At 40.7% G+C, this 241,230-nt stretch overlaps 19 protein-coding genes and 1 long non-coding RNA gene across 26 annotated transcripts; 13 read left to right on the plus strand and 7 right to left on the minus strand.

Annotated features, from left to right (window-relative positions):
• Positions 1 to 15,586: 15,586 nt before the first annotated feature.
• gpr61 (G protein-coupled receptor 61) lies at positions 15,587 to 22,298 on the plus strand. Its single transcript, XM_084918178.1, has 2 exons — positions 15,587 to 16,085; positions 18,038 to 22,298. Exon 2 carries the CDS (start codon positions 18,271 to 18,273, stop codon positions 19,678 to 19,680), a length of 1,410 nt encoding a protein of 469 aa, XP_084774304.1. The 5' UTR covers positions 15,587 to 16,085; positions 18,038 to 18,270; the 3' UTR covers positions 19,681 to 22,298.
• Positions 22,299 to 25,934: 3,636 nt separating this feature from the next.
• gnai3 (guanine nucleotide binding protein (G protein), alpha inhibiting activity polypeptide 3) lies at positions 25,935 to 40,742 on the plus strand. The gene is made up of 9 exons (XM_084916159.1): positions 25,935 to 26,600; positions 33,008 to 33,050; positions 33,481 to 33,622; positions 33,706 to 33,863; positions 34,763 to 34,891; positions 37,376 to 37,505; positions 38,028 to 38,181; positions 38,538 to 38,747; positions 39,942 to 40,742. The coding sequence occupies exons 1-8, from the start codon at positions 26,483 to 26,485 to the stop codon at positions 38,726 to 38,728; spliced, it is 1,065 nt and encodes a 354-aa protein (XP_084772285.1). The 5' UTR covers positions 25,935 to 26,482; the 3' UTR covers positions 38,729 to 38,747; positions 39,942 to 40,742.
• Positions 40,743 to 42,762: 2,020 nt separating this feature from the next.
• gnat2 (guanine nucleotide binding protein (G protein), alpha transducing activity polypeptide 2) lies at positions 42,763 to 49,340 on the minus strand. Its single transcript, XM_084916160.1, has 9 exons — positions 49,032 to 49,340; positions 46,335 to 46,377; positions 45,789 to 45,930; positions 45,487 to 45,644; positions 45,244 to 45,372; positions 45,027 to 45,156; positions 44,785 to 44,938; positions 44,319 to 44,531; positions 42,763 to 44,005 (listed from the first exon to the last, which is right to left on the minus strand). Exons 1-8 carry the CDS (start codon positions 49,135 to 49,137, stop codon positions 44,341 to 44,343), a joined length of 1,053 nt encoding a protein of 350 aa, XP_084772286.1. The 5' UTR covers positions 49,138 to 49,340; the 3' UTR covers positions 42,763 to 44,005; positions 44,319 to 44,340.
• A 6,830-nt stretch (positions 49,341 to 56,170) lies between these two features.
• ampd2b (adenosine monophosphate deaminase 2b) lies at positions 56,171 to 77,006 on the plus strand. 2 transcript variants are annotated; one of them, XM_084917222.1, is made up of 18 exons: positions 56,171 to 56,658; positions 67,425 to 67,549; positions 67,637 to 67,767; positions 67,849 to 67,917; positions 68,006 to 68,108; positions 68,210 to 68,399; positions 70,175 to 70,316; positions 70,456 to 70,545; positions 70,689 to 70,818; positions 70,934 to 71,128; positions 71,226 to 71,357; positions 71,493 to 71,656; positions 72,276 to 72,402; positions 72,495 to 72,658; positions 73,229 to 73,349; positions 73,559 to 73,732; positions 74,536 to 74,646; positions 74,735 to 77,006. In XM_084917222.1, the coding sequence occupies exons 1-18, from the start codon at positions 56,550 to 56,552 to the stop codon at positions 74,948 to 74,950; spliced, it is 2,493 nt and encodes an 830-aa protein (XP_084773348.1). In that variant the 5' UTR covers positions 56,171 to 56,549; the 3' UTR covers positions 74,951 to 77,006. The 2 variants fall into 2 exon arrangements, with proteins under 2 accessions (XP_084773348.1, XP_084773349.1); XM_084917223.1 differs by lacking the exon at positions 56,171 to 56,658 and adding an exon at positions 61,737 to 61,869.
• Positions 77,007 to 81,777: 4,771 nt separating this feature from the next.
• On the plus strand, positions 81,778 to 86,198 carry LOC146363866 (glutathione S-transferase Mu 3-like). Its single transcript, XM_084917848.1, has 8 exons — positions 81,778 to 81,918; positions 84,275 to 84,350; positions 84,432 to 84,496; positions 84,588 to 84,669; positions 84,815 to 84,912; positions 85,007 to 85,102; positions 85,563 to 85,673; positions 85,826 to 86,198. The coding sequence occupies exons 1-8, from the start codon at positions 81,883 to 81,885 to the stop codon at positions 85,913 to 85,915; spliced, it is 654 nt and encodes a 217-aa protein (XP_084773974.1). The 5' UTR covers positions 81,778 to 81,882; the 3' UTR covers positions 85,916 to 86,198.
• Positions 86,199 to 90,066: 3,868 nt separating this feature from the next.
• On the plus strand, positions 90,067 to 93,272 carry LOC146363867 (glutathione S-transferase Mu 3-like). The gene is made up of 8 exons (XM_084917041.1): positions 90,067 to 90,102; positions 91,205 to 91,280; positions 91,368 to 91,432; positions 91,530 to 91,611; positions 91,756 to 91,853; positions 91,944 to 92,036; positions 92,692 to 92,802; positions 92,997 to 93,272. Exons 1-8 carry the CDS (start codon positions 90,067 to 90,069, stop codon positions 93,081 to 93,083), a joined length of 648 nt encoding a protein of 215 aa, XP_084773167.1. The 3' UTR covers positions 93,084 to 93,272.
• A 280-nt stretch (positions 93,273 to 93,552) lies between these two features.
• Positions 93,553 to 104,513, minus strand: eps8l3b (EPS8 signaling adaptor L3b). 2 transcript variants are annotated; one of them, XM_084917328.1, is made up of 19 exons: positions 103,398 to 104,513; positions 103,030 to 103,142; positions 102,880 to 102,944; positions 102,620 to 102,778; positions 100,664 to 100,813; positions 100,494 to 100,579; positions 100,257 to 100,381; positions 99,940 to 100,061; positions 99,707 to 99,839; positions 99,514 to 99,599; positions 99,308 to 99,382; positions 98,322 to 98,467; positions 97,208 to 97,370; positions 96,737 to 96,780; positions 96,519 to 96,612; positions 95,783 to 95,899; positions 94,952 to 95,040; positions 94,724 to 94,856; positions 93,553 to 94,643 (listed from the first exon to the last, which is right to left on the minus strand). In XM_084917328.1, exons 1-19 carry the CDS (start codon positions 103,433 to 103,435, stop codon positions 94,602 to 94,604), a joined length of 1,980 nt encoding a protein of 659 aa, XP_084773454.1. In that variant the 5' UTR covers positions 103,436 to 104,513; the 3' UTR covers positions 93,553 to 94,601. The 2 variants fall into 2 exon arrangements, with proteins under 2 accessions (XP_084773454.1, XP_084773453.1); XM_084917327.1 differs by having other exon boundaries at positions 94,952 to 95,052.
• A 120-nt stretch (positions 104,514 to 104,633) lies between these two features.
• atp5pb (ATP synthase peripheral stalk-membrane subunit b) lies at positions 104,634 to 109,832 on the minus strand. The gene is made up of 7 exons (XM_084917331.1): positions 109,696 to 109,832; positions 109,059 to 109,095; positions 108,818 to 108,963; positions 108,120 to 108,283; positions 107,814 to 107,939; positions 105,332 to 105,511; positions 104,634 to 104,892 (listed from the first exon to the last, which is right to left on the minus strand). The coding sequence occupies exons 1-7, from the start codon at positions 109,721 to 109,723 to the stop codon at positions 104,815 to 104,817; spliced, it is 759 nt and encodes a 252-aa protein (XP_084773457.1). The 5' UTR covers positions 109,724 to 109,832; the 3' UTR covers positions 104,634 to 104,814.
• A 535-nt stretch (positions 109,833 to 110,367) lies between these two features.
• traf3ip3 (TRAF3 interacting protein 3) lies at positions 110,368 to 116,032 on the plus strand. 2 transcript variants are annotated; one of them, XM_084917329.1, is made up of 14 exons: positions 110,368 to 110,530; positions 111,107 to 111,514; positions 111,622 to 111,766; positions 111,851 to 111,968; positions 112,071 to 112,098; positions 112,333 to 112,362; positions 112,858 to 112,953; positions 113,587 to 113,658; positions 113,911 to 114,051; positions 114,232 to 114,369; positions 114,460 to 114,595; positions 114,679 to 114,824; positions 115,136 to 115,252; positions 115,516 to 116,032. In XM_084917329.1, the coding sequence occupies exons 2-14, from the start codon at positions 111,140 to 111,142 to the stop codon at positions 115,714 to 115,716; spliced, it is 1,743 nt and encodes a 580-aa protein (XP_084773455.1). In that variant the 5' UTR covers positions 110,368 to 110,530; positions 111,107 to 111,139; the 3' UTR covers positions 115,717 to 116,032. The 2 variants fall into 2 exon arrangements, with proteins under 2 accessions (XP_084773455.1, XP_084773456.1); XM_084917330.1 differs by lacking the exon at positions 110,368 to 110,530 and adding an exon at positions 110,551 to 110,919.
• Positions 112,979 to 120,255, plus strand: dnase1l1l (deoxyribonuclease I-like 1-like). Of its 2 annotated transcripts, XM_084917334.1 has the most exons (9): positions 112,979 to 112,998; positions 118,362 to 118,506; positions 118,596 to 118,684; positions 118,765 to 118,851; positions 118,943 to 119,064; positions 119,519 to 119,631; positions 119,755 to 119,912; positions 119,992 to 120,088; positions 120,175 to 120,255. In XM_084917334.1, exons 2-9 carry the CDS (start codon positions 118,366 to 118,368, stop codon positions 120,253 to 120,255), a joined length of 888 nt encoding a protein of 295 aa, XP_084773460.1. In that variant the 5' UTR covers positions 112,979 to 112,998; positions 118,362 to 118,365. The 2 variants fall into 2 exon arrangements, with proteins under 2 accessions (XP_084773460.1, XP_084773458.1); XM_084917332.1 differs by lacking the exon at positions 112,979 to 112,998 and having other exon boundaries at positions 118,366 to 118,506.
• Positions 120,256 to 120,468: 213 nt separating this feature from the next.
• LOC146363872 (uncharacterized) lies at positions 120,469 to 124,166 on the plus strand. 2 transcript variants are annotated; one of them, XM_084916392.1, is made up of 7 exons: positions 120,469 to 120,610; positions 120,701 to 120,880; positions 120,992 to 122,677; positions 122,780 to 122,846; positions 122,923 to 122,992; positions 123,085 to 123,204; positions 123,290 to 124,166. In XM_084916392.1, exons 2-7 carry the CDS (start codon positions 120,841 to 120,843, stop codon positions 123,404 to 123,406), a joined length of 2,100 nt encoding a protein of 699 aa, XP_084772518.1. In that variant the 5' UTR covers positions 120,469 to 120,610; positions 120,701 to 120,840; the 3' UTR covers positions 123,407 to 124,166. The 2 variants fall into 2 exon arrangements, with proteins under 2 accessions (XP_084772518.1, XP_084772517.1); XM_084916391.1 differs by having other exon boundaries at positions 120,841 to 120,880.
• Positions 124,167 to 124,406: 240 nt separating this feature from the next.
• On the plus strand, positions 124,407 to 129,376 carry LOC146363873 (uncharacterized). The gene is made up of 7 exons (XM_084916395.1): positions 124,407 to 124,776; positions 124,912 to 125,010; positions 125,545 to 125,576; positions 125,944 to 125,969; positions 126,100 to 126,153; positions 126,245 to 126,307; positions 128,179 to 129,376. Exons 1-7 carry the CDS (start codon positions 124,695 to 124,697, stop codon positions 128,387 to 128,389), a joined length of 567 nt encoding a protein of 188 aa, XP_084772521.1. The 5' UTR covers positions 124,407 to 124,694; the 3' UTR covers positions 128,390 to 129,376.
• Positions 129,377 to 131,541: 2,165 nt separating this feature from the next.
• Positions 131,542 to 138,873, minus strand: LOC146363874 (uncharacterized). The gene is made up of 8 exons (XM_084916393.1): positions 138,471 to 138,873; positions 137,894 to 137,932; positions 137,504 to 137,812; positions 137,056 to 137,364; positions 134,909 to 135,223; positions 134,638 to 134,787; positions 134,466 to 134,538; positions 131,542 to 132,445 (listed from the first exon to the last, which is right to left on the minus strand). Exons 1-7 carry the CDS (start codon positions 138,502 to 138,504, stop codon positions 134,495 to 134,497), a joined length of 1,200 nt encoding a protein of 399 aa, XP_084772519.1. The 5' UTR covers positions 138,505 to 138,873; the 3' UTR covers positions 131,542 to 132,445; positions 134,466 to 134,494.
• Positions 138,874 to 146,100: 7,227 nt separating this feature from the next.
• Positions 146,101 to 152,816, minus strand: slc25a33 (solute carrier family 25 member 33). The gene is made up of 7 exons (XM_084916394.1): positions 152,584 to 152,816; positions 150,680 to 150,853; positions 149,528 to 149,605; positions 148,292 to 148,392; positions 148,029 to 148,095; positions 147,051 to 147,331; positions 146,101 to 146,940 (listed from the first exon to the last, which is right to left on the minus strand). The coding sequence occupies exons 1-7, from the start codon at positions 152,622 to 152,624 to the stop codon at positions 146,741 to 146,743; spliced, it is 942 nt and encodes a 313-aa protein (XP_084772520.1). The 5' UTR covers positions 152,625 to 152,816; the 3' UTR covers positions 146,101 to 146,740.
• Positions 152,817 to 156,676: 3,860 nt separating this feature from the next.
• Positions 156,677 to 166,428, minus strand: spsb1 (splA/ryanodine receptor domain and SOCS box containing 1). 2 transcript variants are annotated; one of them, XM_084917525.1, is made up of 3 exons: positions 166,229 to 166,428; positions 161,816 to 162,696; positions 156,677 to 158,214 (listed from the first exon to the last, which is right to left on the minus strand). In XM_084917525.1, the coding sequence occupies exons 2-3, from the start codon at positions 162,507 to 162,509 to the stop codon at positions 158,087 to 158,089; spliced, it is 822 nt and encodes a 273-aa protein (XP_084773651.1). In that variant the 5' UTR covers positions 162,510 to 162,696; positions 166,229 to 166,428; the 3' UTR covers positions 156,677 to 158,086. The 2 variants fall into 2 exon arrangements, with proteins under 2 accessions (XP_084773651.1, XP_084773652.1); XM_084917526.1 differs by lacking the exon at positions 166,229 to 166,428 and adding an exon at positions 164,983 to 165,479.
• Positions 166,429 to 176,981: 10,553 nt separating this feature from the next.
• On the plus strand, positions 176,982 to 187,050 carry LOC146363877 (uncharacterized). The gene is made up of 3 exons (XR_014798927.1): positions 176,982 to 177,236; positions 180,816 to 181,070; positions 184,812 to 187,050. It is a non-coding gene; the product is annotated as an uncharacterized LOC146363877 (long non-coding RNA).
• Positions 187,051 to 187,260: 210 nt separating this feature from the next.
• Positions 187,261 to 196,946, plus strand: gpr157 (G protein-coupled receptor 157). The gene is made up of 4 exons (XM_084917377.1): positions 187,261 to 187,914; positions 192,439 to 192,652; positions 194,681 to 194,875; positions 195,229 to 196,946. Exons 1-4 carry the CDS (start codon positions 187,532 to 187,534, stop codon positions 195,430 to 195,432), a joined length of 996 nt encoding a protein of 331 aa, XP_084773503.1. The 5' UTR covers positions 187,261 to 187,531; the 3' UTR covers positions 195,433 to 196,946.
• Positions 196,947 to 198,014: 1,068 nt separating this feature from the next.
• On the plus strand, positions 198,015 to 211,157 carry LOC146363879 (solute carrier family 2, facilitated glucose transporter member 5-like). The gene is made up of 15 exons (XM_084917981.1): positions 198,015 to 198,366; positions 198,739 to 198,829; positions 199,021 to 199,114; positions 202,254 to 202,378; positions 202,482 to 202,580; positions 202,666 to 202,826; positions 202,906 to 203,030; positions 203,121 to 203,273; positions 203,376 to 203,501; positions 204,127 to 204,314; positions 204,450 to 204,560; positions 204,663 to 204,764; positions 207,465 to 207,540; positions 207,761 to 207,888; positions 209,808 to 211,157. Exons 4-15 carry the CDS (start codon positions 202,334 to 202,336, stop codon positions 210,030 to 210,032), a joined length of 1,539 nt encoding a protein of 512 aa, XP_084774107.1. The 5' UTR covers positions 198,015 to 198,366; positions 198,739 to 198,829; positions 199,021 to 199,114; positions 202,254 to 202,333; the 3' UTR covers positions 210,033 to 211,157.
• Positions 211,158 to 217,969: 6,812 nt separating this feature from the next.
• On the plus strand, positions 217,970 to 219,939 carry LOC146363880 (solute carrier family 2, facilitated glucose transporter member 5-like). The gene is made up of 9 exons (XM_084916675.1): positions 217,970 to 218,019; positions 218,076 to 218,205; positions 218,291 to 218,451; positions 218,531 to 218,655; positions 218,746 to 218,898; positions 219,001 to 219,126; positions 219,212 to 219,399; positions 219,535 to 219,645; positions 219,748 to 219,939. Exons 1-9 carry the CDS (start codon positions 217,970 to 217,972, stop codon positions 219,937 to 219,939), a joined length of 1,236 nt encoding a protein of 411 aa, XP_084772801.1.
• A 6,127-nt stretch (positions 219,940 to 226,066) lies between these two features.
• On the minus strand, positions 226,067 to 230,580 carry ca6 (carbonic anhydrase VI). Its single transcript, XM_084917947.1, has 10 exons — positions 230,445 to 230,580; positions 229,708 to 229,887; positions 229,176 to 229,324; positions 228,848 to 228,943; positions 227,956 to 228,022; positions 227,657 to 227,814; positions 227,350 to 227,476; positions 227,131 to 227,214; positions 227,000 to 227,032; positions 226,067 to 226,914 (listed from the first exon to the last, which is right to left on the minus strand). Exons 1-10 carry the CDS (start codon positions 230,533 to 230,535, stop codon positions 226,280 to 226,282), a joined length of 1,620 nt encoding a protein of 539 aa, XP_084774073.1. The 5' UTR covers positions 230,536 to 230,580; the 3' UTR covers positions 226,067 to 226,279.
• Positions 230,581 to 241,230: the final 10,650 nt, after the last annotated feature.

Genomic DNA, 241,230 nt, shown 5'->3' on the forward strand with positions numbered 1-241,230 from the left:
ATTATTTTCTCACTTCAAGGGCTAAAGTGTCATTTTTTAAACATCTGGTCTAGCTTCTGGAGGTAAACCACAAGGCAGCTTGCACCACAGACATCAACTGGTCATTATCAGTGTTTTTGATACAGGTAAATGGATGTAAGTGAGGTGTTAAGCTGTTCTGGCTTCTAGTTGTCCTTGCAGTAACACTTCCTTCGAGACAAGCAGATGTAGAAAAGGTCTCGTGAGGGAGGAAGAGAAATAAAATGTAGCACTGATCTTTGTTTAGCCCAAGTCTGGCCTGCTCTCGGTTTCCATAGCAACACTTTCAGTTTTGTGTTTGAGTAGACGAGTAGGGATGAGACGAGGTCACTCGACAATCACGTCTTAGAGAAAAAGCCCACATGGACGGCACATGCTTCAGTAAAAGCCAAGCTGTTTGTAATACTGGCACATCTTATTTTCCCATCGCTTAGCAACAGGCCGTCCTTTAGCCATGTGCAGATGGATAGCAGAAAGCAGTTACTCTAAATCACGGAGAAAGGGCTTCAGGTGTCAGCCTACATGAGGCACTGTGAGCACTAACAATGGATACAATCGGGAGGCATTGTTTTCACTAACCAGTTAATGTCGTCACAACTGCAGTTACATGCTTCGTTATTAGAACTGTGCATAATAACATCTGTCAGGCAAAACTGACGTGACTGATGGCAGATCTATTCAGTGCAAAAGGCAACCTCTGGGGCTAAAAAACCAAGCAGTACAACGTAAGCGCCAAAACCTGCAGTTCCTCATATAGCCACTTGAGGCTGGCTCCAAAAGTGAGTCAATTCCCATAGATTCCCATGTTAAAATGACCAACTTTACAGCAGTAAATTTTCAGATAACACAACCATTTAAACTCTTTAAATGTTTAAAGTTGTCATTATTAGGGATTCTTTGACAGGTGGATGCTGTCACAGGCTGCTGTAGCCTTGACCTATTCACTGGACTTAACCTTAGCGAATTCGACTCACTGAAGTTGACTGAAAAGCCCTCGACTATGTTTATGGTGTAGCGCCTTTTGGAGCATTATTGCTGAAATTATATAACAAACAATATCACCTGATCTCACTTCAAGGAGCCTGTGCTCCAGTTTTGCCATTTGAAATTCTAGTACTTTATTTGTATGTTACTTAGTTCCAGCGTGTCTGTATAATGCACCTATAAAGTGTATGGATGTACTATGCTAACCAAGATTGCTAGCTTTATAGTGGGTGATGTGACAGTGGTGTAGTCCATCTTTTATATACAGTCAGTTAGAGAAGTGACAAATCTTTTTTGTGTGAATCTGAAACAAGCTCTTTCATCTCCTATCACTTTAAGCCAGCTTTCTTTCTTTGCACCATATGATCTTTTACATACAGACTATGATTTAAAGTTGCATCAGTAAAACAAAGGATATAATTATTTGTCAATATTGATATATTCTGAATAAATAGAGCATGAGTAACAGACAGCGCATTTCCCAGGTTGTATCTTTAATACCTGTTAATCCACTCCTCAGGGCAAAAGTAAGGAGGTGATGCATGTCAGCTGTTCCCAAATGAGTCGCATGATTCTCAGTTAATTAACTATGTGGGAAAACAATGATAATCCTCTGTCTTTGTAATAAGTGCTGTTCCCCTGCACTCAGTCAAAATTATGTCATCCCCTGAAGATGCCAAGAAAGACCAATGGCCCGTTCAAAAAAAACCCCCCCAAATTCAAATAAAACCTTTGATTTTTAGAAATCACAGTAGAAGTTTCAGATTATTTGCATGTCTCATTCATTATATTCATTACATTCATTATGACTGAGCGTCTCTTGTGACTCCCTGCTCTGGTGCCATTATTGGTGTAAGAGAGAATCAGCATGTGAAGCAGAAGCAAAGAGAGTCATTACTCAGCTAAGAAAATATCTGACCCTGCACAAGACTAGAACAGAGTAAAACCCAGAGTTCTGCATGTTATCTGCGCTAAGAGCCCATTATACCAGGGTGGACAGGTTAAAACACTGACCCGGAGGGCTTGTTTTATGAACACTTTGCTTATTTCTGTCACTTTTCAATTCTCAGTGTCTGTGTCTGTGGCCACTAGTGGCAAACCAGCTCTCAAGTCAAACGGCAATGACTGTGCCCCAGGGGAGACAGAAAACCGTGTCTGCGTTATGGAGTGCAGTGCTGTAATAAGGGCGAGAGGAATGTATGCAGACCTAAATGACTCTTTATCCTTGGAAAAGATGGCTTCAAGTTAACATTCACACTTTTCTCTAATTTAAATGGAGAAGCACTTAACACAGCCATGCACTTCCAATGCAATAGAATAGAAAAATGGATGCTTCTTTTCGAAATCAGAGCTTTTCACAGGAAATGAAAATGAATTTAATATTTTTTTCTTCCCTTAAAAGCGTCAGAGGACTAAATATGGAAACATTCCACTGTATTAGGCTCATTGCTATATGATACAGGAAGGGAGTGTAACTGAGAAGTTGAGTGGATATACCTCCGGAGTCATAACAAAGGGAAGATTAAGTATCATAAATAAATCTGCTGCACCTTCACTTAAAATGAAAAGTCCACCAAACCATAAATCAAATGTGTGGCTCACAAGTAAGATGCAGAGAGACACAAAGCTGAAAGAGCAGCTCCTTGATGGGAGGAGAAGGAAGAGAGAGAGAGAGAGCAAGAAATAGTTGCACTGAATGTCCCTTGGCCTTGAAGACAAGTGTCCCATTGCACCGTCAGATCAGGGTGTTTACGTGTGCCTTTACTTATTCATCACTAGGCTGTGAATAATGGAAGACACACGAGGAGGATCCTTGTCAGCAGGCTTGAACGCGCACAGAGCTAAGAAAAAGCAGCTCTCTATTTTTACTGGCAATTTCAACAAGTCACTTGTATGTCTGTAACTTACTGTACATTTATTCAATTAATGAACATGTCAGATGGTCTCAGGTGCTAAAATTGGCCATCATGCACAAAGCACCCTTCTCAAATCGCATCATTAGCTGTTTATTATTATCAGGCCCTGGGACGAGGGCTCCCCTGAGCATCGCTTCTTCTCATTTCCCGTGAACTCTGGCCTTCACAGTGCCAGCCTAAACAAAACTCGACTGCCCTGATTGCATAAACTGATTCATGTATGACTGCACTGCAGTGACTCCAGCATGAGTAAGAGGATTTCATAAACAGGTTTTAGACTCCCCCCCCCCTAAATGTCTAATCAATCTTCTGTCTTTGCTTTGTCCCGCCAGCATGTGGTTTGCTCCATCCCACAATGCACTAGTGGCAGCAGTCGGCACAAAATGCCAAATCAGCTGCAGCTCAGGCAAACAGGCCCAGCCCCATGTTAAGCTGGGACTGTCCATTGCAGTCATTATATAATGCTGCTGATGCCCATGGCAGAGCATGATTAGGGAGCGAATGACTCAGTTACTTTGGTGCTGCAGGATGTATCTATTATTCAGATGTGAGTTCGTCCTCAGTTACTCTCCCTTGAGCCCGTCTTCCAGCCACGGCTGGACAGTCGCTCAGGAGTTACTGTGAAGAAGCAGCAGAGGTGAAGAGCTCACTGCAGCACGCCTCCAGCAGTGAGCAGTTCAGTTTCAAGAAACACGGATTATTTCTGCAAACAGGAAAATTCACAATTTAATTCTGCCAAATTTACTGGGAAAGCCATGAACGTGTGACAGTGGAGCTACAGGAAAGCGATATGTCAGAATGTTTTCTGTATTAGTTGCTTCTCGATTTAGAAAGTCTCAGGATGTCGCAGAGTCATGTTTCTGCCCACCTGACTAATGTACGCCCACTATTTACTCTCCATTAAGCTCTCTCTCATTAAGTGTCCACTATTTCACTCTGTCTGTGTGCCATTTGCAAGTAGCACACAGTGCACACTTGAACCTTCTGCTGCGACGGAAAAACACTGAAGGCTGCAGTGAGAGTTAACCAAAGCAGCCTTTAGACTTTTGTCCCATTTATATTATCAGTAAGTGCATTTTTTAAATTTAAATTCTTAATGTAGGATCTTTAATTGCAGTTTTAGTCTGTGGTGTTCTTTGGGTCATTTAAATACACTATTTCTTTAATGAATTTCCTTTTTCCGTTCTTCAGCTGTTAAATCTGCTTGATGCTTTATTTACAAAGCTACTGCAGCACTGGTACCATCACACCAGTTGGCTAATATCAGTTATCTATGGCTTAGTCGTATCAAAGCACAATCCAGAATCGAAGTAAAAAGCCTGGTGCTACAGAAAACGTGAGAGGGACGGTGTTACAGTAAATTAGATTTTTTTTTGCCACTCTGTAATGATCTGTAATGATCTCTTTCTTCGGGAACAGCCTTGTGTTGAGCTTCAAGGGATTTAAAAGGCTCTACTTTGCTCCGTGTTGCCTATTAATCACAGGCCTCGGCTTTCCCTAATGTGTGGACTTTTTCTGGGAACTGGGCTTTAATGCTTGGTCACTATTACAGTTGCAGTGTCTGCTGTCATTATCAGAGAGCTGTGTTTGAAAACAGGAAATAAAATTTTATATTTAAAGGTATAGTTCACTTGAATACATAACTTCTCACTGCTAATGGATTTTTACTTGCACTAAGTTTATTTTTACATCTGATTCAACACTAATGACAGAAACAGAGACTTTTCAGTTTGTTTGTTTCGCCAGATATAGAAATCCTGTAGTTAGTCCTTTTTCTTAATCTGCCCTTTTTCCCAAATAAACCCATGAACTTACACACACACACGCACGCACGCACGCACGCACACACACACACACACACACACACACACACACACACACACACACACATAATATTTAGTTTCCTGTCCCTAATACTGTATTATTGTGTTATTATTTTGTAATCTGTATCCAGACTGGAAGCTTATTTGAAAGGCTTTGAGTTAATCTCCTTATTTTTTATTATCTAAAAAAGGAAAAAGGATATAACCCACATGTTTACAGCAATCATAAAGACAATTTGTCTTTTCAAAAAGAAAAGTTTGAGAAACTTAATAGTATATAATGTCACTGATCATGTGTAAAAACAAGCTGGAAGGATGTGGATGTATTTACACAAGTCTTAGTTTATCTCTTGTTCCTTGTTGGCCTTTATAAAGTCGGAGAAACTGCGGTCACGACTGATATGGAAGATTACAGCCAAAAATCTAACTTATCTGTAAATGGAAACATAAAGGTTAGAAAAATGTTCTAATACATAAATAGATTTACACTAATAGAGATACACTTGTTTTTTTCCGGTAACAGAAAGATGGATGAGAAAATAAATACTGCTCCTGGGTCTTTAAAATGACAGATTAAAGCCAGCAGGCAGTTAGCTTAGCTCAGCACAAAGACTGCAAAGAGAAGGAAATCCTAACCGGTCTTGTTCCTTATTTCCCGCAGAACTGTAGAAAGTGTAAAAACAACTGCTTCTGTTTTTGTCTTAGTGCTGTTTGGGAGCTTTTCTTGCAGCCACCGAAGTGTGTCTGAGTGAACAAGTAGCTTGAAGGCTTCTTGGCTGATTTTCAGATTATCACCCTTCTGAAAGCTGACAGCTGGCTTGCATTATTAACCATCCAGCATCTGTCTGGATTTCACAACATCACCCCTCACCTCCCCTCCTCCAAATCCTGCCTACAGGACTCAGCTCTCGGTGGTTCTAATGAGGAGAGAAGACGTGCAAGATTGCAGTGAAGAGAAGCCTGAAATGAGGCCTGATGACAAAAAAGCTAGTCTATTCACTGTGCTCTCTCTGACTACACTCGGCCCTGCTGGTTTTGTTTTTTTACTTATCTATTAGGATGTGGTTTAGATACGTCAGGCCACCAGCACCACGCTGGGTCCCAACCCACGAATGTTTTTATTAAAATATAACCTCAGTGACAAATTATTCTAAAATTTGGCAAGTTGTCGTGTCAAAGTTTCACTTGTGCAGACCTTGACATTTATAATCTTCTCATAAATATGTATGCCATGACTATTTCTGTCACCTAGTGTTGAGTTAAAGTGAGTAATACCCTTTCACCGGCTGTCAAATAAGAGAGAATGGGTTGTGCAGAGGGATATTCACACATGAAAACTTTCATTTTAACAATCATTTCCCGTCCTGTTAGTAATTTTAAAACAGACCCCAATTAACAGTGTTGCACGAAAAAGAGGGAGCGTTTCAAATTAATATTTAACATGTCATTAGCCTCATTAGTTAAAGTGGTTTATTTTATTTAAAACGAGGAAAGAGCGCCTCACTGAGAGGTGCACGCAACCAAAGGTGGATCGTTCTAATGGAAATATTTTTAATCTCATTTTTCTTTTCAGCAATTTTAGAAAGATGAGATTATTTAACAGTAATGTTGTTAACAACTTACTTAGCTAAAATAATGGAGAAGAGCAGTGAAACCTTGAGCTTTCATTGGCAAACGGGGAAATATTTCATTTTGTGGCCTCATTTATATTTTGATATTTAAGTCAAGCTACACTTGAGTAATGACTCAAGCAACACGATGACATTGGTGGCATGGGGTGCAGTAATAAAGTCTGGTGCAGACATTTATGTCTCCCTGAGGCTTAAAGTGAGTTCTGTAAAGCTGTACATTAAGGGAGGGAAAGAACTTGAAAAATAGGATAGGCAATGCATCAATAGGTTTGTAGACTTGATCATCCTGGAAAGAATGAGCAGCAGGTTAGGGTAGTTAAGAATAAGATGGAAATTTGCTAACAAGTGAGTGTGAGAAATTCGAAGGATTACTTCGAGGATCTGATTCATGCAGAAAATGAGAGAAAGGAGGACAGATGGAGGAAAGTTAATGAATCAGGAAGTGCACAGGATAAGCAAGAAGGACGTTAGGGCAGCTATCAAAAGGATTAAGAATGCAAAAGTGGTTGGTCTAGATGGCATACCTGTGGAGGTAAGACAGAGGAGTAGACTTGGTATTCAGATTGTTTAGCACAATCTTGGAGAGTGAGAGAATGTCTGAGGAACAGAGAAGAAATGTACTGGTACCAATTTTCAAAAACAAAGGTCACATGCAGAGCTGTAGTAACTACAGAGGGATAAAGCTGTTGAAGAGCTGTTGAAGCTAGAGAGGTGGGAGAGGTGGGATCAGCAAGACACAGCATGGCTTCATGCTATGATTTATAGTTTGGAGACAGTGGCACTGACAGAAAGACAGGAGGTCGAGCTGGAGGTGGCAGAGTTGAAGATGTCAAGATTTTCACTGGGAGTGACAGGAATGGACAAGATTATAAATTAGTACATCCGAGGCACAGCTCAGGTTGAGCAGTTTGGAGACAAAGTTAGTGAGGCAAGGTTGAGATGGTTTGGACATGTGCAGAAGAGGGATAGTGGGATAGTCGCTGCCAGGCAAAGGAAAAAGCGGAAGACCTCAGAGGAGGTTCATGGATGTATGGATGATAGGGATAGAAGGAAGGAAGGAGAAAGATGATATGCTGTGGCAACCCTTGAAGTCGACACCTAAAAGAAGATGATGATTCAGGTTTCCATATATCCTTATCATCCTTTCATTTTTGTTGTTTGTTTTTTTTTAGCACTAATTACCAAATGTAACCAAGTAAACAGCATATCTTACCCAGTCACATCCTTAACATTTAGCTTGAAACACCACTGTGACTCATAAGTACTCACTTCACGAACTGCATTCGTATTTCTTAGAAAACATCTTTATTTTATTTTAACGGCAACTTTTTATGCTCATTTTCAGACTCATATTTTTATGCTTTGTCTCTATAGTAGTTTTTTTCCCCCCCATAGTTCAGAATAATTCTTATGTATCTTGTACAGGGCATTGATGATTATGGGTCTGTGTGCCTGCCCCTCTCTTTGACATCTTACAGATCCAAAACAGAAAAAAAAACTACAGAAAACAGAACTATATTTTTCAAACTTTGGAAAAGATTAATAAGATCACTCACCATTGTAACAGTATATACAGTGGCTTGCAAAAGTATTCGGCCCCCTTGAACTTTTCCACATGTTGTCACATTACAGCCACAAACATGAATCAAATTTATTGGAAATAAATAACTGCAAAGTGGGGTGTGCGTAGTTATTCAGCCCCCTGAGTCAATACTTTGTAGAACCACCTTTTGCTGCAATTCCAGCTGCCAGTCTTTTAGGGTCTGTCTCTACCAGCTTTGCACATCTACAGACTGAAATCTTTGCCCATTCTTCTTTGCAAAACAGCTCCAGCTCAGTCAGATTAGATGGACAGCATTTGTGAACAGCAGTTTTCAGATCTTGCCACAGATTCTCGATTGGATTTAGATCTGGACTTTGACTGGGCCATTCTAACACATGGATATGTTTTGTTTTAAACCGTTCCATTGTTGCCCTGGCTTTATGTTTAGGGTCGTTGTCCTGCTGGAAGGTGAACCTCCGCCCCAGTCTCAAGTCTTTTGCAGACTCCAAGAGGTTTTCTTCCAAGATTGCTCTGTATTTGGCTCCATCTTCCCATCAACTCTGACCAGCTTCCCTGTCCCTGCTGAAGAGAAGCCCCCCCAGAGCATGATGCTGCCACCACCATATTTGACAGTGGGGATGGTGTGTTCAGAGTGATGTGCAGTGTTAGTTTTCCTCCACACATAGCGTTTTGCATTTTGGCCAAAAAGTTCCATGTTGGTCTCATCTGACCAGAGCACCTTCTTCCACATGTTTGCTGTGTCCCCCACATGGCTTGTGGCAAACTGCAAACGGGACTTCTTATGGTTTTCTGTTAACAATGGCTTTCTTCTTGCCACTCTTCCATAAAGGCCAACTTTGTGCAGTGCACGACTAATAGTTGTCCTATGGACAGATTCCCCCACCTGAGCTGTAGATCTCTGCAGCTCGTCCAGAGTCACCATGGGCCTCTTGGCTGCATTTCTGATCAGCGCTCTCCTTGTTCGGCCTGTGAGTTTAGGTGGACGGCCTTGTCTTGGTAGGTTTACAGTTGTGCCATACTCCTTCCATTTCTGAACGATCGCTTGAACAGTGCTCTGTGGGATGTTCAAGGCTTGGGAAATCTTATTGTAGCCTAAGCCTGCTTTAAATTTCTCAATAACTTTATCCCTGACCTGTCTGGTGTGTTCTTTGGACTTCATGGTGTTGTTGCTCCCAATATTCTCTTAGACAACCTCTGAGGCCATCACAGGGCAGTTGTATTTGTACTGACATTAGATTACACACAGGTGACTCTATTTAGTCATTAGCACTCATCAGGAAATGTCTATGGGCAACTGACTGCACTCAGACCAAAGGGGGCTGAATAATTACGCACACCCCACTGTTCAGTTATTTATTTGTAAAAAATGTTTGGAATCATGTATGATTTTCGTTCCACTTCTCACGTGTGCACCACTTTGTGTTGGTCTTTCACCTGGAATTCCAATAAAATTGATTCATGTTTGTGGCTGTAATGTGACAAAATGTGGGAAAGTTCAAGGGGGCCGAATACTTTTGCAAGCCACTGTATGACAGGAAATAAGGAACAGCAGAGTAGGCACTCTGGTAACATTTTTCAAAGACATCAAATGCATATAGTGAAATGCTACACCACACTGACTGCATTATTTATGTACTGCACTCTTTGCAATAAAGTGTTTTTGTAAGCTGCCAGTGATTTATCTGATTCTTTGCTCAGCAGTGATGCTGCAGAAAGGCTCATTTGTAAACACTGCAGGAACACAAGCCTACAAGCCTCCTTATGCATCACTCCCCAGTCTCTCTAAGTTGACCTTTGATGGTTAATAAAGGTTTGAATTCATACAAATCTGCTGACTACATAATAACTCACACTGGAAAAGCTGAATGAAAAGATTTTATTTCTTCTCCATAAAGTTTCATTTGACTATTATGAGTATGCAGACATGACAAAAGAATTTTCCAAAAAAGAAGGGTTTAGATTTTTTTTAATGATTGAGCTCAGTTGTTATGTAATGTATTTTGTCTGAAGAGGAAGAGAGAATAATCCTCTTTATGAATAATGAAAAATTTACAGATTACATCCTCTCCCATTTTATGAAAAAACAAAAAAGCCCAAAAAACTGAGAGGTGGGCTAAGTGATGACATCCTGGGGTCAACTGTGCCATCATTTATGGCAGATGCTCGCTCAGAGGAAATGCATTTGAGTGCTCGTGTTTGTGTAGGCTACTGATGTTACGACTAAAACTCCTGAGGTCCTGGTGTTAGCAAGCGAGGGGAACGGGGTTTATAGTATATTGAAATTTTGTTCGTAACAGCTGTGATGGAACTTTTCCACAGAGGGGATGTGTTGGATTCAACCACGCATGATAATATAGGCATTAATCAACTCACTGACTGCACTGATTGCACTGCAGCTGTGGGAGTTTTGAATTATAGTTCAGTATATAAGTGCTGTCCTCTCACAGCAGAAGGATAGAAATATACACAACTTTTATTACAGTATGAAGAAGGATTTTAATTTTGTGTCAGGACCCGGCCTCAGAATGACTGAGAGAAGAAAGCGATGCACCAGCTTTTGGTCTGAAAGGGTCAGTTATATACTTATTTTACACTTATCTTAGTTATAGTCTTTTCCTCATTTCTTTATATTTTGCTAGAACAATGGGGTGTGCAAATAAACATAGAAACACAGAAAAAAAACTAAATTAAATATCTGAATTTATCCTTCAACACAGCCTGAACTATCTTAGGCAACTTTAAGTAGTCTTCAGAAATAGTTCTCCAGGCTTCTTGAAGGACATTCAAAGTTCTTCTTTGTACGTTCGGTACCTTTACACGATCCAAGTGACTAACTGCTTGATAAAATCCACAACACTACAAACCATGACAGAGCCTCCAGCATCTTTTAGTGTTGTTTAGTTGTTTATGATTCAGTGAACAGTTGATGGATCAACTGAAGGACCAAATGCTTCTCTGACGTCTTTGCTGTTTTTTCTCCCTTTTCTTAAGGATACTGTTCATCTCTCTTAAAACCTATTTTAAAAATCTGTCTCTTTTGAAGAAAAATACACAGAAATGAGGGTACTTCAAGACTTTTGCACGATACTGTGTATTTGTGTTGTTTTAGTTAGATTAGCCTGGCTTAGCACAAAACCACAGACACATGTTCATGTGACCAATGGAAGGTCCAAAACAAAATAAATAAGGAAATAAAAATTGTAGAATTTCAGCTCTCAGATGCTAGTTTGACAAAAACAAACGAAAAAAATCAAAAATAATATAGGAAGAACTGGAGTTATATTGTACCTCGGTGTGTGTGTGTTTCTGAACTGTGTCCTCTGAAGAGATGAAGGGTTTTCTTATCACACTAAAAAAGAAGCTAAGCTCCTGTAGGCTATTTGTGACTCATTCAAAGCCTTTTTTTCCTCAGTGCACCACCAGTCAGATGCCACATAATCAGCTGATTGCCCTATTCATGGACACCGTCACCTCCAGTAAGCCACAGTCCAAAAATCTTTCTAGAGACGGGAAGCAAAGGCAGGGAAAAGTGTACTTTGGAGCTGATGTCAGTATTTCATGTAAACTTGTAAGTAATTTACTGAAAAGATGCATTTTTTAAACCATAAATGAGCAATTGAGTCATTGAAATGACATCACATTTCTCACAGTCAGTAAGAGAATGAAAAACAATAACTTGTATGGGAGTCATGATGTTCTCACAACAATAAGTGTGACAAGAAAAGGAGGCACTGAGCATCTGGTAGCTCGAAGCTGTGTGTTGCTTTGTTCTAGTGAGTAAATCTAAAAATTAACATAACTACACATCTAAACATACTCTATATAGAGAAAAATACAATATGGGGTAAAAAACAACAGCAGTAGAAACTGAAAGTACCGAATCAGCAGTAAGTAACTGGGACTCAAATGCCTGAAAGTGACCATATTATGCCTACTTTTTTATTTTTATTACTTGGCTCCTCTTTCAGTTTCGGTGTTATTATACATCCCCAGGCAGACAGCAGCCTGGGACATCGGGACTCATCAGTGACTCAGAGTGTGCAGGATATCGGTGCCAACCTGGAACCACCAGAGAGTGCTAATTGTGTCTGTTTGGACTCCAATGCATGACTCTGGGAAATGAAACAGCACAAACCAGTTCCTGTCACTGATTAGTATATTCTTTGGCTGCCTACACGGGACTGGTTTGTATTTCTGATCTTAAGTTTGCTCAGCAGTGAAAAAAAAGTAGATTTGACTACTTTATCCCAAACAACATACAGAAATGTGAAATATTTGCGGTGATAATTAGAGTAAAATGTATTTTGGGGTATTTATTGTGTCTAATGGTGGTGTATGCTCAGTGCTGCAGAATGAATGTTTAAGAACAGGTGGGATAAGGTGTAGTAGACTATAATCTACATGCTCTAATAACTTAGTTAGTAGAGCATGTAGATCCACATGGTGTCTGCAGAATTACATAAACTGTGAGAGCCTAACAGCCTAAATAAACCATTTTGGGTCACTCTTCTTGCCTCCACACTTATTTGTTGATTATAATCGAGTGCACTAAAACGATGTTCTGTGTGTGCTCTGAGGGTTTATTCAGCTCAGATAAGCATGTGTAGCCTTACTCATCTGTCGCATCAGGTTAACGTGACCTTCAAGGTGGTTATCTGGGGTTTTGTAGCAGGATAAAACTTGAGTAAACCTGATTTAACTTTGGTCGGATAATGTTTCTTACATTTAATACAATGTAAGTGGACACTTTGTTAGGTACACCTTGTTTCTGCCACACTGGCCCAGTGAACTGCGTAAATTTTTGTGGTACAGTGAACTGACTGTAATGTTCAAAAACCCAGTTTGAGATGATTTGTGACGCGATGCTCTTTGTGGCTGGAAGCCACCATCAGAAGATGGGTCATAAAGAGATGGACATGGTCAGCAACCATACTCAGGTAGAGTGTGGCATTTAAATGATACTCAGCTGGTAATAAGGAGCAAAAAGCATGTCAAGAAAATATCTCCCACACCATCACACCACCAGCAGCCTGAACTGTTGATACAAGGCAGGCTGGATCCACACTTTAATGCTGTTTATGTCAAAATTATGAACCCACAATCTGAATGTTACAGCAGAAATCAAGCTTCATGACACCAGGCAATGTTTGTCCTTCTAATTTAGGCAAGTGCATACAAATTGTAGCCTCAGCTTACCTGTTTTTAGTTCTTCTGCTGCTGTATCCCATCTGTCTCAGAGTTTGGCATTTTGTGCATCCAGAGATGATCTTCTGCACACCTTGATTGTAATGAGTGATGATCTGAATCACTGTTACTTTCCTATCAGCAATATACAGTGTGGTCATTTGTCTCTGATCTCTGGCATTTACCAAGCTCTTTTACCCAGACGACTGCTGCTCAATGGTTATTTTCTCTTCTTCTGACCATTCTCTATAAACCCTAGAGATGTTTGTGTGGGAAAACCCCAGCAACACTCAGAGCAGCCTCTTGCACTATCAACAATACCAAATTCAAAGTCACTTAAGTCAACGTTTTTATGCTCAGTTTAAACTTCAACATGTGGTCAACATTCCTAAAGGCACTGAACTGTTTCCATGTGATCATCTGATTAAATATTTGTGTTAACATGCAGATGAACAGTTCTACCTTACAAAGTGGATGTGAGTGCACAGTGGAGGGGAGAACATAAAATAATGTGAAAGTAATATTAATAGTACATCCATTTGATTTCAGTAATAATGTGCATTCCTGATCTTTCATAATGCTTTTATGAAAGATCCAGTTATCCCTGGATGTCTGACATCAGCACAGACACAAAGTTTTCCTTTCAGAGCACTGTGTGTGAGTGTGTGTGTGTGTGCAAACTGCCTGGCTGCATCTTACGTCAAACAATCGAGACAGACATCCAAACACATCGTGAACCTTTTGCCTCAGATCATACTCAGAAACTGAACAAATTCACCTGAACTATTGATTATCTCATTTAGCTGCGTTGCCGAATGAGGAAGGATGACGACAACTTATATGGAAGCCTAAAGGTCAATAAAAGTCCTGTTCCATAAGCATGAATCATTGTGCTTGTATGGAGCACATTAGGGCTGATGTGCAGGAAAAGAACAATATTTTCAGCCCTTGCAATAACTTGTTAAATGTGAGAGCTCCCCCTATTGATGAAATCCAAGATTACAATAAAAGAAAAAACACAGATCAGCAGCTGTAATTGAGTAAAAACCAGCCTATCTGTGTACAGGAAAAAAACCGTCTGAGAATAATCACCGAACACAACATGCTTGCACATCATGTCGAACACTACTCCACGCGGTGCAGCATGCAGGGAGCATCAGAGTGTGAATGTTTGTGCCCTGAGGTTGATGCAGGGTGGAGAGGCTAAAGCAAAGTTGCCATGGAAACTATTGTATTTCCCTCCAGTGCCATTGGTACGGCTGACATGAGCATGTATCTGCTATTTCCGTCATTATTCAACACCTCAGACGCGAGCGCAGTCACAGGACACACACACACACACACAGGGGAGCTGAGGAGCAGCGTATTAACAAACACAAAGGTTCTTGTATGTTCGACTCTTAAAAATATCACAGTAGTATTGCTATCATCACATCTTGGGCTATTATACATGAAACTCTCAGGGCATTGTTGATCATTTTGTTCCTTAGTCCCCATGAACATTGTTTGCCGCTGAAACTAATTTCAAGGTGAGAAAATATGATACTTATCATCGTTTTCTCGCATGAGAGTGCTGCACGCTCATGAAACTAGGTCATTAAACTGTACCCACAAATTCAACCCAACATGAGTGCAAAGACTTTCCAGTTTAAAGAACATGGCAAATAATACTGATGTGAGATCTAAAAGAACAAAACACAAATACACAAGCATAAGCCAAGTTTAGTCAAGCAATTACTTATTTTCCAGACGCATGTAGTAATGTCTTTATTCTCTTCACTAAGCAGAAGTTTCCATTTTGTCTTGCGCATTACGTCTGTTAAAAGTTAAACTGCTAAAAAAAACTTTCTGGGTTTCTGGACATTTTAATTATTCAACATCTGATGTTGTAATTGCTTTTGTAACACTTGCACTTAATTCCATTACTATTTAATTGCTTTTCTTGTGCAAAATCTCACAATCAGTAGCATTCCGAATGATAATAAATAAAATTAAAAAACATTAGAGAATATTAAATCTTCTTTTTTTTTAAAACAAACAAACAAAACTAATTATAATATTATTTATATAATATGATGACATTAAACGCTTCACACCCACAACAAATGTACCAGTGTGTATTGCATGGGCTGGGCTCTTGTAAATGTTAATCTCACCTCATTAACTTTAACCACTGGAATTCTTTTCTTTTCTACAAATCAATAATCCAGCTTTGTGACAGGAATTTTGCCAGATTGAGCATCGAGGGAGATTTTGGTAAACTAAGCATAAGGAGAAAGAATTAGAGAAATCCTGGATGAAGTGATTTTTCCGATTTGCAATTTTTTGGATGCATATCAGATGGACCTGATGTGACCTGCAGCGGGACTGTCAGGATAGTCAAAATAAGAACCCCAACTCCATGTGGATCTTGCGCCAGTGAGGCACTAAGACCCAGTGGAGGGGAGGGAAGGCGGGTGCCCCCCCGCTGCCTGCCTGTCTGCGCTACACGAATCTGCAGTTTCTTTGGTCGCATGCTGGCGATAGCACGTGTGTGTGTGCAAGAGTGTGGGGAGAGTGTGTGAGTGTGAGAGACAGAGCCCCTGCACTCTTTTTTTTTTTCCTTCCATCTCAACCTTCTGCTTCTGCTCTGTCTCTCCACCTCCAATCTTGCTGCGCGAGATCTAGGAGGACGGAGGTGTGCGTTGTGTTTTTGAAGGGACGAGGAGGGGGAGTGGGGGTGGTCAGGATGATGACGAGATGAAAGGGGCCAGGTGAGGAGGAGACACAGGAGTGCCCCTTTCCTCTTTCCCCCTTCTCCTTCTCTCTCTCTCTCTTGCTCTCGCTTCCTCTCTCTCTCTCTCTGTGACGTGGTGTGTGTGCGTGTTTGCTGTGTGTGTGAGAGAGAGAGTGAAACAGGTCGGCTATGCTCCAGCAGACTGGACTGTGAACCTGCACAGGAGGAAGCAGCCCTTTCCAGATTGAGGTATGTCACTGAATTGTCATCACACGCATTTCCAGAATACCTGCGCCACGTGGGGAGATTTGTGATTAAGTGAAAGACGGGATGCTGAAGGCGGTAGAAACTGACTCAAGGGGCAGCGTATTCTCTCATCAAATCACACATTACGTTAACGTATCCACATTAAAGGACGTGTGAGGATAGATGTCTCGTCTCATTTAAAACCCTGTTTTTCGCTTGCATGTTGCTGCTGAGAAGTGAAAGTGCTTTGTAATGAAAAAGGACACTTGAACAACAGGCTTGTTTTCTGCTCACGGTAAACACAGTGTCATGTGCATATGATAGGGTCATATGGTTTTCAGTCAGCAGTTAGAGAGATTTCGCACAACCTTAGGCTGAAGCTTTGTATGAATTTTGTGCAGCTCATAAACTGGGCAAGTGTGAGTTGAACGTCGCACAACAGCTTGTGCTGGTTTAGAGTCCTCGAATCTTTCTCCAGTTTTTGCCAATAAAACTTTCATAAAGATTAAAGATCCTTTGAGAGTTTATTCCACTTCACTTTGGAGAGTTACATTGATGATAAATGTTTCCATAAAGCAATCAGGGCTGATTAGACTAAGACCCTCCAGAGGACTGCTCCACGCTTGTCTCTGCATCACAGATGAGCTGCTTTTTAAAAAAAAATTCAGCTGAAGGTGACTCTTTCCCTTTGACCGATTCAGCAAAGGCCACCTACTTATGCTTCTGTGTCTGACTGGTGGCTGTTGTGCTCGATGTGCATACGTGGGCAGGAAAAGAAGAGGTGCTTTGCAGGGATGTCACACTTGTGAAATGGAAAACTTGCACCTGCAGCTGTGCAGCATATGGAAATGTACCGAAGGCTTTGTGCTCGCTCCACGGCTTTTATAGTGCGTGGGGTTGAGCGCAGGTGAGGTTGCGACAGTAAACAGTGCAGGATCTACTCCAGTAGCAAACACTAATACGGACAGCTGAAGGTGCTCTTCTTTACTTCACATCCCTTTTAGGCAATTTTAAAATGCATACTTTTTCACTCAGAAACACATTTAATACATTACTCTTAAAATACAGCGTAGATAATTAAGAAACTGTTCAGAAGTCCTATCAGAACTTTTTTATTAAAAGAAAGTAAAACAGACACTTTGTTTTACATGTCAGGATTGCACTTGATGATCTTTTCGACCCAGCGGTGATCTGTGAGTTTTGCAGATTATTTTCTATTTCAGTTTGGATCTTCTGTCAGTTAAGGAGGGCATACGGTTTACTCTGTGCTTTTAGCCTCTCCCTGGGGTTTCAGCTGCCCTGAAAAGACACATCTGATGATTCAAAAACTCAAATATGTAGTAAATGGTGACTTATGCTTATATGCTAGGCTACAAGCAGGACTGGATCAAATCTGATAGGTTTACATTTAAGTAGAAGAGCAAAAATTAATTAACTTGAAATTAGAAAAGTTACAGAGCAAAAAAAAAAGGGAAAAAGTGATTTTTTTTTAGGATATTAAAATCAAATGATCAAATTCTATAACTACTGCCTTTTAATCTATAATTTTGCAATTTTGTAATCACTTATCAACTGCACACGTTTTATCCACTGAAAGTCAAGAGAGGATGCTTCAAAAAATCTTCTGTGTTATACAAAAGAAAATAAATCAAATGTAATATTTGTTGTGACCTCCAATTAAAACAGCAGTTCTCCTCAGTATATTTAAATCTGGCCCTTTGTTTAGGGTTAATTTTACATTGTGGAATAAATACAAGCCCAATCAGATGCCTCAGTGATATCATTGCATGATTTGTAGGAATGTCAAAATGTTTAGTTTGTATAGAATATTATTTACCTTTTAAATTAGTCTCAGACAACTAGTTTGACCTTTTTTCATTCATTGTGGCAAGATGAGTCTCAAATGTTTATCTTCAGCAATACCTGACTGAGCTGGACTTTCTATTTTGTTTCAGATCTTTTGTGGTGTTGTTAGAAAGAGGACGTCTTCCTTAAGAGTTCTGTTACGCCCGTGTTTGATCATCTGCTGAGCTTTGGGCTGAGGTCTATGGAGGTGAGGACCTGTAGGGTTCAAGCTGCCATGACAGAAACCACTGCCTGAGCTTCTCAGCGATACTCTACGAAAGGGGAGGATGGGTGATGGGCCCGTGAAATTCAGCGGACTGTCTCCTCTTTATCCCATCCTCTCATGGAGCGTCCTGTCACACCAAGCCCCTCCTGGAACACTTCTTTCTCCCTGTTTCCACCCTCACTGCAGCCAAACATCTCTAATGTCACCTCACCCACGACGAGCATCCCAGGTGGGATAGATTTGAATCGCTCCTTGGCACTGTGTGCTATGCTCATTATGAACATGCTTGCAGTGGTGGGCAACTTGGCTGTGATCATTGTCATCACCAAAACGCCGCAGCTGCGTAAGTTTGCCTTCGTGTTCCACCTCTGTCTGGTGGATCTGGTGGCAGCGCTGGTGTTGATGCCTCTGGGGATGCTGCCAGATCAAATCCTGGTGGACGAAGCGCTGTGTCGGAGCTACCTCTGCTTGAGTGTATGTCTAGTGAGCGCTGTCATCCTCACCATATGTGCGATCAATGTGGAGCGCTATTACTACATTGTCCACCCCATGCGTCACGAGGTAAAGATGACAGTGGGGGTGGTGGTGATGGTACTAATAGGAATCTGGATTAAAGCTGTTGTCATGTCAGTACTTCCACTCCTGGGCCGGCTGCTCCAGGGAAACCAGGGTCTGGGGGCTTCTTCCCTCCTCGTTCCCACTCAGAGACACTGCTCCCTCCACTGGACAGGTGGCGGGATCACACGCCTGGTCTTCATGGTTTTCTTTACAGTCATCTATTTTCTGTGCCCTATGCTGATCATACTGGTGGTCTACTGCAACATGTTTAAGGTGGCACGAGTAGCAGCCATGCAGCACGGCCCCCTCCCCACTTGGATGGACACTCCAAGACAACGATCCGAGTCTGTGAGCAGCCATTCAACCATGGCGGCCAGCCTCGGAGGAACTGGTTCCCGCACCACCCCTCAAAGGACCTTCAGTGGGGGGAAGGCTGCAGTGGTTCTGGTGGCGGTGGGAGGCCAGTTCTTCTGCTGCTGGCTGCCATATTTTTCATTCCACCTTTACTCGGCTGTAGTGTCTACCTCCCCTGCTTCATTAGCCCAGCTGGAGGATGTGGTGACATGGATTGGCTACTTCTGCTTCACATCCAACCCCTTCTTCTACGGTTGCCTGAACCGTCAGATCCGTGAGGAGCTGAGCCGCCACTTGGCTTGCCTTTTCAAGCGCGCTGGGCCCAGAGAAGGAGAGCAGCTGCCCAGCCGAGAGGCCTCTATTGAGGAAAACTTTTTGCAGTTCCTTCAGGGCACTGGATGCAATCTGGAGCCCTGCAACTCTCACAGCAGAGCCAGCCTAGAGTTGCCAGAGACTGAGGATCTTCAGGAATCAGCTGTTCAGCAGCACATGCCAGCTGACTTCCACATCCCAGGGCAGATCCTTGAGGAAACCTCAGAGTTCATACAGCAGCAACAGCTGAACAATGAGCTCCATGTATCAGAGAACTGCTTCAAAACTGTACCAGAGCTGTAGCCGACTCATGTACTCACTCTTCTGCCATACAATAAGCCAATAAATATATTTAGTTTTATTCATATTTTTTACAATTTGTTGAATTAATACATCTCTAGCTGATGCTACAAAGTGCTTTAAAGCAAAGTGAACTGTAAACACGGTACCTTCTTGGAAGAATTTAAGTCATGTAGCTTTTTTAGTGAAAGACAGACTTCAATATATCTTGTGCTTCATTTTACTTTTAGCCCAACAGTCAGATGCACTGTAGCATTACATGCTTTAAGAGCCATACGGTGTGAGGCCGCTTCTGTGTCACATCAGTGGACAAACACCGAGCCCTTGTTGTGCTTATCATAGTCCAGTGAAGTGACAAATGTCACATAAATATAAGAAGTGTGCAAACTTTGTCAAAGCAATGTTCATAGTTGTCAGTGTTTTTATTACGCACTGTTAGAGCCATTCAAAAGAACTTTTTGCAGAGTGTTTTGTTTTGATATGCATTCATTTACTAAATCTCTAATTTAAATGTGGATTCCCCGCCGAATATGCAAAGACAATGCACCATACAAAGTTCATCATATCAGCCCCTCTGCCCTGCCATCTGCATTTTCGCCCTCCTGGTTATTGTTTAAAATGAATTCATCAAGAGATGAAAATTTTCTCTCATCATTGTGTATTCAGAGCAATCAGTTCAAGGTTTTACTGCTGGGTCTCTATAACCAAACAGATACTTTATAACCGATTTAACCAACAAACACTTTCATCATTAAAAGACAGCGCACCGCCCCGGGCACTCGTACGTGCACCAACAAAGTGTTTGCAGAACAGCCCGCTTGCTTAAGTAAAAGATTCTTAGTTCCTGTAGCTGTCACTGCCAGTTTGTTTAGTGAGTAAAGAATCTGTTTTTATCATGTATTTATTCCACTTGCACATCTCATTACACCAAGGAATTAATGCAAAAATGTTCCTCCATATAGAGTTTAAAATATTCATGGCGCTGAACAGGGATCATTTCACAGCTGTTACTGCTGCTGGTATTTATAATAAACAGGCTGACAGAGTATTTTTAACCATTTTCCAGGAACGTTATTATCGTGTTTATCTGTTCTTAGTCTTGTGATTATCACCTCCTCACCAAAATCATCTCACATTGGCAGACTCGTGATTGCAACCCCTCCTCCTCCCACTCAAAGAATTGCTTTAATTGTTTTGATAGAGGTGGCGTTAAGGATTTAGGCTGTAAAGAAGGAAAAACAAAAAACTGACTACAGCATTAAAACAGCTGAAATACGGCTCGGGATGAACAGATTCGCACACCAGTACTAATTACCCTGTAATGTCTGCACTGTTTACAGGTAAACACAAGGAGCTGTGTGAGTGCTCTCGTGTTTGTGCAATAAACAACCAGGGCTTGTTGTGGCTACATAGAGCACAGAGGTGTGGCAATGCTTACACATGGAAAGCTTTGCCTTTGGCCTCATTCAACCGACAGATGGAAGACACTGGCGATACTTTTTCTGATCTCAGGTGGAATACAAACTGTTTGCACAAGTCACACGAGAAGTGACAAACGTTCCAAAGACAAATTACAAGGCACAAGTCTCTTGCTAAACACTTTCTTTCTTTCTTTCTTTTTCTTTTTTAAATACTTCCTATCTATTGCTGCCTTCATCTATTCTGGACTGCCTCATACCGGACGGACAGCAATGATCACAAGACACTAAACACAAGGCGCGCAGGAGAAGGTTCATAGCTTGCTGGGAGTCAGAACAAAAAAAGGTCTCTTTGTCAGGGAAAGGCATAATGTTCTTTAACTATCTTGCGATATGACTGTGCTGCATGTTGTTTTTCAGGCAGGGTTGCCCTATCAGCTTCTCTTAAAAAGAGCTTTAACGTGAAGCCCTACCTTAAACTTAGCAGCGACGAGCGAGTGACATACAATCACTGGCATGATCCTCAGATTTCTTCTGTGTTTATTTATTTTTTAATAATTTATTACCAGCTGACAGACTGCTAAAACCTTCCAAATGCAAAACTATTACACAATTTATTTATTAAAAAAAATAATTTAAAACTGACTCGATTTATTTCACTTGCACTGCTGAACAGGGGTTTAATCTCTTTGGATTGTCTCTGTTTTTTTTCTGTGGAGTATTACTTTATTATTTTTATGATACAATGCTGTAATAACTTCAGTGATATTTCCTACAGTCTGGGGTCATTACAAAACCCCTTATACCGAGAGTACATCAATCCAACGCTCAATCATCTGGTTTCCATTACTCTAGCGGCAAAATCGCCCAGACCAATCTCATTAAATGCTTTAAGCTGTCTTTCTGAGACCATCTGTTGATTGTGAGGACAGAGAAATAACCTGTTCTGAAGGTGAACTGCAGATAATATTCTTACCTTTGGGAGAATTCTGGACATCATTAAACAGAGTTTTGTTTGTACTGTAAATCATCAGTACAGTGGTGATGTTTTCCATGTTCCTCTGTGTTTCTCTTTTTTGTACTTCAGCTGCAAAGGCAGCTCCTATTCTTAATTCTTAAGATTTTGTTTGTCTCCATGTTAAGATTTTGCTGTGTACCTCCCTCCCTCAACTGAAATCATTAAAGATGCAGCAAGAAGATTAACTTGAGTGTTGCTGGTTGAATTTGTAGTTGTAGACATTTTTTTTTTCCAGATCAATAACTGCATCAATCGCATGAGCAACCCCATCAATCATCTCCTTTCTCTTGTGCCCTCTAGGTACCTCCTGCTCTCTACCTCTGCGTGTGTCCTTGCACACACGTGTGTGTGTGTGTGTGTGTGTGTGTGTGTGTGTGTGATGTAGGTAGGGGGTGAAATGAAACAGTAGGACAGGATGAAAGAGGAGTGACATTTTGAGTAAGGTGGGATGCTGCTATCCCTCAACAAAACACTGCCCCCATGCCAGACTTTTACCACAAATGTAGCAAAACCTGCGAGCTAGTAAGACAACGCAGCCATATTGCATCATACACACAACAGACCTCATTCTCCTCATGTCATTTACCAAACACACTCTCTCAATTTGGCATCTATTTAAGCTGCAGCATCCCTCTGAGATGTCAGTACTGCAGCAGCTGACCTGTACAGCTGACCCCTCCACCACCCCAACATCTACCTGCAGGATTTAGGAGGTCACAGTTAGATCCACTATTTGCTCTAGAAAGACAGAGTTGTTTGCAACTTCACCTCTGTACACCACTGCAGTGGTGCAGACTTTCAGCTTAAAATCAGTGGATTTTACAAAGACCTTGCATGAGCTGTTGAGGAATTGCAGCCATTCTTATTCAAAGTCCCACATTTTCAGAGGCTCAAATTTAACCGGACAGTTGACTGACAGGTACTTTCATGCCCAGATGAAGGCTGTTCCCTTGTTATTTCATGACAAATGGAGCAGGCATAACATCTGAAGTTGATTCAAAGTGTTAACTTTGTTTTGTTTTTTATAGCTGACTTTAATGTTAATTATGAGACCTAAAGAGTGAAGGAAATCATCATTAGGCTGAAAACCCCCCAGAACACCATCAGAGAGACAGCAAAAACTTTAGGAGTCGCCAAACCTACAATGTGATGCATTGTTAAAAAGAATGAATTCACTGATCAGCGTAGCAACACTAAATAGCCTGAAAGACCACAGAAGATAGCTAAAGTGCATTAGGCCAAAATTCTTTTCATTGTTTAAGAAAAATAGCTTCTCAATTTCTAACCATGTCAAGAAGACACTCGGGGAGGTTGGCATATCATTGTCAAGGTCTACAATCAAGAAATGCCTTTATGAATGTAAATGCAGAGGGTTTACAATCAAGGTCTACACTGAAGACCAGAAAAACCAGGTGAGACTAGAAGACATCTAAAAGCACTCACACTCTCTGCTCAGATACATCCAAATGCCACAAAACTGATCAGACGGCGCTTCACGGTGCAAATGGATAATGACCCAAAACAAACTGCAAAAGCAACTGAAGAGTTTTTCAAGGCAAAGAAATGGGATATTCTTCCATGGCCGAGTGAGTCACCTGATCTCTGATGGGGATTGTGTATAAAATGTCTGTAATTCCTGATAAGTTAATGCAAAGCTTTTGTTAAAAACCTGGAATTAAAGCTGAAAAATCTGCTCTTCAGTCTTAATGGTTTGATCTATAATCCACCGTCATTGTCTCTTTGTCCAACAAATTAAGGACCCAACTGTATTTAAATTATACTTTCCATTATCTATGTGTAACAATTTTGGGGGGGAATGATAGTTTTGGAGTCTAGAGGCCAGCACAAACTATATTCTGCTGCTGTGATGAAATCATTTGTGAACTTTCTGACTGAACTTGGGGTTCTGCATTGACAGCCTTATCATTAAATGCACAAATTTCACAAATAATGTGAATAAGAATAGAATAATTTATTCTAACAAGGGGTAAAGACTAAGTCATTGCAGCAGCCAATGCAAAACATGCATGTTTACTCAAGTTATAATTATAAAAAATAATAATAATAATAATAATAAAAATTTTAAAAAAATAAAATAAATAAATATATATATAGATAGATAGATAGATATATAGATATATATTAAACTAAAACTAAAGCCACTACTATGTTTTAGTAATGTTAAATTGCTTTGTGTATGGATGATCATTGTGTACAACACCGTAGCTCGTAAGGTGGCAGGGGACTTAGTTCCCCTCTTTGTTTATTGTTATCGTAAGTTTATATGTTAATAGGCCACATGCAGCACTAGTTACTGTAAGCTAATTTCTTTTTCATATGCAAATACATATCAGCATATCCCCTTTCTGTATTCACCAGATATATCAAAACACAGAGGACACAAGCATCATCTGAGGCTCCACCACAGCTTTCTGATTATTTTAATTTTCATACACTCTCCTGTGCTGCACCCCATTGGACAGAGAGACTCATAGCTTTAATGTCGAGCAGCAGCGGGAGCCTCCTGCAGTGCACAGAGACAGTTCAAACAGCCTGACCTTTCGATAGGCTACAACACGCCCAGTGAAAGTGCCCAAGGACTGATGCCAACATCAAGTCAATGTGACATGATGGCAGCATCCCACACCTGCACCCAGTGGCCCACTGTCAGTGGGTGTAGTAACAAATTGCCTCTTATAAACCAAACATTTAAACCGAGGCCTATGAGCCTCTAAGCTCTGACAAACAGGCTCACAGCTACTAAAAAACAAAGTGTAGGTCAAACAAGAGCTCACACGAATTTCTCACTTACTTCCCAATCCTGACTTCCCTGAAATCAGCTGTTGCCCTGGTAACCTGTGCTGATGACAGTGGTGTGAAGTTTGTTTGGCAGCAGGAGCTGGGGAAAAAACGATAATATTTTATAAAAGGTTATTGCATCATTTATAAAATAAAAAAACAAAAAACAACCAAACATTAAATTGTCCCTCTTAAAATACATGTCACATATAAAATTATTCTTAGAATGGCACCTATGTTTTTTTAATAGTCTTTTAAAAATATGGTAGATATAAAATTCAAATTATCTTTGGTTGCATTAGGACACGACAAAGAAAGAAAAAGGTTAGTCCACTGACATAAGTGAGCCGCAGTTCTTTTAAATTACTGATACCAGTAAATATTATCTGCTTCCAGATGTTCAAATGTAGTGAACTTTTTAACTGCTGAGATTTCACAACAAAAGGGTCAATGAGCTAATCCAGATGGAGATAAAAATGACCAGGATTGTCACATCAATCCAACAAACATAAAACACTGATTAGTACTGGATACATCTCTGTCACTCATTTCACTTATTTAACGTGTAAAATCTTAATTCTAAACATTGTGTACTTAGCTTAACTCTGCTAATACTGCTGCATTTTACCGTTCCGATAATAAACGCGCACTAACCTCCAGGCTCATTGAATCCAACAAAGGTGTGCCCCCAAACTATTTCCTGTTCAAAAAGTCAAATATCTAATAGCTGGAGGAAACCGTTTTTTAAGCCCCTCAACCTCTCTGGGCAGGCACAATATCATACAGACTGAATAAAGGTTAATTGAATTCCGCATTTCAATGCGCTTCATTCGTGAGTCCCCAGAGGGCGCAGTCACACCACACAAAACTCTCCTGCCTGTACTTCAGAATGAGCTACAGAGAAAACTTGCAGATAACCTTCACGTGGTCTAAACATTACAGCTCAAAGCTTTAAGAAGTAGACTACATTTATTTAGACGAGCATTACTTCTGGGAACACAGGCAGAAATAGACTACATAGCAGGTTGAATGGAGTTGACTACATTTCCCGTCAGCCCCGTGGTGAGCGTCAATTTTCCCTTTTCAGCAGGGTTTTCTTGGTCCGCAGCTGGATCAGCTGGTTGGACGCTCCGCTGTGCTGCAGTCACTTTTTCGGGGGCGAAAAAGAACATTTGGTAGTTTTTATTGGAATTTTTTTTTACCGGAAACGCTGGATTTGGCTCCTGATTTTCACACAGTTTTCATAGTTACTTTCTTTCTTTTTATTTATATGATTTTAGCCGTAAGTGCCGATAAATGGGATTAAAGTATTTTATTATTTGAAAAGTTATATTTGATAGTCTCCTGGTAGTGAATGGCCTGGAGCTGTGCGAGCTCAGCAGCATCAGACTGTGGGTTTAGTTGGACTGAGGCTCCTGTGCCAACGCCTTTCCCCCCCTCTCTCTCTCGGCTTCGCCCTGCGTTGGGGAACTTCAGCTCACGCCGAGCTCAGAGCTCGTTGGACGGTGTTTTCAACTTATGAGCTGCTGAAACCACAGTCCGTCACCTAAGAATTAGTTTGAAGGAAAAAATGGGGTGCACGATCAGCGCCGAGGACAAAGCTGCGGTGGAGAGGAGTAAAATGATTGATAAAAACCTGCGAGAAGACAGAGACAAATCCTCCAAAGAAGTGAAACTACTTTTACTCGGTATGAACTTTATTTACAGTCTCTCTCTCTCTTTTTTTATGTACAGCAGATGTTGTGTCATCACATGACTGTATGAGAAGTCCACTTTTAATATTCACTTCTTTAGTGTGGGATCGTTTTAGGTTTTAGGTTGACTCCAAACACTCCTCCCTCCCCCTCCTCCTGTCAGCTTTAAGCAGCTGCGGCTCATCGCTTCTCCTCTTCCTTCAGAAGTAAACCAGATGTTGGTGGTGAGAGGGCAAATGCAAGTCCTTAGCCACCTCACTGGTTTTCTGTCTGTGTTGCATTGCTGAAATTGGGAGTACTTGCCCAGAGCTGACAAGTGTTGTCACTTGCCTCGGGTCTGTTTTACATCAGTGCTTACAGATTTAGAGCTGCAGGTAAAAGCTGGTCTGGGGTCAGTCTGTTCTGGTACTTGAGAACAAGTGCATTTAAAATGAATTGTATCGGAGCTTCTGAAAGAGCTGAGCTTGACATTATCACAAGTTCATGGATAAAAGTGTCCACCTGTGATGAGCTGTGCTGCACTGGTAATTTGTGCATACAGCCTGCAGCCACACCAAGACTGATATGCCTGCATATGCAGTTAAATGAATGAGCAACCCAATCAGTTAATCCACTCATTATTTAAGGTCTGCATATTTTTAGTGTTCTTCACCTTAGTCATTTCTAAATGTAGTAATTTAACTTCTTTTAGAATCGTTTTGTCTTTAGCCAAAGCAGTTTGTTGCTGTGGTGAATTTCAGGCAGAGGATCCTGCCGACCACACAAAAAGTCAGGCCTTATCTTCACAGTGTGTGCAGATTTCAGCATGCTATAACTGTATGCTGTATTGTTACACTGTCACTGTGGGTGTGGGGTATTAAATTAGCCCAGTCTAACAAGGCTTAGTGTTTTTATTCTCTGTGCCTGTGGATGTATTTCATGGTGTAAATGTGTTAGAACAGAGAAAGATCCTGTAATTGAATATGATGTCTGTTAAAATATTCATGTAAATACCATCAGACTTGCCTAAACTTGAGACAACAGGGTAGATTCTTTTGTTTTCCATTCTGGAAAAAGAAGGAGAACATCAACATCAAAAAGCTCCATTAAAAGTTTATAGTCTGTTGATCTGGGCCTGCCCAGATTTGTGGTATTTTGTTTCTAAACTGAGCAGAGAGACAACTCCGTGATATTTTTTGTGCCATCTGTTGTTTAAAAAAAAAAAGACTTATCAGTGCAGAAAGTGAACCAACCAGACAATTAAACATCCTTTACTGTGTTTGACCTTGCCTAAAGTATTAGTATAACAGAAAATATCATATCGTAAACGCTCCCAGATGAGCAACATATTAACTTTGCTGTTCACACTCATACTGAATGCTAATCTCTGTCATTTCAATATAATGAACTATATACAATACAACTTTATTTGTATAGCACGTTTAAAAGACCAGTGGTACACCAAAGTGCTTTACAATAAAAACAGGAAAATTAAGACAATAAATAAAAGACTATTAACAAAGTACCACATATGGTAAGGTAAGGGCACTAATTATACAGCAATAAAAGGGAATATAAGAACAAAGTTACTAAGAACAGATATAGCTAAAAGATAAAGTACATAAATAAGAAATTGAACCAAATATAAAATAGGGACACTAACTAGATGGAAAAGCTATGTTGAATAAATTAGTTTTTAAATGGGATTTAAAAGATAAAACGGAGTCTGACGCACGGATAGCGATAGGAAGGTTGTTCCACAGATTCGGTGCAACCAGGGCAAAAGCACGGTCACCCCTAGATTTAAGTCTAGATCTAGGCTGAGCCAGGAGTAATTGGGCTGAAGACCTGAGGGCTCGCCCAGGGACATATAGACTAAGAAGATCGACAAGATAACGAGGGGCTAAATTGTTTATAATTTTAAAGGTGAGCAACAATATTTTAAATTCAATGCGATATTTTATGGGTAACCAATGCAACTCAATAAGAACTGGGGTGATAGAGGCATGCTTTCTAGTGCCAGTCAGAAGGCGAGAAGAAGGCAGAAGAAGAGTTATGGGTCGTAAAACTAAAGGAGAGAGGTGGAAGATGTTGTTTGTCACTATATGAGACCGCTGTCTAACACACAGTTTTATTCACGTAACAATATCACTTAGAGCAGCTTTAGCCAACGCACTCTGGTGGCCTCGAAGTAACAGCTTATCAGAAAATGAAAAATCTTATAACAAAACAACCTTTCAGAGAATGTTTTCTTTTCATCATGAATTGAAAAAGAAAAGCTGTATATATATCACAAAGACTTCTTTAGGTACACTTTGCTAGTAGCAGGTATAATCTCCTGTTTTAATTCTTCATGCCACAGATTCAACAAAGTGCTAAAAAAACACTCCACAGGGATTTTGGTTCACATTGACATGACAGCATCACATGGCTGCACATTCATGATGTAAATCTTCCTCCACGTCCCAAAGGTGCCCTGTTGGATTGAGATCCGCAGACTGTGGAGGCCATTCGAGTGCAGTGGTCATTGTTATGTTCAAGAAACCACTTTGAGATGATTTGAGCTTTGTGAAATGACCTGGGGCATTATTCTGCTGGAATGAACAATCAGAAGATTTGTACACCGTGGTCATAATGGCATGGATAGAGTCAGCCACTGTACTCAGGAAGGCTGTCGCGTTTAAACAAGTGTGAAAAAAAGTGTGTCAAATTCTGACCTTACTGTCTGAATGTTGCAGCACAAATTAAGACTCATCATCATTTTTCCAAACTTTTATTGTGCAATTTTGGTTAGGTCGTATGACTCGTAGCCTCAAGTTCCTGTTCTTAGCTGACAGGAACGGCACCCGCATTGGTGTTACGCTGCTGTAGCCCATCTGCTTCAAGGTACAACATGTTGTGTATCCAAACGTGCTCTTCTGCATACCTTGATTGTATCCAGTGATTATTTGAGTTACTTTTGAGTTGCTTTTCTTATCAGCTCTAAACAGTCTGACCTTTCTCCTCTGACCTTTTGTATCAACAAAGCATTTTAGCCCAGAGAGCTGCCACTCACTGCATATTTTCTCTTTTTTGGGCAATGCTCTGTAAACCCTAGAGATCATCATGAAGGAAAATCCCAGTAGATCGGCAGTTTCTGAAACACTCAGACCAGCCAGTTTGGCACCAACAACCACGCATGACGTTCAGAGTCACTTAAACAACCTTTCTTCTCTATCCCGATTCGCAGTTTGAGTGTCAGCAGGTCATTTTGATCATATCTGTGTGCCTAAATGCATTGACTTCTTGCCATGTGATCAGCTGATTCGATATTTTTGTTAAAGAGCAAAGTGGCCAGTGAGTGTTAATTTCATCACGCAGCAGGATGCCAGAACATAGCGCTGTTCGGAAATTACACAGTTTTTAACGATGGTGGAAAATCTCCTCATAAAACTGTAGAAAGTGTTTATTCATGATTCAGCTTTGACAGTTCAAAGGAACAAATGAATTTGTCAATTATTGTAACTGTGGTTGTAAATCAGAAAGATAATCAAAGGTAAAGATATTGTCTGTGATTTTTTTTTGGAGAGACAAAGTGTAACTTAATACCCTGAAATAACGTTTTGTTTTTTAGGCACCACCCACTTAACCTCACTTAACATGAATATTTTCCACTAACAGGAACTGCACTGTGTGAACATTTGCGGTTGTTGATCAAGACTGAGATGATTTTCATGCTTCTCTATCTGATTTCCTGCTTTCCCCCCTTGTTTGTGTTCTGGGTCACATTCTGGATAGAGGCATTTTTCTCACAATGAGGCAGCTTTTCCATCAGTGCGCTGTCCTTTGTGTCTGCAATGATTTTTTGTACCTTGATTTAAAAGATAAGACAGAACTAAACTCTGCCAGCAAATCTACTTACTGTATTTTTTGAGCCATTACTGCCCACAAGTGTTAGGTTACCTTTTATTTTTTCTCCACTGTTAGGTTAATAGACTACAGCATGGCTGTTGTTTGGGGAAAAAATAAAGCTGCTAGGTTAAAAATAGATTCCACATGAAGTCACATATGTGGGTTTTGGATACACACAAATCCTACCAGCAGATATACGAGGATTGACTTCAGGTGGAAAAATGTGGCGCTATAATACTAAATTCAGGCAAAACTCTTATTGTATGGAAAGATTTATTGTCAAATTTTGACCTCAGAGATTTTTCCAGGCAGTGCCCTTCACTCCCTGTCTGTACGGGAAGAGGAGAGTTCATGGGAAGAACAAAGAGGACTTCAGCTGCTGTGCTTTATTCAAAACCACAAAACTTTAGAGCCAGCTAACCCATCCAATGAACAGTCTCCTATTTGACCACAAACAGTGATTCATACATTTTTTTTAAAAAAAATCTGCATTTCAGATTGTTGTTAAATGAGGCTTGGTTTGGAGCCTAATTCCTGCCTGTGTTTCTGGCTCCCTGTGTAAAGTTGGTTTTTTAATTGGCAGCAGGCCATGCTTGACAATCAGCCAAAAATGCCATGAATGAGAGAACTGGTTGCTGACAGAACTGAGAAGTGGGATCAACACACTTTGTCTTCTCCCCTCTGTCTGATGAGCCCGATGAGCATACATCTCTCTGGCTGCTGACAGCTTAACCAAAGAATTCATGGATTTTATTCTTGCTGGCCGTCCATCTGAACACGATACTGTATTCTGAGCCTCCTTGACAAACTTCATCTGCTGTAGATTCCTGACTGGCAATGGGAATGTGTCTCATTTTGAGGGATTCATTGTGTTAAGACAATGTAGCTTACTGGGTGTTTTAACCTCCTAAGACCCGAACTCTTCCATTGCATGCATTTTTAATTTCTCTTTGATATTTGGGCTGATTGGGACCTGATGAATGTAAAAACAAACAATTACCAGATTTTTTTTTTACCTAATTTTTGTTTCTAAGAAAAATGAGAGCCACAAATGAGGATATTAGTTTAAAATTTTGATAGAACAGTAGCAGTATAATGTCCTCGTAAGTGGATATCAGGCCCCTGTAGAGCAAAATCGAGTATTTTGGTCTAAATAACCCAAAATGTGATGTCCACATATGTGGACGCCAGGTCCTAGGAGGTTAAGGAAGAAAGCAGTCGCCCATATTTCAAAACATTTAGTTACATTTACAATAATCTTTTTACTTTCCTTTTCTTTTCTTTTTTTACGTTAATGTAACCTTTTGTGAAGTGACTACAGAGCTCAGATGACGATGACAATATTTTCCCTGTTGGCTTCTCCCCTCACTCTCTCACTGGCGTGCCCTCATCTTTGTTATATTCTGTGCAACGCTTATTGGGAAGCTTTCTCAACACTTATGGTAACACATGAAATTGTTTTGACTAAAATATTATTGTATGCACCTTACGTGTCTTTTGTCAGGTCCGCTCACACATAACATGTGTAAGAACAGGTGCAGTCAGCTGTAAAAAGCAGGGAAAGGTGGATCTAGGTGACTGAATAATGTTCGTCTGTCTATGTATGTATGTATGTATGTATGTATGTATGTATGTATGTATCTATCTATCTATCTATCTATCTAATATAAAAAAGAGAAAAGGATCATCCCCTCTCATACTGCAACATTGGATTTGAGCCAGAAAACAAGTTTATGTTTGTTATTGGAGGGGACGGGGGGGTCAACTTGCTGACATCCTGTTTGATTCATATTCTGTATTTTTATGGCCTAACTGCTCTCAAACGCCCAGACCAGCGTGATATCTGGGACTGTCTCTCCAGTGGAAAAACACAGTCTCAGCCAGAAGCGTGACAACTGTTTCCTGTTTGGGTGATTATTGTAGAAATACTATAATGATTGCTCATGTGAAATCCCTCCCTACTCATCATCATTACGGTATCATTTATTATAATGGAAGCTTAGTGCGGCTTTGACATCACCACTGCCATCAGTTCATTGTTTGTCGCAGATTCCCACTATTTTGAATCAAGTGCACCAGCTCATCGAACGACTCACTGTGCTCCTACACTGTTATCTGGGCTATTACGGTTTGCAGTAAGCAGTTAGCGTCTCATTCCTCTACATGACGTTGGTGACTGTCTATTTCCGGTGATGAAGGAAAATTGAACGTGCTCACGCTGAGAAACTGCTGAGTGGTGCAGCCAGTTGATTTCGAGCAAGTGAGTACTACATGACTGTTTGCACTCCCCCCAGGGTCCAGTTTGGTTTCTGTAATTCATCACAAAGAAGCTTTTTTCCTGGTGGTTTTGGTGCAAACATGCCACACACTGTGGGATGTATGATTAAATGAGATGGGATTAAGTTCAGCTGTTATGAAAAGCTGGTGTGATCCATGTGACAGGGGACTAGACTGTAAGACATTCTGTAGTAGCTTTCATGTTTGTATTTATTTATTTGTTTGCCTTCAGTAAATACTGTCCATTTTTTCAGGTGCTGGAGAATCTGGGAAAAGCACAATAGTTAAGCAGATGAAGTAAGTTACAACTTGTGTATCAAAAGCTTCTTCCTGGAAGAAACCTTTATTTATTTATTTTATTTATTTATTTATTATTTTTCTACATTGGTGAAAGACAGTCCCAGCTCCTCGTATAGCTGCAGCACATTTTTATGGGAAAGCAGATCTGGAGCCTCATTTCGCTCCACTCAGGGCCTTTGTGAATAACATTTTAAACAATGGCTTCAGAGGCCGGTTGTAGCCTGGCAGGGCCTGAATAGAGCCCCCCAGTTCCCACATTAGCCATGCTGTATGCTCAGTGAAGCTCAAATTCCAGCATTAATGACAGTACAAGCATTAAACTTTCCAAATGTGCAATTTGCCCCACATTTGTTAAGGCCACATTGTTAACACTGTCAAATATTTACACGAGCTCTAAAATCCTGTTTGGATTTTGTGTCTGTGTCAGGATCATTCACGAAGATGGCTACTCAGAAGAGGAGTGCAAGCAGTACAAAGTGGTCGTGTACAGCAACACCATCCAGTCCATCATGGCCATCATCAGGGCAATGGGCCAGTTGAAGATAGATTTCGGAGACGAGGCGCGAGCGGTAAGCTAACTGCACTGGGTCGACATAAAAGATGACGTTCAAAGAGAGAATTTTACGATGTGAGCAGTTATTCGTGTTGCCAGGATGACGCTCGCCAGCTGTTTACCCTGGCGAGTTCAGCAGACGAAGGGGTGATGTCCGCAGAGCTGACCAGCGTGATCCAGAGGCTGTGGAGCGATGCTGGAGTTCAGGCCTGCTTCGATCGATCTCGAGAGTACCAGCTCAACGACTCGGCTGCATAGTGAGCACTCACTTCTCCACATAGATATTAGATGAGCTGACACACAGACGACTGCAGTCATAACACAGTCAATATAAATCGGTTTCTCAAGAAAAGTTTTATCATTGCATTTTCTTCGTCACCTGGAGTGCGACAGCTTTGACTAAAAGCTGCTCTCCTGCTTCATGTTTGAAACACAGAAAGGCAAGATGTGTCTTGTTCATCGACGTCCTGTGTCGGCTTGTTGCACAACAGACTGCATTCCTGAAACAGGGCGAGAAACGAAGGAGAAACAGGCAAATGGAAATTGCAGCCCTCCGCTTGAAGGCATTTGGGCAAAACAGTTTGTTATTAAAGTGAAACTCAGAATGAGAACACCTGATGGGAAGTTTGAGCTAAATATAGCTTAGACTTTAATTACCAATCAGACGAGGATAAAGCTCAAGGTTCTTTTGTGCTTCTGTAGCGTTTAGATCACACTCGTCCTGAAAAGAAAACGTAGCGTAGCTTAGCGTGAAGGACACACTCTCTTTGTTGTCAAAACAGGCGGGCTGTCGTGACTCTGTGTCCACACTATGAGAAAAGAAGAGCCTGTAGAGTTAGACTGTTTATACTCAACCCAAAAGGAGCCAGTGTTTATCATCCACGAAAATATGAGCCCATATTTAGTATCATTTTGTGGCGTCCTCAGATGTGTGCATGCAGGATGATCTCCACATGACCAAACATTTGTTACTCTGCATTAAACTAGCATTTTGGAAATATTTGGCTATGTCAATAAAATAAAAAACAAACAAACAAACATATCATATGTATGTACAGATTTTCAGCAGTGTATTCAGCAGATATTTTGTTGTGGAAAGTCTAAAAATGTATTTTACACCCTGCTGAATGCATACTACTTTTTTTCTGTCCCTCAGCTACCTGAACGAAATGGAGAGAATCTGCCAGACAGATTACATCCCAACTCAGCAGGATGTTTTGCGCACACGTGTGAAGACCACCGGGATCGTTGAAACTCACTTCACGTTCAAAGAACTCAACTTCAAGTTAGTACAGCTTCATATTGCTCACAAAGGGCCTCCTTTGGGCGACTTATTGAGCAGCTCTTGTCTACACTGGTTTACTATATTTATAAACATTTACCTAGATGTCTTCATTGTAGACTCAACAGAGCAGTTCCCAACACAGAGAGTTGATTCTACTTCAGGAAATAATGACTATTTTTAGGCTTTTCTTGTTTATGTTTTTTATGTAAATTGTAATGGTCGAGTGCAAAAAGACTTCCCTGTGTGAAACAGTTACATAACACAAAAAGTATTTGTGTTAATTAAAGAGAGCAATGCCCTGTACACTTCGCAATTCATCCTGCTATTTCAATCAACAATCACATCATCAGTAAACACTAGTGGGCCTGTTCCAGCGGCACCCATACATGCCCATGCCATAACACTGCCTCCACTCTGTTTGACAGAGCATGTTTTATGTTTCTCTCCATACTTTTTTCTTCCCATCATTCTGGGACAAGTTGATCCTGTTTTCTTCTGTCCAGAATTTGTTTGCCGGCAAAGTCTGTTCTGCCCTTCATGTTCTTGAGTGTAACCAGTGGTTTGCACCTTGTTGTAAACCCTCTGTTTTTCCATTCTTAAAGGTGTCTCTCGATTGTAGACCTTGACAGCTAGCTCGTTAAAAGTGTTGCTGACCTGTTTAGATGTTGCCAAATGTTTGGGGTTTTTTTTACCATGGAAATAACTCTGTCATTGTGCACTTTAGTTGTGACCTGTTTCAGGTCTTTTGGTGTCGCTGAGCTGGCCAGTCCGCTCCTTTTTCTTTTTACAAATAAAAAGGCTCGCTTTGATCCTATATCTGTATAATAATAACAACAACAACAACAACAACAACAACAACAACAACAATAATAATAATTATAAGATAAAAATAAGACAAGCATAAAAACAGGAAATGAGCACAATAATATTGAACTGGTGGGTTTTGAGGGTGGACTTAAAAAGGGGGAAAGAACTGATGTTTCTGAGGTCAGGGGGTAAGTAATTCCAAAGTCGAGGGGCAGAGCAACTAAAAGCCCCGCCCCCCATGGTAATAAGACGAAATGAAGGAACAGAAAGAAGAAGAGAAGAGGAGGATCTGAGGCACCGGGATGGGATGGAGATCTGTACCAAGTCAGAGAGATATGGTGGGGAGAGAGAATGAATAGCCTTAAATGTGTAGAGGAGTATTTTGAAATTAATGCAGAGTTGAACCGGGAGCCAGTGAAGCTGCTTCAGGATAGGGGTGATGTGGTGAGTAGAGGGAGTCCTAGTAATAATACGGGCAGCAGAGTTCTGGACACGTTGAAGTTTGTTGATGAATATACCCTACACACACACACACACACACGTATATGTACACATATATATATATATATATATATATACAGACAGCTACAGTGAAGACTGACTGGAAAGAGCGGGAGACATGCAGCAAAGGGCCACAGGTTGGACTCAAACCCTGGATGGCTGCTTTCAGACATGCAGCATATAGTTGCCTGCTCATCCAACTGAACTAAACCACCACCCGGATTTCACCATTCTTATAGTTTTTACTATGTCTCTAGTAGCTTTGTATTATGTTTTAATTCGATTATTCTTTGGATTATTCATTAGATAGGACTAGATTAGATAGGGAGAGCATACAGCAAAGCGGGGTAAGTGACTTGCTTCTAAGTTTGGAGTCGAACGCAGGCTGCTGTATTCTTTGTTGTTGTTGTTTTTAGCCTAACGATGGCCTCTTTCATTTGCATCGACATATTGAGAGTTCCAGGGAACAGCTATCAAATCCGAGTTCAACACTTGGATTCAATTACACATCTTTTATGTGCTTAATTTGTTATAGAATAATGAGAGAACAGGCCTCACCTGGGAATGAAACGTCTTTGCAGTCACAGCATCAAAAATACTCAAAAGTAAAATGCTGATAAAACACGATTGAAAAATAAAATTGCTTAGAGGATGCTGTTTTCACAAAATCATAGACCTGGTTTAGACCTCTTACATAACTCACAAATGCTGCTGCTGTTGAGCTCAAGATGACCCACCTTTGTGGCTGTTAATGGAATTACATCGCTTCAGTCCTTTCACATTATTACATTATATAGATCCTGTACTTATAAATATTGGTAAAACATTTAGTGTAATAGCCTTCCTGGCCTCCCTTCATTTGTAATCCCATAAAAATGCTCAGGATCTAAAAATGTGTAATCACTCGATTGGTGTTGAAAAACGCGGTGCTCTCTAATTTCATTTCGGCTTCAGCTGAAAATTGTAGTATAGATTCGGCTTGCCTCTCAGGGACTCAGGTGGAGGGAGAGGCACAGACATGAGATGTGAGAGTGCAGACATCAGCGTGCCCCGTGTGTGTGTGTGTTGGTGCACATCCTTGTAGAAAACACACAAAAAGACATCACAACTGTAATATGAGCATGAAAGAGAATGTTTATGCAGTAACTGAATCTGTGTTTGCGCATGTGTACGCAGGATGTTTGATGTTGGAGGTCAGCGCTCAGAGAGAAAGAAGTGGATCCATTGTTTTGAGGGAGTCACTGCAATCATTTTCTGTGTGGCCCTCAGTGACTATGACCTCGTCTTGGCTGAGGATGAGGAAATGGTAAGTGCACTGTGAAGCGTACACTCCGATTCTGGTCCACTTTATAAATCATAAAACATAGGGTTTTCTTGTTGGCACACTGTTGGCCTTTTTTACATATCTTATGATAGAAGGAAAGGGAAAGATTGCTAACCACACTAATAATGGCTCCGCTTACATAAAATGTGCAGGTAAGCCGACACAGTGTGACAGTGAACTAGATTCTGTGGTTTGTCTGTGTCAGTGATTGGCTGCACTTTCTGCAAGCACAGTAAAGTACGCTATTGTTGGCCTACTTCACTGCTGTTTGTACATGTGGTACATTTTGTTCATGACTCACACAGAGCTGTTGGTTCAGGTCAACATAACTAGCAAGGGGTGGACGCCAGCTGGCACTAACCGGCACTGTGCCAGTCGGGTTTCTCAGTGCTCGACGGGACCCTAAAAGCAAAGCAGATTGATGATATTCAGTTTGTGTCAGGTCAAGATGTCCTCTGCAAGAAATGCCAATTAGGGTCACAGTCACATCTGCTCTTTCCTCAGAACCGGATGCATGAGAGCATGAAGCTTTTCGACTCCATCTGCAACAACAAGTGGTTCACCCGCACCTCCATCATCCTTTTCCTCAATAAGAAAGACTTGTTTGAAGAGAAGATCACCAGAAGTCCCCTTACTATCTGCTACCCCGAGTACACTGGTGAGACAAACTTGTATATTAGTTTATGGTGTAAGCTTTAATGTTTTGAGAAAATATTTATTGTATTTTTATTGTATTTTATGTATTTGCAGCATCCGAGCTGGGACTGTTTAACATGCTCTGTCTCTATATAAATATAAATATATATATATATATATAAAGTTTTAAGCTGTGGGTTGTCTTAAATAAGCTTTGGATATACTATACTCTTTTAAATAAGTGCATAATTGAACTAGACTGTTCCTAATCAGACAGTCTGTGTATGATGTTCTCTACAAAGAAAAGCAGGTATAATTAGGTGATCTAGAGATCGTTAAGGGGATGTTTCTTAGACAATTTATTGTCTTTCACTGTAGGTGAGAGCACATACAAAGAGGCAGCAGATTATATCCAGTGCCAGTTCGAAGACTTGAATAAACGAAAGGACATCAAGGATATCTACACACACCGTACATGTGCGACAGACACCAAGAATGTGGAGTTTGTGTTTGACGCAGTAACTGATGTCATCATCAAGATCAACCTGACGGAGATTGGGCTCTACTGAAGCTACGGCTGCCTTTCAGGTCAGCATGCTGAATTAATGCTTGAATATGAAGATAATCATTTGAAGATTTGAGGTAACTTTATTGATTATATGTATCCTCCTGGTACATTTGGATGGGCTGAGATTGGTGTGTTCCTAAGTGCATCCGTAAGTATAACATACAGGACCTTGAAAATTCTGTGCTGAGATAGGTTTGCGGTTCACTTTTCCATGCTTTGTACTTCATGACCTGGATAAGTTTCCTTCCAGATGAGCGCAGCAGACAATTTAAAAACTGATCTGGTAGACCGACGCCTTATATCGATACAGTTTTTATATGTGAAAAAAATGCTGGTGGTAATATCCATCTATCATGCACACACTCACATAGATGATGGATGATGATGGATGCACTGGGTGCAAGTCAGCTGCAAATGCAAATGCAGTCAATAAATTCAAGGTCCAGCATCTTCCTCCAGTGGATCCTTCAGTCTGCGTGTGGATGTAAAGCAGTTTGGAGGAACCGGGGGTCAAACCCCTGCCTGTTACAAGCAGCTTATAAATGTTAATTTAAATTACATTATTTTGATGATAACCTTTTATTTTGGACATTGTGTGAGTGTGTGTGTATATATATATATATATATATATATATATATATATATATATATATATATATATATATATATATATATATATATATATATATATATATATATATATATATATATATATATATATATATATATATATATATATATACTCCACAGTTTTACTCCACAAATGAAAATACAAAAGGTTTTAACTTTAATTCATGCATTAGGACTCTTCAAATTTAACTTTCCACTCAGGTTACAGTAGGTTTAGGGTATTTGTAGTTAAACATGCTGTGTTCTGTAGCCTTGAGCATGCTAGTTCTGGCAGGCAGTAAACAGTTACTGTTGCCTCTGCAAGCCGCTTTGCAAACCTACCTCCTACATTTAGTGCTATTCGTGCCATTTCTGTCTGAATAAATGTCATGTCTGTTGTCACTGATGCTCGAACTGTTCTGGTTTGCTGTTGCTGCTCTCTCTCTTTCACCAGGTGCTTTCCATGTCTTTGTTTATACCTGCAGGGAGGTCCCAGAACAGAGCCATACTGGCTAATATAAATGACTGCTGATAGAACAACAATCCTATTTTTACTATAATGTTCCTGATTGAACTATTAATGATAGCCTTTCATTTCCCTGCAGGTTTCAGAACAATCAGGACTTCTGGGACCTTTTCTGCAGAGGGAAAATTCAAAAGTAGGCGTCACTAAGGACTACGCCGCAGGACCTAAACTGCATTAACTTTGGGACTTGCAACTGTTATCACTTTTGTCTTAATAGATTTTTAAGATGTGGCGTGCTCTGAGAGGATGAAAGTGGGCAAAGCGTGTGAAATGATCCCTGTCATATTTAAGATCTTTGCATCACTCAGGCGGGTTTATAGTTTCGCTGTCATCTGCACAAAGACCAAAACTGATTGCCTGTTCATCAGATCCATCATTTCATTTCTCAGTTTTTATGGCTAAAATGTTTATTCTGTTCACCATCGTGTTGCGTTTTGTCTTAGCTGTGGCACATTACGTTACTAAATATTTGCATCTGTTGTATTTTATTTTTAATTTTTACTTTTAGTTATGGAGAATTTCCATTTTTGGGGGGATGCATGAATGACATATCTTATGTATAGTACAAAGTTTTTTGTGATTAGTTTGATGTCAAGCATAAAATTTAAGCAGTTGGGTCAGGGATTAGTTAGCTGAAGTCTAAGGAACTCAGTAGCCACATCCATATCTGCATAGGTGTTTGTTTGTTTGTTTGTTTGTTTTATTTTAACATGAACACATTGTACTGAACATCTTTATTGAAATCAGTGTGTGAAGGGATTTGATTTTGATGTGCTGTTTTGTTTTGTTTTTCATTGATCTTGCAATATAAATATTATGTAGCCTTTAAAAGGTCGATGTACCGTCTTGTGAATACTAGTAAAGAAATATAAAAACTAAACTGTGAAACTGGGATAATAGTTTGATGCAGGCATTTAGATGCACACAGTACATGAGGACTGAAAACTTAGGAAGACTGCTGCTGTATATTCTGCAGTAGAGCACAGTCCTGCACAGCCTGGTCCCAAAAGCAAAGTTCATCAAAGGTTATTACTGATTGGCCACATGATTAAAACCACTGAAGGTAAAGTGATGACATTTTCTGGTAAAACCTTGGATCCTGGGATTCATATAGATGCTATGTCAACATGTATCGCCTACCTAAAAACATTGCTGCAGACCAAGGATCAAGGAAGTAGCCTCCCTCCAGCGTGCACCACCTAAATTATCCTTTGAGCCTCCAAACGTCTTAGAAGTTCACAACAATAAGCCTGATTCAAAAAGGACCCACCCTGCAGTCTACAGGACCCAAAGAACACCATAATACATCTGCAGATGTCTTATGTCCAGTGTGTCAGAGCTGTATATTGTTAGGCAGGTGTCTGATGGACGTATAGCTCACTTGAAATCTGAGCAGTTGTACTGGCCCTGTTTTAACCTCATAGCTCAAAGCTGTCTGAATGTTCTTCTGGTTTAAAACAAAAATAACAGGCAACACTAACCAGATGCTATCCACTGTAAACCATATAGTCATATTCTCACCGAAACAGAGCAGAGACTGAGGTCATTCAGGTTGGAAACAGTATTTTTAGACTTCGGCGACACATCTGTATGTTTGGAGCTGAGGGTCAGTGTGTTCCAGCTGCTGCACACACAAAACAGCTCAAATTGTCTTTCTCTGCTGTCTCTGCTTGAGATTAAAACCATGAAATAAACTCAAATGAGATGCAAGCTACGAGTCAACATGACAGCACACAGGAAAAGACTCTTTGAGCCAAAATGTGCAATTTTTTGTGTTCAGTTTGCAGGACATAGGTTGTGACATTCTAAAACTTCATGTTGTCAGCAGGTAACATCAGACTAAAGCCAACAATGTATTGGTCCATCTCTCCACTTGTGTTTACTGCCTGCAGCACTCAGCCTCATTTGTTCCAGCCAGAGCTGTTAATCTTTAAAGAAAATTGAGAATCAGTTATATTTTCTAAGAAGGCTTTGCGATGACTCACTCGTGTGTTCTTAATAGTTAATTTTTTTTTTTGCTTTATAATTGAACATCACTTTGATCTTTTCCTTGGCTTTAGTGACAATGACATACAGATGAGGACAGAATTATTACCCCCCCCCCCCCCGAGCAAGGAAATTTTTAACACAGTTTCCAATACAGCTGCAGATGTTTATTATTTTACTTTGCACACAGAAACTAAATTATTTCACACAAACCAAAAACTACCAGAGTCTAAATTATAATCTTTCTCTAGGTTGTTCTTAGCATGCTACAGTCTTACTTGAAAGTGTCTCTTCTGCAGAAGTAGAATTGTTTTTGGTCTGCAGCCTTACAAGCCTCACATGCAGTGCATTCCTGTGCAGAGCTCTAGTGATTGTCTTAGTTGAGACTACAATTCCCAACTTGACTAAATCATTCATGAGTGTGTTGGCAGTTGTTCTGGGGTCTTTAGACACATTCCTCACTAGTTTTCTTTCCAGAGTCTTTGAAATCGTTTGCTTCCTACCTCTGCCAGGCTTGTTCTGTTTTGGGTGCCACTCTCTCTTTTTTTTTATGATTCTTGACACTTGGAAACTGCAATAACTTTGCATGTCCATCTCCTGCTTTGTGACAGCAAAAACTCTTGCTGAAGTTTTTATACTGTGTATAAACTGGACAATAATCTTCAGTTTTAACTTGATTTTACAGGCTAATAATATTGAACCTGGTATTTTTTTCTAAAATAATTGTGTTATTGTGTGAAAATAGACCTAATTTATGCTTTTGAAAGAAAACTATCATGTTTAGAAATGCTATGTTGAAAATCCCTTGCTCTGTTAAAAAAAAAAACTTTTGACAAAACCTTTTAATTTATAGGGAGGATAATAATGTGATATTTATCTGTAACAATCTGTTGGTATTCTCCGGCTGTTTGAACAGAATCATACTCTCCATTGATTTGGAAATGCTAATATATCACGGAGAGACAAAAAAGGAAGCAATCCCGCTCACTCAAGTCAAACCATAGCTCCTCTTTTAAGCTCCAGATATTGTTTACACTGTGTTTTGCCCTTGCTTGCTGTCATGCCTCGTGTATCCGTCCCTGCACAATCTTAGAGCGAATCTCACCCAGCAGATTAATTACCGCTTTAATTTGTTTTGCTCTCTCAATAGGGTTATTGTTAATGAACTTCCTTACGCTGCCATTTCCCCTTTGACTGGATTAGGGAAATTATATAACAGCAGCATTGTCCCTACAAGTAACAGCCCAAGCTGGTCTGTCAGTGTCAGCATGTCTGTTTCGCTAATTCAATATACTGTAGTGACAGTGTGGTTCTGCAACGAAGACACGGACACAAAGGTGAAGTTAATGCGTCTTTATTTCATGCCTCTACATTTCATAAGAAAGGACAAACTCTGTAGATTTTTCAATCCCTTTTTATAATAAAGCATCGTCCCTCTAGTGTTTCCCTCTGTCATAGATTATCTTTCAAAATATAATGCATTATCTACTCTTATGTACAAAGTTTCTCTACCATGTTTGATGTCCTGAAAATTATTCATCACATTAAAATGTTAAGCGAAATGAATACATCAACACTATGTAGTTACATGTACATTTTTTTGCACTGGGAATGGGATATTTGCTCAGCAACTTACACAGTTTAATTATCAAGACCACAGAGACTACTGTACTCAAAAAAAAAAAAGAAATAAAATAAAATTGAGATGTTGCTATTCAAAATATTTATAAATCCCAGAGTTATTGTTTTATTTTATTTAGTTTATTTTACAGAGCTTGGCTTTAATAGTAAATAAAACTCATGACACACAAGTCAAAGGATGGAATCAGCAACTATTTCCAGTTCTTACCTTCAAACTTTCAGCTTTTGGTGTGAGAAAAATAGCGTAGTTTAGAAAAATGAAAGAGTCTTGTAGAAAGCTGTATGTCCACGATGTTGATATGGGTGCTTGATACTTGCTTCAACCCAGCTGGACATGCACTGTGTTGCAGGGGTGTGTAACTGTTGGAGATGATGAGGTGCTAGGATCAGTCAAGGGTCGTGTCTTAGCATGGAAGCGATGGTGTAAACACAACAATCTGAGGATCCCTTGTGCTCCATCTTTAGCGCTCCTTAGTTAATGCCAATATATGAGGGGTTAAGGTAGGAGAGGAATTTCTGCAAAGTGGAGAAAGTGATAAACATGAACTAATTCTCATAAATCATACATGAAATATTTTACTGTCAGTCTTTTCTGGAATGTGAAACTGATCATATCAAGCCACTAAGGAACTGCTTTTTGCTTCTGATTATCTTCCTCATCCTCAACAGCCTCAATTGGTCCAAACTGATTATTTCTCATGCCGTTGCTTGGCAATGCAGGATGGCCAGACATGATGCGGTTAAGTTGATAAAGCTGGGATCTGATCTTGACTCTATTAGTCTTCACTGACACAGGCTCTGGGAGCAATGTGGCGTGCTCGCTACGTACCTTCTTTCCACTCTGCAGCTGCTTAGAAGAGACCGCAATCCTTAAGGTTTTCTTTGATGATGATGTCTGTCACAGCGTTGAACACAATTTCCACGTTTTTTGTGTCTGTGGCACAAGTCAAGTGAGAGTAGATTTCTTTCACACCCTTCTTCATGTTCAGCTCCAGGAACTGCGACTTGATGTAGTTGCTGGCATCATCGTATGTGTTGGGGCCTAAAAGAAAGCAATTGATCAGGGGAGAAGGTTCAGAATAATTACTTGTGTTATATGACGCGACAGGTGACGTATTTGCATCGCAGCTGACGTTATAAGTTAATTTTCCTTCTTTATTGCTATTTGTGTTCTGGTGCCATGTACCAGTCCATCTCACTGTTTGCCTGACAGATGTGGCCTACTGCTAAATTCTCCTTCTTCAAGCCTGCCACATGTCACAGGTATAACTGACATCCAAAGCACGCGATCTTACCGTTGTAGTCTGGGAAGCAGATGCTCAAGTGGACTTTCTTGATCTTCTCTTCAAAGAGATCCTTCTTGTTGAGGAAAAGCACGATGGAGGTCAGTGCAAAGAATCTGTGGTTGCAGATACTGTTGAACAGATGGAGGGACTCGTGCATACGGTTCTATAAAAGTTAGAGTGAACATAGAGTTACTCACTGACAAGTTTCTTTGTGGTCACTTAGGACTTAGGACTAAGACTCCTTGACTCACCACTTCATCGTCCTCTACGAGCACCATGTCGTATGCACTGAGAGCTCCGCAAAAGATGATGCAAGTCACACCTTCGAAACAATGGATCCACTTCTTTCTCTCTGACCTCTGGCCACCCACATCAAACATCCTGTTCACCACAGAAAGTCAGAACACACTCACTAAGTACCTGTGAACCGCAGAGATGTAAGCTTTAGCCAGTTTCCCAGTGACTCACCTGAAGTGCAGCTCTTTGCAGGAGAACTGCTCTTCAATGATACCAGTTGTTTTGACTCGAGATCGCAGCACATCCTGCTCAGTGGGCATGTAGTCTGTCTTGCAGATTCTGTCCATTTCATTGAGGTAGCTGATGATTCCAGAACAAACAGTACAGCAGTCAGTCTTGGTATATGAAATCATCTGTATTTATAAAGTCTGCATGAGCTGAGTCTTTAGATTTACACGTATGACATCGACTCACTAGCCAGCAGAGTCATTTAGCTGGTACTCAGCAGCTCTGTCAAAGGCGGCCTGCACTCCAGAGTCTTTCCACAACTTCTTGATAACATCAGCCAGCTCAGGAGGCATTGTGCCTTCCTCGATAGAGTCTGACAAGTTTTGCAGCTTCTGTGAATCCTCCTGTGGTTTTGTGCACACAGAATAAAACTCCATCAGCATGGACAAAGTGCTTGGAATATTTATAGTGCAAGATTTAATGTCAGTGAGAATGAACTCAACAAGTTTATCATGTCTGGTTTTTATCTCTTAAGTGTAACTTGAGACCTGTCCAGATGATGCGCCAAAATCAATGCCAAGCATCTCCATGCCTCTGATGATAGCCAGAGCAGATTGCAGGATGTTGCCATAGATGATCGCTTTGAACTCCATTTGTTCCTCTTTTGTGTAACCACCTTGATGCAAAATCCTGCGAGCGAGTAGAAGAGTGGGGGCAGAAGTGTTTTAACTCAGGAAAAAGCTTTCTCAACAATAACTACTTTAACTGAGCTGATGGGCAGAAAGAAAACAGCCGAGAGGGAGAGGGTGCCACCTTGTGGTGTCTTAGTGATCTCACTTTGGTTTCACTGCCAAAGTTTAACCAAGTGCACAAAAGAAGTGCTGACGAATTAGTAAGCGGATGTTTGCCTTGTTAAGCTTTCGTAAAGGGCTTCACTGCAAATGAAACAGACATAGATTGAAGAGCTTTAGCCAAATGGTCGAGTTCCTGACTGATGGGATTAATAAAAACTCCCGAAAAACTCCAAACTCCCATTGTCTACCTGTGACAGTGAATGACTCAAAGCTACCATCAGCACTTATTTTAACGCTTACTTCATTTGTTTAACGATGGTGCTTTTCCCCGACTCACCAGCACCTGTGGAAAAGAGAACAAAGGTTAACATCCTAAATTTCATACCATGAAGATATTTTACTTTGCAAACACAAGACAGTGGGCAGATAAAAACACTAAATGTAAATATATTGCATAAGAATGCCAGGTGCACTGATATGTAAGTGAAGAAAATACAATAGAAGTAGGATGAGAAATGCAAAGTGGAGGAGATGAATTTTAATGTGCATTGATACATCTCTGATGTGTTCTGACTCTCAGTTTCTTGCAAAGCTTTTTTGTCTTAACACAGGACACCGAACTAGCCAAAGCTTAGATAACAGAAGCAGCAACGCCACAGCTCTCATAGGAGTTTTCCCCCCGTGCTAAACTATAAAAAAAAATCTCCCTTATTTATTATTATTATTATTATTATTATTATTATTATTATTATTATTATTATTATTATTACCATTTCAAATCTCACCCACTAATGATTAGCACTGAGCTTTTGTCGGCAGACATCACCAAATGTTGGACGTCTGACATAAAAACACTGAAACCAGCTAAAATGACAGCAAGTTGCAGTAAGTACATGCATGCATACATAATGAGTGGCGTGCATTTATGTAAAATTGACGGCAGAAAAGCCTCCCTGCAGATCAGGCTCCCTCCAATACTGTAAGCTAAGTTAGGCCAGAAGGAGTTTATGCGTCACAGGACACCCAAAGCTGACCGTCTTGCTCCCACTTGAGCCACATCACTTAAGCCGTGGACAGACTTAGTGCTGAGCATTTAAAACCTTTACACATGCGGCTCTAAAGGAGGGAAGTTGTTTTTTGTTTTAATTTTTTTTTTATTTTTTCTTACCCCCATAAGAAAGTTATTAGCAAGGAAGTCATTGTTTTGCTAATTTGTAACAAGGTACTGACTTTAAGATACATTTTTGTTAGCTCCCAGGATGCAATGAGATACTCCCTGATCTCTCTGCAGCTCATGCGCCCTTGCAATTGCACATGCAGGCCCTGCAGTGGCATGAATTTGGCGTTTGAAGAAGTAGTTTGTTGTTTGTTGTTTGTTTTTTGTTTTTTTTAAAGAAAATACAAATCCACGAAAATATAGAATATCAACAGTGAAATCATAGCCATTTCTAATATGCAAAACTGTTTGGAAAATTTTACACTCAAGGCCTATATTTTGTTGCTACTGAGTTTTTTTTGTTTTTGTTTTTTATGTTACGTTTTTGCTTGTGTATTTTTTGTTTACTTCCTTGATGGCAGAATCATCACAAAATTTCAAATTTTCACAAAAACGTTCATTAAGACATCTAAAATGCTTCAGCTGTTACTTTCACCATTTAGCAGACAAGTTGCTCGGTACTGAAATCAGCTGCAAGCCTGTGGAGTTGTAATAAAAACAGAGTTTGGGATCCTCTGTGGTCTTTTTTTTTCTTCTGTTTTCACAATATCCCCCTGAGACCACGTGACGGCTCTCTTCTTACCTTCCCTTACAATCTGATCCATGTGCAGCAGAAGAAGCAACATCTCTGTAAATCACTTGCAAGTCTATATTAAATCGCTGACTAGCTTTTCAATCGCAAATGATATAGCAATTTTAAAAAATTGTTGTCAGGAAAAACACAAACCACTTTCAAGACTAATTTGTACAAATGAACAGCTTAGGTTCCCCCTGTAAAAGCATAAAAATTTGTCAGTTATTTTTGCTGATTTCTCAGAATAGAACACATTTTATACATTTTGTGCGAGCTGCAAGTCAACAAAGATCTCACCAAGTGGATCTGCACTAAACTGGTTAGTTAATAGGATTGACATATCACTGCCAGGCTGTGATTCATTTAGACCAAAGGCTGTGATCTTTTAAGCACCAATGTCCTTCCATCAGAAGTGAAGAGTCATTTTTAAGTAAAAGTCAGATGATTATTAGTTCTTTTCACCAGTAGATTTCTAAATGCAATATGTTATTTTAAATTCCATGCATATGTATTTACAGATTTCCTTTTTTCTTTTTGAAGATCTTTTCGATAAACGTGAAATTCTGCCATTTTTTGTGACTAATGTATTTTAAACATAATATAATAAGCATAAGCAGGTGGTAAAGATAGGCGAACATTAGTCTAAGCTTTTGCTTTTGCTCTACTTTTCAGTTATGGAACTTGCAATTTCCAAAATGTCCTTCATCACAGACCTGTGGGTATAAAAGTTCAATCTGCTTTCTTATCTCTCGCCTCCCCTGACCTCATGCCAATGAAACAGCTCTAACAGTCCTCGCATCTTTTAATAAAGAGTTTATATATATATATATATAGTATATAGTATATGCAATAAGCAGTTTAACACCATCACATGGCTCCTATATGCAACACTTCATCAAGACATTCATCTGTACCTGATGACTGCAGGTAAATTAATTTCTCCATTTTAAGGTGTTTTTGTAACATTACATTCATTATCTTTCACACACCAGTCAGTCTGAAACTAAAAGAAACATTTTTTTCTGTGCATCTGTTTAACACTTTGGATCTGCTCTGCAAACCAAAACCTTTGCAGCCAAAGATGGAAAGTTAAAAATTACTTTTTACTGAATCCTCCATGAAAACAGGTAAACCCTGTTGGTCTGAGCACTTCTCCTCTCCTGCAGTCTAGGATGCACAGCACAACTCTATTCAGGAGGTCACTTACCAAGCAGTAATAGCTTGACCGTTTTAGACTCCTTATCAGCATCTTCTTGGAGTTGTTTTTCCAACTCCTTGGACTTTTTGTCCTCGGCGCTGGCTCCTGCACCCATACTTTCTTCCTCCTCAAACTCAAGATCCTCAAGGAAGGAAATTTTGATGGTTGTCTGAGAACAGCTGCCGGAAAATCTGGGTACGACAACTAATCGTTGTGAAAGGCGATTTTCTAGCGGAAGGGGATTGGGAAGGAGGAGTCTGAAGCTTCCGGGCCCTGCTTGATTAGATATGGCTCTCTCAAGGATCAAATGAATTCACCTGCTCTGGCAAGCAGAGATCCACCCTTTAGTTACTTGCTCTTAAAGCCTGACTTACGAGGTATCTCTTCCTGATTGGCCAGTCAATCCATTTAGTATAATGAGGGCAGTGGTGAATGATGTAAAGAAAATGAGAAAATAAACACATTCACATACTACGCAACAACTGTGTGCATATTGGTAAAATTCACTATATAAATAAATTACCTTGATTCCACAACAATGGCGTTATTATGGCCGTGCATAATATATTTCATCTTAGATACAAGATTCTGTTGTATCTGTAATATCTACTTACTGATGTGGTAACTATGTTTAAATACTCTGAGTAGACAACGCTTTTACTGCGATGCTTTTTTTTTTTAAACAAATGTGTAGTTAAATGTGTATTTCTTTTCCTCCTTGCAGTCCTTCCTGCCTGTTGGACTCTTTACTCTGGGTCACACGGAAGAAGCAGGGAGGGGGAGCATTAAAGTCTTATAAACTTCTTATAGTTAAGACGTTTAAATCCCAGGTGGTGTGGTACCTGCTAAATGCAGCAACTGTCAGTGCACTATGCTCTTCAGTGGGGTCTCAGTGAAAACATGTACGCTCCTTGATACATAATCTGTGTGTGTAAAGGGGATCTGAAACGCTTTAAACAATCTGAGAAATGTTCCTGTGGGACACCCTGAAGAACAGCTGCAATGATACTGTAGGTGCAGTTTCTGGAGGATTGGAGGAATTGATTGATGATCCTTGCAGGGCTGATGGTTTGAAGTCAATGAGCCAAGTATTCAGCACGTGTTACAACCTCACCCTCCATGTTAGAGGACTTAAACCGGGACACCATATTTGAGGTTACTAGACAGAGTGTAGACTCAGACACCAACAGGGTGTTTAAAAAGTTGACTGGTTTTCTAAAGTTTATCGCCCTAAGAAAACATGAAAGCTTCATTTCACCTTCTTGCTTTGGATCATTTGTTTTCAGATGGCGTTCTTGTGACGATAATTAGGCCCTGCCTCTTCCTGACTGTGAGCTGGGACAGTGACACTAGTTCAATAAAATCCATCAAAGATCAATCAGTCTCTGATATTTAAAAAAAGAATAACTTCAGTATATTTAACGAACATATGTAAAATTTTTCCTTCATACTAGGAATATTTTCTGTCTTCTGGTAGCGTTTATGAGTGTCACACTTCAAAGTCTTTTTTAGCATCATTTTTTCTTTTTAAACCCACTTTGAGGATCAATATCATGGCATATGTCATAACCTCAGTGACAACTCTACATCAATTTAATGTCTATGCAGAAGAGAGGTGCTGGTACTGTGGATGTTTTCTCTGTTTTCTAATAAGACAGGAAAAAAAACATTTTCAAAGTGTATTATCGGGCTATTTCAACATGTGGTATATGTGACTGGTCACAATATGTTGTAGCATAAGGCCTCATTTTGGCCAGTATTAATAACTTTCTAATATAGTCATATGTTACATGCAAATGCTGATCACACTGAGTTTAATGTGGATGTTTTAGTTGATGTAATCATATAATCATCATCAGTTTAAAGGCACTGGATTTATTTCGACAGGAAAAAAGGTATAATCTTCCTGTATTCACCTATTCCCTATGACCTACTCAGTGTACTGAGGCTCTTTGAAGTCACTAACATGTGTGTGTGTGTGTGTGTGTGTGTGTGTGTGTGTGTGTGTGTGTGTGTGTGTTATATTGAGATGATGGGTAAAAAGAAATGGTCACGTTTCACTTCAAATGTGTAACATTTAACTGAAAACAAGTACAGGTAATAAGTGAAAGTTTACTGACGATCGATTTGTTTGTACTTTTAAAATAATCAGTTTCCTAATCTGACATATGATTTTGTAAAATACATCATATCCATTGCATATAAGTCCTATGATGTGTGTCTTTTGCAGTTATGGACACTACAGCCTGCAACATGCTGCACAAAACTCGTCCTACAAGCCTGTAACATGATAAATCCTTATGCCTGCAGCATTCTAAATAATTAAGTACAATAAAGTAATGTTTATATTTACTGTTACATCAGTCAATTATGCACTACTTTGACGGGCACTGCACAACTTTTGTCACACCTCCATCGGCAAAACCAGAAGAATTAAAAAGCATGTGAAGTCATAATTTGGAGAGTATTTGTATTCGTATTAAATAAACAAATTAATATTTAATGATTAAAACTAAAACCTGTGTGAACTTCACACGCACAAAGACTAAAACTTCATGTTACAAGCACCAAGTCATATTAAATTACAAAACATTATTGCGTCACTGCCATTAGATTGTGGCTGACCCAGGATCACTTTTCCCAACACCCTGCTGGTTCACCAGGTGTGGTGATGCTAAAGTATTATGTAAGTGCTTAATCACAATGACACAGAAATATCTGGTAGTCAATTTACAATAATTAGAATAAACGATGTCCTCATTCTTGTCTAGTGTGTGATAGTAAAACACCACAAAGCTGCCAGATGGAGCGATTACAGGTGCGTTTGTTTGCTGTGTTCAAATTAGTATTACATTAGCAGGTAGTCCGGAGTCTGTTCAACACCCAACTCCTGCTAGACTGCACCAACATCTGCATCACTGCATAAAGCTTTTTCATTAAAACAATACATACATGGATATGTATAAATATAAAGGACAACTTGATGTGCATGAATAGATTTGTAAGGTCTGCGTAATTTTACCCTTGAGCTGTAAAAGTTGCCAGTATTTTTTAAATGTATATTTGCAGCTTTTTTGAGTTTCTACTAAGTTGGGCGGGTTTAATGGAACTTAAATATGTTCTTCCATCAATGCAAAGTCCAGTTCAGTGACGTCAGGGTCAAATAGGCTCAGCAGGCAACTAAAGGATTGACAGAGAGTATTTGGAAAAGTGTGACCTGTGAGTGATGATCCTGCAGAACAGGCAGATTTCTTTGTAGGATCCTGAAAACAAACGCATCACACACAATTCCTGCTATACTTATAAAATGCTCGTGTCTTGTTTTGAGTAAGTATTTTCTAACAAGAGTCAAATTTAAGCATTAAATCCCATCTGAGAAACAAGAGACTCTATATTGTTGTTTTGCTAATTATGCACTCTGTATCCTCAATCAGTGCATCAAAAAACAGCACATACTGCTACTCATGTCTGCACCATGTCAGCATCCAGTTTTGTCCTGAAAAATTATACTATTATTATTCTCCTTACTGCTTGCAGTTCTGTGCTTGAGATTCAAATGGATGACTGCTTCCAAGCAGGCTAATCGCAGTGGCACATCTATCGATGGGGGCCAATCCCATTAAGCTGTAGAAGGTGTAGCCCTGCTTTGTGCTCAGTACCTTCATCTCTGATCTGTTGACGAGATTACTCGCAGAGCCTCAGATCAACCTGAGAGTAGGAGTGTGCTATGTTACATCACAGTGCAGAAAGGGTGAAATATAATGCAGCTTTGCCTCTCTTTAATTTGCCTGACTGAAACTTTGCCAACATAACAGTTGCAGATCATTTTATTATTATTTTATGGCATAGATTCTGAAGTTCTGATTCTTCTTGGTAAATCTGCAGCTTTGGATTGCAGAGTTCCAAACACAATCAAACTTGCTAAATAAGCAGGCAACTAACAGGATCAGAGACCTCTGTGAAATTGGCCATGTGCTCTTAAAACCTTGGAAAAATCCGATCGCTCTTCTGATAGGAACACACTAGCATTTCATTTGTAATGAATAACGTCTTTACTCTCCTGAGTGTGAAATCCTCAGCAGGATCCATTACAGGAGGTTCCACCCACTGATGAGCTCATGAGGTTGAGTCTACAAGCTTTCTCACAAGCCTGCAAGAAAAATAAGTGAACTCCCACTCATGACACTGGGAACCGTGTCATGATGCACAAGATGGTATAGTAATCCTCACTGATGAGCAATCATGCAGCAAGCTTTATCTCTATAGAAATTGTATTAATTTATCTTTTAAGTGTGCTCTATAATATTTTACATAGAGAGATTTTTTTTGCAAACTTGCATGTATAAATAAGGAATGTCATCTCCTAACTATCCCACACACACACACACACACACACACACACAGCTGATCCTATGCAGTTTTTATGGCTCATAGCTCATGTGTTTACATTTATTGTCTGAATATGTAGATAGTCTATAGTTTTGCCTTGCCTATATAGATTTTGTTTACATTTGTTTTGTATTTTTGAGATCAAATTTATTGTAAATATCTAGTGTGTGTCTGTGTTTATGTCATGTGATGCATTAGCAGCACATGCAGGGCGCATGCTGGGATACTGAGCCTCGCTGTGACACCCTGTAAAAACACCGTGATCCAGTTTCTCTGCTTAAACTCATAGCTGTATAGGTGTGTCATTGCAGGTGCATAACAGATAGATTAGCAAATGATACAAAAAGACAGCAAAGGCTTTCTCTCTGAGTACTCTTCACAGCATTAGTAAGACACATGGTGTGACCAATAACTTCCCCTAAACTGGACAACTGTATAACAAACTTGGCTTGTAAGGTGGCACCTCCAACAGCTTTGTTTAGCTATAAAACATCATCATACATGACGGTGTTAACGGTCTGCTGTGGGCTGTTTTTTCAACATTACAAAAATAATGAAAGAAGAGCTGATACCAACAAGAACAAGTAAATGTTTCAGGAAAGCTTCTTGGGCTCTCATTAGAAAGCTGAATGGGAGCAGGACGTTTCTAAATACGCCAGCAAAAAGGACAAAGTGGCTTAGGGATGTGAAGCTAAATGTCCTAAGTGGCTTGTTAGAGCCCTGACTTTAAGCCAAATAAAAGACTGCTATGTGTGCAAAGCCAGTAGACAGGGATGCCTGCAGTTAAATTTGACTGTACAAAATAATATGAAATTGGGCAACTAATTATGTCTCAATGCAGTTTTTCATTGTTTATTTCTACCCCCTTCCCACCGTGAGCAAAGTGGGCAAATATAGCTGGAAGAAAAATATTCTGTGAGTGTTTAGTTCAGTCTGTGTGTGGGAAAAATTATACTTTCAATTTTCGAGTTTCTGTATTAAAAACAGTCTGCTGTTTTTTTCTTGCACTTCGAGCAGTTTCACAGTTTCACCACGGGAGGGCGCTGACTCCAAAGTGCACCTTCCTCCTCTTGCAGGCATCAATTATTGTGCGTCCAGATCAATTCAGGTCTAATTTTATACACTTACAAGTCAAGAAATGTGCATCAAATATCGGCTTGCCACAGAGAGATAAAACTAAGCTGTCTTCCGGCAACACAAAAAAAGGAAATCTTATGACACCCCTGTTTCAACCAAGGTCTTGATTATTGTCAGCAGTAGTTACACGCTCAGGGATGAAAGAGAAACAGAAAAGACTTCCAGCTGTCAGAGTTTTCCAGCTGTGTTTATAGACAGACCTCATATCCGACTGTGCTTTATAATCAGAAAACGTTCAATCCTATTATTCCAGTACCAATATGAACATTACACATTTTCTGTTTCTGTGTAATGATGTGAATTAAAATATAGTACACTGACGTCATGTAAATCCCTCTTTAATCGTACACAACGATTTTCCTCCCATGTGTTTTTTAGTATAATGCATCAAACGCGTTCACTAAATGTGGTCTTTTTAAAGCTTCCCTTGAGCAACCCAGCAAGTTGTTTTCCAAGAAAATAATTCACCCCACCTCAGGGTGCTTTGTTACTGCTGTCTCTAATCGCGCCTCGCTGGCTTATAAGAGATGAAAGTTACAATAATCAAGTGATAAAAATAAATGGGGTGATAAATTTTCATACACCAAATGTTTTCCTGGCTCCAGCTTCAGTTAATGAGGATTTGCTGCGTATGTTACAGTAAATCGAATTTATTTGGTGAAAACGAGTCATTGCGAGCCTTACACTGGGATTCAAGCTGTTTGGTGACGTCACCATCATCAGGACATTAAGTTTTGAAGTTTTTATATTATTCTCCTGAATGAAAGTAGGCACTTAAAATTGTTTCACAGCAAAGATATGAACTCTCATTTATTGCTTAACGTAAAACAGTCGTGCTGTGGCGAATCAACAATGGCGCAATTAATCTTTCTCATAATACCCATTGTGCTGGGTTAAATTACAAAACATTATTGCGTCACTGCCATTAGATTGTGGCTGACCCAGGATCACTTTTCCCAACACCCTGCTGGTTCACCAGGTGTGGTGTGGATAGTCTGGGTTAAACTGTAGATGAAAAATGGCCGTTTTCATTCAGAGATTACATGACAATTCACCTAAAATGAGAGATACCAACATCCTGATAATGTTGTAGAAAATGTCAACTCTCACAAGTTAAATTTGGAGTGTTTTACCTAATCCGAGGATCTTTTTGACCTACTTCGAAGAGTCCATTTCCTCAAACAATTGAAGGACTGCGCGGAATCCGCGCGTCTCTCTCTCCCTGCAGTCTGCAAATAAGGACATAAATCCGAGCAGAGTTTTTACGGTTATGGTTACAGATGCTCTCCGCGTACCTACACTAAGTGTAATAAGTATTTGTATTTTTTGTGAAAAGAAAAGAAAAATCCCAGTATTCATCATAATAATGAGTGTTTAATTCATTACTTGGTAACTGTTCAGTCTCTGCCCTAAATTGCAGAGACTGCGAAGATAACAGGTGGTTTGCAAAAACAGAGTGAGTAGAATTGACTTTTACTACTTCAGTTTTGCTATAACCACAACTTTTCTCCTCGCTTGCTTTCCCACATTTAGATTTGTGGTTGCTATGGCAACAGCAGGACTGCGCAATAGTGCTGAGCGTTGTTGTACTCAGTGTGCATGTAAATGCGTGTCTGCGCATGGCGTGCTGGGGGTGGGCCTCTCCATCACAACCCCATCCTCCATCAGTGCTGCAGCTCACGGGAGTCTTTCTGAGGGGGCGGGGACTGTTCCGATGCAGAGGGTTGCTCCGCAGCCCCACGCTGGACCAACCACTCTGGAAATCCCTGCTCACATCCACACAGCACGCGCATATACACACACACTCACACACGAACACGCTGACTGGCACCGACTCCCTCAAACTCCCAGCATCTGTGCTCCATCCTTCCTCTCCTCTCCTGTCTGTCCCCGGTCTCCTCTCTTGTCCTCTCTCACTGTCTCTTATCGCCGCTCCGTCAGCCGCAGCTCTGACTCACTCAGCTCTTCTTTTCCCAATTTGAGCCAGCGAGACCCGGGAACATGTCCTCCAACCTGACCTCCGGGAACTCAGCCGGGGGCACTGGGGCCAAAAACAAGCCCTTGTCTCCCTTCAGGAAGAGGGGAAGCCTGCAGTACACAGCCAGCACAGGTGAGTGGTGGCAGACTGGAACTGCAGAGGGAGGACGGTTTGAGCATCCTGATCTTGTAACAGAAGGAGGAATAATATGATCTGAAGCCAGGGGGATTAGCCCTGTACTATATATTTAGGTGAAATTAGATTATTCTATTTTAGAAAACAAGAAAAAACTCATGAAAGAAGAATCTTTGGTAATTACTTTTTCTTCGTAAGTAGTTGGGAAATGCAAACCTGTTGATTAGAGCAGTGCAGCAGAGGATGCTTTGGATGCTCTGCGGGGGATTTTGCCTTCATACCTTGCAGTTTAATGTCAGTATTCTGGCTTCTAGTTTTGCCCTTCAACTCTTATTTTCCAGCTTCATTTTAGAACACACACAACATGCATCAGCTGGATCATCTAAAGTAGATTTACAGTATGACCGGCTGCTGCTGTATGGAGCAAATTTGATGTTGCATAACTTGTTGTTGTTAGGTGAAAACTGATGTTTTGCCTGTTTTAGCCTAAAGGGTTACAGGGTGTTTGACAGGTTGGAAGTGCTTTATATTGTTGCATGCTTTCGAGTCCCTGTACAGCATGTATAATTAGTCTTCTCCTTTAAGAAACGGGATAGGATGCTTAGATAAACAGCAACAGCGGTGTTTTTCACTCAGCCCCATGGTGGTATGTAACCTGCAGAGAATATGTAGGTTGGTACCTCAGGACTTGATCCCCCACTGAATGAGAGGATTAGCCTCCCTTCTGATGTATGCACACGCTGGTCAGGCTTTCACTGAAACTACAAAGAGTATACAATGACCAAAAGATCAAATAGCAGCTATTTCTGTTCATTAGTCTTCTTTGAAATGCAAAATGTTTTTATTCAGTTACAGTTACGTCATGCAAATGGTGATATAATGAAAGATCACACTTAGACCTTATGAGTTGTTTATAAGGAATCAAACACCTCATTGTCATTCAGAACTATTGTCAGTCTTTGTTGGTCATCTGTTTTTCAGAGAGAAAGAAAAATACGCAAATATTAAATAATTTCACCCCACCGCAGGTTTTTGATTCAAGAAAATGAACTGAGCCATAGATAACTGTATTTAAATAGAAGAAGACACCCGAGTCTCGATGTTATTTCATTTGGAGGAAGTAATATAGTCTTTCCTCACTGGAATACATTTGAGAGTTTGGTATGACATAATGCACGCACAACATGTTCTTAAAAAATATACTGCATCTTTAAAAAAAGCTCCTTCAGATAGGTCATGTCACCACTGGGGATAGACAGCAGCATGCTATGACGTTACGATGATTGGCGAGGTAGTTAGGGATTGATTTTCAACCCTGACAATAAATGCAACAGCAGGATGTCTGAGGGATTTGTCAGCCCCCCTTCCTTCCAGTCGAAATGCTCCCTGTAATTATCCTCATTTGCTGCTCCAAAATTGCCTTCTTGTTGGAAGAAATCATTGAAGAGAAGCAGCACTGGCAGAAACAGGAAGCGCAGGCTGTCTCTGCCCAATACAGATTCAGTACTGAAGCCTCCGGGGTTTGATTTAGAAAGTCTCCACAGAGGTGCATTAGGACAACATCACATTTTATGTTGTTAAAGCATCCAGGGAACCTTCTGAGTAAGCAAATATGACATTTAAGTGACTCATTTTTTTGTTTTTTCAAAAGGACGCCCTCTAGTTCACACCACTATAGTACACTGCAGTCTGTATAAGATGGAGTAAAAATAAAAACAGGTTGCAGGTTAGCGAGAGTGTGACTATATTAGATGTTCTATTTGAAGAATTACTAAGGTTTTTAATAATGCTGCAGCTGCTTATTAGAGATTATAAATTCAAGATTGTGTGCTCGCTGCTCTGCTGAATGGTTGTTTAAGCTGATATTCCCCATGCTGGAAGAGCTTTTATCTTATTAAATCCAGCAGAGCGGAATAAACAGAACTAAATGAATCTCTCACAGCTTAAATTTCTTCAAGGGTTGTAAAACCTCTGTACACATAATACCCTGTACCATGTCCATCAGGCAGAAAGGCTGTGGTGTAGCATATGCTGTGCAGTGAAACTCTTCAAAAATGTGCAGGATTTGTGGAGCGAACCTCGGCAGAGAGAGAAGCAGTAGGTGAATCACTTCTGTGGCTGTGAAAGAGCCAGTGCCGATATTAGACCGACACCCACTCACCAGTTTGGCTAGTCCGTGCTGTGCGCTGTGTTCCACTTGTTGAACCACTTAAAACAGTGCAAATAACATGTAGCAGTGGATGTTTATTCACAGATTCGCAATAATTGATTAGCTATCGTTATCTTCAATACAGCAGCTGTCATATAAACGCAGTGAAGGGTCAGAGTTAGGGCTGGAAAAGGCATTCTAGCACTTTGGAAAGGCAGAGCAGCATAAAAAAAATAAATATCAAACACAATTTCAAGTATTACAAAATTCTGATTGGTCGTTCATACAGTAATGGATCTTTGACACACTGTACTTCGCCCACATCTCGATCACACCTCCTTCGGATGTGCCACGCCTTGTCATCATTGCATGTCACATAAGTCAGAGTCTGTGTCATAAACTGCTACAGTAATGACCCGAGAGAGATCCTGTAACAATGGTGCTCACCCCAACACACCTTCAGCTGATAACCTTCAGTCAGTCACTCCTTATGTCCATCCTCAGCCTGTGCTGCAGGTTAGCTGTTGGTATATCTCTTACTTACATGAACCAACTTATCTGGCCCCATACGGGTCTCATGGACTTGTGTCCTAAGGGTGGGACCATCGTTTCAAAGGATATTTGCATGTACTTAATAATGTGGTGCTACAAGGGGTATACTGCAGAGTCCTCTGATGTCATCTGCTGTTTGCAGCACATTGATCTGTGGAGAGTTGTCTTGTTTGAAAGGTATGGTGCCGGCTACTACAGATATATTCTTCAATAGAAAGACTAGAAAGCATCTAGTTGCTAAAATATAGATAATATTTTCAGTGGTTTGTGTGACACATTTAGAGGAATCTTTGTGTATTTTAAGTATTTTCTTTTAATACAGCTTTCTACTAGAGCAGCAGTGATAAGTGAGTAATTAGCAGTAATTAAAATAGTCCTAACGTAAAAGCTTCAACAGGGAAAGCAAAAATATTTTCTTGATTCTGAAAATATCCAGATCAGCTGAGTATATTTGGATTTGAACTGTTGGGATTTTCATGCCAATCATGTCAAAATAACCCCTGCAAATCATCGGTTTAATTCATGATTGAAGAATGAATGACAACACATCTTTATATAAAAATATGAGGCATTGCTATGATTGAAAATGGTGAATAGATAATTGTTACAATGTCTCATTTAATCTAGATTAATCTGTAATGAAATGTATAATTATCAAAGCATATTAACAATCAGAGAGGTACTCTTCAACATACTGATGTTTTTTTCCATATTGATCCTCGGTGCTAGTTTTTGTAGAATGACACTTTTCAGGGCTTTGATTAATCAGTGTGTGACTCTGTGTTCGACCATCAGAGGGAGCCTGGTCTGAAGAAAGTGTTGTTTCTCCGAGGCCTCAACAATTTGATTAGACCTCTTGAAAGCAATTTGGAATCTGAGTGCCTTGAAAAAAGAAACGCATCCCTTTAGCTTGAGAGGCAGAGTGATAATTTGCTGGTAGTTATATGGACTTTTCAGTGCTCTACTTTGTTTGACGGCATCATGTTTGAGTCTGGAGCTTGAAAAGAGGATACTTTTTTTGCAGTATGGTATAATGATGGCCAGAGTGCTTTTAATCAGTAATTTGTTGTAGTCCAGTACAGCTGCACAGTCAAACTCTATGCAAATTACCTGCATGAGCAGCATCACATGTAATTTGTTATGAAGAAATTCTGACTGGCCCTGCGACCGGCTGGCGACCTGTCCATGGTGTACCCCGCTCCTCACCTTATGGTACCTGGGACTGTTCCAATGAATGTCTTATTTTTTTCCACAGGTAGCTACAGTTTATTCCTCACATATGTTTCTGCTGCTAAAGTAAAGAAACGCACAATTTACTTCAGAAAAGAGTTCAGAAAATGTGAGCTATTATTTCATTTGTTCTAAATCTGTTTCAAGCGAGAATAATGGCTCCTGTATCATTTGTAATAAAAAGACAGCATACAAAAAGAGTCTAAGATAGGGACTGAAAAGGTAGGAATTTCTTTTACTCAGCTCTGAGTTTAGACAAACTGAGCTGAGTAATATTGAGCAAAGAGAAGATAAGATGTTTGACGCAAGCTCTCACTTTTTAACATGATACAGATTCAAGTTTCAAGCCACATAGTGTTTTGTTTATGAGCCTTAATTGTGTTTCAGACACAAAACAAAAGCATAATGCACTATATATGTATATATATACGTATATATATATATATATATATATATATACGTATATAAAAACTGGGACTGGGACATTCACCACCTTCACTGCATTTTCACCACATTTTTACAGTGAGATCCACATTGTTGCTTCTGTTATCCAGTGCAAATTTACATTTATTACAAAAGCATATCGAAAAAAGTAAAGAGCTTATTCAATGGAGGGTTTTGCAAATGTTTAATATTTTGAAATCAGGCTGTAGAAATGCAGGTCATTGTGTTACTGAAGAATAATTTCAAATAGCATATGCATAGTTCTGTGATTGGGAATGCAGTCGCAGACCTGCAGCATATTATGTTGCTGCAGCAACCGTAATGGGGACAACATTGCTGGCCCTTTAATTTCATTCATGTGAGAAGAGAAGGAGGCAGGTTGCATCTATCGGACAGGCATCTCTCTCACACTGCTACTATTCAGCGGCAAAAAAAAGAGAGAGAGAGAGACAATGACGTCTCAAACCTTGTTGCTGAGACAGCACCGCTTTACTCACACACACTGAGGATACAAACATCCTGAACACATGGTCCCCTCAGCAAAATACAGCACGGACTATAAGGTAGACAGGAGCGGGGGGTTTCTTGTTGCAGTAACTCATAGCAGTAGTAGTGCACATCCTCTGGTAATGTGCGCCATCTCCCCCTGCCGCCTTACCCTCCCGTGGTACCTTCCAGATAGATGTCAGAGGCATTCAAATGAGGAGGATCAGCTCCAGAGGCAGCTAGTGCAACGACAGCTGGCCTGAACCAGGAGGCAGACAGAGCAGAGGGTGGGGGGTCACATACTGGGATGTGAAGGGGAGTTCATGGATCTGCTGGACCAGCTCTTTGTATGTATGACAGGGACAGATTAAGCGAGCAGAGGGTATGACTGTGTGAGTCTGTGAGTGCATTGATGTGAAAGCATACGTATGCGTGTGGGGGGGTTTTCATTTATTTTGCCAGTTTTGACATTTGACTGTTTGAAGTGTTTCTTTCTTGTTTCTTGCCATCCCTCTGTCCTTGCCATCACATTTAACCCATCTTAAAAGGACAGCAGACGCCATCCTGGGCCATTTGCTGTTTGGCATGCTCCATCTCCCTGCCAGGACAGCTTCTCTCTCCCTCTCTCTGTCTCTCTTTCCTCCCTTGGCCCTGCTAGCTGCTGGTTAAGACAGGTTCTGAGGAGGCAGGTACGCTCCACTACCCTCATCCCTTGCAACAAAAAAAAAGCCCAAATAACCCTTTCGCTCGCCTCCTTTTTTCCTTTCTCTTTTTCCCAATCACTGCCACTCTCCTCTGCCTGTCCCTTGATGGCTTTGTGTAACAGCCCTGAGCAGTGCTGTCTTTAGTGCGCTGAGAAGAATGTGTGTCGATTGATTGTCCCAAAAACTGCTTTTCTCGCGTCTTTTGAGAGTGCTCTAAAGGTGCAACCGTGCAAAGAGAAGCAGCCAGGATCGATAAATTGAGCTACGCCTCCAACCGCAAGACCCTGCAGAAAATTTTTTTTCAAGTCTAGTGGGCATTGAGCTTTTTATAGTTTTGGTATTGCTTTTCTTTATGGTTCAACTGAGAAGTCTGACAACAGTAAAATAAATACAGAGAGGAGATTTGTGAACATGCAGTTTGTGCAGCTGCAGAGACTAAACCATCACTTGGCATAGAAGAACTTTCAGTAATGAGAGATGGCGGCTGATTGATGCATAGCTGGATAGCATCCTTCTTTTTTTTTAATATGACCAGGAGACTGCCCATACAAGTGGTGAGTCACCAAATTTGGTAATTTAGTTACGCTGAAGTGATAATCTGCACCCATCGATGAAAAACAACTGAAACAGTGGTTCCGAGACTATCCACATTTACTCCCCTGACTTATTAATCATACTTGTCCATCACCAGTAATCCTGCCATCTCAGCAGTGCTGACACATGTGCGCTGTGAGAACATACGGCTTCCACTGAGAGAGATTTGCTACAGAGGCTGTGAGTCACTGACATTTTTTGTGAGCTGAAAGCTGCACAGTCAGTGGAAGAAGGTAGAAAGCATTTGGTGAACCGTGGCCTGTGTGGTTGTAGACACAAAGAGGGGAGGGTGTAGAGGTAAAAGACAGTCAATATACAAATATAACCATCCTGTAATCTTAACTCTGATCGGTCAGGGAATATTAACGCTCTTTGGAAAGTTTTATTCCTGTACAAGGTTGAGAAAAAAGCAGCTCCAGGAGTAGGTTGACTTCCCAGTTATCGTTGCATCTGTGGTGACTTTTTACACCATGCTGTAAGACTTGAGCTGGAGCTGGGACCTCTCCATGCTCTGTATTGCTACTGAAATATTCATGTGGTGGAAGTCTCTCTGCAAGCTGATAGTATCTGACCTTGTTTTGAGGCAATATGTAGTGACGAGCTGTGAGAGAGCATGTTGCTGCGTTGTCTCATGTTCAAAGTGTTTTTTGCTCTAACACATGTGGTAGAGCCTGGAAACACTTTAAATTGTGTTTTAATTGGACCCTCATGCACCTGCCTCATAGTGCATTAAAAGCTTCAGCCTGCCAGATTATATATAGTTTAAAGGCAAATGAATTATGGCTGACTTTAATTTTTGAGTGGTTTGCTCTTCTGTTGGGGGATGAGTTGTTATGCAACCATTGATGCTACTGATCCAAATATAGCAGCCATTAGGGGATTAGCTTGGGGTCTGGTAGGCTTGGCTAGGCTCTGCTCTATTGTGGCCCAGCATGCATGTCTTTGCCACTGGTCACCTCCCGCCCTCCGCACAAGTGTCCGCTGTAATCATGATGATTTTGATGTCTCCCAGAATAACAGCGGAGAAATATCTTAGGCAACCGCTACGTTTGACAGACTTGCCCTTTCTTAATAGCAGAGAAGCGTCTATGTGTGACTTCAGTTTTCAGCTGAGATTGGAGCATCGCAGCATTTTTTTACTGACTCAGCCCTGCTTTTGGAAAGAGGAAGCTGACTTATATGAGCATCAGTATAATTTCTTATTTATATAAATGATTTATTATATATTTATATTTCCATTATGACCAGAGCTGCTACTAACAACTATTTGTATCAGCAGTTAGTGTGCACTAAAACCTGTCAAAATAGTGGGAAATGATAATTATGGCTTCCAAACTTAACCTGAAGTGAGTATAAAGTACTTAAAATATTAGCTTTCCAATATTGAAGTATAAATATTTTATGAATATTAAAATATCCAGTTCTGTGTGGCATTTTTATGTTTTCCCTGTGTCTGTGTGCGGCCTCTCTGGATATTATTCCCATAGTCCAAAGTTAAGCATGGGGTTATGTCTCTGTTAGCCTTGTACCAAACTGGTGACCAGTCCAGGGCGCACCCTGCCTCTTGCCCCATGGTAGTTGGGATATGCTCCAGGCCCCCCCCCCCCGACCCAATTCTTTGTGCTTAATGCAAAAGGGTGCTGGAAATACTCTTCAGAGATGAGCTTGAAGCTTCCTGCCATTCACCTCTGATTTCTGCCATCAACAAGGCATCTCACTCAGAGAACTGCAGCTCACTGGATGTTTTATCTTTTTTGAATAATTCTCTTTAAACACTTGAGATGGTTGTGTGGGAAAATTTCAATAGATCAGCAGTTTCTGTAATACTCAGGCAGTCTGGCACCATCAACTGTGCTACCTCCATAGTCATTCCAATCAATTAATGAAAAGAAACATTATGGTCATCACTTTCTGCTTGCATGCCTAAACGCTTTGAGTTGGCCGATTAGATATTTGCATTAACAAGCAGTTAAATCGGTGTTCCTAATAAAGTGTCTGGTGAGTTTATAGTTATGCATAGTGACTCTAACCAAACAAATTGTAAATAAATATGCAAAAACAAAAAACAGCTTTGCAACTTTCACTTGAGGCAAATTTTGCCATGTTTGTCGATAGCACTATGATGAAAACTTAAACTGGACTGAACCTGCTGAGTGTGTAAGCAGAAAAAAAATCTTCAAAATGACATAGAAAAGAAGATTTTACAACCATTTATGTTTAGACTTTCCCAGCACTGATGTGTATTTCAGAGAGGAAGCTATACAAGATGATTCTGTGCATCTCCTAAATCAAATGTAACTGCTTTTTAGTAAATATATATCAAATATCAAAGATCATTTTTCAACACAGTTCAGTAAAAAATGATATTTTTTATAAAGGGAAATTGAGTTAAACTTTAAAATTCGCTCCTCATTCAACTATTACAGGGCAAAACATTATCATACTCAAATAATTAAGAAAAAAGTTTGCATTTCTCATAATGATCTGAAAAACCTTTTAGCCAGAAATACTGTGCTTGTTTTGACTTTACTCCCTTGTAGTCCATGTGAGTGGGAGTGGGAAGTGCTGATTGGACGGTGTTAAGCAGAAGGTGATAAACTGGTGGTGAGTTGTGGTCCAGCCAATTATTTTACCACCGTCTCTCTTTATAGCAGCCATTTCGCCTACTTCACTGAGTGTTTTTTTTATTAAATAAATTTTAATGAAGCTTTTTGTGAAGTGCTAATCGGCCCAGTTAATTGGCCTCTCTGGTCTCCTTTGCTTTCTCCAAGGAGCAGGCATGCTCAGACATGCTGCGTTAAATAAGTCAAACTTGAGTGCAGACTTTAAGTATCAAACAGTGCGCCCTCTTTGACCTTCTTGTGTGTATGGTCTATAAATGCTGACGGACAACAGTCTCAGTGACAGCCTAGCATGCACAGGATGAAATATTTAGCAGGATGATGAATATTTCAGTGGCAGGTGCATCGTTTCAAGGGGAAGATTAATATCTGTCTAAATATACGCCGAGAGGGGAAAGTGCGATCTCTGTTTTCTTTTGTGCTATAAAAAATCAGTTTCCACTCATACCTCTCATGTCCTAAGTCTTTGAATGTCAAGAACCAGCCTCCTTTATTTTCCCCTCTTCAGCTTCCCATGACAACAGGGTTTGTATAAAACTCAAGCCTTGCAATGGCAACAATGGCTTGCATCAGTCGGTGTATGTGCTGATGGGCTCTCCACCTGAATGGCTCATTGTGTCTTAAGGCACAAACAGCCACTGAGCTCAGACCTCCACTGCTGTGTGAAGAGGAACAACAAGCTTCTGCAGATTGTTTTAGTGACTTTGAAAAAGTTTTACAAGCAATCTTATCGGTCCTAACATGCAATATTAAGAGTAAATTACACTGAATCGATACTTTTGCTGAGTGAATAAAAAGCTTTTAGCAGTGGAGCTTCCCTGACTGAGATGTGCATTTTTCAATTTGTAACAATGCATTACCTCATGCTCAAAAGCTTTTTAACGAACCACGAAAGCCACCGAAACCATTATAATTTGATAATTCTGAGGAGCCTAGAAAAAAGTAAACGTCTTAGACTCTGACAGTAAATCTTTAAATCAAAGTGAGCAACACTTTATAACAGCCCGCAACTAAGGCTAAAATTCCCATGTAATTAAATGGACATTCAGTGTGTTTCATTTGAAGTCAAAATGTAATTATATTTGCATAATAACAAAGAAGTTTTACAGTTTTACTGTAAACAAAGAAATAATTATACTGTAAATAAATTTAAGTAGTGCGCATGTCATTTTTAGTACTTCGTAATTTCCCGGTAATTTAGCGAAAACCAAAAATTATTGCGCCATCTTTTTGGGGTGCAGGCTGTATTATGGAGTAGCATAACCTTGCCTAACTTTCAGGTATTTTACAGAATGGGAGACAAAAACTTTAATGTAGGTAAATTTAAGTACAACATAACTCATTTTAAAATTTTATGTTTCTTAGTAATTTCGAAGGAAAACAATATTTCCAATCCTACATTTATGATGCATTATGAAGTTTCTATTGTTCATTTGTTCTTTTTTACTTATGATGTACTTAAAATTACTTACATTATAATATGTGCCTCCTTTCCTGCAAAATATCCAGAAGTTGGGTAAGGTTAAGCTACTCCATAATACAGCCCGTGTGCCCAAGAGTACAGTGTACTTATGATGTAAGATGGCGAAATATTTGTTGTTTTTTCCAATAAGTTACCAGGATATTAATTATTTGTAAGTAAATATAATCACATTGCAATTTCGAATAAAATACAATTAAATTTAATTACGCCATTAGTCATGGGCTGTATTATAAAATATTACCCTAAATGGAAGCAAGTTGCTATTATCATGCACACCAATGACAAATTATTTCCTACAGGTTATTAAAAATGCAGCACAGGCAAAGACATGATATAAAGATAAACAGCAAACATTAGCCCCCATGTGCTCCACTCAGTGGGTTGTTTCTTCTCTTCATACTGTAACTAGACCATTATTTACTGAAGTAAGACTCCTGAGAATATGTTATCACAGAAGAGAAACTGCTCAGCGCCTACTTTCTTTCCCTATTTATCTGCAGTTGATCTCCGTGGTACCCGCCACCTCCTCACTTCCCAGCATTCCTTGCCTGGGATCCCTGTGGCCTTGAAACAATCCATTGACCTACGTACTTCCATGGATGGAAAATACAAGGAGATTGCCGAAGTCAGTGTTCAGCCACTGTGCAAATAATTAACCAGTCATGTTCAAAGTTACGCCGTGGCTTTCATTTTTCTTTGTCTCTGTCTGAAGGAGCTGTTCTCACGCAGCCTGGCAGAGAGCGAGATGCGGAGCGCCCCCTATGAATTTCCAGAGGACAGCCCCATTGAACAGTTGGAGGAGAAACGTCATCGCCTTGAGCGACAGATCAGCCAGGATGTCAAGTAAGCGCGAGCGGCAAAACAGGTACTTGACTTTGCAGTCAGACTATGAACTCAACTCGGCCTTTGTGTTTGTGATCTCAGGTTTGAACCTGACATACTCCTACGAGCCAAGCAAGAGTTCATGAAGACTGACAGTGCCACAGATCTTGAGTGAGTCAACCGTAGTCACATGAACCCCTCAATGCTCATCTTAAACTGCCAGAATGGTGATCTCATATGTTTATTTGCCTATCTTAAGATACATGAAGGAGCAGAGCCAAATTCCTGACCTGCAGGAGAGAGAACCGGTCCCTGAGAGGGAGTACCAGCGAGTCACTATTTCTGGAGAAGAGAAATGTGGGGTAAGTCAGAGTGGTCACTGCAGGAAGACTGTGTGTGTGTGTTTTTTTCTCTTACAGTCAAATCTTTCATGAAGACATCTGTTTTTCTGTCCTTTATCAAGGTTCCATTTACAGATCTGCTGGATGCTGCCAAATGTGTAGTGAAGGCTCTGTTCATCAGGCAAAAGTACATGGGCCTGTCGCTGCAGAGCTTCTGCAGAACCACTGCTCGTTACCTGCAGGAGCTGAGTGAGAGACCCCTAGACTTAGATATCTATGAGGAAGAGATCCCAGAAACCACAGTCACTGCAAGTATGAATGTCCTCATCTGCACCATTGCTCTTACATCATTTTATACTGTAATCTAAATTAGTCAAAACAATATTTATTTAGTATCGGCACAAAGTCAGGCACGTTTTCAGTCCGTGTTGGACTCTGCCTGGTTTTCCCCTTGTCTCAGATTCTGTAGCTGGGGTAAGGAGGGTGTCTGCTTTGGAAACCTGAGAAAAGCATCCTGCTTTTTGCAGTTGATGTGGTTTTGTTGGCTTCATTGGAGCATGACCTTCAGCGTGCACTGGAGTGGTTTTCAGCCAAGTGTGAAAGGGACAGGATGAGAGTCAGAACCTCCAAAATGCAGGGCACGGTTCTTTAGTGGAAAATAGTGCAGAGCTCAGAGTTGAGGAAGGGACTGGCCTGAAAAGGAAAAACGATTTACCAGACAACCCCCCCCCCCCCCCCCCCCCCCCCCCCCCAAAAAAAAAGAAAAAAAAAAGCATATGGTCGTGCATCCTGGGTAATTACTGGAAGAGTAAGGTCATATAGATATATAGAGATAGGGAGAGGTACTTGGACGTCCAGAGGGAGTTTGGTGTTGAATTACTATTTCACAATTCAATTCAATTCAATTTTATTTATATAGCGCCAAATCACAACAAAAGTCGCCTCAAGGCGCTTCATAGATACAGAGAAAAACCCAACAATCATATGACCCCCTATGAGCAAGCACTTTGGCGACAGTGGGAAGGAAAAACTCCCTTTTAACAGGAAGAAACCTCCGGCAGAACCAGGCTCAGGGAGGGGCGGCCATCTGCTGTGACCGGTTGGGGTGAGAGAAGGAAGACAGGATAAAAGACATGCTGTGGAAGAGAGACAGAGGTTAATAACAGATATGATTCAATGCAGAGAGGTCTATTAATACATAGTGAGTGAGAAAGGTGACTGGAAAGGAAAAACTCAATGCATCTTGGGAATCCCCCGGCAGCCTACGTCTATTGCAGCATAACTAAGGGAGGATTCAGGGTCACCTGGTCCAGCCCTAACTATAAGCTTTATGTTAAAATGAGCCAGTTGGGGTCATTTGGATATCTTGTTAGGGTGCCCCCCTAGATGTGGGTTTTAAGACCCAGAACCTTACCTGAAGATCATATATATCTCTGGCCTGGGAGCAAATTGTGACCTAACTTCTGATAAGGAGAAGGAAGGAAGGAAGGAAGGAAGGAAGGAGGGAGGGAGGGAGGGAGGGAGGGAGGGAGGGATGGATGAACAGATCTTTTTTAAACCCATGATCAAACTAGATTTTATCAAGTAAATAAGGAACATGTTACGGTTCAAAAGGTTAAAAAATGTTAGGAGTCTTTGTATGTCAATGTGTTATTTAATGTAAATGTCTGTCTTTGTAAATTTAGGTTATCTGGGTTATTAGACTAAAAAAAAGAAATGTATGTGTTTTTTCAGTTTTTTAAATATTTCAATACAAATCAAAGCTGTTATTTATTTCATAACAAATTTGACCCAGGAGATTTAACTGCAGGATCATTTCAGCTCAGTCTTGAAGACAATCATAATTACCAACAGTTTTTTGCACCTGTGTTCTTGAGTGCTGTATTTAGGCTATTCTTGCTCAGAAATATTTGGTAATCTGTGCAATTCTCTCATATTAAAACATAACCAGGGACACCCACAGATCTCACGATCCATCTGTCGAAGGCTGTCACAGCATGTAGGCAGTTAAAGTCAGACCATAGCTGCACTTGCTTGCCCACCTTGATCAAAGTCGTGACACACTGGATCATTCTGTCTCCTCTTAGATGCCACAGTGCACCCACCTGTTTCTGAAACACACCCCTATGAGAACGTGGACCCCACCAGCATGCCCCCTGATATGGGTTACGGCTGTAAGATGGTGGATGGTGTTATGCACTTGTACACGACGAGGAACACTATGGATAAGTGAGATATCTGTCGGGAATCTTTTACTTTCTGCACACATGCTTCGTCCTCACTGTGACTAGATTCATGTCTGTTTTTAGACTTGAGTTCACACATTTTGCTTGAGGAAAGAGTGTTTTAGTTGTTATGTTGCCTACAGGACCACAGAGCTGGATCTGCCGTATCCAGACCTGCAGGAGTACATCGCTGATATGAACGTCATGATGGCTCTCATTATAAACGGGCCAGTGTAGGTTTCCCACATTTTTAATAAATTATTAATTTAACCTTATAGTTAAAAAAAATAGATTCTCAAAAAGGATCAACAGAAGTTTATTTTCAGACTGTCACAGAAAGAGTCCCTCATTTGTCTTTCTTTTGGCTTTGCCACAGAAAGTCCTTCTGCTATAGACGTCTGCAATACCTCAGCTCCAAATTCCAAATGCACATCCTGCTCAATGAGATGAAGGAGCTGGCAGCACAGAAGAAAGTCCCACATCGAGACTTTTATAATATCCGTAAGGTGAACTTGAGAGCTTTTCTGTTTCACCCAGTCAAGGTTAGTGTTGTTAAATCCAGAAGCAGACTGCAGTATCTTAGAGGGTTTATGTTCCCTGTTTGTCTGACTTGTTCCACAGGTTGACACGCACATTCATGCTTCCTCTTGTATGAACCAGAAGCACCTTCTACGTTTTATCAAAAGAGCCATGAAGAAGTATCCCAAAGAGATTGTACACGTGGAAAGAGGCAGGGGTCAGACACTGATGGAGGTGTTTGAGAGCATGCACCTTACAGCCTTTGACCTGAGTGTTGACACACTGGACATGCATGCAGTGAGTAGTGCCCATAAAGGAGACTTTAAAAAAAAAGGTCTTCAGAGGTGCTGCCTGGTCAGAGATTGTGACTCCGTATTTCACCTTTTTATTGCAGGATCGTAACACTTTCCACCGATTTGACAAATTCAATGCCAAATATAATCCCATTGGCGAGTCCATCCTGAGAGAGATCTTCATCAAAACGGACAACTACATTGAGGGGAAATACTTTGGTCACATTATTAAGGTGCTCACTGTATGCACAAACACTTGAAGTTGCAAACACTTGTTTCTTACACAGACCAGTCGTTTCTGGTACCTGGAGGCGGACTCTCTGGGCTTTGGCGCCCTCTGGCTGACTTGGTGTGTCTATTCTTCTCAGGAGGTGATGGCCGACTTGGAGGAGAGCAAGTACCAGAACGTGGAGCTCAGGCTGTCAATCTACGGCCGCTCCAGAAACGAGTGGGACAAACTGGCCAGATGGGCAGTCAAACATCAGGTCTACTCCGACAACGTGCGCTGGCTTGTCCAAGTGCCACGACTCTTGTGAGCTTAAAAAAAGTAGCAAACTGAATTAAATAAACAACAATGAAAAAGCAGTCCCCTCTCTCTTTAGAGCAGATTTTAAGTAAGCTAATAAAAACTGATGATACTTGCACTCCCTTATTGCTAAGCTACTCGAAGTTACGTGAGATTTTTAAATATAAATGTGGTGTTGTGATATATCATGTGACAAAAATTGAGTGATAAAAAGAAGAGTAGCAACGTAACTAAGTTGTCATGCATCTTCTCCATTAACAAAATGTTTTGTATTTTACCGCAGAACTACTGCAGAAGTAGACAGTAGTTCTATATTAAACGGTTTTGGCTTCTTCTTTTTTTTAAACTGGAAAATGCCTGAAAAGAGACACTGTTTCGATTTTTACCGTGTTTAGTTTTTGTTGTTTGTTTTTGTGTCATTTATATAACTTATACTGAAAACTAAGCATTTCCATGTATCTAGCAACTCTGACACAAATCCAAGTCAATATTATGAATGATCCTTCTGTAAATATCTATTGAATACATGAGTAAAATAAAGATTTGATATCTATTATTTCCTCAATCCATTCTTTAGTTATCTCCCCTGTGGGCTTCTTGAATTGTTTTTCTTGTTTCTTCAAAGTGACGTCTACCACACGAAGAAGCAGCTGTGCAACTTCCAAGAAATGCTGGAGAATATCTTCATGCCTCTGTTTGAGGTTACGGTCGACCCCAGCAGTCACCCAGAGCTGCACCTCTTCCTTCAGCACGTACGACATCTAAGCTTTTTTGGTCATTTGCTTTTACTGCAGTCACTTTTTGGGTAGTCGTTTTATTGATCTGCTCTTCATCCCTCAAACAGGTTGTGGGGTTCGACAGCGTGGATGATGAATCAAAACCTGAGCAACATATCTTCAACCTGGACAGTCCGCTCCCAGTCAACTGGACAGAAGAGGACAACCCGCCCTATTCCTACTACCTCTACTACATGTATGCAAACATGACTGTGCTGAATCACCTGCGCAGGTACATAAATCAGACTTTACTTGATCTGACTGCCTGAGATTTTTGATCCATGATTGTATATTTTTTGTGTTTTTAACATCAGTTTTAACATCAGTTATTAACGGGGTTTTTTGTTATAGTTATTAGTATCTTGGTCTCTGATAGGAATAGGTGAAGATTTTTAATGCATTTGTAAAAGGAAGTGTTAAAAAATTACTTTCCTTGCAAAAAATGCCCGCTTGCAAAATCTGCTGTACAGTTTGTCAACCTTTGTTTTAACCACAAAAAGACAGTTTTTGTAAAGTACATGCAGCACATCAATAATAAAGATTAATAACATTATTGGATAAAAAGGCCTGGATTTATCTCATGTGAATTAAGCTCAAAAAACTTTGATAACAAATGCAAATTCTGTTTCGACAGTGCTTAAGGTTACAGACCAAATAATACACACTGGAGATTCGCACTTTGCTTTTATCTGTCATCTTCTTTGTATATGAGTCACTGGGAAGCAGCAAAGACTGTTCATTTGCGCTGAGCCCTAACACAGCTGAACTCAGCTCTCACTATTGTGTGGCTTTATTGTTTTAGGCAGCTGGGGTTCCACACACTCGTCCTGCGTCCTCACTGTGGCGAGGCAGGGCCGATCCATCACCTGGTTTCTGGTTTCATGCTGACCGAGAATATCTCCCATGGGCTGCTGCTCAGGAAGGTGTGACCTTCAACAGCTGTTGAGCAGCTGTTTACCTCACATACAGGGGAGCTTATTTTTCCAAGAGTTTATGAGGGCCTCAGATTATAGATTATTATTATTAGATTTTATTTATTATGTATTATGTTTCTTCCTTATAAGATCTTGGAAATTTAGACCTGATGTATTTCTGATGCTTTGGTCATCATTGTGCCATGTTTTCTTTCCAGGCTCCTGTGCTGCAGTATCTATACTACCTAGCCCAGGTAGGCATCGCCATGTCTCCTCTCAGCAATAACAGCCTGTTTCTCAGCTACCATCGTAACCCACTACCAGAGTACCTGTCCAGAGGCCTCATGGTCTCTCTGTCTACAGATGACCCTCTGCAATTTCACTTTACCAAGGTAAGTCAAACATTTAATAACATGCGTTAAACCTCCACCTTCACTAAGTCATAAATCCACTGTAAAATCCTAAGTAAGTAAAGTAACTAAGTCAAAATGTATCTCTATAGCACATTTTGAGATAAACCTCACAACAAAATAATTTTTAAAAAGAGCAAGCACAAGTCTAAAAAGAAAGAGACCACTGAGTCCACAGATCTCCAGCTCGGAGGGAGAGAATCACCGAGCCTGGGAGCCACTGTTGGAAAAGCTCTGTGCTTTGCAGACACGGGAACCAATCAGAAACAAGCTACTCATGATTGGTAGATTCATATTCAACAAATTCAGACTTGTTATTTCAGTTTGGCATAAAAAACACACCCGCTATATCACTATATTGCTCCCGTGTGTGTGTGTGTGTGTGTGTGTGCGTGTGCGTGTGCGTGTGTGTGTGCGTGTTCTTCATTCTGATGCACTTCGGCTCCAGGTTTTGCTTTTTTTTTTAACTACTTTTTAAAACAAGGCAATTTCAACAAGTGATGTTTATTTTAGATACTTTTTGGGGTTTATTTATTACAATATTCAGTTTTTGGTAATTCTACCCTCCCTCAGTGTTCACTCCTTTTCTACTTCTACGTTTAACCTCGTTTATATTTTTGTGTTCTAATGTAATTGAGCTGGTTCACCAAATTCAGCTTTGGCTATTTCAAATAAATTTTAAGCTCTTCAGACAAAATCTTTCAACTAAATTAAATTTTCAAATTTAACTTTGCATTTTCACTACAAAATGCTTTTATATAATTGTCCGCATGTATTTTTTTTAGGAGCCATTGATGGAAGAGTACAGCATTGCTGCTCAAGTGTGGAAACTGAGCTCCTGTGACATGTGTGAGCTTGCCAGAAACAGTGTACTGATGAGTGGATTTTCTCATAAGGTATACATTTTTTGTTGCATATCACAAATTCTGGTGTTCACAGAGTGTTTAATATGACATTTGTGGGTTGTTGTTTTTTTTAAATCAGGCAAAGCGTTACTGGCTGGGCCCAAACTACATTAAAGAGGGACAGGAAGGCAATGACATCAGGCGAACCAACGTTCCTGACATCCGTGTGGCGTACCGGTACGAGACCATGTGTGAGGAGCTAAATTTAATCACACAGGCCATTCACACAGATGAGCTGGAGACCATCAGAGAGGAGGGAAGTCTTTGTATGGGAGCTATGCAGGCGGAGAAGTGACCATGCTGCACAACACAAACAAAATTCTCACCACATTCCCTGTTTTTACATCAGGACATTGCACAGATTTACATATAAACATATCACATCATGTAAAAAGAGAAAAGCTACGCTATAGGAAGATAATGAGAGCCAATATCAGGGAGAGAATTTAAAGTCTGTGCACCCAAGGTGTTTGCTTCGTTTTTTGAGTCACTCTTTCTTTATTTTATCACAGTAATTAGAATTTCATAACATCTTTTGTTCTTTATTTTGTTTTGTTTTTTTAATGGTTTGTGACCATATCGTGTCATATTTACATGTTTGTACAATGTAATTCTTCCTGTATCAGATTTGAGTAACATTCACATTCAAAATTTTAATCAACTCATAAAAAATACACTGGATCCAACAAAGAATTAAGACTCCAGCGTAACGCCATGCAGGTCTCTTTTAGGCCTTTCGTGCAATTTAAGTGAACCAAGATCAACTGTCTTGAGAATCCATAAAAGGCTTAAACTATTAAGAAAGGAGAGGGCATAGAAACTATTCAACTATGTCTCAAAAGTAAGGCGGGTGTTCAAGGCACCAGTAATGCAGGCCATACAGAGGATACGTGGATGACTGGAAATGTACTGAAGAGTGTTGCGTAAGAGTCCCATGGAGAGTTAACTAAAGTTGACTATATAGACGTGGAAGGCTGCCAGAGAAATGGAGCAGATGAACTCCCAGGATTTTATAACCTGAAATAACCTGAACCTTAAACTTAAGCAAAGCAGGATACAGCAAGAATTCATATTACTTTTAGACCAACAAAATAAACTACGCCTTGCAGTCACAGTGAAACCTGAGGAAAGAGTTAAACACTAGCGTGGACTCAAGGACAAACTGATTAGAATTCAGTGGTCAAAGATTAAAGTCATCGTGACTTCACAAATTCATGTTTTCGTCAGACTGGTGGCACTGGTCCTTGGTACTTACTTTAAATTACTTCAAAATCCACACATCCACAGTATTAGTAAATGCAAATTTGCATCTACAGATTGTGGTTTGTGTAACAAGTTGAGCTGCAGCAGTCATGCCCTTTTTATGAACAGCTGATTGATTTTGACTGAATGGGGTCACACGCGTTTCCAGTCACACTAACTTAATTATTATTGGGTTATTTGAGACTTAGATGTTCAAATATAATTTTAACTTGAGTGTTTCTTGGCAAATGATTTTGTAGTTGCTAGTCTAGTCAGGGGGGTTTAATCTGTTTATAGCGAGTCTGTCAGAGTTTATTAAAAGTTTAATCTGCTTCAGTAACATTTTTGTTTCCTTGTAGAAAAGGAATTCACCCCGAGCAGACAGGAACTTAAAATGCTAACACACCCATTCCTAAATTAACAGCCAAATAAATTACAAATATTACTTATTGTTTAATTCTGAAATCGTGACATTTACTAAATCATGACATTTGTAGTGAATCGGTTCAGCATCTGGTACAACAGCCTTTTAATAATGTCCATAGTAAAAATGACGAAGGTGGTTGAATTGTTGTGGGTATATGGTTGACATTTCTGCTATAATTTCCCACAGGACCTTATGCAGGGTAACTAGCTTAAAAAGTCTCAGTCTTCAGATAGTTTTACTGTTATTTTAGCAGTCGTTTCAATGACTCAGTGCAGTGAGGGCACATAAGCATTAGTGTGCAGTGACGCTTCTCATTTGTATTATAGTCCTAGTTTGTGACATTGTTTCTGGCAGTCTAAACTTAATTATGGTACCATCTGTCCTTTACATTAAGTTATTTCTGAGTAATAGTACAGTGAGTGGTGCATGCTGATCCCCTCCCTCGGTGTTCCCTCCTTGCACAAGTTCAACCATTGCCAAATCAACAAAAAGTAATTTTTATACAGAACTGAAAATCTGCTAACTTGACAAACTCCTGCCTTCAGTTTAGGTCCTGGTGTCATCAAAAGGCTGCTTGTTGCTATTTCAAAAGCACTGTGTGTCCTCCCACAGAAACGTGTGTGTGGTTTGTGTTCAGTAAAGCTGTTTGTGTCTGTAAAAAATAAATCTTATTTGCATTGGAGTGATTTCCTCTTTTCAACAGGCAGAGCAAATGCATTTGGAAAGGTTCTCAAAAGTAACAAACATGCAGCACGTCACTTGATTAAGAACATGGGAGTAAGAAGTGCTTGTGTCAGTAGCTGATAATCATGAGTAAAAGACATGAAACAAAGAGCACTTTGTTTTCATGTCCAGCTCGTCCCCCCTCCTGTGAGTCAGAGTGAGCAGCAAGTTCAGCACAAAACTCTCTGTATCGCTATATTTTGCTTTCGGACATTTTGCATGTGAAAATCCACATGATTTGAAGATATGCAAATAGCTTGTTTATCATACAATCAAAATATGTCTGATAATAAGGTATTTTAGTTTAACAAAGGAGTGATGTTCAAATCATGTCTTCTGATGAAGACAACAACAGAAAGCTCTTGAAAATGTAGTTACTAGACCATAACCTTTTGAAAATGAAATTTACATAAAGAAAGCTACTTTGAACTGCTTCCTTATTCATAAGGGGTGCCCACAGCAGATACAGTGCATCCTGAAAGTATTCACAACGTATCTCTTGTTCCACATTTTGTCATGTTACAGCCTTATTTTAAAATGGATTCAATTTTATTTTTCACTTTAAAATTCTGGACACAACACCCTATGATGACAAAGTGAGCAAAGGCATCCAAGAAAGAGTCTCCAGTGTGACGAGTTGGACAGCACCATATCCTTCTTTTTCAAGTTGTATCATAAATTTACACTGAACTTTTCTAAAAGCAGAACATCACTGTTGCTTTATGTCCACGGTAAATTATGCATGAATTAGCTTTCTGATCTTCAGACTTCTCTGTATCAGAGCCGGCAAGAGGCATAAGCAGACTAAGCAGACTACAGACTAAGCCTGTATTAAAATATCTCAGGGATTAAAGTTTACACTGATAGAAAGGGCAGTTTCACTGGTTCGGCCCACACAAGGTCAAAGTGGGCTGTTGTGTGGCCCACAACATGAAACAAAAAGGGGGTTTGACATCCCTGTGCTAGATTTATAATACAGAAATAAACAATCATGGGCAATATATAGTCAATACTGATGGTGGATGGCTTTAGCTGAGGTTGGGGGTGCTAATTCATAATTCAAATTCTGCTTAAGGCTGTAAAACCATTGGACTGGCTCTGCTCTGTGTAATGAGTCCAAATATGTTGTCATGGTCCCGAGTCTGTGGACTCAGTGGTTTTGGTTTTGATTATTATCTTATGTTTTAGGTTCATTCTTGTTGGGAATTTCTTGGTCTCAGGTTTTGTTTCTGTTTCGTATTTCGAGCTCCTTTTGTTCTGTGTCTCTGTGCCTGCCCTGGTCCCACGTCTTTGTGTTCCCTCCCTGTTGCCATGTCTTGTGTTAAGCTCGTGTCTGTGCATACCTGTTGTATTTCCTGTTTTACTTTGAAGGTCCTTGTCTTATGTCAGTGTGTTCAGTTTACGTTTCCCCTGTCTCGTCAGCTCTGATTTCTCACAGCTGTTGCCCTCCTGTATCCCATTCCCTGATTGCCCCTGTGAGTATATAAGCCCTGTGTTTTCTGCTGCTTGTTGCTGGTCCATCTGTGTTGTCTCCCCGTGTTTCCGCCATATGTAGGTTTCAGGTCAGTTTTGTTAGTTTTCTCAGTTTAGGTTTTTCCTAGTTTCCCTGTATGCCATTCTCTGTTCTTCATGTATCCTCTTTACCTCACTAGGTAAAGCTCACTCACTGCATCTGCGTCAGTGCCTGCGTTGGGTCCTTACCACAACCCCACACGTCTGCCATCGCAGCCGTGACATATGTCGACTCACCATGACTCAGCTGTGTCTGAATAAAACGAAAAGTCTCACATACAAGGTTCAAAGTTGGCTTACATCAAGTGGATTTATAAATCATAATTTAGCCCATCCATATTCATGGATGCACTGTGCCAGGCATGTGCAGAGGCAGGGGCGGAGGGGGCTTGAGCACCTGCCCCTTTCCTCTTATGGTTCCAAGTGCTGTCACCGATCTTTGCAATACAGAGGAGAACTTCACCCCTGAGGTGAGTCACACTACTGTTGAAGACAGCAACACAGCTGTCACAGCTGCAGAGCTTAGTGTGAAGGTTTCGACACAAACCACAGAGGCTCCACACACACTCTTCAGACTTGAAAACCACTAGAGAAGCTGATTTGGAGGTCCAATGTAAAAAACAGCAGGAGGAGCTCGAACAACAGCTCCTCAAAACTCAAATCTAGAAGAAGAAGTTGGAAAACACAAAAATAAGAACAAAGAGCCCACTGTGAGTTTGCAGAGCTCAAAGCAAAACTCTGCGCCAGCGAGGCTCTTTCCAAGAAAAAGGATTTGAAGGTCCAAAACCTAAAATATGGGTTGGAAAAAACCAAAGCTTCACATCGAAGCAAAACCAGGAGAACACAAACATCAAAAACCAACTCCAGAAAACAGAAAAAGAAAATATCTTACTTCAGGAGTCTTTGCAGGCTCTGCAAGACACAAGAAAGAAACAAGAAAATTAGTCCAACATTGCCAAACAAGACAATTCTCAAGCCCGGTATGAGACAGTACAGCAGTCAAGTTCAGAAAAAGAGGCCAGTGTTAACAAACCAGATCAAAACGAGACACTCCAGGAAAATCAGCAAGATTCTCTTACCCATAAAAAATCTCACCCATAAAAAATTACCATCGACCAATCAAGTAAAAAAATTCGATTACCAAAACATCTGAAGTGTGAACATTTAATTTTGTTTTATTTAAAGAGTATTTAAAATGTTCGTGTCCATTACAATAAATTAACAGCAGAAATAAATATGTTTACAGCCTGGTTAAAAACTTTGTTCTGTGAATAATAGCCACTGTATCTGTGCTGTTGATGCTTTTTGGAAGCACTCCTAATAGAATCTATCAAGTAATATGCTTTGCTCAATGGTTCATGGCATTATAATAATCATGGATTATTATAATTATGATATTAAAAACACACACACACTGTATTTTAAAGAAAATACATTAAGAAACAGATTATATTAGATTCATATTTCAAAAGAGTCAAAAGGCTGATTTTACAGCAGCAACATTATTGTATCTCTACGATTTAAACATTTAATAAGCTTTCTGCCTTGCGCAGAATGGATAGCCAAACAAATTGAATCATCATAAATACATTATTTTATATGTATTACTTTTTTTGTTGTTGTTCTTATTACTTTGTTATTTTAGCACTAGGAATTGTCACAGCTAGTGGGGCGAGCCGTGTGTAATTTATTAAAGGACCCAAGATGCAGGCACTAGTGATGTGAGTGGGCTTTTATTGAGGAGGATGACGTACAACAAAAGGCAAAGGATGGCGAGAACAGAACCGACAAAACCTAACTAAAACTAAGAATAAAACAAATCTGAAACCTAGAGACACAAACGGAGATGCAGGGAGATGTAGACAGATGCAGGGGAACCACACAGGATGACGGAGGGAGATAACGCAGACGAACCAACAACAGGCAGGAGAACACACAGGGCTTAAATACTCACAGCAGTAATCAAGGGATGGGAGACAGGAGGGGAACACACCGGGGAGAAATCAGAGCTGACAAGACAGGGGAAATGTAACCTGAACACACTCACATGAGGCAGAGACCTTCAGAATAAAACAGGAAACTCACAGACACAGAGGACCAGACAAGACACTGAACTTAACAGACAGATTCACGAGCAGACACAGGGACACCATGGACAGACAGAGGGAACACAGAGAAGTGTGAGCAGGCAGGCACAGAACAGAAACCTAACAAATGGCAAACCCTAACAAAAGACATAACCAGAATAAATAAGAACATAGAATAATATAAGGAAACACAAAACACTGAGTCGTCAGACTCAAGACCATGACAGGAATAAATAATAAGGGATCAGCACGATGGTGCAAACTTGTGGCCATAGTATATACAGTATGGAGAAGATGTAAATGTCATTGTGCATGTGTGTGGGCATCTTTTATGGATATATAATTATTACTCAAGTATTTAAAGAGTAATAAACACAATTGTAATGGTTTGGTTCTTTAACGTTTTTCTATCATTACTCTATTATGGATTAGGTGCCAGAGTTGTTAAGTGTGGATAATTAAATAATACATTAATGCAACAGCAAATCGTGCCTTGTTCTCAGATGGACAGCAAGTTGAGAGTGACAGATCAGATGTGGAGATGGAAGTAGGGAGAGAGGCAAAGAGTGAGTAACAGACAGAGCCTAGTTTATTTCCCACCGTTTTTAAAATATGTTGCATTAAGGTTCCAAGCACTGTTACCGATCTTTGCATTTTATTATTATCCCATAACACTTGTTTAATCAGCCACCATGTCTACAGTCTCAGATCAACACAGCCCTGCCCTCCAGCACTATCAGGAGCAGCAGCAACCCCTCAACACCAACATTGAACCCTATCAGTAAAACACAGGCTACATTCCCCCACCTGATGACAGTGATATAGTATGATGCGATTCCATATTATATTCCTGATGAATGTGCGTTGTTGGTATTCAGCCTGGTTCTATGTGCCCTTTGTTAACATTGAGCACCTACCCCTTCAAACATCTGTGCACGGCCCTGCACTGTGCAGAATTGAAGATGTTGTTTGTAAAAGAGGAAGAACCTGTTAAAGACAACAAAGAAGCCTGAGATTAGCACGAGATTCACAGAATCACATAGCGTGCAGTAGTTGTGTATGCATAAACCGAAGAACCGGATCAGAGCAACAGCGTGTGACCGCCCGGTTCGCCCCGCCCACTTGCTCCGCCTGTCCCCCTCCACCGGCTCATCTCCCGCCTTCGTGCAGACCTCCGCTCCGCTGCAGAAGCTACTGTGTCTTTCGGCTCCATTTGGTCTCAGAAAGTGATTCAAAATGCCAATGACACTGGCTTACTGGGATATTCGTGGGGTAAGTGGAGCTAAAAAACTCCGTGTGTGCAGCCCGCAAACGGCTGAACCTCCATCTAATCGACAAAAATACCGATTTCCCGTCTTATCATGGCCATTTTTCTGTTTTTAAACCTCGGTGGCGTCTAACCTTTAGCGGATAGCGTTAGCGTGTTTAATTTTTAAGATGTGTAACTGTGTATAGAAACTGTTTGAAGCTCGCTAAGTTATTATGTAACTGCAAAACAGCCGGCTCGGCGTCCCTTTACACAAACTGTTATCTTTGGCAGTGTAGCCTGATAGCTGACGTGTTACGCTATTTAGAGCCGAGATGCTAGTAACATTTGAGGTTACATTATTCAACGAGTCAGACTTTATGCAAAACTAGTGTAGGGTTAGTTATGTGGGACATATTCATTTCTAAACCTCTTACATTGTCAAAGCACAGGGACGTGTGCACACAGTGCCAGGGCTGCTCGTGTGGGCAGAGTTCAAGTGTCTAAATGGTTTCAGCTGTCTGCAAAATCTCATGAATTTCTGCTCTTCCCATTAATCTAGACTTACTGGCATATGAAGTCATCTGAACAAGCCACGAGAGCTTAATCTTACAGCCTCTCGTTTAAAAAATAAAGATAATTATTAGTTATGTTCACGTTTTTTCATAAGGCATGGGAATTTTGTGCAGTTTGCATTACAGAAGGCTCTGCAAACTCTGTCTCTTTGTGGCCGCTTTAAATATTTTTCGTAATTAATCTAGAGCTAAAGCTGATGATACAGCTATAGAGCTTCTTTATTCACAGGGGGGTTGTTTGAGCAGGTAGCTGAGCACATGTTGTTCTGCAGTTTTTGCACCTGGGGCACTCTTTGGCACAACCCCAGAAGGGATTTGTGTCTCCTCCTAGGGCCGAACCAGGGATCTTTTGTTTGTTAGACAAACTTGTATAATGCTGTAATTTTAAAGAGTAGAGTAAAAGTCAATGTAGCTGACCTGAAGATTTACTTCAAATATTTTACTTCGGGTTTTGATTATTGGAATCATTTTCATGTATCATGGTTTATATTTGCAGTAGTCTTTCCTGCACCACAAGTGGAGTTCAAGAAGTCTTTTACCTGTGCTTCAATTAGCTATAATCGTCTCAATCTTGGATCAATCCAATTCTACATGCTCCATTAAAAGTTACCTCAGGACAAGGTGGTGCAGTATAGTTTAACAGCCATATATTACCTATGTATATGAGTAAAACTATTTTAAAAAACCTTTTTAAAAAGAGGTTTAATTTTATTTTGGTTTAAGCTGGACAGAACTTCCACATTTGTGCTTTGCTCTACAATCAGGTTCACTATTCACACTTAGGAGGGCTCTGTCAGTGTCTGTGTTCAACGTTCACTTCTAGTTCAACACCAAAAGAAGCAGTTGGAAGCAATTGACTTGAAAGTTAATTATGTACAAAGTTAAGCTGCTAAGGAGGCAGACAAAATAACATAACAGAAATAATACAAACAAAATCCCAAAATTGACCCAGAAAATACCCATCTGAACATGTGCTTTTTCTAATAGCCTAAACTGTCTTGGCAAGTCTTTTGTCTTTTCTGTGAGTAACTCTAGGTGGAATTAACTAATGGCTACTAGTGTAATCATAGAGAAGTGTTGAGCCATAATGATCTCTAATTTCATATTTTTATTTTATTTCTTTTCTTTAATATGGCAAAGAATTGAGTGAATTAGGGATCCAATTGCAGCTTTAAACCTGGGTGATGTTTTGAAGCTGGCGTGACACGAGCCAAACTATAGTGTCCTGGGCATGTACAAGCATGTGAAGAGTTTTCACAGGGCCAGGTGCAGTACTGTAAAAGCTAAACTTCCCAAGGGTGAATGTCCCAGTAAATTCACCCCAAGGTCACACCGTGCCATTCTCAGAGAAACTGCAAAAAGCCTTAGAGCTACATCTTCAAGATTCTGCAGGCTTCAGTGAACATGTTGAATATTAAAGTTCATGAGAGTATAAATGGGAAAAAGACTGAACAAATGTGTCTTGTTTGGAAGGGCTGACAGGAGAAAATCTTTTCTCTCCAAAAGCATCATCACAGTAGGGCTTAAATCTTCCAGGTTATAGCTAAACAAACCACAAGACTTCTGAAATTATGTCCTTCATTTACGAAAATGTGCATGGAAACATTCTTGCCCTCTGTAAATTTGGGATAAGATTCATGAAACGTGTACACTGGCCCATTTTGCTTGTACCACAGTAAATCTGTAAATTACGTAAGTTAAGTCCGATGCATGTCCTCTGCCCACATTCTTATGCAGACTTTACAGTTCAGAGGTGCTAATGTACATTTAAAAAAATCTCTTAACTCTGATTTTTGGCTTTTTGCAGCTTGCCCAGCCCATACGCCTCCTGCTGGAGTATACTGGGGAAGAGTACGAGGACAAATACTATGTCTGTGGGGAAGGTAACTTATCATTTCAGCCTACTGATTTAAAGGGGGGAAAAAAACTCATAACTTTCTAATTAATTAATTCATGTCTCACAGCTCCAAACTATGACAAGACCTGCTGGACTGATGTAAAAAACAAACTTGGACTGGACTTTCCCAATGTAAGAGTTTTTTAAAGTGCGACTAAAAATTCAATTGTGAAGAATGCAACAATCAGCTAACATTATTATTGGAATTTATATCTCACTATAGCTACCCTACTTGCTGGATGGAGACAGGAAGATAACACAAAGCAATGCTATCATGAGATACATTGGTCGTAAGCACAACATGTGTAAGTACAGTAGCGTGCATTTATACCACATGAGCATTTTGTTTGAGAAGATTTTTTTTCCAAGTTATATTGTAAATCAATGTTAAACTAATATTACTGTTAGTTTCTTTATTATTTATGTGAATCTTGTAAACTTTGACAACAGGTGGAGAGACTGAGGATGAAAAGGTTCGAGTGGACATCATTGAGAACCAGTCAATGGACTTTAGAAATGGGTTTGTGAGGCTGTGCTACACCAACTTTGTGAGTGTTTAATTAAAAATAAAAATATCCATAAATATTCTTTGAATTCCCTAAAACTCCACTAACGCTAGTGTCATCTCTCTGGCTTCTTCAGGATGAGATGAAGCCTGATTACCTAAAGATGCTTCCAAATACACTAAAGCAGTTCTCAGATTTCCTCGGAGATCGGAAGTGGTTTGCCGGTGACAAGGTATACCTGTCCATAAATATGAGAAGAGTCTTGTTTTAAAGCTGCGTTTACAGATTTAAATTTAATAGACAAACTGGGTGCAGAATTTGACAATTCAAGGCTCTTTTTCTCACTCTAAATTATGCATGGTTATTGATATGAACATAAATTATTTTGTTAGTTGTGCAGAGAACAACTTGTGCTTTTTATGCTGTGCTAGCTCATCAGTATTAGTCAGGATGCAGCCTAAATTTAATACTGGTTCTTAAACTGATTTATAAATAATTGGAGGAGAAGGTGAAGCTGGCAGTAAGTTTGTGGATAGAAAATCAAAGTGTTGAACTTTAGTGTTCTAGAGCTTCATAAAGCTGCAGAAGTGTCTGATTCTCTGCACGTTTAACGTGGCTGGTGACTTATTGTTTGATTTATACTACAGATTCTGTTACTTCTAACATGTTTATGCAACTTTTCTTCACAACAGATAACTTTTGTGGACTTCATCATGTACGAGCTGTTGGACCAACACAGGCTCTTTGATTCCAAATGCCTGGATGACTGCAAGAACCTCACAGACTATTTAAACCGTTTTGAGGTGAGAACAGTCAAAGTCTTTGCATTAATGAAGTAATTTAACCTTTATTTTTTTACCTTTCTTTGTCTGGTGTTGGCTCTGGAGTTGATTTCCTTTCGTTTCTTAAAACTCCAGTGTTTTTATTTTAATCAACGGCCATTATGTCATTGCAGGCTCTGGAGAAGATTGCCACATACATGAAGTCACCAAGATTCATGAAGGCTCCGATAAACAACAAGATGGCCAAATTTGGAAACAAATAGTAAATAACAGTGCCTTTTATGCCCTAGAAAATTCATGAAAAATGTTAATTAATGAAACTGTCAAATTAACACCAAAGTCATGACTGGAAAAAAAAGTGTCATTTTGCTCTCTGACGGGTAGATTTGATGGTGTTTAATTACGTAACATGCCGTTTGTAAAACCATTAATGATTTCAGATTTGGGGTGGTCGGGACTAATTTGTACTGAAACATTTCTAATGAAAGCACTTATTGTTAGAATTTATAACTTTTTTTTGGCACATTAAAGTGAATTTTGTTCTGACTCTTTGTTGGTGTTTCAATCTTAGCGTAATGTCCTGCACAGCAAGTCGCATCAAAATGTATCTGATGTAGTTTAATGCAGCACAAGAGCAGAAAATGCATCCGATTCTTGATCTGAGCCATCTACTGTCCACTGAAGCCTCTTCAGAAATGGTTTCTGTGGAATTGTGGCTGTCAGGGAGTCATTTTTTAAGGAAGGGGGGATTTAGGAAAAAAAAATGTATGGAGGCAGTTCTGAGAGGTATAACAATGAGTGCCTATAGCCATCTGTAAAACAGTGGAAGCTCTGTCATGGTTTGGGGCTGCATCTCAGCCAGTGGTGTTGGAGATCTTGTCAAAATTTATGAGGCATTGTTAAAAACAATGTCTCAATAGAGAAGAGGACAAAAGGCAGCCAATATTGAAATAAGTGCTCTTTTAAGAAGCCTGGAGAACTGTTCCTGAAGACAAGCAAAATTACAAAAAAGCTCTAAAATATTTCCAAGAATTTGATCTTTTTGTGTCAAAATGGTTACCATAATTCTGACATTTCTTTTGTTTGTCGTGTGACAAATGTTGAACTAAACATTCTCTACATTTTGCATAGTAAATCCTACATCTCTGCCCAGCTCTCATTAACACCATCATTAACATCTGAAATGAGTACGTCAGAGGGACAGCTCAGGTTGAGCAGTTTGGAAACAAAGTTAGAGAAGCAAGGCTGAGATGGTTTGGACATGTGCAGAGAGGGTATCGTGGATATATTGAACAAGGGATGTTGAAGATGGAGCAACCAGGCAGGAGGAGAAGATGAAGACTACATAGAAGATTCATGGTTGCAGTGAAGGAGGACATGAAGACGGTTGGTGTGAAACAAAAGGATACCATGGAAGAAGAGGGTGATTAGAATATTGAACTGTCTGTTTTTCTGTATTTTCACAGTTTGCAACCACATTGTGTCATATTTCTTTACAAGCTTTCATAATGTTAACAGATAATAAAGTTTGCATGTACACTGGCTCCAACACTGACTGATCAAAGATGGAAGACATCTGCATCAACTGTACAAAGAGAGGATTTCTTGCAATTTTAGCAATGTTGATTAATAATTTTGTAAAGGTAGGATGGAGGGTGGAAGTTCAAGGCACCAGGAGTGCAGGGCATATATGGATGACTGAGATGTTACATGAAAGTGTTCCATAAGAGTGCCAAGCAAATAAAGGTTGTAGAGACCATATACGAGTAGAAGGCTGCCAGAGAGATAGAGTAGACTGAGATAGCAGGCTTTTATAACTTGAAATAACATGACAGGTTTGGCCACCTATCTGAAAATAAGCAAAGAAAAACAAGGAAAGCAAGCTACAGCATGAAGCCATTAGGGTCAGATTACTTTTAGATCAACAAAATACACACTTATGCCTCTGCACTAGCAGTAATATCTCAGTAAAGGCTTAAAAAAATATATTCAGATTGGGCACAAACACTAACGTGGACTCAAGGACAAACTGATTAGCATGCAGCGGTCAAAGATCGAAATCATCATGACTGCGCAAAACAAATAACTGGCCATAAATGTGACATTAACATTTGACATTTTTTTTACTCTTAACTCTTTTACTACTTTTAGTATTTTACATTTTATTTTCCATGTCAGTTACTCGCTGATCATTTCCTTGCAGGTTTTATAAGTCAGATTAAGACAATGTTAAAAAAAACTGTCTAGTAACTGGGACACGACTAGGCAAAACGTGGAGCTTCACCATGACTCAGCTATCTCTAAAGATAAATAAGAAGCTTAATTTACAGTCAGGTGTAAACCATTAATTAAACACCAGCATGTTTTATTGTTTAAAAGGACATCTCAGCACTAAAGAAACAGATAACGTTCTAAGACAGACTCAAACAGATGTAAGCGTAACGTTGGTTATTTTCCACTCATTTTGAAGGGCCTGGTACTTTAGTGCATAGTTTAAAAATGGTGGTTTAGTTTAAGATATTGTAAGGCCTCCCAAAACCATTTTTGATAGTTTGTGTAACAGTTTGGGATGCAGCAGTAACATCCTGTTTATACAGAGGTGACTGATTTTCAGTGTTTATTATGAACATTAACAAAGTCTCCACTGATTGTTTGAGACAGTTTAAAATTACAATCACATACAGCCTGACTTAGTAAATCTAAGACTACAAAATGAGATATTCAAATATAATTTTATTGGCTTTTCTGTTTATATTATCTGTCTATAGTGAGTCTCTTCAAGTTCATTAAAAGGTTTTGATAAAGCAATTTTAACCTGCTCCATTAACATTTTTGTTTACATGTAGCAAATAAATTTACAGCGAACAGACAGAAACTTAAAATGCTAACACACCCAGTCCTGAACTTTTTAACGTAATAAATTTTTGGTGCTGCAAAAATGATGGATGAGGTGGAAAGCAGCCAAACTGGTTTAAAATGCGATATAACGGCCATTTAATAATGTCCATAGTCAAAATGGAGATCGTGGTTGAATAGTTGTGGGACCTGGAGGAGGCCCCGAAAATTCTCCATCTTCAGTATTCTTCAAGTATTCTTACTCTCAGAGCAAATGCATTTAGAAGTGGTTTCTAAAGTAACAAGCATAGAGGGCATTATTGATTAAGAACACAGGGAGTAAGAACCACTTGTGCTAGTAGCTGATAATCATTGGAGCTCTGTGGAAATAAGACAGAGCGAGTAAAAAGATGTGAAACAAAGACTGCTTTGTTTTCATGTCCAGCTCATCTCCACCCCTGATGTGGGTCACATTCTGCAGCAAGCTCAAACCAATTATAAACCTCAATCTCTTCAAAATTAAAGAATTAAGAAATGCATCAAATTTTGAGTAACGTATCTCTGAGTAATGGTACAGTCAGTGACGGATGCTGATCCTCTCCCTCCGTGTTCAGTCCTTGCACAAGTTAAACCAGCGTCAAATCCACAATTTTTTTGTTTGTTTGTTTGTTTTTTAGGGAACTGAAAGTGAGCCAACTCTACAAACTCCTCCTTTCAGTTTGGGTCCTGGTGTCATCAGTATGACTGATTGTTCAAAGCATTGTGTGTCCACCCAGAGACATGTACGTGCTGTTTGTAAAAGGTTCGGTAATCCTGGTTGTGTTTGTTAAAAATACACATTACTGGGACTTCTAAGTGCCTTTTCTTATGTTTGACTTTCATTGTTAATAAGAATGAGTAGAAAATATGACCTGACCTGTCAGCATGTATTGGACACAATGAAGACAGGATTTATATTTAAGTTACGTTTCGCGTTTAACAAAACGACCCTTTGTTTTATCGAAGGTTTTATCTGGCACGAGAAATTACATCAAGATTACAAGCCTGTAGACTAGCTTGTGCAAAGTCTGTCCTCTGATAAAGACAGTACTGTAAATCTGGCAACTGGACTGTGACTTGGCAAAAATGAACTTCATATCGGTCTTCCTCTTGTTCTTTAGATGTCTGCGAATCCCAATTTGCAGACTCACCGTGACTCAGCTATCTCTTTGATAACAAAGACAGATTCATACATAGTCTGTGTCAATCACTGACGAGTCTCATGCAGGGCAGATTCTTAGTGGAGGATATTTGTTATCATATATTACGTTATCATAAAGCATGCAGATGTGTAGATGAAGCGTTTACATGAAAGGAAGACATTGAGAGCAACACACACACACACACACACACACACACACACACACGCATGAATGTCTTCACAGTCCAGATTTATTGTATCCGTGAACCAAAAGATAAGAGAAGCACGGCCCACCTGTTGTCCCCTTTTATAGGCTGCAAACACCAGCTCACCAACCACACTTTGCACCACCGCAGCTGCCCAGGTCTCCCTCAGCTACATTTGGAAAAGGGATTCAAAATGACAATGATACTGGGTTACTGGGATACTCGCGGGGTAAGTTCTACTTTCATTGTTGAATTAAAGAGCTCCTAATTTGAAACAAATCCAGGAAATGTTGAGTTTGTATTTACAGTGTAATAAAGTCACCCTAAGCGTGCAGGGTCAAAGGAGGCTGACTGATTGTTGTAGCACTGCTGTTTAGTTATTATATCAAACAGAGCTAATAAAAAAATCTAGATTATCTTCAGCAGCTGAGGTAAATAAATGTACTGTCAATAAAACAACTGTTCCTAATTTTGACCTTTTTAACAGGTCCAAAAGATATAATGAGGTTATTTTGTTGCCTTTTATTTTTACGCATTAAAGTAACCAACCCTTTAAGATGGTTGCAAGGCGGTTTTCTTTCATGTTATTTCATGTTAGAGTTGACTCTATGAACACTTTGATGTAATCAGCTGAAATTTGCAAAAATGGATTGATGTGGATCAAAAGTTTTGCAGGTGACCAACCTCCTAATTTCTCATCACACAATTCATTTTTAATAATGAAAACTGCATTCTGCCAAGAGCAGCACAAGTTATGTCCTCCAAAACGAAGAGAACCAATGACGTATCTACACATAACACAGTGTAGGTTTTACACGCGTGTTTGGCATGGCAAATAGTGATGTGTCGGTCGTGAACGAAATGGTTCTTAGAGCCGGTCTTTTTAGTGAGGCGAGCCGAAAGAGCCGGTTCTCTAAAAAGAGCCGGAAATCCCATCACTAATGGCAAACGTCTGAAGGAGAATTGATGAAACCTCCGTTAGAAGCTAGAGTAGTTTGACTGTGGTTCAGTATGTGTGATCTCTGGACCAATACAGCCCAGGTGCCTTATTCTACCTTATAAATAAGAAATTTGTCTAAAAATGGATGTGCAGAACAACGCAAATCTGTAAGTTATTGAAGTTACTGCTACTGTGCCACCTGCGTAACTGCGCAAATAATCTTTTTCTTGCGTTCCATGTGAGACTACAATTATTTAAGTCAGTACTGCAAGATTCCAGTTGCTATCCAATTGCACACTTTCAAATACTCTAGCAGTATACTAGCAGCAGCGGCCGCAAGCCTAAAAAAACACAGATACGTGTGTCTCACCTGATTATTGGACATTTGCAGCTTGGCCAGCACATCCGCCTCCTGCTGGAGTACACCGGAGACAAGTATGAGGAAAAGCAATACGTCTGTGGGGAAGGTAACTAAGCATTTTAACCCAGTGATACAAATCTGTCATAATTCGGGCTGAACATCGGGTTTACTCACGTCACGTTTTCTTACGCAGCTCCCGACTACGACAAGAGCCAATGGACTGACGTTAAATTCAAACTTGGAATGGACTTTCCCAACGTAAGAGAGTTTAACCTGTAAATATAAAATTATTTGGAAAGTTTGCAAATTTAAACCATCGGCTAACACTAATGCTGCAATTCACATCTCACCATAGCTACCCTACTTGGTCGATGGAAACAGGAAAATACCGCAGAGCAATGCTATCATGAGATACATTGCTCGTAAGCACAACATGTGTAAGTTTTAAAAATTTATAACAAATGAATACTTTGTTCAAAAGAGGCGATTTCTTTGTAGACTTTTACATTATATTAATTGACAAACTAATACTGCCAATGCTTTTAAGTAACTCGGACCTCTAAGGTGTCGTTTGATAACAGGTGGAGAGACTGAGGATGAAAAGATCCGAGTGGACGTCCTGGAGAATCAGGCCATGGACCTCAGGCTTGCCTTTATTAAGCTGACCTACTTAAACATTGTGCGTGTTAAATTTTAAATAGAAAGAAAAAATATTCATTTTTATAACTGCTAATTTCTACTAAAGCCAATTTAATTTTTCTGACATCAGGATCAGAAGCCAGAGTACCTGAAGAATCTGCAGTGTACACTGAAGCAGTTCTCGGATTTCCTCGGGGGAAGAAAGTGGTTTGTTGGTGACAAGGTATGCTACTCCATAAACAAGAAAGGAGAGTCTTTTTATGAAGCTGTGCTTGTATTTGCTTTGTATTCAGTGTCCACACTAGGGGGCAGAATTTGAAAAGAAAAGAAAATGATTTTCTGTGTAGGCTGTTTTTTCCACTCTGAAGTGCTCATCATTGTGGATGCAAGTCTAAGCTGTCACCTGTGTCTGTGGGACAGGAGTCAGGGGGGATGTTTGCATTGCAAAAATCAAACTGATGACTCTGCAATTAGCCGTTAACACATTTTATTGCCTGAGCCAAGACTACTATGGAAGCTTGTTAAAACCACTGGGAGAAAATGCCATCTATCAAAAGTCAGGTTATTATTTCAATAGTCCAAAAGTTGGAGTTTGAGTTAATAAGCCAAAGTTTGTATTTGTAAATGGCAAAAATGTTTTTTTTTAAGTGGTAGAAACAAACTTCCATAAATACCGGTTCTTGATAACACCTGGGCTGTTTAGAGATGATTAGAGAGATGAAAGCGAACCAGACAGTAAGTCTGTGGATGGAAAACAAAATGTTGAACTTTGATAGGTTATAAAATTTCGCAGAGATGAGAGGACTGGCCTTCTTTAAGTTTAATGCTGCTCATGAATTATTGTTTGATTATACTATAAATTCTGCTGCCTTCAACAGATCACTTTTGTGGACTTCGTTATGTACGAGCTGTTGGATGAACACAGGGCCCTCGAGCCTAAATGCCTGGAGAACTTCAAGAACCTCAATGATCTAATGAAACGTTTTGAGGTGAGAAGACTTCAGTGTTCATCAGATACCATCAGTGCAACTTACACTTTGTATTTTCTCAAATATATACTACAAAGTTATTCAGTCACTGTGGCTTCTTTCCCGGACTCCCCATGTCAATGACATTACTGAAACTCACCGCTAGGTAGTTTTTTCTTTGTTTTTTAACCAGATGTCTTCCTATATCATTGTAGGCTCTGGAGAGGATTGCTGCCTACATGAAGTCACCAAGATTCATGAAGGGTCCGATAAACAACAGGATGGCCCAGTGGGGAAAGTAACAGGGTGCTTTCATAGCCGAGAAAGTCCTGAAAAATGTTAATTAATGCAACTGCTGAAATAACATCAATGTTAACTTTGCTTGTACCCTGTTTTAATCACATTGCACTGCCAAAAATATTTTCAAGCCATTCCTAAACTCAGTAATGGTTTTAAGTTTGTGGGGGAAAAATAATAATTTGCACTGACATCATGAGGAAGTTGAAGTGAAAGGATTTTCCAGTGAAAGCACTGATTGTTATAACTGAACACATTTTTTTAAACAGATTAAAGAAACTGTTGTTCTGACTTTTCTGTTTTGGCGATTCAGTTTTTTCACGTATAGCAAGCAATGCAAAAATATAGCAGATATAATTTTATGCAGCACATGAGCAGAAAATACAAAACACACGATTGTTTCTCATGTTTTTGTTGATCACACACGACACAGTCAATGAGGCAAATGCTGGATGAAGCCATTGTTTACATACGTACTCGTTTTATTTCATCAGGGAAAACTATACAAAGTCGAAATTACTGGAAGCACAAAAAGGCAAGATTACGGTATAAACTAATATTTGAGTAACTGACAATTAATTGCTGTCATTGATACGTTTTATATATATATATAGACGCTTCCTTTGAAAGTGGCAAACTCGTATACCTCAGGCAGCAGTTGTGCTTACTGGTCAGGAAATAACTGAATAAATTGGTCCATCATTTTGTAAGTAGCTGTGATCTGACTTTATGCTGCACAGTACGAGTCTGTGAACAGCAGGGTGCAGTGAAAGCAAATAGTATCCTCACTGAAGAGCTGTGCAGCTCATTTAACAGTTTGATGTGGATGAAAATTCCTTCTTGGCTTTTTTTGGTTTGTTTTTTGGGTGAATAGTAGCAGAAAATTGTTGACTGACTGTTTTACCAGTTAAATTCTTTTCATGCCAAGCTGCAGTAGAAAATGCTTAATTAAAATTAATAGTAATTTAATACAATGTTCTATTAAGGAAGATTACCACCAAAAACAATGTTTTTAATTCTGCAAATATATTAATGTTGCATTGTTTTAATCAGCAGGCTCATCATGGGCTAAATTCTCCATTGCATTGTCCAGTTTCCTGAAAAGACAACTCCAAACCTCTGTTCTTCATTTGTGTCCACAAGCATTTTTTCCAGTCTACTTTGGACTTGTTGCTAGGCAAACAGTAACCACACAGATGATATCACATTCCTCCAATGCCTCAGAATGATGTCACCGGTTCAGATAACAGTTTGCAGATAACCCCCCATGTCTCTGACATCCACCTTTGCTTCTGAGTTCTGTTCCCACCACTCCATCAATGGACTTTTACCTTTGATGGCGAGCACTGCACATGTTCATTGAAAATTAAAATCTTCGAGTTTGCCACTTCAAACGACAAATCAACATTCGTTACAGTTTAATTTATGGAAAAGTAGCTAAATCATTTCAGACAGTTAAAATTCAACACCCTTAATTGCACACATGAGAAACATCTGAAGGGCCGGCGCAGTGACGCAGGTCGTTAGTAGCGGCCGTTGTACATGCCTGACGGTTCACTGGCCAGCTGCAGGAAACAGGATAAATTATTACTTACATGCTAACATTTAACTGTGAGTGTGTGTGTATTATAACAAATTTACTTACTGCAATTGCTGACTTAACAGCCTGCAGCTGGAAGAAGACTTTGCCTCCCTCCTCTGGACACACAGTCCTTATTTCTTGTTTATTCATTCCCAGAAGCTGTTGTCCACTCAGCACCCCGAGGCTCCTGACAGTGCTGTACAAGAGAACAAATAAAATGATATTAAATGCAAGTGTTATATAGATTGCAAACATGAACTTGTCTGTTACTCCGTGGAGAATGCCACTCACATTTTGGAGAAGCCTTTGTACTCAAGCCAGGCTTGCACCTCTGCAGGTGAGGAGGACCTGTCCAGGGTGACAGGGGCGCGAGGATCTCGCTGGAAGGAAGACTGAAATATCAAATGTGAAGGCTGTTTATGAGCAAACATATTTATTTATGTACACGCTTATGAATATGCCCAATCTGAACGCAAGGCACAAAGTATTTTTGACATGAGGCTTTCTGGTTTCTGTTTGGCGGGTAGTATTTAAACAATGATGGAAAACCACATTGCTCGATTTCTAGGGAAGCTCAGATCATTTAATGTTTGCAGCAACATGTTGGAGATCCTTTCAAGTGCCATCTGTTTTGCTGTTATCTGGTGGGTGGGACAGAATCAGCTCCTTCTCCCTCAGACCTTTTTAACTGACTTAATTTGACTTTTCTTTCTTGTTTACCACTGTTGTGAATTTATAAATTTCTGCACTATCTCATAGTATAAGGCCCTTACCAGCCGCCTGTCGCACTTTTATTTTTAACTGTGTTGTTTATTGTAGACTGTAACATTTCTACTCTTTATTATGCTGCTGTAACAAATCTGTTTCCCTTGTGGGATCAATAAAGTATCTGTCTGTCTATTTGAGCAGCTGTTTGACTGCAGGCAAGTAAACAGTGTGGAGATTCAAAGAGTAAAAGCATTTGCCAAAATCTTGAAACCACATGACATTAAACTTCTTCCACATTTAACATTCATCCCTATTCGTAAGAAAAGAAAAGCAGAACAGTTATGAAAAGTCGTCCTGCTGGAAACCATCAGATAATTGTTGATGGGTTCCCAGGTTGCTTGCGGCTCAGCTCACCGGTAGATCGTCCATGGGTCCGGGGTTCCCTAACGACTCCAAAACATTCAGAGGAATATGTCCTTCCTGGTTACGCGTGTTACGAACAAGCCACCACTGCTTTGCTTTCTGGATCACCTGTGAAAGATCCAAATCCAAATATCTCAAATACTTTGGATTTTGGCAATGAAACTACAAGTTTAAAGAAATATTAATGTTATCTGTCAGTCATTCTGTGCTGCAGCTGCAGTGTTTGCTAGAGTTATTTCAGATTCTAGTTTTGCATTTTAATTTCCTGTATAAGGTTCACAATAGTTACAATACTGGTTGGAAAATATAAACACATGATGTGACACAGTGGCTGAAAGGCTGGAAGGAATTGAAAAGATCTGCAGTTCCCCTTTTTCTTCTTTTGGAGCTGGAAAATGTTATCTACAGCACATTTTTAATTTAAGTTTTATTTAAGTTTACAATGCCCCAAATTACTGTTACATTGCATTGCTAATCATATCTGATAATCCAGATCCCCTCAGAGTGATGGTATATTCCTAAAACAAAATCCTCATCCAGTTTACGGTAAATGAAGGTTTGCTTTTTACTCTATTTTCTTAAATTTCGATGATGTAAAACAGTCTACATCGGATAAACACTACAGATCCTGCTTTTATTTAAAGCTAGAGACAATCCTTATACTGTGTTGGACAAGGTAAGAATAAATCTTGTATTTGCAGTTGTTGAATAATATTTGTGATCTCACCTCAACCACCTCACCCTTCATAACACTCAGCTCTTGGTTGTTTCTGGCCATGAAGTTGTAAATGACACGCATGCTCTGGGGTGGTTCATTGGAGCTGAAAGAGCAGCAGACGAAATACACTTCATATTGGCAGTGCATAAAATTGGAGGAAAAAGTGCTGGGTATACTGAAGAAATGTGATCATTAAGCCATATTTACTGCTGTGTAACAACACTTACGGTGCTGGTGGAGGTGATGGACCCCATGGATTGTTGCCCATAGGCTGTAAAAGTCATAAAATACACCACGATTAACTGAAAAACCTCTTGATGATGGCCTCATTGGTGATATTGTTTTTCTGTTGCCATGAAAATTTAGATTTAAAGGTGCTGAGTGCCAGATGGCAGCAGTGACTACAATTCAAACAACCACTTAGTGGAGATTCTGCAGTTGGTTTAGGAGAGATAGCAACTCAGGTAAGCAAATCAACAGTTCAAAGCAATCTGCTAATCTACTAGGCTACAAACACATTACCAAACTAATTCCTAAAGCAGATGGAGCTACAGCATAACAATTAAGCATCAGCACGGAAACAAAAAGCTTTAAAGGGCATGACTGCTGCAATACTTTGAGTTCACACCCAGGTATGCTATACTGTTTGATGAGCTTCTTTGTTAAGAATGAACCAGGGGGTCGTAATAAGTTCGTACCTCGTCTGGCTGCCGCAGCGTCGATCTGCCTGGGAAGCGTTGGCTGTTGCTTCTGCTCATTGGACCGTTCTGAAAAGGCGACGGGGATGGTACAGGAGGGGGCTGCCAGCCATCATAGAACTCTGGGATGTAATCTGGGACGTTATCGTCCGGCCATCGAGACCTGCAAGTGAAACAGAGGGCAGGAATTATAAAATGCACAACTTCATCCATGAAAATAACACTTATACAACCTGGTAAAAAAAAAAAAAATAGGTTGCACAAGCTACTTTTTGATACAGGGCTTATTTATTTTATTTTTATTAACCATCTGTTTAAAATTTAAAATAAATCTGCTAGACAACTCTGTCAATTGTCAGCCAGTTTCAACTGAACCGGGCCTCTCAAACATGTTTGTGCTGTTGGTGCCTTTTAAATAATTTTCATTACAATTAGCTGACAAATGAAATGTTTTTGTTTGTTTATTTGTACTTCAAGAAGTCTGTGCTCCAGTTTAGGTGAATTAAAATGTTAGTGTTATAGCTGGATATTGATCACCACTAACTAGCAGGTGTTTGTCTTAGTTTATAGATGAAGTTGATAACTTTTCGCTTTTAGCTCCATCAACAACTGTAAAGCTCAAATCCATGTTTTAAAATACAGCTTCATGTTCTTTTTTTATACTGTGTTCTCCTTGTTTACCATAATATAAAATTATTTATATTAATTATTACTCATTTATTCACAGTGCATAAATCAGCAGTAAATAAATAAATAATAGAGAACCTTTGGGTTGTGTGTGAGGCATTTGGCTAAGTGTAGTCAGACTAATAGTAATCTTTAAATATTTGTAAACCATTTCTCATAAACAAGGAATTTCTCTTAAACAAGGAATGATTATTTCTTAGTATTTCTATGTTTTACATTGGTTATTCCAAATTAAACACTTTTTGCACACTTTTTACACAGGTATCAATTTGAATACAGCACATGCAAACAGACACGGCCCACAACAAGTTAGGGCGTGCCAGGGAAGGTATAAGTGTAGTTAAAGTTAAAGGGCTATATATGAGAACTTTCAAAGCTTGATAAAAAGACTAGTAAAATTGTTAGAGGACTGTTAAAGCTGCCTCACCTGGAGATGTTCCAACACTCTCCCAGAGACATCCACAGCTGGTTCTCCTCCGGGCTGACATTTTGCTTTAGCAGGCCTATAGCGGGGTCTGTCAGCAAGGGGGAGATCACATTGGGAGGCAGGTCAAACGGATACTGATGAACTATCTGTGGAAAAAAGAAAGAATCTAGTTATAACCAAACAAGCACTATGCATTATCAGTGTTGGGCAAGTTACTTTGAAAAAGTAATTAATTATAGTTACTAGTTACTTCTTCAAAAAAGTAACTGAGTTAGTAACTGAGTTACAAGCTTAGTAATTAATTACTTGAAAAGTAACTATTGCGTTACTTTAAAAAAAATGTTTAACCCTCTGGGGTCCAGGGTATAATTGGCCATTTTTTACTACTTTTGATTTTCCCTCCACATTTCACCTTTAAAAACTATTTACAAGATAAGTTTGGTATCATTCTTTTCAGCACAAACTCACGTGTCTGAATTTACAGTCATGTTTTTATTTTGACAGACTGTATTAACACAATTGATCTAAACTCAGACAGAAAACATAAAATCTGAGTAGAAAAAGTTATATTTTTTACTGTAACAACCACAAACATGTTTATTGAATCATATTTCATATTTCAAACTTTCATAACTTTAAATGCAATTGTCAATTTTAAAATCCTATGCACAAGTTTTGCAAACAACAAAGTTATTTGCAGCCATTTACCTTTTTTTTAAAATAATAATTTAAAACTATTTACAGAACAATCAGCTGTTCTGCATTTAATAAGATGCCACACAAATTCTTTGTGCCACTCCAAAAAAATAATTTCTGTCCACTATAAAGGAGAACATCACAACCTGATACCTGCAGGTCTGACAACAGCAGGTGTATCACTCCTGTTTTTTTACCTGGAGACAGAAGTCGCCTCATTGTTCTGACACACGCCGTTATTCCCATCACTGTGCATAATATAGCAGCAGTCGTAGCAGTAGTGAGCTTACCATGTTTAAAATCGAGAAGAGCACATGGACAAACTCAGGAGCAGAAGGATTGACCAGTATGCCGTCCAGTTGGGCCTGTAATATGATAACGACTCTTTCAGTCACACACCAGTGCTTTTAGTCACAACTGTAAGCATTTAGACAAGTTTGTTGTAAAACTCCTCACGTTAGTTTGTAATGTGCAGAGACTGAACTGAAGGACTTACCAGCAGATTGAATCCATATTTGACTTTCTGAAGACAGAAGGCATATTCATCCAAAGAAGGCAGACTGAGGGGTGGTCCCAAGGGCTCTGATAAGCAGTCACATTAAGCACTTATTAAACTGCCTGTATCTGTAGGAGGTTATCCTTCATAGGTTACTTGTTTGTGAAAAACATAGACTGATGAAGGCTATTACCATTTTTCTTGCTTTTCTTCTTCTTTGTCTTCTTCTTCTTGCCCATGTCCCCCTGCTGTCCAGGTGTGTTTACTGCAGCTGTAACTTTGCCCACGAAGATCTCCAGATCATTTAGAACATGGTTCAAAATGTCCTAAAAGAAAGCATCATATGAAACTCTCAAGATAAGACAGATAATTCCACAAGAAGATTCAATAATTCATAGAAAATACAGAAGTTTTCACAGCACTAACCGTGTTCCTCTGTGACGCTGTCTTATCACGGTCCATCTCTGGGTTGCTCTGCATGTCATACGGGTCTAAATGGTTCATTGGTTCTACTTGTGGACTATAGGGACGTGAGGAAGGCATATGATCTGCATTGCAACAAAGAGAGAAAAAAATTTCAACAGAAGCTGGTGTGACTTAAACTCGGAATACTAAGGATTCTGAGTTTATTTCTTATTTGCAGAGAAGAAATGTAAAAAGTGCATTTAAGTCGCAGTGAATTCATTAAATAAATTGAATTTCTCTTGGATAATAATGATAATTTCTTTATGTTTCTACTGTACCCGGCTCTCGCCACGATGGGGCCATGAAGTCTGGGGTTGGAGGTCTCCACTCTTCCTGCATAAAGGGGGGCGCAGTCTGACGGAAACTTCCCGGCCTATGTTGTGTCATGGGTTCAAATTCATTCCTGGAAAGAAATGATTAATGAATGTACTGTACTTTCCACATTTGTCCTTCCTGCTTCCCTGGAATTAAATCTTACCCATGTTTTAGGTTTTTAGTTTTTTTTAACACCCTACCTGACATCCGGAGGCTCTCTGTGTTGGTCCAGATTACCACCTCCTCTTTGGACTGCCTTATCCAGGTCGCTCTTGATCAGATCGGCCTGATAGAGCAAACAGGAAGAAAAATCGACATTACAATTATCATCAGCTCTCTGGCGACTTTAAGGAGGTCAAAGTTAACTCACCCAAGTCTCCTCACACTGGAACATGAAGCACCGGCGGTTGCGTTTGCTGCGTTCCTGCACAGTTATCGCCAGCAGAGAGTTGAAGTCGCAGCTGTCCAGCACAGCTTTGATTTGCATGATACAGCTCAAAGGTACCAAGTCCAGTTCTGTCTGTCAAAATCAGATTGATCGAACGTTAATAGCCAACACTGAAAGTCTTTAAAAAGAGGGAAAAGGGGGATTTTATTTGCTCATACATATTTTACATGTTTTTCAGATGTTTCCATTTCATAATTAGAGAATTTTTCCCACACACAGCTTAGCAATTTAAACAGTTATGGTTGTGTAACGGTTTTGCTTCACCTGGTTGCACTTTTATATACTCTTTGGTATGGGAAATGTTACTGCTACAGCACAGAATTATATTTAGTTTTGTTGAAGAAAGTGACCTTAATCTGTGAGCCTTAATCTCAAACCCATCAGGACCCTTTGGGATGAAGTGGAACAATAACATTATGGTATAAGAGAATGGTATAGTAATGTTACTGAGACATTACTATACCATTTCACTTCCTGCACAGACACAATTTTGCATTATTGCTGCTGTATACCACCACAGCGGATTTTAAATCAATAAAGTCGTGATTGAAGTGCAGAATTCAAGAGGTTTAACAAAAGTGCTGCATAAACTATTTAGGAATTACAGACACACAGTGCCCCATGTGCAGAGGCCCAAAGTTAATTGGACAGCTAACAGGTGAGGCCTGCTCCCATGTTAGTTAATGACAAATGAAGCAGACTTAATATCTCAAGTTAATTCAAAGGGATGAATTTGTGTTTTATAGCTTTTTACTGTCATTTTAATTATGAGTCAATGTAAATGTTGGAAGCCATCATTAAGCTCACAAAACAAAGTAAACCAATAATCAGAGACAGCAACAACTTTAGTAGTGGCCACAACAATCTGGTTTAGCATCGGTTAATTGATGTCTTAATTATTTTAGCAGGGTCGCGGGGGGCGCTGGAGCCTATCCCAGCTGTCAAAGGGCGAGAGGCGGGGTACACCCTGGACAGGTCGCCAGTCTGTCACAGGGCCAACACACAGGGACAGACAACCATTCGCACTCACATTCACTCGCACATTCACACCTAGTGGCAATTTGGATTATCCAATTAACCTATCCCCACAAGTTAGGCATACAAAACCACTGGTTATATTTAAGAACAGGAAGGTCAGATTAAACGTTGCCAGAAAACATCTTAAAGAGCTTACACAGCTCTGAAAAATCTTTGGAATGATGAAACAGAGAAAAACAGAGAAACAGCTCGTGATCGCAGCATAACACATCTGTTAAACACAATGGAGGCAATGCTATGGCGTGAACATGTATGGCTGCCAGTGGATCCCTCACCAATAGACTAGTGTTTATTGATGATGTGACTGCTGATAGAAGTATCAGGATGGACTGTGAAGTGCTTTCAGATTCAGATTCAGCCAAATCCTGCAAAACTGTTAATTGGACAGCACTTCACAGTGCAAATGGATAAAGACCCAAAGAAAACCAAGAGAGGAAAATAAATAATGTTCTTTACTTCAACCGACCAGCTTTTCAGTCACTAAAGTCAAAACTGAAGGCAGAGACCCACAAACAAGCAGCAGCTGAAGGTGAAACACAGCGTTTGATGATGTCCATGAGTTCTACACTTTAGGGAATCACCTGTCCATATATATGTGTATATATATATATATATATATATATATATATATATATATATATACATACACACATATATGTCAATAATATCAGTGCAATTTTTTTAAACCCCCTGAATTAAAACTGAAAGTCCTCACTTCAGCCACATTTTGAGGGTTTCAAATCCACTGTGGTGGTGTGCTGACTCAAAACTCTGTCCAACAATCGTACTATAATGTCCCTTCCAGACATTTCATTGTTCTTCTAGAAGTGATGAACCTACTTTGGTCTCAATGTCATTGAGCAGAAGATATGGTCCCTGAACCTCCATGATCATCTCCTGAGGCCACAGACGACCTTTGGCATCCAGGTTCTTGAGCTTAGCCACGCAGTCGTCCACGGTCTTCACCTCCTGGCCATCAATCTCACAGGTGAAAAGATGCTGTGGGTTCAATTAGGAGGGTCAGTGATGATGAGAGCTAAATGTTGTGCTGTTAGTAATGTGTATGTGTCCATGATGATGTAGAGTTTATACTCATTTACCTCCACTCTGACATTGATGCTGTCAGGATTTTTGTTCAGTGTCTCCGAGTACTCCTTTCTCTGCACTGATGTAAAGAACATTCGATTTTGTGCAATATCATCATAAAATATGTATACCTAGATATGAGGTGTTGTAATGCCTGGACATACTGTAAATAGATCTTCCACTGGGTCTGGTTGAGTCACTTCTCCTCAGCGGACTCTCCCTAATTTCATCTTGTTGGAAAGTCCGCCTCGGAGGGAGGTCCTCCGATGTGAAGCCCCTGAAGAAGAAGAAACGATTCCTTAACATTCAGTTTCCTTCCACCTCCATAAAATCGTCTCAGTCAAAGCTCAGCGATATGAAGATAAGCTATCCGCAGTCCACAGCTCAAGTAAGCTTCAGGGTTACTATGGCACTGTGCCGTTTTATTATGCAAGGGTGTGAACGGGTATGTATCAGAAACACCGCAAATCAGCGTCTTATAGCATATTAAATATAACTAGTGAACTTGAAAAGGAAAATTAAATCGACCAACTTTGGGAAATAGGAGAAGGGGGCACTGTTCCCAAACATCTTCAGTCTACCCCGGCTTTAAACTTTAGACTGGGAGGAATCACACAGAAACCACTTGAACCTGTAAGAAACACAAAATGATTTGTTTACTCAGTTGGAACGTTTTCAGATTCTCACAGCTTGGAGCAAAAGATTTCTTCTTAGAGTTCAAATTGATTTGATAAGCAAAGAAACACTTCCTCAGTTCAGCGTGCTTTTATTGCTCCTCACAAGTTCAGCATAGAAAACTACAACAAGGCTTTTCCATACGAGTGACACCACCGAGGCCTGTTTTCTTGTTATTTATAACCATGTTATCATGGGTAGTGCTTTTTTTTTTTTCCATTAAAAATTAAACACAGATTAAATATGAATATACGCAGAGTTACTAATCAAGCACTTAGAGGTTAATATAAAGTAAATCAATTACAAGAACTGCTTTAAGTCCAAGGACTAAATTAGCAAACAGTCTCAATAATAATTTATCTTGAAGACCCATGAATACACAAACCAGCCTCAGTGTTTGTTAGATATTGGTATAAATGACAGGTTGTTATTACGGCTACATATACATTTTCTAAACACATCGAGTGGTTAAGACTAGTTTATTTGGTTATGTATATTTAAGCTATAACTGAAGGTGAGGAGCTTTCATGGCAACAACTACACACTTTCTGTAAAAGCAACGTCACATTTCAGAGCAGGACACAGTGCTGTTCTCAGCAGCTTTTCCCTTTTTAAACCACTTCCTATATAACCTGTCACTTGACCTTTACATAACTGCTGCATGTCGTTTTACCTTGTAGCCTCAGCTCTGCTCCGGTGTCATCGTTCCCTTCTTTCAAACGAATTTGGCACCAACAGGTCTCATAGCCGGTGTGATCCTCACAAACAGCTTCGAGAAAAATTTCCTTAACTTCCTCGTGAAAGCAGCAGGATCAAAGTGCAACTACGTGATAGGAGTGACAGATTGCAAGGGTTGGCCCAATTTGTCACTTGAGGATAAGTATTTGAAGTATGGAAAAAAGGTAGTGGCACATTATGAGGCCAAAGGTTTTGAAATTATTCATAGCACCTCCTCCTCTTCCTACAGGGGGATCAAAGGTCTCAAGTGTTCCTATTCTTGTGCCACTATCTCAAGCATACTCTACCATGGATATAAAACTGTGATGTCACTCACAAAATAGAGCAAACTCTGAATAAGAAAGACACAACCAGCTGAAGATGATAAGAGAACCATTTATTTTACCATCTGCCGACGTGTAAATACTGTACACACCCATAACGCTGACAGAGACAATCTATAAAGAAAGAATAGTTTATTCTGCAAAGAAAAGTGACGTCTCGTCTTCGGGCGATGAGTCCGGGACTAGAGGAGGCTTCTGTAGAGCGATGACAGTTTAGGCTGTAGCTTTGGCCTGAGTGGCCTTGGCCAACACCTTCAGGTCTGTGATGCATTTGGCAATGCTCTCCTTCTCCTAAAAAAACAAAACAAAAACGATATTAAAACTTTGAAACATACAAGGAGTTGGTCTCGAAGTGAAATGATTAGACAGTAAAAATACATATGCATATAACAAATTAAAGAAAAAACATTGACATTTTTTAAATCTTCCACCGAGACTTTTTCTGCCAACACGAGCTTTGCCTATATAAAACAAACACAAGCAAATCAGTAAACATGAAATATCTGACAAACTAAACCATCACGGCCCAAATATGAGACTTTTATTTTTTTAAATCCTTAAAGATTTCTGTTGTTTGGTTTTTTTGACATTTCATGAAAAATAAATAAAAAGGTTTTCGTCTAAATATTTTGAAGAATGGGGCACAGTAGTTTGTTTTTTATTAATAACTTTTATTTATTGGATGTCAGCACCCTAAGCTAGAAAAGAAATAAGAAAAATAAAGACTGACCTGCTGGGGTGTGATGCTGCTGATGACGCTCTTCTCCACCCAGTTAATCATGTGCTCTTGCTCCAGCCTACGGTTGAGGTCCTGCAGCGCAATCTGATAGTCCAAGCGCCTCTTCACCTCATTGGTCACCATATGTAGCCTCTCCCTGTAGTTGGTCTCCAACAGCATGGCCACGTTGTTCTGAGAGGAAAACAGGAGATAGGTATGTTTAACTGTAACAGCTTTAATGTGAAATTCCAGCTCTAGGGATACTTTTTCAAAATAATTAAAAAAAAAAAAAAACTTTTAACAAAAGATATAACTGAAGTAAAAAATGTGTTTTCCGTCAGGACATGTTCAGACATTCAATCACGTAGTGCTGTGTCCCAAACAAATTAGGGCTGTCAGATTTGTAATGCATTTATATACAGACTAAAGAATTAAATTCATTCTATTGTGACATCTATACAAGATAGTTTAGCTATATATGTTAAAATGGTACTGTCAGTCCAAAATCTGGCAACATTTGTATACTGACAGTTTATTTTGAGTGGAAATTCTCCATTAGTGTGAGAATGAGCACCATCATGTGGTTGGATTCAGCAAGTTACACATTTTCTTTTCACAGACTACTCCTGGAGGAGGCAAACAAATAAATAAATACATAAATAAATAAATAATCATGCTGAAAAATTGTTTAAAATTAGATAAATATTAGGCTAGGCCCAGGACTAACGGTTACTGTTCCAGCATCTTAACGTGACACGGTTGATTTACCGGTCAGTCCATGTTCCTACACCCACCCGTGGCTAATAGACTTGGACAGTGACTGAAAGAATGAGCGTCCTCTGAACTTAGATGATTCAGGCATGTGACTAGAACGCCTGCTGGACCCTCCTAAGTGAGGTGTTTCAAGCATGTCCGGCAGTGAGGAGGCTCCAGGAAAGACCCAAGACACATCAGAGAGATGTCTCTCAAAGAGTTTGGACACATCTCACCATCCTACCAGATGAGCTGGAAGAGGAAATCTGGGCATCTCTGTCAGACTGCTGCCCCCACATCCCAAAACTGAATAAGCGGCAGAAAATGGATGGATGGAATAATAAACCAGGAATGGCCTCAAATTATTTTTCCTTTTGTTGCCAAATTAATTACACTAAAATTGCATGAGAGTAAAAGGTGGAGAACGAGTCTAACCTACATATTATTCAGCATATTTCAAACAGTGGTATCATTAGACTGAAAAATGTCATTTTGAAAGTACCCAGTTATTATCAACACTGGTATAGCCACCCAGAGTGATGAGCAACTCACATTAACAAAAAAATAAGTCTCGCCACAGACCGTTTGGTTCCCACAGAGTACTGTGGGGTACACTACAAAGCAAGTTCAACACAGCCAGGCCGTCATTGTGTTAGCTTGCTTGATAAAACCTAAAACCCAGTCACAGATCATTGGTATCAACTCTTTGTTAACCCAGGTTTTCAGCTTCAGGATCAACATGCGCTCACAAACGGGTGTTTACTTCAGCCACAATAAATCCATCTGAGCACTGCCTGCTTCAATCAGAGAAATTATCAGAGAAACTGATGGAAAAATTTTTTTTAAACTGACATTGAAAAGAAAATGGAGCACTGTATAATAAGACGAGAGTAATGTTACAAATGACCATTAGTCATGTGTCAAGCCACGATCATCAAGTTCACCAAGGATCAAAAAATAAATAAATATTGATGTAATCATTTATTTTATCACTAGGCGTAGTCTCTGTTGTAGACACTGGCAGATTAAAGCCTCTTTACTCATTAGTACTTGTCTAGTACCACCTATATGCACCGTGTTGGTATTGCAACACGGCTAAACGTCCCGTAACATCATTTGTACGCAACACGAACGCCACAACAAAGGTGTACGTCAAAGTGATGTGATACCTGCTGCTTGGTCAGTGGCTTTTCGTCAGACTCGGGGAACCCGGCATTGTGAGTTTCAAAGATGTCAGTTTTGATTTTTGTAAAGGACTAGCCAGTTGATGACGAACATTTTCAGATCGCTTGTAACCCCGGCCAACTAGGTACTAAGGACTAATGGTCCCGGTATCAGGTATCAGGTACTATGACCTAATGGAAAAACCCTAAAAACCGCACAGAGCCAAGCCGGCGTGAGTAGGTACTAATGGAAAAGTTGCTGCACGGTGTACTTGTTTATGAATTTGCCTAAGAAGCAGAATCTCCCTGGTTTGATCCCAGTAGGAGAGATTTCACTTTGAATTGTATCAGAAACGGCATCAGGTGTAAAAATATCTGCTAAATCAAACATACAGAGCTACCAGCTGTGGTGACTGCTTAGGGCTAATGTGTTAACCACTACACTACAGACCCACACAAGGTTATAATTCTTCTGCTCTTGGAGCTGAAGGTGGCAGCTGTCAAAATGATGTTAACTGGAATACTTAAGTTAAGATACTGGAATATAAAAACTGAAATGAAAGGATGGTGATGCTTACCCTCTTGGCATCAAAGAGCATCGCCCTCCCTTCTACTCGCCACTGCTCCTTCTTCTCATCCTCAGTGGCTTGAACCAAGCTGGACATGGCGACGTCCTTCACCTCCTGAGCCTTGGCCACTTTTTCCTGAAGACAAAAGCAGCAGAAAATATTGGGGTCATTGGAAAGGTTGTGCACAAGAGAAAAGTCCGTTGGTACAGTACTCTCTCCACTGTGTCCAAACAAAATAAATAAATAAAACTTAACAAAAAGGGATATGAAACCACAAAAAAAAGAAAGAAACAAAAGCAGTGGTTATCAGCCTACCTCGTTCAGTTTGTCAGCAAAAGCTCCAACACTTGGCCCAAATTTCTTCACACCATAGATGATCACAGCTCCTATGGAGGCTGCAGCAAATGTCTCATGGTTGATGACATAGATTTCCTTAGAAAGCATGTACAGGAGGAGGCCAGCACCCAGCATGTAGGGTCCTATTGAGAGAAGAGGGGAAATACAAAATAAAAGTGAGATGTGTAACTACCATTGCACTTAAGATCTTTGGAGACTGTTGATATATTTAAACAGAATCTTAAGAACCATCTATGAAAAAAATCTTAATTGTTAGACTTATTTTTCACTTTTGTTCTTACTTGCTTTTGATTAGCTTATTCATTTCTTTTTGTAAAGGTATGAAGAAAAAAAAACATTCACGCTGCAGGTTTTTTTTTTTTAAACAAATACTTATTGTGAATGCGTTCACAAAAACAGGAGTTTTCAAAAGTTCTGTTTCTGTCAAATGAAGTACGTTCACCAATCATCTGGATGCTTTCAGTGGAAGCAAATTGCTGTTTGCTCATAATCACATACCAGTCTTTAAGTAGTCCTTGCAAAAAGAGAAGTTGAAGAATCCAGTTGATTCAGTGAAAATACTGTGTCCACACAATCAATTTTCTGTGACTTTTCACTTACTTTCTTTAAGACAACGTGAATAATATTAAATGATCATTTTTGATTAAAGACTACACCTGTTACTCCAGTTTTGGGGTACAGCAGCTGGAATAACTCCTCTGGGATGAAGCCATGGCGGACCTTCCCTCCCTTCTCTGGCAGAGGGGGCACCGGAGCCAGACTCTGGGATGATGTGTGCAGACAGCGAGATGCATGGACCACACTGAGGGAGAAAACCACGATTACTAAGCATTTCTTTCTGATGTTATTGGATATTGGTATTAAAACACACACATTTAACACTACAATGACACATACCCAGCTCCAATGGGGCCACTGCTTTTCAGGGCACTAGCTGAAACCCACAAAAAAGTACAAGTGTTAATTACTGTTTTCTCAATAAACACCATTAACAACAAACTTCTGAAAACATTAACGGTCAAATTGTGTACACCTTAAACGCACATCAAGCAGTCCAACACAGAACTATAACACTTAGTATTGGTAGCTATTTGATGGGCTTCGGGCGATCAGTTTGTGAGGTCATCAAAATTAACACAAACTTTTCCATAAAACATCGCAGAAAGGGCAGAAAGCCGACCGATGCTAGCTGTCAATAAGGTGACATTTAGGCGTGCAGAGCTAACGTTAGCTAACGTAGCGTCGATTAACTTGCCTGTGACCAAATAATTAAAACAACAAAATACAGAAGCACTGAAATATCCAGGATTACCTTTGATAACGTCTGATATAAATCTGCAGCCAATAAAATTTCTACCATTTCCGAGGAGCTTGAAGCTATGCTGACAGTTAGCATTAGCATGTCTCATTCAATGTGCGGCCTTCACTTTACCCTTCAGCTCACTTTAAACTTTCCTGCCTCCTGCTTGACAGTCTGCTGGCACCAGCAGTAAGTGGCCATTATTATCATTTTAAAAGCTGTTCTGATGCATACCTGAGACAAAAACGAGCCTGGACAGCATGTCTGAAGGATGAAGTACCAAGTTCCTACAACACCGGGGCACTCTTGTTTCGGCCTCTCTGTGCCCTTCTCTGCAAAGAACCGCAAGGATGGCGGACGCAGGAGAAATCCTCGTGAAACAACGCGAGAGTACAGAAGCGCTTGTGGAGTCAACGCCCTCTAGTGGGCACTGCGTGCAAAGACACACACACACACTGCCCTGAAATTGAATTCGGATTAATAGAAGTGATTAAGGAGTTAATGCAGAGAATTTGGGGTAATTTTTTATGATAAGATCAAGTTTTCTGGATCAATTCATCTTGAAAGGTTGCTGACTTTAAACAAAAACGGCACCACACAGAATATGAAGCCAAACTGCTATTTAGTGTTATTGTTATGCAAGTTAACTGTTACATACACACAAGCATGCACAAGAAAACTAACTAATGAAAGTGTTCAAGCCCACATGCATCATTTGCTAATAATAAAAATACTCATCTAATAAAGCACACACACACACACACACACACACACCAATCTCCCAAGTGTTTTATCCCAGGCTGCACACAGGGGGAATTAGTTGTGTAGTCTGTAATCTTGAGGCCCACCCGTGTATGGCATCAGTTTTGTGTGAGTGGCTGGTGAGATAGAGGAACATATGACGCTGTGGTTCTCTTCACTTCCTGTAAAAACTGTGCTCAACAGAAACAGCTACATGTGAAACACAGGCAAGAAAAAAACCCGGCACTATTTCAGAAGAGTGAGAAAATGGATGACTTATCAACAACCTCATGAAGAGCTCTCCCCACTGAATGAGATGGCCCAGTAGGTAAGGCTCAACCATGGTTTCCTGCTTAATAAGCAGCAGTTTGTCCTCGCTTTATCATCTTGCAGGTGCCAGGGCCTAGTCTATCGATGAGAAGTGCTTCACCCTGTAATTAAGGGGCTTCTCCTGTAAGTTTCAGCTTCTGCATTAGTATTTCTGAGCTACTATTGCAACCGCTTCTGCTCCACACACACAGCTTTCTAAACATCAGGCACTTTTGGCAGTTTACTTTTAATGCGTATACGGCTCACATCAGTTTGCAGCATGACCTCATCATACACATAACTTTTCTTTGTTTAAGTCTCTCCAGAATAAAAATATCATAAATACTTGAAAAATTCTCATTTACACCAACCCTGGTAGGAAGCTACATTTCAGACCTTTTCTTTAAAGTAAGTAGCAGTTTGAGTTTCTTCATTTATAACCTTTAGCCATCACAATGTTTCTGCAACTTAAAAGAAAGCTGTTTTTTAGCTACTCACAACATCACTTGATAGTACTCAGCTAATAACATGCCATGAATTTGATCTTTGTGAATGACTGTAACCAGTTTCCTGATAAGCTACGCTGTCCTCGCAGGCTTGAGGCGACATAACAGCCAGGGGAGCTGCCATGGACGCCCTGGCCATCAGTGGATTCCAACTCTCGGAGAAACACTTTGACCGAATATTGGACATCAGAGCAGAGAAGCGTGAGTACCTGCGAGGACGTAACAATGTGACTTCATGCCGCAGCCCTCCGAGAGACAGTACCACCTGGCAGATAAAGAAAGAACTGAAAGAGAAGAGGCAGTTGGAGTTTCTGAGGAGGAGATCGGTGAGCCCAGTGTGGCGTGAAGGCTCATCGAGAAGAAATTCTCCCTCACAGATATTTTCAATGAAGTATTACAGTTCAAGCTCAACAAACACCGAGAATGCTAAAGGATATCCGCCCATGGTTTTGACACCAAACAGCAGCATAAGCAGTGATCCAAGCACCAGCACATGGGTAAAAGATTGCGTCAATTCGGCACATTTATCACCAGATCAGATTTATGTCTTCATAGGTCTGCTGTGAATAATACCTGCCCCGTTGCTCTCCTCTCATTCCCTCAGGCCTCACTGTGGTCAGAACAGATAACAGTGATGAAGCAGGACAAAAGTCATGCAAAGAAGCAATCACCTACCTCCACGCCATCTGTGAAGGAATCAGAGCAGCACAGGGTGAAAAGTATTTATAAAAAGGACACGAGTGTAAACGGTAAAAAGAATAAATCATCATGCCAAGCGCAAAACATTTTGACCAGGGACTGTTGAATCATGCCTTGTTTTTCTCCACATACAGCACAAAAGACAACCACAAAAACACTCATCAAAACAGAGAAGATTTACCAGAAATCATCTGTACAAACTGAAAGCATTCTTCAGAAAAAGATACTGAGAGAGACCGGCGTGCAGACAGAGTGAGTCTCATTTAATTCTAGTTTAATCTTTAAACCGTGATTTTACTGCAAAAGGCATCTCGGATCTCCTCTCTCTCTAATGAGAAACTGTCCTCTGTGCAGGTCCGGACTCATCACCGTTAAAGAATCAGTAAGTTTCACAGTCCTGCTGTTTTAGAATTAGGTGACAGATTAAAAGGTGTGGGAGCACAGGCCACAGGTGAGGGCTAGGGTCGAGTCAGGTAAGCGTCACATGACATGATTAGTCGAAATAAAGTTTAGGCTAATCTGAGGGGAAACAGATGCTCTATAATCTGATGCAAAGGTTTTTTCTTTAATTATAAAGCTCTACTGTTTTTACTGTCTCTTATCTCTCTCCTAATAGGATATTCAGAAATTAGCTGACTACCTACAGGTAAGCAAACAATATTTATCCTAAAATCATCCTGTGATTCATGAATCCTTTAAGGTTTTAAAGCCTGAACCTAGGAATAGATGCCAGAAAAGTCACATTTTTTGTGTTTAGTGGCCCTTCTGAAATAAGAAATAATAATTTGTATATATGAGATTAAAGTTGTATCATATTAGCTACATTAGGCTTATTTTTGCAATTTATTCCTTAAAACTGTACAGTGCAATTTATTTTATTTTTTGGGGGGAAGAAAAATAATCACGTTGATGATGTAGAAGTCAAAAACTCACAAAACTCACTAATCAGATATAATACGCTTGGTTTTAAATGGTTAAGTTCTCATCACATTTGATCTTTCATCACTACTGCTTTCAGTATTAAGTAATTAATGTGCTCTGATGCTACTTAAGGACCTGATGACCTGTGCAGTCCAAAGCAGATGAAAACTGTCTTTGTGCGTTAGTGTAACTCTTTCTGCTGCTGCTGGGTTTCTGGCAGGAGGCTCTGTGGAGAGAAGATGTGATGAAGAAGAAGCTGGCTGAACTCCAGGAGAGCACGACAAACCTCGTGAACTCATCCAACAAAATATGGACAGTAAGGCTCTCCCTCTGTTTACACGCATCGAATAACACACATTTCGCACTTTATAAGGCCACACTGTTTTTCTTTCTGCTCTGGTGCACTGGCTGATATTACGGCGGTGTCAGGAAGGCCTGTGCAGTCTGTGGTTTGGAGCTTCCTGCTTCCGCGCAATTCTATACTGCATAGGACGAGTGCAAGCTGTCGTTCTTATACAGGAAGGGTGTGCCACTCAGTAGCTGTTAAAGGTGCTATGCATCCTCTTTACATCTCTTTTGGCTACTCTGGTTGCAATGAATGAAAGGAAAATATTGATGTTGTTTTTAGTTTTGTTTCCTCTTTAGATTTTGTTTTAGCAGCTAAGCTGATCTACAGTTTATTCAGTCTCATTTATTTAGGTCTTCCACCTGTTGTTTCTCACTGAGGTATGTTATCATGAGGGGTCTTTTTTGCACTTATAACAAAGTGCGTTGCATCACACGCAGATATTGTGATCTCCCTTGAGGCTCACTGTTGCTTCGAGTTCCCCTTATGCACCTGCGTTCGGAGAAACAACGCGCTGTCACAGCTTTTTGGCACATGAACCATTAATTTTCCATCTGCAGGTTAGAGCGTGACAGTCATTCATTTCCTCTCTAACCCACACAGTCTCGCTGCAGTGAAGATCTGCTGAGAAACAAGATCAAGGCTTTGGAGGCGCAGTTGCAAGCTTGTCTGCAGGTGAGTGTAATTTAGTCTGTAAAAAAGCAACCACACTTATTTTTACAATATCTTGGTGGTGATTTGTTGCTGTTGTTATTATTTATTTGCTGTCCAAGAAGTCAGACATTTACTCTTTCCAGTAACTAGCCTTGCTCTGGCATTATTCTGTCACAGGGTGATAGTGTAGCATCTTAAGTGTGAGTCTCTGTGGTTTTGATCTGGATCTCACTGGGTGTTAACAACTAACTCAGCAGTGTTGTGTCCCTGCAGAAGTTTCCAAAAGATGGTGTAAAGAAACTTGTGGTACAGATGGAAAAGCAGAGGATGGTATATGAAGAGAAGGCCTTGATTGCCCTGCAGAAGGCCACACAGGAGAAAACTGAGGCCCTCAGCAAGGCTGAGACTCTGCAGGTCAAACATCTTTTTTTTCTCTGTTTTACCACGCAGAAAAGAAACAAATGTCACTGAGGTTTCAGTTTGTTTGCCTTTTAGTTGATAGACTCAGCATCTGGTGACCTGGAAGCAAGTTTCCTAATTTGAGTATTTGCAGATGATTTTTCTTTTTAAAAACATTGCATTTTGTGTCAACAGGAAGCGCTAATTACAGCAAAGGCAGAGGCCCTGAAGTGGCAAAGCCTTCATGAGGAGCTGAAGCTGAGCTCTGGAAAACTCAGGGAGAGCCAGCACCTCAGTAATGAGCAGCTGCAACAGCTGCACAGCCAAGTGGAGGTATGTTAGGTTGTGACAACGTGCATGAGTGCGCGGTCAAAAGTTTAATTATAAATGTTAGAAATGTGAATTTATTTCTTGAATTATCAGCTGTGCAGAGCCAGAGAGCGTGAGCTGAGAGATGAGATGCTTTCATTGAGACAAGAAAAGCAGGACCTACAGTACAACATTTGTCTGCTGGAGGAAGACAACCAGACCCTAAGAGAAGAAATCCAGCAACTCAGAGGCAAGACATCACGTTTGGTGTTTTTTATGATTATTGTTAAATAGTGCACATTCAATATGTTTATAATATTTTCGGTGCCCTAGATGGCGAAGAGGATAGTCAAGACTTCATGATGCAGGAGTGTCTGGCGTCACAGGAACCTGAGCCTCGGCTGGCGGTGAGGAGAGACTCTCAGCTGGAGGACCAGCTCCGCCACACTCAGGAGAAACTCCAGCTCAAAGAGAGAGAGGTAAAACATGGACATTACAGTAAACTGTAGCTCATTCACAAGTCTGACTCTTTAATCCAAGCTTGCCACACAAGGAATGTCCCAGCTAGGTGTTTCACAAAGTCCCTAACAGGCGCAGGTAAAAATATTACCCCTATTATTTGTTTTTGTCTTATATACAAGGTAATCTTCTGCAGTATGTTTGCATTCCAACCACAGTGCTAACACACATGCAAGTACATTTTGTGACAGTGCCTGTCTGAGGATCACCAGCATTTAGAGTGTATTTTGAGCATTTCTGCATGTTCACGCTCTTTATTGTGTGCGTGCAGTGTGAGGAGCTGCAGGCAGAGCTGCACGCTATGGAGCAGGAGTGTCAGTCCAGCCAGGCCCGGCTGTCGCAGTGCAGAGACGAACTCCGGCAGCTCAGCCACCGCCGCAGGGGACCAGTGAGTAGAGTGTGTGTGAGATCATTTAAGGGAGACTTAATGCCCTTGCAGCACTCAAAAGCTCTCATTGCCTTTATATTATCAGCCAGTAATTAAACCACTACATAATTCTAACACTGCCCCACTATGCTTTTCAACACTATCAGTTTGCTTCAGCTGCCCTGCAGTAACCAGCTGAGCAGCTGCTCATGCACATGAGTTATCATTGCCTGCTGATGATTTAATATCCACCTGACTAAATTATTTCTTTTCTTCCTGTTTAGACACCCTGTGGATCCTGGTGGAAGCTGTGCTTGTTCTTCCTTTTACTCCTCGCTGTAGCAGGGGTTGTAATGCTGTGGCTGTGGCATCCGCCTTTCAGGGAGCAAGTTGAGGACCTGTACTCAGACATAGAGACACGTATTGAAGATTATCTCATGGAAATGGCCTCTCCTCGACACTCGGGCTGCTTCAGACCAATATGACATTGCTCCAAATCTTGTTTTTGTTGACGTTTTGTTGCTTTATGTCAAGATTAGATTTATATAGAATGTAGTTTGTTGACATTTTTGTATTTAAAAACTCTTTCGACTTGGAACTCAGTGTTTGTGTGATGTTTGTGAGACTGTGTCAGGTTGGTGTTGGGGACAAGTGAGCAAAAAGTTCCAGTACGAGTAAAGAAACTCGGCAATGCTTGTTTTAAATTTGCCCAAACTGTTGGAAAATGTTGATGGCATTTTAAGAAACTGTGAGTTTAACTATGAGAACAGTGGAAAATAAAAGTGTCTTTTATACTGTAAATGACTGATTTATTTAGTCTTGAATTACTGAAACATGTCACAGCATATATAGAGTGAGATGCAGTGTGCTACAAAACAACACCAAGAAAGGGCAAATGTAAATCACGATACATTAAACTGATCTCAGGTCACGACCTTAAACAGTGTTTTACACTAGTATATATATATATATATATATTATTCTTTATTGTTCAGAGAACGCACAAGATTTTTTGTATTTGGGAGGTTTGAGAGAGAAGAGGTGGTTAACCAGAATGTAAGCTATTTTTGATGGAGTCACTGGTGCCAGATTATAACCAGTTTGAGATCATAGAGGATGAAAGGAGTGTCAGTTTCATACCTGTGTGTCAGTGGAATGAGCGTCATTTCTATTTTGACAGCAATGAGCTACTTTGTAGGTAAACTATAATTTTCATTAAAGTTTATTTTTTAAATTAATATATTCAGCAGGACATATTAAGGTCCTTCAGTTTACTGAGAGTAACACCACCACATCTTAATTAAGAGCATATTCATTCATTAGTTATATACTCTCACTGGCCACTTTATTAGATACACTTGTTCCACTGCACATTAATTCAAATATCTAATCTTCCAAGTCACGTGTGGTAATACATCAGTCACATGGTAGCCACTGAATGCATTCAGGAATGTAGGCACGGTCAAGGCAACCAGCTGAAGTTCAAACCGAGCATCACAATGTCAAAGAAAGGGCATTAAGTGACTTTGTGGCATGGTTGTTGGTGCGAGATGGGCTGGTCTGAGTACTTCAGAAACCATTTATCTACTGGGATTTTTCTGCACACAACCAAGGTATACAGGAGAGCATCTCTGAACATACGAGATGTCAGCATCACCACGCTCCACAGTCACCACTGGGACGTGGTGGAACTTGTGATTCACATCATGCGTGTACAGCCAACAAATGTAGATGTCATCATGTTTCTGAGGAATGTTTCCAGCACCTTGTTGAGTCTGTGCCGTGAATTACTACAGATCTAAACAGAAAAGAAGGCCCAACCCAGTATTAGCAATGTGTACCTAATAAAGTGGCCAGAGAGTGCAAGTATGTAAGTATTCACTCTGCAGCAAAATGAATCCTCCCAGTTACATTATTTATATAAAACACTGGGTCATCATTATTGATGTGTAATGCTGTAAAACTATTTCAGATTCTCAGCTTGTTTAATTTATAAAAGGCATCATATTAGGCAAAAAAAATGATTTTATAAATCTGTGGCTAATTTTCTTAGCTACTTATCCAGTAAAGCTCATGGGGACGATGGGGGAGGAAAACCCTGAACAGATCCCACAGATACAGAAAAACTAACATTTCTCAAATCCACAGCCAATTTAGAATCACATATAACCTAATGTTCGTTAGACTGCAGGAGGAAGCCCGAGTCACTGGAACAACCTCCATGCAGAAAGGCCTCAGGCGACCAGGAGGCTTGAATCAGGAATTTACATGGTGGGACGTATCAGTGCTAACCACTGCACTGTGCTGGCCCATTTTATACATGTAAATGTTAATTGCATCATATTAAATGCTTTGCTGTGTAATATAGAACAATTACTGGAAGGTACTAAAGCAACAACAATAAGAAAAGCCACAAAAGACAAAACAATGTTAAAATATAACAACACATACACACAAAAAATACATAAACTGTTTTCTTTGTGCTATTTTTAAGAATGCTTATCCCATTTTAACGTCCCTCCATGCGGATTTCATCTGTAGTCCCAAAAAGAAAAAGAAAAACACTGTCTATCTTACACCTATAAGAGTGCAAGAGCACTCTTATAGGTGACACACAGGTGACACACTCTGCCTCACACTGGCAAAGCCATCACAGTAAAAACTGCACCAGTCATCAGAATGTTCTTTTTAACAGCACCGTGTGGTAATTACCAGCTGCCTAACTGACAGGAGGATTTGTTCTACACACATGTTCATGAAGCGGGCGGACATGACACATGACTGCATCTATTGTCTGATTACGCTCAAACTTAGAGACAAAACGCACTCAGAGCTGAGCTCTCTGAGTTGGATGGAGTCATTGTTCATTATGGTGCTTTTAACTGTTCCAGATACAGCTCCATTCTCAGTAGGCGCTGACACAGCATATCCACCACACATCTGCAGCCCCTGACTCCCCCGCCCACATTTACCTGTATGTTCCCGTGGTCACTGAAGAGATGGCTCTTTGCTGGCCTGAGATCAGTCTCCCGGTGACAAACGCACTGAAGGTAAGGGGCTGAAGATTTCTGTAGCGTACTTTAAAACATGACAAGTGGGGCTCTTGCAAACTTTCTTTGTGCTTGCAGAGCACGATGAGGACCGCAGGGCTGCTGTTTGTTGTTGGGCTGTGTTTGCTGGATGTCACGTCGTCCCTTAAAATCTGTGCTTTTAATATTCAGAGCTTTGGAGAATCCAAGGCAAACAACAAGAAGGTTATGGGGATTCTGCTAAAGGTACTATGTGTCTACAAAAACACCTAGATTGATAGCTGAACAAAGTGGACAGCTGATGGAGCTTTGTTTTTTCTGCTTTTGCTCCCAAGATTCTTTCTCGGTGTGACTTGTGTCTCATTCAGGAGGTCCGAGACTCTAAAGGAGAAGTAATACAAGCTTTGGTTAAGGATCTTAACAGGTACAAGGCTTGTGTGGTAAATCTTCTGTGCCATTTAATAACACTGACCAACTTTAATTTTGATGTTATTTTCTAACCAGGTTTGACAAATACAACCCCTACTCTTACGTGGAAAGCGAAAGGCTCGGGAGGAAGGCCTATAAGGAGCAATATGTCTACATTTACAGGTAATTCATGCTGTATTTCCCATTGCATTTGAGCCATTTCCTTATATGATCATGCTAAACCTAGTGTGCTTTCCTCTCCCATGACTTACAGGAGCAATGTGCTGAAGGTCAAAGAGCATTATCAGTACCCTAAACTCGAAGGAAAGGGGACCAATGAAACTGATGTTTTCTCCAGAGGGCCCTTCATCATCCACTTTCACTCCCCCACTACATGTAAGGTTAAAAGGGGGGGAAACATGAAACTTCAAAGAGCTTTGTGCTGGCAAAAATAAAAAATGATTCTGACTTGTCATCCAGAATCGTTTTCTCTGGGCAAATCTAAATGACTTAATGATTTATGATTCGGTTCTCTGGCTTCTAAATGATTTTTGCTTTCTAATTATTTGCTTCACAACAATGTTAATGATGAGCCACTGTTCCAGAGGTGTCACAGACTGTTAGTGTTGGGTTATAACCTTGTAGGTTAATCTTCATTGAATCTTGTTACACTGTAAACAATTGTGCTGCTACTAAAGCTCACCTTGATCAAAGGTGAATAAAGATCCAGCAAAGTTCACGCAGCCGTCAACGTCACAGAGAAATTGCACCTTTGTTGAATTTGGAGGTCTGAATGAGAGACACACAGTCAGACTGGACCGCGGCGCTTTGTGATGTTTTTTGTTTTCAGTGGTGAAGGATTTTGTCCTGATAGGGCAGCACACCAGTCCGAAAACTGCCATGAAGGAGCTCGATGAACTGTACGCTGTCTTCAAAAGGATTTACAAGAAGTGGAAGACAGATGTAGGTTGAAACACATCGTTTAATCCCTTTTGCTTTCTTTAGCAAGATCTTGGTTCCTCATCATGTTGTTTGTAATAATTTTCATGATTTTTTTTTAACTTCCCTTTACTGGCGTGCTTTCAGAATGCGATCATCTTAGGTGACCTGAACGCTGGGTGCAGCTACATCACCACCAAAGGATGGAGAGCCATGCGCCTGAGGAGTGACCCCAAATTTCACTGGCTAATCGGAGACGAGCAAGACACCACCGTCAGGGAGAAGACACACTGTGCCTACGACAGGTCGGTTTCTACAGTGACTTGGTGCACATATATTGGAGTTTCTTATGCCCAACTATAAAGTTTCCTCATTGTGAAACAGGATCATCGTGCACGGACCGGAGGTTGTTTCCAGTGTAGTCCCAGCTTCAGCTCAGCCCTTCAACTTTAAAGAGCATTTCCATCTAACTGAGGCAGAGGTAAACCTCTCAAAAGAAACCCCTCCCTCAAGTTCATTTTCTGACTTAACTTCAACCTTTATTCTGTTCTTTTGATGACACTTTAGGCTCTTGAGGTCAGTGACCATTTTCCTGTAGAAGTTGACCTGAAGGCCAACCACCGCTACTTCCTCCGCCATGAGCTGTAAACCAATCACTAATGTTTTTGCAGTGTTTTGCTTGATTTTAATGAGTGGATGATGTGAGCCAACAAAATACAGAGCTATGTTTTTGTTTTTTTGTTTTTTATAATGATCCTAAACTGGCACTGCACTCCTCTCAGTTGCACCAATAAACTCAAGTTTTTTCAGCAAGTAAGAACTGCGTGCTTCACTGCTGGAGTTTATATTCTGCCCCTGAAACCAAAACCACATCAAAGCTGACATCATTTCATGAGCTCATGAAGGTACGTTCCTGCAGCAACGCGAAAACACAAAACATCACTTTTGGACTTTGCTTTCCAGAGGAACCTGAGAAAATCATATTAAATCTTCATCCTTGATGGTAGGTAAACATCACGTGGAGACTCTGTGTCGTGCATTTCACTGAATGTTTCAGTTTAAATATGTAACCTCTGCACGGTCTGTTTGACAGGAAGCTGCTTGTAGCTACAACAGATGAGAGTTACTTCGTGCGCTCTTCCTTTCTGAGACGAGAGATTATCTGTGCCAATGCATTAATTTTTTGTCTCGATATAACTTCTAAGATAAGTTATTGATTTTGTCTTTGTAAAGATGGAAGGTTTTGCTGATCTCCTAACAGATGTATTTTCAGGTAAGATGTGTGGTTATTTCTGGCATTTATAGATGCACATATATTACTTTTTTTGCATTTTTTTGTTTGTTTGTTTTTAAGATTAATATTCAGATTATGCTGTTTTTACAGAGACATCTGTTCCTCCATTCCCGGACGAAGGTTTGGACTTTGAGAATTTAACTTTTGGAGAAAAGTCTGATGAAGACGGGACAGAAAACCTAACAACAAACAATAAAGAGGCGGCACTGCTCCAGGAAGCAACAGGTGAAGCGGCAGCTCTGTTTGAAACCAAAGAGACGGTTGAAAATGTTTACGAAGAGCAGTCGGACAATGAAACAGATGAGGAGGATTTTAAAGGTGAGGGGATCAGTGCCGTGGACGGTGGCAAAACAGCAGAGGAGGATTACATGAGCTCAGATGGAGATTCTGCGCACGAAGGCTCCGTCTCTGGAGAAGATGATGAGGGTGTGGAAGAGGACATAGGAGTGGCAGAGACATCAGGGGATTTGTTGATGTCAGTGCGCTGCAGTGATGAGTTCAACGACAGCGATAAGGAGGACGAGATCTTTGCTGAGGGACAACCTCTGGCCCCGGAGGATGCTGAAAACCCTCAAGTTAGAAATGAGGAGCAAGGTGAGGCTGAGTGCGACAGGGACGTGTCCTATTTGGAAAGATTCCCTGACCGAGGCGATGAGACTGTGATAAAAGCTGCAGAGGTAGGAGAGGACGAGGGAGAAAGCGAAGAAGAAGAAGAAGAAGAAGAAGAAGAAGAAGAAGAAGAAGAAGAAGAAGAAGAGGGCACATCATCTGATTCTGAGTGTGAGGGCATGAAAATCGAACAGGAGGAAAATGTTATCGGACAGCCTCTTGAGGAGGAGGAAGAGGTGGAAAACATTTACGGGGATGATCCTGAGGAAGCTAGTTCAGAGTTTCCTTGCATATCCTTGCAAAATCTGCAGGAGCTCACTGGTGAAAGTGAGAAAGGGGAATATGCAGAGAAAATGAAAGATTTCTCGGGGGATGAGCACCAAGAGGCAGGCGAGAGCTTTGCAGATTACCCCTCAGACTTTTCTTCCTGTGAATATGCAGACGATGGGACAAAAAATCAGGAAAGCAGGCCACATTTTGGGCCCGGTACATCTGAATGCAGTTCATACACGCAGCAGGATGCTTTCATGGAAGGACCTGTGGAAGATATTACACAGATGGACCACGCCGAGCACAGCGATGAGAAGGAAGATGGGTATCTGTACAGCAGAGATCTAGAGATGGATGCTGAGAATCTGATGAGCATGGACGTAGCAGCTGGAGACAGAGGCAGCACAGCCGCGACCAAGTCTGACGATGAAGAAGACACATCTGAGAGCGACTACAGCTCCAGTGATGACGACGGGGCTCGTAGGTGCCTCCAAGAGCTTGAAAACAACAAGCAGCCGGCCGACAGTCAGATATATGGCACGAGCAGAGCAGATCAAGCAGATATCCTCAACTGGGAATTTGATGTATTAAATACTGATAGCCTTCTGACTGAATACCTGTTAACCACAGGAGACATGACAGAAACAACTCCCACAGGTGTTAACCAGGACCACCCAGAATACATCAGCTACTCTGAAGTTCTCAAAATTAAAAGCCCCTCCTACCAGGGATCCCTTGATGACAGCTTCTTCTTCGACAATGTTGAGGCCTCTGGCATCCCTCAGCAGGGAAAGCTGGAAGGGGAGAACTATGAAGAAGAAAGGAACTGGGAGCAAGAAGAGAAGAGAATCAAAGCTTTCAACGATTTTTACGGCGATGAGGAGAATGAAAGAGAAGGTGAGTGCTGAGGACAAGTCTCTAAATGTAATCAGAATAAGTTCTGTAACATTTTGAAAGCGTTTTCATAAATTAACCTGTTTTCCCCTGTGTATTTTTCAGGGAGGCAGATAAAAGTTCAGTTTTGTGCAGAGCCATTGTCTCAAGTCATTCGCTATGAAAGTGACAGGTAAGGAGAATTCCTGATGTGTAAACCTCATTTTTCCCGTCCCAACCAAAACGCTGCTTCCTCTTGTTCCCTGCAGTGATGAAGAGTCACTCAGCAGCTCCACAGACGGCGGGAGGGAGGACCTGAGCTCCACAGAGTCATCGGATGTAAGAAAATCTTTTTTTTTTTTTTTGCCTGTGGAGACATGCACGCATACACATAAATAAACACATGACTTAATTGTTTCGTTTGTGGTCAGGAACCAAGGGAGCCTGACAACACCCTGCAAATGAAACCTGCTTGTGATCCTCCCAAAGCTCAGCTAGCAGAGAGTGAGCCAGACCTCGGCAACACACAAACCTGCACAGAAAAACACAAGGTGTGAAATCACAGCTCATTACTGAATGTCTGCTCTGTGTGATTTGGTTATTTTCAGTTCACCTGCTTAAACTTTGGTCCCACAGGGTGGCAGCATCATGAAGCTGATACTGAAGATGGGTGTGCTGACCGGAATGGGACTGCTGATGTTCTGGTTGGCTACGGATCAAGGAGAATGGCTCAACCAGGTTTTCTTCTTTTAGGGCTATGGAATGTCCTTGGTCATTTATGTGCTCGCACATGTTTGTAAAGAATGCAGTGTAAAGTTAAGTATGTGTCGTTGTGCAGATATTTTGCTTAATAAAGAGCTGTGTTTGTTCAAAATGATGCTAAATTGCATGAATTCTAGATAAGGTATGCTCACAGTGGTGTTTTCTGAGCTGAGGTTACACAGTCCTCCATTTTTTTCGTGAAGACAACCATGCCTGGAATAAATTAAGTTTAGTAGAAAGAACTTCACTCCACAACATCTCAGAGAGAAATCCTGTGGGACCTTTTACTCCATAACAATGGTTTCTAGTTTACAAATATAAACCAGAAAAGAACGAAGTACAAAGATATGTTAGAGAGTAGGCAAAAGCTAAAGTTGGGCTCTGACTATGGTTTCCGGTTCATGTGAGTCCTGTTGGAGATTCTTATCTGTAAAGTGGTGCTGCTCAAGAACTTAAACATGATTTTGCGTTTGATAATTGTTTCATTGTTGTTTTTCACAGTGGAAGAAAGTGTTGTTTTTGTTTGTTTTTTTACACAGGTGGAAGTTATAATCCTACATGTTTATAGTTCACAAGATAAAACATTTAGATATATTTAAGGTACCTTAAGGCACATCATATACATTATATTTTCTTTGTATCCTAAAAATTGGGCTGATTCGTATTCATGAATATAGTTTCTAATTGGTGTCTGTCAGTGTTAAGATTTTAGATTTCGTTTAGATTTTCCTCAATAATTCATGTGGACATGACTAGTTTAAATATTTAAATATTAGGATGTTATTTATTTATTTATCATTAGATTTTTATCATTTTCTATTTTTGTGAACTGTTTCGTGTAACAAAAAGTCGACATTTTATATCAGAAACTTCGGTCTCAGTAGTCTTATTAACATTAGCCCAGTAGTGGCGCTGTTTCGGTTCTGGAAAGAAAATCGACTAAAAGGAAGAAAAAAATAAACAAAGAAGAGTTCCTCAAACGGAAACGGAAACATGTAAAAGTTTAGTTAAGGTGCGATTTTTTTAAAACATTTGGCTCAATAAACGAGGGCGGGGTTTGAGGTGTTCCGTCTTCCCACGCCAACATTCGACTCCGCACGCTCTACTGAGGCTCTTCCCGCCAAATCGTGCAACAAAACGAGCGCTCAGCCATAATCGTTGGGAGGAGGTCTATCTATTTTCTTTTTTTGGTAACTGAAACTAACTACAAGCAAAACATAACCGAAAGGAGAGTCCAGAGAGAGATAAATAACACATTTTTAAGTAAGCCAAAGCAAAAATGTCTTCCCTGAGTGACAAATCTGCGCAGGAAATCATCGACCTGCTCGATGAATACGGAATAAAGCACGGACCTGTGGTCGGTGAGTGGCACAGATACAACTGTTTCTTATGCGCCCGTTTTTGAATCAGTAGCCGTGTCAGCTAACTTTACAGCTCTTTCCTAGAGGAACAGTTTTACCTGTAATAAAGGTTCCCCGTGTCCTGTTTGTTCACAGAATCTACGAGAAACCTGTATGAGAAGAAACTGAAAGAGGCCATGGCCAAAGGCAAAAGAGCCAAACCATCACCTGACAAAACCTACTACAGAGAAGAGGGTGCGATTCACATTTTCATATATATGTGTCAAATTTGTCTCGTGTCCTTTAAAAGGCGTGGAAACTCTATACTATCGTAATTACAAAGCCTATAAATTAGTAAAGGAATTACATTGTAGTAATTTCTGTGTAATTATTAATATTATTTATTATTTAAAGGCAGGCCAGTAAGATACAATGTCCTAAGCTCGTTTAAAGCAATTGAACATATAGACATAAACAAATAAAAAGGTAATGATTGACAGTATCGACATAATTAATTTTAGATAGTAAGAGTGGGGTCTTTTTCAGTACAAAAATCTATTTATCTGTAGGGTTTTAGTGCATTTAATAATTCATTTTAGTATTTATATTTAAGTTGTTTTTGTTTTTTGTCTTCCACACAAAGAAACACCTAGCCAAGCCAAGCAGCTGGCTAGGCTTCTTACTGTTCTGTTTCAAATGAGAGGTTGTTGATCATGTCATTCACTACAGTCAGAGTTAAGAATGTGCAGGAAACAGTGTAGTGAACATGATATTTGTGTTTTCTTTCAGAGGAGGAAGTCACCTATGTTTACAGGACACCCGTAAGTATCTTTTCCGCACTCCTTCCAGAGGTCTGTACTGCAAAAGCGAGTTCAAGATATTATGCTTGTCTTCCCATTATCTGGACTTCATTTAGGCTAACATCAGCAGCCAGGAGAACCAGTCACACAAAGCTAGTTATCAGCTTGCTAAGTTAACCCTGAGGTTGGGTAGATAAGATGAAATGCTGCTTCGTAGTACAGGCCTCAGGTGGGGCCTCAATTGTTTTGCATTACTCTGGAGTGAAAAGACACATTTTGATTCTAGCAGAAATATGTTAGTTGTACTTACACGTAGCAAAATGCCATACCTGTCTGACCTGGAACAGTACTCATTTCATTTCATCATTTTCTTGTTTCTATTTTGCAGACCAAAAGTGAAGTCTCAGGTGACAGGTCAGTTTTCTCACAAATCCTCCACCATCCTGTGAACTCCCTTTCTCCTGCTTTTATCCTCCCTGTTGTTCAGTCATTTAAATAAACCAAAACAATCTTAAGTTAGTAACTGCTGCGTGTCTCTATCCAGGGGGGCTTACGCGAGGGCCAGACCAGAGTGGAATGAGAGAGATTATCAGCACGAGTGAGTGAAAGTCTTACAAACTGCTGTTTTGGGGAGAAACACAAAAACCCTTCATGAACAATTGTTTTTTAACCTTTTTCTCCCTCTACAGGACATCCTACTCGAGCTACCCAAAGTCCAAGCCTGAATACAACAGAAGCAGTTATGGTAACGAGTAAGTATTTTTGAATCTATGGTCACACCTTTTTTTTTTTTTTTTTTTGCAGACAAACTTCAACCTCAAAATGCTAAGCCACCGGGTAAAATGCAAATAGCAACGGAATGCTTTTTCATTCAAAATACATTATCTCCTTAAGAGTTTAAATGAATTTCAAATCATTACTTTTTTTCATCTTCTTTAAAAACAAGGATATGCTTTGGTTTTAGTTTTAAGAATCTGCAGCTCTGAAGTTGTGAAATCAAAATATCCATGTCACATTAAAGAATCATTTAGACTGAGAGCTCTCTAGTGCAAAGTCTGTATGATGTCCCATTGCGCTTTTATGAGAATAGCACAGGTAATTGTCCCGTGGGCTCACAGGGAGTGAGTGGTTATCTCATGCTGTGCCTCCTGCATGGTCTAATATGGCAGCTCCCTTGTGAGGATGTGTCATCATTTCAATACGCTTATGCAGTCCCACAACATTTATTTCCATCCAGAGTTGCTTTAATTTTTTGCCAACATCCTGTATTGATGACAGTATTGTTGGAGCACAGCGTAAAGTCTTCTCTGCATAGCTCAAAGAGTCTCAGTGGGGTTAATGTCAGGATTCATGATGCCTTGTGCTCCCTGAACTACTCTTTTAGTTTCAGTGTGATGAACTGGAATTGTCATCAGGGGAGGGGAAATCCACTGATGGAAAAATCTGGTCATAACACTTATTCAGATAGTCAGCTGACCTCTTAATTTGGGCACATAACTGTGCTGATCCTAGACCCCAGATCATAACAATGCCCCCACAGGCTTGTACAGCAGGCACTAGGCATGATGGGTGCATTGCTTCCTCTCTTCTCTTCCTGATGAGCAATCCCTCGAGAGCAGGTTAGACCTGGAGTCATCAAACCACTTGACCTTTATCCACGATTACAAATCATGGATAAAATTATGCAAATTATGCTCCCAAGCAAAACTTCCAGGTTTAAATAATGTTCTGACTAATTTTAACCCAACTTTAATAGTTTCAGCAGTCTCTTTAGTTGTTCTCTTTGCTTGCTCCAGGGCTAATAATTTGGCCCATCTGGTCCATCTTGTTTTTTCTCACAAGCACAGGATATGTTGTCTGACATGGGTGTGCTTCAGTCAGGACTAAATAACCTGCTCCCAGCAGAAACACATTAATAACTGCAGTAATTATCTAGTGAAAGGTTCCTGCTATTCACTTAGTTAAATCCAGAGGTTGACTTGTGTTTATAAGGCCACCATAGTGTACAGTATTGAGCTGCATTTAATGCCCAACCCTTCTAGAAACTACCCACACGCATCAAAACTCTTGGATCATATATTATTATTTAGAAAGAAGCGTATATTCAGGGCAAACTTTATTTCTATGATTTTGGTTATTTGTTCTTTGAGTGTTCTTGCTATTTTACGCTTTCACCTCCTCCTCGTTCAGAGGCGGATATGGTGTTTAATGATGTGAACCAATTAAAAGAAAGTGTAATTAGACAGGCTACAATGTAACATTTTGATGCACTGGTAATACAATTCATTTTAATTTGAAACTTTAAGTTCACACATGTTACTAAAGTTGAATTTTAATCTTTGATGCAGAGTAATAACTTGTAATACAGTCAGAAAATTATCTAGCATTTCCTTTAGCATTAATTTAGAATATGCATAGCATCTTATTCTGTCTTACCATCAGTCCAAAAGCACACCAGTATTATTTTAGGAGGCTCTAATTATTTTTGCACTGACCTCTTATCAAACTGAAAGTTTGTGGGAGCAATTTTCATGCCAGATAAAAACAAGTGATATCATACTAGTTTGAGATGCAGAATTTTAACTATGTGCTGATGCATGATTTCCCCCGATTTCCTTTCCAGACCCGACATGTATGACACTCCGTCCACTTACAGAAGCACCTACGCTAAATCGCCACCCATGAAATCGGGTCAAGATGTTCCAGATGCACCAAAGTCATCACGTCTGATCCCACTGTGGGTTCAGTTTGTGTTCTTCCTGGCTGTGGCAGCCTTCCTCTACTTAGTTTTTTCCACTATGGAGACAAATGAAACCCCCAAAGGGATAAAATGATTTTTTTAAAACCATTATTTCCTTATATTGAATTTTAAGGAATGCACATGATTAAATGCATGCATTTTAGACATTTTATGCAAGATTGTGTTTTTAACAGCAGTACATTCTCTGCTTATGCTTTTAGGCAAAATGTTTATTTGTCACTGAGCTTCAGTACATTATCACTACTCGAATCAACCAGCCCGCCACTTTAAAACACACTAAAATCTTCCTCTTTTTTATCTGGACACAAGCTGTCCCTCCATCTGCACAGTTTCAAGTGATCTGTCGAGGTTTTAAGAGATGATCGTCCACAGCTTAGTCCAAATATGGCCGCAGTTGACCATAAAACATCCAAAGATTATCACGCAAGATTTTGAAGCTCATATTTTAAAGCTTCAGCTGATTGTCTCTTTTAGCCTCTGCAGTTCACAGTGAATCTGTCTGCATGACCAAAATTTGGGTGGCAGGGTTTTTTTTTTCCTTAAATAAACATCAAACTTGTACAACATGCATACATTTCTCTCAATATTTTTTGACAGGCTATTTCCCTCAAAACAAAAACTCGTGGCACTGCGTCAAGCCAACCCGCATATCCACTTAGTTATTCAATATGTACCTTTTTCCCTCATCATACTGCTAGTAATGCAGGTGTTTTGAATTCATTGTGTATTTTTAAATATTTGTAGTTTACGGGTCCAACAATGTTTCCATTTTTCAAGTATATTTTGGACATTTTCAAACCAGCTGTAATGCAAGTGCCTCGGTGTATTTGGAGATTTTAAAAAAAAAAGTTTGGGTGGGGTTAAAAATGTAAAAGGTGCACTAGACGAGCTGTTGCCCCCAGTGTTATGATTTGATTCAGTATAATTAAGCTGGATATCATATTTTTGTACTACATAATCCAACTTTAACATCAGCCGGGTTTGTTGTGATTTGTTTTGTATTCCTGTTTCAAAATTGTAAGTATTAAAAAACGAAGCTTATATATGTAAACATTTAAAACTTTAGGTATTTTGTTTTTTATTGAAGTCACTTTATTGGGTACACCTATTCACCTGCTTGGTAAAGCAAATATCTTATCAGCCCATAACATGGTAGGTAGACGTCGACCTGCTGAAGTTCAAACTGACCATCAGAATGGGAGAAGAAAGATTATTTGAATGACTTCTAACACTGTGTGGTTGTTGGTGCCAGATGGGCTAGTCTGAATATTTCAGAAACTGCTGATCTGGGATTTTCACACACAGCCATCTCTGGGGTTTACAGAGAATTGTGCAAAAAGGAGAAAATATCCAGTGAGCAGCAGTTTTCTTTGTTGACGCCAGAGGTAAAAGGAGTATGGTCAGTCTGCTTTGAGCTAATAGTCGGGCAAGAATAACTCAAATTGCCACTCATTACAACCAAGGTATGTAGATAAGCAACTTTGAATGCATAGCAGATGGACTGCAGCAGCAGCAGACCACACTGGGTGCCACTCCCATCAGCTAAGAACAGCAAGCTGAGACTGGAATTCACAAAGGCTCGCTAAAATTCAACAAAAGAAGACCGGAAAAGCACAACTCTCAATTTTCTGCTTCAGTATTTGGGTGGTACGGTCAGAATTTGGCTCAAGTAACATGAGCATATAATAATCTTGTACCATGGCACAAAGCTCAGATCATCTCCAGCTGGTTTCTTGAACATGAGTTTAGTGTACTTATTTGGTTTCCACAATCACCAGAACTCAATTCAATAGAAGCACCTTTGGCTACACCAGCACAATACTCTAACTGGGCATCAGCCAGGCTTTTACACGTCGCTGCTCCTGCTCCTCTTTTCTAGTACTATGGCAAATAAATTTTTTGTACTATAATAAAAAACATAATCCCGAAATCCCAGTTAGGCCACTGAAAAAACCAAAAAGAAACAATGGTGTGGAAGAGTTGCTTAATCAATAGCATAGTGGCTGACTGAAAACTTTAGTGTTCAGACCCCCAGGGGACACATACGCAGAGCACACTGAAAAGGACCAAGGAAAAGAAAAACAGGTGCATGAATGCTAGGGTGCAGCTGAATAGTCAGATTTGCTTAGCAACGCTCTTGCATGAGGGAAGTGACCCAGACGTATCTGCATCTGTGAGGCAGCTTTTAATAAGAGCTACTCAAATTCTCTGAATACTAAGCAAAGGTGCTTCAGTGCTTCATGTGTTTGGCATAGGATAGATTAGACCAAGCTTCTGAGTTAATCTCATAGGGATGCATCGTACGACCATCATGAAAACAGTTAAGAAAAGTGACAACCTGGCACAGATCATGTAAATATTAAAATATGTCCATTTCCATAACCAGTTTCTTTTGAATTTTCAACAACAGGCTGTTTATCACTCCCAAACTAATAAGATTGCTACTGTGATAAAATCTGCTTCTAGGTATGTTTTGGTGGGAATTACCTGACATGAAGAACAGGTTTATTTATATAAGATTGAGCTGTTTAGGTCTTTAAGGAACACAACAGTTCGATTTGCATTAGCAGTGTCTGTACTGCCACACTTTTGGATCATCATGGAGCTTTATGTCAGCCGGGATAAGTGAACAGGGAGCTGGAAGGTTTGGAGTGTTGCATCTCCATCCAGCAATGAAATAAGAAAATAAGATGTAGTCTCATTTTTTTAGGTTATAAGTCCTGCATGAAACGACATGGTAAAGAACACATGCGGGTGAATTAAGAAGTGCATTTTGGATATTGTAGTTTCAGCACTGCAGACAGTACTGCTAGAAGTCCTCCTTCAATCTCCTTCACACCTTTCCTTTACCTCCTGACTTTTTCCAACAAACTCAAGGAAAAGTGTTCCGTGAAATAAGGTAGGAGGTAATTGTGTGGACTATTCAACCACACCCCTGCCCCCACAAATCCACTTTGCACTAAAATTAGCACTCCCACTTACTACAAAAAAAAAATGCACAAATACATTTACACACACTTTCTAAGCTGCATGGTAATCATCGTGGGCTATCATTATCTAAGCAGTTGCTCAAGCGCCTGCAAGACAGTCACACACATAAACCGTCAAAACGTTCAAACAACCAGCAAATTTGTAAAAGTTGTCATGTGCAACTTTATGATTTCTAGTGTGCAAATGTTAAAGAATGCAGTAAAAGTGCAGAGGGCTAACTAGAAGTGCACAGTATTATCCAAAACAGAATACGGTTTATTCTGAAACAGCAACCTCTTCATTACATTGTTAATGACATAAGATGCATAGTAGTGTTAAACTTTACATACAAAAATGGCAATTTATCCTTTAAGGATCATTGATCTGTAGGCATGTATCGAGCCTGTAATGCCTCTCATTAGCGTCACTTTTTTTTTTTAAAACTACATATACATAGATACCTATGTCACAGTTTCCCCAGTTTAGCTTTTAGTAGCAATCAACTCATGTCTGAGTGAATCTCACAGCTACTCTGAGTCTTTATCGACTTGGATCCAGAAATAGTTTCTACAGTCTGTTAGACTGTGTCTGAAATCATTCACTACGCTTTGTTACATTTTCATTGAGTCCTGTGTAGAGGATTATGCTACTCAAATATGATGGGTAGGTGTCGACTAAATAAATACAGGCATGCATTTTTGTGATAAATATATATTACACCAAGGATTTTTTTTTCCTAATGATTAATACATATACTTCTGTGGCAGTTTGTTTCCTTTCTCATATTAGCCATTTTTCTTCTTCCGTGTTGGGCTTGTTTGCAATGCATTGTGGGGTTGAATGAGTCCACTAAATAGCATGTAGTGATCCCATACATTTTATAGTGAGGGATTTCAGACACAGTCTTCTGTGGTAGTGTCACAATGATGCAATGGTCACTCAGGTCTTTTGTTCTGCCAGACGAAAGAAGTAACGCAGCCTTAGATTGGTCGATGGTAATCACAAGTAAAGACTGTCTCATCCAGGATTTAGTGAAATGGTTCCAGCTGGCACCTTTTCCAAAAGGTGTGGTAGATTAGGAGCCAAGCTGGTTGGTTCTGTTTTTACATCTCCTGCCATCTAGATCCATGAAGGACACACGGAGAGCCCTGAAAATTGGCTTGAAAAAGGGAAATATATATTACTCTCCAATAAGTCAGTCAAGACACAAATTCTACAAAAGCATATAGGCAATAAATTAAACTACTGGAGTGGCTATAATGCACATGAAATTCATGTTTGTATTTTATTTACTTTATTGCAATTACATTTTTTTTTCCAACTTTGTATTTAAGCTTGTAACTGACATTTATGCAATATAATGACGTAAATGCAGAGTAAACACAAATAATGTATGCTTAAATTCAAAGAGAATTTGAATAGTTTTCTTCAACATACATTAATATATAATATATATATATATATATTAGTGCTGTCAAACAATTAAAATGGTTAATCAGATTCATCACAGGGTTACTGTGGATTAATTTTGAATAATCACGATTAAATATCATTCATTTTTATTCATATTAATTGCATTTCAATTTGCATGTGCAAACAGACTCGAAAAAAAAGGGGAAATATACACACTTAACACGTTTATTGAACATCTTGAACATTCGTGTTAACAAAAAACATTTATCCACTCTCTCTCTCTGTCACTCTTGAGGAGCCACTTCAAGTCTTTGAAACGAGGAACCAAAGCTATGTAAAGCGCGTGTTCTCAACGATATTAATAGGTCTGCAGTTTGTTGCAATCCACTTGGCAATTGTGTCAGTCAATATTTCCGAGGTAGACTTACTGAGTCCCCGATGCTGCGTGAGTGTACTGTCGCAAGCTGGGTGACGCGTTAGCCAAAGTCCTAGCAGCATCCCCAGCTAATGTATGCTTCACGTCAATGAGATATTTCAAGCGGGAAGCGCTTCGGTGAAAAGAAAATTCCTTCTTGCACAATGTGCATAAGACTTTATGTCGGTTGACTGTTCCGTCTTGTTATTTTTTTAATACTCAAATTTCCCATTGAGCGAGCCAATGTGCGTTTATCATTTTCAATATTGAGTTGATTGGTTCAGCTGCCCGTCACTTTCAGAACAACTCCCCATTTGCACATGTGCGAGGGTACCTCCACTTGGACAAATTGCCCAAAATGCATTGACAGAAAAATTTCAGGGATTTTGAGTCATTCCGCACTCCAGATGCGTTAATTGCATTAAAAATTCAATCTCGTTGATCATAATGGCGGATTAGTTTGCGTTAACGCGTTAATTTCGACAGCGCTAGTTTATATACTAAAAAACACCACATTAAACTGTTTTTTAAAACAAATAATGGCAAAAATTAATGAACTTCTATCCCTGTCAAAAGGTAAATTGTTACCATATTTTTCCGCACTATAAGGCACACTTAAAATCCTTTAATTTTCTCAAAAATCGACAATGCGCCTTATAATCCCGTGCACCTTATGTATGAATTCTGGTTGTGCGTACTGACCTTGAACCGATTTTATGTGGTACACGGTGCTCAAAAATCTGTCAAAAAATGTTTTAGTATGTCTTTGGTAAGCTACGAAGCCGCACTGCTTGGTGGATTGTCGGAGCATTACGGCTACCGTAGTCAGGAGCCTCGCACAGTAATCTGGGTCCAAAACTCCGTCCCTTTCAGGTCCAAAACACTGCAGCATCACTGAGAGTTAAAAACTGTCTAAATTCTTTCATCTTTAATAAAATGATCAGCGTTGCTGCTTTACCGGGTGTAACAATTAAGTTTAACATCCAGGCATCCATGAAAACAGAATGTATAAAATTTAATGGAGTTAGAAGTTAGCAGGAAGTTAGCTCGCTAGTTTCCTCCTAAACATCATATAGCATGTTCTGACTGAGAGATTTCTGAAAAACTTAAAACTTACAGCTCTGCTATCACTTCCAACATAAATGAAGACAGAAAACTTAACAACAGTGATATTTGTAGGGTTACTGAAGTTGGGCTAGCTGGTATATAATGATGTTCTACGTGATCGCTAGCGACACAGCTATGTTAGCATCCGGTGCGCCGTATGTATGAAAACAGACCCATTCATCGACAGTGCGCTTTATAATCCGGTGCGCCTTGTGGTTCGTGCAAGAATTATGTACTGAAATACCTTCAGGTATCTGCTGCCTGCATTCCAGATCACAGCTTGTTTGTCGATAAAGCAATATAAGTGTTGTCCACACCTGCCAACAGAAGCACACTTCTTACCCTTGGGTACATACACAGGATGCTTTCAGAAAAGAGAGTTATTCAAATCTCTGCTGCAGGTGAAAGGAACTCACAGGTTCTGGTCTCTCTCTCCAGCTCTGAGGGCTTCCTCTCCTTATTACACAGTACCTTGGCCACAATGACTATGATGATGAGAGCCACCACAAATGTCAGACCAGACACGAGCCAGCTGATACCCATTGGACTCAGGATGGGATCTGGATCTGAGAACGAGAGGACTTTTCTGTAGGTATGTGTAACTTGTATATCTAAATAAAATGAATATTTAAAAAAACAAAACAAAAAACATGTTTTTTCATATCGACATGCAACATAAAGTCTCACCTCTGACGGCTATAGGCAGGGGCTGGCTCTCTCTGGAGACGAAGGTACGCCCGCCTAGCTGGACCCGGTACAGGCAGTAATAGTAGCCCTCGTTGGAGCTCTGGGCGTTAGGAAAGGTGAAAGTGACGGACGGGGTGAGTGCGGGCAGAGTCTGGCGCACTGTGCCATTAGAGCGGATCAAACGCAGCTGGAAGGAACCCCCGGGGTACTGTTGTAGGGTGGAGCAGGTGATATTAAAACTTTGGCCTTTGATGACAGAACCAGCCGGGGCCTCAGCGGACGTGTTGTACCAGTGCTGGGGAGTCAAGAGCTCCACTGTAGACCAGCCAATAAAAATGAAATGGTGAAACTGGTTAATCAATGTCAGAATTTTAAAATAATGTCAAAAAAGATGGACAAATGGAGAAAAATCCAACATGGTTTCAGTTTTGGCCAAAACACTTTAAAAAAACAAAATTCCCCAAAGAATTCACTCACCAATTCCAATCACTGAATTTGGGTGTTTCAATCACTTCAACATCCACAGGTGTGTAAAATCAAGCCCCTAGGCACTGCTTTTACAAACAGCTGTAAAACAATGGGTCGCTCTCAGGAGCTCAGTGAATTTCAGTGTGGTACCATGACTGGACTTTTTACCTGAGCAACAAGTCTAGTCCTGCAATTTCCTCACTGCTAAATATTCCAAATTCAGCTGTTAGTGGTATTATAAAAAATTAAAGGAATTGGGAAAGACAGTAACTCAGCCACAAACTGGTAGGTCGTGTAAAAAGTCACAGAGTGACAGCGGATGCTGAGCGCAGAGTTCGCAGAGGCCACCAACTTTCTGCAGTCATGCACTACAGACCTCCAAACTTCATGTGGCCTTCAGATTAGCTCAAGAACAGTATGTAGACAGCTTCATGGAATGGGTTTCCATGGCTGAGCAGCTGCATCGAAGCCTCACGTCACCAAGCACAATGCAAAGCGTTGGATGCAGTGGTGTTAAGCGCACCGCCACTAGCCTCTAGATCAATGTAGACAAGTTCTCTGGAGTGACAAATCACGCTTCTCTGTCTGGCAATCTGATGGATGAGTCTGGGTTTGGCGGTTGCCAGGAGAACAGTACTTGTCTGACTGCATTGTGCTAAGTGTAAAGTTTTATGGAGGGAGATTATGGGGAACTCTTAATGCTTCAGCATACAGAGACAAGTTGAACAATTTCATGCTCCAACTTTGTGGGAACAGTGGCCCCCAGATGCCCCTTCCTGTTCTAACATGACTGTACACCATAGCATAAAGCAAGGTCCATAAAGACATGGAGGAGGAAGTTTGGTGTGGAAGAACTTGACTGACATGCACAGAGCCCTGACCTCAACCTAAAGGAATGCCTTTGGCATGAATTAGCGCAGAGACTGCGAGCCAGGGCTTCTTGTCCAACATCAGTGTCTGACCTACAAATGCCCTTCTGGAAGAATGATCAAAAATTCCCATAAACACACTCCTAGACCTTATGGAAAGCCTTGCCAGAATAGCCATTATAGCCGCAAAGGGTGGGCTGATATCATATTAAAACCTATAGAGGGTTTAAATGGGATGTCACTCAATTTTTTAAGTGTGTGTAAACAGATGAGTGAATACTTTGGCAATATAGTGTATTTTCTTATCTAATCTGATCATTTCTAGCCAGTTGAGGGAACTGAGGTCGAGCTCATTCTCAGTCATCAATAACATTTTAATAATCTGACACACATTAATAAACAGACAGATGTCGTACAATGGAAACAGAAATCTGCACAGACGCTTCTAAAATGCTATTTTTGCTGTGTGAGCACCCATCTGTTTATGGCAGACATGCTGGGTGTGACTAACCAGTCTGAACCAGTCTGCCTGCTAACACTCTGTACATCTTCAAGGTCAGTTTTCCTTATCAAGATGTCTCTCACCGAGGTGCCTCTGTGCACTCTGTGACTGCAGAAAATATTTTGTGAGTCTGTTCATGCCGATCCTTTTGCATAAGCTCTTATGATTAAAAAAAAAAAAGACTCAAAAGACATCTGAAGTGTTCTTGAGTTTTCAGATTCACACCACAGCAGATTGCACAAAACATAATGTGCAACTGAAAAGGGCAATGGCGCAATAGTGTTACTGTCAAAGCAGCAGTGACTCACCTACAGTGATGTTGATTGCGTTGCTGGGTGGGGAACTGAGAAGCCTTGTAGGAAAGCCACTCTTGATCCTGTACCCACAACTGTAGCTGCCTTGGTGGAAAGTCTCTACATCGGACAGGGTGAGCTCCATCATATTCTGGGTCTGGTCTGCCCTCTGTGTAACCAGCGGTGTGGACACTCCATTTTTGTACAGGTGAAAGTCACTGAGGTGATGACCCAACAGAACCCTGCAGACAAAGCGAACAGACTCCCCGGGGAAGAACACAGTGTGGGGTGACATCAGGGTGAGGATGGGTGTTAAAAGAGTACCTGAGAGAATAGAAAAAAAATATAACCACAACATTACATTACATTTTTCAGTTATGACACTGACACTCAGTCCAGAGTCGTTATGTATCAACAAAGCAGAAATGACTCAGCACTGGTTCTCAGCAGTGTGCGATCTCACCTGAGCACTTCACGCTTGCATCGTTCTCATGGGTGCAGTGCAGGTTGCTGTTGAGGACAACACTGCAGTGTAATAAACTGCTCTCCTGTCCGGAGCACTGGACTTGATGCAGCCAGATAGGTCCACTGGCTTTACGAAATCTTAGACCATTATGGACATTTTCAGCCAAGCCACAACCTAGCTCCAAGCACACTACATCAGCGGCCCGGAAATCCCATCCGTAGTCGCAGACAGTTCCCCATTCCTTGTGGCGGAGCACCTCAACTCTGCCAGAACAATTGTTGTCCCCATCCACTAGTCTGACCCCACCTGAGGATCAGGAGGAAACTACTTAGACATACAAAGTGCAAGCCAGTGAATGCAGGAGGTTTAAATCAGTTCTAGGCTTACCGAAAGCAGTCACTCCATCCCACAGAGCACCCAGCAGGCCTGAAAGGAAATAACAAAAACAAAAGAATAGTAGCCATTTTCTTGCTTGTTCATTATTAGAGAGTCCAGTTTTGGTGGGAGTGGGAAACTACAGCTACAACCTTGTGATCCGTTAATGGTTTGTGAAGCCGTAAAGATGTGCCGGATAGGCTTTCTACCTGATTTCAGTGGACTAAATGATGCCTCAGATGTCACCCAACAATTCATCAAAGTTGCAATAACTGTCCATTTTAAATTAGCATTCACTAAGACCTTCATGAAGGTCATATTGAAAAACATTTTAGCTAAGCAATTCCAATGCAATTCGCAGTAAAAGTTAAAAAGTAAAAGTAAAATCAGTTTGCCCACTTATATGATTTTAAGCAGATTTTTTGTTAGTTTTTTTAGTTTCACGTGGGTGAATACATATATAATGTGTAACCAACGATAAAGTCCTGCCTGGTTATCTTATAATCACCAGAATATGAGCCACCAACCTCAGAGAAACCTAATTCACATACAGCTGGAAAACAGGCCAAGCTAGGCATTTTTAGCTTACCTGTTAAAAGGATATAAAGGAATCCCATCAGCATCTTCTCCTCAGCCTTCCATCGGCTGTGCAGGGAGCCCGTTGTCTTGCTGTTGGTGCAGACAGCCGCTGAAACACATCGGCTAAGAAGACTCGGGTGGGCTACTGAACCAAGCAGAAACTCACGAGGAAGAAAGGGCTAACGGCTAACCGAGTGTAAACAGCTAACAGTGGGGCAGCAGCGGCCGTAGATAAAAACATTATCGAGATATGAGCAGTGGCAGACAATGGAGTGGTGAACAGTGGATTCCTGCGCACAGATCAAGTGAGTCTCCTGCTGTTCATTGTGACGAATCCAGGTGTTGCAAACAGCGTTGCAACGTCCATAGCTACCTACGTGCCTTCTGGCTGCCGTACTCACGTCAACGGTGACATTAGCCAGCCAGGTGCTGAGTTCTTCGCTCGTGCTAGGCCCTGCTAGATTGGATCAGCTCTGCTGCGACCCGCCCAAACAAATTCCTAACAACCAATCCTCCAACCTATCCAGACCTTACTAACGAATCACAGCACAGCTGCTCTCCTGCTCCCAGCCTCGGCTCCTTCTCTCTACCACAGACAGGGGTCACCATCCAGCCGCAGTCCTACGCTGGTCTCGCCTTTCGTCTTTGGAGGTGGTGATGTGCAGCAGGACTGCAAAAACCATTATCACCAAGTACAGATACCGATACTTTAAACTTATGCAGGCGGAATTTGTAGGTGAAAGCACGGTGTCATGGTTTATAGCATGAATGCATCACTAATATGCTAAAAAGCAATACGTTTTAGTGACCACTACATATTTGGATTTTTGCTTTCCCATTGATTTAACACTCATCATGGGCATTCATCCCTGTTCTTTTTTCCAGGATGGATTGATTGTGCAGCATACAGCATGACTTTACTTTAAAAACCAGAATTGAGTGCACACGTTTGATTTTATTTTGGATTTTCTTTCATCTTTAAGGGTCCAAAGTGTACAAGCAGATTTTAATATATACATTACTCACTTAAGTCTTTTAATAAGTGGTGCTGAAGGTTCTACAGTGTCTTTTGAATTGACAAGACCAAGCGTTATTATATTATTGTTAGTGATTAGGATTTACTTCAAATGGTCAGTCACTGGACTGACCAATATTGAGAACAATGACAAAGTCCAAGGAATTATAGATTTACATATGTTGGGAAGGTCTCTTGGAGTCATTTCCAAACAACTGCAGATTCTAAGGTCATCAGTTCAAAAAAACTGTGCATAAGTACAAGTTATTCAGATGTGTCACCACGTTGCCAAGTTCTGGAAGAAGGCCCTAACTGTCACCCTCAGATGAGAGGAAATTGGTTAGGATGTTCAGGAACAACCAAAGCTCAATCCTGCCATGAACTGGAAATTGCTGGAACACCAGAAGTCTCTGTCCACAGTGAAGAAAGTTTCACTTTGCTGAGAGAAGAAAAAAGGATTGCCTGCTCCAAATTGATGCCTTCAAGCTCCACTGAAATTTGCAGACAAAAATTATTTGGCCACAATTAAAAAAATATGTAAGGTAAAGGTGAGGCTTTCAAACATAAGAACATTGTATCATTTGTCAAGCACGGTGGTGGTAGCATCGTGCTCTGCGGCTGTTTTGCTGCCAGTGGGACTGGTAAATTGGACAATGTGGATAGAATGATGGAGGAGGACTACCTCCAAATTCACAAACACACATCAAAACTGGTTTTGGAAAGGCTGACGCAGGTTAACATGAAGCTTTTAGATTGACCTTCCCGAGCTTCGACCTCAACCTTGTTAAAGAATTTATGGACTACACTTAAAAGTAGAGTCTGTTCCAGGAATCCAACCAGTTCAAATAAACTCTACCAATTCTGCCAATAAGAGCAGTCAATTATCAAGCCAAAAGTATGGCAGAAGCTGTTGGTGACTACAAAATGAATCTGGTTAAGGTGCAACATGTCAACTAAATATTAGTGGGAATGTATGTATATACTTGAGCCTGTATGTATACTTTGGAGAAAATTCCAAATTAATTTGTACTTTGCACACAGTTCTTGTTTTTTAAAGTCATTAAAGATGTTTGCTGTACAATCATTCCACCCTGGAAAAAACAGTTCAAAGAAATCATTAAAAGCCCAAAATTAACATGATATTCATGCTCATGAGAATATGCAAACTTCTGACCACAGCTTTCCACAAGTTTCCTGGATCTTCTTTTCTTCTCTGGAAGAACAGTGCCAGTGTGCTCTGGGTATTTTTCCTCCTCGTCTCTTCATTTTCTGTTTTCTGCTCCGAGTTCTTATTTTCACAGTTTTTCATATGTTTGTATAAAATGTTGTCATAGCAGATAAAATCCTTCCAGCACGCATCACTGTCTGCAGTGTTTTCATTTACAGCCACAAAATAATTCCACCGGAGTCTCCTTTTTTTCCTGCCATCATGCTCTCACTCACTGTCTGCTCAGCACTGTTGAGTCATATGATCGCACACTACAAAACACAATAGAGCACAGCAGGCATCTCCCTTCATTTTGAAATTGAAGTGTGTGTGAATGTGTAACGATCTAGTTGCAATGCCCATGTTGATATTGATACTATGGATATTTGGATCAAACCACCCACTCATAGCCATAGAGATACCTGGAAATACCAGGCTCTGTACTATCACAGTACATACAAAACACAAAATTTGGTTTATCCAGTATTTGTTTTACAGAAGTAAAAAAATTACACTCTGTTAAAGATGCAGTTGCCTTTCCCTTGCTAGCACCAAAATCAAGCTTTATGATTACCATTTGTAATTTGGGGCTATTTAAAAGAGAACTCCAGCAATATAGGACTTTAGTATGTCACAGTGGAAGGTTATCTGTCACAGCAGATATTTTTGACTTGCCAGAGGAGGAGAAACACCAGCTTAATTGATCAAATAAAAACATCAATTTTTAAAGTTGTCTATTTTCAGATTCTGGGTACATTGTGTGCCGGGACACTGTCATGTGATACAAGAGCTTCAGACTCACAAAGCTCTACAGATGAGGAACAGAAACTGCAGAGATTTTATTAGCTTTTTCTGACGGTTACCACAATACAGCTTTTTATCATTTATTTTATTTCTATTTTCCATGTTTTACTGTTTTTTATTTTTTGTTTAATATGTGTTTTGTATTTTATTGCTGTCTTTTAACTGAAAAGCACTTTGGTCAACTATGTTGAATGTGACAGCAGATTTTCAGGTTTCCAGTCTTCTGTTGTACCAATTTGGAGAGTCCATGCAAACTGTAGCCTTAGTTTCCTGTTAATTAGCTGACAGGAGTGGCACCCAGTGTGGTCTTCTGCTGCTGTAGCTCATCTGCTTCTAAGTTTGACATGTTGTTGACAGTCTCTTACCTCTTGTGTGTATATACAGGGAGTGCAGAATTATTAGGCAAGTTGTATTTTTGAGGAATAATTTTATTATTGAACAACAACCATGTTCTCAATGAACCCAAAAAACTCATTAATATCAAAGCTGAATGTTTTTGGAAGTAGTTTTTAGTTTGTTTTTAGTTTTAGCTATTTTAGGGGGATATCTGTGTGTGCAGGTGACTATTACTGTGCATAATTATTAGGCAACTTAACAAAAAACAAATATATACCCATTTCAATTATTTATTTTTACCTATGAAACAAATATAACATCTCCACATTCACAAATATACATTTCTGACATTCAAAAACAAAACAAAAACAAATCAGCGACCAATATAGCCACCTTTCTTTGCAAGGACACTCAAAAGCCTGCCATCCATGGATTCTGTCAGTGTTTTGATCTGTTCACCATCAACATTGCGTGCAGCAGTAACCACAGCCTCCCAGACACTGTTCAGAGAGGTGTACTGTTTTCCCTCCTTGTAAATCTCACATTTGATGATGGACCACAGGTTCTCAATGGGGTTCAGATCAGGTGAACAAGGAGGCCATGTCATTAGTTTTTCTTCTTTTATACCCTTTCTTGCCAGCCACGCTGTGGAGTACTTGGACGCGTGTGATGGAGCATTGTCCTGCATGAAAATCATGTTTTTCTTGAAGGATGCAGACTTCTTCCTGTACCACTGCTTGAAGAAGGTGTCTTCCAGAAACTGGCAGTAGGACTGGGAGTTGAGCTTGACTCCATCCTCAACCCGAAAAGGCCCCACAAGCTCATCTTTGATGATACCAGCCCAAACCAGTACTCCACCTCCACCTTGCTGGTGTCTGAGTCGGACTGGAGCTCTCTGCCTTTTACCAATCCAGCCACGGGCCCATCCATCTGGCCCATCAAGACTCACTCTCATTTCACCAGTCCATAAAACCTTAGAAAAATCAGTCTTGAGATATTTCTTGGCCCAGTCTTGACGTTTCAGCTTGTGTGTCTTGTTCAGTGGTGGTCGTCTTTCAGCCTTTCTTACCTTGGCCATGTCTCTGAGTATTGCACACCTTGTGCTTTTGGGCACTCCAGTGATGTTGCAGCTCTGAAATATGGCCAAACTGGTGGCAAGTGGCATCTTGGCAGCTGCACGCTTGACTTTTCTCAGTTCATGGGCAGTTATTTTGCGCCTTGGTTTTTCCACACGCTTCTTGCAACCCTGTTGACTATTTTGAATGAAACGCTTGATTGTTCGATGATCACGCTTCAGAAGCTTTGCAATTTTGAGACTGCTGCATCCCTCTGCAAGATATCTCACTATTTTTGACTTTTCTGAGCCTGTCAAGTCCTTCTTTTGACCCATTTTGCCAAAGGAAAGGACGTTGCCTAATAATTATGCACACCTGATATAGGGTGTTGATGTCATTAGACCACACCCCTTCTCATTACAGAGATGCACATCACCTAATATGCTTAATTGGTAGTAGGCTTTCGAGCCTATACAGCTTGGAGTAAGACAACATGCATGAAGAGGATGGTGTGGACAAAATACTCATTTGCCTAATAATTCTGCACTCCCTGTATAGTGATGTGAAACAGTATTTGGCCTCTTGTTTCAGATCACGAAACAAATTGTAGTATTAGACAAAGATAACCAGAGTAAATCCAAAATGTAGTTTTTAGATGATGATTTCATTTATTAAGGAGGGAAAAAAAGAAATGCAAACCTACCTGGCCCTGTGTGAAATAAAAATAATTGTTCCCTAAGTCTAATAACGGTTTGGCACCCATGGGAGCAAGAACTGCATCAAGTATTTGTTTTTCACATCACTGTGGATCTTTGCACAGTTGTTTTAATTCAGCCTCACTGGACAGTTTTCGAGCATGAAGACCTGTTTAAGGTCATTGCAAAGCAACTCAATCAGATTTTATTATTTTTATATGATATATGATATGTTGCTTTGTGAGATCTACATCACGTTGTCAGGTTGCACACTACGTTTTCTATTTACTCTGCTTATTTTTTACTAATATTAAAATTTGTTAATTGTGAGAAATATTTTTAAAGAAATCAGGAAGGGAGAAAATACTTTTTCATTGCACTGTATATTTGAAAGATAAAATGCAAAAGAGAGCTAGAGCAACTCCCTCTCTCTCATATTTAAATATTAACTTAAATAATCATGAGTTACCAAGGCCTTTACTAGTAAATATAAAAACAGTTTCTAAAGCCTTTATAAAGGGTGACCTATCAGGAAGTCACACCCTGTATACGTTTCCTAGAATGGGAATTCCACATGACAGCCTTAGCCGCAGTCCTTTGGTCAGAAACCTGTTTGTACTGGTTGGAGAGGGCCATGTGAGTGAATCAACTAAAGCAAAATGCAGCAGAAAGGAGGAGTTCTTGATGATTCACCACTGAGCACTCAGATGGTTTCCCAAAACGTGTGACTAACAAATACCTGCTTTTATGGCATTTTTCTTTCATTTCACGAGATGTCTTAGATGATGAGGCTGTGGTTTTTTTCCCCCCACACATGACAACCCCATCCCAGCACATGCAGATATAAACATAGAGCTAAAGCCAAAGCAGATCCAAAACTACTTGTAGAGGGCTTAAAATGACCTTGAAGTGAACTTCATCCAATCAAGAATTTGCGATGGCAGTTGTCATGTGGTCCAAATGCAACATGGCAGTCAAGGCCACCTTACTCAATTATTTTTGAAGCCTGTGTGCACTCTAAAAATAAAAAGGTAAGGTAAGTCAATATTTGCTTTCATTTTGAAACACAATACCCTTTGTCTATGTTGATAAAGAGATATAAAAGCCTGTTATTATTCAATAATAAACATGCCATTTTTTGGAAATGATATCTCATGATAATGGGTGATGTATGGGGAAGGAGCACACACGTTTCACACATTAAGCTGACTCTAAAAAAGTCAATAGTCGTAAAAGCTCTGCTGGAAATGTCTGTCTCTCACATATATAGAGGGACTGCAGCACCCACCAGCTCAGTCATTCTGGCCTTAAACTAACCCTGATAGTTATTTTTCAATTAAAAGTAAAAACTCTTTTAGGCACTAGGCTTGAACTTCGCAGTCACTGATAATTCTGTGACCAGAGTGCAGTACCATCATCATACCAGCCGTAACAAGCAGGCTGCACACAGCTGATGGCTATTAAGTATTTCACAACTTCTCTGATCTGTATCCTGTTTACAAAAATGGCGGCCATTTCTGTTACACTGCAGTTTCCAAAGTAGGTAGTCGTACACCTGCAGCTAACACGTTACCCATGTTTTCTACTGGATATTTGCCATTCCCTGGAGCAGTGATCAGCCTGAACCCACAAACATCTGCTCTGCTTTTACACTAAAGGTACTTTTACTAAAAACTGCATGTAAAAAACCAATTTGAGTTCTCTGAAATTAAATAAAAGCTATAGTTTGATGACATGAATTTCTCTCTTTGGTCAATTTATTTATGAGGCTGTGGTAAACAGCTTGATGTGTACATGACTTAAACTTCACTGCCTTTAAGTAGTGCTTTATTTGTGTTTCAACATCTATTCTGAATGTCTTTAACATGCTCGTTAAAAGCTCTCCTTTTTATAATATAAAAATAAATAAAACTAAGCACTTTCAAAAGTGAAACAAGCAAACACACTCTGGGAACTAAACTAGAACTAAAAACAAAACAAAAAAAACCCAAAAACCACATGCATGCAGACTTCCCCTAAACTGGTGGTTCTCAAACTTGTTCTGTTCACACACTAGAATTTTTGGCAGCCAATAACAATTAAAAAAACAATAAAATGTAAAAACTGCCCAGATTAAATTTAACTTGACGCATAAAAACAAACTTGTTTATTTCTCCCCAGGTTCTCTGTGTACCCACTCGCATTTGTTCCCCATCACAGTTTGAGAACCACTGCTCAGATCTATCATCACACAGAACAGTCTCACTGGCTGATTAGTCAACACCAGTGATGCTTTTTTGGCCATTGTTATGGATGAACACATACACAACATCAGGCTTTACTCAGACACGTAGACAATAAAACACAAGATGATCACACACAGGGTAGACTAAATAAAGCGACACTTTGGTGTTTACTCGTAGTCGGCTCAGTGCCTCGTTCAGTCCGTTTAGTTTGTTTGAGGGATTTTTTGTATCGTTGCACAGAAAAATGCTCATACTTCATGCTTTATCCTCGTTAACAGATAAGGCAGATTTTTACAACACAACTATTTTGTCAGCCAACTGATGCATTTTATTGAGCCACTGGTCAACTAACCATCCAAGTTTTCATTATATTGCAAAAGGTGCCTATTTTCTCTTTTCCACAAAAGAAAACATACAGTTAAGTCTGTATATGTGTAATATATTAATGAAAAAATATGATACATTTCTCTGTTAACTTAAACTTTAAACCCAGCAGATTGTGGCAAAGTATAACAAGAACCGAAAATAATCTAGCACTGCACTTTTCAGTGCTTCTCAATAATATTCCTTCAAACCGTGCATGCTGGTAGAATTTCCACTGATACAAGGAAACGAACACGATCCAAAAACAATAACAGAACAAAAATAATTTAATTAACTTAAAGTTAGTCCTCAGAGAAGATGACCTTTTTCCACAGGTTTGGAGGTTCAATGAGTACCATGACCTCTTGTGTATTTTTAACAAGCTAACAATATGTCAATAAAATGTTGTGTTTAGCTCTTTGGACGACAGTACAACCTGCTTTAGTTCCATCTTGAGTCTTTGTAGCACCACATCAAAAAACTATGTGCTGCATTTTCAAAAGTCTATAGGCCCAGTGTGCTTTGGGTTCTGCATGACATCTACAGTTCGTCAGGAAAATCCCCAGTTTCAAACATGTCTTTACTTGGAGTCTCCCAGCAGATGGACAATGAGTTCATATGTGGAGAGGACGATGGCTGTGTTAGGGATTTGCCTAATTAGCTGTGGAACGAGTCCTCTATAAAAAGCTGCATAGCCTTCTTCCACTGCTATTAACCTCCCTGTCTGGAAAAAATACTTGTACTTGCTGCCTTCCTCGCGCAGCCTTGTCCGAATGACCTCTGTGGGGACACACAAGAAGAATTGGAAAAAGTTAACTATTAAGTTTCCTCTTCTCTGACGTTAGTTATGTTGTAATAGGTAAACAATGGGTGTGGGTGTGTGTGTTTACCGTGTGGGTAGGCTATGCAGGATGCACAACCCTTTGAAAAAGCAGCTGCCATCATGAGGCTGAGGAAGTCTGACGCTCCTTTCTCCTTTTCACCGTTAGGCGAGCTGAACTGCCTCTTGGCGAGTTGTTTCTTTAGTGTCTCATAGATGAGGAAGCAGATCATTGTTTCCGAAATGCCAGCGTAGGACGCAGTCAGGCCACGGTAGAAGCCCCGGACTCCCTCTGTTTTGTAAACATATCGAGCACACTGCAGTGCATTCATCTTCTTCTCTCCTCTGGCTCTGAAAAGTTAAAATAAGACATGCTCATTAGTGACAAAAATCACATGTGGTGAAGGGGTTAATGGAACAATCCTGGTTTTTTAGTCATCCGTTACAAGTATCACAAGACACCAGAGGCCAAGAAATGGAATAAATAAAAAGTTGAAGTCATAATGTCAAGTTACAAAAGAACAATTTTCTTATTGTGTGAATGCTTAGTCAACTGCACACTGAAGCATCATCGAGTTTCCTTATTGGGATGAATAAGCAGCTGGTCTAACCTTGACTGAATGTTGCTTTAAGTTATTAAACCCTCCTTCAACAAGCTGCTCTTTGTGTTACAAGATATGAGTTTTCTCTTCAAAGACAGCCTGAACAGACCTGCTCCTGTGACCTCACATGATACTACTGCCCTGTACTTGGCAATGCAAATATGGACTCCTCTTCTGCGTGCAGGTCAGTGCATCAGCAGTGTGTATTTATGGAGCTGGGTCACACGCTCAGCCTCGTGCACTGCAGAACCCAAGGACAGTACCAAGAAGGTAGGCTCAATTTAAAGGTTTCTGTTAAGGTCACTGTATATGGAGTACATTCATACCCACTGAGACTCTGAAATAGGCCAGACTGTTTTACACAGATCTGAAACTGAACACTACGGTGTCTAAAGAAAAACTAAATTTTATACATACGAGATAGAAGAAATGAACTGTACACCTACTTTTTCTCCAGCTGCATCCTGGTCTTGACCATCCAGATGGGGTTCATCAGAGAGTTGGTAACAAAAGCTGAAAATAGGAGCAAAATTAGGATATTCAGTATTATCCCTGGACAATAATATATGAAAGTGATCCCATAACAGTAGCCAATGATGAAGCTGTCCACATGATATACAAATATAAGTGATAACATTTTTGCACAGAACTGAAGTGCGTTACATTTTACTAATGTTAATGACACGCATGTCAAATTTAGACGTCTCACCTGCAACACCAGCAGATGACATGTGTACCAATCCACTATTAGGGACAAACAGCCCATTGAACAGCTCTTTAGATTTCGAGTATGCAGCAAAGTAGATGGCTCTAAAAAACACAGAAACACAGACTGTTAAGAACTCTGCACAGAGGCATCAACGTACTTATTTATGGATGCCTTTTTTTTAGAAAAGTAAATGTGGTTTCATAACAATTATGTAATGACTCCATTCAGGCTGCTGTGAGCCTTTGACAGTGCGCATCCAGAGCAATCTGTTCCCTGCCCTCTCTGCTTGGCTTCTGGAACAGACAGTCATTGCACCAGAACGAGCTGAATAAGCACTAGGCACAACATATGCCCACAGAGCTGCTCTGAATATCAGCTGGCCCAAAGAGTGGAGAGACAGTGGAACTACTGACCAAAGGATAATCCTGTGGTTACTAATTAACCAACAGGGAAAAGTATCTGTACTAATCAATAACCTTTTTCACTTTAACATAGTCCCAAAGTCTAATCGGCTTTTTAGGGCATACGTATTATGACAATTCATTTCACACTTTTATTGCTGTTGTGTAGCAAAGTTTACATTCAACACTATCAGCTCCGGGGAAACAGGAAGAAGTACTGACTCTTTGCTGACACTAAAAATAGAACAAATGGCATGTTGTTTCACAGCCAACAATATCAACATATTCTCGCCACAGCATCTGTTAATACCAAACCTCATTCACAGAAGCCCATTTATCTTGAGTTTAAACAATTACTAATGTATAGGCAGCCCGCCCAGATGAGCAAAACAGCTCAGTCACGAAACTGAGGCAGGGGGGCAGACAGACTTGGAAGCTGTTGGCATGATAATGGCTTCCTGTTTATAGACACTTTGTTCTCAACCACGAGAAGAGAAACATAAGCAGGGTCTCCTCCTTTTTTTTGTTTTTTTGGTTAGAAGTTGTGGTTTAAAACACTCTGAAGTGTCTAGGCTCATTAAAAACTGCAAACTCAGAAATAATTGCTCCATTTCACTTCCTCTGCTTTGTTTATTGTTTCTGAAAAAGAAAACATCTCATTGTGCGTTTAGCTGCCAACAGGAAGTATCACTAATACAGAAACTTTTTGTTGAGACTTTAAAATAAAATTAAAAATGGAAAGAATGAAGAATGAGGTGACAGATGAAAAAGAAAAAAAAGAAAAAAAGAAAAAGAGCCACTAACATGTGAACGGTTAACATTGAATTCATTGTACCTTGAAGGGGCAACACCCACAAGGTTTGGACCCAGTCCACGGAAAAGAGATCTTGGTCCCTCTTTTTCAAGAATGGATCTAAAACAGAAGCAAAGGACCACCAGACATTAAAGACAGATTTATTGAATGACCTTTAAAACAAAAAAAAAACAACTTGCACTGCCACACGTGTTAAACTGTCTCCATATTTGCTGCAGCAAGTGTCTGTGCAGGGTTGTTCCAGGTTCTATTAGGGGATTTAATCTGATAGCTGCAATCGTGATCCTGCAATCGCTCTGAGTGTTACACCAGCCCAGTTCACTTGAGCTGGTACTGAACCCAGTCCATCTGACAGCGTTTCACTTGTCACGTTGACAGTGTTCCCAGTGGGTTTTTTTAAACTCTTTGAAGGAAATGACATTTGATCTCTATGTGACAGTCTACTCTGTGTGCGACTGACCAAAGAGGGGGGCTACAACTTCAGTGTGGGTTACTTTCTGTAACTCAAAACCTCTACTCAGTGAGAAGAGATGTTTATGTCTTACAGCATACGCAGTTTTTATAGCCAACTGCTGAGGCCGACACCAGTCTCGACCTGTTCAGTCCTCGGAGTGTTATATAAAGCTGATGGCACTGTGGTTAAAACCTCCCCACTGGAACTGCTTCTAGTCTTTCCCAGCCTCAAGCATATTCATTAAAGGACCACTTTAATGGACGCCATAAAGACTGGTTTTATCCATATCTTAAAGCTTCATAGAAAAGGACGGTTCTGTCTCTTCAAAAAGCTGATAAAATGGAGTTGATAGGAGCAGGATACAGTGCCCCTAATCCCCACTTAATATAGGACAGGATTAGAGGCATCGTTTTAAGACTACGAAAGCAGAAAGCAAATGACAGCCTCCCAACCCACTTCCACAGACCACATAAGAACCTCACAGGAGTTTATACAACTATTTGACTCAAACATTACCACACAAACACTTTACATCGACAGATCAGGCAAGCCTAAATACACAACAGTTGTGTGCCAACACAAATAATAATAAAGTACCCAACGCGTCACAAAGGAACACACTGTCCTAATTTGCAGGTAGGGAAATTCAAATGCTGCAGGGAATGGCTCAGACAGGTTGCTGCAGCTCCATTTGCCTGACAACAACACAAACATCTTACCTTAGGACCTGCAGCAGTCCAGGTGTGACACCCCCTGGTCGGATAACCCCCGTGCCACTCAGGGTGCCAAGTTGAACCTGGAAGACAGGCCGGAGGGTGAGGCCTGAGGACTGCAGCCGTGTCTTCAACACCTCCAGGGGACAGGTCACGATGGCTCCCATTGTACCACTACACCTGCACATAGAAAAATCAGGATTATTGGCCTTAGGACGTTTAATATTTTGCAGAGCAGAGAAGGTGATGCGTCCTCAGTCCATCTATTAAATGACAGCTAACCTGCTTAGAGTAGTGAGAGTCTATTTTTTTTGGTCATACTTTGACTGAGTAGAGTGTTTTTGTAATAAAAACAGCTTAAGAGCTTACTGGGCCAAATGCAATGAACATTTACGGTCAAAGAACAGGTCATTTAGTCTGCTGTGGAAACACTGTGTGTTAACCCGACACATCTGGCAAAGGAGTTTTACAGCTCAGACTGTTTAATTACACTTGGAAAAGTGCACACAGTATTCTCATTAATTTCTGCGCAAACTATTTATTTGGGTCTTTATAGCACTCTCTGGTGCAGCTTTATTAAACGTGTAACCTTGTCATTGACAAGCTTAGAAGTCTAGAAGAGATTAGATTAAGCTTCTCTATGTCTGAAGGACAGAGTCAAACATCTTAGCAAAAGTAACCCCTGACCCAGTTGTGCATTCTCTGTTCACTAATCATTCATCCTCCCCTGTTGTGGTTGCACAGAAAAATCTACTCTTGCATAGATAGACGTTACGTAATCAACAAACACACACATACAGGCAACCCTGTAGAAATAAAGCGTTGGAGAACTGCTTCGATCATAACCACAAAGATGAGCCACCCAGGGAAATGGATACAACAGTGCGCACAGTTGGTATTACCAGCTCGACTTTAAACATCGAGAAAAGGCTGGCTTGAAGGCTCAGCCGGCATCCCCACTTTAATGTATAATGTCTAATGTAAATTCAATTTTCATTGTGTTTTCAAGACCACATGTGTATCACTGGGCATTTCACAAGCCAAGATCAGTAAATACCCTTAAGGCCAGCCATAACAATTTCAAGGGTAAAATGGCGTCATTAAAAAACAAGCCAATGATGTTACACGCGACCTTAACACTAAGCCGATGCTACACGGCTTCTCAATATTAAATATTATCAGCCTAATTACAAAAAAATACTCAGAATTTGAACAGCTGGTGGTGGCATCGCGTATGTAAAGCTTTTCAGGATTACATAACACAGAAGGACATGACAGAGCTAAAGGCTCTCCTCTCGTGACTGCACCACAGGCGTCACAAACGCGACGACACGCTTACATATCGCCGCAACTTCACAATATCGACACACGCTTCACAATGTTAGTTTTTACACAGTGTAAAATTTTAAACACGATGTTGTCATCCCCAAAAATATTACGACATCCCACAATTCCAAACGTTTTAACATCCTAATGCTAACTAACGGTAGCTAACCGGCATTAGCAAACTTCTGCACGCTAGCTCACCCACGGGAATAAAAGCCGAGGTTTTCATTGTTCACCGCGGCGTTACCTGGATTATTAGTCTAAGATATGGATTGGTAACACAAACGTTTCTCGCCTTTTTTATGTAGTTACTAAAAGACACAAAAAGCCCCACTGCTGAAGTGAAAATAGAAACGTGTCCGACTATAATTAAATGGTCGCGAAGTACCGACACGAGCTAGCTCCCGTTTCTGTTTCAGCATGTTGTGGCTGTGGGCTCTCACCTATAACAAATACCTTAAATTAATCATGTTAAAAGTAGTTATATAGCTATTAAGTAACACGTTGCCCAAGCTTCTCGTGTTGTATTAACATGCGAGCTATTAATACCGTGAACTTGAAGCGAAAGCATTAATGAGACTTACCCCCCGGCGAAGAGATGCAGCAGCGTGTCTTTTTGTGCCATCTTTTTCTTTGTTTTTTGTTTTCAGAAGTCCAACATATTTTTTATCACTTTTTCTAACAAAGTCGCGCTTGTACCGAGGAGAACACACTGCTATGGTTTTATGATCCCGGTCTGTTCCTGTCCGTCTTCCTGCGTCCCTCTACCGGCTTGGTGGAGCGACAGGGTGACCTGAAGAGCCGATCGTGCTGACGTCAGAGGGCGGGCTGGTGGGTGTTGTCCGTGACGTAGGCCCATGTGTTCGCCCTCCCTGCGCCTTTGCTTGTTTCAAGTTATTATTATTCAAGTTATTACATAAGTACTGGTCCTACTACTGGCATCAACAGCAGAAGTCGATGCCTCCTGACTCAAACAAAAACACTTTTGTGTTATTTTTGCTCTTCACTGGGGAATTATAGTTTATGACTCAAACCAATATGATTGTCACTCTGTAGTGGGTGCATAGGTGGAGGTATGCTCTGAAAAAAAAGAGGAATCAAAGTCAGTATAGAAGCAAGGCATAAGACAGAAATACCGAACATGCTGATCTGTAAACATATCACAGACCAATTATCTAACATTTGCTACCTCAAGCTTCTGCACTTGTGCCTGTAACGAGCCTGGAAAGAGGGAGATAAAAAGTAAAAACACCAAGTCTTTATCCACAGGAAGACCTCTGAGTTAACTCAAGACAAAATATCACTTAATGGCTGTACACTATAGATATGCAGCATTGTGGCATGAGCCATCCACCCATGTTATAGTGTGCAGTAATACTTTACTGCAGCTGTTCTTACACTGAGGACATCTAGGTAGCAGAGAGAGTTTGTAACCTTGTTTTGCACCTTGCGGGCTGTTTGTCTGTGCAACAACATTTGTCTCTCTGCCGCAACGTCGTCAAACCAGACTCACTGGCACATTTTGTCATGTTTTAAATTGCTTTTGCAAACCTGTATTGACATGTTTTTGTTATTGACATGAGAGCACTGACACTGGAACTTAGCTTATACTTGCTATTTCCATGTTTTTTAGTCTTCTTCTTATTATTTACTTATATGTATTATTATTTCATTTGGGTTATCAACAAATCATGGTAACTTTGATTGGAAGCAAATGAGGCAGCCTCTGGCACAAGGTGCCCTGGAGATCACGTCACTTGCTACATCTAATTTCACAGACAAATATATTTTTTTACTATGCTGAATTTATTGGAAAGCCTTAGTTTTTTGAGGTCTGTTACCGTTTCACAGTTGGGGCCCAGAGAAGTTAGATTAATCAGTTTTCATTGCATAAGCATAGATTCAGTCCAAAGTGCAGGAACACAGGAACACATTTGCGTAGGAACGTTTTGTTTTTCCTCTTTCATGTCCTATAAATCATCTTCTGGCCTACCCACTTTGACAGGTAGAGTTTTAAAAGGGTTGTGCAATCCGATACTTTGAATTAGAATGAGTCTCATTAGAGAAGTTTTTTTTTTTTAAATCAAAACCACCAACTGTTTTTATGGTTATTTAAGTACTGCGAATGCTGACATCAAGTGACCAGTTGCGATAAATGCATATCTGGTGTGGTTGTTCATAGCTATAAAAGCCATGTTTGCTTTGATTTCTTTATTTCAGGTTTTTCTAATCAATTTTACTTTAATCTTTAAAACAGGTTGTTCACTATCACACTAACATTTCTAAGCATTCTAAGCACAAATCAGTCTTCTTTTGTTGCTAAAAGAGCTGCTTAATAAGGTATGTTCTGTATAAAAAAATTAAATTAAATTAAAACCTCTACATGCACTGGAGGGTCTTGGTTTGTGCGTCAAAGAAACGGTCACAGGCCTCTGAGACTGATGCAGTCTTGAAAGTTAAATCCCACCCACACCCATCCAACCACTGCCTGCTCCCGACTTTACTGGTTTTACCCATTACCATTTAAAGCACTCCCAGTGTGTTTGTTTACCTTTTTTTTAAAAAAAAAACTTGTAAACCAGCACCTAAATATTTCTTAAAGTAACAGAAGTCAAATATAATAATATTAAAGAAAATTGTGAGAATCAGAGTATTATTTATTTTCTTGTCATTTAGCATATCCTAACACTTTCATTATAATGTTCTAAGATACTGTCATTCTTAACCTGAATTTTGGTAGTTTTTGGTCATTAACTGTGTTCTCATGGTTTTAACTGTGAAATGTCTTAAAACATAAAAGGCCTAATCAATAATTTAAAATAAATGGAATATATTAATTGGTATTTATTATATGAGGAATAAAATAAAGGCTGTGAAATGTGGTAGGACATGCAGTGTCAGGAGCCACAAAATGTGGCTCTGCATCTCACTGACATTCAGAAGACCTCGTGCTATTTATGTACCTAAAAGTTGTGGGTCAAAGGATCCAGTTTGTAAAAGCTAATGTTCCCCATGGTCTTTGTGTAGTATGGCTAAAATCTTTCAAGTATAATTCAGCTCAGTAACTTAGCTTTAAATGCAAATTTTAGGAGAGGCTTAAGATGTCTCCCATGGTTTATCATATACAGTATGTGTGTGTGTGTGTGTGTGGATGAGCTGGATTCTACCAAAATTCCAGTGTTGAGCTGTGGCAGCATTCTCACTAAAGACAGGACAGTGGATCACATGAGCCAGTGTCTCAGATCCTTATAATGGCATCCTGTTTTCTAAGAATTTAGACAATCCATGAGTTACTTTCTGGATCTCTCAGGTTATGCAGAACAAACCTTCTTCTTCTTCTTATCTAGCATCGCATTGTCATAGTGTACAATGTTAATTTAACCATTAATCTTCAGTTTAACTTCAAGATTAAAAACTTTTTAAACACTCTTTTCTATCTTAGCTCATATCTTGAATTGCCTCGTTGTTGAAAGCTTACACAAGTAAACTTGTTTTTCTTGTTGTTCCTCACAGGTGCTTTCCATTTATCCAGCTGATAAGACTTCACATCTGGTCCAGTGAGGTCACAAAAGTCTGTTTACTTAGTACTAGAGTGCAACACTTCCTGCCACAAAAACAAGGACAAAAACAAAGAAATACACAAACAAAAATACTCTTAATCTTTGGCCTTGATGCAGTCATTTGTAATTAATATCATTAATATAGGCTTGTGATATCCATGTCTCCCAGGAAGCCATCGCAGTGTGACATTAGCTCAACACACATAACTACTTCCCTCTGAATCAGCGAAATGGAATTCAGCCATTATTAATGTCATTATATACACTCATGTTTTCCTACCTGTTCACTAAAATCAGTCCCATCTGAAAGCCAGCACATAAGAATACAATCAAATTTGCCGCTTGTAGTATTTTTACCTACTAGGCATAAAAAGTATAGCATCAATGGAATACTCAAATCTAACTGGGAGGACATAAGTGTTCTTTCATATCTGCAAGTCATTTCAGTAATTGGATTCACAGCAGCTATGTTAACATTAAACAGAGAAACCCTAATTAATGACATAAATGAAGGTTCTGTTGTTTAGGAACAAAACATTAATTATTGTGATTAGTAACACAATTACCCGTTTCATGTCAGAAAAACAGGTCCAAACATAGACTCAGTGGACACACCCACGCACTGCTCCACACACTGACACCAAACAGTGAAAACACCTGTGTGGGAGGATCATGGTAATGTAGCATCCGTTTGTTTCCTATTCTTCCCTTAAGCGCCCAGTGACAAAGCTATTCCAAAATGACTGAATGATTTATTTACAAATCCATTATATTTTAGGTAGGAATAACTAAACAACTCTACTTCCGTTTATAATGACACCATCTCTGCTCCCTTTATTTTAATGGTTAATCTCCATCAAATGAGTTGTTTTCAGTCACTTATCTGCAACAGCAAATCTCACTACTCTGTCATCTAAGGGTTAAAACGGTTTCATTCTTAAAAAAAAAATAATAATAAAATTAAAAAATCTTCGACTAATTATTAAAGTAAAGAGAGACCTAATAATGACCATTAGTTACTTCTAATATAGTTTCCATACTGTGAACACAGCCAGGGAGTTTGTAGAGTACAGGAGATTGTACTGCTTTGGCTGCAGTTAAAACAATGCACACTATATAATTTGAAATCATCTTTAATAGATACTTACAAACAAATCTACAACAAGAAATACAAATAAAAAGGGAAGCTGCAAGCAAGGAAAAGTGAAGTGTGTGTCCACGTTCAGCTGCATCCTGAATGTGTGTCACATTTGCACATTTAAAAATACTAGCGACAACAGGTCTATGATATTTGCGTTGGCAATTTGACCTTTTATTACATTTGTGCAGCACGTTGAAGATTGTCATTTTATCCCAGTACAGTGCCTTAAAACTTTAGCTTGTCAATTCAGGCATCTACATAGCCCATTACCTCAAACTCCCCTTGCCCCCCTTTTTTAATGTAATAAACACAAACACTACATCAATGGTTCTCAGCTATGAGCCAGTGGGACCCAAGAGTCAGTCAGCTGTTACACTAAAGTAGCTATTTCATTTGTTTTCCCCATTACCTGGCTTAATTTGTGCAAACCAGTGAAGTCATCTGATGAAGAGACCGATTTAACAAAACAAAACAAAAAAAACTCTTGGGCCTCAACAGCATGTGGTTGAAAACTACTGCACTACAAGAAAGCAGGAGTGATAAATGATAAAAAGACATGACTCTATTGAGAAAATAATTCCTGCAGATGCATGCTACAAATAATCACAGTGACATATTTCTGTTAAAATTACTGCTGATCGCATTCCTGTCGGATGCCTGATGGCTAGTAATGCGGCCCTTTTAGATCACAGAAACCTGATAGCACAGTGAGAGGTCAGAGCAGCTCAGGGGCCTCACAGTGCACTAACCGCACTGCACTACAGACGCTCTCTATGGAGTGGTAAGCATCTCTTTTCTGTGTTGTGTCTGGAGCACTTGTTTTTCATTTTTCAAATCCACTACCACTTTTAAAATCTTCTACTGATTTCTAAAAACAATTCTGTTATAATGCTCAATTTAAGTTGTTTTACAGATTGATATGTGCTGCCACCTTGTGGTCAGATACAGGCAATGCATTGCTGAGCCAATTCATCACTAGGTGTTTTAGTACTACAGCGTATCACATTTCTGAGCCTGCAAGCCATTAATGCATAAATCAGAAAGTCTGGAGGTCACAGCAGAGGTACTGACCACTTAACTACCTTGACCACAGCAACCTACAAACTGGTGACTGCCAGGGCATCGACTGGATCAGCGTGTGCATAGTGCTCAGTGATTCCTGATTTGATAAAGTTAGATAATACAATTGAGAAAGAGTCATTAAAAACAAGATAAGAAACTGAAAAGGAGTCCAGCCACTGACATGGAAGCGTACTCATAGAATCACGAGGCTGATTCAGTCCTGGAGGCTTGAGCAATGCTGTCAAACAGGTTTAACCCGAGAATGATCCCAGAGAAACATAAAGAAATTAGGGTGTGCTCAGAGTGTTGTGACTGTCGGCGGCGTCATTGGTAGAGCAGGTAGTTCTTGAGAGAGGCTGGCAGGGGTAGTCTATGGATTTCACTCAGACGCTCTCTTCCTAACGCCACCCTCACTGAACGCCTACACAGGTCCATCAGAGAGAGCGGTTCAGCTGGGGGAGAGAAAGAGGGTGATAAAGTTAAAGTTATGCATTTGCAGAGACAGAAGCTAATTTCAGGAGCATGTATAAGTCGAGCAAAAAGGCAGCGTGCATAATGTGTCATGTCCAATAACATTGTTTTAACCGTAGGCTGCTGCTCTAGAGAAGGCAGCAGGTTCAGTGTACTGTAGCCAAATTTTGAGCTCTCCCCTGCCCCCTCAAAAACGAATTATGTCTCCATACATCAGTCATTATGATGTTCCACATTTGAGCTTTTAAGTTTTTTAGGCTTGAGATATTCAAAGGCACTTCACACCATTAAAACATGCACTCTGAAATAAAATGATGATTTCTAACAGTATTAACACATCTGGGATCTACACATGCCCTGTGGATAAAAGAAAACTGCAAATGCAGTTCAGCCCATGTTTATATGACAGCTTACACAAGTTAAATAGTAGAGTACACCATAATGCATCTAAAATATTCCTTTAAAAAAAAAAAAAAAATCTATTGATCACATATTTGGCTTTTGTAGGGCTAGAAGGCAGAAGTCAAGAATCTGTCAGCAAGCCTGATGCAAACAAGAGTTGCCCACAGACAAGTTGTTCCACATTTATGACACTGCACTCTGACGACAATAAGCAGCTACAATATATAAGTGCATGCAAAACTGCATATGACCAATGCACAACCATGCCTGTCCCATAAGAGTCATCTGGTAATACAGGCAGTTTTTTTTGTTTATTTGTTTTTGTTTTGTTTTTTTAAGAGTAATGGCGGTAGCAGCAGGAGAATGAAGTTTCTGATACAAAGACAAAACCCTCAAACATGAGGGGTGCTGTGTCGGGTCTTGGATGTGCGGACAGCCCCAGCCTGCCTGCCCACGCCCCACAGGATAGAACTCAAATAAAGTACAGCTTTCAACCAGAGGAAGAGGTGCTTATCCACTGTATAAAGTTGCCATCTGAAAAAGCAGAGCTGGTGGCTATCCAAAAGCGCACAGATTACCACCAAATCCTGACTAATCTGCAGATAATTCAGTTACTGCTACTGCTGCGCAAAGCGCATAAATGCATCAGTGTCAGAAACCACCCCCCATTCCGCCCCCCCCAGGAACAAACAAAAAAACCTGACATTTCTTTCACTTTAAAAAAATTCTAGCAAAGACTCTGACAAAGGAAGCTCCGATAAGTAAACCAGACAGTAGGTCGCCAACTCCAAACAGTAGATTGACCAATGTTTCCTCAAAATCCTAAATTACATTCACCAACATCTGCTCAACACTGTTGCTGACTAGAGAGATGCAACCTGATGCGTTTGTAGATTCTAGGTTATTTAACTTTACTGCCTACATTTCACTTCGTGAGCAACAACATATACACCATCTCAGTTTATTTAAAAGACAAAAGTCTTCAGTGCCAAATACTGGTACACTACAGTTTTTGTCATATTTTAAAATGTAGAACATAAAATGTGTCTGTGCAGAACAGATGTTAACTTTGCAACTCTAGTATACATATTTTCTCCAGGTTTGGACTTGTTTGAGACAACAAAAAGTGTGGACTTCAGCTGCTGTGGCAGCTCTGCATATTGGATCAAGTCACAAGATTAACTACATATAATGATGCCAAGTGCGTTTAACAAGACTACTTAAGATTAGAGATCTCCCTGCTCCAAATACAACAGTTAAAAAAAAAAAAAATCATCAACTTCAAAGAGGCTTTTATGTATATGACAGTTTCTTTTATTCAGGCTGAAACTAGGTCAAGAGATCTGAGCTCAACATAAAAATCTAATGAGCACAGAACACTTGGGACATCGGGGTAGTACAACATGTTTCAATAAGCACCATCTTTCCTCACTGAAACCTCATGAGCCGAGGAATAACTGGGATTAATCCAACTGGAGTCATTTCTCATTATTTGTCTGATGGGACAACTAGCATGTTGTTTGTACACTTACATAAAGGATCACCTGGTTCTGATTAAAAGCAAGCCAAAGTACAGGCAATGACAAGAAAGGGAAGTTTACAACATGTCTGTTCATGCACTAGTTCAGCACAGGACACAGCTGTCTGAGGTAATCTCAAGACAACACCTCAGACAAGGGATACATAAGATCAACTGATTTTGTCAAATATGATACCATTCGCTCATTCAGGCATAACCATTAATCCACCATTGAGAAATGTGGATTAGAAAAATGACTACATCTGCAAAGCCTAACACAGGGTACCTTTACCAAGAAAGTGAAGTAGACAGAACAACCAAAACACGAAGACAGTGCTGTCATTTTCCCCGATACCCATTAGTAGGTTTCCCCATGTAGGTGAAATGGCAGACAGCGGAACAACTAGAATACCTACAGAAAATGTACCAAACCAAAAACATTGAAAAAAAAAAATCCCCATGCTGAGCTGGCAAAGAGGGAGGATTAAAAACTGAAAGTAAGACAAAGGCAACCTCAGACAGAAGTTAACTTGATGGAGAGAGCTCTGGGACTTGACAGGAGTTTGCTACGCACTCTATTAACCTGAGAAACCTGCAATTTTAACATAAAACAGATTTCCTCTTACAATGCAACATGTAGCTTATGATAAACTTGGAATTAGGTTTTTATTTGCCCGTCTCTTTAAAATCTGGCCATGAAGAGGGAAAAAAAATGTAGTTTACTTGTCACAAAATTAATTTTGGTCAAAGTTCATTTGAAACAAAGAACTGCTTAAAGTGAACTTTTGAAACTTTTTATTTGTTGTCTCACAAGTCCTCACTCTGTCTTTGCTTTTTTTTTTTGTTTTAAATGTTACCTTTGACTGCTTTTGTTTGCACTTTGTGTTTACAAATCTTTCTCCTTCTTGAACAAACAAAAAAAGAGTCAATAAATGAATGAACTAAGCATATACCACACCTTTTTAGTGATAGCTGACTACTGGTAACTACTTTTTAATCACACTAATGGTCGAGAAGCTGCCATGCAGGGCCTGATACTTTGAGCAGCTTGACATTGGTGGCTTGTCTAAGGATGATTCTGTATTTCTACAAAAGGGACCAGGGATTGAAACACCAGCCCTGTGATTTGAAGACAACCTGCGCTAGTGCTACCTCTTCTGAAGTAGACTGAGAGAGAGAGAGAGAGACACCACATACTTATATATAAATATATTACATTTCTACTTTAGAGTGATCCAAAATTGTTTATCAAAACTGAGACATTTCCTATTGCTGCCAGAGTGGATGCAATGTCAGACTTTAATAGTGATTTAACTTCCATTTTATGTCTGATATCAGGCAAATTAAGCCAGAGAGGCATCTATATATAAATTTCTAAGTAATCTGGACTGAACAGCAAGATAACACACTGTGCAATGATGATATGTACTGTTTTACATAACATTTAGAGAGGTAGCCACACAAATACAGTAATGCTACTCTTTGGTAACATGGCCTGTTTAGACACTGGGACAAGCCCTAACTGTTAAACCTCTTTTTATTGCATCAATAAATCCTCCCACTGGTTAGGTGAGCTCAGTAAACAAGAGATCACAATGACACAGCTGAACATGACAGACAATCTGAACGGGAGTAATATTTAATTTAAAATTCATACTTACGATCAAGTCCATTTATGTACCGGATTCGTATTTCACAGTGTCCCCACACAGCACTCACCACAGGGTACAGCTTCCTGCCTTTAAGTCCTCTGAATGCCACCCCTAAATAATGTCCATCTACTATATAACCAAGAGTCCCCTCATCCATGTCCAAGACTACTAAGAGAGAGTCTGGTATTATGAAGGTGTCGTCTGGTTCAAGGAAGGCCGGGTAGGGTTTTGCTGGGTGATTTTTGCCATCGTGGTAGAGTTTACTCCTGCACAGGTCCCAGCCCCAGGATTCAGCATTACTTCCTACCAAAGCTGTGTAGCCCACTGAGTGTAGAGGTGCATCACTTGTAGCCACTCCGACCACAGCGTGTGTACCCCTTTGGCGCATGGCCCAGCTTATCTCCCACACATGCAGTCCCCTTGTGTAGCCAACACGGCCCCGGATGGCGTCCGTGCTCTGCGCAACAGGGTGCCGGTGGAACACCAGCTTGTTGTCATCTTTGACGAAGACGTTGAGGGAGCGGTCATCATTGTTCCACGAGTGTTGGACCTGGATGTCCAGGCTCGCGGGTGGCATGTCCAGCAGCAGATCCAGTCGTGATGGCTTAGTGTGATTCAGGGCCTGTAGCTCCAACTTCAGGGGGCTGAATGCTGGATCCCGCATATCGATGGTTTTAATGCCACCTGGGACTTTCTGCCCCATGCTACAGGTAGATATAGCAGCTCGTTCTTCCTCCTCTTCCTCCCCCCGCTTCCTCAAAGACTAATGGGGGGAGTAATCAGCCACAGACCCTCTATTCCAGTGTCCTGCGGTCACCTAAGATGCAGGTTTGTCCTTTTGCTTTGTTAGATGCAGACAGCCAAGGCCAGATGACGAGCTGGAAGCCAACCTGATGAGGTCAGAGGAGATGAAAGCAGAACAAAGTTCACAAACTAATCTGTTTAAGACAATGACAGCATTAGATAAAACAAAACATCATCAGGATCCATGTAAGGAAAACAGCAAGTCTTATGTATCCTCAAGAGTGACTTTGCTCTCATGACTCTGAATGCATTTAACATAAAGAAGGCACTGTCATATGACCAAAGATATAAAACCAAGTACATGATAACATCATCATACAACAGGAAGCATGCATCTGTTGACCACAGCCACATTTCTACAACTTTAACAAAAGACATTTAGGATCACTGCCATTCATTTATCTTTAACTTAAAACTCTTCAGCTTTCATACAGTGAGACCAAGGCAGAGTCCCCCCTCCCCCCCCCATTTAAACCAGTTTAACAGTTTCAGTTATTATGCTGAGCCAGCCAAGAAAGACAAGACCAACGAGTTCTCATCACTTAGTCAACAGTGTATTTGCTAGATTGAAACGATTTTCTATAATGGATTAGACTCGTCACAGAGAATAGGCTGACCTAGTTAAAGTGGCAGTTTGGACAGCTACAGCTCAACATTTAATAACCGACAGATTATAGATGCCATCTTCAGGGTCTTATAAAACAAATGGCTATATAGGTTTGGGCGAGATGGCAGCATCCCATAAAATCCATGACAGGAAATTTATCCTATTGGTGTTATCCCTTTATACTATTAGGAATGTGTCTGCTTAAAACTCTTTGATATGAGCACAAATGTATGCTTCAGTTTTATTTTACCCAGAAGTCAACGTTCATCACACTGCAGCAGATAAACTGTGATAATCAGCTTTGAATTTTTGCTTAACTGAATTCATTTATTATAGATGTAGAAAAACAACCACATAATCCGACTATGCCCCCCCCCCCAAAAAAACATGCTTAATTTTTGTGGCTCGATTAGGTTGTGCAGACTGACAAAACATGATTTTTTCACATAAATGAAAACGTCTGGATAAAATATAGCTCCAGATCCATGCAGTGTACATAGGTCTGCATGTGTAAGTGGTAAACACCCATGTTATTGTGTTCTCCTTTTGGCTAAGTAATTTAATTTGGCATTATGTCGCACAAACAACATGAAAAACATTCAAGTCTTATTTGATTAGCTGTCCTCAATTTCATGCATTACTTTACCAACATTTCTTGAAAAAGCCAAGTACATCTGAGAACTCACGAAAACTTGACGCTGCCAATTTCGACCATTTATCAAGTAGCTGATAGGCCAACCCTGAATGCAACAAAATGTATGTAATAAAATCAACAGGAGTTTTTGCTCTGCGGCATTACAAATGTGATTAAATCTTCTAATAGTGCTGGCTTTGGAAATGTTAAAAGAGCATAAAAGCAGCATTCTCCACGGGATAACATGACGCATCAAATGTGAAAGTGAAATATTCCCACAACCTCCAAAAATAGGGGGAAAAAAGACAGGAAAAACTCCAGCCATTTCCTATTATATGGCTGTCTAGTCAGAGGGCAACAGGAAAAGCTGTAACAAAATGTCTGGTTTTAAAAAAAAAAGTTTTAGAGAAGCACAGCTGGACAGGAGCTCTTTTGAGGCAGAAATAGTTTCAGCAGAGAAACTGGACAATAAAAGCCTGATGGACTACCTTCTCATTACTGTTGAAGAAAAATGAAGAATTTATGTCTTCAAATTTAATTTTCATGCTGGTTTTTCTTTTTACAGCATGAAGCATGTTTCCCTTAATTAGCCCAGAAGCAATCAGTAGCAAGATTAGTTTGGAAATAATATCCCAAAGACATATGTGACTTTTGTGGGCCCAGGTGTCACAGCTGCAGCTTTCTGGGCTTCCCGTTTCTGCCCATGTTGCAGCAAGGCTGTAGAGAGCATTGTGTAATGTGGAAAATGGTGCTGCAGGGAAGGCCACTCTAATTGAATTGTAGACAAGAGTTCATTGAGCAGTGCTTTGGCCTTTCTTCTAATGCAAGTAAACAACCATTTAAATGGGTCATGTCTCTTTAGTGATTGGAAAGCAAGGAGGGAAGAAAAAGCAAGCAGTGGGTGGCCAGCACCTGAATGTAAACAATCTCTTTTTCGATGGCTGTCCAGCATTCATGGAGAGTGAAACGTGTTAATTTGCACACTCTCTGTGCCAGGAGTTTACCATCCCCCCCCCCCTTCCCACCACACAGGGCCACCTTACAACGCATGCAACATTAGCAGGCAAATCAAAAATGCAAGAACAATAAGAAGTCGTCCCTGATTTCATTTGGACTTCAAAACAAACATACCCACAGGGAGTATAAAAGACGGCTTGTGGAAGGGTGTATTTGGGCTGGGATCCTAGCCTGGGTTTGTTTAGGGTTCCTGGGCCCCCCAATTGGTTTGAAGCTGATTAAAATGCAGAAGGAAAGGCCTCGCCGGGATTCCTGAACCAAGGAAACATTTGTTTCTATCCGGGAAAGTTGATTCTGTTCATCTGGACATCACTGAACATGCATCAAGACACTTGTTTCTATTGTAAGGCTCAATTTAGACCAGGCCCACCTGAACTTAAACCACAGCCTGTTTTTCTGATTTCCTGAATACATACAGGTCAAGCTTTAATAAAGACAGTCAGTGTGTCGCACAGGAGTGCATTCAAGAATTTAATATGGTCTGCTTTGTTCTGTGTTTTAACTTTTTGTAGTTTGTCATCACCACGATTTAGCACAACGCTATAACTAATACAACGTTACCTTACATAAGCATATGAAGATCGCCTTTCAAGTTAGAATATCCAGGTTTTGTTGACTGGTTTATGTCTAACTAAACAGCTTTAAATAGACAGCACACACGTTCTGAAACTGAGGACAGACTATTAGCATAAGAGAAGCCAGGTATAACAATAGTGCCACTACCTCCAGGCCTTGACTAAACTGGTACCAACACGCATCTACAACAGCCTGAATAAAAACTAAACTTACTGTGTGAAAGTAAAGCGTGCTGGCAGCTGAAGCAGCAGGGTGTGAATGAGCGTATGTAGGCCTTCTGGACACTTATTCCTCCGAGTTTTGCCATGCTAGCTACCGTAAAAGCAGCCTGGGCTTAATAGTTTTAAATGGACCTGGCGACCGTGTGGTCCGAGCTCGTGGAACCGTCCACGCGCAACTACAAACAGAAGAAGCGCGTGAGTCAACCGTTTCTTACCGTTGGCCTTTCTTTAGCTTCGGTTTTTTTTTTTTCTTTGTTTACCTGAAACTCGACCGCCTGCGAAACATTTGTTATCCGACAAACAGCAAAAACCGTCGGCGTTAGCTGAAGCAGCTACACAATATGGCTAATGTTAATAAAAGCGAGGAGGGGGGGACGAAGATAGCGACACGATTTAGTGGTTACTATGTCTAAACTGGGGGAGGAGGCTTTGCAGGCGTTGTTGTTTTATTTTTTATATCAGATTTTTAAACGTGATGTAAAGAGGAACACTAGAAGCGAAACAAACGTTTCGACACAGTAAGCACAAAAACACACAAGAGAAAAAGCACACGGCAAACACACCTTGTTAAGTTGTGAGGCGGCAGCAGAGGGGATGAGACCAGGCACGGCTTCAGCTACTCCATCGTAGTTTTCCTCTTCCTTGTGCTCTCACCTTTTTTCCCAGGCTGGGCATGAATTAGGTGAAATGGTGATGGCTGCTCTCTAGCAGCTCTCGCGTCACGTGGTCAAACGCTCCCAGCTGCTAGACCAGATTAGGACCTCCCCACAGAGCGGCTGCAGCTACAGCAAAGATGGCTTCGTGTTGGTAATGCAGTTTATGCTGATTTTCTTTAGGCCATAAATGTATTCACGAAAAATCTAAAATAATATGCGGTGCCGATATTTAATCCGAAGTGAAGATGTAAACCCAATTATAATATCAGATCTTAATACATTTCACTGCTGATATGAACACTTTCTAGAGAACTGTTTTATTATGCTAACCTAATTTGTTTTTAAAACACATTTTCGCTATTTCTGGCGTCTTAAGATAGTGAAAAGGTGTATTTTTCATAAGATAAATCCGAAGATATATGTAGTTTTTAAAATGGCCCTACAGTTCAGTATCATGGGTTAAATTATTTTTAAAATTTTTGTGTATGTGGTCAAAGATGTGTACAAATATAAAAATATTTATCAAATGCATTTACACTCATCACGAGCTTTGCAACTATATTTGTTGAGTACAATAGTCAGACTGGTTTGAGATGATAGCAAGGGAAAATTAAATCATATAACCACTCATTACAACCAAGGTGTGCAGAAGTGCATCTTACGCAACACATCAGACTTTAAAGCAGATGGGCTACAGCAGTAGAACACCACACCGGGTGCAGATCCTGTCAGCTAAGAACAGAAAACTGAAGCAACAATTCAGTAGGTTTCCCAAAAGTAGACAACAGTTGATTGTGATCACACATGGAAGTTTATGAGGTAGATTTCCTGCTGAAGCATAAACCAGGTGTAAAGCAGTTCTGAAGAACAATCCAGTACTAATAACATGTACCTAACAAAGTGGCAGTGAGTCCATATGTAGATACTAAACAATCATACACCTCATCATGGACTTGAAAACAAAATTTACACATTGCTGTAAATGGAAAACCTACTGAAATGTTCCAGTATAAAGCTAACTTCAGTATAGTTCACCCTTCAGTGTTAAAGAAGTCAAATAGGACCCCACACATCAACTGTTTATTCACTTTCATTGTTTTTTCTTGTCCTGTTTGGGCGTTTTATTAAGCAGAATCACAGTCTGAATGCTTTGTTGTGCCAAACACATTTACTTTGCCAAGAGGAGCGCTGTAGACTCTCTATAGGCTCGTCTTCTTAGTCTTTTATTTTTTTTCTTTTCTTTTCATTTTATGTTATTATCCACATTATTATCTGTGAAGTTATACGGTGCCGGAGCTGGCATGCTATGAGTTCCAGGTTGGAAAAAGAGACCAGCAGCATTAACGACATAAAGAGGAGACAGAAACAGAGAGTGAAAAAAAGGAGGGTAGACAAGTCCTTTATTGTTAATTCAGAGTTTATATTTGCTGTTATAGACTTTTCAGAAAAAGAAAGGCATATTTTTCACATGTATGTGCTGGAGGTTTTATATTCAGTCTAAATACTTCTTTATAATGGCTACACCAAACACGAATAATAGGATATTTCTGCTTTTGTATTCATTTGTGTATCGTTGAACTTAATTATGATGTAATATTTCGTCCTTATGCGTGCATATGTAACAGTGATGCAGATTAACGCAGTTAGTAAGTATGCACAGACACCATATGACCGTCATGACGATACTGATGCATTTTCTTCTTCACCTTGACCTTCAGGCTGTTCAGTCTTTCACTTGGACAGCTTTAAAAAGGAGCTAATAATTTTGAGGTAAGCTGCGGTCCTCAGAGCCATCAGTCAGTGTCGCTCAGTAGGTCGCAAATCATACTCAACTCACTGACACACTGACCCCCCCAAGGAAAGTCGTGCGTGTCGACTGATGACTGATTTGTACCAAACATGACATGTATGCTCTTCATACAACCATCATCTGCTACGCAAACGGTGCAGTAGCTTCACATCTCTGAAAAGCTCCTGTACAGTGCATGCCACCTATTAAAGGAGTGGAAGCGGACCTGCGATAACAGCCTGCACAGAATTTCCTAATAATGTGAAAGTCAGAGCAAACATATGCGCCAGATATGAGTAAATGTTGGGAAACACAAGGACAGTGTTGCCATCTAGTGGATCCTCTGAATACTCACCTTCTGGATGAGGTTTAGAGCATCGCACAGTCTGCACAAAACTCCACATCAGTTACACCTTATTCAGAATAATAATTCACACAGAGGCGCTTGTCCTGATTGCACACTAAAAGCTGCGTGGATGAAAGTGCTAATTAACCATCTTCTTTTTCTTCACTTCCTTGTTAACTTCAGAACTTGTGCATATGTCAAGGCCTGGAATTAATAGGACTTTTTAAAATGACCTTGTTTGTCCACTCTGTGAGGCGTCTGAAGGTAACATGGCTCATTTTACATCCTTGGTGAGGAGCATAGCGTGGCGACTTGAATTACCTTCCCCTCAGCTCGTCTCCCTGTGAAAATCCCATTTTCCCCATACGGTGATGGTGCAATGTGCTGAGCTCGGTGATATCTCAGGGCCCCTCCAAAGTGGAGGAGGGGCGTGCAGACATGCTTACTGCCTCCCTTTTAGAAACCATCATTTCAGCAGGATCGATAGTACGTCCCACTCAAACCATGGCTGCCAGAGTGCTCTGCCTCTGTGTGTGCGGACAGCTGCGCCGAGGCAAGTCCGAGCGAGTGGCTCACGCAGTCAAGGTGAATGATCGCATGCTGCGTCAGACACTGCTCCTCACTCGCTCCGAGGTGCAGTTTCTGAGGAGGACCGGTGGGTGGATGCTGTCTTAAAGCATTTGGATGCAGTTGCAGACTACATACTGATGAAGCTTCTGTAGCTATTAAATACTTCATGCAGAAAAATCTATCTCCTAGCCGGCTCACAAAAGTGCACAGAGAGTAAATAAAGATTTGCAACTGATGAAGCTCTCCTGATGGCTTTTTTGCTTACACCTCTTTCAGTGTACTGGAGGTTGAGAACTTAAATAGATTCATGGCTGTAGGTGAGAAGACTACTCAAGTTTCAGAGGACTGCTTGCAATTTAAAACCAGCAGAGTCCATTTTTGTAAAGCAGAAATCCTTACACAGCAATAAAAAAAATTATCTGTATCGGTTATTAAAGAAATGAGCTTAGACAGTGAGGTTTAGAACATAATTCAGTCTGTGAATAGTGATGTCTGGCTAGTAAAAGTAGACCCCCCCCCCCAAGTTTTTAACAACGATGGTCTCCCTTTTTTATGTTAAGCTATACAAGCTTCTAATCGCACTTGTATTTCCAACAGATTCATCTCCTAATTGGATATTCACTTTATTTAGAAGATGACATAAACTGTCAGAAATGCCTGCTGCTGTTTTTCCCATCACTGCAGCTATAATTCAGATGCCTTTTCTTGTCAAACTAAAGGTCCAAAACTAAAAGAAAGTGACTTTAAAATTATGTAAAAGAAAAATATAAAGAAAGAAAAGCGGCACATTTTAAAGTTTGGGGAAAATGTTTTATTTTTATGTGCTTACGTTCCAGTTCCAGTTTATCATTTTCTGCCAAATTATGAAAAATTACACGATCAATTTGGGCAGCCTACCATATATGAAGAAGAAAGAATAGAAAATACATAGGCTTCTGATCACTTACACGCTCTTTAAGCAGCGTCTTTGTGTGTACGTGGATCAGCAAGCATGAATTTAAGCATGTACTCTACATGTGTGACTTATAGCGTTACAATAAGGAAAGGGCATCGGCTGGGAAAGGTGAACCACTGCGGGACGCAGGGATGTGGATGGGACAGGATGTGTGGTGCAGTATAAGCATCCCCTCTGCTCAGGTCGCTGCTCATTTGTCAAGTTGCCTGCAGACTTGAATGGTGCATTGCTGCTAAAACACAGAGAGGCAATCAGCAGTGGAACGGCACACCTCCGGGGAGGGGTCCCAGGTGGATGATAGCCTTCCTGGGTGATCTGCAGATTAAATGGTGTTTTTCTCAACAAAATAAGCTCAGCCAGAGGGTTACTGCAGTAACTGCAGACAGATCTGCATTATTCTAAGGTAACCATTTCATCCTAGGGGATATTTGAATAACTGATTAGTGTATTCATCAGAAATTAATCTCAGAAATATTTGCTGTGCATGTTTGGTGCTAGATGCAAAGCTCACCGTGCGCATCCCAACTGGAGATAAAGCCTGCAGGTGACCGGTGTCTGATGAGGTGTAGGCCGGCATCAGCTCACACTGCTCATTAAAAAGTATCCAGGACACGCACCAGCCCTTCTCATCAGTCACACAGCGGTTCGGCAGATGGCAGGAGCAGACTCTCGCGTGGTTAAGGCTCTCCTGGCTGCCTCCATAAGGCAAGCGTGCATCCACGAGCTCAGCATGGTATCCATCCAATTTGGAAATCTGCAGCAGCAACTCTTTCCTGACAGGCAGACATCTACATGGCAAGAAATTATAAACACGAATCAGTGGAATGAAAACCATATTTTCTAATCTGGCTCATCAGGTGCATAAAATAATGGATGGCATGAATAAAGCCTACAGTGGATGAAGGTGTTATAACACCCTTATGCTGTCAGGTTGTTAGCAGTGTGCAATAGTTGTAGATAAAAATATACAATTAAATATCAAAGCTGTGTTCACTGTAACGCAAGATACTGACTCATTAAGCGAAGACAATAATGACGAGTTTCCGGGAAATTCTTAAAGACAATATTAATGTGATGCTCCGTATTTAAATCATTGTTGGGGATATTTTAAATTTCCTTACTGTTGAAGGGGGGAAAAGGCAACAATTTAATCCAACTACTGCATGTGTGTTAAGAGGGTCCAGCGTTCCTCTGAGCCATAGGCGTTCATTGTCATAAAACACGAGCCACACTTTTATTGTCTCTACAATGGTCACAAAAAAACCAAAGAAATGAATTCAGACGCACATGCAGTGTTAGGCTGCCAGAAATACCAAATGTTAATTAATCTGTGGATGAAAATAGTTTCCAAATATCCGGTGCTTACTCCTGTTTGAGTAAAAAACTACAGTCCCATCTGTTTCAGAAAATTGCTGATCCAATTTTATTATTAAAAAAACAAAAAAAACAACTATATGTCCATAATTCATTTTGAAGATTTTCATCAGGGATTGCAGCTGAGCACTACAAGCAGGCTCAGAAATGGGAAGAACTGGGAAAGCAGACAAGCAAGCAATGAATTTTTGGTTGTTTTTCAATTCGTTTATTTAATTTGTGTACACTTTAAAGAACACTAACTGTTGCAGACTTGAAATGAGTGTGGAGTTTTTATCAATAGTACACATGAAGTGGGAGTAATGCGCTGTAATTAAAATAGTGTATAATGTCGATTTAATTCGGTGTAGCTATAAAATTTAACAAAAAAGAAAAGCAGACTAAAAGCAGTATAAATGAAAGCCATCAGTAAAAATAATGTTAACCTTTCTTTCTCCTAGACTACCTCTGATTTTGAGTCAGGCCTTTTCTGTTTAACACTCACTCGTTTAGCCGTGGATTTCTTTTGGTGAAGACAGTGAAAATGTGAAGAATCACCCCGGAGCCTCTGCCCCTGCTTCTGCTGCTAAAATGGGTCGCAGGCAGATAAACACATCAACAGGCCACTCTGGAGGAAGCTATACATTATATATCTTTGTCCCTTTGTGTTACTTGTTTGTGGCAGTAACAAATGGCAATAGTGAATGTAGGCCAAGAGACAGCACAGATCTCTATATGACGCACTTGTTATGGAGGATATGGAGCGCTCCTCCAAAAACCAGGAAGGCAGAATACAGTCCAGCACAAAACAAAAAAAGACCACACCAACAGGCTGCAGGCAAGATGAACAGGACACGCACACATAATTATGGACACCCATTGGTTTTGTTCAAAAACATGAAGACAACAGTGTCTTAAAGAGGACAATCATAACGTCACTAACACAGGATGTTAGGATGATTTCAAGGTGATGTTTTTGTGTCAGCTTCTTTAATTTCTTCCCATAAAGAAATATAGAAATTTAGTTGTGAAATGTTATATTTACAGGTATGAATTTTAGGCATCTACATGACATTGCTTTTTTTTGTTTTATTTTTTTTCTCAAAGACAAAAAAAAATCCATGTATTTTATTTTTGTTTGTCTTAAACATATGGCAATCAAACAGAAACTTAAAAAGTTCAGACACTGTATTTAATTGAAGTTAGTAAAAAAATAAAAAATAATAATAATAATGAGATAGTCTGATTAACATCTGGGGACAGGGGCATGTTTAATACTACTTAAGAGGCATTGGCTCTTCTTTAAACAGCACATTGTGTTACGCTGGTGTGCAGACTCAGGTCTGGTATTTTCGTGCTGAAATAAGCAAGACCTGCTCTTATTTCATCACATGACTCAACACCTTGTGTGTCCCCAAACCTGTGCCCCCAGTAGAGCTTTCACTGCCATTCGTTCAGTGGATAGAGAGAGAAAAGCTTCTTTGGATTTTTTTTTTAAATTACGTGTAACAAAGATGATGAAATCCCCAAGTTATTAGCAATTTCACACTGAGAAGCATGATTTGCCCACACACTCTTCGATGGAGTGCTGGATCTTAACCCTTTAAAGCCTGAACCATGAAACAAATTCCAGATTTTTTTTCTTAATGGAGTGTTTATTGGACCTTCCAACAAAGGTTTAAAAAAAATAGATCTGAATTAGTATACATGAGTTTTAATTTGTACCGTATTTGCTACAACTGGTATTTGCTTAAAATGTATTGTGCAATTTATTTAGGTTTGATAGGTCTGACGGTGTAGAAGTCTCAAAAACTCACGTATCAAATAAGATTCGTTTGGAAGTTAAGGACGTGTTCTGTGTCATCCTGCTGCCCCATCCACACTCTAGCAGTTAAACCCTTTTTTTTTCTTAATCACTAACCACAAATTTCACACTCCTTGTTTTTTACTGTATCAAGAGGATGGGCGTGTTTCCTTACAGCAAAGAGTAAACAGACGCCTTATTGTCACATTATGAAGCCTTTGAAGCTTCCAAACTACCTCGCATCTCTTGTCTTTTTCAAGCTAAATAAACTAAACTCAGCTCATAATCCAGTAAATGCTTAACTTGTTTACACTAACCTTGATACAGTTACTATATTTCACACAATCTCCAAACTGGCTTCAAAATAGGGACCAATTTTGAGATCTTAAAACTATATTACTGATGGTTTTCTTCATTCTTTATTCTTCTGTTCTCTTGTTTGTGCCTGCTGATTGTATTCTTGTGAATTCACCTTCATTCTCAATGAGAATATTATTTACATTCTGCTTGGCATGCCAGATCTTACGGAAACTGGGTTGTTCACGGGCATGCTTGAAATTATTATAGCTGTATGAGAGCTTAATCGAGACTTTCCAGCTGCAGTCTCTCCCTCTTAAGGCTGATGTGGGCATTATGCTTTGCTCCAGCGCCAGTGTAGAGAGCCGACTGGCTGGTGCTGACACTGACAGCTGACAGAGCTGCCGCTCATTCACAACAGAGCAGCCAGCTGTCACAAGTTCAGCCTCTCGCTATTATATCAATCCATCACAGCCCTGTACTACCATCTCTCTCATACTGAGGGAGAAACTGATGACACCCTGCACTTCATACGTTTCACATATCAAGCTCGGCCTTCAAATTGGGATCTTTAATATCAGAGGGTTAGTAATACTATAAGAGATTCTTTCAAAATCCGTATCAGGAAATAAAAGATATCTTGGACCGCTCCACTCGCCGGGAATTCACACTTCACAGTGTGTTTGTCCCTCTGCGTGCTTACAGTCCTTCCAGTATAACCACATTTGATCTGTTGTGTCATTAACAGTGTCTTTTTCACTCGACTTGGCCTTGGGAGGAATCTCATCAGCTTTACAAAATGAGGTCAGCAAAGAAGCACTGGTGCAGTCAAACACACCACCTTATTCTACGAAGTCAGGAACGCTGCATTCAGTCCATCTCCGTAAGACTGACTGACTGAAGTGAGCAGAGATTTTTGCCAGCTCGCCTCAACCTCCTTCCTGAGTCCAGTTTTCATCAGCAATGTCACGTTTCCTGCGCCACCTTAAAACCCTCTAACATAGCATTCAACTCCAACTACGCTCCAGATTTCTGTATTTTTTATTTATTTTTTGCTGCATCTTGTCAGATGCTCAGAATTTTGCTGTGCTGTAAAAACCAAAAGAAACAAGGTGTTCACAGAAAAGATGGTAAATCTACACCTTCAAAAGAAGTCTGTCCTCAGTCAAGGCAATTCTGCTTTTTGACTAAGGACTACTGAGAATTACTCTGAACTGATGTGTAAACCAAGCAGGCTGCTGAGCTTGTGAATCAATGTGTCTATTATCTTTTCCGGGCAGATCAATGAAGCTGAGGAATGAGCTATGAATGGCAAAAAGAAAGAAAAAAAAAAACGCATGTAAACTCACCAGGCAAGCGTTACAGCCTGCTCCATTATTTGCGGGAGTCAAGATACTTGACAGATAACCTTTATTCTCACGGTTTAGCATTAACCTCAGTTTAGTCAAAGAATTACTAAAAGACGACCGGCTGCTGTGGCACAAAGAACCAAAAAGGCAATTAGTTGCTAAAATTGATTAAGTCTTCTGCAAGAGTGTATTCACACGTCGACTGAACTAAGCATACCGAATAGATGAAACAACTTTGAATTTATACGCTCACATAATCTGTGAGGCTTTACAAATATTTACCCACTGTGTCCTTGACTGGGACAGCGTCAGAGAATATTAAGTCAAGTGGAGAAGCAAAGGCGATGAAGTGACAGTAGCCAGGTAAAGCATACAGAGGTAATCTAATAGGACATGTAAAAGGGCCCCTCCTCATGGCTTATTCATTATAGGGGATGCCATTACTGAAAATGGCGTGGGGTATGTGAGAGATATGCCAGCAGGGGCATTTTCCCCGGTGTCAGTGAGTACAGACGAGAGGATGGATGCTGCGAGGATCAGCAGACTGATGCAGCTGCAGCACTGAATGCAGATGGTACATGCAGAGAGTGCTTGCCCATAGCTGATGGATAACAGTGCTCGTCTGATGCACACCTACAGATATGGACACTTACTGATATCGGCAGCTGATTCCCAATATTGCATTACATGAATTTTGCTGATTCAGCAATCTGTGCAAATAACTGTCTCTTAATAAAAGCAGAGGATACAGGCAAATTAACGAGAATCCTTTCATATAATACACACACACTCTAATATGCTTAAAACTGCTACACATAACCTTTGAGTGCACAGAGTCAAGGTTAACGTGAGATGTATGCAGTTCTCCTCATTCTCCTCCACATAATGTGGGATCACGGGGTGCAACTTGGGGCCCAAGTCATATTGGAAGAGAGAGGAAAAAAAAACTTGCTGCTGCAGTTGGAAGCAGACAGCGCTGCACTGCTGCAGAGAACAGCCAAGACGCTGATGCCTCGAAACGCTTTCAAACAGAAGCACCATTATCTGTACACTGCCCGTGCAGCGCGCTGCAAATGTCATCGCTGAAAGCCGGGAAGTGTAACACCAGGCGCGTTTCCATAAGGAGTGCAAAAAGAGAAGTTCAACCTCAATGTCTGACTGAATGATGGATGATCTCACTCTCACAGAGTTGTGCAACGCACAAGAGACAAATTCGGTTGGTCAAGATATTTCTATATTTTAGCGCACTGCAGAATAGCACCAGTGGAGCAGTGCATCTTGGGTAATGAAAGGTAGGTATTAGGGATTGCAGATTAAGGACATTTTACCGAAGGAAATGTTGTACCTAGGAGAACTGTACAACTTTGAGAGAGGGGGGGAGCTCTGAAATGAATGCATTAATTTACTGCCTGTGTGATTATTACTCATTCATCATAATGCCTGGAGATACCGTTTCCCATACGCATTTGGTGTTCTTTGTGTTTGTTTATGTACTGGCTTGAAAAATTGCTCTTAGTTACTGGTTAGATTATAATAAATCACACAACTTTTCCCCCAATAAAACCAGATGACAAATTTGATTTAAAAGCACTGATTTTCCTAATTCACTCAAACGGCTTCACATTTAGTGATCTCAGATTAATTAAACATTCTTTAAACGTCATCATTTTTCAAACCATACCTGAGGACATCCTCCCAGGTTTTTATTTTTATTTTTGTGTGTGTGTGTTTATGAGGAAATTGGATTTCAGTGATTTTGGATACTGTGACAAGGGGGAGATGGCCTCTGCGTGGAGCAGGGACAGTTCCTCATTGAGGTTTTGAGCACCCTCATATCTCAAAGCAGCTTTTGCTGTGGTGTGAAAACGAATAAAAGAGGATGGCGAGTTATGTGTGCGGCGGAGGGGGTGGTGGGGAGGTGTGTGGGTGGGGGTGGGGGGGTCTCTCCTGTGAGGAGTCCTTTACACTGATGATTCCCGGGGGTGTCGACGAGGAGGAAGGTTTGCTGAGGGGGTACATGGAGGAGAGGAGGGCGGACTGAGGATAAGCGCACACACACACACAAACACAAACACACACACTGACCCTGGAGGTTGCGTTCCCCTTTAAAAGTCCCATCCCACTCAGATACGCAGAGCTCATGCAGGATCTGCTGCGGCAGTGGGGGAACACTGCTGAGCTGTGCAGTTTATGCTGCCAGCAAGCGTGCAAAGAAGAGGAGGGGGAGCAAGCGTGTACAGGAGGAGGAAGAGGAGGAGGAGAAAGGAAGAGAGAGAGAGAGAGGGAGAGAGAGAGAGCAAACAATGTCATTCTGTTCAGGAGGCAATGCTGCAGTCAAGTTTGCCGCGCCATGAAAGCACATCACCAGCAACCAGGAGGCTCAGAGTGAGTGCAGAGAAGTTTTCCTCCTCTCCTTCCTGTGTGAGAGATGCGGTCAGAGGCTCGTCCGTAGGTATACCTTCCTTTCCTCTCTAGTCTTATTTAACTTGTTTGCCTTCTTCTATGATGGGCTCTTCTTTCTGTAGGATTGTATACTTTTTTTATTATTATAATAATAAATGAGCCTTGCAGGAGTTGATATGTGTATGTCGGTGTGCATGCCTGCAGTGTTAGAGCTCCTGGCGGCTTCTGTCTCATCAGTTTCAGCCTCCTCTGCACCAGCATTAAACCAGGCAGCAGTCTGCCAGAAAACCAGTCAGTTAGCAGTCAGGCTCCACTGCTCCCTCATCCATGTTTAACACATGGTACAGGCTGGAAATAGCAGCCAGCGTGTCAGATAGCGGCTGGTCCAGAGGACCCGCTATTTGACACAAGGACAAAAAAACTCACCAGGATTCAGAGTTCTCCACACCAGTGGAGAGTTTCATCTTTGCTGACCTAGCTTTTAAGAAGACGACAGGCAGCCTGAGCTCTACTTTTCTCGGCTAGCTGTGCATTTATGTTAACCAGCGTGTTTTCATTGCAAGTATGATGCTGGGAACTGGTGAGAAGGATTTTTCAGGGATCTTGGACTGTGTGAGTGTCTGAGTGCTAAATGGGGAAATGAGAATGAGGCTACAGTGGCCTGTTTGGGACAGGGGAGCTGTGGTGCAGTCATGAAGTTGTGCTGTAGTTACTGGGACTTTTCTGCCATCCTATAAGGGGATTTCACATCAGAGTGCTACTCTGTAGAGACTTTGGCACTTAACTGTGGAAGATGAATGCTTTCTGTTTCATTTAGATATTAAGTTTTAGTCTTTTAAAAGACGTCCTAGAGCAGGACCAGTCTTTTCTATTGTTGCAGCAGCAATATTTCAGCAACTTTGCTCTAAAAAAAGACGTTGCTACTTTTGTTTCATTGCAGCATCTCTGTTTCAGAAACAATGTAGAAATTGTTTATGGGGGGTTAAAGCTTCTTATAAAAGTCAAAGTATTACAAATGCTTGGAAACCAGTATGGATGGTGTGAATGGTGAATTCACTTGGCTACACGGTCAGCTCTGAGTTCACCTCGGGTAACTGTGCTAAGACCTTGAAAAAGCCGGCCCTGCATCGTCAGTTTGGTGAGGCTGGAGTCCAAGGCGTTTCTCTGGACTTTGTGTTTCTCCCCACTGCAGGCAGACGGGCACAATGATGATCACAAACTGTACTAAAGGGTCTGTGCTACATCCTGAGCTTGACATCATCTCGGAACATCTGCAGTTCTCCTGCTCACACTTTCTCTGAGGGTGGGTGCTACACTGCCAGCGAAGGGAACTGCCGCACTCACCTGATGTTTCTTGCACCTCGCTTCTGCCCTCCCCCCACCTCCCACCTTCTCTCCTTCTCCTCCTCCTCTTTCCTCATCTCCAATTTCTCTACTGTAGTCTCTCTCAGAGGTACAGTTGCCCAGCAGAGCGCCTCACCGGCATGCTTTGCACCTCTGTGATTCTGCCCCCTCCTCCTCCTCTCTCTCAGCCACGCACCCCCCACCCCTCCGTCCCTGCTGAAAAAGTATGCAGCACATGCTCTCACCATCCTCCTTGAGCAATTTGCTTGAGTGAATAGAGAAAGGAGAGAGAGAGAGAGAGAGAGAAGCAGGAGACAGAGAGCCAGCAGCAGAACAGCAATCCTGCAGTGTCCTGCAGCAGCTGAGTTCCTGCAGTGCTGGCCTGTAATGGCACACATGCAAGAGTGCGCGCACACACACACACACACACACACACACACACACAGGAGGAAATACACCAAAGAGCATCATTCCCTCTCAGAAAATCTCAGACAGTCCTGATGTCACATGACCCTGCATGGCAGAGCAGGCCGTCCTGCAATGTGCTGGACTGTGCTGAGCTTAGAGACAGAGGCAGAGAGAGCGAGAGGGAAAGACCCCCCCCCCACCACCTCCCCTACCCCCACACACTGCTCATGGAGCACCACAGGGAGGCACTGGTGAGATTAGCCGATTGCCCCCCCTCCCTCCCCTCTGATGGTGCATTGTCCCGTTCCAGCACTCCAGTTCCGATGATGTAATCAATGCAGCAAGCTTTGAACTTGCTGGGCTAGGGGTTCCTTCTCCCACCCCCCCATCCCAAACTGACACAGATGCAAATCTCAGGCTTCAGCTGCAGTCTGTTGCAGGTAGGAGGATGAATAACTACAGTTCTGTACTGAAGTGCAGGGATACGTTCCAGTAAGGGGGGCTACGTCAGCGGTTACCCATATTTCACTCATGAGTAAATTGCATAAATTATCAGCCAAGTCAGTTGGTGAAACTACTGCCAGCACTTTGTGAAAATACTTCTGCGCGGTGCCGCAACACCACTTCCAATAAATTAAGGCAGCTAACGGCAGGAAAATGAACCTCGTCTGCTCTTTTACAAAGCTGCCTCTCTAGTTGCTGTTAAGGGGTGGGCAAAGACGAGGCTCCGAGCCGAGCCAAAAGTGCTTTGAGCTCTTTCAGGGCGTAACATCGCGGTGACTTTGCTCTTTCATTGATAAGGTCATCAGTCTGTTGACAGGCTGCAGTGAAGAGCAGCAGCACTGATGTACAGTGCAGCTTCAGAGATACTCAGGCAGCCAAACTCAGACCATATAGTAGCAGGTGAGTTTTGCTGAGCTGGCTCCTACCGCTGTTCCCAGAATCTGCCTAGTGATCAACTTCCACTACAGCAGTGATGAACCGGCATCAGGCCTGCTCTAGTAACGAAAAAAAAAATCCCCAGCTAACAGCAAAGCAGGTTTGAATAATTAGCACTCATGGGTGCTGATGATTCTGCACATTTAATGCAGTTTAATGTGTCAGCAGATAAATGGACACGTAAAGCACACTTGTATACTGCACCTTTTCTTTTCTCGCTGCATTAATAAAACAGTTTAGAAATTTTGATTTCACTAAAAAATGTCACTTTTCCAGGAAGCAATTAATATTTCACAGCGTTTCATATCTTTGCTGATGCGTTCTCTGTGATTTTTTGCAGTTTCATAATTCATGCCGACGGACTTCATCTGTAATTGATGTGACCCGCTGAGTTACTGGAAAAAACAAAACAAAAAACCCAACGAAGATTTAATGAATCAGCATCTTTTATTAGTATGCTATAAACTATTTGTTCTTCTGTTAATGCTAATAAGAGCATGGGTGAACAGCAGCGCTGTAAAAGACATTTCATCTACTTGAATCTAAATTCAGCTTCAGCTGACAAAGACTGGGAGGTTGGGACAGAGACATTTTGAGCTGCTTCCACCAGCAGGACACAGAAAGTGAAAAGACAAAGCAGTCACCGCCTGCAGCCAGACGTGGGCCAGGAAGTCAGAGCAGTTTTTTAAAAAGCGCTCCTCTGTCTAACACATTTTCAGCAGGTCGTCACCCATTAGAGCATCTCCTCATCTCTGATTCTGACTTAAATGACTTAAGCACGTCACACAGAATAAGTCATAATGCACCTTCGAAGACTAACTCATGTGTTAAAGTGCTCAGAGTGAAAGCTATGCTAACTGACCGAAGCAGGCTGAGTCATGCTGGGTCTTTTCTGGGTTTCCCCCTTCTCTGATCCTCTGCTCCTCCCCCTGTGCAGGCTCATACATCCAGCCCGGCTGTTGGTGGCGTGTTGGAACATGCCTTGACTTGTTGTACTGCCTGACTGAACAGACAGAGAGAGAGGCAGCCACAGGAGGAGAGGCAAGAGGCTGGTGGTCAACAGTTTTTCCAGAGTGAAGTGACCCACACATCGGGAGAGCCCGTGAACAGACTCCTCTTGATGCCAACACGTTGAGTGCACCCGCTGGAGATCACGCTGGATGGTGGACCTCTGCTGCTGCCTGGCTAACTGGTGAGTGTCCAAACTGTGTGTAAACAGATGCCTCTGACATACACAACAATGCTACAGCTGAACACTTCTGGGGACCTGTGCACTTCTGCTGAAACTGAGTGAAATTTTCAGAAACACTAACTAGTTCAGGGGAATTAAAATGATGCCAGGCTGAGGCCTTCAGATCAGCCTGTAAATCTAAATTAGAAAACGATAATTTAAGCCACTGCAAGTAGTAGAAGCGTCCAAGCTTAAGTTTTGATGCTGGCTTAATCCCATGGTGACTACACAAAAGGTTAGCGAAAGCAGAGAGCTATGATACACCCAAACACAGTACCCAGTTGCACAGTGGCAGGATGAGTGACCCTTTCATCATCTCGTCTTGATCCTCACGGAGAAGGGCAGCTGCTTTTGTTATTGTTTTCTCTGGTATTCATAATGAAAGCCAGTTTTCCAACAGGAGACCCAGCAGGCCGCATCTTTCCCCTCCTGAAAAGCCCCAAGAGAGCCGAGAGCGAAAGGCTTTATAACAGGTCCTCGTTTCTCAGAAGTGATTTGTATCTAGCGGGATCTGATTCGAGTTTGCGCTCACGACAGACGGTGTGACAGACTATTCGAGCGGCCCTGGTTCTCAGAAGACAAGTGTCATCAGCATGTCAGTCAGGAAGCGAAATGAGATTAGGAACAGTGTACACAGAGAAGCAGATAAACGAAGGCCAGTCTGTCCACGCTGTCACACATTATCACACAGCACTGATAAACCCTACTGTAAAAACTCATGCAGGCCGGTAAAAACTCATACATTAATCACCCGAGGACTCAGGTGATAATCATTTAGTGTCCAACACACTATGATCTGTGTATTTTAGTTGTGTGTGGTCAAGCAGGAAGATAGTTACTGGGGAAACTCTTTTTTTTTCCCCCTCTCTCTGGCAACCAGGGGTAGTGCAAGCTGAGTGTGAGACTCTGTTCTATTTAATTATTAACACACTGCAGTTTGGCGTGTAGATTCATTTAGCTCAAACCCAAATATATTTTTAGAACAATTTTAAAACATAAGTAAAAAAAAAAAAAAAAGACTACGAGAGGCTAAGCTCGCATGTCATGTATGCCGATGTGAGCGTGTTGTGCATGTGTTAAACTGCTCAGCAGCACGGCCCTTCAGTACATACTGATGTCACTGTTTGCCATCAGATGATTAGGTTTGTGGAAGTGTTGATCAACCAAGAAATGTGCAGCAGGGTGACATGAGGAGAAACGGGGAAGTGAGGTAAAGTGGGTGAATGTGATTTTTTTTTTCCTCTCTCTTGTTTGGATTACACATCGTGAGGCCTGACAGCAGAGGGATCCACCATGATCAGGAAGTATAGGCCAGCCTGGGGTTTGTACACATGTGTGTGTGTGTTTTGGTGAAGTGTTGCTGGGGAAAATTGTTGCCTGGAGGTTGAATATGTCAGAAACTGTAGACCTACAGAGTCCCACGGTTATTTAAACAAAAGCTATTCTGAGGCAAACGCTATGTGCACCATGTGCAATGTTACGTTTGACACTCCAGATTACACACGTCTAACACTAACACAAATCTTTTTTTTTTTGTGTGTGTGTGTGTGTGTGTTTTTACGAGTCAATTTTAATCTGATATTTAAAGCTTTTAGTTACACCACAAAGGACCAAATGATGCTCTCTTACAAGCCATTGATGACACGTTAACATCTTAAACCAGGCTTGTTAATTTACATTAGCTTTCACACTTTTCCTTTTCAAATTAAAAAAAAAATAATAAAAAAATCATAATTTAGCAACAGGAAAATACATATTGGATCAAAAAGGACAATAAAAATGTTTAGTTTCATTTTTCCTACAAAAGAAACAAGGGTATTTTTAAGGGAATATAAAATATGACTTTAAATATTTTTTAAAAGACTTTAATTTGTTTATAATAATTAAACATTAATGATTTTGTTTTGATCTTCCCAAAAATACCAAAACACTTTTTTCCCCAAATCTTTACTGTCAAGGTTTTATTTTGTTAAATGACAGTCGATTAATTTAGAAAACAACTAGTACTGCGATATGAGTGGTGTGAAATAATAAGTATGATTAAAGAAAAAAAAACTGATATCACTAACAGCGCACACGTGAAAATGCAATTTTGTTCGTGTTGTGCACTTCCTCCACCTCCCTGTGCACACCGAGTGCAATTAATTTGCCACAACAAAGATAAAACGCACAATAAGCAAAACGCTAAAAAAAAGAAAACACTTGATGAAAAGCGTTATTGTTATCTTTTCATTTAGCTTGTGCAAATGTGGTGATAATAACAAAAATTTAGTGTTAGCCGCATCATCTGGATACATCCCCCTCCAACTAAATTAAGATGTACTTAACAGGTTAAACCCCAAAACAGCATTTATTTATCCCTTACTAAGTCCGCTCGAGCAGTATTCATCCACACCTCTGACTAATATTTGTAAAAAAGGTTTTTTTTTCCCGGGTTTGGACAATACTACGGAAATGTTACAATAGGGAAATCTGTGAGGAGAGGTGAGCCGTGCCTGAGGCTTTAAATGCATTTGTGGAAAGGCTTGTTAGTCGAGGCTCGCTGCTGTTTGCTGTGAGAGGCGGTGGGGCGGCCGGCCATTCATTTAGAAGGCAGGGTTTTGTTTTCCCTGCCATTCTTTGTTCCTGTATCAGGATTACCTCAAGGTCTGAACAAGAAGGAATTCCTGTCATCATGTGCTCAGCGAAGGCGGCATCTAACTCGCTGCAAACGCACAAAGGGACAAGGATGCAGCTGCTTGGTGAAAGCAGGTCAAGGTGCGACCTCTGCGTTTGTCTGTGGACATCAGTTGTGCATGTGTGTGTGTGAAGACAGACGCTGACAAATACAAATTTTGTGTTGGTTTCAGGCAAGAAGCTTCAGAGCGTCATAAAGTGCTTTCTTAGAATTTCAAAAAGATCAAAATGCTTAAACCACAAATAAAAACGCTGGAATTTCCAGTTATACAACCAAAAAGTACGTCACAAGATAGACCAGAAGCCGACGCAGAGGGCCACAAATAGCCTTGCTGCAGAATTCAGAAGCAATAACAGCGGATAGTTGATGTAATTCAAACTGTTTGTTTTCCAGACGTTCCTCCCTCTACGGAACGTCCTCTCTTCCTTCGTTTAAGAGCATGTGCCTACCGGTCTCTAGTATCCATGCTGTCCTGCGAGCAAAGCAGTGTCCACAGGGAGACGACAGTATGGAGCGGTCAGCCAGCCCAAAATAGCACTGCAGCGAGCAAACGCAACTGATAGCGTTTTAGCTGTGGTCCCTGAGGTACACAAACACGGACTAGCACTGTATGGAGCTAGGGTAGAAAAAATTACATTAAAAAAAAAAAAAAAGACATCCCCCCCCCCAAAAAAAAAAAAAAAAAAAAAAAAACAGAAGCAAGGCTGGCAGCCACACAAATAGTTGAGAGCTAAATCAAACCGAGCTTTTTTGTTGCAAAATCATGAGTCATGGCAAGCCTATTCTTAGTTCGGGGGTGTTTGTGTTTGCCAAAGTTGTGTGCACTTAAAGTGATGCTGCACAAACCGGCTAGGAGGAGATCAAGAAATCAGTTTGGAAACAAGCTCGGGGGTTCACTTCATGAAGCGAAATGTGGGCTCGTCTGTGCGTTGTAGTTGTGTAAATCTCAGTCAGGGAGCAGAAAGGGCCTCTATACTTATACACTTAATGAACAACTACTAACATTTCCTCCTGCTTTCTTACAGAGCTGCCAGAGTACCACGCCACCCTCGAGGCGAGGGGGGGGGGCTTTCAGTGTGAGGCCACTGCCTTCCAACAACACCATCACCACGAAGCTGGGAATGGAAAGCGTCAGCAGTGCCAGGCTCGCAGGTGGACACATGCACCAAAGACCAGTCAGGACCCTGCTGGGGAGAGCAAGCCCGGAGTCGGGTGGTTGGACGCGGCTGCTGTGGGTGTTTCTCTGGCAGTGTCTTAGCTGGTTGTTGTGAGGAGTGAGAATGAAGCAATCAGCAAGTATACTGCCGCAGAAATTCTTCGCAATAAGAAGCCCCGGGATCACAGCTGAGAGGGAGGAAACTGGGAGCTGGCACTGTAAGTTTTCGACCCTCCTAAGAGAATTAACTGAGGAGAGATCGACCGAGCGCATGGCCTCCGCAATATTTAGAAAACGGATCAAAGCGTCAAACTTCCACACTGTCTGTTGCACTATCATGATCTTCTGCTGCCATCTTGTGACTGAAAGCAAACCTCCCGGCATGCTTTTGATCAAACGCTGCTGCGCCAATTTGTGAAACCTTTGCCTTTTTTTTTCCTTTTCATTGAGACAAAACGAAAGCCCTTTCATTCAGAAAATACAGCTTGGCTTACTATGACTTTTTTCAGTTGCAAATGCATGTTTTTGATCCCTTAATTTAATTTGCTCCACAGATATTTCTGGATGTAACACACAAACAAAAAGAAAGTGGATATGATTAAGTCTTGATTTATGTGCCTGATATTTTATTTGTGACATATTGCTGCTGTAGAAAAGGAGCATTATAAATAAAGTTAGATAAATACTGATTTATATATTTTCCTTTTTCCTTACTTAACACAAGAATTTTGTAATAATGCAAAAGTGTTGCAGAAAGGCCCTTTGGACTACATTAAAAAAAGAACACTTTTTATTTAGTGCATGATGAGAATATTTCTGTGTGACCAAAGACGACCTAATGTGTGCAGATGAGTCAGGTGCACATTAATTTAGGCTTACACACACACACACACACACACACACACGATGTTCTTCTGATTTTTTCTCTACTCTATCTCAGAATCTCTCACCGTTATTGTTGATGCTCGATACAAAACAGTGTCTTAAACTGTCTGTCGATGGTGTGATTCAGGCGATAATGCAGATGCCGAGTTTGCTGCAGTCTGCAAGGAAAAAAAGACAAAGAAAAAAAAAACCCACCAATGTTCTGCTGCACTGCTACAAACACTAAAACAAGGGGGTTGCAGGTTTTTCTGGGCTGCAGTAATGCAGAAGCAGTAAAAGTCCTGCTCTGACACAAGGTCACCGCTCCGAGGGCTCTAAACCGTTTTACATCACACTTCTTTGGTAAACTGCAAATCACAAGGCCACCAAAGAATCAACAGCACTCGGACAGGAGGCAAGCCAGATGTTAGTTGTTAGCTTCTCCTTTATTTCTGTGTACAGTGAACTCATCGCTAATAGAAATGTAATTTCAGGCAAAATTATGCTTTTATTTAAAAATGAACTTATTGCCCCAGAAAGCTGAGATTCCAACTCTTACTGCAGAATAGGTTACTGTGAATTCACTCTTAAAAAAATTAATTGGTCCTTTGTCTACATTTAAATTCACCCATGAAGGCTTTTATATTCATGATTGGGTGTTTTAAATAACTAGTCATTTAACCCATGCTTCAGATTTAATCACTTTCACACAATTGCAGCTTTTTCCCTTTTTTGTATACCTGAGGATTAATACAGTGAGGTTTTGGATACACAATTTTAAATGCTTTTTTTTTTTTTTTTACCTTGCAAAGAAGAATGAAGTGAAACCATGACAATATTTGTTAGATGCAATCTATGTCCTGTAGTTTACAACATCATCAAATAATTAAAATAAAAACATTTCAATGTTTCAATTTTCTGCTGCCCATCATGTTCACAGCTGATGTACTTTTAAATTATGTTTTGTTTCGCTTTTATTTATTCAGTTCCTCTGTGCTCTTTGATGACACTTCTGCTTTGGTGCCACCACCTATTCATGTGTTTTGATTGCCTACTTTGCAATACTGCACTTTCTGAAGCCAAAATTCAGTCACTTTTTATCAACTTCTACATACATTTATATAAAAAATGAATGCGTCTTGTTATTCAATGCACTTGCGCCAGCTTATATTTATGTGAAGTGTATCTTTTTTTTTTACATGTACAAAATAGTTATTAAAATAAAATCAGACGTCATTTTCTAACCTGAGCAGCGAATCCTTTTATGCGGAACCATGACAGGAATGGGGAAGCGGTTTCATCATGCTGTCATGTGCTGTGTGTGGCACTTTATGTCAAAGCTGCACAGCACAAACTGAGACAATTACACTCAAAAATAGACCCTTTGAGTGCCTGCAGGTTACCAGCTGACTTAACTTCTGCTTTGGGTTCCGGTTGGTGAGGGGGCGGCGGGGAAGGAGGGCTTTAAGCTGGGTGAAAAGTTTTGCTTGACTCCCTTAAAAGCAGTAGAAGTTTTTTTTTTTTTTTTTTTCAAGTCATGTGGCTCGACTGGACGGAGTGTTTTTAAACCGTCGCCTGGCCTTAAGGGAAAATAATGTGGAGAGCCCCTGGGAACATCCAGAATAAAACCAGTGCGCTCGGCCGGGAAAAGAAAGGTGTTTACAAACAAACAGAGACTGCGGTGTCCGCGAGACGACTGCAGCTCGTGCCTGATCGCGCTACACGATGGCAAACGCGACTCAGACTCAAACCGAGGTGTATCTGTTCGAGCAGGTGATCGTGCTGTTCTCGTGCGCGCTATCTTTCCTGGGCTCCTCTCTGATTATCCTCACCTACATTATTTGGTCGGATTTGAGGACAACTCCGAGGAAACTGCTGGTTTACCTCTCGGTGTCTGACTGGCTCTCCGCCGTCTCCTACGCCTTCGGAGTGTGGAGCGTCTTCCGCACAAACTCGGCGGAGTGCGTCGCTCAGGGAGCGATTTCCACTTTCGCCAACACCAGCTCCTTCTTCTGGACCGTGGCCATCGCCGTTTACCTGTACGTGTTCATCGTGAGGGCCAACCAAAGAGTCGCAGACAGCCTCGTGTTGGTGTTCCACCTCGTCAGGTAAGCAACCCGCGGAGTGTTATCTGTTTACTAAACCTGCTCCGGTGGTACCTGCGCCTGAAGCATCTTGGGATTTCGGCAGTTGCCCCCCCCCCCTAAAGTTGAGTTTACGTCACATTTTCTGAGATTTTGAACAGTGACTTGTTAAAAGTTGGCACCTGCACATTCAAAACGGCTCCTTTAAACTGGGAATTAGACCACGAAGACAACCCGCTTTGGCTCACTTAACGTGCATCTACTTTATTTTGTAACACTCTGAAAGTTGGCGCAAAACTCCAGTCTACTGCCAAGCTACGTCTTGACGTTACACCGCATAACGGGGTGACGTGCTGACATCACGGTGGGACCTAGTGAGTTTTCAAATATTAACCTTGGAGTTATTGGATCAGTTCACGTGACGAGTGTTCATAAATCAGCTGATGCATGACACGTGCTCACTTGTTTTCTCACCAGCTGATGTTACCAGGACAACCTGGATCCTCCGTGTGTGTTTCTCTGGATAGGAACACTGAATAAGGGACTCCCTACAAATCCATTACACCAAGGGTGTCAAACATAAGGCCCCGGGGGCCAGAAATGGTCAGGCAAAGAATCCAATCTGGCCCACTGTATGTGAAGGAGGGCACACATTTTGGATTCTAAATGAATAAAATAGGGCTTTTTTGTGAATTAACAAAAACTTCCAGCTTTATAATTACAGGACAGTCTGAGCAATGAGCTACCAGAACTTTTTCTGTCATTTAAAACATTTATTTTGTACACTTCAAGCCTACAGAGTCGTCCTAACTCAGGGGCGGATCTACGGGGGGGCTGTAAAGCCTTGCCTCATTTGTATTTTTAAAAAGTTTATGTTTACTTAGAAGAGATAATGATACAATAAATACTTTCAAAGCGATATTTTGTTAACACCATTTAGGTATGGGGGATTTTCCACATACTTCACTGAAAAGGTATTTACATGTTTGTGCTGTGGTTAGCACTGCTGCCTCACAGAATGAGGGTCCTGTGTGGAGTACGCATGTTCTCTGCGTGCCAGCGTGCTCCAGCTTCCCATCCACAAACATACAAGTCAGGCTAACTGGTGATTCTGAATTAGTGTGAAGGGTTGTCTCTGTGTGTTTGTCCTGCGATAGATCGCCGTCTGAACTGTGCCTCGCCTTTTTTTTTTTTCACTACCAGCAAAAACAGAAAAAAGAAAACACCCCAACTTAAAATGTATCACTAACAACATTCAGTCATGCTGTCAGAATTTCTGTTACTGAAACGTTGGTGATTTATTTGTGGATAAATGAGTTCAATAACAGCCAAAAAGACAATATTTTATTTTCAAAGCTTTTCATTCATCCCACTCTTCCTCTTCCTCACATTCATTGTTTTCTGGTTTCATGGTCAAAAACATCCCCAACATGTCCACCCTGCTCTTTTCTTCCGTAGAACAAAACATTTTTTGTTTTTTCTTATCAAAATTCCTTAAAATCAATCAAATTGAGTCTGTACTGTGCAGATATAAGATAAGATAAAGATAGAACTTTATTAATCCCTCGGGTGGATTCCTCTGGGAAATTCGGTTTCCAAATAGCAAAGCACCAACAGAAGTTACAGAATGTGAGCAGAATACTATATATACACATATATAAATACAGAGACATATAAATAAAGAGTATACAAAAGGGATAAATAGAATAAATAGGAATACGAATACAAGGGAATTGCACATTTCAAGTATTGAAGTCTATTGCACCGTTGGTTATTAACAAAAAGTATTGCACAGTGAAAAGGCACTACAGCTTAGTTGTTCCCCCCTCCTTTGTCCTCCTGTTTCCCCTCCCTCTCCTCCAGAGAGGAGTTAAACAGTTTATGGCGTGTGGGACAAAGGAGTTTTTAAGTCTGTTGGTTCTTGTCTTTGGGAGAAGCAACCTGTCACTGAACAGACTCCTCTGGTTGTTTATGGCCGTGTGCAGAGGATGCCCAGCATTGTCTATAATGTCCAGCAATTTTTTTAGTGTCCTTTTCTCTGCCACTGTCACCAGAGTGTCCAGCTTCATGCCAACCACAGAGCCAGCCTTCCTGATCAGTTTTTCCAGCCTGGATGAGTCCTTCTTTGCTGTGCTGCTCCCCCAGCACACCACAGCATAGAAAAGTACTGCAGCAACCACCGACTGGTAAAACATCCTCAGGAGCTTCCTGCAGATGTTAAAAGACCTCAGCCTCCTGAGGAAGTACAGTCGGCTTTAGCCTTTTTTATACAGGTGCTCTGTGTTGCATGACCAGTCCAGTTTGTTGTCCGCCCACAGCCCGAGGTACTTGTACTTGTTGACCACCTCCTCTCCCTCTATCTGAACCGGCAGTGGACCTGCTCTGGACCTCCCGAAGTCCACAACCAGTTCCTTAGTCTTTGAGGTGTTGAGTTGCAGGCGGTTTGTGTGACTCCATGTGACGAAGTTCCTCACCAGACATCTGTACTCCTCTTCCTGATCATCCCAGATACACCCCATGATGGCTGTGTCGTCTGCAAACTTCTGAATATGGCATAATTCAGAATTGTAGCAGAAGTCAGAGGTGTACAGGGTGAAGAGAAGAGGGGACAGCACAGTTCCCTGTGGTGCTCCTGTGCTGCTGACCACAGTGTCAGACGTGATGTCCTTCAGCCTGACGTACTGTGGTCTATCAGTGAGGTAGTCGGAGATCCAAGCGACCAGGCAGGGGTCCACCTGCATCCTGTTTAGTTTTTCCTGAAGCACACAGGGCCGGATGGTATTAAAGGCACTGGAAAAGTCAAGAAACAGGATTTTGGCTTTTTCACTTTGTTCCCTTCCTTAAAAATGTCTTCTTAACAGTCACCTCTCCATTGAGACCATTTCTGGTGAGGCTTCAGTGAACAGTAGAGGAATCAAATGAAGGACCAGATGCATTCTCAGGCCCGTTTTTAAGGATGTGACCTTCAGACACTGCCCTTCTGCTGTACATAGGTTTTAGGCCTGCCACTTCTTCTTTTGTCCTCCACTCATCCAGTTTCCCCATTTTCTTTGAAGGACACACTGCACACCATGCTGAGAGGGCATGCATTTTTGGATTCTAAATAAATAAAATAGGACATTTATGGTGAATTTTTATAGTTATAGGAAAGTTTGGGCAATGAGCTACCAAAATTTTTTTTTTCATTTAAAATATTCATTTTGTACAATTCAAGCCCAAAGAGTCAGGGGGAAGAGGGCACCATGTCAAGTTTTCTACTAATAAATCTCTGGGAAATAAAAATTTTTTTATCCCTAAAGATATAAAATATATAAGATATAAAATGGGTTTGTTTGTTTTTTTGCCAACTTGTCTGTTATATGTAGACACAACACTTTTTCATCCCTTGAGTCACGTGCTTTTTTTGTGCTTTAATGACTCGTAGGTTATTTTTAAGTAGCTTAAGAAGTGAAAAAACAACAAAAAACGCATTCCTCTGAAAATGGTCAGGTACAAGGACTGGACTGAAAATTGGTGAAAAAACAGCCAATGTCCAAAAAAAATAAAAAAAACTTTGGAGGATGCTCAGGAAGCCTGGAGAACTATTGGTCACGAGTACTTTAAAAATTCCAAGAAAATCTGGCTCCTCTGAAGTAAAATACAAAGAAATGAGGGGTGACTCAAGATTTTTACACAGTACTGTGTCTCCACTTTATTGACAAGCAGTTATTTCATTACTCATGTTTGTGCTTCAGATATATTTCTCTTTATTAACATGTCAATTTTGTAAAACATTTAACAGCTAAAACAAATGTGTTTATTTTAGTGGTTCACTGTTTCCACTGTAAAAACAGCAATCAAACATGCGGAGCCTCCGAGTGTGACGACCCCTTGTAGTGTTTTATTTTTTTATTTTGCACATTTTAATCCTTGTTGTCCACTTTCCTTCTGCACGTTAATGATTTGTCCTCACTGATTGTTAACGAGTTGACTCACTGTGATGTACCATCGTTTAATTGATCTATTTTTGGACACGGGAACATTTTCACCCATGGGTATGCCTCACTGCAGTGTTTGCCGTTGTCATCCTAACAATCTCTCTGTGAGTTCTCAGATACTGCAATGAACTGGAGATCACACAACAGAGGCATTTATGGAGGCTTATATACACTAAGACACATGCACTGTCTTTTTGGTATTTATAAAGGTCTGCTGCTGTATATACTGCAATGAAAATCTATTAACCTTTTAAAGTGGTGTTATAAGAGGAGAAGTGCTTCATGGGGGGGCGGGAAACTAACGAGCGCTGCAAACAATGCGGAATTCATTTCGTGGTTTTATCTTCTTCAACAACAGAACTGGCTGTGACTCTGCAGTTTGCACCATGTAACACACAAAAGCCTTAAGCACAAGATTACTATCACACACTGTCACATGTCTTTGCTGCAAGTGTTGGTGTCATGCCCGTCAAACATTTACATAAAAACCTCCAGTGGAAACGTTTAAAAATGTGACTCTGACCTTTGGAGCTGTTGTGTTTACTCTCCGGACCCTTGTTTTGTGTTCCAGCTGGGGAATTCCTCTGACCATCACTATTGCAGCTGTGAGTCTCAACAAGATTGGTTACGATGCGTCAGAGGTGTCGGTGGGCTGGTGCTGGGTCAGGATCAACGTTCAAGACCGGGTCCTGTGGATGCTGCTGACTGGAAAGATCTGGGAGTTCTTGGCATACCTCACCCTCCCCTTCCTCTACATCCTGATCAAGAGGCACATCCACATAGCGGTGAGGAGGGCACCAGGGACCTCATTCATCAGTCATGTGTACACAGAGCTTTGTGACTATTTGAATATGTCACTTTGTGTTCAAAAATCTGTTTACACATTAAGAACCACAACAAACCTGCAGATACACAACTCTTTTTCCTGCCAAGCATTAAAATCATCCTTCTTAATTCTCCGGTACTCAGTACGAGCGATCCACAGTTGATCTGTTATTTACATTCATCTGTAATCAGCCAGAACCTTTGACCTTTATTGGAAATCTGCTGGTGATCAGCTGCTCTGCAGGTTTCAGGTCGTTTTCAGGCCGACAGAGTGAATCATGAACGAGTTTCTTTATTCATTAAAAAGCTGATCTCACACTTCCCCTCTTGCCTTCTGCATTATGATTAATATCGTAGTCAGAGAGTGAAAGAGACACCGTTGTCTTTAGGGAAAAAACCCAAAATGTATTGGCCTGTCATTATTTGCATTTAGTCTTGGAAAGCTAAAATCATCACCTGGGCATAAAGTGGAAATACAGTTTGTTTAAAACATTCTGGCTCATAAATCATTCGAACCAAACAACATACTGATCACAGCCTGAAATCTTCTATAGGAATGTATGCACAGAATATCAATGCATCCCAGTTCCTGTATCTGTGACTCAGACTTTCAGCAGTTGAGCATTAAAGGAACTGATTTGTTTCCCCTAGAGGATGACAGGAAACTTTAACCCTAACACGCTAACTATTATGACACACATTACAGAGGTAGTCACACTGTGGATGAAATCATTCTTTGTTATATTGCACTTTTATCCTAACAGAAACTTTCAGTCATGGGAAAAAGAAAGTTCAGTTTTACATATCAGGACATGTTAAGACAATCATCTGGTCCTGAGCAGGTTAAAATGAAGTAAGCAAAACCCCAGATGAACAACAACACATAACATACAGCTCCATGTCGTTATTTAACAAAAACTGGCCAAAAATGTAGAAATGGCGTGAGAATCTAATCACACGATTACCGCGTCCATAAAGAATTAGGAGGGTAAGTAGCAGCCAGGAATTCCTCATCAAATGTACTGGAATAATGGTTCTTCATCAAGTGTGAGCACCTCTGTGAAAGCAGAAGTTTTGTCAGTGTGCAGGTGTGGATCACCTCATGACAGCTGCCAGTATTCCTAAGAGTGAATGTCCCAGAATATTCATCCCAAAGTCAGACCGTGCATGCTCAGAGAAACTGCAACAAAAAAAAAACCCCAAGAGACTCTACAGGCCTCAGTTAACATGTTAAATGTTAAAGTTCATGACAGCGCAATTAAATAAAGACTGAACAAATATGGCTTGTCAGGAAGGGTTAACAGGAGAAAGCTACGTTTTCTCTAAAAAAGAACATGGCACCACGGCTTAGAACAATTGCAACCAAACACAGCATATCAGCACTAACGAGTTATACCAACCACAGTGGTGCATGGGTAATGATTTGGGCTTGTTTTTCAGCCACAGGATATTGGCAGCTTGACGTCACCGAGTGAACCATGAACTCCTCTGTATAAAAGTATTCTAGGGTCAAATCTGAGGCCATCTGTCCGGATGCTAAAGCTTGATCCAAACAGGTTCATGCACAGAGGCAAATCTCCAACAGAACAGCTGCAAAGGTCCAGTCAAAGTCTAGATTTCAACCTTACTTAAGAGAGCTGTGCATGAACAAATGCCCACAAACCTCAATGAGCGGAAGCACCATTGTGTAGAAGATTGGGCCAAAACCCCTCTACAATGATATTAGAGACTGATAAAGTCACACAGAAAATGATTACTTCAACTTACTTCTATTAAAGGTGGTTCTATAAGCTACTGAATCGCGGGATGTACTTAGTTTCTGCAGTTTGGCTTGTTGTTTTTATGATATAGTGTAATGAAAGGGGTTATAGTTTCTTTTTCTCAAATATCTACCTAGTAGTGTGAAAGTTATCTGATGTTCTTGATGACATATTTTCTCTCTTTCTTTATTTCCTTTTAATGGTCTCACTCTTGATGCTCTGACGCAGCATGCAGCCCTCTCTGAGTACCGTCCCATCTTGGCCAACAGGCCTCCCGCCCACTCCTTCTCCTCCATGGCTGATGTGAAGCTCATGCTCATCCCCATCATCTTCATCGTCCTACGCATTTGGAGCACGGTGCGCTTTATCCTGCTGCTAGCCGACTCAAATGTCAGACAGAACCCAGCGCTGGTCACGCTGCACGTGAGTTTAAGCTTCTTTCTCTTTTTGCCTTTTTAAAAAGTAACAAAGCATTTTCAAAATACTGTAAATTTTCCTTTTAAATGGCTTGAAAATGAAATGAAGCCTTTATGATGTTTGGACTGTTTTATTACATGATAGTGCCACTGTAAGTGTGCATAAAACATTTTTACGCACTATGAACACAATAATATAAATGAAAATGTGTTGTTTTATTGACCGATAAAACAAGCATGGTAAAATAAAACCATTTTAAATCAACATTTGCCATCAAAACTCATAAAGACGTTTTATTCCTCTGGAATAAGCCATCATGATGCCCCCATCTGAAACCCCTCTTTCGTCTGATCCCACAGGGGATTGGCAACACCTTGCAAGGAGCAGCCAACTGCGTCATGTTCGTCTTCTTCACTCAGCCGATCCGCACACGCCTCTGCGCCGCGCTCAGCTCCTGCTCCCAATGTCGAGCAGAGGCGCAGCGCCCGCACAGGCTGCTACCCGAGCAGGACGCAACTGCCCGGAGAGAAGACAGCACTGAACGAGGCCACGCCGACAGATGAGACTTTGTTTGGTGCAATGAGAAGATGAAGGCAAAGCAAAGAGGCTGACATGAAGGGAGGAGGAGTTCTCTACTTCACCTCGAGCCCTCATTACACAAAGTGCTCGTGCGATGGCTTCTTGAGATTCTGCAGGAGCATGCACTTCTGTGTCATGTGTCTGCACTGTGGGTGATGGGGTGTTGCTGCCTGATTTTATATTATTTACACATAAGGTGAAGCATTATTTGCATTTATTGTTCTGTAGGTCACATGGGTAAAGTGTTTTGTTTTGTTTTGTTTTGTTTTTCTTTGGGTTGGTGTGTGTTGATGATTTCACCATGTACTGTACTCAGGTTAACACTGTGAAGGATTTTTGTTGTTGTTTGTTTTTCTAGTATCCGAGTATTGTGAATTTGGGGAGAAACTTTTGTTGGCCCGGTTATGTTACAAACAACAGAGAAACAGGTAAAGCTTTGTCGCTTTAGGTCACAATTATACTGTAATTTTTTGTGTTTTTCTTTTTTGTATCATCAACAAATGTGACCAGAAGCTTTGAATACACTACTCCTGAAGCAAAGACAGGAGCAATGCATTTACTCACATCTAAAGAGCTGTGCATTATTCTAACTGTTAGCTTGACTTCTCTTTCACTGGAGATACTATATTGTTACATTTTTGGGTAGATTATCATCATTTTCTGTTTAAAGGAATAAATACATGATCAGCTTTGCTCTAACTGCTGTTCTCCTTTTACTTTTAAAACTCTTACTTATTTCCCAAGGCATTGGTTTCAACATCTTTCAGACACCAGTTTCATAAGATTGGCGGCTTCTGTTGTGTCACCATAATTAGCATGATTACTATCACCGTGGTCAAATTTGTGTTGTTTTTTTTCTTGTTTTTTTTGCATGATCTATAATCACATGTCATCCTTCCTCTTTCAAACTCAGGCTTCACTCATGAGCCTCACTTCTCCTTTGAGCTGGTGGCTCTTGTTCGCCTGACTAAAAATGCAGGCTGAATGCATTACTAATGATGAGTGGGTGAACCCGGTGCCCTGATTCTACTTCCCAAAGTTTCGAAATATTGGTTTAAAATTCACAGCGTACTTGCTCCAGCATTTTTATTTTCTTTGTGCTTTAATATGCACATGCAAAGGAGCGTGGGGATAGTTCCCACATATTATTTCTAGTTGCACTTTTTATACGCTTTAAACTGTACAAATAAACAGTTTTCTTTGAGCTAAAAAGTTTTCCATCCATCCATTTTCTTATCAAAACAGGCTTGCGCTGTGGCTTGAGCCTATCCCAGCTGACAGTGGGTGCACACAGAGTACACCTCGGAAGGGTCACCAGTACATCACAGGCCTAAATATATTTTCCTCCAATCAAATTTTTATCTGAGCTCTAAAGAAACGGGACACAGTGCAGAGTTCATTCTCTAAGACCATCAATAACCAGATACCATGTCTGGGAAAATGCAGGTAGTGAATGTTGTTTGTGCCAATGACATCTAAAATAAACAGCTAATAAATAGTTTTTGTCTTTTATCCTTGTGGATGGAAGAGGGCGTACAGAGGAGCAGCACTTACCGTATTTCCTGCAGGAAGTAATGTGTTGTGTCAGTTCAGGGATTTGGCTGACATTGAAGTGACTTGATTCAGGAGGGGGCCGCTTAAGAAAGACTTTTCTGCTTTTTGCGCTGCTGGCTTTCTGCCTGCTTAAATTCATTAAGAGAGCCTGTGCTACAATACCAGGGGTGACCATTCACCAGTAAACTATAACTTGGAGGGGGGGTAACACAGGCAGTGTCATTGGTCCCGGGAGCCCATTCTCAAGCACGTTGTCCACCACAGGCAATAAATTAGCAGTGGCAGTGTTTAGTGTGTGAGCAAAAAGGCGGCTACTGAGTTCCCAGTGAACCTGCACTTTGTTCTGGCATTACTCGTCGCATTAGCGCCACCAACTGTTTACTGCTGGGACTACTAGCAATGCAAATTTTCTGCGTGGAGCTCCCATTTCATAACATAAGGGGAACAAAAATCTACCAAGAAGATTACATTCAAAAGTCTCTCATTAAACATGCCACATTTCTAACTTCCATGTTTAATATGAAACAGTCTCTTCAGCACAGTCTGCAACCTGTTTCGTCTCAGCAACTTTTAGACTGGGTTTTATCATGTTTGTCTTTAGGAATAGAGAGGAACAGCACTGCAGTGTTAAAGGCCCGAAGCAAACAAGGTAGACCTGCTACACGTGGAAGTGTTGCTTGCTTCAAATACCGCCGGGGGTGGAGGTTGGATAATGTAGGCCACCTGCAAGAAAATGCGCAGAGGGGGATGGAGAAAAACAAAAAAAGACAAATAAAACACTGCAGGAGGGGAGCAGCAGCTGTTGTTTCCTGGGTCAGCAGGCCTACGAGGGGCTGTTGACTCCTGGTTTGCATCTGTGCTCTCTCCCCAATTGATTTCAAGCACCAGGGGCGTGGCTAAAAGAGAGGTGGTGGGCGGCGAGGGGGTCCGGAGTGTCACCACCGTGCACACCCCCTCATACCTCTGGAAAATTTTGGTCCTATCAGTGCAGTGCAACCATGGATGGAAATTACATGGCGACACGATGGTCCTAACCTGCTCCTTCTCCTGTGAAAACCAGAAAACTCTGTCTCCTCATTATTTGTATGTATAACTATGCAGTAATACAGCTGAACGGTGTACTGATATTAATATGCACGAAAACCAAGACTGCTATTGATTTATTTATTTGTTTAAAGAAGCCAAACAAGTCATTTTAATATCTGACAAGTTTCCCCACCCCACACCTTATACCCCAACCACCCCCAACCCATTTGCCTCACAATGGTTTGGTCCGTTGCCTACATGCTCACATCCACGCAGTCATATGGAAGTTTGTCGTGTGGGGGTATGTCTACAAGTGTGTGACTGGTGGCTGAAGTCCAGTAAGTACTTTGCAATTATTTACTTAAAAACGATGTTTGGTCAGACATTTATTCTATTTTATTTTTATTTTTTGCACTTTACTCCTCAGAAGAATAAAACACAATTACTGTTTTGTTGCATATTTTTAATTAGCTTTTTTTTTTTTTTTAGCTTAATTTTAAAAAGCGGCTGCCATTTTGCTACCGGGGCAGCCGCATGTTTAGGAAAGAAGGAGCTGTATCTACAAAACCAAAAGCAGCTTTTTGAACACAAACACGAGGAGGATGCAGAATGCTCTGATGATACTTTGACCCATAGTCCATGACAGTAATGCTATTCATTTATTTCTCTGTTTTTGTGATTGTGTTGCTTTTGTTGATCTCTTTGCACAGGGAAAACAAAGAAGCCATCAGAGTAAGAAAATAACCGTTTTAAAGTCCATCAGCTCTGTCACAATGTTTTTGGACTGATCTCACTCAGCAGGTAGGTTTCAGCCACACTGACGTGAAAAAGTGTTATTTATTAATAGGACATCCCAGGATTGGTTACTTATATTGGTAAATGTTTTAATTGTATAACATGTAAGGTTGAATTATTAGCTGTATTTGTAACTGCTTGTAAAGTTGTTTTGGAAATGAATGAAGTCTGAACTGTATAACAATTCTGCTTTATAGCACGCTAGGGAAGATTTGAGCTGAGCTTTTGTTACCTAGTGGCTACACAAGCCAGGAAGTACCAACGACTGGATTTGGTGTGTGGTAATAACAGGTAAATTAACTTTTTTTTTTTTAAATTATTTGAATATATATGAGTGCTTGTGTATAAATACAGAAACAATACACATATGCTTTCAATTGTGTAATTTAAGTGATCTAGGTAGCTCTGTTTTGGAAGTTCAGTTAACGCTAGAAATTTGTTTTGGAGTTTGTATGTGTTTTATCTCTAGGGGCCACCGCATATATTTATATATAAACATATATAAATAAAACCAATTTTTGAGCATAATTTTATATTATTGTTAATAATAAATTCATTAAAGCAACAAAACAACCTGAAGAGCCGGTTTTCTAAAAAGAGCCGAAAATCCCATCACTAGTCTGAAGACCAACAAGGATACCCAATGGATTTACTTTGCCAAATGGATCATCACGGCCTTGCCGTATTGGTCCATTCGATCAACCTTTGTTGTTATTATTTATTTTATTTTATTTTCAGTTGTTACAGATGGGACAGACATGACTGAGGGATAGGAAAGGGAGAAAGAAAGATGAAGGAAAAGAAAAACAGAAGGGAAGAGGGACAGTGAGAAAGGGCACTTAAAAAGAGAAAGAAGAGGAAAAAAAAATCTCCTGGATCACCTGTTGAGAGAAAAAGAAGAGAAAAAAAAAAACAGAGCAACATACTAAACACAACACCATCACGTTAATCTAGCTAAGTGTAAACAGCAGTAAATACTAAATATTGAATGTTGTTGTGTAGCAAGCAGGACCGACAGCGCACAATGTGCTTGGAAATAGCAGCCAATAGAGGTATAGTTTATGTCTATGAACAGTGAACACCCGTGTGCACACCTGTGTGGATCAGCGCGCTAGTATTCAAAAGGTTTCCCCATGTAATGGTCTGCTAGAGGATGTAGAGAGCCATAGCCCCGTCCCCCAGGGCATGAAGCAGGCATGGAGGAGATCCAGGTCCCAGACATCCAGAGGCCCCAGAGTGCGAGAGCCCAAGGAGGACCACCGGAGGGGCATCCGTGCCACCCTCCTGGGAAGAGCTGAGGAGAGCCCCAGATGAGGGGTCACCCAATAGCCACGGAGCAGAAGCCAGAGGGGGCTGCAGTGGCTCTGCCGGCAGCCAGCTGTACCAGAGTGAACCGAGCCGCAGGCCCAGAGGCCGGAGGCCCGAGGGCCCCCTTTGCCCCGGAAGAGGCCTGACCGAGCAACAGGCACCAGGCCCCGCCAAGTAGTCACCGGGAGTGAGCTGGTACATACCTGAACGCCCAGCTGCTGCCAGAGAGCAGCAGGTGTTAGCACGGCCCCTCCCGAGAACCCTCAATGTCTACATGGATTTAAACTTGAGAGGTGGGCACCGGCGCCAGAGGTGGGGTTGAATACACAGACCGTCCACTGGACGCCGTTTTTTCTTGTTTATTGACACTCAGTAGTTCCTTCAGTCACTCTGGTGACTCATTGTGAATAAGGGAGCAGCTGGAAGTAGCTTTAGCTTTATATGACTTCTTATGTAATGCGGCCTCTGTGTTAAAGCACAAGGTATTGCACAAAACCTGGAATGGAGCTCAGTGATTTCCAGGCCACTTCTAAGAAAACTGGTTTTTGGTCTCCCTTCATCACTCCCCTCTTAGAAAACCTCCTGGAATTGTCAGCAAACCAAAGCAAGAGATTTTTTTGTTGTTGTTGCAACCCTCACAGTAACACCTTCACATATCTCCACAACACTGTCATTATCATGATAGCATTTTATTACGGCAGTGTTGTGTGCATGTTTCTGTGCTGATATGTGCATGTTAACCCCTTGAACTGACTGTAAATCTTTTTTTAAACATGGGAGTAAGATGTTAAACTGGAAGTGAACCTGCACTTTACCACCTTGGTGGGATGCTACCAGCAGCAACAATAGGTCCACTAGCTTCTTTCACCGTGATATGAGCAAAAGAAGTGACATGTAACCAAGTGTAACCTAATAAAGGTTACACTTGGTTCTATATGTAAACCCCCATAATGTTAAAATTTATGCTATCAAAGGAGATGCCCACTAAATAAGTCCACCATAACCCTGCTCCAACCTTACTTCAAGGCCTTAACCTTTCACTTCCAGACCACAGCTTTTTGCTGTAGTTTTACACTGATAATGTGAACAATGTAGAAAATGTCAGCATCTTGATACGAATTGAGGGAGGTTGGTAACAGTCTCCATAATTTTTGCTCCTCTGAGTAGCTGGAATTCTTTTTATCACATCTTATGCCAGATTTGTTAAAGTTTCAAACTCTTTGACTGCCATCCAAGCCAAACCTCTTTGTATCCAAAGGAGTAAAAGGCATCATTTGCAAGTTTTAAAATCTAAAATGAACCTGTTGATGAAACCTGTTACTTTATGTAAATAATTCTATTTAAAATAAAAAGAGTTTTCTCTAAAACAGCAAATTTAAAATAGCACAACTGTGTAGTAAACATTTACTGGTCTTTTTATTACCTTCATATATAAAAACAAACTCTGGTTTCATTCATTTTATTTCAGTAAAACTCAGTTTATTCTTCCAAGACTGCCTCAGTAATATTTTACTCTGAGCAGAAGTATTTCTGAAATGTAATTGTTTGCTTTTTTTTCTTTGGTTTGTTTGTTTGTGCTTTGAAGCAAGTAACATCCAGCTCCAGGAGCAAATAGCCTCAGGGACGTTGTATCGACAAGCAGGCTCGGCTTTAGAGATAAGAGATGATGGTGTGCATGACAGATTTCTGACAAAGCAAACATTTGGAAAAAGAAATGTTTACAGCTGTGGTATTTGTGCAAGGGCGAACAAACAAACAGTTTTTTAGTGTCATCGATGAGAGGTGCAAGCAGATAAACCTTTCAAACGGTTTGACAGTAAATGCTGAAGTTGTTGCTGTTGTAATATTTTAATAAATCCATCTGATGCAGTGCAGCCTGCGCGTGGATCAGCAATAGAGATGCATTATCCTTATCATTTTTTTCTTTAATGACACCTGCATCCACTGATCCTGTTTAGTCAAGGATACAGTGCAATATAAGAGTTAGATATCAACATTCAAGTAAGCTTTTAATCTTTCAGGTGTATTACATTAAAAAAAAAAATTAACCTGAGAGCACAGTCAGCAACATGAGTGCGATAACCATAAACCAATGCCACGCTTTCTAATCTGGTGTCCAAAGGGCAGGCAGGATCCAGTGGGCAGTAATAATAAAGTGTGCTGTTATTACTGCTGAAAGTGACAGCGAGCCCAAACACGGCCATGGCGGACACCGAGGAATGGGGAAAGCCTGTGGAGAGGAAAGGGGTGAGTTACAGTCCACGTGTGATCACAACCATGGTCACAATTTTCTTTTCTGACTTTTCAAATAGCGCTCTGATGTTGTCCCCCTCTCTCCAACAAAAAACAGAGGCTAACTGTAGTCCTGGTGCTGGCAACACTCATAGCTGCCTTTGGTTCGTCCTTCCAGTACGGCTATAATGTCTCTGTGGTCAACTCTCCATCGCAGGTAAGCTGATTAAAGAAAGAAAAGCTTGAATGGAACTCGCTGGGAAGATAATTTGTTCCTATCAGTGCTCTCCTGCTCTTTTCAGTTCATGCAGCAGTTTTATAATACAACCTACATGGAGCGTTACCACAGCCCGATGGAGGAGAACGTCCTGACTCTGCTGTGGTCTCTCTCCGTGTCCATGTTCCCTCTCGGAGGCTTCTTCGGCTCTCTGATGGTGGCACCTCTGGCCAACAAATTTGGGAGGTGAGAATCTGCTTTATTCCACGTGTGGTTTATTATGCTCTGCATGTTTCTTGCAACTAATGCTTCATCCCTGCTACAGGAAGGGCACCCTCCTCTTCAACAACATCTTCTCCATCGTCCCTGCTTTAATGATGGGAGTCAGTGAGATCGCCAAGTCCTACGAGATCATCATTGTGGCCAGGTTTATAGTAGGCATCTGTGCAGGTCAGCTCCCGAATTTAACAACAGCCCAGGTTAAGGATCAGGCGTGATCAGGCGGTTTAGCTTCACCCGTGCATGCTTTCCCATCTGCAGGTCTCTCTTCCAATGTGGTGCCCATGTATCTGGGTGAGATCGCTCCCAAAAACCTGAGGGGAGCTCTTGGCATTGTTCCGCAACTCTTCATCACTGTTGGGATCCTCTGTGCCCAAGTGCTGGGCATTAGAAACATACTGGGAAACAGCACAGGTAGTTAAGTTTTTACATGTTTGATCATTTATTCATCAGATGCTGAGACATGGTCTTAAGAATAGGTTTAAAAGCGTGTCTGTGTTGCCTGTGTGTGTCCAGGCTGGACCCTCCTGCTTGGCCTTACTGGTATTCCCGCCGCGATTCAGCTCCTGCTGCTCCCCTTCTTCCCTGAGAGCCCCAGGTACATGCTCATCCAGAATGGAGACGAGAAGAAAGCAACGAAAGGTAAGAAAGTGCGATGTCATCAACATAAAAAAAGCATGGTTCATAAAAAAATCACACCTAACAGGCTTAACATATTCTGTCCATTTAGACCATATTCTGTAGAAGGTATCCCTCTGAAGTTTAAGAGAAAATGACAATTTTTCCATCGTATATGTCTCTTGTACAGAATGTATCCAATCTTCCATCGTTGGTGGTTCAGGCTTAATCCATCTCCTCGTAAGGGGCTTTTTACTCGCAGCCAGTAGGATATACAAAAGTCTTCTATCATTAGAATTCAATTTATCCACTGGTGTGTTACACAAAAATCTCAAAGGTTAAAGGGAAAACAAATGAAAAAACATTTTGTAGATGTTCATGGATTAGAGACCAGTACTGGCGAATAACTTGGCAATCCCAAAAGATATGGAAATGGTTTGCTCCATCTCCCCCACATCTCCAACAAGTGTCACCAGTTCCCCGGTATCTTTGTTGAGCAGGGTTGATGAAAAATCTCTGTGGTGAGCCGTGGTTGGCGGTGCCGTGCGGACCATCATCATCACCACCATCATTCACATTTCACACATAACTACACTACACATCGAAGATAAACTGAGCATTGTGGTACTGTATGCATTTCCACTCTTAGCACTGCAGCGCCTGCGTGGGTGGGACGACGTGGACAGCGAGCTGTTGGAGATGCGTCAGGAGGACCAGTCCGAGAAGGCCGAAGGTCACCTGAGTGTGTTCTCCCTGCTGTCCCAGCGCTCTCTTCGCTGGCAGCTGATCTCCATAGTCGTCATGAACATGGGCCAGCAGCTGTCGGGTGTCAATGCGGTGAGACGTGCCCATCCAGTTGTCCTCGTCCCTCTCACCATTACACAGTTTCAGGATGCATGACAACATCTATGTTCTTGCTTATTCACAGGCTGTCGTGTTATAACCATCATGCATTTCTCTCTTTTCTCTCAGATCTACTACTATGCCGACAGCATATACGGCTCTGCAGGAGTCAGGGAGAGTGACATCCAGTATGTCACAGTGGGAACGGGAGCAGTGAATGTCTTTATGACCGTAACTGCTGTAGGTACCCGGCAAAGCTGAGGGGAGGAGCTGTTTGTCTGTCTGTTGTTTGATCATGTGAGATGGAGATAACCACTTTGAACGGGGGTTTTGTCATCCCAGGTGTTCATCGTGGAAGCCTCAGGTCGCCGCCTGCTCCTCCTCTGTGGTTTTGGGATCTGCTGCGGAGCCTGTGTGCTGCTCACTGTCGCACTCAACTTGCAGGTATCGTACAGACCTGTCAGCGCTACTTATGCCTGCAACCTGTCACTCTGCTGCCCTCTAGTGGTTCAGTTATTAGTTTCCCAACCTGGAAAGAATCAGAGGAGATTTGCAAGATCCTGTTTATGATCTCAGGATCAGTGGATCAGAGAGTAACGCCTCATGAGATTGATTTATTTGCAGCTATAGTCTAAAAATGTACTAATTATAGTTAGAGGTGAGTTCGTAAATGTGAGCTGCTTGTAATTTTAACAGCATTTCACATGTTATGTTTCCATGTTACTGAATTTAAGTCATTTGACATTGTTCAGCATATTTTTGGATAACCAGGACACTCGTTTTTTTCCAACAGCAGCCACCAAAATCCTCATTCCTACAAGGCTACAGCAACAGGCCTTTAAAATTTTCATCTTAATCTGTGTGATTTTAATTTTCTGCTCTCACCTATACTTTGTCCCCACTGGGTTACAGCTCTGTTGAATAATTAATTAATTAAGAGCAATGAATAAAATTTAACATTATGAAGGTGTCAGTCCACTCCATAGTTTTAACCCCACTGCATTAAAATAGAGGCACTCTACTGTTGAGACCACCACTGATTATGGCTTTTTCCCCCACTCATTTTTCATGCATTTAACTCAGAGTGGACAGACTTTTGGCTTACTTAGAGTCCAGAACTTGGGTCCCAGTTTGAACCTGCACTGTTGCAAAGGCCTCTACTCTCTTTACATGTTTGTAAATGACATATGAATGAAATACAAATTTTCAGATTTTACTCAAGTGGTTTTACGAAAACTTGTCCAATCGCTGTTCAGAAGTTACATACGTTTTATACATAGTTGTACATATAAAACTGCAAAGCCGCTGTGCTTGGGTTGAGATCTGGCCATCAAACTAAACATACACTGAAACATTGTCTGAGGACTTCAAATCTGAGCACAGAGTATAGCCCTGTACACTTTACAGTTTGTCCTGTTACTTCTATCAGCAGCCATGTCAGCAACAAACGCCAGTGGTTTGGTTCAAGTCATTCATGCCCATGCCATAGCATTGCCTCCACCATGTTTCACAGATGGTGCAGTATGCTTCAGATCCAGAACTGTTTCTCTGCTTCTCCATATTTTTTTTTTCTTCTGTCATTCTGGTTCATCTTGCTTTCATTTATCCCAAGATTTTTTTTCCAGATCTGTGCAGGCCTTTTAGAGTTTAGTCTAATCTGGCCTTCCTGTTCTTGAATCTCAGTCCACGAGGGCCGGTGTCCCTGCAGGTTTTAGATCTCACCTTGGGTCAACATACCTGAATCACATGATTATTTCGTTACCAGGCCTCTGGAGAACTTCAGGACATGTTGAGGTGCTAATTTAGCCATTTAAATCAGCTGTGTTGGTTCGAGGACACATCTAAAACCTGCAGGGACACCGGCCCTCGTGGACTGAGATTGCCCACCCCTGGTGTAACCAGTAGTTCGCACCTTGTTATAAAACAGGGGACGGGAACTCCAGGCCTCAAAGGCCAGTGTCCTACAGGTTTTAGATGATCCAACACAGCTGATTTAAATGGCTAAATTACCTCCTCAACATGTCTTGAAGCCCTCCAGAGGACTGGTAATGAACTAATCATTTGATTCAGGTGTGTTGACCCAGGGTGAGATCTAAAACCTGCCAGGGTTATCACCAGGGTGATATTATAAATCCTCTATTTCCATTCATGAAGGTGTCTCCAGATTGTAGATGTTGAAACTGATATGCACAACGATGATATGGATTTTTTTGAAAGGATTAGTGGCTGTTGACAGTAAATCAAGCTTATATGTTATCAGTTTAATTTGTAAAAGGGTACAGGCCACACTTAACTATGTAACTGTTTGTCAGCTGCCTAATTACTTTTGTGTTTCCTAAAAATGAGAGATTATATATAAAAACATCTCTGTCTCCATAGTGTAGTGGTTTATACATCTGACTAACAGGCAAAAGATCCCAGTTCAGTATAGGGAGGAGACCCAAATCCCTTTGGGATTGTGTCAAGAAGGCTTCTGGTGTTTTGTTTTGTTTTTTTGTTGTTGTTTTTTTTACAAAAAAAAGCTAAACCAAACATCTGGCACATGATGAATAACCGGAAATTGGATTCAGGTGGGTGTGGAGACCCACATCTCTTTATGTTTGATTTTATTTCACCTGCACTTTATCCCTATGTTTTGGCCATTTCTGAAAAGCCACAGTGAGAACTCCTGCAGGACAGCTAAGGAACAGCAGAATCTGACATGATGACAGATTGGCAAAATAATTAAACAATAAGCAACCAGTAAAAAGCCAAAATAACAAACGGTGTCACTGTGCTACAGATTACCAGCCTGTAATCATGTTGTACGTCTAGGATTCCCATCATGGTCTGGAAAATAAAGTGATATTTTGGCCCCTTTGTTTTCAGGAGCCATGAAACCTGCACATAAACACTGACTATTAGAGAGAACTGCAAACGCAGTGTTGCCCTCCTTCAAACCTGCAACCTCACCTGGAGCCAATGTTTTCAGACAGGCGTCATTTTCAGCAGCAGTAAAGGCACAATTTAGAGACACAATGGAGAGTAGGCACATTAATCATCTGCCTTTGATCCTCAAAGCCTCCATGTGGAGCTGTTACTGTTGCTCCTGCTTACAAACATCAGAAGGAATAGTTACTGAGAGCTGCTTGTCTGTGTTTGCAGGAGACTGTGACATGGATGCCCTATGTCAGCATCGCCTGTGTCATCATCTACGTCATCGGACATGCCATAGGACCGAGTGAGTCTGTCTGAGTAGACCTGTTGCTATTTACACACATACTGATTACAGCAGGGCGCTCCATAGCTGAAGTGTTGTTTAGATGCAACCAGGCATATAATCAAAGTTTGTACATCAGCACTCAGTTTGTTTGAGACATGAGCATCCTCTCTGACTGTGAAGACTGATGATGTCTGTCTCGAGTGTTTTGGTTGTGGTTAATTGCATTTTTGTTCTGCAGGTCCCATTCCTTATGTGGTGGCCACTGAGATGTTCCGGCAAACAGCCAGGCCTGCGGCGTTCATGGTGGCCGGCTCCGTCCACTGGCTCTCCAACTTCGTTGTTGGCCTTGTCTTCCCCTTCCTCGAGGTTAGTTACTCAATTTCTGCAGGCTCAGACTTCAGTGGAATTAGTTCCAGATGTTTTGTCGAGCATAACCAGCAAGGCAGTTCCCTCCACATCCTCACTGTAATGTGATCTTTTATGCCACTTAGAATTGGATTACTTTGATATTTTCTTTGCAATTTGCATAGATTTGCAAACAAGGGATTGCTTTTCTAAACAGGGATTAACCTGTTTAGAAAAGATTTAAGTGCGCTCGTTTGCATTTCATCCTTGCAACACAAATATAAGAATTAAGTAAAGAATATGCTGCAACAAACAGTGCGTAAGAGAGGAGAGGATTGCAGTAGATTGCAGTCAGTGTGGAGTGGCTAGAAATGAGTGTCAAGGATGATTTATAACAAGATAGCAGCTAGAGTGAAAGGGAAAGATTACAAGATGGTAGTGAGACCTGCTATGATGAATGGTTTGGAGACTGTGGTGCTAACAAAAAGTCAGGAGGCTGAGCTGGAGGTGGCAGAGCTGAAGAAACCAGCATGACCAGGATGGAGGGACAGGATTAGAGATGAGTACATAAGAGTAACGGCTCAGGTTTTGCCGCCAAAGTTAAGGAACTGAACTGCTGTGGACATGTGCAGACCCTATATGGATATAGTTGACAAAGGATTTTGGAGATTCATAGATCTAGTAAAGAAGGAAATGAAGAGGGGTTGTGTGACACAGGAGGATGCTGGGGATAGGGTGACATGATACCAATGAGTTGCTGTAGTGACCCCTAAAGTGAGCGGGCCAAAATGCTGACTTATACTGATTTGAATTGTACTCAAAATTACTGCCTCATGTTTATCTTTTAGCAAGATACTAACCTCAAGCCTCTGATGCATCCACTGGAGTGTGAGTGTCAGATAGAAAGCACTTCAGCAGAGAGAAAAAAGTCTTCATTGGAATGGGTAAATTAAGTGTTTTGTATAAAGTGCTTCGAGTGCTCAGGTAAAGTAGAAAAAGTAGATTTCAGATATATTTTTTCCTTTTACAACATTTTCCTAATGGTTCAGCACCAAGTTTGATTCAGGTATCAAACTGAGAGCAAAACAAAAAAATCAGTTGGTTCCTCCTGTTTAATATTGATTGCTGTCATGCTAGAGAATGCAGTTTGGACCTATCACTCACCTACCTGATGCACACTCCACCTTTAGGTGACACTTAGAATATTTATTGTGCATGTCAAGAAAAGAAGGAGTTTATTTTAGGTGGATGGCTTAGTGTTGCTGGCTGCTGAACTAGTCAGGAACGGTTTCTGTGTGCAAAACTAGCTTGTTGTTTGACTCACAGTAAACAGGGCAGACTGGAGCCAGGGGTGATCAAATCAGCTGATTAAAACAGGCAGGCAGGTGGGAAGCTGGTGGATCTAAGCACAAGAGAACAGTGTTGGTTTCGGTCGTCGAGTGAAGTAGGAAAAACTGGAAAGGGAGTGGCTCACCTACTCCTCGTACACAAACACAGACAGGGAAACAAAATGAGAGGAGGACAAGAAGAGGCCCAACATAGGGAATGAGGAGGAGGCAGATACATGAGGAATGCAAACATGCAGAGCGCCAGAATTTTTTTTTACTGCATTTACAACGCCTGAAACATAATGTCGGAGCTTGAATATTATAACACCAGAAAACATATTGTAAAATCTTAAATGAGGAGACATTATGTGTAGGAGTTTTCACTGAATGACGTGATCTTAGATATAAACATAAGCTTCATCTCATGTTTACTTCCTCTTACATGTTTAAACCTGAAAGTGTAATCAAGGGAAGAAGATGCTTGAGAAACATATCAAAGAGCAGTGTTTCACTTTTGACCTCACCTTGTTTGCTCTGTTTGTCTTCCTGACATATTTACATTTCATGTCGAGGACCCAGAAATCACATTTCCTCTCCTCCTTCTCTCCCCAGCGAGGCCTGGGCCCCTACAGCTTCATCATTTTTGCCGTCATCTGTCTGGTCACCCTGATCTACATCTGGCTGGTGGTGCCCGAAACAAAGAAGAAGACCTTCCTGGAGGTCTTCCAGATGTTTGCAAAGAGGAACAAAGTGGAGTTAAATCTGGGTGACGGCGATCTCCCGCTGAAAGAGCTCAAAGAGAGCCCACAGGATGCACAGAAGGCCACGCCCTTCTGAAGAAAGAAGGAGAACATTGATAGAAGAGGAAGTATTCACTGCGGGTGTGGAGCGAGGGAGTGTGTGTGTGGTAGAAGACTTGACAGTGTTTTAATTTTAGATGTCTCTGTGTGCCTTTTCTTTGTATTTGTGCCTGCAGATGTTGGTAGATTTTCATGCAGGCTAAGATTTGCTTTGAGTCCCTGTGTGCACTAGATGCAGCGTTAAGGACGTGTGAAGGAGTCAGTGAGCAGACAGCAGGTCTCTTGTAAGCTTTTATTGATGACATATGAATGCAGTACATGGCTCAAGCTGTGACGTGTTTTTAATATTGGTCTGTAGGCGCCTTGAAAAGCATTTTGTCCTTTGTAAAACATACCATGAACCCTTCACCAACCCTTCAATCAAATCCCCAACATCAACAGATGATATTCTGGCTTGTTGCAGCATGTTGAAGCTCATACAAACAGAAGCATCAGGAACATCTGTACTGACTGTCCAGCTGCACCCCTCCGTACATGCTCAGTTTTGGTCTGGCCAAAGCATAACTGCCAGAATCTTTCTCCTGGAAAGTTGAGCACCAAAGGAAACAAAGAGCCAGTTTCTGAGGACAACAGAAAAAAAGAATCAGGCTGGAGAAGCACCAATCTAACTTTAATTGCAGATCAATATCACATTTTAAAACCACCCACCATATCTGATAGACCTTGAATTGTGAAATCCACCTAAAGGAAAGAAAAAGGAAAGAAGCAAACACTGCAAAGTGAATACAGCCATCCCTTACATGTAGATATGTTTGGCAGCTTTTAAGATGAGCAAGCACCCGAATGACTGTTGTCAATGGATGTTATCAAACACAGTCCAGAGGACGCTCTCGTGGCAGGGCGGAGTGGTGAGGGAGCCCTGAAGAAGTGCTTCAGATTCTCAGGGAGCATTGAGCGGACATCAAGGTGGGATATGTTCATGGACTGACCTGTGAAGGTTACACAAACACCACGTTAAACTAAACCAGTCAGTTATGGCTCAGCTAGAGGTCACATTTGGATTCTGACACCAAGTAGAGCAATGTGGGGTTTTTCTTTTGTTTAATTGTTTGTTTTAGTGAGTAACTCACCAGCATACTTGATTTTCTTCAAGTTTGCAATAAAATCACTATAGTAGGTGTTCTCAAAATGGCCATCCTGGAAAAAACCCAAAACAAAGCTGTGTTAACATTGATGCTTAAAGTTTCAGTGAAAAGAGATCATTGTGACTTGATCCCATAAATGCAGGCTTTAGAGGATTATTACAGTTTTTTAGGATCTGTGTTGCTTTAAGCTTTATCATAAAATTGTATTTAACATGCTTAAAAGGCACTGATACAACCAAAACTCCAGATTTATTAACCTGTTTTCTAAAGAGCTAGAAACCAAAAATAAGTCACTTGTAATGGTTACACACATCTGACCGTTTTTAGTCGTGTTTTTACAGATATGTTATAATTTTTATTCATGCTGACTGTTTAATGTTCCTTCTTTGATAGATGTCAGATATTAACTTATGAGTAAAGTGCTTTAGAAGTGAAAATAAAGTACCAGTTTTATGTAAACTCTCACTTGGATGCATCTTAATTATTTGCTGCTACCACAGTGGATGCCAGCTGTGGTGTTGCTGCGGCGATGACCTCTCAAAGGAAAGGAAAGGAAGCGTCTCATAGCTGAAGGTTACAGGCTGTCTGAGATCCAGAGCAGCCCGGTGGAAACAAGCACTCATTCACTGTGTTGCCGTGTAGCTGAAGACTATCGGGAGATAGAAATGCATTTATTAACTTTCGATTGTTTCAGCTGTTTGAAGAAATGAAAGAAAGTCTTGAAACGGTTCAACAGGAAGCAAGAAATTTGTTTGTGTGCAGATTAGAAATGGTTTCAAAAAAGAGGGCTGATTAATAGATACAGGTCATTCTGGTTTCCTTGTTAAAAGAGTTCACTCTGATGAAACCCATCATCCCTTTAAACTTCTGCACCTATAATTGATCCCAGTTTTGTTGAGCATGAGACAGACGTTCTTTAAAACCTGGCTTTACTGCAGTGGACAACCTTTGTGTTTTGTAAGCCTACATCTGCCATGTAGCGGATCCCATCTATAGCATGATCTGCTCCACTGGCCTCCAAGTCCCAGCCGCCACAGTGCAGGTGCATCTGGACGACTGTGTACTTTCCTGGGAGTCCCTCAGTGATTTTCATACTGGGAGGTAGGTCGATTTGAACTGATGGTGACACAAATATATCATCACAAATCATGAATACTTTACATAGCTGTAAAGCCTTGGCCTACATTTATTTCAGCAGCAGGCATTTCTTTTCAATGTTGACAGTGCTGTTGATGTGATGCAGTGGTGACTTTTCCAAAAAGCAATGGCAGTCATGGAAACTATACATAAATGAGGGGATTTCAAATAATGGAAATTCTACCTCAACCTCCACATAAATTTATGCTTGATAGTTCAGGCAGAAAAAACTGGTGTGGTCCTTTCTGTGCATCTGTACAGACTGACACTGTTTGAACTTTTGATTTACATTAGCCTTTCTTTGAAATGGATTAACCACCCAGCTCACATGTTGCTGGTTCCCTGGCACGCAGTGGACTTGTTCAGCAGAATAATGTTGCGTCTTCAAATAACATTCATTTCCAGAATCGTAGCAGCAGCTGCGCTGTACACCAAATGGTCCATGGTTTTTACAAGAGCCAACCAGCTGTTAAACGAAAGGTATTTGTCCAATAACGCACAGCGCGTTAAACCAGGACACCAAGCAGTCAAAAGAATTTGATCTTTGTGAATAAACAGTAATGTAGGAGCCATTCTTGGGTTAATACCTTATGTGGTCACTAGAGGTCACCTTTTTCTGTTTTGATTATGTAATGTAAAGGTATTTAAGGTAGACGCACGTAATCGGCGTCAGGTGTGTCATTAAGAAGGCAAACAGTTTGTGACCGTTGCGCTGTTATGCTAAGTCGATACGGAATAAAGACCAAAAAAGGACAAGATACATACTGCTGGATTTATTGGACTGTTAACTTAATTCATGCATACCAGTGACATCGCGTCACCCCCCGTTAACGACCACCTCAGTGGCTTCAAGCGTAGGCTTAGCCTCTACAAGTAATAACCCAATTTTCATTTCAATCACTTTATTTTTATTTTTCAAAAATGCTATTTGTTGAGTATTTGTGTTGCACAATAAACGTCTCTACGCTTTACGCACCACGCATCAACATCCGCGAAAGTGCAGTTTGAGGTGGTTAAAAAAACAACTATGCAGTAAATTCTTTAAAAACTAATTCAGACACACTGAAAGAAAAATGCCCACCCCTGTATGTCCAGTGGCTTCCATCATGAGGGATGGCATCGCTGACCACAGATTTTCTGCAGAGAAAAACACGCAGAAAATCTCCTTCTCCGCGTCTCCCGGTTTTGTCGCGCAGGACAGCGACTCCGCACAGACGTTAAGCTTAAATCCCCCGGAGCGATCCCAGTGATCCTATAGAGTCAAAAAAGCAGCTTTTGGGCATCTGACTGTAATCTGAACTCCGTTTTTAATTTAAGCTTGAGCACATATTTGATTTCTAAAATCGACAGTCATCTCTGTCATGTCATTATTAGTTTGACAATGAATAAATAAATACAACATGAATTAAGGAGCATTTTTCTCTGCGCATTCGTTTAATTTAGGAATATCTTCAAATATAAAGATTGTAAATATCTATGAGCAGTGTTGGTCAAGTTACTTGAAAATAGTAATTAGTTGCTAATACTGATTACTTCTCCTATAAAGAAATCCCGTTACTTTACACAATTTCCTTTAATAAAGTGTTCTGATTGCTTATTTTCAAAAGTAATTAGTTACTTTATTACTTAGTTGCTTTTAAAAACATAATACACAACCTGAATATGTTATAAAACAATAGACATTTCAGTCCAATTCTCTTTTTTTCTGCATATTTCATTATATAAAATTCCATGAAATGAAAATTTCTCTTTTTAAAACTCATTTTATTAGTTTTAATATTTTAACTTTATGCACATTGTATCAAGCAAAAACTAAATTATATCCAACATTCTCTGAATGGAAGAAATTTGTTTAACATTTAAATCTATTTTCTGCATATTCCAGCATATAATTTTTGTTTAAACTCACTTTTTCAAATAGATGCAAGTAAAACACTGCAAAAAATAAATAGAATCAAAGATTCAGCAGCACTAAGTCCTGTTGTTAGGCAGTCCACTCATTGTGAAACCTAGCCCCACCTTATCATGCGAATTCCTGAGGTCAGATGGCCCAGGATGTGAGTGGGCGTTGCAATTCGCAACCACTCCTCCTAGATTTCACAAACTGATTTTCTTTCTTGTTACAGGTGAATCAGCCAGGATTCTGCAAGGTGAAATATTTACCTTGCTATTAAAGAAAGCAATACGAGAAATACATCGGGAGCAGAGCTAATGCGACTTTGACTCAAAGTATTTTCTCGCCCCCAAGAAGGGAGGGGGACTGCACCTGATACTGGACCTACCTAAGGGCACTAAATCAGCATCTGAGGTCATACAAGTTCAGGATGCTGACAACCACCACTCTACTGGATGTAATGCGCCGAGGCGACCTGTTTACTTGTCTGTTTATATCAGCAGACCTGAAGGATACATATTTAACGTACCTATTGTGGAAGAATAACATGATTTCATTCACAGGTTTTTACTCTTGTTTTATTGTACACATAATACATGATTTCCTTCACAGGTTTTTACTCTGATTTATTGTACACATAAGGCTGCAAATTAAAGAATGTATTCTAGTCCAGGGTGGGAAGGTCACAAGCTTCAGCTGGCGCAACTGTCCAGGTGATCGATTGGAGAAAAGGGACAGAATAAGAGATTGACTACACGGAAGGTTCGGAAGGTTGCCGGTTCGAGCCCCGGCTTGGACAGTCTCGGTCGTTGTGTCCTTGGGCAAGACACTTCACCCGTTGCCTACTGGTGGTGGTCAGAGGGCCCGGTGGCGCCAGTGTCCGGCAGCCTCGCCTCTGTCAGTGCGCCCCAGCGTGGCTGTGGCTACAATGTAGCTTGTCATCACCGGTGTGTGAATGGGTGGATGACTGAATGTGTAAAGCGCTTTGGGGTCCTTAGGGACTAGTAAAGCGCTATACAAATACAGGCCATTTACCATTTGTTAGAACTGCTTTGAAATTCATATGAGCTGTTCACACTAAAGTAAAAAGCACCATCACTTCATGCGGATACCCTTTCGGCGCCAGCTGCGGTTGCAAGGCTGGAGCCGAATAAAAACACCCTGATAACGACTGTGTTTAGTCTGTTCCTTCCCATTCCATGCAAGTTGGCTGGAAGACTGTTTACTTAGCCTAGCAGGGCGAAGGACACTGTCTCAGCTGAACTCTGGACACGCACACACATACATATACACTGATATGCACACACTCATCCCCCCTCCCTTTCCAAATGCCTTTGATGCTTGTTCCCTCCTGGGAACGCGGCGGGTTTGAGCCCGCGCTGGAATGGTAGCACTGGGCAGGATGGCTGCTGTGTTTGCTTCGGATTACTCCTCATCCCCTACCCGACCCTGTGGCTTGTCACGTGTTCCATGATGTTGTGCTGTGGACATTTATGTGCTTTTTTGTGCAGAGGAGTTTTTTTTTGTTTCCTGTTCTCATGCTGTCCTCCCAGGAGCCCAGCATGAGTAGAGGTCTCTTTTTTTCCTCTTGTACTTTCCCATTGTAGTGTACATTTCAATGTTGTTGTTTTTTTCTGTAACGCTACCGATTTCTGACCTGTATCCCCATGTCTCTCTGTGTTGTGTGTGTGTGTGTGTAAGGTCGGGGGGGTGAATAAGGCCTTGATTGATTGATAGATTGACAGGTTGGTTAGCCTAGTCTTGCAGTCTCTGCAACTGCTTGGTCTACCAGTAGCAGGTGTTTTGTGCCTCTGGTATTCTGTGCCCCACTCATGTATTGAGCCATGTGACTATTCATCTTATCTGCTATGATGCCTGACAGGAGCTTCCATATGCTCTTCCAGTATTGCTCTGTCTCCAGCCTTGGTTGGCTGTTCTCATATTATTCCCCTGCCACTGAGAGTACACCTTGGATGGTTCTGTGGAGAACAGCTTTTATTTCTGGTACACCTCTTCAAGTGGCTGGCCAAGGCTGTGAGTCTTTGCTTGGCAGTTTCCAAGGCCTCAGATGGACCTCAGATGGACAGCTTGCTGTACTACTTCTTCGTCTCACCTTTCTGCAGCTCCGATACTTGGCTAACTCCCTTCCATGTTACCTTGATCTTGGCCTCTAGTGTTCTTCTCCTTGGAGGGAACTTGTAGTCAAGCATCTCACTGATCACTGTTGCCATGGCATGGATCTGAGTTTCTGATGTTTTGGTTTATTTTTGCATTTTGGATTGTTTTCTGATACCCGTGTGCTTTGTTGATTTTTATTAGAAGTCTATGTTTCTGTTTATTCGTGTTTAAGGATTTGTTGTCTCATGTATAGTTTGAGTTCCATGGTTTATATTCTGTCTGCCTCTCAGTGTTGAGTCTGCGTCTTTGTGTGATGGTGTCTTGTTTCCTGTTTTATTGTGAAAATCCGTGTCTTATGTGAGTGTATTCAGTTTGTTGTTTGTTTGTTTGTTGTTCGTGTGTCCTCCCTGCGATCATGTCTACCGGTCAATAGTTTAGTTTGTCTCAGTATAGATCAGTTTTGTTCTGTGTTGCCATTCCCACCTTTGTTCTACAATAAACCACCTTCACACCTTCAGCGAGTGCCTGCGTGTGGATCCTCATTTATCTTTCCCCACACGGTTCATTCTATTCACCGTGACAGGATCAGGTGGTTAGTCTCAGTAATGGTGTTGATAGGTATCGTCCGTAAAAGGTCAGAGAGATATGAGGGTGCCAAACCGTTGAAAGCCTTGTAGGTGAGCAATAGGACCTTAAAATCTGCTCAAACTTGACAAGGTAACCAGTGACGAGATTTCAGTATTGGAGTAATGTGCTCATATTTCTCAGTTTTGGTTAAAATGTGAGCAGCTGCCTTTTGTACCATCTGTAAAACTCTAAAGCTTTTCTTCGGTAGCTCAGAAAGGAGAGTGTTACATTAATCAACGCGCAAAGTTTTGGGACAAATAATGTAATTTATGTGCTCCAATGACCATCATATCTGTCTTATCTGCATTAAGAAGAAGGAAATTATCAGATAAACAGTGCCTAATTAATATAGACAAGCTTCTAGTTTGGATAAATCAGCACAGTTTCCAATGGTTAATATGGATATAAATATTTCCCTTAATTCCCTCATATAAATAATTCTATTTATAATAAAAAATATTTTTCTGTAAAACCACAAATTTAAATTAGCACAACTGTGTAATGAAAATTTACTGAGCTTTACAATTATATATGTATAAAATCAAACTTGTGGTTTCATTATCTGCTTAAAAGTGGCTGCGTGGAAACAAAGGTTTGTTTCAGTAATACTCAGTCTAAAACTCTTCTAAAACTATTAATAAGAATTATTTTTTAATTTATATTTATGTTATATAATTATTTATATTTTAATAAATCCATCTGATGCATTGCAGCCTGCACATGGATCAATAAAGCAGTAAAGATGCATTATCCTTATCATTCTTTCCTTTAATGACAGCTGCATCAATTGATCTTGTTTAGTGAAGGGTACAGTGTAATGTAAGATTTAGATATCAACATTCAAATCCGCTTTTAATCTTCCAGGTGTATTACATAAGAAAATTTTTTTTAAAAATTAACCTGAGAGCACAGTCAGCAACATGAGTGCGATAACCACAAACCAATGCCACGCTCTCTAATCTGGTGTCCAAAGGGCAGGCAGGATCCAGTGGGCAGTAATAATAAAGTGTGCTGTTATTACTGCTGAAAGTGACAGCGAGCCCAAACACGGCCATGGCGGACACCGAGGAATGGGGAAAGCCTGTGGAGAGGAAAGGAGTGAGGTGTGATCACAACCATGGTCACAATTTTCTTTTCTGACTTTTCAAATAGCGCTCTGATGTTGTCCCCCTCTCCCCAACAAAAAACAGAGGCTAACTGTAGTCCTGGTGCTGGCAACACTCATAGCGGCCTTTGGTTCGTCCTTCCAGTACAGCTATAATGTCTCTGTGGTCAACTCTCCATCGCAGGTAAGCTGATTAAAGAAAGAAAAGCTTGAATGGAACTCGCTGGGAAGATAATTTGTTCCTATCAGTGCTCTCCTGCTCTTTTCAGTTCATGCAGCAGTTTTATAATACAACCTACATGGAGCGTTACCACAGCCCGATGGAGGAGAACGTCCTGACTCTGCTGTGGTCTCTCTCCGTGTCCATGTTCCCTCTCGGAGGCTTCTTCGGCTCTCTGATGGTGGCACCTCTGGCCAACAAATTTGGGAGGTGGGAATCTGCTTCATTCCACGTGTAGTTTAACATGCTCTGCATGTTTCTTGCAACTAATGCTTCATCCCTGCTACAGGAAGGGCACCCTCCTCTTCAACAACATCTTCTCCATCGTCCCTGCTTTAATGATGGGAGTCAGTGAGATCGCCAAATCCTACGAGATCATCATTGTGGCCAGGTTTATAGTAGGCATCTGTGCAGGTCAGCTCCCGAATTTAACAACAGTCCAGGTTAAGGATCAGGCGTGATCAGGCGGTTTAGCTTCACCCGTGCATGCTTTCCCATCTGCAGGTCTCTCTTCCAATGTGGTGCCCATGTATCTGGGTGAGATCGCTCCCAAAAACCTGAGGGGAGCTCTCTGCATTGTTCCAGAACTTTTCATCACTTTTGGCATCCTCTGCGCCCAAGTGCTGGGCATTAGAAACATACTGGGAAACAGCACAAGTACTCAAGTTTGTACATGTTTGATCATTTATTCATCAGATGCTGAGACATGGTCTTAAGAATAGGTTTAAAAGCGTGTCTGTGTTCCTTGTGTGTGTCCAGGCTGGACCCTCCTGCTTGGCCTTACTAGTATTCCCGCCGCAATTCAGCTCCTGCTGCTCCCCTTCTTCCCTGAGAGCCCCAGGTACATGCTCATCCAGAATGGAGATGAGAAGAAAGCAACGAAAGGTAAGAAAGTGCAATGTTGCACAACTACACTACACATCGAAGATAAACTGAGCATTTATGGTACTGTATGCATTTCCACTTTTAGCACTGCAGCGCCTGCGTGGGTGGGACGACGTGGACAGCGAGCTGATGGAGATGCGTCAGGAGGACCTTTCCGAGAAGGCCGAGGGTCACCTAAGTGTGTTCTCCCTGCTGTCCCAGCGCTCTCTTCACTGGCAGCTGATCTCCATAGTCGTCATGATGATGGGCCAGCAGCTGTCGGGTGTCAATGCGGTGAGACGTGCCCATCCAGTTGTCCTCGTCCCTCACACAATAATTCGGCTTCAGGATGCATGACAACATCTATGTTCTTGCTTATTCACAGGCTGTCGTGTTATAACCATCATGCATTTCTCTCTTTTCTCTCAGATCTACTACTATGCAGACAGCATATACGGCTCTGCAGGAGTCAGGGAGAGTGACATCCAGTATGTCACAGTGGGAACGGGAGCAGTGAATGTCTTTATGACCGTAACTGCTGTAGGTACCCAGCAAAGCTGAGGGGAGGAGCTGTTTGTCTGTCTGTTGTTTGATCATGTGAGATGGAGATAACCACTTTGAACGGGGGTTTTGTCATCCCAGGTGTTTATCGTGGAAGCCTCAGGTCGCCGCCTGCTCCTCCTCTGTGGTTTTGGGATCTGCTGCGGAGCCTGTGTGCTGCTCACTGTCGCACTCAACTTGCAGGTATCGTACAGACCTGTCAGCGCTACTAATGCCTGCAACCTGTCACTCTGCTGCTCTCTAGTGGTTCAGTTATTAGTTCCCCAACCTTGAAAGAATCAGAGGAGATTTGTAAGACCCTGTTTATGATCTCAGGATCAGAGAGTAACCCCGCATGAGGTTGATTTAATTGCAGCTATAGACAGGCCTTTAAATACTTCATCTGTTTCATTTTAATTTTGTTCCCTCACCTGCACTTTGTCCCCATTGGGTTCCAGCTCTATTGAATAATTAATCAATGAAGAGCACATTATGAAGGTGTTACTCATGGTTTTAACGGCAATAAAAAATAGAGGCACTGCTGCTGTTGAGACCATGATTATGGCTTTTCCCCCCACTCATCTTTCATCCATTTAAGTCAAAATGGACTTTTATCAGAATGTGGTGGCGCAAAGGAGGATAACCAGTAAAGGTGACTAAAGGGTTTTGACAACGCCACCTGGGGAGGGAGTTACACCCCAGGAGAGATTTCTATAGCCAATGCAAATGCCATACTAGTTACAGAAGCTCGTTATTAGCAAGCAGAGGTGAGGCAGAACAATTTTACAATCAAAATTTATTAGGAAAAAATAGTAAAAGCATAGACCTGTAAAATAAGAGAACTTCTTAAGGTAGCAGGGCTGACAATGCAAGACCATTAATTAAAACACTTTATTAACAAACACTGATTAAAAAGACAAGGCTCACTGCTACGGTGCTACTCTAGTAAAATAGCAGTTTAGTAAAATAACTGAACAAAATACTGGAGGCCGGCAACTTGAGGAGGCAACCTACAGAGAGGAGTGACCAAGGGTGCCATCAATTACTCACCCGTGTAGTTTCACTGCAAACCTCACTGTCACTCTCACTGCAATCTAAAGGGTCCAATCTACCTATTTCCCAGTGTGTACACTCTCATGTATCAGGGGGGAGTCCACCTCACGTGCCTAGCCCCACAACAAGCGGCTGTACCGCCATTAAGGCAAAAAAACAACAAAACATAAAAGATCAAACAAGTCATTAAAAGAGATATAAACAAAACAAGAACACCCTAAGATACAATTCTTTATAAAAGCATGATCAAAATACAAACAATTCAGAGTAAAAAAGACCATAAAACAAGGAGCCAGTCAAGGCCAGTCCATAAAACAACAACAAGCCTACAACAGTGTGGCACATCCACTTTTTAAAGGACAATTCTAAAATGAGCAGCTTTCCTGAAGAAATAAAACCGCTCTGCAGTGCTTAGCCGCCTAACGCTCTTGGCCACCTTGGACGGGGAAAGAATGCCAAATGGCTCTTTCTTATAACGTCCTCTAATTATTGGCTGGGAAGGGTGTGGATTTTAGCGCTGCATTCGTGGACATCATGTAAGAAACCAACCTACCCAAAATCTACTTCACTACAAAAGCATCACAAAAACATCACCTCAGTGTTGGTCTAGGGTCCCAGTTTGAACTTGCATTGTTGAAAAGGCCTCTGCAAACAGGTTTTTGTATTTTTCCTCTTGCACATTTGTAAATGACATATAAATGAAATAAAAATTTTAGCTTTTACTTAAGTGGTTTAACAAAAACTTATCCAATATCTGTTCAAGAGCGATGTTTTATGCATCGTTCTGCATCTACTGTAACTGCAAAGTTGAGATCAGGCCATCAAAGAATATCCCATTTCTTCTCCTTCTTTGTGAAACTCTTGTGTCCCTTTTGTGGTTTGCTTTGGGTCTTTATCCATTTTTACTGTAAAGTGTTGTCTGATCACTTCAGATCTGAGCACAGAGTATAGCCCTGTACACTTTATAGTTTGTCCTGTTACTTGTATCAGCAACAAACGGCAGTGGTCTGGTTAAAGTCATTCATGTCTATGCCAGGTACAAGTTCACCTTGGTTTCATTTATCCCTAAAAAAATTTCCCAGATCTGTGCAGGCCTTTTAGAGTTTAGTCTAATCTGGCCTTCCCGTTCTTGAGTGTAACCAGTGGTTTGCACCTTGTTATAAACCTTTTATATTTCCATTCATGAAGGTGTCTCCAGATTGTAGACGTTGACAATGATATGCATGACAATGACATGGATTTTTTAAAAGGATTAGGGGCTGTTTTCCACTAATCCTCCTGGAGTAAATTAAAGGAATATAAATTAAAAAGTAAATTAAAAATTAAGCACATATGTTATCAGTTTAATTTGAACAAGAGTAAAGTCTGCACCTGATCATGAAACTGCTATTCATTTGCCCAATTTTGCTGAATGTGTTTGCTGAAAATGAGAGATTAAAAACAGCTTTGTCTCCATAGTGTAGTGGTTTAGAGATCTGACTAATAGGCAAATCATCCCAGTTCAGTGCCGTGAGGAGACCCAAATCCCTTTGGGACTGTGACAGGAAGGGCTTCTGGTGATTAAAAAAAACAAAAAAGAAAGCTGAACCAAACATCTGGCACATGATAAATGGCAGGAAACTGGATACAGGTGGATTGGAGGTCAGACAACAATGATTTCTTTTTTCTTTTTTCTTTCCTAGCAGTTGGCAAGGGAGGTCTATGAAGCCAATACAAGGCTGTGGGTGCCGTAGGGGTTCCAGCTTGGTCAACGATGTCTTTCAAGGCCTTGCAATCTATGGCCTTGACCTTTGCTTGCTCGATGGATAGATATTGTTGTTTAAGATCATCTTCGATTTGCAGTCGATGAACACAATCCCTGTCCTCTGTCTACATTGAACTCTTTAGTTGATCAGTTGGCGAAGAATGAAAATCTGATTGCAGCAATCCCTCCCAGGTCGAAAACAGGCTTGCTCTTCTTTGCTTTACTGCTCACAATGTTTTTGCAGGCGCAACTGGATGATTTTCATTGTGATCTTACCAGTGATGGAACAGAGGCTAATTTCACGGTAGTTCTTGCACTCACGGCTGTGGCCTTTACCTTCTTCTCTGTTCTCCAGATCAGTCGAATTAGTCCATGCAGTTGAGAAATGAGGATATCCCCTCCCGTTTTGATTGCCTCTGCACGAACGTGGTCTAGCCTGGGTGTTTTCCCATTCATATGCTTGACTTCTTCGATTGTTGGTTCGGTGTCTGACAATGGGAAATGGCGGGGGTCGATTTCGGGAGGCACTGTAGCTGGGCCTGGGTCATGGTTGTAGAGGCCATGTTCTTTCCAACAATGAAGGCGTTTGGTTGCTGAGCGCACAAAGGTACCATCTGCTTTCTTGGTGTTGTTGTTGGTGGAATTCAACTTGTCACTTAGACCACGCAACATGTAGTAGAGTGTGCAGTTTTCATGCCTTGACAATGCTTCTTCAAGGTCTCCAACCACTTTCCCAGAATGCGTCCCTCTTCTTCATCATCCTGCGCACTTGTAGATTGAGTAGGCAGTAACTAATAAATATATAATAAATATAGTAACTAAATATAATATAGTAAATAATTAAATAATTTGACTTTGATTACTGAATCAAAGTCAACCAGTTTTGTTCTTTTGTGTTCTGCTACCAGGTTGAGAGTTTCATTGGATATCCATAATTAGCTGTGGTGCCGAGTCGAGTAGTGATCAGAGCCAAAGACAACAATGATAGCCATTTAAAGATGTAATCTTTGTATGTTTGATTTAATTTCACCTGCACTTTATCCCTTTCTGAAAAGCCACAGTGAGAAGTCCTGCAGGACAGCTAAGGAACAGCAGAATCTGACATGATGACAGATTGGCAAAATAATTAAACAAGACGCAACCAGTAAAAAGCCAAAATAACAAACGGTGTCACTGTGCTACAGATTACCAGCCTGTAATCATGTTGTACGTCTAGGATTCCCATCATGGTCTGGAAAATAAAGTGATATTTTGGCCCCTTTGTTTGCAGGAGTCATGAATCCTGCACATAAACACTGACTATTACAGAGAACTGCAAACGCAGTGTTGCCCTCCTTCAAACCTGCAATCTCACCTGGAGCCAATGTTTTCAGACAGGCGTTATTTTCAGCAGCAGTAAAGGCACAATTTGGAGACACAATGGAGAGTAGGCACATTAATCATCTCCCTTTGATCCTCAAAGCCTCCATGTGGAGCTGTTACTGTTGCTCCTGCTTACAAACATCAGAAGGAATAGTTACTGAGAGCTGCTTGTCTGTGTTTGCAGGAGACTGTGACATGGATGCCCTATGTCAGCATCGCCTCTGTCATCATCTACATCATCGGACATGCCATAGGACCGAGTGAGTCTGTCTGAGTAGACCTGTGGCTATTTACACACATACTGATTACAGCAGGGCGCTCCATTAGCTGAAGTGTTGTTTAGATGTAACCAGGCATATAATCAAAGTTTGTACATCAGCACTCAGTTTGTTTGAGACATGAGCATCCTCTCTGACTGTGAAGACTGATGATGTCTGTCTCGAGTGTTTTGGTTGTGGTTAATTGCATTTTTGTTCTGCAGGTCCCATTCCTTATGTGGTGGCCACTGAGATGTTCCGGCAAACAGCCAGGCCTGCGGCGTTCATGGTGGCCGGCTCCGTCCACTGGCTCTCCAACTTCGTTGTTGGTCTAATCTTTCCCTTCCTCGAGGTTAGTTACTCAATTTTTACAGGTTCAGACTTCAGTGGAATTAGCTGCAGATGTTTTATCAAGCATAACCAGCAAGGCAGTTTATGTCCTCGATATAATGTGATCCTTTGTGTCACTTATAATTGGATTACTTTGATATTTTCTTTTCAGTTTGCATAGATTTGAAAGCAAGCTGGCGAGCTGGCAGGTAGGAGGAAAAGAGAAAGAACACAGAGGAGATCCATGGATGTAGTGAAGGAGGACATGCAGAGAGTTGTGTGACACAGGAGGATGCTGGGGATAGGATGAGATGGAGGCCGAGGTTTGATTCAGGTATCAAACTGAGAACAAAACAAAAAAATCAGTTGGTTCCTCCTGTTTATTATTGATTGTTGTCATTGCTAGAGAATGCAGTTTGGACCTATCACTCACCTACCTGATGCACACTCCACCTTTAGGTGACACTTAGAATATTTATTGTGCATGCTCAAAAAAGGAGTGATTTTTCTTGGGTGGATGGTTTAGTGTTGCTGGCTGCTGAACTAGTCAGGAACGGTTTCTGTGTGCAAAACTAGCTTGTTGTTTGACTCACAGTAAACAGGGCAGACTGGAGCCAGGGGTGATCAAATCAGCTGATTAAAACAGGCAGGCAGGTGGGAAGCTGGTGGATCTAAGCACAAGAGAACAGTGTTGGTTTCGGTCGTCGAGTGAAGTAGGAAAAACTGGAAAGGGAGTGGCTCACCTACTCCTCGTACACAAACACAGACAGGGAAACAAAATGAGAGGAGGACAAGAAGAGGCCCAACATAGGGAATGAGGAGGAGGCAGATACATGAGGAATGCAAACATGCAGAGCGCCAGAATTTTTTTTTACTGCATTTACAACACCTGAAACATAGTATCGGAGCTTGAATATTATAACACCAGAAAATATATTGTAAAATCTTAAATGAGGAGACATTATGTGTAGGAGTTTTCACTGAATGATGTGATCTTAGATATAAACATAAGCTTCATCTCATGTTTACTTCCTCTTACATGTTTAAACCTGAAAGTGTAATCAAGGGAAGAAGATGCTTGAGAAACATATCAAAGAGCAGTGTTTCACTTTTGACCTCACCTTGTTTGCTCTGTTTGTCTTCCTGACATATTTACATTTCATGTCGAGGACCCAGAAATCACATTTCCTCTCCTCCTTCTCTCCCCAGCGAGGCCTGGGCCCCTACAGCTTCATCATTTTTGCCGTCATCTGTCTGGTCACCCTGATCTACATCTGGCTGGTGGTGCCCGAAACAAAGAAGAAGACCTTCCTGGAGGTCTTCCAGATGTTTGCAAAGAGGAACAAAGTGGAGTTAAATCTGGGTGACGGCGATCTGCCGCCAAAAGGCCTCAAAGAGAGCCCACAGGATGTACAGAAGGCCACGCCTTTCTGAAGAAAGAAGGAGAACATTGATAGAAGAGGAAGTATTCACTGCGGGTGTGGAGCGAGGGAGTGTGTGTGTGGTAGAAGACTTGACAGTGTTTTAATTTTAGATGCCTCTGTGTGCCTTTTCTTTGTATTTGTGCCTGCAGATGTTGGTAGATTTTCATGCAGGCTAAGGTTTGCTGTGAGTCCCTGTGTGCACTAGATGCAGCGTTAAGGACGTGTGAAGGAGTCAGTGAGCAGACAGCAGGTCTCTTGTAAGCTTTTATTGATGACATATGAATGCAGTACATGGCTCAAGCTGTGACGTGTTTTTAATATTGGTCTGTAGGCGCCTTGAAAAGCATTTTGTCCTTTGTAAAACATGCCATGAACCCTTCACCAACCCTTCAATCAAATCCCCAACATCAACAGATGATATTCTGGCTTGTTGCAGCATGTTGAAGCTCATACAAACAGAAGCATCAGGAACATCTGTACTGACTGTCCAGCTGCACCCCTCCGTACATGCTCAGTTTGGTGTTTCCCCAGCTGAACACATTTCCCACCACCATGCTGTTATTCATGCATTGCATTTGGTCTCGGATATCTGCTGTGGTCAGCACATAGTCCCACACGTTGACATCAGTCATCTTCCCCACAAAGGCATCAGCATTGAAGATTCCCAGTAAGCCATCCTGGTCTTTGCCCAGAATGAACACACCGCCAGATCTGATTGTGTAATCCCTTCTGAGGTACCGCTGCTCCCCCACCATGCCGTTAATCCAGAGCTCCGCACCGCCGGTGTGCGACGACCAGGTAATGCAGTAGTTCACCCAGTCCTTGGGCTTGAAGTTGTGCGGCAAGTTGACAAACTCGTTGCCAATCCAGAGGCCGACTTCTCTCGCATCCTTGTCCTCTCCGAGGGAGATCATCAGCTCGTTGTCATTGCCGTTGCTAGAGTAGGAGATGACGGTGTGGACTCCTTCGACCTGAGGCAGGACGTGCATGCAGACGGTGAAGGCGTCCAGGTCCATGGGGTGGCTGAGGCTGGCCAAAGCATAACTGCCAGAATCTTTCTCCCGAAAGTTGAGCACCAAAGGAAACAAAGAGCCAGTTTCTGAGGACAGAAAACAAGAATCAGGCTGGAGAAGCACCAATCTAACTTTAATTGCAGATCAATATCAAATTTTAAAACCACCCACCATGTCTGGTAGGCCTTGAGTTGTGAAATCCACCTAAAGGGAAGAAATGAGAAAGAAGCAAACACTGCAGAGTAAATACAGCCATCTCTTACATATAGCTATGTTTGGCAGTTTTTAAGATGAGCAAGCACCTGAATGAATGTTCTTTCCAATGGATGTTATCAGACCCTCGATCTTGTGGAGCCTGGATTCCATTTCATCTTGCCGACAAAATGCTGAAAAAACAAACAGTCAAAGGAAGTACTGAGAAATAGACCCAAGCTTGCCCATCTCTTTCCACCCAACACCGGTTCTAAGGATAAAAATAATAACATTATTGTGCAATCGTGTGGTAACGATAAGCTACACACTTCCTTTCCCGAGGCGTGGCAAGAAAGAAGACTCCACAATACGCCCATTGAGAGGCTGAGCAATGCGGTAATCATTCCAGAGGGTCTTGTTGTCCATGTCCATCAGTGTGCTCTCCAGTTTCCTGATCTGAACACAGCAGAAGAGCAGATAGGTTTGTGGCACAGCAGCAAAATAGATTTAAAAGAAACCCATTCCCTTCAACAGTTTTCCACTTAGGACTTAGGCTTATGACTTTATTTTAAAAAAAACATCAGTGTTCTTGAAAAAAATATCAGTTTTGGAGCAAAGGGCTCTGGTCGGCCTTACCTGGTTGTGTGAAAGAGTAATGGGCGTATCAAACACAGTCCAGAGGATGCTCTCGTAGCAGGGCGGAGTGGTGAGGGAGCCCTGGTATCTGAAGAAGTGGTTCAGGTTCTCAGGGAGCATTGAGCGGACATCAAGGTGGGATATGTTCATGGACTGACCTGTGAGGGTTACACAAACACCACGTTAAACTAAACCAGTCAGTTATGGCTCAGCTAGAGGTCACATTTGGATTCTGACCCCAACTAGAGCAATGTGGGTTTTTTCTTTTGTTTAATTGTTTGTTTTAGTGAGTAACTCACCAGCATACTTGATTTTCTTCAAGTTTGCAATAAAATCACTATAGTAGGTGTTCTCAAAATGGCCATCCTGGAAAGAAAATAAAACAAAGCTGTGTTAAAGTTTATGCTTAAAGTTTAAAGAAATAATTTTGACTTGGCCCCACAAATGCTTAAAAGGCACTGATACAACCAAAAATCCAGATTTATTAACTTGTTTTACAAAGAGCTAGAAACCAAAAAAAAGTTGCTTTCTTTAAAAAAAAATAAATAAATAAAAAATACAACAACGGACATTTGATGAGTCACTCGTGACTGTTGCACACTTCTGGCAGTTTTGGTCATGTTTTTACAGATATGTTATACTTTTCAGTCATTCTGTCTGTTTAATGTTCCTTCTTTGCTTGATGTCAGATATTAACTTATGAGTAATGTGCTGTAGAAGTAAAAATAAAGTCCCAGTTGCATTTAAACTCTCACTTGGATGCATCTAAATTATTTGACTCCAAACTGCTGCTACCACAGTGGATGCCAGCTGTGGTGTTGCTGCGACGATGACCTCTCAAAGGAAAGGAAAGGAAGCGTCTCATAGCTGAAGGTCACAAGCCGTCTGAGATCCAGAGCAGCCCGGTGGACACAAGCACTCATTCACTGTGCTGCCGTGTAGCTGAAGACTCAATAAAGCTTATAACCCGGCAGGATGAGCAGGACAAAGTATCGCAGACTTCAAAGACTGTCAGACTGTTTGCCAAATGCATGTTTTTCCACTGCAAAGTGTGTTATTTTTCACTTTCTAAACTTCTCACAGTGTCAGTTGTGGTCTTCTGTCTAACAGAACACTTGTATTCTGTGCAGTTGTGTACGAGCCTAGTGGTTAGAGAGAGAAGAGAGGAAGAGGTATTTGTGGCTCACGTACTTCATAGAAAAAGGCGAGGACAGCAAGTCCGTCTGGCTTATCTCTGGCCTCAGTAAAGCTCTTGTACTTGTCAGAGTTGTAATGGACCACATGCAGCTGGAAGAGAAGGTTAAGAGTCAGGAGAGGTTAGGTGCCAAATATGCTAAGTGACCTGAGATTTGGATGGAAACATCAGGAGATAGAAATGCATTTACTAACTTTAATTTCAGTTTTAATCTAAGAACAAATCGATTGTTCAGCTGTTTGATGAAATGAAAGAAAGTCTTAAAACTGTTCAACATTTTTAAGCTTTACTGCAGTGGCCAGCCTTTGTGTTTTGTAAGCCTACCTCTGCCATGTAGCGGATCCCGTCTATGGTGTGCTCTGCTCCGCTGGCCTCCAGGTCCCAGCCACCCCAGTGCAGGTGCATCTGGACGGCTGTGTACTTTCCCGGGAGTCCCTCAGTGATCTTCATACTGGGAGGTAGGTCGATTTGAACTGATGGTGACACCAATATATTATCACAAATCATGAATACTTTACATAGCTGCCGCTGTATGTTTGATTTCCGGAAAGCCTTAGCCTACATTTATTTCAGCAGCAGGCTGGTCAGTGTTATCAGTGCTGTTGATGCGATGTGATGCAGTGATGACTTTTCCAAAAACTATTACAGTCTCGGAAAATATAGATAAAAGAGAGGATTTCTAAAAATGCAAATTCTACCTCAACATCAACGTAAATATTGGCTTTATAGTTCCGGAACTATTGCAGAAAAAACTGTGGTTTGGTGGTCTCTGTACAAGTTAATAGTGAACTTAGTAAACTTAGTAATTTTTGGTTTTTTGTAGGCTACTATTATTATTTTTGCCGACTTTTCTTACCGGAGTGCCCGTTGTTGGACATGAGAAAAGTCCCTTTCTGCGCGTCATATCCGCTGAGTTCCAATTGTAACAAGTCAGGGTTGTGCCTAACGTTGCGCCGCTGGATGTCAATCGGGGACTGCTTCTTACCGCCGCACGCAGGGTACTGGGTTGCCCAGTGCATTTGATCCAAAGCGCCCTCTGTATGGAAAAACAGACAGCTGATTATCCGCTTAAATGGCAAAATGTTCCTAGAGTGAGAGAGAGTGACTGACACTGTTTGAACTGTCGATTTACATTAGCCTTCTTTGAAATGGATTAACCACCTAGCTCACATGTTGCTGGTTCCCTGGCACGCCGGGGGCTTGTTCAACAGAATAATGTTGCGTCTTCAAATAACATTCATCCCCAGAATCTTAGCAGCAGCTGCGCTGTACACCAAATGGTCCCTTCATGGTTTTTACAAGAGTCAACCAGCTGTTAACCGAAAAGTATTTGACTGCTTACACCAAGCAGTCAAAGGAATTTGATCTTTGTGAATAAACAGTAATAACCCAATTTTCATTTCATTCACTTTATTTATTTTTTTACAAGTCTATTTGTTAATTAATTGTGTTGCACAATAAACGGCTTTACGCACGCTTTACGCACGACTCCTCAACTTCAGTGAAAGCACAGTTTTAGGGGATTTAAAAAAAAAAATAGTGCCGTAAATTACATTAAAACTAATACAGACACGCTGAAAGAAAAATGCCCACCTTTGTATGTCCAGTGGATTCCATGATGGGGGATGGCATCGCCGACCACATAGGCGAAAAGCGCGGAGAAAAACACGCAGAAAATCTCCATCGTTGCGTCTCCCGGCTGTGTCGCGCAGACAGTGACTCCTCACAGAGGTTTACTCTCAAGATTGAAACAGCAAGTGAAAGGGGGGCGGGGGGTGAAACTTCTGCTGAAAACGCCCAGAGCGCTTCCCTGCAGTCCCACAGTGTCAAGAGAGCAGCTTTTGGCTGTCAGCTGAACTCCCTTTTTAATTTAAGTTTGAGCTCATATTTGATTTCTAAAATCCGCTGTCCTCTAGGTCATGTCATTATCAGTGGTTTATGGTTTTTGGCAATGATTAAATAATTAAATCAGTCAATCAATCAGGAGCACCTCTCTATCAAGAAACAAGATCAATTTAGGAGTATTTTCTCTGCGCATTCATTTAACTTGGAAAAATCTTCAAATACAGAGAACGGTCTAAGGCATGGCGACGTCTTTTTAGTCGCCATCACAGTTACTCGTTTTTGTTACAGCGAGTTCTGATTACTCATATTTCTTGTTATTGCCTCAAGAAAAAAAATGCTGACGTAGGGTTTTAACAGAACTGTATTAGTGGGAAACGAATGCCACAAACACAATCACACAAGTCCAACTGAAGAAGAAAAAACAGCAACACCATACGGCAGAACTGTGGGAGCCAGTAGCAGGTAGGTGTTAAAAACAAAAAAATACAACTTGTATCACCTGCTAGTGCATGCTGGTCGCAACTTGCCCAACGCCTCAGCTTTAAACCTCAAAGTGTGTGAAAGGGGTGTGTGAGTGTGTCAGAGTTCGCCTCGGAGGAGCAAATGTCCTTACCAGGATAAAATACTAATAATAAAACGCTTAGTTTGTCTTCAGGGGGTGCAGAAATGGCCAGTGAGAAATTTTAAAAGGTTAGTTCTGCGTTTCTTTCCTTATATTTTTTTCTTCCTCGCCCCAATGCAGCACAAACACACCCTCGGTTTTCAGGTGTTTACAAGTGTTCGGCAGCTTTGGTCACGTTGCACAATGTAGATTTTTTTAAGCAAATATAAGCGCTGTTTCTTTTTATTTCATTGAGTATTAAAATGTGCAGCACGTTATTGCTAATAAAGTCTTTTGCATCCGTCATTATGACTTGTAACCTCATGACAGCGATGATAGCAGCAACTAATGATCTGAAAACAGGCGCTGGCCTAAACTCAAAAAGTGTAAAAGACTGTCTCCTTTCATCCTGCTCAGTGTTGCCAAATGATGCTGAAAAACAGGAGTCCATAAACTCATCACTTCTAGGCTGAACTATTGCAGTTCCCCTTTTATCAGGTTGTCAGTAGCTTCCTGAAAAGCTTCTTTCTGATGGAAAATGCTGCAGTAAAAGTTCTAGCAAGAGAGGCAATATTTCTCCCATATTAGCTCCTCTAATATTCACAATCTATAATTATTCACCTTGCATAAAACAGTCCTGAGTGATCAGACCCTGTCATGTCGTAATGACACCACAGTGCCATATTATCCCAGTAAAGATTGTAGGTTTGTTGGTGGTGCCCTCAGTTTCTAAAAGCAGAACTGGAGGTAGAGGCTTCAGATATCAGGGTCTTCTTCTGTGAAACCACTCTCCTTATGATTAGCCTTCAATCTTTGTATTTTCTCAAAGCTTATAGTTAGGACTGGATCCAGTGACCTTGAACCAAGGTCAGGCTGATGACCTCTCACTGTGCACCGAGCTCCTTTCTACTCTCCCCACTTGCACTCCCCATTGTATTTCCTAAACTTTGTGCATTGTCTTTTATGACTTCCCTGCATTCCCTTGTACCTTCCTGCAGATATGTCTGAGTTCTTTCTTCACTTTTAACCCTCACTTTGGCCAGTTGAGATTGATGGGAAACCTTCTCCGAGTTCAGCTTTGAAGGAGAAATCTTCCTGTTGGAAGGTACTTCCTCTTCTCCCCATTGTCTTTGTTTTTGTTAATAAGGATTTGCTGGTTTTCTTTCAGCATTACTGAAAGGGCTTATCTTACCTTTATATGTGATTCTGTGTAGCTCAGATTTAAAATATTACTTAATATTTGTATAGGATTTTTTTTTTTTAATCTGCGCTGAACTAAGGGTGTACAGACCTTTCTATTGGCCAGACAGAGTCTTCCCTTGAGTCGTAAAATGGTGCAGAGATCACAGAAAGTCTCTATCCCTGTGCAGAGAAGATTCATGCACATGATAGGCCTGTAAAACTTCAGCTTCAGTTGTTTGTTTTTTTTAATTTAAACTTTGCTTCCTGTATGGATAAAACACAAAAAGCAAATGATGTATTGTGTTATCTTTAGACAGAGCCGGGGAAGCTGTTTATCCTTGTTTTCAGTCTTTATTCTAAGCTAATGCTGCCATTGATCTTCTTAAACAGTCAGGATTTGACCTGTCGAACAAGGTTAAGATCAAAGTATAAGGTGACGTAAGTTAAGAACTGAGAAGCAAAACTGATATAAAAGAGACCTCAGAATGACACAGATCTCTGCACTGGTAAATCTGTGTGTGTGTACGTGTGTGCCAAGACCTGATTAAATTACAAAGTGATCAAAGGACTCACCTTGATTTAAGACTTTCATTGTTCCAGGCATATCCTTCCTCTCTGGACTGCAGTCCGCAGCCTCTTTACGGCCTGCACTTGATTAATACCAGTTGTTTCCAGTGTTTGACTACCAACACCCAAAGGCTGATAAAAGATGATAATAAAGGCTTTGAACAAGCCCAGGTTGAGGAAATGGAATTGACCTTTACGGGTGAAGTAGCTGGGGAGGTTTCTACTCAGACAAACACTGAGATCATTGCAAAACCACAGATACGAAGCCCCTCAGGTCTTTACTTAAACACGCCAAGGCTCAGAAATGAAGCAAAGCTGTCCTCTGCCACAGTAAATCACTAGGTTTATCATTGCCTTGAGGTAAATAATAGTTGTTACGGTACTGGAGTCTAATGATGTAATGATGTCCAGAGCAAGCTGGTCATTTAAAGCTTACATGTGGAGAGGGTGACGTGAAGGATTCGGCTGTAAACAATCTGTACATGGAGGGAGTGAAGAAGCAAAAAGCTTCAAAGTCACATTTATTCTGGGTATAATTATTTAAATATGGGATAAAACTGCAGGCATCTTTGTGCACTTGACATTTCACATACGCATATTCCTTCCTGTTTTCAAACTCTCCTGACAAGCTCGCCGTTAGGTTACAAACCTGAGGACCTGCTGGTTAGTTGTAACCACTAACTTTGACTTTATTGTGTATACAGTCACGTGAAAAAGGTTTTACTGTACATATCAATACTTTTTTTTGAAATCATCTTGTCCTTACAGATGACTTAGGGTCCTAAAGCTGTTTATATGAACAACAACATATGATCTATTCCACCTTTTCATTATTTATTAAAAAAAAAAAGAAACCATAATGCAGAAGCAGTGTTAAAAAAACGATTCAGTAGCTTGCAGAAACACTTTAGCTGCAATACATTTTCTGTGTGACTTTATCAGCCTCTCACATTGTTGTGGAGGAAATTTGTTCTCTCATCTTCACAGCGTTCATTCAGTTTATCAAAGTTTGCAGACATTCGTTTATGCACAGCTCTCTTAAGGTCCCACCACAGCATTTCAATCGGGTTGAGGTCTGGACTTTGACTATGTCATTGCAGCAACCTGATTCTTTTTTTTTAGTCATTCTGTTGTCAATTTGCTGCTGTGCTTGGGATCATTGTCCTGCTGTATGACCCAATTTCAGCCGAGCTGTAGCTCTCAGATAGACAGTTTCACATTTCTTGAAAAATTATAGTTATAGATATACACGGGAGTTTAATGTCACCTCTGTGACAGCTGCTGTAATTTTGTGTTGTGGGTTGTGATATTCTGTGTTTGCTTTTCTCCAAATCTGGTGCTGTGCACTGTGGCCAAACATCTTTCACCTCAGCCTCGTCTCTCCACAGGACATTGTTCCACAAGCCCTGTGGTTTGTTCAGATTTGCCAATTTTGCCAACCTAAGCCATGCTGTCATGCTCTTTTAGAGAGAAGAAGCTTCCTCCTGAGAACCCTTCCAAACAAGCCATACTTGTCTTTTTCCAATAGTCATGAACTTTAACATTTAAAATGCTAACAGAAGCCTGTAAAGTCTGAAATGTAGCTCTTTATGTGTTTTTTGCTGGTTCATCTGACCACGGTCTAACCTTGGGGTGAATTCATCAGGACTTCCTCTGTTTTGAATGTTTTCCACTTATGAATAAACATTCTGGCTGTTGAATGATGCCCTTATAACCCTTCCCAGACTCATGGGAAGCAAAAATTGCTTCTCTAAAGTCACTATTGTTGTCTTTGTTGGTATTGTGTTAACAAACACCTGAATGCTTCAGACCTGCAAACTTCCAACACTTCTACTTTCACAGAGATGCTCACAATGGCTGCACCTGGCTGCTACTTACCCTCTAAATTCCTATGGTACCAGGAAAGGTGTCTCATATAAGCTGAGGCAGTGTGTCTACTAATCAAAAGATCAATGCATCAGTCCTTGGTTCCTCCCTGGTTCCTCCTGTCCATGTGTTGAAGCATCTTCAGACATGCTACTGAACTTAAGTTTGCACCCAGTGCATCCATCTGCATGTGAATGTTAGATAAAAATGCTTAGGTATATACAAAAGCACTGTATGAATGCGTGTGTGATTAGGTGAATTAGATTTGTAGTAGAAGTTGCTTTGAATGCTCAAACTGAGTAGAAGGGTATTATGTAAATACTGGTCCATTTACCTTTTAGTTATTCCCATGGCTATTTTTCATTTTACACTAGGTTTTGTTAAATCAATAATGACACAGTGTAACACATCATGAAGATTGTATTTAACTCATTTTAGAACCTGGTAAGGACCAGACTGTATTTTCATTATGTCCTGATATGTCAAACCTTAGAATTAAAAGAGGGTGCACTTTCTTTTTTACATGCATCAGGAGTACCTAATTTCTCTCTAATGCTGTTGAAACAGCTGTTTGACGGTTCAGCAGTGAGCTAGGCCACATGCTACCCTTTGTGTATGATATAGGAGTATGTTAATGTTAATTTTTATCTTTTATTTCTTGTGACTTCTTCTTTTTTGCGTCTTTACTTTGTCTCTCTATTTGTGGTTTTAGCTCACACATACATTGTTGTAAAATACGTGTGCAGAGAATGGTCTGTGTCTTGTTCTTTTAACCGCATTTTCAGATTACATAATCATCTTAAAGAAGTCAGGTGTTTGACAAGAAAATGCCCCGCATGCCATACTGCTTCACGTGTAACAAGGTAGCGCAGGTGAAGACGTGCAAAATATTTGATTTGAGTTGTGCAAATTAATAAATGACCACCGTTTTCATTCTCTTGAAGAATGGTAATAAAATGAGGATTCCTTTTAGACACTGGCCTATCAGATAAAAAACAACAAAACAGAAATGCAAACTCAGATAAGAGGGGAAGTTAAGCTACTTGAAACCACACAGTTGAATGAGTATGAGATAGTTATGTGAAAATATCTTTGCTAATGGGGCAGCTGTGCAAATGGAAATAACATGGTAGAAAGAATCAACAGGCCTTTGCACAAGGAAATAACACGGTATAAGAAGAACGAAGGCATCAAGTCTTTATTTAACATTTTCAGCCAGGCTCCACTGAGCATGAAGGCTCTTCCCCAGTAAAACCCTGCTCACACAGATCCACTCGCTCATACCTGGAAGCTGCCCAGTACAAACACAGTCTGAGTCAGCTCCACTTGAGCAAATTCATTTAGGTCAGCTCAGCAGTGGCAAAACTGAAGGTGCCTTCCTCTAACCCTGAGATGTCAAACTTGGACCAGACCGGTGACCGGTGACTGGTGAAAGTCCCCTTTCTGTCAGCGTGAAGAAGTTTAGCTACACATTTAATCCCTGATGTATTTGAATATAAGAAAAAGAAGGACACTTCTTCGTTTTTCTACATGATAAATAAATGATGCTGTGGTAAATGAAAGAAATGTGTCAGCATTCAATTTAATTCAATTCAATAAAACTTTATTGATCCCGAAGGTTGGCCCCGAAGGAAATTAAAAATAAATATTTAAATATACAGAAAAAGAGAAAGTATCAGTTAATTCGCAGAAAATATCTGATTGTTTTAGTGTAGACCCAGGGTAAGAAAACAAAAAACAAAACAGGAAATTTTCTGTCATTTAATTATTTATCTGTTAATTAATTACTTTGGTGTAGTATGAATGACCATAATCGAAGGTCTTTATGAGTAGGAGAAGCTTCAAAATCTAATCAAATGCAATTACAAGTTAAAAAAAAAGGTCTATGCCCTCCTTATTTTCCAAAGCTCTGCAGTGGGCTGGATTGGCGTCTTTGCCAGGCAGATTCTGGCCCTCGGGTCTTATGTTTGACACCACTCTTCTAGCCAAGTCTGTGGTTTGACAAACACTGTTTTAATTGTGTGCCTGGAAGACATTAAACTGCTGACGTGCACACAGATCTCACGCTTCTCATAGCAGTGGATATTCTACGTCACTGCAGAGGTCACCTCTTTACTAGGGATTTCTTGGAGTTAGAGGATGAAAACAGCTCACAGGAAACAAAATAGAGCCAAATGTACAAGAGAGCTGGTTTAGTACAATAGCAAAAGACCTATCATGCTTCATGAGCTTCTTACTCTTTCTTCAGCGAACTATCCTCACAGTGTAGAGAGCCTGGGCTTAGGCTGTGGGAAAACATTTAAAACTGGCATGCAGAAACACGATCAAAAGCATCAGTTCTCTTATCACGCTTCCTCACTGCCAGGTGCAGCTCTAGAGAGTGGCAGTGCAGCTTCCTCCCACCGTTTCACAGGTATATGGCAGGAGAGAGGACAGGAAGCCTCTGTGACATATATATGCAAGATGCCACCAACAGGCAGAGATGCTGCGCCCGATCGAGAAATAGTCTGCCACATTCCCATAAAAAGGCAAAGTCATCAAACTATTGGCAGGAAGTAAATAAACAGACCTTACTCTCATTTCACATTTCACACACTAAAATGCCACATCTTCCCCTTTTAAGACTGAAACTGTGGCCTAATGACCAAATATAAACTTTTAAAAAGCTGTAATTGTTGCAAAACTATTACAAATCAACCTTTCTGAGGAACTTAATTGTAACTAAATGCTAATAATACACCTCTTACCGATGCATAGGTTATACACCATTTATTATTAAAGAAGAAAATTTGAGTTTCTGGGTTTTACTGTTGATTTTAAACAAAGTTGATGGACTGAGTAGCCGCTGAGTAGTTCTGAGGAATTGAAGAGCTAAAAGGAAACAGGAAGTGAAACAGTCAGCGAGGGAGAATATCACAACCCGGCTGTCCAAACACTAATGAGTCACCTCTGGACTTAAAAAAAAGTCATGGCTGAATCATTTTTTAACTCTTTCAAGAATTATCGTGCCCATAATTATCCTCTCAGGGATCGGTGTATACAGAAGTCTTGTTTCACAGCTTGAGCATTTTCTGATAAATGAGGAAAACTAATGGCCTTTGAACTGTTACCGGTGCTTTCACTGAAACACCTATAGTGCTGTGCAAAAGTCTTGACCCACCATCATTTCTTCATATTGGAAAATGGAAATATGTGCAGCAGTTAATTAAGACATGCACAAGCATACATACAAATACAATATGTAAGGCAAAAACACAATTCTAAAGAGCTTGAAAGTCAATATTTGCTGTGACCACCTTTATTATGCAACATAGAAGCTCTCTTAGGCAAGGTTTCTTCCAGCGACTGCACTTCCTGAGATGACTGAAGAAGGTGCGCCTCCCCAAACCCATCCTTAACACCTTCTACAGAGGCACCATAGAGAGCATCCTAACCAGCTGCTTCACAGTCTGGTATAGAAACTGCCATGCGTCGACCACAGAGCCCTCCACAGGTTTGTGGGGACCGCTGAGCACATTATTGGCAGCTCTCTACCCAGTCTACAGGATATTTACACCTCACACTGCATTCGTAAAGCCACTAGCATCATGGCTGACCCGCATCACCCCTCCCTCATTATTCTCATTCTTTTCTATTTCTTATTCTATTTCTATTCAGGCACAATACTGTTGTACTTATTCTTAATTTATCTTATTTCTTTATAGTTGTATATATGTAATTCTTATTTTTATTTTTTCAGTTTGCACCTTTGATCCAAGAGGACGATATTTCGTCCCATTGTATACTTGAGTGTATATTGTTGGGTTGACAATAAAACTCTACTTGACTTGACTTTAAGCAGTCTTCAGGAATATTTCTCCAGACTTCTTGAAGCACATCCAAAGTTCTTCTTTGGTTTTTGGCTGCCTTTAGATGATCCCACACTGCTTCAGTAATGTTGAGGTCCAGCTCTGGGGGAGGCCTATCCATAAATTATAGACTTCCATTGTGTGTATTTCTATAATGGTATGCTTTTACTGCATGCTTGGGATCATTCTCAGGCTGAAAAAATTAAGCTGTTGCAAATCTAATGCTTTCCAGATAGTATTGCACGGTGGCTCATAAATGCACAATAACCTTCTGTGTTCATAATTCTACCAATTTTGACAAAATCCCCAACACTACATGACAAGGCATCCACCTTGTTTTACAGATGGTTGCAGACATTCACTGGTGTCAGCTCTCTCGACTTTCTTGGTATATATTGAGAACAGATTTGATTCATCTCACTATAAGACCTGTGGCTACTGATTTTTTAGCCCAGTTCTTGTGTAATTTGGCATACCTCAGCCCTGCTTGACTTCCATAAGAACGGCTTCTTGACAGTCACCCTTCCACTGAGACCGTTTCTGATGAGGCTTCAGTGAACAGTAGATGGATCAATTGAAGGGTCATGAATCCCTGAGGTCCTGTGTCAGTTCTTGATGACATGACTCCCAGATGTTTTTCATACTCAGTTGTCTGCAAGCCAGGCTGAGATAAGCTATGTTTTTTTGGCTAACACTTTTTTGTTTTTTTTCTTCTAACACTTTTTTGTTAGAAGAAGTGTTAGCTGCTTCTAGCCACTTCTCCTGCGTTATCTTGGGATAACGCAGACTGCGTTATCTTGGGATAACGCAGACTGCGTTATCTTGGGCATTTTTTATAGATTCGGCAGAAGAAATGGAAACACATTATGTTTTGGGCTCCAGCTCCCATGCATGGAGGGATGGTGTGTTCTTGTAACAGGCTGCTAGTAACAGGGTGCCTAAAGATACAATCAAAAATTGTTTTCTAGCTAAATTGTGTGTGTCGCGAAATCAATCAATGCAGAGCAGTGAAACAAACCACGGAGGCCCCAGAAAAGTGCAATCAAACGATGAGTTTATTAACACATGGGAGAGAAAACATCAGCATATGTCTTCTGACAAAAATACATGTTGAGAACACTTTTAAAGCACTGAGGTATCCGCCCTTCCATGGCGTAAAAATAGGTTAAAGACGTTAGTTACAGTAAATGGTACATCTTAGATGGCTATAAACAGACCTAGAACTTCTCATTTCTATAACACCTTCCAAACAAGGCAATAACTTCAAGCCTTCAGGATCTCTGAGGGCTGGTTGTTGACTCCGGTCATCTGTTACGAAGTAGACTAAAATGCAGTTAGAAGCTAAATGAGTTAAGGCCTCAGGCCTGGCACATTTCTAGATTATATGTGTATTGTAAGCATGTATTGCAGTTATCCTTCTATGCTCTAGTCTTTAACACAATAGATTGTGAAGACATCGCGCTTCACAAAGCTTAAGACCCTCTGTAGACTAAGCAACAACTCTGAATGAGCACAAATACTATGCAATGTGTATGAAATACTTCTGGCCGTACCTGTAATAAAAGTTAACATAATGGAAGGATCCTTAAATGAACATCTTCAATAAACAACTTTAATGCAATATCAATACTGTGAGAAATATTATTAAATGGAATAATGCTGTAAAGAATGTTATTAATGCAATTATAATGATGCAGGTTATATGGCAGCAATAAAAGAATTTCTGTATCTCCACATGTGTTATTTAAACAGAGTACTGGATAAGTTAGGTGAACAACATGGTTTAGGTACCTTTTTATGCTTGAATGATGGGTTAGTGTTAATTGACTTAGCAAACAAACAAAAAATACTAATCTGAAATGATAAGGTGCAAGAGCGGGTCTGAAAATGAATTTAAGAAAGCAGCCAATGTCCAAAGGTGTCACGGCTGGCGGGGTGAGCCGTGTGGTGTAGGAGGAAAAGGACCCAAAATGCAGGCAGTTGACTGGTGATGAGAGTGATGATTTATTTACAGAAGTGGAGCGACTGAACAGGCAGGGAGAAAAGACGAATGACTGAAAAAACCTAGACTGGGAAAACTAAATGACAAACCTAAGCATGAAACGGGGAGCGGAGAATGCAGAGAGCCGTAGTTACACCGAGAAACCCAGACGATCCGACGATGAACAGAAGCCAACACACACTATAAATACACACTAGGTAATGAGGAGATGACATGCAGGGGTGGACACAGCTGACACTAATGGACATGAGGAGAAGCAGACCTACAAAGTAAAACCGGAAACACACAGACTGTTTTACAGCAAAAACGCAGGGACCTGAACGGAGCACAGAGGGGAGACGCAGGTAGGGATAATAAACACGACAACCAACCCAAAGAATTAATACAGAATCAGAATAAACACCAAACACAAGATGAACCCAAAAAGAAACACAAAACGCTGGGTCAACGACCCAGGATCATGACAAA

The sequence above is a fragment of the Perissodus microlepis genome, chromosome 20 (assembly GCF_051167445.1).
Source record: "Perissodus microlepis isolate ML-2025 ecotype Zambia chromosome 20, ASM5116744v1, whole genome shotgun sequence".
Classification (NCBI taxonomy): Eukaryota; Metazoa; Chordata; class Actinopteri; order Cichliformes; family Cichlidae; genus Perissodus; species Perissodus microlepis.

What these genes read in the sequence shown, in the direction of transcription:
- gpr61 (XM_084918178.1), top strand. Translation starts at nt 18,271, where the DNA reads ATGGAGCGTCCTGTCACACCAAGCCCCTCCTGGAACACTTCTTTCTCC.
- gnai3 (XM_084916159.1), top strand. Translation starts at nt 26,483, where the DNA reads ATGGGGTGCACGATCAGCGCCGAGGACAAAGCTGCGGTGGAGAGGAGT. An exon ending in TCGGAGACGAGGCGCGAGCG is followed by an intron (nt 33,623 to 33,705) that starts GTAAGCTAACTG and finishes TCGTGTTGCCAG; the next exon opens with GATGACGCTCGCCAGCTGTT. An exon ending in CTGCTACCCCGAGTACACTG is followed by an intron (nt 38,182 to 38,537) that starts GTGAGACAAACT and finishes CTTTCACTGTAG; the next exon opens with GTGAGAGCACATACAAAGAG.
- gnat2 (XM_084916160.1), bottom strand. Translation starts at nt 49,137, where the DNA reads ATGGGTGCAGGAGCCAGCGCCGAGGACAAAAAGTCCAAGGAGTTGGAA. An exon ending in ACCATCGTTAAACAAATGAA is followed by an intron (nt 45,931 to 46,334) that starts GTAAGCGTTAAA and finishes ACTCGCTCGCAG; the next exon opens with GATTTTGCATCAAGGTGGTT. An exon ending in CTAAATGACTCTGCTGGCTA is followed by an intron (nt 45,373 to 45,486) that starts GTGAGTCGATGT and finishes TGGAATCATCAG; the next exon opens with CTACCTCAATGAAATGGACA.
- ampd2b (XM_084917222.1), top strand. Translation starts at nt 56,550, where the DNA reads ATGTCCTCCAACCTGACCTCCGGGAACTCAGCCGGGGGCACTGGGGCC. An exon ending in CAGATCAGCCAGGATGTCAA is followed by an intron (nt 67,768 to 67,848) that starts GTAAGCGCGAGC and finishes TTGTGATCTCAG; the next exon opens with GTTTGAACCTGACATACTCC. An exon ending in ACGAGGAACACTATGGATAA is followed by an intron (nt 70,317 to 70,455) that starts GTGAGATATCTG and finishes TGTTGCCTACAG; the next exon opens with GACCACAGAGCTGGATCTGC.
- LOC146363866 (XM_084917848.1), top strand. Translation starts at nt 81,883, where the DNA reads ATGCCAATGACACTGGCTTACTGGGATATTCGTGGG. An exon ending in TGGTCGTAAGCACAACATGT is followed by an intron (nt 84,670 to 84,814) that starts GTAAGTACAGTA and finishes CTTTGACAACAG; the next exon opens with GTGGAGAGACTGAGGATGAA. An exon ending in AGTGGTTTGCCGGTGACAAG is followed by an intron (nt 85,103 to 85,562) that starts GTATACCTGTCC and finishes TCTTCACAACAG; the next exon opens with ATAACTTTTGTGGACTTCAT.
- LOC146363867 (XM_084917041.1), top strand. Translation starts at nt 90,067, where the DNA reads ATGACAATGATACTGGGTTACTGGGATACTCGCGGG. An exon ending in TTGGAATGGACTTTCCCAAC is followed by an intron (nt 91,433 to 91,529) that starts GTAAGAGAGTTT and finishes ATCTCACCATAG; the next exon opens with CTACCCTACTTGGTCGATGG. An exon ending in TGCTCGTAAGCACAACATGT is followed by an intron (nt 91,612 to 91,755) that starts GTAAGTTTTAAA and finishes GTTTGATAACAG; the next exon opens with GTGGAGAGACTGAGGATGAA.
- eps8l3b (XM_084917327.1), bottom strand. Translation starts at nt 103,435, where the DNA reads ATGTTTGGGAACAGTGCCCCCTTCTCCTATTTCCCAAA. An exon ending in GAAGAAAAGCAAGAAAAATG is followed by an intron (nt 99,600 to 99,706) that starts GTAATAGCCTTC and finishes ACTGCTTATCAG; the next exon opens with AGCCCTTGGGACCACCCCTC. An exon ending in GACCCATGGACGATCTACCG is followed by an intron (nt 95,053 to 95,782) that starts GTGAGCTGAGCC and finishes TTGATATTTCAG; the next exon opens with TCTTCCTTCCAGCGAGATCC.
- atp5pb (XM_084917331.1), bottom strand. Translation starts at nt 109,723, where the DNA reads ATGCTGTCCAGGCTCGTTTTTGTCTCAG. An exon ending in CAGGCTCGTTTTTGTCTCAG is followed by an intron (nt 109,096 to 109,695) that starts GTATGCATCAGA and finishes TGTGGGTTTCAG; the next exon opens with CTAGTGCCCTGAAAAGCAGT. An exon ending in GCAGCATCACACCCCAGCAG is followed by an intron (nt 104,893 to 105,331) that starts GTCAGTCTTTAT and finishes TTGTTTTTTTAG; the next exon opens with GAGAAGGAGAGCATTGCCAA.
- traf3ip3 (XM_084917329.1), top strand. Translation starts at nt 111,140, where the DNA reads ATGGACGCCCTGGCCATCAGTGGATTCCAACTCTCGGAGAAACACTTT. An exon ending in AAAGGACACGAGTGTAAACG is followed by an intron (nt 111,767 to 111,850) that starts GTAAAAAGAATA and finishes CTCCACATACAG; the next exon opens with CACAAAAGACAACCACAAAA. An exon ending in AGCTGCACAGCCAAGTGGAG is followed by an intron (nt 114,370 to 114,459) that starts GTATGTTAGGTT and finishes TTGAATTATCAG; the next exon opens with CTGTGCAGAGCCAGAGAGCG.
- dnase1l1l (XM_084917334.1), top strand. Translation starts at nt 118,366, where the DNA reads ATGAGGACCGCAGGGCTGCTGTTTGTTGTTGGGCTGTGTTTGCTGGAT. An exon ending in TTATGGGGATTCTGCTAAAG is followed by an intron (nt 118,507 to 118,595) that starts GTACTATGTGTC and finishes TTTGCTCCCAAG; the next exon opens with ATTCTTTCTCGGTGTGACTT. An exon ending in TTGGTTAAGGATCTTAACAG is followed by an intron (nt 118,685 to 118,764) that starts GTACAAGGCTTG and finishes TTTTCTAACCAG; the next exon opens with GTTTGACAAATACAACCCCT.
- LOC146363872 (XM_084916391.1), top strand. An exon ending in TGAGGAGAATGAAAGAGAAG is followed by an intron (nt 122,678 to 122,779) that starts GTGAGTGCTGAG and finishes TGTATTTTTCAG; the next exon opens with GGAGGCAGATAAAAGTTCAG. An exon ending in GCTCCACAGAGTCATCGGAT is followed by an intron (nt 122,993 to 123,084) that starts GTAAGAAAATCT and finishes GTTTGTGGTCAG; the next exon opens with GAACCAAGGGAGCCTGACAA.
- LOC146363873 (XM_084916395.1), top strand. Translation starts at nt 124,695, where the DNA reads ATGTCTTCCCTGAGTGACAAATCTGCGCAGGAAATCATCGACCTGCTC. An exon ending in AAAGCACGGACCTGTGGTCG is followed by an intron (nt 124,777 to 124,911) that starts GTGAGTGGCACA and finishes GTTTGTTCACAG; the next exon opens with AATCTACGAGAAACCTGTAT. An exon ending in AGTGAAGTCTCAGGTGACAG is followed by an intron (nt 125,970 to 126,099) that starts GTCAGTTTTCTC and finishes GTCTCTATCCAG; the next exon opens with GGGGGCTTACGCGAGGGCCA.
- LOC146363874 (XM_084916393.1), bottom strand. Translation starts at nt 138,504, where the DNA reads ATGCTGATGGGATTCCTTTATATCCTTTTAACAG. An exon ending in CCTTTATATCCTTTTAACAG is followed by an intron (nt 137,933 to 138,470) that starts GTAAGCTAAAAA and finishes ATTTCCTTTCAG; the next exon opens with GCCTGCTGGGTGCTCTGTGG. An exon ending in CCTGCCTATAGCCGTCAGAG is followed by an intron (nt 134,788 to 134,908) that starts GTGAGACTTTAT and finishes TCTCGTTCTCAG; the next exon opens with ATCCAGATCCCATCCTGAGT.
- slc25a33 (XM_084916394.1), bottom strand. Translation starts at nt 152,624, where the DNA reads ATGGCACAAAAAGACACGCTGCTGCATCTCTTCGCCGGGGG. An exon ending in CTGCATCTCTTCGCCGGGGG is followed by an intron (nt 150,854 to 152,583) that starts GTAAGTCTCATT and finishes TTCTATGTGCAG; the next exon opens with GTGTAGTGGTACAATGGGAG. An exon ending in CTGCATAGCCTACCCACACG is followed by an intron (nt 146,941 to 147,050) that starts GTAAACACACAC and finishes GTGTCCCCACAG; the next exon opens with AGGTCATTCGGACAAGGCTG.
- spsb1 (XM_084917525.1), bottom strand. Translation starts at nt 162,509, where the DNA reads ATGGGGCAGAAAGTCCCAGGTGGCATTAAAACCATCGATATGCGGGAT. An exon ending in GTACATAAATGGACTTGATC is followed by an intron (nt 158,215 to 161,815) that starts GTAAGTATGAAT and finishes TCTCTCCCCCAG; the next exon opens with CTGAACCGCTCTCTCTGATG.
- gpr157 (XM_084917377.1), top strand. Translation starts at nt 187,532, where the DNA reads ATGGCAAACGCGACTCAGACTCAAACCGAGGTGTATCTGTTCGAGCAG. An exon ending in TTGGTGTTCCACCTCGTCAG is followed by an intron (nt 187,915 to 192,438) that starts GTAAGCAACCCG and finishes TTTGTGTTCCAG; the next exon opens with CTGGGGAATTCCTCTGACCA. An exon ending in CAGCGCTGGTCACGCTGCAC is followed by an intron (nt 194,876 to 195,228) that starts GTGAGTTTAAGC and finishes CTGATCCCACAG; the next exon opens with GGGATTGGCAACACCTTGCA.
- LOC146363879 (XM_084917981.1), top strand. Translation starts at nt 202,334, where the DNA reads ATGGCGGACACCGAGGAATGGGGAAAGCCTGTGGAGAGGAAAGGG. An exon ending in AGCTGTCGGGTGTCAATGCG is followed by an intron (nt 204,315 to 204,449) that starts GTGAGACGTGCC and finishes CTTTTCTCTCAG; the next exon opens with ATCTACTACTATGCCGACAG. An exon ending in TTGTCTTCCCCTTCCTCGAG is followed by an intron (nt 207,889 to 209,807) that starts GTTAGTTACTCA and finishes TTCTCTCCCCAG; the next exon opens with CGAGGCCTGGGCCCCTACAG.
- LOC146363880 (XM_084916675.1), top strand. Translation starts at nt 217,970, where the DNA reads ATGGCGGACACCGAGGAATGGGGAAAGCCTGTGGAGAGGAAAGGAGTG. An exon ending in TGGTCAACTCTCCATCGCAG is followed by an intron (nt 218,206 to 218,290) that starts GTAAGCTGATTA and finishes TGCTCTTTTCAG; the next exon opens with TTCATGCAGCAGTTTTATAA. An exon ending in CTGGCCAACAAATTTGGGAG is followed by an intron (nt 218,452 to 218,530) that starts GTGGGAATCTGC and finishes TCCCTGCTACAG; the next exon opens with GAAGGGCACCCTCCTCTTCA.
- ca6 (XM_084917947.1), bottom strand. Translation starts at nt 230,535, where the DNA reads ATGGAGATTTTCTGCGTGTTTTTCTCCGCGCTTTTCGCCTATGTGGTC. An exon ending in GGATCCGCTACATGGCAGAG is followed by an intron (nt 228,944 to 229,175) that starts GTAGGCTTACAA and finishes CTTCTCTTCCAG; the next exon opens with CTGCATGTGGTCCATTACAA. An exon ending in CTCAAGGCCTACCAGACATG is followed by an intron (nt 226,915 to 226,999) that starts GTGGGTGGTTTT and finishes TTCTGTCCTCAG; the next exon opens with AAACTGGCTCTTTGTTTCCT.